At 43.5% G+C, this 288,358-nt stretch overlaps 1 protein-coding gene across 1 annotated transcript; it reads right to left on the reverse strand.

The window, feature by feature from the left end:
• Positions 1-33,405: 33,405 nt before the first annotated feature.
• Positions 33,406-164,217, reverse strand: PUM3 (pumilio RNA binding family member 3). The gene is made up of 17 exons (XM_082244197.1): positions 164,150-164,217; positions 159,929-160,132; positions 147,799-147,934; positions 144,229-144,304; positions 140,953-141,046; positions 139,156-139,222; positions 131,569-131,743; positions 127,952-128,055; positions 119,120-119,198; positions 113,413-113,511; positions 95,892-95,945; positions 82,433-82,513; positions 60,213-60,355; positions 46,784-47,006; positions 44,437-44,524; positions 38,502-38,592; positions 33,406-33,667 (listed from the first exon to the last, which is right to left on the reverse strand). The coding sequence occupies exons 2-17, from the start codon at positions 160,041-160,043 to the stop codon at positions 33,535-33,537; spliced, it is 1,758 nt and encodes a 585-aa protein (XP_082100323.1). The 5' UTR covers positions 160,044-160,132; positions 164,150-164,217; the 3' UTR covers positions 33,406-33,534.
• Between the last annotated feature and the right edge of the window lie 124,141 nt (positions 164,218-288,358).

Below are 288,358 nucleotides of genomic sequence, written 5' to 3' on the forward strand. Positions count from 1 at the left end.
CACTCCCACCACCATGCTTGACTGTAGGCAAGACACACTTGTCTTTGTACTCCCCACGTGGTTGCCGTCACACATGCTTGACACCATCTGAACCAAATAAGTTTATCTTGTTCTCATCAGACCACAGGACATGGTTCCAATAATCCATGTTCTTAGTCTGCTTGTCTTCAGCAAACTCCTCATTCTCCTCAGCCAGGACATGCTCAGCTGCCCAGAGAAATTATCAATAAGGGGCCACAGTAACAGAGCGCCAGCCTAGAGGAGATGTCCTTTGGATGTGTATCAGTCCCAAGCTTATTTGACCCTTAATGGAGGGTCCATCCCTTCCGGTGAGTAGAGTCCCAGAAGGGGATTGAGACACTCTGCACTGGTTGTTGTTTGGAGCACCCCAGCACCTTCATTTGCAACATTACAAGCACTTTTTTCATCAATCATATTGCACATTATATTGGATTTTTTCCAGCACTATATGCACTTTTTTCAGATTATTTCACTATTTATTGAACATATTAATTTTAAGCACTAGCGCACCTTATAATCATTTTTTATATTTTTCATAACACCAATTTATGTATTTGAGAAGTATTGCTATTGTCATTTTTGCAAGTGCTGTCTTTTTGTTAGTGAATTTTGTCTGAGATTTTTACTTGGTGAACAGCAGCTGCATTATTCATTTACACGTGTATTTTAGTCACTAATTATTTATATTTACTTAGCACAGGTTTTAATTATTTATATTATCAAACTGTTTGTGGGCTTTCTTGTGCATCATCTTTAGAAGGAGCTTCCTTCTGGGACGACAGCCATGCAGACCAATTTGATGCAGTGTGTGGAGTATGATCTGAGCACTGACAGGCTGACCCCCCCCACCCCTTCAACCTCTGCAGCAATGCTGGCAGCACTCATACGTCTATTTCCCAAAGACAACCTCTGGATATGACGCTGAGAATGTGCACTCAACTTGTTTGATCGTCATGGCGAGGCCTGTTCTGAGTGGAACCTGTCCTGTTAAACCCCTGTAAGGTTTTGGCCACCGTGCTGCAGCTAAGTTTCAGGGTCTTGGCAATCTTCTTATAGCCTAGGCCATCTTTATGTAGAGCAACAATTTTTTGTCAGATCCTCAGAGAGTTTTTTGCCATGAGGTACCATGTTGAACTTCCAGTGACCAGTATGAGTGAGAGCGATAACACCAAATTTAACACACCTGCTCCCTATTCACACTTGAGACCTTGTAACACTAACGAGTCACGTTAGTGACACCGGGGAGGGAAAATGGCTAATTGGGCCCAATTTTAACTTAGGGGTGTACTCACTTTTGTTGCCAGTGGTTTAGACATTGATGGCTGTGTGTTGAGTTATTTTGAGGGGACAGCAAATTTACACTGTTATACAAGCTGTACACTCACTACTTTACATTGTAGCAAAGTGTCATTTCTTCAGTGTTGTCACATGAAAAGATATAATAAAATATTTACATAAAGGTGAGGGGTGTTATTGTGTGGAACTGTTATTCTCCAATTCTCCAACTCCCATTCAGAGAATAAATTATTTTCCTTCTTTTTTTTTTCCATTCTATTATGTTATCTTCTTCATCAGTTTCATGCAAAGAATGCTTCAGTTATATTAAAGGTGAGTGGTACATGAGTTCAGGGCTGCTCGTCTCTTACGTTTAACATAACCAAAAGGCATCTCCCATGGGACTTTGTTGCAGCCAAAAAAAGCAAAATACATAAATGTTCATAAAAGGTAGATATTTATTGTACAAACATTGGTAAAATTCACTATTAAAAATCTCTGGTCTCTTATGCATGCAAAGTTTATTATACTAACCTCACAAAGAAAGGGGGCACATAAATTGACAATGTGTGTCTAGACAAATTCTTGATGTGCCACCAATCTCCCAACACGTTTTCATTGTTGAACAATCTTCTTCAGGGGATATCGGTGATAGTGCATAAATGTACCAGATTAGAGAGACACAGTTAAACAATCCATCCTGGAAGAACTCCATGTTCATGATGGCCGGACCCTAACTCCCACAAGGGGCCAGGATGGCAGGATGGATGGCCACAAAAGGGAGACGGGGATGCCAATACCCCCAATATGATCCATGATAAGGGCCTGTCCGTCATGGATCCTTGACCAGAGCAAACCTTTTATAGACATTTATGTATTTAGCTTTTTCTGGCTGCAACAAAGTCCCATGGGAGATGCCTTTTGGTTATGCTTCAGTTAAATTTGTTATTTCAGCCGGATTACCATAAAGAATCAAGATCTTTCTCTTTTCATAATTTTCTATGAGAAACAAATTTACATTTCCTCTTTCTATTACATTTTACATAACGTTTTCACCTGGTTGCAGATGGCTTTTGAGGCTAATCTTCATTTTTCAGATTTAGGCTCAATTTACACTTGTGCGACTTGTCATGCAACTTTGGACACCAAAGTTGTCCACCATCTGTGTCCCATTGCCGAAGATTTTCCTTCACTTCCTGTCCCACAGCCAAAATAGGAAGAAATCCCTGCAATTTAAGGGAATTCCTTGGGGACCCCCAGGTCACTAGAACTAGTCTGCCCATGGGAAAGGGCAGACTCAAATTTTGAGATTTTCTTTTACTTTCACTTTCAATGATAATAGTAACCAGGACAAATAGAGAGGGTAAATCTCCATAACAGGGGCACAGACAGCAATAAAAACTGACAGAGGTTCCAATCCATCTCCACTCTATCCAAAACGGAAACAAAAAGTCGAACTGCCTTCAGTTATACTTTCATTTTATTAATTTTTAAGGGGGTTTATTAGTTTAACAAGTGCAAATTATCTAATATTATGTAATTTTATCAACAGTCTTTCTCCTAAATCAGCTTGTTGCATTTTAGCCAAGCAAGTCTCAGTTAAGACCTGCAAACATCCTTAAAATAGATGTTAGGTAAACTCAGGTGCTTCCTATTGTTTGTGAGACGACAGACAATTGTTTCCTGATAAATAAACCTTTTTTATAGAAAATAATTCTAAATGGAAACATCTGTTGGGGATGCAGTGTGAATTACAATCACAGGAAATTAGTTGGTCTTCTAAGAAGTCTGCTGGATGTGGAGGCGTAAAGGAAGCACTGGCTGGACGCCTCTACGTGGTCTTTTTGTTTGTTGCATTATCATTCTGCTTGCCATAGGCAACCAAAATGTTAAGGCAAAATGTGTACCTTTGCACCAGTCCTCTTTACTTCAGAATAGAGGAGGAACAGCCAACTAGAGATGTCCCATCCACCACCTCGGCTAAAAAGTCAGCGCCCCTATAACATCTGCAAATGCAAGTGCACTAAGCAGTTCAAGTTAACTTGACACTGGTGTAGCTCAAACATAGTGGAAGAAAATTTTGCTTTAGTCAGACAGGCCACATGTTGCGCATATGTGAGGGAGACAGAATCATCAGTTAATAAAGGAATTCCTATCAGCCTGCAGTGGAATTCCCACTATTTGTCTCATGTGCACCCCCTCCTGAGCACCTGTAATTAACTACTGCTAGGTAAGGATCTCTTCCTGCAGGGTGCTCATGGAATGAATGAGGACTGAAGGGGTTCAGCATGCCCGGCATGAAGGAATTGCAATAACTTAAGTGCTAACCAAGTTACTATGGCTGTGTCCCTGGAAGTATCAGGCAACAGGTAAGACAGCAATCAGCTTGCCTCTTGAGAAGAAATAGTGGTTGGCTAGAGGCGCAGCTTTCTTCCAAACCAAATAAACAGTATCTGACTTACAGACTTATACACAAAATATGGGAGAAAGCTAAACAACTACAAAAGGTTATGGGTTACACAGGGTACAATCCTATTTGGAATAACCAAACCTACCCCGAATTGGCCAAGTTACAGCATGCGGCTAGGTGGCAAGGGTATGGGGTGACGCATATCAAACATATCATGACTAATGGTCATTTAATCTCGCACAGTTGTAGTCTAGATATGGCATTCCCTGAAATATGTTCTTTTATTATTCACAATTGAAACACGCGGTGAATGCTCAGCATCTCTAGGGGCCTCTGAGATGTCACTGACACCGATCTTTGGAATTATGCAGCAGTCCCGTTCTACCAAGGGCTTTATCTCCAACTGCTATGCTATGGTCCTGGGGGGTATATCTGAAGAAATTCCCTAGCTCTGCATGTGAAAGGTGGGAAAGGGACATTGGCAATATCCCTGGAGACCAGGATGCAGTGCGGGGGGCGCTCTTTTAACGTCTCACAGAGACTGTCACAATTATACATTCTATTGAGACTCCACGTACCCCACTCAGGCTACATTCCATGGGCATAAGCTCTGACCCCGTATGCGCTAGATGTAACAGGCATGTTTGGGACTTAATACACTTGCTATGGAGGTGCCCGAAGCTTCATTGCTACGGGAATGCTGTGGTTACTATGTTGAACTCCGCATTTCAGATCTCCATAGACATGGATCCTAAACACTGTATACAAGGTTTGCTTGCTGTAAAACTAGATAGGTATGTTAAAGAGGCTGCATCCAGAGCATTGTTTCAGGCTCCCCCGTCGCCTCAAATGTGGCTTGCACAAATAGGCACAACGTTGAGGTTAGAAAAGCTAATATATCAGCATAGGGGCAGTTTTTCCAAATTTGAGAAGCTATGGGGTAGTTGGTTGGCTTTTTCTGGTTTGGCCCCAGTTGATTTAGTAATGGACAGGTTATTGTTGTAAGATATATCACAAAAATGGATATATTTAATTTAGCTGGTAATGTTATGGCTGCAACTTGCATGCCCTTGCTTTCCAAATGTTTAATGCTTGTCTACCTTCTTTGTTATGGTGGCCCTAGTGTCCTGGTTGTGCACGGCTCTAGATATGGCTCTAAAGGGGGCTTAAAGCATTCCCATGACGTGAACTACAATATCGATATGCTGAATTGATAGCTGATGTGAACAACATGTACTTTTAATGTCCTGTTGTACACAATTGTGACATCTCAATAAACTTTTACTTGATTTAAAAAAAAGAAATGGTGGTTGGAAGTGCTCAGTCAGGAGTCTTAGGAGCACTACATCACTAGCCAGAGAGGGACTTTGGCTAGTAAGGTGGAAGAAAGAACACATTTTTTAAAATGGGTAAATATTATAATATTGTTATCAATAAGGCTAAGTAAATGTTAAAAATGGGGGAAAACCCACAGGTGTAGATTACCCTATAACCTGCGCCCTCTTATCCGCTTGTGCACTTAGCACTGCGGTGCATCATGCAGGATGAAAGGATATAGTGTATTATGTACTACCAAACCAGGAAATAATTCAACAAAGATATGCGTAGCTATGAACCAGTATGTAAAGGCACAGGGAAACCATGTCTTACCTTGCCCACTTCACCCGTCACAGAGAGCAAAACCTGAAAAGGGTATTCAGTGTGCCTGGGTGTTATAGGAATGGACTACGGCCCTGGACCTGTATGGCATACTGTGGTTAGCTCAGATATTGCACAATTTACAAAGCTGGGCATGGTATGCAGAATGTAACCAACCTGAAAGGCTACATGCAGTAATATCTTGAAAGAAGTGTCCGTCAAAGAAAGGAGGAAAACTGGTGAAAATGACAACAGTCAAGTTACATGCGTACACTGGAAGGTGGTTCCCAGCAAAGCTTTGGCCAGAGTTCAATAACCTGAAGGCTCCCTGCTAGCAGAACACAATAGCACTGTGGGAGGATTTCCCTATCAGCACTGGCTGTATTGATGGGGGAATCAAGCTATTTTCTTTTCTTCCACCTGTGGTGGAAGGAAAGAATATTGCATAAACGATAACCTGCTGAAGCCTGCTCAGAGGGGTTCGTTGACCCCTAAACCTTGAGCTCTACAGGCTGAAGGGAAGTCGGGTTCTGAAGGCCTATGGGTGCCTACTGCCGAACTAGATAGAGATTCCTCATCAGACTTCCTGCCTTGAGGCTAAAACACACTATGGCTGCTTGTGGTGTTGCTACTGACAGTGTCAAGAACAGGTCTAAAGAGACGTTCCTTGAAGGTTAATCGAGTCAGATACTCCTTGGATGCAGCATCACCATCTTATTGGGCAAAGGACCCATATGGGACACAAGTTTATATGCTTGTAACAAGCAATCACAACTAGAGCACAAGGTTCCAGACATTTGCTCCATCTTTTCCAAAAAATGTGGTGCCTACCCTGGCAGAGAGATCTCTTTTGAAGGAATAAACATATTCTGATACAGGTTGACAGATTAATGTCACAGCCAACACAGGCTGGAGGTCAAAATAATTGATTCAAACTGGAATTTAAGAAAGGACTCAAACTGCCTGTAAGTGTAATTCCAAAATGTAAGCACACCATCAACCATGGAAAAGGACTCAGCCTCACCTGATTTAGTCCACCCTATAATAAAGGGAATCCCAGGTTCAATATTACAGGTGCCAGTTCTATCCAAGGATGCAGGGTAAACTCCCTCAGAACCAACAGGTGAGTATGAGTTGGGGGTCACCTATGACAATGGCAATATCCCTTCTGTGTGTTAAGCAAAAACATGTTGTGTCCATGCAGTGGTATTGCAACTAGGGTAAAGCAGTATTGAACCCAAAAGTAGACATTTATTTTATCACAGCTAACCATTTCTTAAATGTGATGGGTACTTTTGTTTTCTGTTTAGGTTTTCTTTTTTCCATTTGCACCTCGTGATCCAGTAAAAAAAAGTATGTTGTTTTTCAAAAGAACAAGCTCTCGAGCAGAATGTTATCAGTTACAGAGATGAGACAAACCATTTAACACTAGCAGGGGTGCTTACAATGATCAGCTTTTATTTACTGATATAAAACTTTTATCTAAAAAAAAAAAAAAAAATGTGTTTTCTGTAACTGCTTATAAAGTATTAACTGGAATTTGGCATCAATTTGTTAGTGTACTTAAATCTGCTAGTCTGTTTAACACTCCCCTCCACTCAGACTGACAATGCTGCGCCTCCTCTGCTCATTCTCACTAATACAGGTGTTGTGTTAAGCTGGATACACACTATACAACTTTTGTTGTTAGATTTCCTTTAGATTTACCTTTTCTATGTAGTGCAAGGGCCTGTCTGATTGCATACAAATTGAAAGTGTTTAGGTTTGACCTCATATTATATGGTTTTGGTAAGCCTGAAGGAAAAAATCTAAAGAAAATTGTATAGTGTGTATGGCCCTTTACTGGCTAGATCACTAGGTGAAAACAGAGGTAAAAAGAAACTGATGCAGCAACCACATCTAATGATTGGTAAGTTGCAATATATAACATTTTTGGTTTTGGGTTTAATACCCCTTTAGAATATGAGACAAGATCTCTGGTACCCACAAACCGAGTCTGCTGAGGATTTTTGGCAGCCAGAGGTAAGCAGATCACTGTCCAGAAACCAGAGACCCATGTGGGGCTTTACAAGAAGGAGCAGCACTGGGATAATGCCTCTTTAGGTTAAAGCTGGCCATACATTATACAATTTTCTTATTCAATTTCCATTAGATTTACCTACAACTATGTAGTACAAGGGCCTGATTGCATGCAAATTGAAAGTGTTTAAGTTTGACCTCATGTTATATGGTTTTAGTAAATCTAAAGGAAAATTGTACAAGACAATTGTATAATGTATGGCCAGGCTAAATGACATGAAAGAGCATGCATGTTTTTCTTCAACCAGAGGATTACATCGGTGCTCAACCCCTCAGCCTTAACACCTACCGTGGAAAAACCAGTGGGGGGGGGCTTGGAATGGGATAGGTGGTACATTTAGTACACTCAGGTCTGGAATGTGCCACAATGTAGAGCCAAGTGCCCAAAGGTCACATTCCAGGTTAGTCCTGTACGTCCATTTTAGCACAGCCCAGCATCCAAAGCTAGGCTGAATAAACAACGATCATTATAGCTTCTATACTGAACAAAATTATACACGCAACACTTTTGTTTTCACCTCCATTTTTCATTATCTGAACTCAAAGATCTAAGACTTTTTCTATGCATACAAAAGGCCTTTCTCTCTCAAATATCATTCACAAATCTGTCTAAATCTGTGTTGGTGAGCACTTCTCTTTTGCCAAGATAATCCATCCATCTCACAGGTGTGGAATATCAAGATGCTGATTATACAGCATGATTATTGCACAGGTGTGCCTTAGGTTGGCCACAATAAAAGCCACTCTTAAGCCCCGTACACACGTACCGATGGTCGGCTTACAAATGTTCCTCTTTTCTCCCCGGGATGTCGGTGTCTGCTGAAAAGTGCAAAGACAGCACAAGGACAGCACAAGAATTTTGTCCGCCGACTGCAGAAGTGATGTCATGTAATGGTTAACTTTCCCTGTGTTTTCTATTTTCTGAGCATGCCCAGTCTTGCAAATCTGCGGTCTGTCGGCCGAATTGTGTACTGACAGGCGAACAATCGTCCGTTCTGGTGTCGGCATACAAATATTTTCATGTTTGCACGAAAGACTTTTGTCCGCGGATTGTGCGCAGACATCTGTCGGAGGCACCATACTAACACGCGTACAATCGGCAGATCCTTCGTCCACCGACGTTTGTATGCCGACGATCGGTACGTGTGTACGGGCCTTAAGGGTCCATGTACACGGGACGCTGGAAATGGCCATTTAGGAGCAGTTGGGCTTTTTTTTTCAGAAGCCCCTGAACCCATCTACATTTTATCTTATCTGTCCATGTACACCAGGTCGTTTACAGTCATTTGCAGGCAGTTGCGTTCAGGGACTTTTTTTAGAACGCAATTATTTGCGTTCGAACGTGTGTTTCCCGGCGTTTCAAACGCACAAACGCGTCCGAACGCGTCTGAACGCGATGACCCGCATTTAGCGTTCACGTTTTTCCATTTTAAAGGGGAATAATTTTTTTTGACCTCTAGGAACGGTTCTAAACGCAAACGCCCGCAAACACCACTAAACGCGGGTACAAACGCGACCGAACGGACGTTTCAAACGTCCTAAAAATTCCAGCATTCAAAGGGACTTTTAACAATGTCCCGTGTACATGGAGCCTAAAATGTTAAGACATTTCTCATCATGAGGCATGCTGGGTAGAGGAGGGGTTATACGGTGGCTGCCTTACAACTGTAGGCAGCTTTATATCTAGACTGTATCTGAATTTGTGTCCCTCAATGGACGAGAAAGAGAACTCAGTTGTAGCTTTCTGGACTTAAAAAAAAAAAAAAGCCTATCTTATTTAAATTTTGATTGGTCTGTATTTGGAGAATGTAAACATTTACTTCCAAATAAGTTTTGTCCTGCTTTGTAGCCAACATTTTAGGGCTCGTTCTCATGAGCCCTCAGCCCTTTGCAGTAGAGCCATTTTCTTACTTTTTGTTACACTGCTGAGCTGCATGCAGAAGGCCCATAGAAAGTGAATTGGAGCGCATTGGCTGTACAGACACACCAGCACAGCTGAATCTGACAGGTATAGAAGGATGGGTGTATGGACCCGGATACAAAGCCTGTGCATCCAGGTCCATGTACCCATCCCTGCACATTGGTCAAACTTAGCTGAGAACCCGTGTGAATGAGCCCTAAGTGTCAAATCTCAAGATAACAATTTACCTTTTTTTTTTTTGGCCAGGCAGTGTATATATAAAAAAAAAAAAAAAATAATACACATAAAATTAATTATTGTAATTAACCACTTAAGCCCCGGAAGATTTTACCCCCCTCCTGACCAGGCCCTATTTTGCGATTCGGCACTGCGTGACTTTAACGGACAATTGCACGGTCGTGCGACGCTGTACCCAAATGAAATTGACGTCCTTTTTTTCCCACAAACAGAGCTTTCTTTTGGTGGTATTTGATCACCTGTGCGATTTTTACTTTTTGCGCTATAAACAAAAAAATAGCGAAAATTTTGAAAAAATAACAATATTTTTCACATTTTATTATATGAAATTCCCCCCCAAAAAAATGTAAAAATCAAAATTTTTTAACATTTTAGGCCAATTTGTTTTCTGCTACATATGTTTGGTAGAAAAAAATCGCAATAGGCGTAATTTGATTGGTTTGAGCAAAAGTTATTGCGTTTACTAACTAAGGGAAAGATTTCTGTCATTTTTGGTGTTTTTTTTTTTTTTAACGAGTAATGGCGGCGATCTGCTATTTTTTTTGCGGGACTGCGACATTTCGGCGGACAGATCGGACCCTTGACTGACATTTTTGACACTTTTGGGGGTACCAGTGACATTACTACAGTAATCAGTGCTATACATATGCACTGTTACTGTAAAAATGACACTGGCAGGGAAGGAGTTAACTTTATTGGTGATGCAGGGGTTAAGTGTGTCCCTAGGGGCGTGCTTCTAACTGTAAAGGGGTGTGGCTAGTGATGTAACCACAGAGACATACGATCCTACATAGCAGGATCGTATGATCTCTGCAGTTAGATCAGGGAGAATGACAGGCGGCTTTGTTTACATCAGCCGCCTGCCTTTCTCCCTCTCCACCGGGAGATCGCGAGTGACCAGCAGACATCGGAGCCGCCGGTCACTCGCGCGGACATGTCCGGGAAGGAGCGGGAGCGTGCCTCCGGCGGCGCGCGCTCGCCCCCTAGAGGCTCTCAGGCTAGCAACGTAGTACTACATCACTTTGCCTGTACGGGGCTGACTGCCGCAGTAAATAGTCGTTTGGCGGTCGGCAAGTGGTTAACCACTTTACGACCGGCGCACGACGATCTACGTAGGCACTCAGCCCCGGCCAGGCAAACTGACGTAGGCCTACGTCAGCACTATTTGCCGGCCCTGTGCGCGCTCCCGCGCGTCCCCGCCGCCGCCGATGACTCGATTGGGTTCAGAACCGATCAGTCATCAGGTCCAGGCCAATCATTTTTGGTCTGGACCTGTTGATCGGTCCTGCCCAATCAGATCATCCTCTAAGCCTGTGAAATGTAAACACAGGCTTAGAGGAGATGTGCCCTCCCCCCACAACGGTCTTTTTGGATCCAGCGTGAGAGGAGAGCACATCTTACTGTGAGTACTGCACCAAGCACACCCACACACAGGTAGATAGGCACATTTCACCCCCGATCGCCCCCCCAATTAACCCCTACAGCACCTGACACAACACACACTATATACAGCATATAGCAGTTACCTATATACCTGTATAAGTGTGATTTGTGAACAGGTGTAGCACTTGCGACCCCCCCTTTTCCATTAAAATTACCCCCCACCCCCCCCTAATAAAGATTTAACCCACTGATCTCCCCTGACCCCCCCCTGATCACCGCCGTTAACCCCTACACCCTCTGTCACATCAGCACTAATACAAACGCAATATACGGTGTTATTGTATTTTTGTATTAGTGTCAATGTGATCAGAATTAGCGCAGGCGACTAAGTTTCTGTCCCAAGAAGGTTTAGGGTCCCCGCCACCCGCCCAATAAAGATTTAAGCCCCTGACCCCCCCCCGATCACCCCTACACCCCCTGCCATAACACACACCGTATACAGTATATAGCATTTTGCTATATACCCGTATAAGTGTGATTTGTGGTCAGGTCTAGCGCTTGCGACCCCCCTTTTTCCACTTGAATTACCCGCCACCCCCCCTAATAAAGATTTAAGCCCCTGATTCCCCCCTGATCACCGCTAGTTAACCCCTACACCCTCTGTCACATCAGCACTAATACAAACGTAATATACTGTGTTTTTGTATATTTGTATTAGTGTCATTGTGATCAGAATTAGCGCAGGCGACTAAGTTTCTGTCCCAAGGAGGTTTAGGGTCCCCGCCACCCGCCCAATAAAGATTTAATCCCCTGATCCCCCCCACACCCCCTGCCACAACGCACACCGTATACAGTATATAGCATTTTCTATATACCCGTATAAGTGTGACTTGTGACCAGGTTTAGCGCTTGCCACCGTTCCTTTTATCCTTAGGATACCCGCCAGTCCCTTCCAATAAAGATTTAAACCCCTGATCCCCCCCTGATCACATCCCGTTAACCCCTACACCCTCTGTCACATTAGCACTAATACACACATAATATACTGTTTTTACTGTATTTTGTATTGGTGTCATTGTGACTTGAGGTTGCGCTAGCTAGCTAGTTTCTTTCCCAAAGGAGGTTTAGGGTCCCCGCCACCCCCCCCCCAGATCCCCGGCGCATAGTTTAGAAGTAACCCCTTGATTGCCACGCACGCACGCACGCACGCACGCACGCACCTACACTTCCATTTCTAGTATAGTGTTTGAACAGATCAATATCTGATCTGATCAGAACTATACTAGCGCCCCCATAGTTTAGGGTTCGCCAGCACCTGCGTTTAACCCTTTCACCCAGGCAAGTGTAGTAATCAATAGATTACTGTCACTTGCAAAAAAACACAAGACACAAAACCGCTGTGTTAGCAGAGTCAGGCCTGATCCCTGCTAGCATTAGCAGTTTTTTTTTGTAGCGCTTGAAATAATCTTCGACAACCAGGTGCTTTTATTACCTGTGAGTCGCATCACTGTACGGGTAAATTTAGTTACCAAAATGACCAAACGTTCGTACAGGGATGAAGAGCTTATCAGTTATATGCTGACCGAGTCATCTGATAGCGAAGGGGAAGCTACAATGACCGAATTAGTGTCAGTATATGAACCTGATGACGGCAGCGGCTCCCTGACAGATAGCTCCGACGACAGATGGGTCCCTGTTAGACCCAGGCGTACCCGACCCCATTCTGAAGTTGTTGAGATGCAGGAATCGCAGGGTGCTCGTATGGAGCAGAGTGTGGGTACTAGTGCCGCTCATCCTTCTGGCGACCTGGCAAGCGCCAGCGGCCTAGTACAACCTGGACCTAGTACAACCAACACTGCAGTAAGACCTGGTGACGTGGCGAGTCCCCTAAGTGCAGTTGAAGCTGTTGCGGTGGCTAGCACAAGTAGTGGCCTGCAGCCACCGCGTATTCGAAGACAGGCCCGTAGAGCCCATAGTGCCCTCCCTGATGCGCTGGCATTTCCTAATTGGCAACCCACTGATACTACAGCGCCAGTACTTCCCCCATTCACCGCCCAACCTGGAATCCACGTGGAGACAGCTGGTTTTACGCCCCTGAACTTTTTTGAGCTGTTCTTCACGGAAGATCTTTACAGATCTATTGTGGATCAATCAAATTTATATGCACAACAGTTCATCGCCGCCAACCCAAATTCACACCTTGCCAGACAATTCGGTTGGAAACCTATAACGGTTTCCGAATTTAAGATCTTTCTGGGCCTTTCCCTCCACATGGGCATAACTAAACAGAGTGAATTGCGGCTATATTGGTCCACTAGCCCAGTTCACCATATGTGCATGTACTCTGCCTCTATGTCCAGGACGAGATACGAGCAAATTCTGTGATTTATGCATTTCAGCGACAATGAAATCTGTCGTCCTCGGGGAGACCCTGCATACGATCGGCTCCACAAAATTCGGCCCCTCATAGATCACTTCAATCAGCGGTTTGCAGCCTTGTTTACCCCCGAACAAGTTGTCTGCGTTGACGAGTCCCTGATTAAATTTACTGGCCGCCTTGCTATGAAACAGTACCTCCCCAGCAAGCGTGCCAAGTACGGGGTCAAACTGTATAAGCTCTGTGACAGGGCCACAGGCTATACAGTTAGTTTCCGGGTCTATGAGGGAAAAGATAGCTGTGTGGAGCCCCCCAACTGCCCAGACTACATAGGGAGCAGCGGTAAGATCGTTTGGGACTTGGTGTCACCCTTATCCGGAAAGGGGTACCATTTGTACGTGGACAACTTTTACACAAGCGTGCCACTATTTAGTCACCTTCTCGATTTACAAATTGGCGCATGTGGCACCGTGCGACCCAATCGCCGGGGCTTCCCCCAACGGCTTGTAGATTCCCGTCTTAGTCGGGGGGCGAGAGCCTGCTTGAAAACGGACAAATTGCTTGCGGTGAAGTGGAAGGATACACGGGATGTTTATGTTCTGTCCTCCCTTCACCCAGACACGACGATCCAAATTCCTACGGCAACTGGCGTTATGGAGAAACCCCTCTGTGTCCACGAATATAACCTTAATATGGGAGGGGTGGACCTTAACGACCAGCTTTTGGCGCCGTATTTAGTTGCCCGTAAAGCCAGACGCTGGTACAAAAAAGTGTCTGTTTACCTATACCAATTGGCTATGCTGAACGCCTTTGTCCTATACAGGGCGTCAGGACGAACTGGATCTTTCCGGGAATTCCAGGAAGAGATCATCCTTGCCTACCTGTACCCAGGAGGCATGCCTGCCCAACTTCCCCTTCCAGATGCAGTGAGCCGGCTGCATGAGAGGCATTTTTCACATGTCCTCCCGAGTACCCCTACCCAAAGATGGCCCCAAAGAAGATGTCGTGTCTGTAGCAAGCGCGGATTTAGGCGTGACACCCGTTATTATTGTCCCAAATGTCCTGACCAACCTGGTCTCTGCATCGGGGAATGTTTCGAGCGCTACCATACACTAGTGGATTATTAGCGTAGGGTACAGCACGACATAGTGTAGGGCACATAAACACAGGGTCTCGAAGGATGTTGGATGTCCATCGACATTTTGAGAGACCCAAGCTGGAAGAGAAGATCGCAGAAGATCGCAGTCCCTCCCAAATCAAGAAATAAAGGAACAGTTAGAAAGAAAAATAAAAGGATCCAAAAACTGTTGTGGTGTCAGTAATTTTATATGTCCTTCTACTCCTTCCTACTATACTTTTTTCAATGTCCTTTGTTTGTTTTTTCATTCTTTTGTGACCTGTTTTTCTTGCAGGTACTCGTCAGCTACCACGCATTGATTTTATATATTCTGACACAAACAGTGTTTGCGCTCAGCATATATGGATACCTTTGCTGATAGCAGCTGTGGTGATTTTCTGATTTCAGCACTGCAGTTAAAATCCTATTTTGGTATACGTGGATAGTGTCGTGTATACCCATCATTAAATTCAGTGGGTGGTTGTTTGGGCGGTTAATGATGAGTAATACTACGCATTATTCCTGTGCTGATTTCTGATAGGTTCTCTTTTTTTCCGTTCAGCCCACAGGCTGCATGAAAAAAAAAAAAACTATATGCCAAACAAGGACCAGCAATGTACTGGTACGTTGCTGGACTTTGAGTGGTTATACCAGGATGATGCCTGCAGATTTAGGCATCATCTTGGTATTGTTTTTTACAGCCAGCGGTCGGCTTACATGTAAAAGCAATTCTAGCAGGTAATTGGCCGCTAGACTGCTTTTACATGCAGTGGGAGGGGCCTCCCCCCCCCACCGCCGCCTTCCGCAGCCTTCCATGGTTTTTCTCTGGCTCTCCTGTCCCACCGGTTAACCCGAGAGTGCAGCCGGTGGTTCAATTATCTAACCATAGAGCTAATTGGAGATGAGAATGGCTCCAATCATCTCTATGGCCTAAGATGCCGGAGGCTACGAGCATTTTATGACTTCTGTTTCGCCAGAAATAAACAGGGCCATTGGGAAATTGGGAAAGTATTTTATCACACCAATTTTGGTGTGGTCAGATGCGTTAAGGTCAGAGGAGAGATCTAGAGTCTAAAAGACCCCAATTTTTTTAAAAAAGAGTACCTGTCACCACAGATTGCTATCATAGGGGATATTTAAATTCACTATGATAACAATAAAAATGATTTAAAAAAAAAAAAATTAAAGGAAAGGTGTCAAAATAACATAAAAAAGCAAAAGAAAAAAAAAAAAATTGAGCCCCCCCCCCTTTCCCCCGGTGCTTGCGCGCAATGGCGCACGCAAGCGGTGGTCTAGTGTCATATGTAAACCACAATTGCAGCATGCATGTGAGGTATCGCCGCGATCGCCAGATCGAGTGCAGTAATTCTTGCAGTAGACCTCCTCTGTAAGTCTAAAGTGGTAACCTGTAGAGACTTTTAAAGGTTTTTAAAAATGTACATACGTTTTTGTCGCTGCGCAGGCATGCACAATTTTTAAAGCATGTCATGTTAGGTGTCTATGAACTCGGCATAAGATCATCTTTTAAATTTTACCAAAAAAATTGGAATTATATAGTGTATTTGTGCAATAAATTAAAAAAAATGTATTTTTTTCGCAAAAATTGCGTTTGAAAAATCTGTGCGCAAATACCGTGTGACAAAAAAATTTGCAACATCCACCATTTTATTCTATAGGGCCTCTGCTTTAAAAAAATATATAATGTTTGGGGGTTCAAAGTAATTTTCTAGTAAAAAAAAAATATTTTTTCATGTAAACAAAAAGGCACAGAAAAGGCTTGGTTTTCAAGTGGTTAGAAGAGTGGGTGATGTGTGGATAAGATTGAGCATAAAATGCCGGGACTGTTCAAACATCCCCCAAATGACCCCTTTTTGAAAAGTAGACACCCAAAGCTTTTTTCTGAGAGGCATGGTGAGTCCATGGAGTATTTTATATTTTGCCACAAGTTTCGGGAAAATTATTATTTTTTTTTTTTTGTTGTTTTTTTACAGAAAGTTGTCACTAAATGATATATTGCTCATGCATGCCATGGGAATATGTGAAATGACACCCCAAAATACATTCTTTTGCTTCTCCTGAGTACAGGGATACCACATGTGTGAGACTTTTTGGGAGCCTAGCTGTGTACGCGCCCCCGAAAACCAATCCACATCTTCAGGTTTTCTAATGGCGTAAATTGCTGATTTTACCCCTGACTACCTGTCACAGTTTCAGAGGCCCTGAAATTTCAAGATGGCACAAAACCCCCCCAAATGACCCCATTTTGCAAAGTAGACACTCCAAGCTACTGGCTGAGAAGTATGGTGAGTCCATGGAATAGTTTATATTTTGCCACAAGTTTCGGGGAAAATTTTTTTTTTATTTTTTTACACAAAGTTGTCAGTAAATGATATATTGCTCACACAGGCCATGGGTATATGTGAAATGACACCCCAAAATACATTCTGCTGCTTCTCCTGAGTACAATGATACCCCATGTGTGAGACTTTTTGCCAGTCTAGCCGCGTACAGGACCCGGAAAACCAATGCGCACCTTTAGGCTTTCTAAGGGCGTAAATTGTTGATCTCACTCCTTACTACCTATCACACTTTTGAAGTCCATAAAAAGCCAAGATTGCACAACCCCCCCCCAAATGACCCCATTTTGCAAAGTAGACACTCCAATCTATTTGCTGAGAGGCATGGTGAGTATTTTGCAGCTCTAATTTTTTTTGGAAAATGAAGAAAAAACAGGAAAATGCATTTTTTTTCCTCTTTTTTCAATTTCCAAAACTTTGTGACAAAAAGTGAGATCTGCAAAACACTCAACATGCCTCTCTGCAAATAGCTCAGGGTGTCTACTTTCCGAAAAGGGGTCATTTGGGGGGGGGGGGGGGTTGTGCTGTCTTGGCATTTCATGGCCTCCAAAACTGTGATAGGTAGTCAGGAGTGAAATCAACAATTTACGCCCTTGGAAAGCCTGAAGGCGATGATTGGTTTTCGGGGTCCTGTACTCGGCTAGACTGCAAAAAAGTCTCACACATGGGGTATCCCTATACTCAGGAGAAGCAACAGAATGTATTTTGGGGTGTCAGTTCACATATACCCATGGCATGTGTGAGCAATATATCATTTACTGACAACTTTGTGTAAAAAAAAAAAAAAATATATATATATATATATATATATATATATATTTCCCGGAACTTGTGGCAAAATATAAAATATTCCATGGACTCACCATGCCTCTCAGCAAATAGCTTGGGGTGTCTACTTTCCAAAATGGGGTCATTTGGGGGGGGGTTTTGTGCTATCTTGGAATTTTAGGGCCTCCGAAACTGTGATAGGTAGTCAGGAGTGAAATCAACAATTTACGCCCTTGGAAAGCCTGAAAGCGGGGACTGGTTTTCGGGACCTGTACTCGGCTAGACTGCAAAAAAGTCTCACACATGGGGTATCCCTGTACTCAGGAGAAGCAGCAGAATGTATTTTGGGGTGTCATTTCACATATACCCATGGCATGTGTGAGCAATATTTCATTTACTGACAACTTTGTGAAAAAAAAAAAAAAATAATAATAATATATATATATATATATTTCCCGGAACTTGTGGCAAAATATAAAATATTCCATGGACTCACCATGCCTCTCAGCAAATAGCTTGGGGTGTCTACTTTCCAAAATGGGGTCATTTGGGGGGGTTTTGTGCTATCTTGGAATTTTAGGGCCTCCGAAACTGTGATAGGTAGTCAGGAGTGAAATCAACAATTTACGCCCTTGGAAAGCCTGAAAGCGGGGACTGGTTTTCGGGGACCTGTACTCGGCTAGACTGCAAAAAAGTCTCACACATGGGGTATCCCTGTACTCAGGAGAAGCAGCAGAATGTATTTTGGGGTGTCATTTCACATATACCCATGGCATGTGTGAGCAATATTTCATTTACTGACAACTTTGTGAAAAAAAAAAAAAAAAATATATATATATATATGTATTTCCCGGAACTTGTGGCAGAATATAAAATATTCCATGGACTCACCATGCCTCTCAGCAAATAGCTTGGGGTGTCTACTTTCAAAAATGGGGTCATTTGGGGGGGGGGTTGTGCTATCTTGGAATTTTAGGGCCTCCGAAACTGTGACAGGTAGTGCAGAGGTGACATGCACAATTTACGCCATTAGAAAACCTGGGAGTGTTGATTGGTTTTCGCGGTCCTGTACACAGCTAGGCTCCCAAAAAGTCTCACACATGGGGCATCCCCATACTCAGGAGAAGTGGCAGAATGTATTTTGGGGTGTAATTCCACATATACCCATGTCATGTGTGAGAATTTTATCTTTTAGTGACAACGTTGTGTAAAAAAAAAAAAAATAGTAATATTCCCAAAACTTGTGGTAAAATATAAAATATTCCATGGACTCACCATGCCTCTCAGCAAACAGCTTGGGGTGTCTACTTTCCAAAATGGGGTCATTTGGGGGGGTTTTGTGGTATCTTGACATTTCAGGGCCTCCTAAACCGTTAGAGGTAGTGAGAAAATGCAATGAAAAATGTACGCCCTTTGAAATTCTGATGGTGGGGATTTGTTTTTGTGGTCCCGTACACAGCTAGGCTCCCAAAAAGTCCCACATACGTGGTATCCCTGTACTCAGGAGAAGCAGCAGAATATATTTTGGGGTGTAATTACACATATACCCATGGCATGTGTGAGCAATATATCATTTCAATGACAACTTTGTGTAAAAAAAAAAAAAAAAAAAATTGTTAGTCATTTTTCAAACACCTGTGACAAAAAAATGAAATATTCAATGAGCTCAACATGCCTCTCAGAACATTCCTTAGGATGTCTACTTTCCAAAAAGTGGTAGTTTGGGGGGGTTTTGTACTGCCCCGCCATTTTAGCACTTCATGAAATGAGATAGGCAGTCAAAAATTAAAGCTGTGTAAATTTCTGTATTTACACCATAGTTTGTAGACGCTATAACTTTTGCGCTAACCAATAAAAATACGCTCATTGAATTTTTTTTTGTCAAAGACATGTAGCTAAATATATTTTGGCCAAAAAAAAAATACATAAATTGAGTATATTGGATATTTTTTAAAAGACAAAGTTGAAAATGTCATTTTTTTGCAAAATGTTCGCTCTTTTTTTATTAATATCGCAAAAAATAAAAAGCGCAGAGGTGATCAAATACCACCAAAAGAAAGCTCTGTTTGTGGGAAAAAAAGGACATAAATTTCGTTTGGGTACCACATTGCATGACCGCACAATTGTCAGTTAAAGTCACGCAGTGCCGAGTCGTAAAATACCCCCTGGTCGGAATGGGGGTAAAATCTTCCGGGGCTTAAGTGGTTAATTAATATTGATAACAGGTAGCCATATTTGTTTTAAAGCGGAGTTCAACTCAAAAGTCCTCACCCCCTTACATGTCACATTTGATATGTCTTTTTTTTTTTTGAAGGGGGAGCAGGTACCTAGTTTTGCCTCCTGCTCGGGGTGGAAATTGGTGGAACTCAGTTCCACCACCTTTAGCTCAGGCCCTCTTCTCCCTGCTCATCACTAACACTTGTAAACACAGAGGTCTGGCTTCCTGTGTTTTCCAAGTGCAGTATGGGGACAAAGGAGATGTCGATGCCTGGAGTGCAGTGTGAATGCTGACACCCCACTGGATGATCTCCCTGCAAGTGAGAGAGGCGAAGCCATCTACAGTGTGAGGGGAGGTACTAGAGAAGAAGAGGGGTAAAAGTGAGATGAGGAGGGGAATGGCAAGCTAAGCAGCTGTGGAAGAAGGCTGAACCCTTTACTGTATACATAGCACACCCCTGAACTCTGCACTGTGTGTAACCCCACTGAACTCTGCACTCTGTATGTAGCGCGTCCCTGAACCCTGCAATGTATACGTAGCAAACTCCCGAACTCTGTGTGTAACCCCACTGAACTCTGCACTCTGTGTGTAACCCCACTGAACTCTGCACATAATGCACTCCTGGTATTTGATGCCCCTTTAAGACCCTCCCACTGTTAGTGAAATATTGACCAGTTTGGGGAGGGGGTTTTGAGGGGGTCGTGGTTGAGTTCCTGCGCCTTTTTTTCTGTGAAAAAAAGCCCTGAAAAGATGTAGGTGTTAGATCTGGTCTATAAATTGTAAACAGGAATGGGAGCTGAAGTGGTTAATGTCTAGACTGCTCTTTCTGTATATATGTAGACTAGTGCATGTGACATAAATAAGTAAATGTTAGCCTGCTTGTTAGGCTGGCCATACACTATACAATTTTCTTATTCAATTTCCTTTAGATTTACCTTAAACTATGTAGTGCAAGGGCCTGCCTGACTGCATACAAATTGAAAGTGTTTAGGTTTGACCCTATATTACATGGTTTTGGTAAATCTAAAGGAAAGTTGAACAAGAAAATTGTATAGTGTATGGCCAGCCTAAGTCTTCGTATACAACAAAAATAAAAAAAAGCTAGAATTAAAATCAAGCTTGCAAGACTAAAGTAAGCAATGACAACATCCGATCAAGCATTGGAAAATAAATTGTGTTGCACTAAAATACACTACAGTGGGGACATAAGGCCAAGAACTCTATCACTGTCAAAAAAGAGCTGCTGTCTGGGAACACACATAATTGTTTTTGTCGTTCACCAAGCATGAGCCTCTAGCAGAGGCTGAATGTTTTTGTTTCTCCTATCAATCTTCTCCTTGAATGTCTTTTGCCAGATACAATAAAAAAAAAAAAAAAAACACATTCCTCCTTACTGAATATGGATGAAGATAAGCATATTCAAAAAGGGATCCAGTAAAAATAATGTTTGCTTATTCCACCTAATAGTGAGGACATGCAGTAAACGGTGGAAGCAAATAAAGACAAGCAGAAGGCAAAAGGCTATTCACGAGTACTTGCCTGTAGGCTCCCTGCAGCTGATCATTTCCTCATGACTTACTATTCCCTGCTCTGTCTGTGTGTGGAGGTGGCCATGTTGGTAGAGGTAGGGCTTGGTTTCTTCATCTCAGTGCAATCCCTTGATGACTACTGGGGATATTACTAAAAAAGTGACAGAAGAGGTGTAGGAGTGATGAAACAGAGAAGGAAGACTGACACTGCAGGTTCTTAAGAGCAGATTCCTTTCCAACAAGCCAAAAGAAGAAAAATGGAAGAATAGCAGTTATTAGAAGGTACAAGAACCTAAAGGAACTGCACATTGATAAAAAGCACAGAGCGGCAACTGAGGGTATTTTTGTTTTTAAAATATTCTTGACTGCTTAAAGCGTAACTCCTATTTTGTTGAGAAAAAAACATTCCCCTCTGGGCGATCTCTGTAGAAATCATTGTTTATTCCTCTGTGCTGATTGGGTCTAATGGGAGTGGTTTCATAATTATCAGCTGTACAGCTGCAGAGCACTAATGAGGAATTCTGCTGGGCCTGCATCCCTTTAGACGTGTTTCTATTGGGAGTATCTCACTAAACATGAACATTTGTGCTGCAGGGGATGCCAAAAATCTGACTTGTATTTTAGGCAGACAAATTTGGTGAGCCAATCACACAAGCAGGAAATGATGTTTCTGGGGTGTGGCCAATACACATTCTGTGTACAGAATAGCTCCAGGTAGCCATATTGCATTGTATTTTCAGAAAATTACAACAGCTGTAGATTGAAAAGAAAAGGTAATTTTTAATAACATTCAATTACAATAGGATTTGTGTTGCAATTGTACAGGCTATATTGTTTTTTCCCCACGAAAGTGGAGTTACCCTTTAAGTGTGAAATTCAACAGAAAGGGGAGGCCGTTCATCTACTCCAACCAGTGACTTTCCTGATTCTGCAATTAATAAAACATCTGCTTCCTTCCCTGATCAGTGAGAAAATGAGAAAGTCCTCTTCTGTTCACATGAAGGTGAAATGACTGATAACAGACATGGGTCCTTATTGAGGAACTAAGGTTTAATGGCTGTGTGAACAATACGTCCTGTACACTAAATGATATCTTGGAACGAGATGTGCCCTATCTCTGCCAGTATCTTCATAAAAAGTGTAAACCTGGGAGACTGATACTGAAGGCTTAGAGCAGCACCAATCTGTTCTGGTATTTAATAGTAGGGCCCTGTTCACACGGAGATACTTAACCACTTGACCTCCGGAAGGATTTACCCCCTTCATGACCATGCTATTTTTTGTGATATGGCGCTGCGTTACTGACAATTGCGGCGTCATGCAACGATGTACCCAAATAAAATGAATGTCCTTTTTTCCCACAAATAGACCTTTCTTTTGGTGGTATTTAACCACTTTACGACCAGCAACCGCAGATGTACTGCGGCAGGCTGGCTCGTACAGGCAAAGTCCTGTACATGTACGGCACTCACCTGGGAGGAGCTAGGGGGCGAGCACGCACCACCGGCGGCACGCTCCCGCCCTTCAGCGGGGAAGCCATTGCATGTGTCAGGCGGCTCCGTTTGCTGTCTGACACCGGCGATCTCTCCCCGCTGACAGAGAAGGACAGACGGCTGATGTAAACACAGCCGTCCATCCTTCTCCCTCAGATGATCAAAGAGACCATGCGATCCTGCTGTATAGGATCGAATGTCTCTGTGATCATCTCACAAGCCCAACCCCCCCACAGTTATAAACCCGCCCCTAGGGTCACACTTAACCCTTCGATCACCAACAGTATTAACCCCTTCCCTGCCAGTGTCATTATTACAGTAACAGAGCATATTTTTAGCACTGATTACTATAGTAATGTCACCAGTACCCCCAAAAGTGTCAAAAATGTCAGTTAGGGGTCCGATCTGTCCACCACAATGTCGCAGTCCCGCAAAAAATCACAGATCGCCGCCATTACTAGTAAAAAACAAAAAAACAAAAATGACATAAATCTTTCCCGTAGTTACTAAACGCAATAACTTTTGCGCAAACCAATCAAAATACACTTATTGCGATATTTTTGGCCAAAAATATGTAGCAGAAAACAAAATGGCCTAAAAATGTTAAAACATTTTGATTTTTACTTTTTTTTTTTTTTTGAGAATGTCATATAAAAGAATGTGAAAAATAGGTTTTTTTTTCGAAATTGTCGCTTTTTTTTTTGTTTATAGCACAAAAAATAAACATTGCACAGGTGATCAAATACCACCAAAAGAAAGCTCTATTTGTGGGAAAAAAAGGACGTAAATTTAGTTTGGGTACAGCGTTGCATGACCGCGCAATTGTCCGTTAAAATAACGCAGTGCCGAATCGCAAAATAGGGCCTGGTCATTAAGGGGGCAAATCCTTCCGGGGCTGAAGTGGTTAATCACCCTCTATGGTTTTTATTTTTTGCGCTATAAACAAAAAAAGAGCGACAATTTTCTAAAAAAATAAAATATTTTTTACTTTCTGCTAAAAAAAAAAACCACATAAAAAAATAAAGAAAATCTAATTTCTTCAACAGTTTAGGCCAAAATGTATTCTGCTACATATTTTTGGTAAAAAAAAATTCCCAATAAGCGTATATTGATTGGTTTGCACAAACGTTCTAACGTCCAAAAACTTTGAGATATGTATATGGAATGTGTATTCATTTTAATGACTAATAATGGTGGCGATCAGTGACTTATAAACGGGACTGTGATATTGTGCCGGACAAATCGGACACCTGACACTTTTTTGCGAACCAGTGACACCAATAGTGATCAGTGCTAAGAATATGCAGTCACTATACTGACACTGGCAGGGAAGGGGTTACCATCAGGGGCGACCAAGGGGTAAAATGCATGGCCAACGTGTTACTGTGCGTACCGTTTTTACTAAGCAATGTGCTGTTCTTTACTTCCTGCTTTGAAGGAAGAAATAAATTGCATATCGCTGCTGTCAGAAGAGAGCCCTGTGTTTGTTTACCTACACAGGGCTCTTTTTGGTAATGTTCGGGTCTGATTGTCATGTGCTGGCGACCAATCAGTGTCCAGCGCCCGCTGATTGGTTCGTGCTGCAGCCAACCACTCTCTATACTAGGTATGTGATCCGGTGCAGGAGAGCCACCTTGCCGCCGTACATGTACTGTATACGGTCGATAAGCTGTTAAACATACATCAATGTGAAGGGCTGTATTTGCCTGCACCGGATGTTCAGGTGTTCCATCTCATTTATGTCTAATTGGATGCAGAGGCTGCACAGACACAGCTGCTGCTTCCAATCCGACATCCATGTGGGTGTGTGTTCCTAAACTCCCATTGCCCATGGAGACACGCATCCGCACCCACATGGATGTACAATGGGGAGCAGTATCTGTGTCCAATATACATTAGGGGACGTGCATCCCATACAGGTACACAGGGCCTTTGCACAGATGCATGTCTAAGTACGCCTTGTTACCATAAATATATGTATGCTGCTTTACGGTTTCATTCTCAAAGAATAAAGAAAACAGATATCAAACATCTGCTTTAAATATATACATTGCATAAGCTACATTCTGTTGACTGTGGTAGTATTTATGCAAATAAAGCCATTTAGTTCACCAAATTTCAATGTGGTTGATGTCTCAATTACATCCCAGAGTTTAAATGATTGATTATTTGCTGCTTTGTGTGTAATGTGTCCATTTCAGCAGCGTTAATGATTTTTTTATGATTGCAAATCTTCTGCACCAATAAATTCTGGTTAAACAGAGGTTTTAAATCTGTATACCGAGCTGTCATGCTTTAGATAGCTTTCTTTTTTTTATTACAGTATTGTGCGCTTTACACTGCAATGTAATGGAAAGCAATATTAGAGACACAGAAGACATGGTATTCCCAAATGCAGACTGTGTGTGCAAAATGTGTTTCATGGATCATTCCATAACTGGCTTGAAAGGACAATATTGTGAGCTGGTAATAAAGGAAATGTGCTTAGCAGTACATTCACTGTTATTTCATCTTACTATACCAAATGCATTATTGCCCCATGAGGTGTGCTTTTTCTCAAGGCACCACTGGAAAAGAACTTGTCAGGACAGAAATATCAAAACTGCCATTCTTGATTTAGCTTATAACCACCTGCCACCCACTAACAGTACATTTACTGCTAGCAGGCAGCACAGCCAGGCACCACGGCATACCCATACTTCGTGGTGTACTTTCTAGTTTAGAGGGATGCATATGCGCGCCCCCTGCTGACCTGTGCTATGATTGGACACAGCATGAGTTTGTCAGCAGGTTACAGGCAGTTGTTTTGACTGTATACCTGCTGATCTGCTGTGGCCAATCACAGCACAGATCTGCATGTTTGTATACACAGGATCTGGCTGGATTTCTTACTGTTGTTCAAAACTGAAAGCAAGGGGAGAAACCCAGCCAGATCAGTGAAAACAAGAAGCACACATACATTTGCATATGCTTGTTAGGCACACAGTTAACCCCTTGATTGCCTTTATCACCCGTCACCCAGCCAGTGCACAGTATTATCACTGTATTAGTGTAACTAGCGACGTCAGTGTCAGTTAGCTCCAGATTGTCCACCACACTATCACAACCACACTATAAGTCGCTGATCACTGCCATTACTAGTATAGTAATAATGTTCAAGTACAGCGCCACATAAAAGGGAAAAACCCTAAATGATAAAGGAAATGAACAGAGTCCACAAAAGTCCGTCTGAGGCTGATATTCGGGTGCAGAAAAATATACTCATGAATTCCAACACCAATCGTGTAGATACACTCCTGACGATCACCACGTGCGAAAAAAATAAGGTTGTCTCCTTACCAGAAATGTAGACCCCCCTGTTAAGGAAGGTCCACCGAGCATGAGGTGTAAACGATCATCAAGGAAGGGCCCACATCGGATCTGCCTCCAATCCTCCACGGAATGTTCGAACAGGACCATAGACTCTGTCAACTTCATATACCCCAAGTGATAGACATTGATGTTCCTCCAAAGATACAAATGGGGGCTCACATGGTGAAGTATGTACAAATTTATTGATAAAACAATGGTAAAAGCACTCACATGTTATCTGCTTGATACAGGCATGTAGTAAAAGAGATGATGGCCGCGGCTACAAACGTGTCTGCATGGGGGCTGGCATGTCTGACGCGTTTTGTCCTGCTATAGGCGTTGTTTTTTGATTACTAGTATAGTGTCTGTATGGATCAGTAGCTCGATCATGATCAGCACTATACTAGTGTCTCCTCAACAGTATAATGTCCCCAAAAACGCAGTGTTAGCCGGAATTAGCCCCCAATCACGCCCAGCACTTGGTGACATTGTAGAAGAATACATTTCTGGCCGAAATTTATAAAGAAATTTGATTTTATTGAATAGGTTTTATTTTTTTATTGTTATAATCAGATTTATATTACAATTAACATAACAAAAAAAAGAAACAGTTGCTTCACAAAACTTATAACATTTTTTGTATATAACCCCACCCTAATTCCTACCCTCCTCTTTTTTTTTTACCGATCTTCAAAATATTTCTTATATATTTTATGCTTTGTTATCCCATATTTGTATAAAGTCTCCAGTTTTTTTTTAAAGTCTTTCCACAATTTCCATTTAACTAAAAAGATTTCCGTCAGACCTTCATCTCTACAACACATGTATTCCATATTATAAATATTTTCCACTCTCTTAGGCTCGGTTCACACTTGTGCGATGCGGGAACGCTGCGAATATGCAGCGTGTTCCCGCATCGCTTCCGCACCTCTGGCCGTTCACACTGCCATATGCGATACGCAGGGGGTGTCAATGTTAACGACACCCCCAGTTTGATCGCATATCGCAGTGCAATCTGACAGTTCGCACAGAATCGGATCGCACAAGTGTGAACCACTGTGCGATCCAATCCTGATGCGGCTGAAAAAAAGCCTCCTGTGCGTCTTTGGTGCGGATGCAGTGCGAATTCAGCCATACATAGTGTATGGCAGAAATTCGCACCGCACATGAGATCGCATGTAATGAAGGAGCAGTGCGCTCCGAATTACATGCGATCTCCGCAACCGCACATATGTGAACCAGCACTTACACCATTCCTCAGTAGTGGGAGCTTCTAATTCAAACCATCTCTTTGGAATTACTCCCTTAGCAGCATTAAGTATGTTTGGAATTATTGTATTTCTATACTTCTTTAAGGGAACCATCTACTCTATGAAATAGGCATACTCAAAGGTCATCGCCATTTTTTTCTCCGGTGATCTGATTAATAAGATGTTGTATTTTTAACCAGAATATACGTATCTTAGGGCATTCCCACCAAATATGGATTTGACACCCCCTCAAACACAGTTTTGATTTCTCTGGTTGATATCGATGTGAAATGGCTGGAGTTATATACCATTTCACAAGGCATTTATAATTCATCTCTATGGTGTTCACATCCCTAGCAGTACAGTGGACAGCTCTCAACACGGTTTTCTCTCCATGATCTTCCAAGCCAACTCAAATTTATTTTTCCCATTTCTCACTAAATAGAGGCCTGTTCGATCCCACCAGATCAGTAAGCATCTTATTTACCTGGGACAAACCGTGTCTGATCCTCTTTTAGGATCGCATAGTTTTTCCATAGGGGACATTTCTTTTCCTGATCTTATTGGTTGTGACAGGGAGCCAACAAAATTAGATATTTGTCTAGAACTCCATTCATTCAGTGTCAATTTTTTTTTGTGTTGAGTTCATCTAGTGACATAATCTTTCCTTTGTGTGTGATATCTTTTAGTCCTAAATCTCCTAACCCTCCCCCAAATTTCTTCTCTAACTCAGGTAAAAAAAAATGTAACCAAAAATAAAATCATAATCTAGGGATACACACAACAAGGTCCAGGCCAATCCTCTGGAGGATGTTACTTCCTGTAATCTATAACCATATGGTCAAGTACCGACCGGGGAGCCTACACAACCAAATATAAAGTGCATAAATAGAAAATAGGGGTGCCGAACTGGTCACTCCTAGAAAAGGTTGCAATAAAGTAGGCTCCCAATCTGGTTTAAGAAATGCAATGAAAAATCTTTATCAGTCAGCTGTAGATTTTAGTGACTGTTCACTGTCTGTCCATCAGATATTTTCAATAAAGATTTTTCATTGCATTTCTTAAACCAGATTGGGAGCCTACTTTATTGCAACCTTTTCTAGGAGTTACCAGTTTGGCACCCATATTTTCTATTTATGCAAAAAATGGTCCTATACAGCACTCTCGTCATTTCATGTGTCTCCTCGTGTATTTCCCTATATTTTGGTGGAGTCCAAATATTCCTAACTAATTGTGCTTGGCTTAACAAAAATTCCAACCCATCCTTTTTCTAAATCTCTCTTTGTCCAATTTATCATTTGTGAAATTTTTTTTTTTTTTACAGAAATTAGAAAATATTCTTCATTTAAAAAATTTCAGTTTATTTTTCATTTATATAATAAAAAAAAAAAAAAACCCAGTGGTGACCAAATACTCAAATACCACCAAAAGAAAGTTCTATTTGTGTGAAAAAAATATATATATATAAAAATTTAATTTGTTAAAAGTGTTGCATGACCAAGAAATTGCCAGTTACAGTAGCACAGTACTTAATAGCAAAACATGCCCTGGTCACGAAGAAGGTAAAACCTTTCCAGAGGTCAAGTGGTTAAAAGCAACCCCTTTGCAAAAGAAGAGTGTAAAAACATTTTAATGGAAAATTGCCAATTCTTTTTTTTTTTTAATGGTGTTCTCTCGTTGTCAGGCAAGCTTCTGACTGTAAAGTCTCCATGAAGGTTGAACTGCCTATGTGCCTGGGCCTAGTGGTCTGTGTACTGTTAGTGCCGGTTCACACTAGGTCGCTCTGACTTCGGGGGCGAACTGTGAAGTTGCATGCACCGCGACTTCGGCACGACTTGTACGGACTTCATATAATGAATGTCTATGCAAGTCGCTCCGAGGTAGCCCCGAAGTAGTACAGGACCCTTTTTCTAAGTCGGAGCGACTTGTATCACTCCTATTAGAATGGGTCCTGTAGCACTGCATGGACCGCGACTTGTCAGGCTGACAAGTCGCGGTAGTGTGAATGGACATGTACACTCACTATTTTACATTGTAGCAAAGTGTAATTTCTTCAGTGTTGTCACATGAAAAGATAGAATAAAATATTTACAAAAATGTGAGGGGTGTACTCCCTGTCCCTGGCCTAGTGGTCTCTTCTGTCATAAACATAAACATCCCCCCTACAGGTTAGTGGGTAATGTAATCAGATCATATTTATGGCCCGCTCTGTGTGCTGCGGCGATATAACTCCCGTGCGCATGAATGGGAGTGACGTCGCCACAGCACAGCCAGTCAAGCAGCTTAAGATCCTAAACCCGGAAGGAAGACCTGTCGAAGATGGAAATGTCAAGGGAGCTGTCAAGAGTGCTGCGCTGGAGGGCTCTGTTAGCAGGCAAGTCTGTCATAATGTGCTAGTATGTGCTCCATACTAGTACATCATGTCTTAGTCCTGCAGGGAAACCTGCTTTTTTTATTAAAAGGGAAACAAGTTTACTACCGATTTAACTGACATTTAGCTACTGGAGGAAAAAAAAAAATCTATGGACATTGTATTTGCTGTCGTGCATCAATAAAGGATCTTTTAAGAAGAAGCACCGAGTTGCCGGCTTTTTGTTGGATTTATGTGTGTGGCGTATGGTCTGAGCACTGACAGGCTGACCCCCCCCCCCCCCTTCAACCTCTGCAGCAATGCTGGCAGCACTCATATTTCTATTTCCCAAAGACAACTTTTGGATATGATGCTGAGCATGTGCACTCAACTTATTTTTTAGACCATGGTGAGGCCTGTTCTGAGTGGAACCTGTGCTGTTAAACCGCTGTATGGTCTTGGCCACCATGCTGCAGTTCAGTTTCAGGGTCTTGGCAATCTTCATGTAGAGCAACAATTCTTTTTTTTTTTTTCAGATCCTCAGAGACCTCTTTGCCATGAGGTGCCATGTTGAACTTCCAGTGACCAGTATGAGAGAGTGAGAGGGATAACACCAAATTTAACACACCTGCTCCCCATTCACACCGGAGACCTTGTAGCACTAACGAGTCACATGCCACCAGGGAGGAATTTTGCTAATTGGGCCCAATTTGGACATTTTCACTTAGGAGTGTGCTCACTTTTCTTGCCAGCGGTTTAGACATTAATGACTGTGTGATGAGTTATTTTGAGAGGACAGCAAATTTACACTGTTATACAAGCTGTACACTCACTACTTTACATTGTAGCAAAGTGTCATTTCTTCAGTGTTGTCACATGAAAAGATATAATAAAATATTTACAAAAATGTGAGGGGTGTACTCACTTTTGTGAGATACTGTATCAGCTTCAATGTGCAACTCCCCACCAGTGGTGGAATCCTGCTGATGTGAAACCCTTGATGTACAGCAGGTAACATAGGTATTGAACACATCACTATTTTTCTAGGTAAATATATTTCTAAAGGTGCATAACATGAAATTTTCACCATGTTGGTAACAACCTATGCAATCCATACATACAAAGAAATTAAACAAATAAGTTCAGAAATATAGTTATGTTTAATAAAACGGAATGACACAGGAAAAAATATTGAACACACTTAAATGTATTCACTACTTTGCACAAAATCCTTTGTTGGTAATGACAGCTTCAAGATGCCTCCCGTATGGAGAAACTAGTTGCATGCATTGCTCAGGTGTAATTTTGACCTATTCTTCCACACAAACCATCTTCAAATCTTGGAGGTTTCGTTGGCCTCTTCTATGATCTCTGATCTTTAGTTCTTTCCATGGATTTTCTATTGGATTCAAGTCAAGGGATTGGCTGGGCCATTCTAGCAGCTTTATTTTCTCTCTTTGAAACCAATTGAGAGTTTCCTTGGCTTTGTGTTTGGGATCATTGTCTTGGTGAAATGTCCACCCTCATCATCCTGGTAGATGGCAGCAGATTTTTATCAAGAATGTCTTGGTACATTTTTCCTTTCATCCTTCCTTAAATAATATGAAGTTTGCCAGTGAAAAAAAGCCCCACACAATGATGTTCCCACCTCCAAACTTCACTGTTGGTATGGTGTTTTTGGGGTGATGTGCAGTGCCAGTCGACCTCCAAACATGGTATGTATTATGGCATCCAAAGAGTTAATTTTTGGTCTCATCTGACCAAACTATATTCTCCCAGTATTTCACAGGCTTTTCTAAATGTTGTGCAGCAAACTTTAACCACTTGCCGACTGCCCCCATGCAGATTTACTGTGGCAGGGCAGCTCGGCTGCACATAATCACATAGATCTACGTGATTATGTGCATGTGGTCTCGGTGGCGCTCCCGCTGTGATTAGACACAGCGGGAGCCAGACAGCGGGAGGAGTGGGCCTGATCGCCACCAGCCTCCCGCGATCTTCAGGGAAACTGACAGGAGAGCCGCTGCCTATGTAAACAAGACAGGCGGCTCTCCTGTCAGACAGGCACAATGAGATTGTGTCTCACAGCTAAGCTAAAACACCGATCTCTGTGTGCCTATTACAGAGCCCTCCCCCCACAGTAAGCACAATTAGGAGCACACTTAACCCCTTGATCACCCCCAGTATTAACCCCTTTCCTGCCAGTGTCATTTATACAGTAACAGTGCATATTATTTAGCACTGATCATTGTATTGGTGTCACTGGTTCCCAAAAAGTGTCACTTAGTGTCAGATTTGTCCACCGCAATGTCGCAGTCCCGCTAAAAATAGCTGACCGCCGCCATTAGTAATAAAAACAACAAAAAAAAAAGAAAAAGTCCACAAATCGATCCCATTTGTAAACGCTATAACTTTTGCGCAAACCAAGTAATATACACTTTTTGGGATTTTTTTTTACCAAAAATATGTTGCAGAATACAAATTGGCCTAAACTGATAAAAAAATTAGATTTTTAAAATTTTTTTATTGGAATGTTTTATAGCAGAAAGTAAAAAATATTGTATTTTTTTAAAAAAATTGTCGCTCTCGTTTTGTTTATATTGCAAAATCTAAATACAGCACAGGTGATCAAATACCACCAAAAGAAAGCTCTATTTGTGGGGAAAAAGGACGTCAATTGTATTTGGGTACAGCGCCGCACGACCGCGCAATTGTCAGGTAAAGCAACGCAGTGCCGAATTGCAAAAAATGGCCTGGTCATTAAGGGGGTAAAACCTTCCGGGGCTGAAGTGATTAAACAAGCTTTTCCTTCAGGAGTCTTGCATGGTGAGTGCGCATACAGGCGAGGACGGTTGAGAGCATTACTTATTGTTTTCTTTGAAACAATTGTCCCTGCTAATTCCAGGTCTTCCTGAAGCTCTCCACAAGTGGTCCTTGGCTCTTGGATAACTCTTCTGATAATTCATTTCACTCCTTTGTTGGAAATCTTGCGAGGAGCACCTGGTTGTGGCCGGTTTATGGTGAAATAATGTTCTTTCCACTTCAGGATTATGGCCCCAACAGTGCTCAATGGAACATTTAGAATTTTAGAAATCCCTCTGTAACCAATGCCATCAGTATGTTTTGCAACAATAATGTTGCTAAAGTCTTGAGAGAGCGCTTTGCTTTTACCCATCATGAGAGGTTTAGCGTGTGACATCTTGGTAATGAGACACCTTTTTTTAGGCCATCAGTTGAGACTGAACCAGCTGATATTAATTTGCACCGAAAAGGGGTAGGGTTGCTTTCCAATTACGGATCGATTTCAGCTGCTGTCTTGGCTTTCCGTGCCTTTTTGCACCTCCCTTTCTTCATGTGTTCAATACATTTTCCCGGTGTCATTCTATTTTTATTACACATAAAACTTAAAAATGGAAAAATGGTGGTGTGTTCAATACTTCTTTTTGTAACCGGCTGTATCTGCTGTGTGTAGCTGGTGCAAGGAGGTCCTGTTCTTGCCTACAAATGAACAGTTCATACACAAGTCTGAACCAAGTTTTTTAAATGGTTGAATTTTATGATCCTCCACCACTAGTAACATGTTCATGCAGGCTAAAAAACCATATGGATATAAAAAAATACCAAACCATAAAAACGTAAAGGAGGGTTTATTTATAAATATAAAACTTTTTGGCAGTTCTATTCATAGTGATTAGCATATTATGTGTACAGCTTTTACACAGGCAATTATTCAGTTAAACAGCAGAAAGAAGTACCAAATCTAGGGAGAATTTAAGATTTCTGTCAGCGCCTTGATTGCTTTTGAGTTTTTAGAGTCTTCTGCTTTACCCACAAGGCCTTTGAGTCCATTTTTCACTTCAGCAGCCACTTCCTCATCTGAACTCTGAAGAAGGCTAAAACAAGGAGGAAATATGACTATATGTAGATAAAAAAATACATCCTAATACATCAAATGAACCATAAATGTATCACACTTATGAAAACAATGGAAAGCAAACTTCATTGTTTTGTTATTTCTGTTATACAAGAACACTGCAATGATTGTTTATCCAGCCCACAGTTTACAGCGCTTTACAACTTGAGGGTAGACAGTACAACTACAATACACTTTAATACAGTAGGAATCAGAGGGCCCTGATCATTAGAGCTTACATTATATAAGAGGGTATTATTATTTTAATATATAAAATATATACAATTTAAAAATTATTCAGCTTCCCTAATTAAGTTTTTTTTTTAACAAACAAGAATTTTTTGATAATGGTCTGAAAAAAATATATATTTTTTTCTATGCAAGCTATCAACAAAAAGATGTAAAATGTTTCTAGTACCAGGCAAGTTATTTATATATGAAATAAAGCCATTTTGTTTCAAATTTACATATCTTTTTAGTTTAATACTACAAATTATTAACAAAAGTTATAATATTAAGGTTTAAGGTTAAGTTGGTGGGGGAAGGAATTGATTGATTGGGGAGAACTAGCTGTTAAGGGTTAAATAGGAAGAGATTTTGTTATATTTTTTGTTTTATTATAAGTTTGCTTTAACTAACAATGTTACTTTATTACTCTAAGTGCCGGTTCACACTAACGCGGCACGACTTCAGGGGCGACCTGTGAAGTCGCGTGCACCGCGACTTCGGCGCGACTTGCACAGACTTCATATAATGAATGTCTATGCAAGTCGCTCCGATGTCGCCCCGAAGTAGTACAGGAACCTTTTTCTCGCTCCTATTAGAACGGTTCCTGTAGCACACAATGGACCGCGACTTGTCAGGCTGACCAGTCGCCTGACAAGTCACGGTAGTATGAATGGGGTCTGAGAGCCGGTTCACACTACTCCGACTTGTCGGGGCAACTTTGAGTTGGAGTAGTGTGAACCGGCTCTGAATTACACTTCTAAACAGTGTTTACAAACGGTGTTACTCAGCAAGTCCCACATGTTATTTATTTTGATTGCTGACAATTTCTGCTAAAAACGGTGGAGTGAGCAAAAGCAGTGGATGACGGACAGGGCATGTTACATATATCATGTGTACTTTTGATGAAAGTATTTTAGGGGTGTATGTAGCATGCCTAATGTCTGCAACTGGTAAAATACACCACTATTAGTGGCAACAGACATTTTATCCCTTTTTGTTTTTTTTTTTTAAACTAGACTATTCTTCCTTTAGACCCACTACTTGTGTAACTGGTCTCTAGGGGAGATAACAGGACACAGTACCTGCCACATGCACCCCCCAACCAGTTTTAATCTAGCACTGGAATGGAACCTACAGCCAGAAGAGAGCTGGAAGCAAGTTACGAACAGTGCAGACCTTTTTGTTTTTAATAGGACAACCTTAAAAGGGAACACTACACTGTACATGCAGTAACGTTCAAAATTATTTAATCTCATTATTCATGCCATTAGTATTGTGCAGTAACCTTCCAATCCTCCTCAGATATTGGGGCATACTCAACCCTGCATATTTTTGCTACTTGCAAATTGGACATGCCACTGCTGTATTCAATATTAGCACTTCCAAATTGAAGAAATGACTCCTCTAGCCAGGTCACCAAAAAGCAGAGATCAACCTATTACTTGGTTTTGTTGCACTCTAAAACAAACAGACTTGCTATAACTAAAGCACATTGGCAAGGGGATCTACCAGGTCTGTCTGAAGAGGCCGGTCAAGATCTATTGGGAACACATATCACTTATGTTATATTCTCTAAAGATAAAGAAACTGAGTGTCTGGTTCTGGCCAGCTCAGTGGATTGCTTTAAAAAAAAGGCCTGGATTCTTTCCCAAATGTACATAATATAACTGGATACTAACATTATTATTAGGTAAAGCTAACTGGACCATTCTTTGCTGGGTTTTTTTTTTTGCCTTCCTCTGGATCAACTGTGGGTAATGGATTGTGTATATTTCCCCTTTTATTGGTTGAACTAGATGGACTTGTGTCTTTTTTCATCTGGATGAACTAGAACTATGTAGGAGTTGAAATATTTACACTGTAAATATTATATACCTTACAAATCCAAACCAATTTAAGAAACTCTGGTTCCCCTGGCTAGACACATGAAATACTATAGCTCTGGAAAAAAAAAATTGAATCCAACATCGCTTAATTTGTAAAGATTATGTTTGTATGCATGCAAGGAGAAGCACCATGGACAGTTCAGACACGGTATTGGGTTTATTATAAAAGCTTTTTATCTTTTTCTTTTTTTTCTCAAATGGCGATTACATGTCAAATATTGCAATTGTTCTGGGTAACAATTGTACTATATTTTATCCACCAGTGGATAAAGTATTTGTAAATTCCTGGCTTGTACAGACTACTGCATGATGTCCTTATGATGGATAGTCCAATTGTATTCCTATACTATATTACTTTACTGAGTGGTCACATACTGTTCTTGTTTACTGTATTGTTTAAAAAAAAAATCAAATTCCCCTTTAAAAAAAAAAAAAAAAGATAAAGTCTGAAGTGCAGAAATTTTTTTTTTAAGGAAGGACTTAAATCTCTGATCAGACAACAGAAAGGATAGTGACAGTGCACAGGTTTATTGATTTGCAGTAATCAGGAAACAAAGAACTAAATCCAAAAGAGGCAAAACTAATGACCTACTACTAAACCATATACACTGGAATAAGAGGAGTAGGTGATTACATTGACAGAATCACTGAACAATGACCATTACATTCCTACCAGGATGTGCTTCATTACAAGTCAAGCTACTGGGCTTATTAACTGTAGTATCCGAGCTGCAAAGGTTTCTCCTAGGAGTCAATCACCTTGTAAAAAGCCAGTCAGCCATTCTTAACGAGGATTAGAAAAAGGTGAACGGTACAATCTAAAGAAGAGGGAATTAACAAGGCTTGTGCTCTTGTTCATGACACATGATAAAAGCTGATGTACAGGTTGAATAATCTATCTGGAATACCAGCACACAGATATTGATCTGGAAAAATGTGCATACTGAAACAACCTATAGATGTACAGTATGTGCATGTGTATGAATTATAAATATAGAATGTGTGACTGTGTATGTATATTTAGACACATGCACAAAACAAACCAACACAAATACACAAGCAATTCATTTATATTAGGTGGCTATATACTGCTGCAATTTAAGAGAGAAATTAAGAGACAGGTCCCCAAAGTACTTGATTAGTGTCATGCTTAAAGGTCGAAGCCCACAAATGGTATTTTAAGGTGGACAGAATCATGTCTTCTATGTATTTTTGGGGGTATTCTGCAAGTGAAAACACACAAGCTGAAAACCTCCAAGAGAGTCTGACAGCTTTGGTAAAAGTGTTTTTATATATATATATGAGCCTTATTATCTCAATTAAAGTGTACCAACCCTAATCTGGTTCAAATAATATATATATATATATATATATATATATATATATATATATATGAGCCTTATCTCAATTAAAGTGTACCAACCCCAAGATCTTTATATATTTAAAAAAATGGTTATCCCCAATTTTACCTGTTCTGCATGGAACTTAAATGATAAGTCCTAATATAAACAAAACACATTTAGAATTACAGTCTCAGAAGCCTTGGACCCCTCTTTTTAAGTACCCTATTATCTCCCTTTGAATGAAAAGTAGGTTTGGATGCTTTATCGGTTAGACATATGTAAGTTACTATATAAATCTTTGATATATCATGTAAGGATATGAACTGGTATATCACTAATGTTATACTTCTTTTTGAAATGTTAGATATGCTGTCCACATTTTCTCACAAAACAATTTGTTTGATTTGGGAATTGTGTTGTATATAACCCCAATCTCATCATCAAAATCAGCTTGAGATAAAGTGATCTAACTATCTCATACATGGAGAGTTCTGACTGGTGGGGTATTGTACATGGAAATTGCCCACTGTTACAATTCACTTTTTTTTTGCAGCAACTGTGATATGCACCCAACTCTTTTATATTTTTGTAACAATAAAAAGATTGTTTTTTAAATTCATTGCAGTATGTGTAATAGATCGATTGTAGCACCTAAAACGTCCCAGAACTTTTTCTCAGTGGTGTTCTTATAATACTAGGGAAGTAAGGCAGTGATCAAACTTGCTGGTGCATAGTTAGGTATGATACTTCATTTACAAACTGTGATAACCATAGTATTCATAAAATATCTGCCAACTTTCAATCAGATTATTGATATGCAGCCCTTTAATATGATTTCATGTTCAATATGTCTGGTAGTAAGTGCATACATTTTGCAATAGTACCGTACACATTAATTCCTATTAGTCAGTATGATTTCTAAATCTGGCCAAACAGGTTACAATCTGACTGTATAAGCTCTTTCGGATCTACCAACAACCATGTAAGAACAAGGACCTGCCCTATTAGATAAGAATTCAATGGACAGTTAGGGTCCATTTACACCCAACAGACCATCGACACCCAATGTGCAGTAATGCACTGACAGATGCTGCCAAAAATGTTGCCTGCATAATTTTTGGTTCATTGTGGTGTAATGGGTAGACTACACATGGGTTTAATGCACTGCAGTGGACCAGGCGTGAATGGACCGTTAAGGTAGGCCCTATAATTTATGGTTTTGGTGGATCTAAAGAGGATTGTAGAACTCACAAACTGGTGTATAGCCAGTTTATGCATATTTTCAGACATAAGAATAGAAAAACAGAAGCAAAGTATAAAATGTATAGAAATTTGTAAGCAATTGTGTTTTTCTTACCAGCAAAGTACTATAGCCCCTCTATTCACTTGTGCCCAGCTACTCAGTTTCTTGAGGCCCACACAATCTACTAACGTTCTAGCAAAGCAACCTGTGAAGGGGGAAAAAGCAGATCAGAACTTGTGTATTTCTTCACTTACAGATCCTCTGATACACGGCAAAAAAAAAATGGAAGTTTAAATATAATATTAGTTACTGTCTACAGAACAAGCAACCAATCTTGCTAAGGCTAAAATAAATACATGTGAATACTAAATCTCTAGCACAGGGATTCCCAAACTATGGCCCTGCAGTTGTTCAGGAACTACAATTCCCATCATGCCTAGTCATGTATGTGAATGTCAGAGTTTTACAATGCCTCATGGGATGTGTAGTTCTGCAACAGGTGCAGGGCTCTAGTTTGGGAATCCCTGCTCTATCCCAGCACAATATTAGAATGTGAATAACAGGCATGAAGACTACAGTGGGCAGTCTGGGGCAAAATCAACATTTCTAGCATGCTTAAGTAAAATAATAAAAAGCTTAAGCAGACAAAAAAAAAAAAAAAAAAAACAACACACCTTAAAGTTTTTTTTGGCATATTTTGAAACAGAATTCTGACTCCTTAACCCTTTCCTGTCACCCGGCCCACCAAGAGCTTCTAAATGCCGGAACGCAGAGCTGGCCATTCGGGTGGTGTGACCACTGTGATTGGCTGTCCCGTGATCAGAAAGCTCCCAATCGCAGTATGCATCGGGAGCTTTCCAGTCCCTGCCGGTGACAGTGCTGGGCATTGGTACCATTTTGGAGGAAAGTGGTTAAAAGTGCCTTTGGGCAATTAAACTGGACTCACTGGTTCCTGTCTCTTATGGTATAACACAGGGCTCGACAAATCCCAGGGGACCAGGTCACTATGGCGACCAATAACTGCATCCTGGCACCTGTCAGCCCACTCACTGCAACTCCCATTGCCCGACACCCCAGACATGCAGCTCTGGGCACCGTCAGCGGATACTTCTCTCTCTTACCAGCTGGTCTTCGTGGTTTCACTGGAACCAGACGGGAGTCCGATGTTCGGCTGTGAATGACATAGTCAGGGCTGGGCTCCTCTCCTCAATTGGCCACTGTCCCCTCCTCCTCCCTACCAATGCTAGAGCAGGGTGCGGGGGGTGGCCTTCCTCTCCCCAGAGCCAATCTACATGGAGCAGGAGGGGTCAGCAAGGTAAGGTCAGCCCCCCCCCCCCCCGGTAGCCTCAACGTGACAGAGCAGTAGGAGCGGGAGGTTTTCTGGTGGAGGATGGAGCAGGGGAGCTGCCTGGGCTGTATGTTCCTGTGTCCATGCTGTGACATGCTGACCGGCACTCCTTTCAAAGTTTGTGCTGTGAGGTGGAGGGGGGGGGGGTGAGTAAACAGAAGAGAATTCGTTTGATAGCCTTATCGTGTGTACGAGGCATAAGGTTTGAAAGAAATCCCAGCCGCAGCCGATCAAGGCAATCCTTGCATGGCAGTTGTGATGGATCTGAATAAGGGAAAGGGGGAGGGGAATCTTCCTGTTCTTCCCCCTTCTCAGGACCCTTGCAATCTACGGCCTTCAAAACTACTGAGATCCTGCCCATAAACCTAGGCATGGTGGGAGAAAACTCCTCTCTAGGCAGATAGGCGGAAGGGTTTGCGGCTGAAGTTCCAGTGGAGCTTGTAGAAATACTATTGCCAAACCCTCTTCCCCCATCACACAAGGCTGTAAGGGGAGTCTGAGCTATTGAGCCCTTCTAACCCCTTGCCCCTTTGATGATCTGCCACGTGTGGTGCAATATATTCACCCAATATGTTCACCTTCACTGCTATTGAGAGAGTAGGGTGAAGCCCTGTAACTTACAGTGGCAGATGTCTATTCTTGACAGGATGTATATTTGGACCAACCGCATCCTGGCTTCATAACCTAATCATTGGCAAAAAACTGAGACTAGCTGGGAGAGTTTATATTAGATAATGTTCCTGCAGCTTTCTTTTTGCTAGAGTCCAATCTCATTAAAGTAGTTGCATATAACCCATGGTTATGGCCAAGATCGTATTCTGTGCTGTATGAATAAAGTAGAACTAAAGGCAAAAACTTTTTTTTAGTTTTGAATAGAGTGGGAAGGGATAGGAACACCTGTCAGGTTTTTCATTGCGGTCTTTGTCCCTGTTAGGGAGAGTCACCCTCGCTTTTTGTCATGTTTATTATATTCACTGAAAGTGAAAGTAAAAGAAAATCCCAAATTCTGAGTTGTCCCTAAATCAGTAATAGAGGGTAAATCTTAAAATGGGGACGGACACTAGTTCTTCCAACCCTGGGGACTACCATGGATTTGCCCATTTTGGAGGCATTTCCTCTAACGTCCTAGAGTTAAGGGAAATCTCCCTAATAAGAACACAGATGGCAAATATAAAACTGACAAGGGTTACAATCCTACCTTACTCTAAAACTAAGGGCATTTTTTTTCTTCATTTTGGATACTTTAAGACACTATGATTCTGGTACAAAACAATCTGAATTAATAACAAGGTAATTAAACATTTTCCCCAACTTTATGCTTCAAGCGACAAAAAACAAAGCAGCCCCCCCCCCCCCCCCCCACAAAATTGAGAAATACAAAAAGCAAATTACAAAAAAAAGCACTCCAGCTTAAATCATTATTCTGCCTCTACATTTGATGACATGACAAAGGTCCTTTGAATGTTCTTCAAAAAAGTTTGCTTTTAACATTCGATTTTGGTGTGAACAAAAAACCCTCCCAAACGGAGACCACATTCACTGTTCGAATTTGTTTGTTCGAGAAAAATTTTCCATCCTGCTCCTTTGAATTTTCTCACCAGTGTGGTAGAAAATTCATGTCCATTTGACCCCACTAATGATTAGAAAATTAAACAATCAAACGAAAAATTTCCGAAGAAATTCTACTAGTGTATCGCCAGATTGTTAATTCTATTATTTCACCCTCAGTAAACCAAAGGGAACTTTTGGCTGACTGACCAATGAACTCTATTCTCCTCTGTGTGGCTAACTGATAGGAGCTTTCTAGGTAATTAGAACATGTTATGCTTGATTAATATGCTACTTTCCTACCATGTGGATATAGGTTACATTTTTTTTTTTTTTACAGGTCATGCACTTTGTATAGCTTTCCATTCATATTAGTCTCCACCCGCAAAAACTCTATCTTACATGCATTCCATATATGCATAAGCCCATACTAGGGCCAATTTAGACAAGAGCCAATTACCCTACAGTCTTTGGAGTGTGGGAGGAAATCAGAGTACTCACAGGAAACCCACGCAAGCACTGGGAGAACATGCATTCATTGGCTGGGAATCAAACCAAGGAATCTAGTGCTGCAAGGCAGCAGTTCTGTTGTTATATGACAGGACTTTCTAAGAGCTTGTTCAAGCACAGAACGGTGACTGTCCTTTTTCTGTACTGAACAACAGTTATCACTAGGGAACATAAAAAAACAATTGCTTTCTTTGTGCCCCATTCACACTGCAGCACAGCCAGAAGGTGTGTGGTGAGCTGCGGTAAAATGCAGACATGTAGTGACTCTAGGTGCACTGCGGTAAAATGTTTCAGATTCACAGCAGAAACCTAAAGTAAAAAAAAAAAATTATACCATGCAATGCGCTGAAACGCGTATTATACTGCCTCTCACACAGAAGCTCACTGTAACTAAACTGACAGCAAAATGGAGCATTTAGTGTGAACGAGACCTAGGTGGTATGAAATGCTGCCAGATTTATAAGAAATAAATAAATCCCCTTATCCATCAGAGGAAAGGAAGACAAATGTGATGTCTGAATTAAACTGACTTTTATGCTCTCAGTTCCCTGCCTGACAGTCTCAGTCACTTCCTCTAGGTTTCTGACTTTATCCTGCCAGGTGTCAGATTTACCTACAAATTTCAAAGGAACCAGCACCTAGTGATGGAAGTTAAAAGTGAAGATTAATGGGGACCAAGAAGTCAAACTATGGAATAATAGCAATGAAAATTTAGAGGCCGTCATAGATGACCTTGCCTTCTGAAATCACTAGCTGCCAGGCTGTCATGCTGACCCACTGCTCTGGAAAAGCAGACAGATACGGACTTCTGATATTTCTGACTGTCTAGATTGTGTTCCTGTAGCAGGTTAGTGACTTCGAAAGAAATTATGCCACTTTCCATCGAAAAATGGGAAAAAAACTGGGATCACATTTGAAGGAGAATTTGGGAGTATTGTATATATGAATGTTTGAACAAAAAAAATCTTTTTACCATTTTTTGTATATGGAAAAATAAAGTAAAAGTAAAGAAAAAAACAATTATGCCAACTGGAACAGTATAATAGCCAGGCAAATATATTTAGAAGGTCAGCAATGATAACCCCCTTATTTTTCTCATCACAGGCGTACTTTAGGTTAAAAACAATTTAAAAAATGTATTTTTGGGCAGGTAAACAAGAATTTTATTTGAATATTCTCATTTATCACTGGAGTCAGAAGGTGGTACAATGGCGTCAGTTTACCACCCTTGCTAATGCATGTGACTATTAGAATGAAAATGTAGTGCATCCAGAAAATATTCACAGCTCTTCACTTTTTCCACATTTTGTTAGGATTCCAAAATGGATTAAATTCATTATTTTCCTCAAAATTCTATAAACAATATCCCATAATGACAACATGAAAGGAGTTTGTTTGAAATTTTTGCAAATTAAAAATAAAAAAGGAAAAAATCCCAAGTACATAAGTATTCACAGCCTTTGCTCAATACTTTGTTGAAGCACCTTTTGCACCAATTACAGCCTCAAGTCTTTTTGAGTATGATGCTACAAGCTTGGCACACCGATTTTTGGTCAGTTTTTTCCATTCTTCTTTGCAGGACCTCTCAAGCTCCATCAGGTTGGATGGGGAGCGTCGGTGCATAGCCATTTTCAGATCTCTCCAGAGATGTTCAAACGGGTTCAAGTCTGGGCTCTGGCTGGGCCACTCAAAGACATTCAAAGAGTTGTCCTGTAGCCACTCCTTTGTTATCTTGGCTGTGTGCTTAAAGTCGTTGTCCTATTGGAAGATGAACCTTCACCCCAGTCTGAGGTCCACGGTGCTCTGGAGCAGGTTTTCATCCAGAATGTCTCTGTACATTACTGCACTCATCTTTCCTTCGATCCTCACTAGTCTCCCAGTTCATTCCGCTGAAAAACATCCCCACAGCATGATGCTGTCACCACCATGCTTCACTGTAGGGATGGTATTGGCCAGGTGATGAGCCATGAGCGAAAATCTTTCAAACAAATTCCTTTCATGTTGTCATTATGGGGTATTGTTTGTAGAATTTTGAGGAAAATAATGAATTTAATCTATTTTGAAATAAGGCTGTAACATAAAAAAAATGTGGAAAAAGTGAAGCGCTGTGAATACTTTCCGGATGCACTGTATTTTCACCCTAATGGTGAAATGCATTAGCAATGGTGGTAAACTGACGCCATTGTACCACCTTCTGGCTCCAGTGATAAATGAGAATATTCAAATGTAGTGTGTACTGTAGGGCTGTAGTTTGATCTACTATTAAAAACATACATTAGAATAAGCCCCTTTCTTTTTGTGCTGTTAGGGCTTGCTATAAAAGTTTCAATCAGGTTAAGACAGGAAATGAGCAGCAACTGCTAGTATGCTCTACAAATATTAGATCATGAAAGAGAGAATCGATATTAAATGTCTATTTTTTAAATAATAAATAAAAAACATTTTCATTATTTACACTTGTAAACATATAATACAAGCAAATAAATCCGACCAAATCCTATTATAAATTTCCTTTAAAAACTGAAACAGGAGATCGGGAAATAGAAGTGTGCTCCAACTGTAAAGGCTATAGGTGTGCTGCACTTTTTTGCTCTCTTTATAATCAATATAAAACATGGAAGCGTTCTACATGCGTCATCTTACCTTCTTTACCACGTTCTTTTAAGTCTTTGTCTTGCTTTAACAACCATTTCAGCACTAGGTGACCTGCGGCGTGTTCTGCAATGTGAAGCTTTAAAGAACCACAATGAGAAAGATCAAACTCAGTCCCCAGTGGAATACCCAGTCTACATCAAACACTTACCAATTTATGGTTTGAAATAAATAGCCTTACATTATGGATCTACAGTAAAATACTCACACAATACAGTAAAAATACTCATAGTGAAAACGAAATGCATAAAAGGAAATCTCACTAACACAACAAAGGGAGAGGATTGGAAGTGGAAAGAAATGACAGAAAAGAAGCCAACTGAGCTAAAACCTGAAAAGCATTCTAATTAGATGTGATGCATGATGCTGCCATAGTGAAATCTGCAGGCCATACAACCATACAACCTGTGTTTTTCGTCAACAGAATGATCTAAGCAGTTCTAGAAAATCAACATCGTTGTAAATTATTATTAAAGTAAAAAACATTTAAAAAATGAAGCACTACCTTAGTGAAATTTTTAAAAGCCTGCAAAAACATTTTAGGAGTAATGGGAGTTACACCATGCCAGAATTAACCAGTGTACCTACAACTCAAGAAAAATAAAACGAATGAGATAAGAAATCCAGCGCAGACTTAATAATCCTCTTGCATAAAATGTCAGTGAATGTGTTACAAATTAAACCATAAACATTGTGTGCACATCATATAGAAAGATAATTTCCCAATGACTTAAAATAAATAAATCTTCCAGTTATAAAAATCCAAAAACCTGTATTCCAGTCCATGCAACTACTGTGCTGCAAAATGAATAAACACACATATACACTGGAGATCACCGCTAGTGAACAACCTACAATTTCCTAAATCTCAAGGTCACTGCTTAACCACTTCAATACAGGGCACTTTCACCCCCTTTCTGCCCAGGCCAATTTTCAGCTTTTAGCGCTGTTGCATTTTGAATGACAATTGCGCGGTCATGCAACACTGTACCTAAACCAAATTTATGCAATTTTTTCCCCACATATAGAGCTTTCTTTTGGTGGTATTTGATCACTGCAAGGTTTTTTCTTTTTTGTTTGTTATACAATTTTGTAAATAGATACGTTTTTTCCTGCACTGATGAGGCCACACTGACAGGCACTGATGAGGCACTGTTGGGGTGGCACTAATATGCGGCACTGATGGGTAGCACTGATATTCAGCATTGGTGGGCATTGATAGGCGGCACTGATAGGTGGCATTGATGGGCACTGATAGGCAGCGCTGGTGGGCAATAATGGGCACTAGTGGGCGGCACTGATAGATGGCAATGATGGGCAGCACTGATGGGGAGGGCACTGGTGGGCAGCACTGATGGGGAGGACACTGGCAGGCTCCCTGAGCCCTGATTGCCATCCATGGTGGCCATGGTGGGCATCCCTGGGGGTTCTAGTGGCACCCCATCAAGGGTCTGCACTGGTAATCAATGCTCTGATTACCAGTGCAGACCCACCCCCCTGTCAGGAGAGCCGCAGATCGGCTCTCCTCTACTTGTGCCTTTCAGGCACGAACTGAGGAAAGCCGATCAACGGCACTTCCTATTTACTATGTGACCAGCTGCGATTGGACACAGCTGGTCACATGGTAAAGAGCCTACATAGCCTCTTTACCGAGATCGGATATGTGGTGTGTCAGAGTGACACACCGCAGCACCGATCGCCGCTCTGCGCGCCCTCCAGGGGGCTCACAGAGCGCATTATCCTGTCGCCGTCAGAGATTTACACTCTATTACTATTCTGGGGACAACCCAAAATTTGGGATTTTCTTTTACTTTGATTTTCAATGGTTAAATGGTAAACAGGACGAATAGAGAGGGTGAATCTCCTTAATGGGGGCACAAACAGCAATAAAAACTGACAAGTGTCCTTATTCATCTCTACTCTATCCAAAACTAAAACAACTTACCTTTAGTTATACTTTAAGCTAAATACCAAATTTCTTTACATTTTTGTAAAAAATGTAGTATACATTTCTGCTGATGTAAAACATGCTTCACATCTCTTAATGGCACACACTTAAGGGTCTGTGTCGACAGGCTTTTTTTTATATAAAATGGCGTTTTCAATACCATACAATTCTATGGGAACGTAAAACCTGCTAGAAGCAGGTGAAATAAAAGTCAAAATGCACTAAACTGCAGGCAAAATGCACCTGTGAAGTAAAACTGATGCCACTGACAGAAATCAGAGCAAAGAAACCTGGATAAAAAGTCCTGATCTGATAAAACCTACCCAGTAGCTATGGGCACTCTTTTGCAAACTTAACAATTAGAACTGAAACAAAAATATAAGCCCATACCTCTCCATCTGTGCCACCTGGCACAAAATCTTCTGCAGCTATATTGCCAATGGCGGACATGACAGGCTGTGGATCTCCGAGCGCATACAGTAAAATATTTGTAATCATGGTGCACATAGCATTCTGTAGAACCAAGTCTTTTATGTTCTCCCCAAGATATTTTAGCAAGGGTCCAGATACAGCTTCTAGTAGTTCTTTGTGCCTCACCTCCGGATCCTTTTTGCTGCAAAGAGAAAGAGACAGCAATAGTTTAACCTGACTGTTTAAAAAAATATAGAGGACCACATGATCAGTTATTAGAACTGGTAAATGAGAGCACAGCCCAAAGCAACTAGTGGCCTATTACCTTTTATTTTCTAATGTGCACTAAAAGTTCTACCTGGTACCCAATTGGTCACCATAAATAATTTTCTTATTCTCATTTTCTAAACAAACGAACCACAGTGTGTATAGGTATATTATTTATAAGAGAGTTAAAGTGGCAGTAAAAAAAAACATGCTTTTAAGCTTTTTTTCCTTTATATTTTCACCTGGTGATGTGACCAGTAACACATTTCTTGCCATAAGCTGCGTACACACAGATTAAAATTTGGATCGGTTCAGCAGGAACCAGACGGAATTTTATTCTGTGTGTAGCCCTCTCTGGTCAACTGAAGCTTATCATTAGACTAGCTTCTGTTGGACGGTCCTGCTGGAAACAAAGCATTCAATAAAGTCTAGTACATACAGCTAGTTTTTTTTTCATTCAACCCAGCTAGGTTTAATGGAAAAAAAAAAAACTGACAGCCCTGATCAGACCTGCTGTACTAACAATCCGATGTTAGTACAGTGATCTCTGACAGGAAAACGGTCCCCTGCTAGAACACTCAGGGTCAGGGCTCTTAGCTATTGGCTGAGAGCACAGATGGGAAGCCGATCAGCACACCTTTTACGGTCGTGAACCTTCAACAGAAGCTGGCCAACCGGCTGCCGTACACATGAGCCGAATGTCGCCCAGTTTCTATCGAATCAGCCGATGCCTCCCGGCATTTGGCCCGTGTGTATGGGGCTTTAGTCTCTGCCACCTTTGTCTGATCAGTGCTCCGATTGGGTGTGGAGTGGGAGCCCTGCTGTCAGAATGCAATAGAACAGCAGGGGAAATCCCTGCATCACTGTGTGGATGCAGGAATCTGAGTTTTTTTTTTGTTCAGCCTGCTAGTGGAATAAAAAAAACTCAGTGTGTACCCAGCTTTAGTTTGCCTCCGCTCTAGATAGAGGATCCGCAGAGACACATTTGGACAGCAACAATGTCTAGGGGGAAGTGTTGAGTGCAGTAACGATTTAGATTGACTTGACTAACAAATTTAAGCCAAACTCCAGCTAACACTTCTTAAGCAGTAAAAGGACCGTTCTCTCCCTTTTGGGATAGAGGTTTCACATAACTGAATAAAAGCTAATCATTACAAGCACCCGTCAGTGGTAAATGGTGGTCTAATCTAACTGCCACTATTGCTGGACAGCTTGCTTTGTTAAAGGAAAAATAAACAATCAACAGATGAAAAGAAAGCAAATGCAGCCACCACATCTAAGAAAACTGCAATATAATACATTTTTTTCTTTGGGTTTAATGCAACTTTAAGGCTTTGTTTGCACATGTGGCCAGGGTCAGTAAAACCAGGAAGCCGAGACACATCCCCCCACTGACCTAAACAATGACAAGCAGCTGCTCACATCTATACACAAGCTGTGGCAAAAAATTAAAAAGCATGTCGCTTTCTCAGTGTTACCACCACCGAACAGGACTAATGCAGGTCTATGGAATGCACATGATTATGGCGTGGCAATTGTAGGGTTGAATCGGGTGGTGAGGCGGAAACATATCTCCTCCTCACCACCTGTCAAAAACCCTTGGAAAAGAGATCCACCATAGATTGTTCTTCAGAGGGCACAACTAGTGAGAATGAGCCCTAAACAAAAAACGGTATGCCATTATTATTTAGTTTGCATAAGCCCTATTTAGAGTTGATGATCCAAGAAAGACAGAAACGGCAATTGCTGTCCACCATAAGAAAATTAATGCGAATTACCTGGCTGTGTATGCAGCTAATGAAATCAGAGAAAAGTGAGGATTCCTCATCTGCATTCTTGTTCCAAGTCAGTGACTCAAAGTACTGAAACCTCTGAATCAATGTAACAGGTAGGTAAGTAGCATTTTCAAGAGGAGTGTTCATCAATAAAATATGACATAGTCTAAATCATTTATGGGGACTGATTTACTTGTCAAAGGGACTGGTAATTCTGTGGAGCTAGTTTTATGGTGCCGATCCCTCTCGTTCACTGTAGCTACAACACAACTTGAACAAAAAGTCCCCCAGCATGAACAATGAAACAGCAGCTGGAGTACATCATTCTTCTGCTCACTCTGCTCTCTCCTACCATCTGCACATGTAGACTGCAATTTAAGTCCAACATCCGCAATATTTTATTCTTTTCTTTTGCCTAGAGAAGAGAAGGTTAGAATCTATTTTAGATTTTTATTGTTGTCTGTGTCCTTGTTGTGGAAATTCTACCCTGTGTCCCAAAGTTGTTATTCCTCACATAATCCATTAAAAACTAAAAAAAAAATATATTTGACATGCCAACTAAAAATACATCATTTTTTTTTAGTGCACTGAACTTTCATTAAAATCAAACTTATGGCCTTTTCACATTTGTAAAAGCTTTGTGGCATGATCTGCCCTGCTCTTTTGTCTCCCTAATGTCTTGTAATGGTTTATACTGCAGCCTTGGAGAGAAAGAAGAGCATAAAGGGATTGCTAATCTAAAAATGAATATTCTAAAACTGAACTACAACACCACAACGAATATCTACTTTCAGAAGAACACATGTACGATGGCTGAGGAATCTTCAGCATCAGTCATAATGAAGAATACAATAATAAGCACAAGCACATTCAAATTAAATATTAATTTTCAGATGAAAATATAGCATTATTTGCCTATTTAGCTCAATAACAAATTAAATAGTGTGACATTAAGTAAGCCAGCATGGGGGGGAAGCAGCATGTGCTCAAAATATGCAGCACTTGTATATGCTTTCGACTGAGAACTATCTAGGTCTAAACATTAATGTTCTGTAAAGAATCAGCATCATCGAAGATCTTTTTCTCTACTGGTAAGTCACCATTCAGTAAAAGCTAAAGACTCTGCAATCTGCAGCATGACATAGATTCACACAAATACATAACAAATATATAACAGATAACATGTGGTATTAATTAGAGGTAAATGCCATTCAAAACGAAAGGAATTAAGTTGTAAAGGTTGAAGGTTTTTTTTTAACCTTCATGCATTTTATGCAAAAAGGTAAAAAAAAAAACTCTGTGCAGCATCTTCTCCCCAATACTTATCCAAGCCTGACCCAGTGATGTGCACAGAACAGCGTCTCTCTCGGGTCTCTCCATCCTTATTGGCTGAGACACAGCAGTGGTAGCCATTGGCTCCCCCTGCTGTCAACAGACAGTGAGGGGGGGCGAGTAGGGGTTAGGGAGCAAGCATGCACGAGTGACCCCATAGCAAGTGTCTGGTTATGGGGGCAATAGGCAAGGGGGAAGATGCCAGGAGTGCCGGTGGTGAACCCAAAAAGAGGAGGATCGGGGCTGATCTGTGCAAAACCACTGCACAGAGCAGGTAAAGATAACTTTTTTAAAAAAATAATAAACAAAACAAGGCATAAAAAAAAAAAATCATAGGACAGGCAACTCATCGCTTATGCTTCTCATGGTGGCCATAAACCCACTGTGTAAAATATTCTGTTTGTTCGCAACCTGGTGCTCTGTAAATACCTACTACTGATCCTGTGACACAGCACGCGCTAAATAGTCATAAAAAAAAAAAAAGAGAGCTTGCACTGTACTCTAACATAAGTTTATCTTTCTAAGTTTACCTTTTGGGATGGTGAGCGTTTTGATGGGTGTTAAAAACATAGTAATATATGTTAACATATTAAACAATCACATATTAAAGGATAAGTTCAGCTTTGGAACATGTTTTTTGTTTCACTCATATTTAGGGTGGAACATAGAACATGTTCCAGCATCTGCAGCTTTTCCCTTGAACCCCCTCCCTATGAGAGCAGGTGGGAGATCATCTTCCCAAACCCGCTGTGACAATTTGAAAATAGCACGGCTGTGTGGGGCTTCACACACTGTCTCCTGTGAATGAATGCCTACAAGTTCTGTCAGCCATTGTGGCTGACAGCTTGCAGTTCTCAATGAGTAGCAATGTAGTCCATAGATCTTTCTGCCTGTATTGGAGGTACAGGCAGACAGCTATCCTGAGGGTCTGCAAAATAAGATTTTTGTAAGATCTTACCGTAAAATCTTTTTCTCTGATGTCCATGTGCCACCTGCAGTAGTTGGTACATGCCCACGGGGCTGTCCCTCCAGGCATAACCCCCACTGCCTCAGCCACAGCCCAGCACATCAGTTTATTTGCAAGCAGCGAAGACAAAAGAACCATCCCCATACAGAGGAGGTCTGTTGCGTCTGTCGATGGACATCATAAAAAAATATTTTACGGTAAGATCTTACAAAAATCTTATTTTCTCTATCATCCATCGACAGACGCAGCCTCATCTCCATGAGCTGAGTGGGACGTCCCAAAGCAGTAGAGGCATGAGGAGTGGGAAAAACACAACCAGACAGTAACGTCAACTCCAAAAGGCTAAACCTAGCCAACTGGGCAACATGGAGCTCAACCAAACAACAGGAGCTCGCCCAGGTAGTCTGAGTCCTCTGACAGTCGCCGCCCACTCATACAGTCTTCACTTATGGGTATTGACCTCTTATCCACAGGAGTAAGCTAGGCAGAAGATTTTGTTAAAAACACAAAACTTTGCATAGACACACCTACAGAGGGCTGTCCCTATGGTCCAATACCCCTGGCTAGCCTCATTCCCAATTCAGCTTGGTAGCAAGCAGTAGATAGTCCATGAACCCCAAAAGAGGGGTGGGGGCGGCGTCAGTCAGAGGACTCAGAGAAAGGAATTTTACGGTAAGATTTTACAAAAATTCAGTTTTCTCTTACGTCCTCTGACAGTCGCCGCCCACTCATACAGTCTTCACTTATGGGATGTCCCAAAGCAGTATAGGCATGAGGGGTGGGAAACGCAACTGTCTCAAGGTAACGAAGCACCCAAGGTCAGATAAAAGAACCTTATCTGAACCAGAAAGGTAACCCACTAGGTAACAGGAAAGCTCAACAGGAGTGAACAAACCCAGGAAGGTAAAATAACCAAGGGGGAAAAAACCCCCACAGGAGGGGACAAGCTAAAAACGCCATGTCTCCCCCAAAGTACCGCCGCACTCAGAACTTTGCGGCCAAAGGGGGCATCTGCCGATGCCGAAATATCAAGTTCGTAAACTTGGTAAAGGTGTGCCCTGACGATCAGGTCGCAGCTTCGCACACCCGGGACACCGACGCCTGATGGTGAAAGGCCCAAGATGCACCCCCTGCACAGAAGAGTGTGCCGTGACAGGGAAGGGCGGAACCCATTCCCTAGGCGAATAAGCCTATAACAATCTTCAGTCTGAACCAGACAGGAATGGTTGCCGCAGACGCAGCCATACCCTTCCGAGGCCCCCAGGAAGGACAAAAAGAGAATCCGACTTTCTGAAGGATTCGGTAGACGACAGGTAACCCCGATCGCCCTGACAACATCCAAGGAATGCAAGGCAAACTCCTTAGGATGCATAGGATTCGCACACAGCGAAAGCAAAACAATGCCCTCATGGAGATGGATTTCAGACACCACCTTAAGAAGGAAGGATTGATGAGGTCGCAAGACCACCTTAACCCTATGAACCACCAGGTAGGGGTAGCGGCAAGATAGGACCGCAAAACTCAGACACTCTGTGAGCAGATGTGATTGCCACCAGAAAGACGACTTTTCGTGACAGTGCAGGCAGAGGAATCTCCCGGATGTTCTCAAAGGGAGGACGTTGCAAAACGGACAGAACCAAATTCAAGTCCCAAGGGGTTAAGGGCGCCCCCCGAGGGGGGCCAGATGACGCACCCCTTGAATAAAGGTGCGGATCAAGGAATTTGACGCCAAGGGGGCGCTGGAAAAGAATGGCCAGCGCAGATAACTGACCCTCAACAGTGGTCAGCACAAGACGAAGGTCCACACCGGATTGCAGGAAGGCCAACACCCTCGCCCCCGAAAAGTAGTGAGGATGGAAACCCTGCGATTCGCACCAGGCGAAACAAGCCTTCCAGGTACGATAATAAATCTTACCGGACGAGGCCTTCCTAGCTCTAAGCAAGGTAGGAGTGACCGCCGACGAGAGACCCCAATCTCTCCAGATCTGGCATTTAACAGCCACGCCGTCAAGGCCAGCGACTGTAAAGCAGGATGGGAGAACAGCCCCTGAGACAACAGACCGTCCCGTAAGGGGGCTGCCAGGGAGGGCCCCCAGGACCACCAACCTCTGTTCCGAGACCAACCTGCGAAGGAACCATGACAACAACTGGATCGGGGGGAAGGCATAAATCAGGCGATACTGATTCCATGGCACCACCAGCGCGTCCGAGGCGGCCGGCAGAGGATCGCGTGTTCTTGCCACGAGCCTTCCCACCTTGTTGTTTAGAGGAGGCGCGCCATCGCTCACACAGCATCTGAACCACCTCCGGGTGTAGGGACCATGCCCCCTGGTCTGGGGTCTGGCGACTCCGATAGTCGGCCTGCCAGTGTTCCATACCCGGAATGTGAACTGCCGAAAGCGCCGAGACCCACGTCTCGGCCCAAGGCAAAATCATGGCCACTTTCGTGGCTGCCCAGGCACTCCTGGTGCCCCTTTTGGTGATTGATGTACGCCCCCGCAGTGGTGTTGTCCGCCTGCACCCGCACAGGGTGGCCCTGAAGACAATCCCACCAACGGAGCAAACAGAGTCTGATCGTTCTCCGTTCCAAGGCATGTATCGGTAGGGAGGATTCCGCCTCCAACCAAGTGCCCTGGGCAGACAAATTGCCCAGAACTCCATCCCAGCCCGACTGGCTGGCATCCGTGGTGAGCACCTTCCATAACAACGGCCCGAAGGATTTCCCTTCCGTCAGATCCCGAGACTGGAGGCCTAGACAGAAGGTCCGCTCTGACCCAGTGACTTAAAGATATCCTTCTAACTAGGTAAAAGACAAACTGAATTGGGAATGAGGCTAGCGGGGGGTATTGGACCAGAGGGACAGCCCCCTGTAGGTGTGTCTATGCAAAGTTTTGTGTTTTTAACAAAATCTTCTGCCTAGCTTACTCCTGTGGATAAGAGGTCAATACCCATAAGTGAAGACTGTATGAGTGGGCGGATACTGTCAGAGGACGTAAGAGAAAAGGAACCTGACCCTTGATTGAATAAGCCTGAGCAACTGTCTGCCTGATCCATCTCAAAATGGTCACAGCGGACGCAGCCAAACCTTTACGAGGACCGTCCGGAAGGACTCGGTAACTGTCAGATAAACCCTTATCGCCCGAACCACATTCAGAGAGTGCAAGGCAACTTCTTTGTGATGTTTAGGCTTAGGACATAAGGAAGGAATCACAACTTCTTCATTCCGACACCACCTCAGGAAGAAAGGCCGGATTAGGTCGGAGGACCACTTTATCCCTGTGGACAACCAAACAAGGAGAACGACAGGACAGTGCCACCAACTCAGAGACTCTGCGGGCAGAAGTGATAGCCACTAGGAAGGTAACCTTCTGCGACAAAGAAGGCAGAGCAATCTCCCTAATATTCTCAAAAGGAGGCTTTTGAAGAACGGACAAAATCAGATTAAGATCCCACAGCGGTAACAGGGATCTCCGTGGAGGAGCCAGATGACGCACCCCCTGAATGAAAGTGTGAATCAAACTGAGTAGCCAACGGACGTTGGAAGTAAATAGCCAAGGCTGACACCTGGCCCTTGATAGTGCCCAACGCCAAGCGCTGCTCAACCCCTTTTTGTAAAAAGGCCAAAACCCTAGCTATAGAGAACAAGCGAGGGTGCAGCTGCAGCGATTCACACCATGCAATGTACAATTTCCAGGTACGATGATAGATCTTCCTAGATGTCAACATCCTGGCCTTCAAAAGGGTAGGAATCACTGAATCAGAGAGACCTCTACCCCTCAACACCTTGCTTTCAACAGCCAAGCCATTAAAGCCAGCAACTGTAAAGCAGGATGAAGATCGGTGCTTGAGATAGTAGATCTTCCCACAGAGGATCCACGACCATTTTTACCAGTTCTGTGTACCAGGACCGCAGAGGCCAGTCTGGTGCCACCGGAATGCATTCCATTGTCACCCGACGAAGAAACCTCGGCTGGAAAACGAGCGGAGGGAAGGCATAGATCAGGAGATACTGACTCCAAGGAGCCACCAGAGCATCTGTGGCGTCGGCCAGAGGATCCCAAGACCTGGCCACAAACCTCTGAACTTTCCTGCTGAGGCGGGACGCAAACAGATCCACCTCCGGAGTCCCCCACCGGACACACAGGAGATGAAACACCTCCGGATGAAGGGATCGTTCCCCTTGATCCAACACCTGACGACTCAGGTAATCCGCCTGCCAATTCTCCACACCCGGGACGTGGACTGCGGAGAGAGCCGCAACATTGTGTTCCGCCCACACCAGAATCTCGGCCACCTCCTTGGCCTCCACGACACACCTGGTGCCCCCTTGGTGATTGATGTAAGCCACAGCCGTGGCATTGTCCGACTGAACCAGAACTGGAGAGCTGTGTAGCCGACTCGTCCAGTGAAGCAGTCAGCTTGATCGCTCTCAGCTTCAGAATATTGATCGTCCAATTTCTCTGGGCACCAAGCTTCCCCAGCACTCCACCCCGGCCTATAACAGGCCGGCGTCCGTGGCAACTACTGTCCAAAACACCGGCAGGAAGGGCTTGCCTTGGCACAGGACAGGAGACTGAAGCCACCAAGAGAGAGCAGAGAGATGGCTCAGCCGAATCTTCAGGTCCAAGGACCGAGGATCTCTGTTCTATTTTGCCAGAATCTCTTTCTGCAACTGTATCGTGTGAGACAGTTGCAGAAAGCAAACGGGACTGATTCGAAGGTCGAGACTATCAGACCCAGGGCCCTCATGCAAGCCCGCAATGAGGACTAATCGGTCTCCAGCAGAAAACGGACCGCCCTTTGCAACTTCTGAAGCTTGTCCAAGGGAAGGAAGACAATCGCCAGAGCAGAGTCGAGGATCAGCCCCAGATAAGTGACCCGTACAGACGGTGTCAGGGCAGATTTGTGGTAATTGATCATCCACCCGAATACCTGAAGGGTCTGAATTCTGATGGAAACGTTGTCCAGCAGATCCAAAAGGGAGACTGCTCGCAACAGAAGATTGTCCAGATATCCCACAATGGAGATACCATGTCCACGTAACAAGGCCAGCACAGGGGCTAAGACCTTGGTGAAAAATCTGGGAGTGGAGGTGAGACCAAAGGGTAATGCCACAAACTGAAAGTGCTCCTCTGCCACCGCAAAGTGGAGGAATCACTGGTATCCTTCGAATATGGGGACGTGGAGATACGGATCTTTGAGATCGATGGATGCCATAAAATCCCCCCGATTCAAAGATTCCACCATCGACCGAATGGACTCCATTCGAAACTCCTGCACCCATATGTGAACTTTGTGAACCACAAAGTGGTTCAGAGCCTTGAGGTCCAGGATTGGATGCAATTTGCCCTCTTTTCTGGGCACCATGAACAGGTTTGAAAAGAAACCTTGAGAGCGTTCCTGTGGAGGAACCAGCACAATCACCCCTTGAGACAAGAGATCTCGCACAGCTTCCCACAGATCCTTCAAACGCTCCAGGGACAGGTGCAGATTTAACTGAAAGAACCTGTCCCCTGGCCGGGACCAGAATTTGATCTTGTACCCAGAGCAAATTAGTTTGCGAACCCAATCGCCCTGAATGAAAGAACTCCAGGGTTCCTGAAAGAAGCGCAGACGTCCCCCCACCCCTGAGACGGGTGAGGGCGCCCCTTCATGCTGAAGAGGACTTGTCTGCAGCACCGGACTGACCGGCCATGGGCTTGCCCCAAGGCTTCTTAGTTCCTCCTGAAGTTCTGAACAGCTTACCTTTTTCTTGCGCCCCGAGGCACGAAAAAAATGTTTAGCAGAAAAAGGAGGGACCCCGCTTAGTAAGGGGAGTCTTACCCTTGGAGGATTGAGGAAGATTTCCCTCCAGTCAGGCCCTTTATTAACTCCAATGAGTCGCCAAACAACCGTTCTCCCAGAAAGAGGAGATCAGCCAGGGCTTTCTTAGAAGCTTGATCAGTCGATCAGCTCTTCAACCAAACCATGCGTCTTAAAACAATGCCCACGGCCGAAACACTGGCCACCAGGGTAGCCGCATCCATAGATGCATTACGCAGGAACACCAGAGCATGGATCATCTAGTTCCAACAGTTCCAGAGGAACAGTCTTGGGGTCCAAAGACTCCCACAAAACAATCTTAATCCATTCCGTCACCGTCTGTCAGACCAACACAGACACAAAAACCTTTTTCAAAATGGAACCCGCCAGCAAGTGAAAATGGCAGGAAAGGGATTCCACCCGCCTGTCCACTGGATCCGTAAAAAAGAGGGAATCCTCCACAGGCACAAGGGTAGATTTGTTTATTCTAGAAAAAGGACGGTTCACCTTAGGTGGCACCGTCCAACGATTGGAGACCTTTTCAGGAAAAGGGTACTGGCATTTAAAGCGTTTTGGCACCACTAACACGTGCTTAATGTGCTGCCATTGGTCATTCACAATATCGTGAAAAGCGTCAGGACAAGGGAAACCCCTATCAGCTTTTGGAGACTTATGAGAGCCAAAAGCAACCCGCGTCCCTGCCGGCCTGGGCTCATTAGCCAATTTTAAAGTATCCCATACTGAAATAATCAGGGCTTCCACTAGTGCGCGTTCCCGAAGGCAGCGGCCGCTTTCAGCTATCAACCTATTTAATGACTAAATCAACTTTAGTCGCCAGGCTTTCCAGGGCTGCTGAAATTGTGGCCAGCGACTGGGATCTGGACTGTTCGGGAGTCGCACAGAGTGGGTCTGAGGGCGATTGCACAGTTAGGGACTCCATATTGCAATTTGCAAAAAAAAACGGAGTACTGTCGCTTTAAGAGCGCCGATTGCGGTATCCACCACCGGTCGCAGCGGAACCCCTTTAAATTAAACTGACAGCAGAAAGTGCAGGAATATGCCTGCAGGGACCCCAAGTACTGTACCACAAACCGTCCTCCTGATTCTTCCAGCAGCATGAAGAGAGAAATGGAAATTACCTCGGCTAGTAGCAGGAAACAAATGGACAGGAAATGATGTGCCTGAGGAAGGTCACACTGCTCAGCATAGCACAACAGCTACACAAAGATACATATCAATAGGAAGCTACAGGGAAAATGGCTGCCCCATACAAGTCTATGGGGAAAAATTCACATTGCCCACACTTAAGATGGCGGCGCCCATGGTGAACCATGCGGCTAGGGACCGACACATGAAGGCCTAAGGAACCACAACAGAAACCAGCAAGTCCAAGGTACCATCCCCCCCCCCCCCCCCAGGGCGCCAGGCGCTCCAGACACTAAGCCACCGCAGGGACAGGGAAGGGGGAGGGTAGGACACACAGACCGGGCAGGCCAGGGGGATCTTTTGGGAGGCACAAATCCTATTATCCTCATGAGAGGGCCCACATCCCCCCCAAGGCCAGCAGGGGCAAGGGGGGCACATTTACTCACCATACCATGGACTGGGTTGGATCTGCTCCAAGCAGACTGCCTCCCACCCAAAGTGGGGGTGCTGCCAGCCAAAGGGGTACGCTGCGACTCAGGACAATCCAGATCGTTGCGTCCCAGCGAGGCTTCCGCTTGCAGGCTCGTCCCCATCCGGAAAAGGGGCACCGTCGTGGCTAGGCCTAGGTCGGGACTATAACCTGCTCATGCTCGTAGGCCAGACTGGGGGACCATAAGGATCTAGATTATTCAGTGCAAAGCCCCAGCCGGCATCGTTGCTTGTAGATCACCAGAAAAATTCTACCCTGAACACTAGCTAGCAAGTGTGTAAAGAGAAATAAAAGAAAATATTCTGAAAAGAATAAAAAACACTGAGACCAGAGTCCCAGCAGGAAACCTAGGTCCTACTCCTTCTCTAGGCAGAAACAAACTCATGTGCTGGGCTGTGGCAGTGGGGGTTATGCCTGGAGGGACAGCCCCGTGGGCGTGTACATGTTAAAAGATTTTTTAGTCTGCCTAGACTACTCCTGCAGGTGGCAGCATAACCCACTCAGCTCATGGAGATGAGGCTGCATCTGTCGATGGACGATAGAGAAAAGTGCATTTATTATTTTTAGTTCTTTAAAAAGGTGAACATATCCTTAAATGAAGTGAACAATTAATTTGATCATTCTACATACCACAACACATAGATGTGAATATATATGCATGTGCTGAAATATTTGTCAGATACATTGGTGTGTTTGGTTTAGCGATAGACCGATATCGGTTTTTTGTTGCCGATACCGATATTTTGGTCAATGCATATCGGTATCGGGCGATATTTTCGTGCAAAAAAAAAAAAAGTTTGTTTTTTATTTTTTTTATTTGACAGGTACTCTTGTGGAGGGATCTGGGTGTCTAAAAGACCCCAAACCCCTCTTCTGCACTTAAAAGCATTCAAAACGCCAAGTTTGGCTGTTTTGAATGCTGTCATTATTTTGAATTTGGTGCCAGACAGTACCCAGAAGTGATTTCATGAGTGACATCACTTCAGGGTTTTTACATGGAGACCCGATAAGAGCCGAATGCGGCTTTGATCAGGTCTTCGGCGGGCGTGCAGGCTGGTTGCCCGGGTCTCCCGGTGGGACAGGAGACCCGGGCGAGCCACGGAAGGCGGCGGGGACGTCCCCTCCCGCTCCTTATAATGACAGCCGAGCGGCTTCTCAGCCGCATCGGTTGTCATAACAAGACAGCCGACCGTTGGCTATGGAGGCCAGTACCAGGGTGATGCCTCTAGCTGCAGGCATCACTCCGGTACAAGCCTTTTCCCGAAATATCGGTCACCTTGGTGGGCGATTCCGATATAATCGGGGAAAGTGCATATCGGCCCTCGATAAAGCAGCGTTGCCGATAATCGGTCGATCTCTAGTTTGGTTTATAGGAATAAAATAGGTTAACAGAAAAAAGGGCATGTGCACATGTGTAAAAGAGCAGGGCAGTGCCCTTCACAAAGGTGCGCACTTCCAATGCACATTGTGTTGCCTTTTGATTTTAAAGGTGGTCTATGGGTCAGATGTTGCATTATGTGAATGCTTTTGCTATACATAGTAGGAAACAAAAATCCCAAAGACACTTGAAGGACCCATTAATATTTATTATGCAAACTCTTAAAAATATGTTACACATGTCAACCTTACCTGTGTGTGTTACAATCTCCTTGTTTGAGTACTTCAATTATCTCCGGTAGAAAATGTGAAGCATTTCGTCTGCACAGCAAATAGAGCAGCACTTTTCTTCCATACTTGTCATTGATGATGTTGGGCAAAGCACTGACCAGTTCCTGTATAATTAAAACACATTTTAAGCAAACACTTCATTCACAATATACTTCCCTCACACTTTCCATGTTATATGTATACCAAACAACAAGATTTTATAACTTCTCTACACAAAAGTTCTGTCTGTTTAGCTGCTGCTGGCAAAGCAAATAAATGATCTCAATGTATTTCTCCAATGCTATGATTAAATATGAATCTGGTGATGCGCGCCTGAATTTTTCTCAATCAGTGTCTTGCCTGTGGAGAGACTAACAGATGCTTCACAAAGCAGCAAAAAATAAAAAATAAATAGCATACTGAGAACAGTAACAATTTATTCTGGAGTTATTTTTTCAGAGTCTTGAGATAATAAACCTGACTACTTATGATTTGTTTTCTAACTCAGTTCTTATACCTTGCTCTGTTAATAATAAAACCTTTTTTATTCTACATGACTCAAGTCCATAAATGAACCTATATAGTTTAGGAACTGAATGCAAAACGTCAAGAATCAATTATGTACTAAAGCTCATTGCTGCAAAGGAAATTAATGTTGGAAAACCTCCCTCTGCCTGCGGAGATGGCAGGTTTAAACAGAGAGCAGGTAGCTATATAATGTTCAGCGCGTCTCAGTTTGCGGGTCCCCAATGATCAATGTCTGAATGATGAAGTATCTCCACTATAGGCCAACTCAACAGGGTCCCCTGCCCCCCAGTCGAGTCCTCCCGTTCCAATCGGACTGACAGTTTGGTAAAGGACTGCTTTCAAGAATTGTATATTAACTTTACAGGTAATATGATTTCCAGCACAAAGATATGCTGTTTCTATCCAATAAATGAAGCACAGATAAATCTAAAAGACCCCACAAAATAAATATTAGTTGAAATGGTCAGTAACAGTAATCTTAGATCCCTTTCTAGACAATCCACATCAAGGTCTAGAGGTCTATAATTGTTTACTGTTAAAAATCGGATTTTTGTAAGATCTTACCGTAAAATCCTTTTCTCTTAGCTCATTGACAGACGTAGTCTTCTTGATTCACAAGAACTGGGTTATGTTGTCTCCGCAGGAGTAGGACTAGGCAGAAAGAAAAAACGTTCTGGCTCCACCCTAGGGGCAGTCCCAGAGGGTATATCCTCCCTCTCTCTGCTACAAGGCATCAGTTCTGTCACAAAGCAGCAACAGAGAATTTAACCCAACCCAACTCAATGATAGAGGGGCGGGTACTACGTCTGTCAATGAGCTAAGAGAAAAGGATTTTACGGTAAGATCTTACAAAAATCCGATTTTCTCTGTCGCTCATTGACAGACGTAGTCTTCTTGATTCACAAGAACTGGGACATCCAGAAGCAGTGCCACAAATGAGGGGTGGGATTGACAAAAATCAAAATCCAATCTAGAAGGCCCAACCGGTGCCAAACTAGAAGTTTTAAAGGCTCATTATAAACAAAGAATGAGACTCAAATAAAAATTCCAACGGAAAAAACCCTCGAGGTAGACCACTGGTCTCCTCAAATGGCGGCCTGCAAAACCTTGCGGCCAAACGAGGCATCAGACGATGCCATTACATCAACTTTATAATGTTTTGTAAAGGTATGCACCGACGACCAGGTAGCCACCTTGCACACCTGGACCACTGACGCCTGATGGCGAAAGGCCCATGACGCACTAAGTGCCCGAGTGGAGTGCGCCTTAACAGGGAACGGGGGCTCCCGACCCTTAATAGAATAAGCCTGTACCACTGTCTGTCTGATCCATTTGGAAATAGTCGCGGCAGATGCAGGCAACCCCTTTTTGGGTCCATCCGGGATCACAAAAAGTGAATCCGTCTTGCGAAACGAGTCTGTCGTTTTCAAGTATACCCTGATCGCCCGGACCACATCCAAGGAGTGTAAAGCAAACTCCCGAGGATGACTGGGCTTAGGACACAGGGAAGGTAATACAATTTCTTCATTCAGATGAAATTCTGAAACCACTTTTGGTAGGAAGGATGGATTCGGACGAAGAACCACCTTATCTCTATGAACCACCAGATATGGGGAACGACAAGATAATGCGGCCAGTTCTGACACCCTGCGTGCAGAAGTGATAGCCACCAAGAAGGCCACCTTCTGGGACAACGTAGGTAGAGGAATCTCCCTAATATCTTCAAAGGGAGGTTTCTGAAGAACCGACAATACTAAATTAAGATCCCAGGGTGGTAACGGCGCGCGCACTGGCGGAGCCAGATGTCGCACCCCCTGGATGAAATTCCGCACCAAGGAATGAGTAGCCAAAGGCTTCTGAAAGAAGATAGCTAATGCTGAGACCTGACCCTTGATAGTACTCAAGGCCAGTTTCTGCTCAACCCCTTGTTGCAGAAAAGCTAATATTCGACTAACCGAATAAGACCGTGGACGGAACCCCAGAGGTTCACACCATGCAATGTAGGACTTCCATGTGCGATGATAAATCTTTCTGGAAGTCGCTTTCCTTGCTTTAACTAAAGTAGGAATAACTGAAGCTGACAATCCCTTGTCCTTCAGCACCTGGGTCTCAATAGCCAGGCCGTTAAAGCCAGCGATCATAAAGCAGGATGGAAGATCGGTCCCTGAGACAGTAGGTCCTCCCTGAGAGGAAGTCTCCACGGGACGTCCGCCACCAGTCTGACCAAGTCGGCGTACCACGCTCGGCGAGGCCAGTCCGGAGCTACCAGGATTACTGGAATTCCTTCCTCCTCTATCCTGCGAAGAAGTCTTGGCAGTAACCCGAGAGGAGGGAAGGCATCCAATGGGACTCCGTCGCGGCCGACCCAGCGCGGAGCTCTGGTCTGCACGCGCTCGTAGGCAGAAACCGGGGTGATCACTGGATCTCAACATCCAGCCCGTCGCCCGGCCCCGCATACTTACTTGAATGGTCTGCGCGCGCTCGTAGGCCGGCTGGGGTGACCACTAGTGTCGCCCAGTCCGGCGTATTTGCTTGAAGATCTCACAGGAAAAAACACTGGAGAAAAAAATACCTAAAAAATATTTTTTCTAAAAAAAAAAAAAAATCTTGCCAGGACCAGAGATCCCAGCAAGGAACTTAGGTCCTTACTCCTGACTAGACAGAAAAAAACTGATGCCTTGTAGCAGAGAGAGGGAGGATATACCCTCTGGGACTGCCCCTAGGGTGGAGCCAGAACGTTTTTTCTTTCTGCCTAGTCCTACTCCTGCGGAGACAACATAACCCAGTTCTTGTGAATCAAGAAGACTACGTCTGTCAATGAGCGACAGAGAAAATAGTTTTTGTTCACAAGGACAAGTCCTATTTGCTATGATGTGCAGATTACATGGTTTGGCATATTATGTAGCCTGTAGCCTTACAAATCTGCTTGATGGACACAAACTGCCTCAAACCAGAAAGCCAAGACTGCTGCTCTGCAGGAATATTTTGCCAATCACATAATAAGAGAAACATATAGTTGGTTTGCGCCGTTCTGCCATTGTGCTTTTTGTAGCTTTTAAACCTTGAAGTCTTCTTTGATATTGAGAAAACTACTTTTCATTGATGATTTTGAACCTATAGTAATAGGTGTCAAATGACGGTAAAAAATGTATATATCTAGGCGCCAAAACGAACCAACGCTCTGTGAAGAATATGTTCACACAGTAGTGGTGCAGCTGGCAAAAAAGGCGTTTATATAGAATAATAAAAGAAAAAGAAAAAAGCAAGAGAACACAGTCTGATGGTATTAATCCATACAAAGTCCCAATTGTGATGCAGATGGTAAAGCATAGATGTAATGTTCTAGATCAACCAACTATGTCATAGGGCGGTAATATGGATAATTCCACATCAACAACAAAAACAATTGTAAGGAGGAGGTACCAGGGATGATAACCTGTAAATCCAGTTCTCTCCAAGTTGAGGAAAGTGCGCCTGGTCCCAGAAACTAAGTTACCGCAGTAGTTGCCAAAAAGCATTTCCCAAAGTAAAACAAATGCTCCAAAAATAATGTTCAATGATGCCCACTTTAATCAAGGCTATGCCGTGGCCAGACTTGTGGCCAATCAAGAGGGGAAGATACAGATAGCAGACCTGCCAGAAAAGTGAGACCGAAAAGCCACTGTAAACGGACAAAAACTACATGCTAAACAACGCCTTTCTCAAGTCCAGAGAAATTTGAGAAAGAGAAAGAGGCCTCGAAATGTCATTGAGGAGGTTTGACGCTCCGTACCACTCAGAAGTGTTCGGCGCAGTGGCGGTCTTATGCCTGTTCTGGTCCTCACCATCAGCGCTGGTTAGTGTGTAGTTGTTGTCCATTTACAACAGCTTTTCCACCCTCACCTTAAAAGTTTTTTTTTCTATTTATTAATTCTTAATACTTCGTTATCTCCAATTACTTCTTTTCTCCCCTTCTCTTTTCTTCTGCTCATTTATTGTTTTACCGTGAATTTTTTGTATTTTTAGTTCATTTTGTTGATTATTATTTTCAGTGTTGCATAACAAGAAAATGCACAAAGTGAAAAAAAAATAGATTTGCAAATAACTTTGCCATATTCTGTAGCAAAAAAATACATTTTTATTGTTATTTTAAACGGGCCACAATATTTAAAAAAAAAAAAACTAATACTGAACAAAATACTTTGTTTTTTAACATATTCTATCTTTTTGTCAATAGATTAAAAGATAAAATAACTTTTGTTCAACAATATTGACAAAACAGAGCCTCGCCCCCCCCCCCCCCCCCCACACACACACACACAAACGGGGGAAAAGAAAAAATAATTGCTTTGTCATCTTAAAGGCTAACTACACATTTATCAATACATTACATGTTACACCCATTTTAGGGTATGTAAAGTGTTGCTAAACACCTCCAGCCCCCTCGGAGTATGGAGTAGTTCTCCCTGCAGCTGTTATCCCTTTGAAACCAGTGTGACTGTGCAGGGCTATGCCCGTACAGCTGCATCATTCATTCACAGAGTCCTGTGAGTGAATGGACTTCAAATTTCACCTTTCACCATGGCAGATGGACAGTTCTCAGTGAAACACAAGTTTAGCAGCAGTCGTACCCACTGACACGTCCTACATCTCTCCAACTGAAAGCATGTACAGTGCATCTGGAAGGTATTCACAGCGCTTCACTTTTTCCACATTTTGGGATGTTACAGCCTTATTCCAAAAGGGATTAAGTTCATTATTTCCCTCAAAATTCTACAAACAATACCCCATAATGACAACGTGAAAGAAGTTTGTTGGAAATCTTAGCAAATTTATGCACAATAAATAATGAAAAAAATCCCATGTACATAAGTATTCACAGCCTTTGCCACGACACTCAAAATTGAACTCAGGTGCATCCTGTTTCCACTGATCATGCTTGAGATGTTTCTACAACTTGGAGTCCACCTGTGGTAAATTCAGTTGATTGGACATGATTTATAAAAAGGCACACACATGTCTAGATAAGGTCCCACAGTTAACAGTGCCTTTCAGAGCATTAACCAAGCCATTTAGTCCAAGGAACTGTCTGCAGACCTCCGAGCCAGGATTTTATCAAGGCACAGATCTAGAGAAGGGTACAGAAAAATGTCTGCAGCATTGAGTCCCAATGAGAACAGTGGCCTCCATCATCCGTAAATGGAAGAAGTTTGAGCCCACTAGGACTTTTCCTAGGATGGGCTGCCTAAACGGAATGTTCAAAAGAAAAGAGCCTTAGTCAGGGAGGTGACCAAAGAACCTGATGGTCACTCTGACAGAGCTCCTGCATTTCTCTGTGGAGAGAGGAGAACCTTCCATAAGAACGACCATCTCTGCAGCACTCTACCAATCAGGCCTGTATGGTAGAGTGGCTAGACGGAAGCCTAATCTGAAGGACTCTCCGACCATGAGAAACAAAATCTGAGACCATCAGAAATCTGGTCTAATGAAACAAATATTGAACTCTTTGGCCTGAATGGCAAACATGTCTGGAGGAAACCATGCACCGCTTATCACCTGGCCAATACCATCCCTACAGTGAAGCATGGTGGTGGCAGCATTAGGCTGTGGGGAAATTCTTCAGCTGTAGGAACTGGGAGACCAGGCAGGATCAAGGGAAAGATGAATGCAGCAATGTACAGAGACATCAGTGATGAAAACCTGCTCCAGAGCGCTCAGGACCTCAGACTGGGGTGAAGGTTTATCTTCCAACAGAACGATGACCCTAAGCACACAGCCAAGATAACTAAGTAGTGGCTACAGGACAACTCTGTGAATGTCCTTGAGTGGCCCAGCCAGAGCCCAGACTTGAATTTGTCTGAATATCTCTGGAGAGATCTGAAAATGGCTATGCACCGATGGTCCCAATCCAACCTAATGGAGCTTAAGAGGCCCTGTAAAGAAGAATGGGAAAAACTGCCCAAAAATAGGCGTGTCAAGCTTGCAGCATACTCAAAAAGAGTGTAATTGGTGCCAGAGGTGCTTCAACAAAGTATTGGGCAAATGCTGTAAATACTGATGTACATGTGATTTTTTTTTTCATTTTTTATGTTAAATAAATTTGCAAAGATTTCAAACATAACTGCTTTCACGTTGTCATTATGGGGTGTTGTTTGTAGAACTTTGAGGGAAAATAATGATTTTAATCGATTTAAAAAAAAGGTAAGTGAAAAATCCCATTTTCTCTTTCGTTCATTGACGGACACAGCTCCTGGTATTCATAGCTATAGGGACATCCAAAAGCAGTGTTAGTGGGAACAAAAAAAATATTCCCAAGGCTAAACATTAGCTAACCAGGCAACAGGAGCTCAACCAAACAACTGGAGCCCGTCTGAACAAAACAACAAACCCTCAAAGAGGATCAGGTCCTCTTAAACAGCAGCCTGAAAAACCTTGTGGCCAAAAGAAGCATCCGCAGATGCCAACACATCCACTTTATTAAACTTTGTAAAAGTGTGCACTGACGACCAGGTGGCCGCCTTGCAAACCTGCGTCACTGACGCCTGAAGACAGAAAGCCCAGGACGCACTAAGCGCCCTGGTAGAGTGCGCCTCGACAGGGTAAGGAGAAACCTTACCCCTGATGGAATAGGCCTGAACCACCATCTGTCTGATCCATTTGGAAATGGTCGCAGAGGAAGCGGGCAAACCTTTTCGAGGTCCATCCGTCAGCACAAAGAGTCTGACTTCCTGAAGGACTCCGGACTCCCCAACACCTGGTGCTTGATGATACTTAAGGCCAATTTCTGTTCACCCCCTCCGTTGAAGGAAGGTCAAGATCTGAGCCACCAAGAAGGAGCGAGGGAAAAAACCCCAAGAGACTCACACCACACAATGTACGTCTTACACTTTTGATGGTAGATCTTCCTAGAGGTGGATTTCCTAGCTTTCAACACTGTAGGAATCACCAACTCAGATAAACCCCCGTCCAATGATCCAGACACAGTGTGATCGCTCGGAGTTCCAAGACAATGATCGGGTGTCTGAACTCTTCCAGCATCCAGATCCCCTGAGCAGAATGCTTGCCGAGGACACCTCCCCAGCCGGACAGGCTGGCATCCTCAGTGACCACTGTCCAATACAAGGGGAGGAAGGATTTTCCCTGCCCAAGCGCTGGAGAACGCCACCATATTCAAGGACTCCTTCGTGCTCGACTCGGTCGGATCTGATTGTCCATATATATTATATAAAAATATTATTATATAATATATATATATAATATATTATATAAAAATGTTTCATTGAACTTTCTGGGTGGACTTTTTATAAACCATTTAACACTGTAAAATTTTCTGGGAACAAACGTGGGGTTCGAGATGACATTGTGGTAGCCGGAAGCAGAAAATCTGAATGGATAAAGTCGCACCCAGTGTGGCTTCACCTGTCATAACAGGCATGCCCAGAAGGAGTTTTCGGGGTCTGAGCTCTAAAAGGGATTGACCACAACCTTGGATCTGTATTGCACCCCGTGGCTGACTACAAGCGTTGTACCAAGTGTCGAGGTGAGAGCACCCAAGTACGTTCCGTTCCAGTGCCTTAAACAACATTACATGCTGTCCCATCATTGTTGAGTTCAGGTATGGCTCCCGAAATTTTAACAAGGTTGGACTGCTTCAGATGCACTTGCTTCTATTGTGGTATTAGAAGACAGTGAGGAGTTTGATTGAGGAGTTGATTGAAGAATCCAAAAATAAAATAAACTAGTTAAGCTAATAGTGATTTCTCCATAAGGGAGATGAGGTCCATCACCTAATGACACTAGCAAAAAAACAGAGGACTCACCAAGTGGGGTAGGGTTATAGGGGGATACAAAGGGTGTGTGTCCTTCAAAGCTTTGCCAGTATCCAATCACCTGAAAGTGCCAACCTATAACCCAGGGTCTATGAATATCAAGCCTGTGTCCTGTACAATTTATTTTACATTACTAGGTCACACTTCATTACACCTCTCTATTAGCCTTGTGTCCAGTGTGACCATATCATTGCTGGTAGCATAAAAAGAAAAAAAAATAGATTTGCAGAAAAAAAATCATCACGTCAACTGCCTGAAGCATATAAATAGATTTTGTCTGAAGTCTGTTGATAGATTCATCAAAGAGTATACAAGCAAAATGTCACAAAGCATCTGCATTTGATTAACAATGCTGAGTGCTCTCTTGACATATAGCTTCAGCTTTACAGCACATATGATTAGGGGCCACAGCCTCAAATGTTCTTTGAACTTCCTCTGATCTTTTCAGCTACAACACAAGAAATATTGGCAGGAATCTAATAAATTGTTTAATATGTGTATAAAATTTACATATATATTGGTTACAATTGAAACAACTTTATACATATATATGAACACAAACCATTTGTTGTCACCATTTAGTTACAGACAACTGCTGGAATAGCCATGAGTCAAGGCCCTGTCGTAAGTATTTGTAATAGGGACTGTGGGACTAACAATAAAAATATTAGGGGTAACAGAAACTGAAAACATTTGGGACTTGTATGCAACTTAGCATAGAACCTGTAAGGTCCTGAAAACTTGCGCTTTCATGCTTTGCTCTGAATGTTTACACGCATTGTCCACTCAGTAATATGATTATATTGTTTACTAAAGTGGTTGTAAACCTCAGACATTAAATATGAGCAAAGAAAATCCTTCTATAGGGTGTACTTGTCTCAACTCAGATCACAAAGTGTAATTTCTGTCTGCTTCTTTATTCCTCTGCTATCCGCATTAGTCATTTCTGACAAGTTTTCCTGACACCAAGAGGAAAAAAGGTGACAGGGGAGGGACCTCCAGCTGATTGACAGCTTCAGCTCTGTTCCTGTGTGAAAAGAGAGGGGGAGGGGTGGTGGTGGTGTCTCTCCAGCTCTCCTCATTGAGCTCTGCAGAGTGTAACTTCAGCTCCCTGCAAAGTCCATAATTTAAAAAAGCTTTTAATTTAGTTAAGCTTTTTAAATTCTGGGGAGATCCCTCCCCTGTGTTTTTTCTCAGAAAACTGGGGACATAGATCTGAAATTACGCACTGAAGAGCTCAGTGAGGAGAGCTTTTAGAGCTGACTGGAGGGAAGAGACCCTCTCCCCTTTACACAGTGCACAGGAACAGAGCTGAGGCTGTCGATCACAGGCTGTGTCCTGGAGCTACCTCCCCTATCACCTTTTTTTCTCTTGGTGTCAGGAAAACTTGATGACTTATAATTTATGACTATTTATTTATAATTCATAAGTCATCTATGACGAAACGCGTCAGAGCAGTTTTTCCAGTCTGTAATCACTTTATTTACTACATGCTGGTTACATGCGGATGTCTAAGTGTTTTTACCATTGATAAAATGTCCTTTGAAGCAGTTTTACACTATGTGTGTGTACTTTGGCTTATTTCTATATATCGGTGTGCTGACGGCAGACCAAGCCATCGTAACCCAGGAGTATATGGTTGCACTTTGATTGACCATGCCTTATGATTGAACCACTCTTCTATGAGGATTACTTGGCCTTTTTGACCCATATACTGTAACGTACTTAGGTCCATATTTTCTGGTGAGTGCATATGCCTTTTATGTTGGTGCCGGGTTCTCTCTCACTGACAATTTAGGATACTTGAACACTTCATTTTTCCAGTATTTTTCACTTTGTTATGTGAACCATGGACTCCCTTTCTGTGATATGAATGCATTGTTTATGCCACTAATTTTCACTGTTGTATGCACAATTCTTTATTTTATATTTACTGAGTGCTGCACTTTTGTATAGGATTCATGGACAATTTTGCATGTCAATTGTAGTGCTGGCAGCTTCTATTTCATAGATAGTGCAGTGTCTTTCCATATGTATTATCTAGTGTTGCTATAATGGAGTAACTGTGTGGGTTTTCTTTATGTAAGTTGACAAGAAAGCTGGAAAATAGGTAATGCACATAACGTGCAGTGAGGACATTCATTTTGAGACAACAAACCTGCACTACAGCCCACAGCAACACACAATGTTTTGCCGTGTATGAAAACAAAAGAAGCTGCCATTTTAAGCACCTTGGCATCCCACTCCTATTGAATGTGTTGCCTCAATGCAATGCATGTTGATGCACTGCAAAAATGCAAATGGGCACTGAATGTAAATATGACTTAAAAATAAAGACGAACAAAACTGCAGAAGAAGGGTTGAGAAATGTTGCATGGCTGTCATAATGTGTACACATGTTTTAGGTCAGCAATTACAGTTATACAACTAAACAAAAATATATAAGCAGTAACTGTCAGTAATTGTACCATAATACTCTATGAAATGTAACTAAAGCATATTGTTACTCTGGTACTACTCCTACTAATTAGGATAGTTAAGGTTTTATTATGGACAATTAGTTGTTTACTGTACCATCTGGCAAGTTATAATAATGCCAGATCTTCCTGTGCCAAAATAAACACATTTTCATAAAACATTGTTTGTTTAGAGCTTAGCATGTTTTATATCCTTTTATCTTGTTGAAAATTCAAATAAATATTCTGGTCTGAAACTAATTGCTACCTAATCCCAGGCCTCCATTACAGAAATCCTCACCTGCTAATATTTGATCAGATAATATCAGATTTTAAAAAGCAAACTTGTCAAAAACCTAGAAAAATATGGCTGAAAATATGAAAAATGTACATGCATAGTTTATCTGCAGTGAAAACGGCACATAAAAACAATCATTAGAGCCAACTAAATATGCAAGTCTTCCGGAAGACTTTTCCAACAAGTCTTGGGGATCTTTCACATGAAAAGACAGGCGGTGATAAAAATAGGCAGTTGAGCTGTGGTTTTACAGAGGGTTTTGTCCTCAAGCCTAACTTGCATGAGGCAGACCCGCTTTAAACATTTTAATATTTTCTCTTCTGCACTCCAAAGCAGTATTCTTAAAGTAGGCAATATTTCAAACAACCCATGCAGTGTCTAAGATGGTCACTGGTTCCTGTAGCTACAACACTGCCCAGGTAAATGTAAAGACTCTGAAATTCCCTGCTTGTTGCTGAAAGGTCATGGCTGAATTTAAAACAAAAGAAGATGAAAGCTATATGACTAACATTACATACCTGGATATTTAACCTGGTTAGCTTTAAGCTGTTCTAACAACATCAAATCATAATATGTCCAACATTAGTGATTTCCATTCATAAGGCAAATTAAGGGACATAAAATTACTGGAGGAGAAATCACAGGACTATTCACAGCAATCATTCCGATGCCTAAAATCTGCCCAACTAAGGGGTGGGTATTAGTAACAAAACACTAACAGTCCCACATAACAAAACCATAAAATTGGGGACCCTGCAGTTCAACATGCTACCCAAAGGACCTTATGCCAGGAGCAGGCATCAAATAAGCCCTGAATATCTACCCTCTAGAACTTAGAGAATGGCTTTCAAATCTGGGAAACAGTTTCTTAATGCCAAAAAAATCCAAGAAGCATTCACCAACCTGGTAGAGTGTGTTTTGATAGGAATAAGTGGAACCTTGTTCCTAAAGGAGTTGTAGATTCAGGAAGGTTTTTTATCTTAATGCATTCCATGCATTAAGATAAAATGTTTTCTGTGTGTAGCAGCCCTAATACTTACCTGTGCCCCCTCTCTGTCCAGCGATGTCCACGAGTCCCTTTGCCGTCCTGAGACCCTCCCTCCTGATTGGCTGAGATACAGCCAGGACGCCATTAGTTCCCGCGGCTGTCAAAGTCAGTGTGCCAATCAGAAGAGAGAGGGGGTGGGGCCGAACAGCAGCTCCATGTCTGAATGGACACACAGAGCTGCAGCTCAGGTGTCCCCATAGAAAGCTGCTTGCTGTGGGGGCAATCGATAGGAGAGAGGGGCTAGGAGCAGGAACAAGGGACCCAAGAAGAGCAGGACCTGGGCTGCCCTATGCAAAACCAACTGCACAGAGGAAGTAAAACATTTTTTTTTTTTTTTTTAATAACAAACAAGACTTTACAATCACTAGAAGACCAAAAGCTTCAATTCTATTCTGTCTGAGCCACCAAGAAATAGTGAAGCTGGTTCCCCTTTTTGGGGACCATCACAAATTACAAAAGGGACTTCGTTTTTCTAGTGGAAGCAGTGGTTGAAAGGTAAACTTGCACAGAATGAACCACATTCAGGCAGTGAAGGGAAGTTTCCTTTGGATGAACGAGAGCCAAAGTAATGGAAGAAATGGTTAAAGTGAAAGGCCAAACCCATCTCAGGAAGAACAAAGTCTCTAAGCTGCCAGCTATGTTAACACATCACAATGCATCTAATCCGGCAGCCTTGGCATGTAAAGACTGGGGCAACAAGGAACGCAACCTTGGAGTAATGATGGAAAGGGGAACATCAATGATAGAGACCGTCCAAGAGATGGTCCTTGAAGTGCCCTAAAAACCAGGCTGAAATCACACCAAGTCACAGGGAGCTGCACACAAGGAGCTAAGTGAGATACCATGTACAAGCTTCACTGCTACCTTTCACCAATGAATGGGACACTAGCGGTCCTTGGAATAAGATTGCAAGCGCTGAGATTCCCCTCCTAATAGTACTCAGGGCCCAAGGTTGATCTAGGCCTGAAGTAAAGTCAGGATTCTTCCCACAGGAAGTATGTGAGATGGTAAACCCTGCAGTAGGTAGACTTTCTAGCATTTAATAGCATGGGGATTACCAATTTAGAGAGGCCCATGTCTCAAGGCTTCATTAGCCTTGCCATTAAAGCCAGCGACCAGGAATGGTAAACCAGACTTTGGGGATAGGAGATCTTGGCAATATGGAACCTGAAGGCCAGGAGGTCCACATCTTGTGTAAAAAGTCTAGGTCTGGGAGTGGAGAGTCAGAATTTTTTGGCTGTTTATTTTCTGGCTTGTACTGTGCTTAGGATGAAATTCAAATGCTCCAAGTAATGTTACTTTCTGGATCTAACGGAAATTGTTTGGAGGTCTGAACTGTCCGCATCACATTGCTGGTCGGAAGTTGTGCTAACTGTTCCCTTATTAGGAGATTGTCCAGATATTCCACAATGGGAGCACAGTAAGGATAAAACAAGTACCAATACCTTGGTGAATACTTTGTCTGTGAAAGCCAGATTAAATTGCATGGCAGAAAATTGCTAGTTTTAGGGGTCCACAGCAAAACCTAGGTAACATTCAGTAACCTTCAGCTGGAAAAATTGGGTCATGCATGTTCGCATTCCTGAACGCATGTCCATAAAGGCAATGACAAACCTTGTGGATCCCAGGCAAAACGTTTGGATTAAAATGAAGACGTTTAAAGCCTTTAGATCCAAGGATAGGGCAGTTGCCCTCCTTAGATTTTTGAATAGTGAAACGGATGCAGTAAAATCTCTGAACCTTTTCACCTCAGAATTCTTGTAGTCACAGTGAATCATGGATCAGCAGCCGTGATAAATGTGGTCAGTTTACAGAGGGGAGGGCAGCCCCATACAGGATAAGCCAGGTATTTTAGATGATAGAAAGGGACAAATTACACAGCACAAGCACTGCTTCATGCTTTAAAGGAACAGGATCAATTTTTTTTTTTGTGTTACAACTTCTTTAACCTCTCTGGCGGTATTCAGTACCAAAATCGGTAACCCCGAGCCACACTCGGGATTACCCCAGAAACACACTCACCTTCCCTGCAATCCCCCGCCGTCCTCTCGCTGTCCCCACACTCTCTCCCCGCTCTGTTCTCGGCAGATGCCGCCACTTGCCTTCCGGTTCCCTTCCCTGTGAGTGTTGCGACGCGGGGGGGGGGGGGGGGGGGGTTGGTGGAACCGGCGGCAAATTCAAAAATGTAAATACACAAATGACATGATACAAAGCTGTGATCCCGACGGATTACACTGTATCATGCCATTTCACCACAGGATGGCACCTGGTGACGTTTCCAGTGCTTTGTGCCTGGAAAATAGAGAATGAACATGGTGTCCAAAAAGCGTTTTTTTTTTTTTTTTGCGCAAAAGCGCTTTTAGACGAACTGGAAAACAGCGACAGTGAAACGGAGTTACTTAAAGAACTGATCGATAGGTACGGAAAGTGACGATTATGATGTCTTTCTGGCACATAGCTTCAGTTCCAGTTAGTCTCAAAGCGCTTTTGCGCAAAAAACGCTTTTTGGATGCCAAGGTCGTTCTCTATTTTCCAGGCACAAAGCACTGGAAAAGCACAGGCAGGGCGCTGGAAAAGTCACCAGGTTCAAACCTGTGGTGAAATGGCATGATACAGTGTAATCCGTTAGGATCACAACTTGGCATCATGTCATTTAGTGTATTTACATTTTTTAAATTGCCGCTCGCAGGAAAGGGAACCGGAAGACAGGTGCCGGCATCGGTTGGGAGGACAGCGGGAGGATGGCTGGAGGACAGCGGGAGGATGGCTGGAGGACAGCGGGAGGATGGCTGGAGGACAGCAGGAGATCATAGGGGAAGGGGAGTTTTAAAATTTAAAACAACAGATTTCCATGCAAAACAATGTACCACTTTTAGCACAGAAATCCTGACATAATCAGACCGCCAACGAGGTTAATGGTAAACACCAGGCAAAACCACAGGTACTCAAAAATGCAGTTGCAGAAAAAAAAAAAAAAAAAATCGGTAAATGGCCAGAGGTGACTAGGTCACTGTTAGGACTACACTGGGTATAGAATGACCCTCTTTAAAAAAAATCACATTTTGTTGCTTTGCAGCCTGAAATGAAGACAGTTCTTGTTTTATTCAGCTGTATTTACTGCAATATAACCCCAATATGACAGAAAAAAAAATCAAAAACAGAATTAATGAGCTGGAAAAGGGATCACCCCCCCCCCCCCATTGTGTCAGTATTTTGTTGGAACACCCTTTGCTTTAATTACAGCCTTTAGTCTGTTGGGATATGTCCCTACTAACTTTGAACATCTAGACTTTGCAATATTTGCCCACTCTTCTTTGCAGAACTACTCAAGTTCAGTTCAATTTGATGGTGACCGTTTGTGGACTGCAGTCTTCAAGTCATTCCACAGATTTTCAAAGGGCTCTGACTAGGCCATGCAAGGACATTCAGCTTTTTTTCCTTCATACAACTGTGTGGTCATTTTTGCTGTGTGCTTTGGGTCGGTCTCATGTTGAAAAGTAAACCACCTTCCCATTAACAACTTTCTGACAGAGGGCAGCAGATTTTCCTCAAGAATTTATTGTTTTTTTGCCCCATCTATTTTACCTTCTATTCTGGCAAGTGCTTCAGTCCCTGCAGCAGAAAAACACCACATAACAGGATATTACCACCTTCATGCTTTACTGCAGGAAAGGTGCTATTTGGCTGGTGAGCTGTGCTGGATTTCTGCCAGACACATTGTTTGGTGTTGAGGCCAAATCATTCAATTTTAGTCTCATCTAACCATAACACCTTTTTCCATGTGGCCTCAAAATCTTTAAAATGCGTTTTGGCAAAGCTCAGTCGTGACTGCATGTGGCCTTTCTGGAGGAGTGCTCTTTTTCTTCCAACCCTCCCATACAAGCCACATTTGTAGAGAATTTGTAATATTGTTATCACATGAACACAATGACCACTCCCTGACAAATTCCTGCAACTGTTTCAGAGTTGCCGTAGGCCTCTTGGTAGCCTCTCTGACCAGTTTTCTCCTTGCCTTTTAATTTATTTTGGAGCAACATCCTGATCCAGGGAGGGTCTGTGTTGTACCAAATACCTTCCACTTTTTAATAATTGACTTCATGGTGCTTCTAGGCATTGATAAAGCCTTTGACATTTTTTTGTATCCATCTCCTTACTTGTGCCTGTCCACAACTTTATCCCCAAGACCATCTGACAGAGCCTTGCCACCCAATGTTGATTGTTTGCTTCAGTTGCACTTCCAGGGACTGAAATTCTCCAGAAAAGCTCTTTTCCTGTTGAGCTAATCAAAAAGACCACAGCTAATCACAGTTGAAAGTCAAATGGCTATGTGTGCCATTGAGAAGGCGATTAGCTACACCTGATTGAGTTTACAAGTCCTTTTTAGGAGTGGGGTGATCCTTCTTCCAACTCAGTGATTCTGTTTCTGAATTGTTTTTATTTTTTCCTGAAATGTTGGTGCTATATCTTTCACTTGGACATTAAAAGTTGTACTGAGTAAATACAGCTGGATAATGTGTCTTCATTTCAGCCCGCAAAGCAAGAAAATGTGATTTTAAAAAGGGGGGGTGATTCTTTTCTATACCCCCTTTAACCACTTGCCGACTGCCTAACGCCGATCTACGTCGGCAGTAACCCCCTCACAGGCAAAGTGACGTAAGGCTATGTCACTAGCTTGTGAGGGTCTAGGGAGCGAGCGCGCGCCCCCGGAGGCGCGCTCCCGCTCCGTCACGGACCCCCCCTGCGCGTGTGACCGGCGGACCTGATGTCCGCCGGTCACTCTGCGATCGGCGGGGGAGAGGGAGAAAGTCAGGCGGCTTGTGTAAACAAGCTGCCTGTCATTCTCCCCTGTGTATGAAGGATGATCATACGGTTCTACTATGTAGAACTGTTGATCACTCTTCATACATCTGAAGCCACAGCCAATCACAGTAGAAAGCACGCCCCTAGGGACACACATAGCCCCTCCCTTTAAAAAAAAGTTAACCCCTTCACTGCCAGTGTATTTTTACAGTAACAGTGCATATGTATAGCACTGATTACTGTAGAAATGTCACTGGTAACCCCAAAAGTGTCAAAATGTCAGTCAAGGGTCCGATCTGTCCGCCGCAATGTCGCAGTACCGCAAAAAAAAAAAAAAAAAAAAAAAAAAAAAAAAAAAAAAATCGCAGATCGCCGCCATTACGCGTTTAAAAAAAAAAAACAACAAAAATGACAAAAATCTTTCCCTGCGATAACTTTTGCGCAAACCAATCAAAATACGCTTTTTGCGATTTTTTTTACCAAACATAGGTAGCATAAAACAAATTGGCCGAAAACGTTAAAAAATTTAGATTTTTACATTTGTTTTGGGGGGAATTTCATATAAAAAAATGTGAAAAATATTGCTATTTTTGCAAAATTTACGCTCTTTTTTTGTTTATAGCGCGTGATCAAAAAATCGCACAGGTGATCAAATACCACCAAAAGAAAGCTCTGTTTGTGGGAAAAAAAGGACGCAAAATTCGTTTAGATACAGCGTCGCACGACCGCGCAATTGTCCGTTAAAGTCACGCAGTGCCGAATCGCAAAATACCCCCTGGTCAGGAAGGGGGTAAAATCTTCCGGGGCTTAAGTGGTTAAATAAGATATAACGGTGTCTCAAACAGGAGCAGTAACAGGAAGATGCTACCTCATGCTGAAAAGGCGGGAACAGACTGTGTGAAGACCGTACAAATTTCCCCTACGTGTTAATCCTTTCCATGGAAACAAATAGAAAAAAGGTGGTAATAATGGAACTATACGATATCAATACATGTAGTAGGTCCTGATGCTGGACTAACACTGCACACTCAAAGGGTCTTCAGAAACTAGATCACATCAGAAGCTGTGTCATGACCCTAGGCTGACAAAGTGCTCTGCGGCGAACACACACTACCCAAAGGTCTGGAAAGCACCATAAGCAGTGCCTGAAGGGAGAATAGGGAGAGTTTTGGGATGACAGACATCCCTAGACTGTCCTTGTCTACAGCAGTGTCCTGACTGTGAAAGGCAGGGCACATCAGCAGGAAAATGGCAGCAGGAATATAGCCATGCCGTGTGTCAGCATGACGTCCTGTATTCTGACCATGCTTGGATGGAGCTGCTTTCATACCTAGTGTGGTAAGAATTACACAGCAAGGGAATATCTATGGAAGGATCGCTAGATAATTTACAGCAAACTTTTATTAATTAATGGGGTAACAAACTTTAATGGTTTGGAATAAATACATAAATGGAACATGTCAAACACTGAGGTCTGTGTAACTTTGCTCAAATTTTAGCTCGGTGTTGGATATAAGAGTTTGTTATAGAAGGGCACCACCATTCATATGAAATATTAATGATAACAGGCAAACTGTGACCTCACATTCATAGAAATGAGGCAAAAAAATAAGAAAATCATCATTTAGAAAAGCTGATTAAAATAGGCAATTATTTTAATGCGATTTTTCAGTGCCCCTCTTGGAGAATATGGATGAATTCCTAAAGAAAATAGAGGCAAAAAAACAAAGGGCGTCTGAAAACAAGGACACATCCTAGACACAAAAGGCCCACAAATGTCTTTTTGGCATAGTGTATTGTTCCAGGGTATAATTCCAAAACCAAAGGCCTGATAGATTTATCTGGTGCAACAGATTTTCGAGCAATTGAGATGCAATGGGCTGGATTACTATCTCACTAAACTGCCAGGATTTGTTCCATAAAAGAAGCAGAACAAGGGGTTTATTCACCACAATGAGCCAAAGAATCTCACAGGATGGGTGCTTTTGTAGAAATTCAGCTGTCACATAGGCAGACACCATCGACGTGACAAAGTGCATGCAATGCATGGTGTACACATTTAAGTAAATTGAAGTTAGGCACTTCCACTATGAAACAAATGCAGCAGGAGCACTCAATGACAATTACCTTTAAACATATTACTGGTACGTAACAGTCTGCCAATCATAGAATTAGATAAAGAAAAAGAAACTGCTCAATATGGAAAATGTACATAGCACTTGACAATCTGCATACAAATTATGTTACAAGCCGAAAGCTGCTCCCTTGTAACCATAAACCTGCTTCATTACTTAAGAGTAAAAAAAAAAAATCTTTGAATATTTTGCAATAATAGACACAAATTGTTAACACACTTAGCTGTTCAGCACAATTATTCAGCATAAGCATCCCCCCCTGCTTCCTATAACCAGAGATATACTCAAATCTCACCACACCTATAGGCACCTTTTCTTTTCTGATTTATTCTTTTTTTCATCAATAGCCATTTTAGAAGCTCTGTTAACCACCTGCCGACTGCCGCACGACTATTTACGTTGGCAGTCAGCCCCTCACAGGCACTAGCCTGTAAGGGTTTTGGGAGCGAGCGCGCACGCGCGCCGCCGGATGCGCGCTCCCGCTCGGTCACGGACCCCCCCCCCGCGCGTGTGCCCAGCAGACCCGATGTCCGCCGGGCACTCGCGATCGTCTGTGACAGCGGGAGAAAGGCAGGCGGCTAGTGTAAACAAGGTGTCAGTTCTCCCTGTGTAAGAATGGTGATCAAACGGTTCTACTATGTAGGACCGTTGATCACTGTTCTTACACAACAAGCCACAGCCAATCACAGTTAGAAACACGCCCCTAGGACACACTTAACCCCTCCCTCTCCAATACAGTTAACTCCTTCACTGCCAGTGTCATTTTTACAGTAACAGTACATATGTATAGCACTGATTACTGTAGTAATGTCACTGGTAACCCCAAAAGTGTCAAAAATGTCAGCCAAGGGTCCGATCTGTCCGCCCCAATGTCGCAGTCCCTGAAAGAAAAAAAAAAAAAAATCGCAGATCGCCGCCATTTTTTTCCTTTTGGGGGGGGGGGGGGGGGAATTTCATATAAAAAATTAGAAAAATGTTATTTTTGCAAAATTGACGCTATTTTTTTGTTAATCGTGCATGATCAAAAAAAAAAAAAAAAAAAAAAAAAAAAAAAAAAAATCGCACAGGTGATCAAATACCACCAAAAGAAAGCTCTGTTTGTGGGAAAAAAAGGACGCCAAATTCGTTTAGGTACAGGGTCGCACGACCGCGCAATCGTCCGTTAAAGTCACGCAGTGCCGAATCGCAAAATAGGCCCTGGTCAGGAAGGGGGTAAAATCTTCTGGGGCTTAAGTGGTTAAAGTGTATGCCCAAAGAAAAACTTTTTTTTCTGATAGAATAGGAAAGGGTTAAATCCTATCTCGAGTTTTACGGCTATCCAGAGCTTTGTTAGAGAGATATACCCTCATTTCCTGTTCTGGTGACAATGGTTTTACCAGACAGGAAGTACTGCCAAATCTGCAACAGTTACAGCCTAAAATGTGTAAGCCAAGTTGTGTTTTGTTTGATTGATCTTTAACCACTTAAGCCCCGGAAGATTTTACCCCCATTCCGACCAGGGGGTATTTTGCGATTCGGCACTGCGTGACTTTAACGGAGAATTGCGCGGTCGTGCGACGCTGTACCTAAACGAATTTGGCGTCCTTTTTTTCCCACAAACAGAGCTTTCTTTTGGCGGTATTTGATCACCTGTGCGATTTTTTGATCACGCGCTATAAACAAAAAAAGAGCGTCCATTTTGCAAAAATAGCAATATTTTTCCCTTTTTTTTATATGAAATTCCCCCCAAAAAAAATGTAAAAATCAAAATTTTTTAAAATTTTCGGCCAATTTGTTTTATGCTACCTATGTTTGGTAAAAAAAATCGCAAAAAGCGTATTTTGATTGGTTTGCGCAAAAGTTATTGCGTTTACTAACAAAGGGAAATATTTTTGTCATTTTTGTTGTTTTTTTTTTTAACGCGTAATGGCGGCGATCTGCGATTTTTTTTGCGGTACTGCGACATTGCGGCGGACAGATCGGACCCTTGACTGACATTTCTGACACTTTTGGGGTTACCAGTGACATTTCTACAGTAATCAGTGCTATACATATGCACTGTTACTGTAAAAATACACTGGTAGTGAAGGGGTTAACTTTATTTGAGAGGGAGGGGCTGTGTGTGTCCCTAGGGGCGTGATTCTAACTGTGATTGGCTGGGGCTTCAGCTGTATGCAGAGTGATCAACGGATCTACATAGTAGATCCATGTGATCAGCTCTCATACAGCGAGGAGAATGACAGGCAGCTTGTTTACACAAGCTGCCTGACTTTCTCCCTCTCCCCCGCCGATCGCAGAGTGGCCGGCGGCGATCGGGTCCGCCGGTCACACGCGCGGGGGGGTCCGTGACCACTCGGGAGCGGGAGCGCGCCTCCGGGGGCGCGCGCTCGCTCCCTAGACCCTCACAAGCTAGTGACGTAGCCCTACGTCACTTTGCCTGTGAGGGGCTGACCGCCGACGTAGATAGTCGTGCGGCGGTCGGCAAGTGGTTAATGAAAAATGAACTTCAAGCACAAAATATATAAATCCACTTTGTGTGCACCAAATATTTTTGTAAACACATACTACCTTGCTGCTAAAATTAGCAGTGACATCACTGTGTGGTCCATAGTCTGTACAGAGTGGAGAACTGTGGGAGGGTCCCAGCAGGCTTCACCCACTACAGGTTGTCTGCAGAAAACTACAGGAGGGGGTGGATACAAGACCAGTCAGCTGCAAAAGGAGAGAGAGCAGCAGTGACCGGTCTTCATTACAGGAAGCTCCTTTCAAAGAGCTAAAGTTTCACACTGGATTACTGCACGGATCTGGAGGAAATACACAAAACACACCAAGACTCAAGAAGAATACACACGCTTCTTGTATTTCCACAACTCATTATCCTGGAGTTCAGCCTTAAATAAAGACTGTATAAAAAATCTGATTAGGTATGAAAAGCTCTTTTATCTTTTTTTTCAAGATTTGTATTTGCACTTTTCTGTGTGCTAATACTGCAAATTATATAGCCAAGTTTATAGCGTTAAAAACGTGAAGAAAAACTATTATTAGATGTCAAGAATCTATCATTTTGAAACTGCATCCATAACTGGCAAAAACACATATGTACTAGATGACAACTTCCAACACACTTGTAAGGGACAGGGAAATACTCACAGAAATGATTAACTGCTTCACAAGCTTGGTATCATCAATACAGTCAAACATTGCCAGCAAGACCAGATGAGAAAATTCTCCCTGGAAAACAAAAGATACAAACATTATAGAATGACATTTTTTTTAACAAAATTATTTGGAAAATGATGAAAGTAAATAAAATGTGTTTGTTTTTTTTACATAGTTTTCATTTTAACAAGTTAAATCTCACACACAGCATAGGCATACTTACAATTGCAGCCCAAAACACATTTTGCTACTCCTCTACATGTGGGACTTTTTCACAGCTAGCCATATAGACAGACTCAAAATCGAAAGAGCACCTTAAAGTGGAACTACACTGCATCCGAGAACCACAAACAAAAAACACTAATTTATTTTTAATATTCACAAGCAAACTCGTCTATCCATTCAGGTCTCCATGCTTTTCTGTTGAGAAATCACTTTAAAAAAAAACACCTCCTAGCATTTCTGGCCATGGCCAGCTTGAGTAAAGGCAGATGATTCATTTACTTCCTGGAATTCATTTGCCCTTAGCTCAGGTACGCAGGCAGGAGGATGCACTTAGCTGAGAAAACCCCTGCTCCCCGCCTGAACACTCTTGAGATGTAGGACATCATTTGCCTAGGCATTAAAACCAGGCAGTAACCAAAGAAATGTAAAAAAAAAAAAAAAAAAAAAAAAAAAAAAAGTTGACGATTAAATGCGATTCACCTTTGTAATTATTTACTAATGCTAGCAGAATGAGGATTAGAAATCATCAATGTTGATTGAGAGAGTGAAGTTCTGCTTTAAGCCTTTCTAAGGGCATAAATGACTCATCTAATTTCCTGACTCCCCATACCAAATTTTGGAGGCCCTGGAGCACCAGCTAGGGGAAACCAGCTTTACACAATGAACATCAACTGATTCACCACTGGTTCAATACTATTACGGTTTTGCACGGGCACGGCAGCCCCTTCATTTTAGTGGGCTGCTATGCCCCTAAAATGCAGTTAAAATGTCCCCCGCATCATTTTTTAAATCGCAACCCACACAGAAACTGCAAGTGCAGTGCGGTTCCCTGTGCAGAAAGTGGCCACTGCAATTTCCAATGAAAGTGGGTGCCATTAGGATTATCGTCACCCACCCAAATCTCCTGGGTTTTCTTTTCAGGTGGTTGTGGCTGTGGAAACGAGTGCGGACCCACAGTGGGAACCACTCATACAACTGTGAACCAGGCCTTATGCAGACTTGTATGTAACACAATCACACCAATTCTACTAAAGCAATTAGCTTCAAAACAGTTACTTAGGATGACTTAGGTGGCCCTTCTGATTGTACCTGCAGTTCAAAACAGAATTTCTGGGTAAGTCTGGTAATTGTAATTTTTACTTCCTTCCTCTATGCTTTACTTTCTAAACTACATTAGACTACAGCTACTTCAAAGCGAAGGAGGCACACAGGGAACATCCTACACCTAGTGCTTTAAAATCTGTTTATTGGCAATATTTAAAATTAGCAAAAGGACATCATAGACATGTTTTGGCTTGCACTGCATCCTTTTCCTTTCTATGATGTTTGTAATCACAATGATTAGACCAACTACCTTATCATACCCTTGTAAGGGGAAACCATCCAACCGTCCCAATTTTAATTTGTTTTGTTTGACAGGTTTTAAACTATACATTTTTGTATGCACACAGATACAAAGAGAGTAAGTGTGTGTGTGTGTGTGTGTGTGTGTGTGTGTGTGTGTGTGTGTGTGTGTGTGTGTGTGTGTGTGTGTGTGTGTGTGTGTGTGTGTGTGTGTGTGTGTGTGTGTGTGTGTGTATATATATATATATACACACACACATACATACATACACACACAGTATCTCACAGAAGTGAGTACATCGCTCACATTTTTGTAAATATTTTATCTTTTCATGTGACAACACTGAAGAAATTACACTTTGCTACAATGTAAAGTAGTGAGTGTACAGCTTGTATAACGTCCAAATAGGGCTCAAAGTGTCAATATTTTGTGAGGCCACAAATATTTTCCAGCACTGTCTTTACCCTCTTGGGCATGGAGTTCACCAGAGCTTTCCGGGTTGCCAATGGAGTTCTCTCCCACTCCTCCATGATGACATCATGGAGCTGGTGGATGTTAGAGACCTTGCGCTCCTCCACCTTCCATTTGAGGATGCCCCACAGATGCTCAATAGGGTTTAGTTCTGGAGACATGCTTGGCCAGTCTATCACCTTTACCCTCAGCTTTTTAACAAGGCAGTGGTCGTCTTGGGGTCGTTATGTTGGAATACTGCCCTGCGGCCCAGTCTTCGAAGGGAGGGGATCGTGCTATGCTTCAGTATGTCACAGTACATGTTGGCATTTATGGTACCCTCAATGAACTGTAGCTCCCCAGTGTTGGTGTCAGGGTGCCAGGAAACCAGACCACACGAAGATGCAAGTAAAATAAAGCAGTTTATTAGGGCAACAAGAATAGGCGCACAGCAAATGTGAGGCACAAAATCAGGAACAGCCGGGGTCAAGTCCAGAAGTGGGTAGTCATCGAAGCTGGGATTGAGTCTAGAAGCGGGTAGTCCTCCAAGCCAGGGTCGAGTCCAGTAGCAGGTAGTCTGCCGATGCCGACTCGTCTGCAGATTCGGAATCGAGAGCCAGGAAAGTCGTCAGCAAAAGCCAGGTCACGTATGGAGGGACACAGAGAACAGAAGACTGCTAACAGTGATGCACCTTGGAGGACTGCAAGCTATCAGGCGATATACATATAGTCAGGTGTGCGACATCATCACGGAGCGATGACCAGGCAGAAGTCAAAAGATGATGCAAACAGAGTTTATAAGAGACAGCAGTCTGCACATGTCCAAGATGGCTGCCAACAGGAAGGCAGGGTTAGACCTTGACAGTCGGTAGCACTCATGCAGCTCCAGACCATGACACTCCCACCACCATGCTTCACTGTAGGCAAGACACACTTGTCTTTGTACTCCTCACATGGTTGGCGCCACACACGCTTGACACCATCTGAGCCAAATACATTTATCTTGGTCTCATCAGACCACAGGACATGGTTCCAGTAATCCATGTCCTTAGTCTTGCTTGTCTTCAGCAAACTGTTTGCAGACTTTCTTGTGCGTCATCTTTAGAAGAGGCTTCCTTCTGGGACGACAGTCATGCAGACCAATGTAATGCAATGTGCAGCGTATGGTATGAGCACTGACAGGCTGACCCCTTCAACCTCTGCAGCAATACTGGCAGCACTCATACGTCTATTTCCCAAAGACAACCTTTGGATAGCATGCTAAACACGTGCACTCAACTTCTTTGGTTAACCATGACGAGGCCTATTCTGAGTGGAACCTGTCCTGTTAAACCACTGTATAGTCTTGGCCACTGTGCTGCAGCACAGTTTCAGGGTCTTGGCAATCTTCTTATAGCTTAGGCCATCTTTATGTAGAGCAACAATTATTTTTTTCAGATCCTCAGAGAGTTCTTTGCCATGAGGTGCCATGTTGAACTTCCAGTGACCAGTATGAGAGAATGAGAGCGATAACACCAAATTTAACACACCTGCACCCCATTCACACCTGAGACCTTGTAACACTAACGCGTCACATGACACCGGGGAGGGAAAAAGGCTAATTGGGCCCAATTTGGACATTTTCACTTAGGGGTGTACTCACTTTTGTTGCCAGCGGTTTAGACATTAAAGGCTGTGTGTTGAGTTATTTTGAGGGGGCAGCAAATTTACACTGTTATACAAGCTGTACATGCACTGCTTTACATTGTAGCAAAGTGTAATTTCCTCAGTGTTGTCACATGTAAAGATACAATAAAATATTTACAAAAATGTGAGGGGTGTACTTACTTTTGTGAGATAGTGTGTGTGTGTGTGTGTGTGTGTGTGTGTGTGTGTGTGTGTGTGTGTGTGTGTGTGTGTGTGTGTGTGTGTGTGTGTGTGTGTGTGTGTGTATATAACGGAATTTTTGTAAAATCTTACCTGTAAAATTCCTTTCTCTGAGTCCTCCGACAGTCGCCGCCATCTTCATATTCGTCACAATGGGTATTAGACTTTGCTCCGAAGGAGTAGCTAGGCAACAGAATATGTCAATATAAAGGCTTTTAACATATCCCACCCCCAGGGGTGGTCCCCTCAGTCAATACCCTCCTACTTCCTGTATCCATACTTCAGTTTCAGTGGAATAGCAGTAGAGTATACAACCAAAACCCCAGAAGAGGGGCGGGGGCGGCGACTGTCGGAGGACTCAGAGAAAGGAATTTTACAGGTAAGATTTTACAAAAATTCCGTTTTCTCTTACGTCCTCCGACAGTCGCCGCCATCTTCATATTCGTCACAATGGGGACGTCCCAAAGCAGTGCAAACATGAGGGGTGGGAAACGCAGCCGCGCCTAAAGGCAACGCAGTCTCCACATCAGAGAAAAGAACCTTACCAAAGGAAGGAAACCAGCTGGGCAACAGTAGAAAAAACTTGCTCAACAGAAGCAGTAACCCAGGAAAAACAAATAACCTAGGGATAACAACATGTATCCCAAACAGCCAAGGAGCCCATACAAAGAGCTCTAAGGAACTGCCGCACTAAGCACCTTGCGGCCAAAGGAAGCATCTGCCGATGCCTGAACATCCACTCTGTAGAATTTCGTGAAAGTGTGCACGGTCGACCAAGTCGCCGCCTTACACACCTGGGCCACAGAAGCCCCATGCCGACAGGCCCAAGACGTACTCAGAGATCTCGTAGAGTGCGCCTTCACAGGCACAGGGGGAACTTTCCCCTTCAAAGCATAGGTCTGTTCAACAGTCTGTCTGATCCATTTGGCGATGGTAGAGGCCGACGCAGCCATGCCCTTCCGAGGTCCCTCAGGAAGGACAAACAAGGAATCCGACTTGCGGAAAGATGCAGTCGATTTCAGGTAAACCCTAATCGCCCGAACAACATCCAAGGAATGCAGCTCCACCTCCTTCGGATGTTTGGGCTTCGCGCAGAGCGAAGGCAGGACAATGTCCTCATTGATGTGAAACTCCGAAACTCTCTTCGGAAGAAAAGAAGGGTTAGGTCGCAAGACCACCTTATCCAGATGAACGACCAGATACGGAGACTTGCAGGACAAAGCTGCCAGCTCCGAAACCCTACGAGCCGAAGTGATCGCCACCAAAAAAGCGACTTTTTTGGACAACATGGGCAACGAGATCTTCCTGATCCGTTCAAAGGGAGCATGTTGTAGCACGGACAGAACAAGATTCAAGTCCCAAGGGGGTAAAGGATCCCTCCTAGGAGGGACCAGATGTCGCACCCCTTGAACAAAGGTACTAACCAAAGAGTTAGACGCCACAGGACGTTGAAAGAGAACAGCCAGCGCAGATACCTGACCCTTGACCGTAGCCAGCGCCAGACGCTGGTCGACACCCGTCTGAAGGAAAGACAACAGCCTAGACACAGAGTATGTGCGAGGTGAAAACCCCCTGGACTCACACCAGGCAAAATAGGCTTTCCAAACACGGTGATATACCTTCCCCGAGGAAGACTTCCTCGCGTTAATCAAAGTGTGAATGACCTCCGGAGAAAGACCCCTATCTTTCAGGACCTCAGTTTCAACAGCCAGGCCATCAAAGCCAGCGACTGTAAAGCAGGATGGAATATCGGCCCTTGAGACAGGAGATCTTCTCGAAGAGGCAGACGCCAAGGAGAGTCGACCGCCAGGTTCAAGAGGTCCGCGTACCAGGGCCGGCGAGGCCAGTCCGGTGCCACAAGAATCACCGTGTGTGGTTCTGAGTACAACCTGCGAAGGAACCTGGGCAGCAATTGAATCGGCGGAAACGCATACAGCAGCCGATACTGATGCCACGGGGCTACTAATGCGTCTGACGCGTCTGCCCGAGGATCGCGTGTTCTTGCCACGAACCGTTTCACCTTGTTGTTCAGACGAGACGCGAACAGGTCCACATCCGGAAGACCCCACTTCGCGCACAACATCTGGAAGACATCCGGGTGGAGAGACCATTCCCCCTGATCCAGGGTCTGGCGGCTCAAATAACCCGCCTGCCAGTTCTCCACCCCCGGAATGTGCACCGCCGATATTGCCGGGACATGAGTCTCGGCCCAAGAAAGAATGGCGGCCACTTCCCAAGCCGCTCGGGCACTCCTGGCGCCCCCTTGGTGATTGACATAAGCCACCGCCGTGGCATTGTCCGTCTGCACCCGAACCGGACAGCCGCGCAGCCTGTCCGTCCAACGTTGAAGGCAGAGATTTATCGCACGCAACTCCAGAATGTTGATTGGAAGGGAGGATTCCTCCTCCGACCAAGTCCCCTGGGCGGACAGAACGCCCAGAACACCACTCCACCCGGCTGGCATCCGTGGTGATCACCGTCCATGAAAGAGGACGAAAAGACTTTACCCCCGACACTGCCGGGGACTGGAGCCACCACAGAAGATCTCTTCTGGTGCGATGGCTCAACGAAATCTGGATATCCAGAGATTGCGGACGCCCGTCCCACCTGGACAGGATCTCCGCTTGGAGACTCCTCGTGTGAAACTGGGCGAAGGGAATCGCCTCGAAAGCTGAGACCATCAGTCCCAGACACCGCATGCACTTCCGCAGGGATGAGCACGGAACGTCCCTGAGGGACTGGACTTCTCCCTGAAGAATCTTGAGTTTGTCGTCCGGTAGGAAGACCTTCGCCTGGACAGAGTCCAGGATCATCCCCAAATAGGGAAGACGAACCGACGGACACAGCGTCGACTTTGGATAATTTATCGTCCAACCAAACTCCTGTAGAGTCTGCACCGTGACGGACAGATCCATCTCCAGACCCTGGCTGGTCGCAGACCGAACCAGAATATCGTCCAAATACCCCAGGACAGAGATGCCCTGGGCCCTTAACAAGGCCAGCAGTGGTGCAAGCACCTTGGTGAAAACCCGCGGAGCCGAAGCGAGGCCAAAAGGTAACGCCACGAATTGGTAGTGATCCTCCGCAATGGCGAATCGAAGGTACCTCTGGTGACCCTCGAAAATGGGGATGTGTAGGTACGCATCCTTCAAGTCGATGGAGGCCATGAATTCCCCCGGAACCAGGGCAGCCACCACCGACCGCAGAGATTCCATGCGGAACTTGCGAGTCCAGAATTGGACGTACCTTGCCCTCCTTCCTGGGCACGGTGAACAGATTGAAATAGAACCCCCGAAATCTGTCCCGATGAGGCACCGGAACCACCACTCCCTGAGCCCTCAGGTCCCGCACCGCTAGGTGCAGATCCCGCAAACGCTCCAGAGACAGTTGAAGATTTGAGGGAAAAAATCTGCTCTCCGGCCGAGAAAGAAACTCGATCTTGTAACCAGATCGAACGATTTCCTGAACCCACCTGTCCCGAACACGGGTCAGCCATGGTTGTGGAAAACCGAGCAAGCGTCCCCCCACCCCAGAACCGGGTGAGGGCGCCCCTTCAGGCCGCACTGTTGTGGGCAGCGGATCCGGACTGGCCGGACTTCTGCTTACCTGTCCACGGCTTCTTTTGGGAGCCCTGACCTTTGAACGGCTTGCCCTTATAATGCGGCCGAAAGGACCCCTGAGAGGGCCGAAAGGAAGCATGCTTCTTACCAGGAGTCGCCTTAGCCTTTTGGGATTGGGGCAAGAGCGTGCTCTTACCCCCTGTGATCCCCTTTATCAGAGTATCCAAGGATTCGCCAAAAAGGCGAGAACCGTCATAAGGTAGATTGGCTAAGGTCTTGCGCGAAGATTGGTCCACCGACCAACACTTTAACCAAACCAAACGGCGAGACAGCACCGCCACACCGTGTACACGTGCGGCCAACGGGACCATATCCAAGTCCGAATCGCACAAATACATGACACCCTGATGGATTTGATCCACCATGTCCAATGTCGCCTGTGGGGCGGAATCAGCCACCAAAACGCGTCTAAGCACCTGCGTCCAACTCGCGACTGCCTGGGCCGCCATAAGGGAAGCAAACAGAGCTTTCAGCATAGAACCCATAATAGAATAGGTATGACGGGCAAGAGACTCCAGCCTCTTGTCCGTGGCATCCCGGAACACCGGGGTATCCTCAGCAGGAATCGCAGTGGACTTATTCAAAACCACGATCGCGTGATCCACCGGAGGTGGTACACACCAACGCTCGTTAGTAGCGGGCGTGAAAGGATAACGCAATTTGAACCTACTGGGTACAGCAAAAGGCTTGCGGATATTACGCCACTGTTCCTTAACAGCGTTCTGAAAGTCATCCGTGCAGGGAAAAACCTGCGATGTTTTGCGCCGTCTCTTTGTCCCATAAGCTGCCAAGGCAGCAGGCGGGCACGGTTCATCCTGCAAGCGCAGCGTATGCTTAATAGAAGCAACCATTTCATCCATGAGTGCAAGCTCTTCAGACGAGCCAGGGGGAGAATCATCCACCCCTTCAACCTAAGCCTCCACCTCGGACCCCACAAGATCCAGGGAGGAACGGGACCCTGATAAGGAGACCCCGGACCATACCAGCCCCTGCACCCTCACCCTCTGAACCAGAGGAAATTGAATCTCTGGACCTTTTTGTGGATTGAGCAGCCACCAGCATTTGCACCTGTGCTGCCAGATTAGCCACAATCGCAGCCAAATCTCCCCCTGAGGGGGAAACAGCAGTCCCCTGACTACCCATCAATGTGGTAGGAAATTTGCCCTCCCGAGAATCCATTGCCCAAAAATTATTGCTGGCCAAGAAGGGGTTAACTGCCCCTTTAACAAGCGCGGCGAGCGCAGCCCACCGCACACACACACAGCACAATTGAGACCCCCACAGGGAAGACACAGAACCCAGGCAATGGATAAAGGAAGATCAGAAAGGGTAAAAACCTGAGGAGACCCTCGCTGTAGCTGCCGCCTCGATCGGTGCACATCAGGAAAGAGGAAGTGATGTAATCAGGGCGCTCTGTTAAAGCCTATGGAAGGCTACAAGAAAATGGCCGCCCGCAGTTAAAACACGTGGCTGGGTGAGTGCAGGCAAAATGGCGTCGTTTGGCGCCGAAACCGCCGCTCCCCCCACTACAGTGATGCATGTAACACCACTCATGTAAAAAAAAACATGGCGGATCGCCGCAGCGATCGCTGTAAAGTGCCCCAACATGGTCAAAAGCATGTCCCACAGCACACAGCCTTCACACATACACAGGCTGACACAAACAGTGCAGCACAGCCCCCCCTCCTTGTAGCCCACAGCGTGCAGCCAGAGAGACAGGGACAAACAAATCCACAGTGTGAACACAGGCAGGGTAACACAGTCCCAGACTGACAGCCCTCCCAAAACAGACAGGTCCCCACATAAATACACTTACCTCCACGGATGGCGTGGGGAACCCGCACAGGTGAACAAACCGCTGCACACAAGGCAAGGAGAGTCGCATCCAGGACGCAGCATAATGGTGGGTTAAGAAACCGCACAGCGTCCAGTGAGGTAGCCACCTCACCAAGCATCCCTGCACCAGGCAGGGATGGGTTGTTCACTGCGCCAGGAGCGATACCTGAACGCTCGATGGCAGGCTGGGAAGCCACCGACCCACAACCTGCGACCAGGGGGATCAGCCCGAGACCCAGGCCGCACGAATCCTCTTCATCAAAAGAACTAACTAACGCTGAAAAAATAACAGCTGAGTAAAGCAAGAGAAAAAAACTCAAAGAAAAACAAAGAGAGAATAAAGGCTGAGACAAAATGCCCCAGCATAGAGACAACCAGCTACTCCTGACAAGCTAGACATAGAAACTGAAGTATGGATACAGGAAGTAGGAGGGTATTGACTGAGGGGACCACCCCCTGGGGGTGGGATATGTTAAAAGCCTTTATATTGACATATTCTGTTGCCTAGCTACTCCTTCGGAGCAAAGTCTAATACCCATTGTGACGAATATGAAGATGGCGGCGACTGTCGGAGGACGTAAGAGAAATATATATATATATATATATATATAATATGATCAATAAAAATAAGAAACTGTATCTGACGTTCGGCCTGCCCCTGGGAAGACATCAACTATGACAAAACACATCGGGATTGGCTGTTACTGAAGACATCACGGTTGCTTAGCAGTCACTCACAGTGTTCCTTCATCAAGAGCTGACAGCCTGCTGTTTTTTTACTCGTTTGTGCCTGTTTACAACTCATCGAAGGTACTGTTTATATATTTTAACCACTTCTGGACTGGAAGGATTTGCCCCCTAAAAGACCAGGCCATTTTTTGCAATTCGGCACTAGGTTATTTTAACGGAAAATTGCGTGGACGTGTGGCGCTGTACCGAAATAAAATTGATGTCCTTTTTTTCCCACAAATAGAGCTTTCTTTTGTGGTATTTGATCACCTGTGCGATTTCTATTTTTTGCACAATAAACAAAAAAAAAAAGACACGAAAAAAAAAAAAACAATATTTTTCACATTCTGCTATATAACATTTCCAAAAAATAAAAAAAAAAAATGTAAAAATACATTTTTTTTTTATCCTTTTAGATTAATTTGCATTCTGCTACATATTTTGGGTAAAAAAAAAAAAAAAAAAAAGTCGTAATAAGCGTATTTTGATTCGTATGCGCATAAGTTATTGAATCTTCAAACTAGGGGAAAGATTTATGTCATTTCTATTTATTTTTTTTGTTTTACTAGTAATGGCAGCGATCTGCAATTTTTAGTGGGACTGCGACATTACGGCGGACAGATCGGACCCCTGACATTTTTGACACTTTTGGGGGGAACCAGTGACATTACTACAGTAATCAGTGCTAAAAATATGCACTGTTACTGTAATAATGACACTGGCAAGGAAGGGCTTAACCTAGGGGTGATCAAAGGGTTAGGTGTGAGCCTAGGGGAGTGTTTACTAACTGTATGGGGGATGGGCTTGTGAAATGACCACAGAGACCTGTGATCCTCTATAGAAGGAGAGAAGAACGGTCGGCTGTGTTTACAACAGCTGAGCGACCTTATCTCTCAGCGTTCGTGGGTGCCCGGCAGCAATTGCGGCCGCCAGCCCCCTGCATAGGCATCTGCACTGCCTAGTGGGGGTGGGAGTGCAACCCCCCCCTTCCCCCCAGCAATAGGCATGCGACCGACATAGGGCTACGTCAGGTCATGCAGGGGAGGCGGTCTGCCGCAGTACATGTGCGGCGGGCGGTCTTAAAGCAGTTAAGTAAAAGGACTTAAATGTTAGCAGACTTCACTATGCTTGTTCATTTTTTTTTATTCCCGATCCGTTTGGAGCTGCTGCTGAGTAGCCACCCCCTATGTCGCAATGCCGGGTTATTTTGTGCTTTTATGACCATTATAATTTATGGTCTATGCTAACTGGTAAGAAGCGCATGCTAAGTGTTGGTGCTTGGTGGTGGATTTCAATCAACGTTACTTATACACTATTTTGCACTTTATGGACACTTTTATTTAATATTGAAAAGGACTTTTTTTATGTTCACCTAACACTGGAATTTGCATCTATTTCATTATATCACTTTCATATGATAGATTTTTTTCAATTATATATTTTGCTCATAATTTATTCACTGCATTTTTAGTTGTTTTCATGCCACATTATTTATCATATGATTATTTATGATTGTACTATTAGAATTTAGTGCCGCTTATTTTTATTGATCATTTACAGCTGGTATCATAGTTGGTTAAGTGGCTGCTTACCTTTTCGTTCTTTTTGCTTGACCTAGCACTGAATTTTCCGGTTATATATACATACGCCATTATGAAAAAGAATTTCAAAATCATCATGGTTTTTCGTAGTGTCATTTAACTCCGAAATGTTTAAAGTGTATTTATCTATAAAAGTAGGCGGTGTACCCTTGTGGTATATGCAAGTGTTAGTAGGGAGGGAAAAGTGTCTTTTTTTTTTAAGTGCACTTGCCCTTAAAGCAAACATCTTAGCAAATTTTTAAACAAAAATGTCTGTGAAAGGAAAGACATTACAGGATACCTTATAGTACATTCATTAGCTGGAAAATTCTCTATTCATCCTTCTCAAATGATTTTGGTTGTTACTAAGGACTGACTTCATGGCAGACCCTGTCTACCCATCTTACCCCTGTCCAATGACCAGTCCCTTACAGGACACTGAGGCACTCTCAGACAGGGGCATGAGAGGTGTGTGGCGATTTGTTACACAATCAGGAAAGTCCAGTAAACTAGTTTAAAAGATCCACACAGAAGAGAATTTTCCAGCTGATAAAAGTAATACAAGGCAGTGGCAGAACTACCAGGATTTCAAAGATCGCATTAGCGACTGGGCGCTGGCATTCCACCACCGCCGGGGACCCAAAGATGGCAGCAGGGGGGCCCACTGCAGAATATATAAAAGGATTCTGCTGCGGGACTGTAATAAAGGGTCCAGCGAAAGGAGTAGAGGGACCCTGAATAAGTGGGCCCCGAAACCAGAGGAAAGGGCCCTGGAACCAATGGAAATAGAGGGCCTTGGTTTCCAGATGTCTAGTTACGTGTTTGATACAAGGCATCGTATGGTGTCTGCTCTTGAACAGGACTGATAGATTAATTTTAAGGGGCTTTGGGGGAAAAAAAGTCCCACATGATATATGTGGGTACACTGTGGCATTTTTCCATTAAAATGGGATCTGTCACAATGTTTTTAAAGTGTTACTAAACCCAGGACCCTGCATTCACTATATCTGGTCTCCCACAGTACACGGAGCTGCAATTATTTTAGTAAATATAAACTGCTAAATACCTTTTCTCATCACCAGTATATAGGAGTCTTGTCACTTCAATCAGTGTCTGGTTAAAGATTGTAGGAGGAGTTTTCATTCTCCTCTGATTGTTCTGTGAGGCTACATGACTCATGACCATCTGCTGGACAGTGCTGATGATTGGCCCTGTGCCGATCACATGCACCCTTTCAAGAAGAAAAAAAAAAAAAAAAAACCTCTCTAGCAATACAATACACACCAAACGGAGCATGTGCAGAGTGTGCTCCCAAGGCTCTGTACTGTACTAGGTAGGGGACAGTAAAAGAATCAGAGGATGACCAGAGAATACAGGATCAAATAGCCTTTTTTACATAATGTGGAGGAATAACCCCTTAGGCTCCACAGTGAGTATATTAAGCATGCTTTATTGCATATACAAACTGATTTTACTGTTGTGGGTTTAGTAACACTTTAATATGAATGCCTTAAAAAAATTATAAACATATTAAATTGTATTCGGAAGCTGCAGCTGCTGATAACTGGGCTGTTGAGTCAAAAACTAGGAAATGTACCAACTGATATGCTAAGCAGCAGTTGCTGTAGGGGGTAAATTGCAAAGGAGGATAAATCAAATCGTTCTCAAACACAACACACTTCCCATTGCTCTGTGGTCTAGAATAGATGTCTACTGTAATATACACGCCATTGCATTTATAAGTGTAAATACATTATAAATTTGTATATCACTTGAGGACAACTTCTTTAACAACTTACTGTGGCCACTTTTTCAACAAATGTCTTCATGGTTTTTGTAAATACTTTCCTGTCCTGCAGATAGAAAATAACAAAAAAAAAAAAAACACATCAATGACTGGAAATCTAGGAAAAAAAGAAAAAGCAGATGATTACAGTCTCTAGAATTAAAGGCTTTACACAAAATAAAATTCAGGACTAGGTAAACACTAGTTTGTTCAAATATGCATCAGTTGCGCACACATTTATGGCACTCAAGTGGAAAGATTCATCTGTTACCCCTTTTCCTTCAACCAAGGTACTAAAGCTGTATTAAACCCAAAAACCAAAAAATGTACAACATTGCAGCCCACCAATTATTAGATATGGTGATTGCATTGTTTTTTTTTGTTTTCTTTTTATTTAAGACTTTTTTCCTTTATTTTTACCTGGTAAACCAGATAATATTCTGTTATAGTGTAGTCTTTTTTTTCCCCACTTTTAACAGAACAAGCTGCTTAGAAAAAAAGTAACAATTAGAGGGTCAAACCATTTAACACTGACAGGCAAAAATACTGACTGGAAATGCAGATTTCTGTATTTTGTTTTACTGATCTATTGTTTTCTATGTGGCCATTTAGCACACTAGATGGGACTGCATAGCCTGGCACACCAGCGCACAGCACCGCACAGGCATAAATGAAGTACCATTTTGTGGATTTAAAAAAAAAAAAAAAAAAAAAAGGGGGGGGGGTACGACGACTGTGTGATACACTGAAAAACGCATCACACCACTTAGAACATACAGCTGCCCGCACACTAAGCCGCAGCGGTTTAGTGTGCAGGCAGTCTAAATGGGCTGTAAAGCAGAGCTCCGGGCACAAAACTTTCATTTAAATATAATCTTTAGGGCCCTTTCACACAGGCATTCAATCTAGATCAGTTTTTCAGACAGAGCCAGACTGAACAACATTGTATGTCTATGGGTGGGCAGATGTAAATGGATGATCATCCATTTACATCTGCCTACAGAACTTCAGGTCCATTCTTTTAAAGGGCCCTTTTACATGGGCATTCTCCAATCAGGTCTGCCAGTTTTTCAGGTGGACCTGATCAGAAGGTCCATGCAGCCCTATGGACAGGCGGATGTAAAAGGGACTTGGGACTCTACTTGGGCACCCCACTGGTGTTCCTCGCTCCTACTCCTCGGCAAGTGCCCCCACAAAAAGCTGATTTATATGGGAACACTCATGTGTGCTTGCTCCTGAGCCGCCCGGTCTGAGTCTATTGACACAGACAGGGCGGCTCAGCCCCCCGCTGCAATCAATCTGCCCATTGAGAAAGGACAGAGCTGGGAGTGCCGGTGGATCGAGATCAGGCTCAGGTAAGTATAAAATTGGGGGGGGGGGGGGGGTGGTGGTCTGGGGAGATCCTTTTGCACAGAAGGTTTTTTATCCTAGAATGCATTAGGGCAAAAAACCTTCAGCCTTTACATCCACTTTAAAAGGGATTGGGAAAAAAAACATAGAACACTGCCGGGGGTTGCCTAAAGGTTTAGATTTTTTCATATATTTTACACCTTTTTCTCAAGAGCAAACAAAACAAATGTAGCTCTTTAATTACATGTTAGCTGGAGCTGGGATTTTTCTCCTAAAGTCCATATAAAAAAACATTTCTGTCTAAGACAGCGGCATCCAAACTGCAGCCCCAGACGTCTATGAATGCGGCCCAACACAAAATAGTAAACTTAAAAATGTTGATTTTATTTTTTTTTGGGTAGTTTTTGTACAAATGCATTTACACTTCGCGAACACATGTGGCTGGCCAAAAATTTGACTCTTTAGTGGACTTTTAGAAGTTTTATCTTCCCAAGGAAAATTAATCCCACTCTTCACAATCACACCTTATTTGTGTCATCAGTTTTTGTCAGCACCTATTTTTGAGAGTAACTATTTTCAGGGATGAAGCACAAGAGAGGCAAAATTAGAACCAAAATAGCTGATGAGTACCTTGAGAATTCATTGAGAATTGTTACTACATCCGTTGAACCAGATATTGATGCATTGTCCTCTTTTACTTTTAAATGAAGTTTTATCACTCAGATAAATGGATTTTTGTAAGAACTTACCGTAAAATCCTTTTCTCTTAAGCTCATTGACAGACGTAGTCTTCTTGATTCTCAAGAGCTGGGTTATGTTGTCTCCGCAGGAGTAGGACTAGGCAGAATGACAAAACGTTCTGGCTCCACCCTAGGGGGCAGTCCCTGAGGGTATATCCTCCCTCTCTCTGCTACAGGGAATCAGTTCTGTTTAAAGCAGTACAGAGAAATTAACCCAACCCAACTCAATGATAGAGGGGCGGGTACTACGTCTGTCAATGAGCTTAAGAGAAAAGGATTTTACGGTAAGTTCTTACAAAAATCTATTTTTCTCTATCGCTCATTGACAGACGTAGTCTTCTTGATTCTCAAGAGCTGGGACATCCAGAAGCAGTGCCACAAATGAGGGGTGGGATTGACAAATCAAATCCAATCTAGAAGGCCCAACCGGTGCCAAACTAGAAGTTTTAAAGGCTCATTATAAACAAAGAATGAGACTAAAGAAAAATTTTCCAACGGAAAAAAACCCTCGAGGTAGACCACTGGTCTCCTCAAATTGCGGCCTGCAAAACCTTGCGGCCAAACGAGGCATCAGACGATGCCATTACATCAACTTTATAATGTTTAGAGAAGGTATGCACCGACGACCAGGTAGCCGCCTTGCACACCTGGACCACTGACGCCTGATGGCGAAAGGCCCATGACGCACTAAGTGCCCGAGTGGAGTGCGCCTTAACAGGGAACGGGGGCTCCCGACCCTTAATAGAATAAGCCTGCACTACCGTCTGTCTGATCCATCTGGAAATGGTCGCGGCAGATGCAGGCAACCCCTTTTTGGGTCCATCTGGGATCACAAAAAGTGAATGCGTCTTGCGAAACGAGTCTGTCGTTTTCAAGTATACCCTGATCGCCCGGACCACATCCAAGGAGTGCAAAGCAAATTCCCGAGGATGACTGGGCTTAGGACACAGGGAAGGTAATACAATTTCTTCATTCAGATGAAATTCTGAAACTACTTTTGGTAGGAAGGATGGATTCGGACGAAGAACCACCTTATCTCTATGAACCACCAGATATGGTGAACGACAAGATAATGCGGCCAGTTCTGACACCCTGCGTGCAGAAGTAATAGCCACCAAGAAGGCCACCTTCTGGGACAACGTGGGTAGAGGAATCTCCCTAATATCTTCAAAGGGAGGTTTCTGAAGAACCGACAACACTAAATTAAGATCCCAGGGGGGTAACGGCGCGTGCACTGGCGGAGCCAGATGTCGCACCCCCTGGATGAAATTCCGCACCAAGGAATGAGTAGCCAAAGGCTTCTGAAAGAAGATGGCTAATGCTGAGACCTGACCCTTGATAGTACTCAAGGCCAGTTTCTGCTCAACCCCTTGTTGCAGAAAAGCCAATATTCGACTAATCGAATAAGACCGAGGACGGAACCCCAAAGGTTCACACCATGCAATGTAGGACTTCCATGTGCGATGATAAATCTTTCTGGAAGTCGCTTTCCTTGCTTCAACTAGAGTAGGAATAACTGAAGCTGACAAACCTTTGTCCTTCAGCACCTGGGTCTCAATAGCCAGGCCGTTAAAGCCAGCGATCGTAAAGCAGGATGGAAGATCGGTCCCTGAGACAGTAGATCCTCTCTGAGAGGAAGTCTCCACGGGACGTCCGCCACCAGTCTGACCATGTCGGCGTACCAAGCTCGACGAGGCCAGTCCGGAGCTACCAGGATTACTGGGATTCCTTCCTCCTCTACCCTGCGAAGAAGTCTTGGCAGTAACGCGAGAGGAGGGAAGGCATATATTAGCTGGTATTGCCCCCACGGGGCGATCAGTGCGTCTGCGGTTTCTGCTAGAGGATCGCGGGAGCGAGCCACGAATCTCTGAACTTTCCTGTTGAATCGTGATGCCAACAGATCCACATCCGGGGTGCCCCACCGTAGGCACAACTGGTGGAAAACGTCTGGATGGAGGGACCATTCCCCCTGATCCAGGGTCTGACGGCTGAGATAATCTGCCTGCCAATTCTCCACCCCCGGAATGAACACCGCAGAGATTGCTGGAACAAATCGTTCCGCCCAGCGAAGAATGCAAGCCACTTCTTTGGCCGCTCGGACACTCTTGGTGCCCCCCTGATGATTGACATAAGCCACGGCCGTGGCATTGTCCGACTGGATCCGAACCGGGCTGCCCTGGAGCTGCTCGGTCCAGAGAATCAGACAAAGTCTGATGGCTCTCAGTTCCAATACATTTATCGGTAATCTGGATTCTTCCGGGGACCAAAGTCCCTGGACAGATAACTGACCAAGAATTCCTCCCCATCCGGATAGACTGGCATCCGTGGTCACTATCGTCCAATATATTGGCAGAAATGACTTTCCCTGGCTGAGCATTGGAGACCGAAGCCACCAAACCAGAGACTCTCTGGTCTGTTTGCTCAATCGTATCTGATTGTCCAGGGATTCCGGATTCCGATTCCATCTGAGAAGAATCTCTTGCTGAAGAATTCGGGTATGGGACTGGGCAAATGGGACTGCTTCGAATGAAGCCACCATCAACCCCAGAACCCTCATGCACGTCCGAAGGGAAGACCAGCTGTTGGACAGTAACAACTGGACTGCTGATTGAATCTTTCGAAGTTTCCCTACCGGAAGGAAAACTCTCGTCCTGACTGTGTCTAGAATTAGACCCAGATATTCGAGCCTCTGGGTGGGAACCAGAAATGACTTTTGCTGGTTCACCAGCCACCCGAATTCCTGTAAAGAAATCATAGTAATTTCTATGTTTTGTAGCAAGGTCTGAGGAGATTCTGCATGAAGCAGAAGATCGTCTAGGTAACCTAGAATCGATATACCTCTTTGGCGCAGAAGTGCCAACATAGGGGCCAACACCTTTGTGAAGACCCGCGGAGCCGTGGCGAGACCGAAAGGTAACGCCACAAACTGATAGTGGTTCTCCTCTACGGAAAAGCGTAGAAAACGCTGATGTCCTGCGAAAATGGGAATGTGAAGATAGGCGTCCTTGATGTCTATGGACGCTAGGACATCCCCTGGATGCAGGAAGGCTGCTACCGTGCGAATGGACTCCATTCTGAATCTTCTTATGTTGACGAAAGAATTGAGCGCTCTTAAGTCCAGAATTGGACGCACTTTGCCCTCTTTCCTGGGTATTGTAAACAGGTTTGAATAAAACCCTTGAAACCGTTCTTGTCCAAGGAACGTGGACTACCACTCCTTGTTGTAGTAGATCTGTGACTGCTCTCCGCAGATCTTCTAGACGATCCGGAGATAGTCGGATATTGGAAGGGAAGAATCGCGCCGGTGGGAGAGATCGAAACTCGATCTTGTACCCTGACTTTATGACTTCGCAAACCCATTTGTCCGGGATTCTGGAAAGCCCTGGATCCGGGAACCGGCGAAGACGTCCCCCCACCCCAGTTATGGGTGGGGGCGCACCTTCAGGCTTTGGATGGTTTATCTTCAGGTCTGGAGGGGGCGGGCTTTTGCTTGCCCGACCAACGACCCCTGACGCCTCCTGTAGGAACCTTGGAGGACTTAGTTTTTTCACTCGCTGGACGAAAAAACCTCTTGTGAGCAGAAAAAGAAGGCCCTCGTCTTTGACGAGTTCCTCTACCTTAAAAATTTGCGGTAAAAAGGTGCTTTTTCCACCGGTGAGATCCTTAATGATCTCATCTAAGTTGGCTCCAAATAGACGTTCTCCTGAAAAGGGGATATTAGCCAATGCTTTTTTTGGAACCTTGGTCGGCTATCCAACCTTTTAGCCACAGTGTACGCCTGAGAACCACTGCTGAAACTGATGCTCGCGCCATTAATGGAGTGGCGTCTAACGCCGCATCACATACAAACTGTAACCCCTGTATCATTTGTTCCAACAAATCTGATACCGCCTGAGGGACTTCTTCTAAGTCCCGGCGTAACCACTTGGTCCATTCAGTTACAGCCTGCGAAACCAGACCAATAGCAATTATTGGCCTGAAAGCTGATCCAATCAAGGAAAACATGGTGCGAGACATAGCTTCTATCTTGCGATCCACTGGATCTTTAAAAGACGGAGCGTCTTCTAAAGGAATAACCGTGGCTTTATTCAATCTAGCAATTGGTGAATCCACCACAGGTGGTTCTGTCCATTTCTTAATAAGGGTTTCCTCAAACGGATAACGCCTGTCAATGCGTTTGGAAATATTAAAAGTGCGTTTTGGCAGACGCCATTCTTCATCGATTGGATTGCCAAAACATTTGGGCAATGGAAAAACCTTTGCCACTTTGATGCGCTTTTTAGTCCCAAAAGGGATCTCAGTTTCAGCTATTTCTGATGGAATACCCTGTAACCTTAAAGTCTCTTGAACAGATACAATGAGTGCGTTTACCAACGCTTCCTCTCGGGCTATGGCAGATGCCGAAACATCCTCCTCACTGTCTGAAGAGACAGGACCCGAGACACCAATACCAGATGAAGTACCTGCAACTGCAGAAATAGGCTCAGAGTCTGAATTCGAGGTTTCAGATAATAAGGGGTTAGGCGGGGGTCGCTTTCTTGCGCCCTGTCCCTGACAAGCCACTTCCACCCGGGACACAAAAGTTTCCATAATGGCTGACAAAGATTCAATTGTCAATGGGGTGCTGGAGGATCCCGCAGACCCCTCGAGGGGATCCGGAGGAGATACATGAGTGGCAGGGTCCATGTTAATACAGGACACTTTTGCCAGCAATAAACAAAAAAACTTTTTTTTTTTTTTTTTTTTTTGTGTGTCTCCCCCTAGCGCAATAGCGCCCCTCAGAGTACCTGCTTCTCGATCCCAGAGAGAGAGAGAGGGACCCCCAAGGCTCACCAACCGATGCAGTGCAGTTTCCAACAAACTGCAGCCAGCGTCTGTCTTACACAGACTGGAAGGAGCTGTTTGCTTTTTCCCGGGCAGAAGGCGTGGCTCCGCCCCCTGTGTACGCCTTCCGGCGTTCCCAGCCCTCCACGAGGAAGCTGGGCTCACAAAACATGGCCGCCCCCATAGAAGAGACATAAGACTCCAAAAACATGGCGGCCGGCGTGACCTGAGGACATACATGCATTCGGTCTACGGCAAAATGGCGGCGGACCGCCGATATCGTCTTCCCAGCACATCCACCTGCACTCTGCTGAGAGGTGACATATGGATCTACAGAGATACACTGCACATAAGGTAGGATTATACCTCCTATGTTTGCTGTAATGTTACAGTCTGCTGGGTAGAGTGTTAGCTCTTGAACCAAGTCCACTTCCCACAAACACATGCTGTATTACAAGGGGGACTTGTAAGTGTCAGATATATACTGATCATATATGGAGGGGCCCATAATATATACTGCCTCATAAATGAGGAAAAAAGGGAACGTTTTACTCACCATACCGAACCGACAGGCACCCTCTCTTCATAATACCCTCTCCACCGAGGTGGGGGTTTGTGGACGCCTCGACTCTCTGGTCCTGGCGTCCAAGCGAGCTTTTAACTCGCAAAGTCAGTCCCTTTACTGGGACTCCGTCGCGGCCGACTCAGCGCACTGGTCTGCACGCGCTTTTAGGCAGAAACCGGGGTGACCACTGGATCTCACATCCAGCCCGTCGCCCGGCCCCGCATACTTACTTGAATATGTCGCGGCCGACCAAGCGCAATGCCTGGTCTGCACGCGCTCGTAGGCCGGCTGGGGTGACCACAAGTGTCGCCCAGTCCGGCATTTTTGCTTGAAGATCTCACAGGAAAAAAACACTGGAGAAAACTACCTAAAAAATGTCTTTTTCTTAAAGAAAAAAAAGTCTTGCCAGGACCAAAAGATCCCAGCAAGGAACTTAGGTCCTTACTCCTGACTAGACAGAAAAAAACTGATTCCCTGTAGCAGAGAGAGGGAGGATATACCCTCAGGGACTGCCCCCTAGGGTGGAGCCAGAACGTTTTGTCATTCTGCCTAGTCCTACTCCTGCGGAGACAACATAACCCAGCTCTTGAGAATCAAGAAGACTACGTCTGTCAATGAGCGATAGAGAAAGGTACATTATCTGTATAAGTGATTGTTAACTTGTGATCTGCCCCACTTTTTTGTTCATCACCTATATTTATTGTTAGTGTACTTTATGTGTGACCCAAAATAATTCCTCTTCTTCCAATGTGGCCCAGGAAGGTCAAAAGGTTGAACACCCCTGGGCTAGGACTACCCTGTCCAGAGGGTGACAACACTACAGTGCTATTTCAGTAAAGGAAAGTGATAGAATAAAGGATCTACTGGCACAGTCAACTGGTAATAAAACAATGTTATAGGGGAAACCCAGAAAGATAAAAACTGCTGTGTTAATGCTAATAACAGACTGCATCACTTCCATCTTTTTTTTTTGGCCTTTCATTTTGAGGAACTAAAATAACCTCACCAATGCAGTTTAATAAAAAAAAAAAAAATTAGCCAGCTCTATTATAATCTAGCAAGAAAGAACTTTTTCTCCTGGGAAATGTCGTAAATTTTTTTTCAGGAAATTGTACTTTGTTTAACAACGAACAATGAATATCCTAGTGAAATGAGGCATACGACAGTTAGATGTACATGCACAAATGTTCACAGGCATACGCTCATATCATCCAAACATGCAGAGGGAAAAATAATAATTGGTTGTGAAATACCAACAAGGCTGATGAACTACAGGTTGATCAGTAGGGGTTGGAGGATGTCTCTGCTCTGATTGAATGTTGGTCAAATACATAAAGTTGTTGCTTGATCTGGCTCAATTACAAAATGTAATATCTAAAAAGGCAAGCAGCTCCTCAGAAACTCGATCAGAAAATACATTTCAGCCTCAAATTGCTTCAGTTTATTTCACACTACATAAAACAAAGTAAGCCACTTGTGCTTTATACCATTTAATGAGATCACAAGTACTGTGACAATGTGCTTCTAAAATGGAAACTCAAGAGGAGTAAACATTTCACTGGATCTTCAAAACAAAAACCATAGACGCTCAAACACGAGGGCAATTATGTCAGCTGGGAAACCTTGTAGACAGGAACATAGCTGCTGCTTTAATTATTTCAAACTGTACATTGAGAATCAGCACCATCGCCTAATAAGATCACAGGATGTGAGTTATGTGGGATTTCCTCAAGCAATGTTTCAAGCATACGTGACCTGGAAGGGGGAGATGCATCAAACCAGAACAGAAAGGCTGGTTACAATCTATCTCCTGCAAGCAAGTGAATCCTTCACAGCAAGATTAGGAATAAATCACAAACTGCCTACAGAATCCCAAGGGCATCCCAGCGTCAAACGAACAAATGAAACACTTGGCTGACTGCACAGTTTTTTTTTTTTTTTTTCTTAATCGGAAATGGTTTTGTTAAGGGAGTGTTACCACTTGGAAATGGTGCTTCACCATTCAGGAGTTAAATTCTTGGGCAGGTATAATAGATTCAGTCCTACTGTGCCCTGCTTAACACATTAAGTAACAACTAATGTAGAAGATATAAAGAAGGCTTCATTGGCACTGACAGTTCACAAGCTGGATAGCTGAAGCTTTTACTGGACTGCCTTTGATGTGTGAGAACAGCGCTGTTTTCTTTAAACAGATAGTATTTATATAAGCTGCACTGACAAATTGGAATAAAGTGCTCTATATTTTAGCCAGTAACTGGTGTATAAACTGGTAGATCTGGATGTAGAGTTTGCCACTGGGGCATAAAGCAAAAAATTTGCATTGCTCTGGCCACTACTCCTGGCCCCTTTCACACAAACAGACCAATCGGGTCCGCCTGTCAGTTTTTCAGGTGGAGCGGCGGATGTCAACTGACGTGTCTGTTTCCTACACCCTGCATAAAGGAGCAACAAAGGCATCTATAGATAGCAGCATTGTCAGTCAGAGGAGAATCACATTAGATGTACTAGAAGATTTAGATACACTAAAAAATTGAAGGCAAACTCTAGCTAATACTTTTTAAGCAGTTACAGCAACATTTTTGTTTCTTTTTAGGATAAAGGTTTTACATAAATAAAAGCTGATCATTGTAAGCTTTCCTGTCAGTGTTAATTGGTCCGTCTCATCCCTCTAACTGCTACTTTGTCTAAACAGCTTGGTCTTAAAAAATAAAAAACAACAGACCTACTGGCCAGACCACCAGGTGCAAACAAAAAAAAGTCTGAAAAAGAAAATGAATGCAGCCATCATATCTAAGAATTGGTAATCTGCAATACAATAGATAGTTGTGCTTTTGTGGGTTTAATACTGCTTTAAGTTTGTCTGAATGTGAGTCTTGTATTTAAATGTTTCCCTGAGACTTGATATTTACGGCTGACCGCATGCTGCAAACACATTCAGGAGAATTTATAAAGGGTGTCAAAGTCACCCTTTAGAATTTGGTTAGGGCACAGCACCAAAAGTGTTGGTGCTTGTGCCAAATGCATGTACCTGTCAGACAAGTACATTCATTTTTCCACATTTGCACTGAGGAAGGAGTATCCACACTCAACACTCCTTCCCTCCCCAGACATTGTGCCCATCACATGGACAAGCGTATGTACACTAAGCAGCACATGTTGCTAGCTGGCACACCAGAAGCCTTTATGGAAAATGGGGGTACAGAATCTCTGTTGCCAGAGAAAAAAAACGATCTTTTAGCATTTGTTTTTCTCATACAAGACTTAAGTTCAGCTACAGGGCTCTGTTTTTGACAATGTAATACACATTCATAAGCTGGAAGATGCTTTGGTTGTTGAATTAAAGCTAAAGTTTAGTTAACTTTATTTTGGCTATGCAGCATCAGGAAGATAAGCTTACCTATAATGAAGTGTGTCCCCTGGCTGCTGCTTAGTGTAGAAAACTTCCCTACAGCAACTCAAGAAATACCATACATTGGTCACCTTCCAATGCTGAAACACTGCAACTATTCTTTCCTAGACCACAAAGCGCTCTGTGAATGGAAGACTGGCAGCTAAATGACAGGATCAGGCACCAACGCTTCACACTCACAGTTGCTGAACTTCATTAGTGGCAAGTAATGTCCCTGGCGCTAAACTTCAGCTTTAAGAAGAGAAGAGAAAATTAACACAATTTTACAGTTGTCCTTTCGATATTCTTGCTTCTTTTTTTATTCCATAAAATGATGCGTGAATGTGGAACGAGTTACTCTAATGATTCCAATTTTCACAAGGCAGTAACTGACAGAACTGAGAGGGCCTCTTCGCTACAAGAGGGACTCTCAGACAAATTAATTAGGTAATGCTTAATCAGAACAAATATAAATCTTTCCTGAATAGGCTTGCACAAATTTCATTTAAGATAATATATTTATTTTCTTGCATAAACCCGATCATAACTGTTTGCTTTAGGTCTCTGCAAAATGGAAAGTTCTGTGTCTGTTTAATACAGATAAGCAGTTACTGAACTACTCATGGTCAGACATGCAGAGCCTAATTTCCCTGGCTGAAGATATTCTTTAAAGCTAGAGTTCACTTGGTGCTCATATGTATGCATTTCACAGAGGGTAAAAAAGCACGATCAGCAGATTTTCATACAAACAGACAACCACAAAGTGTGCCTTACCACCCTGCATGGGGCATCACTCACTGACTACAGGGAGACATAAAAACGACATACTGTAAACTCATAAAGATGTTTATTTAATCCATTAGAAGAATTTAACACGTTAAGGAGATATCCAATATAACATAACAGCGTGCCTCAATTTGTACAAAAACTGGACAGTTCAGGAGTGGGACATGGCCACATAAGATACTTTTAAAATACAGATGGGAAAGGTTGATTAGGCAGGAAATGTTGGATTCCCCCAATTTTTTCAGAACGCCTACATTCTAGGTGTTTCACAGCCTATGGAGGCATGACACAAAAGAAATCTGTGCAAGAGCTGAATGATTGAGTTCTTTATATATTTCTAGGGAGAAATGCTGTAAAATGTGCCCTCTTGTGGAATAATTCAAACAATACAGGTACACGGGTCAAGGAGAAAACAATCTAGCTAAAAAGCGGAGTCCAGACAGCTACAGTTCTGGATAATAATAGGCAAAGCAGGGCAAGACAGGGAATAAAACACTACTGCATCCAAAAAGGAAAAAAAAAATAAAAAATCAGTTTTTCGAAAGCATTTTCACCACTTCCATGGAAAGTACAAAATCAATGACATATTATCATTCTATAGGTTCTGTATGTACCTGTATATGCCTAGGGGATCTTTAGTAAATGTTCAAGTCTCTAATGTGTATGGGAATCAAAGAAGCATTATTTCAGAATTGCAAAATGAGAAGCACAACCTGGCAGTGAAAGCGTTAAGAATTATTATATTAAAGTAGACCATGAGAAAGCCATGAGAGGAATATAGGGACTGTCATATAGATCTCACTTCTGAAAATGCTAGTTTCCTGGCTGTTATACTGATCCTCCTGGACTCTGGTAATTTTCCCTTTTCATTGACAAGTAACAATTCTACAGAGCAGGATAATCCAAGAAATGTCATAAGTCCTTACATGTTTAATTGACCCTAAAGAAAAGGAGAAAGGAAGGCACCCAAGTGTTGTGACTGTTAAGTCTGTGACCTTTTTTACAAAAGGAGTAAGATAAGAACTCTTAGTGCCATCTGTTAAAACACGGTTTCGGAAAAACTGGATTTTTGTCATACTGTAAAATCCTTTTCTCTGAGGTTCACAGAGGGACACAGCTTCATGTCTTCCAGACCATTGGGCTTTATGCTGCTCTCTCTAGGAGTAGGACTACCTCTTTAGTTACACCCCTGAGGCAGTCCCAGAGGGTTAGCCATCACTTCCTAGGACTTCAGTTTGTAAGAAGCAGTGTCAGTTTGTAAGAAGCAGTGTCAGAAGAACATATAACTCAACCCAACAGAGGGGCGGGTGCTGTGTCCGTCAGGGAACCTCAGAGAAAAGGATTTTAACGGTAGGAGACAAAAATCCAGTTCTCTCTTTCGTTCACTGACGGACACAACTCCATGTCTTCTAGACCATTGGGATGTCCCAAAGCAGTGTCAACATGAGGGGTGGGAAAAACACAGCAAAATATAGAATTCCCAACAAGGCTAAACACAGCCAACCAGGTAAAATAGGAGCTCCACATCGGGGGTCCCCCACCGAAAGCACAGTTGATGGAAAAACACCTCCGGGTGAAGAGACCATTCTCCCGGATCCAACGCCTGCCGACTGAGATGGTCCACTTGCCAATTCTCTACCACCGGGAATGTGAACAGCAGAGAGAGCCAGAACATATAGTTCTGTCCACCTCAATATCACGGCCATTTCCCGGGCCGCCAGGGCACTCTGTGTGCCCCCTTGATGATTGACATATGCCACAGCCGTAGCATTGTCTGATTGAGACAGACAAAAGTCTGATCGCCCAAATTTCCAGGATGTTGAGTCCAAACACCTTGGGGCGAGTACACTCCCAAGACATCTGGACAGACTGGCATTTGTGGTGATTACAGTCCAATACAGGGGAATAAAGGATTTTCCCAGATGAAGGGCCAGGGAGCGGAGCCATCATAACAGAGACTCCCTCAAACCCCGACTCAACAGATTCAAATTGCCCAAAGACACCAGATCCTTGTTAAATTTGGTCAGAATCTCCCTTTACAGAGGTCTGGTATGGAACTGCGCAAACGGAACCACCTCGAAGGTGGAAACCATCAGACCCAGCACTTGCATTGCAAGTCCTGAGGACGACCGATGGTTGGACAACAGGAGTCGAACTGCATCCTGTAGCTTTAGAAGTTTTGCCTGAGGAAGAAACACCCAGGCTGACGCTGAATCGAACGTCAGACCCAAGTACTTCAGCTTGTTTGACTGTGTCAGTGCCGAATACTGAAAATGTAGTGTCCATCCGAACTCCTGTATAGTTTGCACAGTAATGTCCAAGTCAGTTTCTAGAGACGAGGAAGACTCTGCACACAGAAGCAGATCATCCAGGTAGACCAGTACCGCGATCCACTTCTGTCATAGCAAGGCCAGAACTGGGGTCAAAACCTTTGTGAACACCCAAGGAGCCGATGCGAGACCAAAAAGTAATGCCATGAATGTACTCTTACCTCCTGTAAGACCCTTAATGATCTCTTCAATAGAGGCACCGAACAAACGGTCACCTACCAAACGGTCACCTACAAAAGGTAGATCAGTCAAGCACCTTTTTAGAAGCCTCGTCGACCGACCAGTGCTTCAACCAAATCATGCGGTGAAGAATCACCGCTGTGACAGATACCTTGCCAGCCAAGGGGGCCGCATCCAAAGACGCATCACAAATGTACTGTAACCCCTGGATCAACTGATCCGCCAACTCGGGAGGGTGTTGACTCCCTTCCAGATCCATGCGTAAAATCTTTGCCCATTCTGTTAGGGCCTGAGATACCAAGGTGATAGCAAACACCGGTCTCAAAATTGAACCAGCCACGGTGAAAAGGTACCAGACCAGAGCCTCAGGTCTCTTGTCCACGGGATCCTTAAAGGATGGAGAATCCTCCAACGGCAAAAGTGTGCCCCTTTTTTAGCCTGAGAGTCCACCAACGATGGAACCTTTAGTTTCTTCAGGAGAGACTCCTCAAAGGGATATCTACTAGCGAAGCGCTTGGGTATTTCAACCAAGCATTTCAGGAAACTCCACTGACTAGTGACAATCTCGTCAAAATAGGCAGGAAAGGGGAACACAGTCACCTTTGAAGATTTGCGGGTGCCAAACTGCACCAGCGTTGCAGACTCAGCATAAGCTGAGTCCTCCAACTTTAAAGTTTTCCGCACTGACACACTCAGTGCCTCCACCAGCGCTTTTTCATGCGCGGCTGCGGAGGAGGACAACTCATCCTCACTGTTAGAACACTCAGTGTGCGTGAACGCAGACCCAGTGAGCTGACTCTCGTCTGTGGAGGCAAAATCCACCTCAGACTCTGAGGAGGCAGAAGACACAGGTAAAAGGAGGGGGGCCTTCTTGCTAGGCCTCCTTTGCAGGGCCATATCTACTTTGAATACAAGTGACTGCAGGGCTGCTGTCATGGCCGCCAGGGCAGACTGAAACCCAGAGGGTCCCGCAGCTTCCAGGAGCAGGTCAAGTGGTGATACACGCTCCAGAAGCTCCATTGCCAAAAAGGGGTTAATCGGAGCAGCGCCATGCATGAAAGAGTTCTTCTTTCTTTTTTCAAAAAAGGGGACCCCCCCCCCCACTGCTGGAGCACCACAAGAATCAGCGCACCTGTGGCACTGTATAGCAGAGGAAGGATCGTATACCCCCAGGGACTCACCACCCCAGACCTGGAGAGCGACAAACAGCGTGCCACAGTGCAATGGAAAAGGAAGAGGAATCGCCGACACTGACACTAGAGACCCCGCAGCATAACACTGCACTCAGACTACAAGAAAATGGCCGCAGTTAATCTCTAATGGCTCTGCACCCCCCCACCCCAAAGCACCTTGCCCCCATGTTGATGAGGACAAGGGCCTCTTCCCGACAACCCTGACCGGTGGTTGTGGGGGTCTGCGGGCAGGGGGCTTATCAGAATCTGGGAGCCCCCTTTAACAAGGGGGTCCCCCAGGTCCCGGACCCCCTCCCTATGTGAATGGGTATGGGGTACATTGTACCCCATAAAAAAAAAATGTCTGATGCTGCTAACAGCAGCTGCAAAAACGTCCTGTGTGCGTGGGGCCTAAAGCTTTAGCTCCTTTACAAGCGTCAGGCATTTTTTTTGTTAAAACGTTGCTGGCTTCTAGAAGAGTTAAATAAACGTCTTCAGTGCATGAGGCCTTACTCCTGATATTTCAATTACAGACTGACAGCCAATAAGAAATTGCATGTTTAAGGTCTTTTTTTGGGTACAGTCTGTCATTAACATAAAAGACTGTGTGCTGCTGTACTCGTGTATGCTGCAGTGTTATCGCAGACACGAGTACAGAGAATGGGCATATGCTAAAGTAGACAATTTCCTTTATTTTGTATGTGTCAGTATACTCTACTCACGTTAATAATAGCACCGCCATATACACAAGTACAGAAGCACACAGCCATTTATGTATATGACAAACTGCATGTTGCACCTGGGCTGCCTGGACGGAGGAAGTAAAGTAGCATATACACTAAACAAGTTCAGCCAGCCCAAGTGGTTGTAAAGTCACTACTGACAAATCCTGTAATCTCCTCCCTTACAGGATGATATAATGTGCAGTAACTGTTTTTTTTTTTTTTTTTTTAAATTATTGAGCAAAATACCTTATTTAAAGCGCAGCTGAGCGCTCACATGACCTGACGGCTCTCTCCTTCCCCGCTCCGAGCACTACAGTGGGAGGGGCCAAGATTCCCCACTGACGTCAGCCAGGAGGAGAGGAAGAGATTTGGCGGGAAGTCATGTGAGCGCCCAGCAGCGCTTTAAAAAAGGTATTTACCTTAGGTACCTAAGGTATTGTAGTTACTGCACATATCATGTAAAAGTGTAACATTACTACTGATAAATCCTGTAATCTCCTGACTCCCATGCAAACAAGCAGAGAGGGAGAGAAATGGGCTGACGGAGGCATGTAACCTGACCACGGTAATCATGGATCAGCAGCCATGATAATTGTGGTCAGCACACTAAGGGAAACACAGGAACAGGCAGGATCAACCAGGTTTTTTTTAAAACGGAGAGGGACAAATGACACAGAACAAGCACTATGCTGTGTATCATGCTTTAAAGGATCAGGATCATTTATTTTTTTATTTTTAGGGTTACAATAACTTTAAAGCAGTATTAAACCCAAAATCAAACATTATATTACAATTTACCAATTCTTAGATATAATGGCTGTATTAGTATCCTTTTTAAGCTTTCTTTTCTTTATTTTCAGCTGGTGAGTCAGCCAGTAAGTTTGTTTTTCAACAGAAGTTATTCTGCAGGTGTAGCAGTTAAGAGTGTGAAGACAAATCATTTAACACTAAAGCGGTGCTTATAATGATCAGCTTTTATGTAAAACCTTTATAACAAAAAAAAAAACTGTTACTGTAACTTCAGTGTTGACTGGAGTTCATTTTTAATTTGTTAGTGTATTTAAATCTGCTAGTACATCAAACATTCCCCTCCCACCCAGAATCACAATGCTGCTGTCGTCAGGTGCCACTGTGATCCCTCATCCTGAGAGGGGGCACTGGAATAGAAGAGGTGTGTTACTGGCCAGATCATCAAGTAAAAATAAAGGAAAAACTAGGGAAGCAAGCCTTGAAAAAAGAAAACAAATGCAGCCACCACATCTAGCAATTCCTAAGCTGAAATAGATTACATTTTTGGCTTTGTGTTTAATATCACCTTAAGTAACACAGTCATTAAACTTGCTGAACTGCTGTTAAATGTAATTTTAACTAAATTCCTGACTGTAAAAAACTGGGTGGCTCTTGTTTAGGGACAGCCCAATAAAAATATATTTTGTGAAAAATTTTAAGAATATAATAACTTCCTAAACCATACCTTAGGCGTTCCATGCCATATGCAGTGCATTCCCACTCTGGCACCATCGTGTGTATGGATCATGTACATCACAGCTTCTCTGATAGCTTCAATCATTTCCTAAGATTACACAACATTGCAAAGTTAGATAAAGAGACAGAATCTTTCTCACTGAAATTTCATATATGCCACCTGACACATGGGGGGGGAGTCATTGCTACAAATTATTCAGTTCTGTAAATTTTTCCTTGAGCTACTGATCCCTGTAAACAACTCTTTTCAACAAATGTAAAAAAAAAACAAAAAAAAAACAAAAAAAAACAAACAAACAACAACAACATGTAAAATGCTGGCTGGATATGGCGTCATATGCATTTACAATATGTACCTTTTTTTTAGTAAGGTAAAAAAGGATTTTTGTGCTTACAATAAAATTCATTTCTCTGAGTTCGACGGACAATAACTCCAGAAATCATAACTACTGCGTATATTGCCTCCTCCAGGAGTAGAACTAGGCAGAACAAAAAACACCTGGCTACACCCATGGGCTGTCCTCAGCTTGGTATATAACCCCCTCCTCTAGGTAATCAGTTTAGTAGCAAGCAGTATTAGAAGTATTAGAACCCCATAGCAGGGTGGGTGCTGTGTCCGTTGATGAACTCAGAAAAATGGATTTTACGGTAAGAACACAAATCCCATTTTCTCTTTTGTTCAGACAGACACAGCGCTCCATAAATCATAACTAGTGGGACGTCCAAAAACAGTGCCAAAAGGAAAATGAGGGGTGGGGAAAATAACCCAAAGCCCATAAAAGCCCTTAACCAGGACACAGGACCCTTGTCTGGAAAAAAAAAAGTTTACAGAAAAACACCCCTCAAGAGGGAACAACCCCCCTAATCAGCAGCCTGCAAAACCTTGTGGCCAAAAGAACCATCTACAGATGCCAAAGTATCTACCTTATAGAATTTTGTGAAGGTATGCACTGACGACCAAGTGGCTGCCTTGCAAACTTGCAATATTATTGCCGGATGACAGAAGGCCCAAGAGGCACTCAGCGCCCGAGTAGAATGCGCCGTGACAGGGAAAGGTGGAACCTGACCTTTAATGGAATAGGCTTGAGTCACTGTCTGTCTGATCCATCTGGAGATGGTAGCCGAAGAAGTGGCCAGCCCTTTTCTAGGTCTGTCCGTAACCACAAAAAGCGAGTCTGACCTCTGAAAGGACTCAGTAGCTGCTAGATACACCCGAATCGCATGAACCACATACAAGGTATGCAAACAAACTTCCTTGGGATGAGCCAGCTTGGGACACAAGAAAAGCTACACAATGTCCTCATTCAAATGGAAGTCAGAGACAACTTCGGGCAGGAATGATGGACAGGGACAAAGAACCACTTTATCCCTATGGACCACTAAATAGGGACTGCAACAGGATAATGCCGCCAATTCTGAAACCCTGCGGGCTGAGGTAATAGCCACCAAGAATGTCACCCTTTGGGATAACGTAGGCAAGGGAATCTCTAGAATTTTCTCAAATGGAGGCTTCTGGAGAACCAAAAGTACTAAATTTAAATCCCATGGCAGCAAAAAGAGACCGTACAGGTGGAGCCACACGTCGAACCCCCTGAGTGAAGGTGTGAAGTAAAGAGAACGTGGCTAGGGGTCACTGAAAGAAGATTGCCAGGGCAGACACCTGGCCCTTGATGGTACTCAAGGAAAACTTCTGATCAACGCCCTGTTGAAGAAAGGTTAAGATCCGAACAGAAAATGATCGAAGATGATCATCAATCAAGTCACACAAATGTACGCTTTCCACGTACGATGGTATATCTGGCTGGAAGACGACTTCCTCGCCTTCACCATATTTGGGTTCACTGATCCAGTCAGACCTCTATCCCTCAGTACCTGGCTTTCACTAACTAAGCCATTAAAACCAGAGACTGTAAAGCAGGATTGTAGATGAGCCTTTGGGACAACTGGTCTTCTCTGAGAAGGAGCCCCGAAGGGATGTTTATGGCCACCAGGCTGATTGGAAGATCTTCACCCTTGATTCCTTGCAGGAATTGCAGAAGAAGCCTGAGCCGAGAATGATACTGGCCTTATCGGGGACCTTTGACGCCTGTGGTGTCTGCCAAAGGAACCAGTGATCTCACCACGGACCTAGTTATTCTCCTGTTGAGCCGAACCTGCTAAAGGAGCTGCATGTAGAACTGTGCAAACAGAACTGTCTTGAAGGTGGATACTGCCAGACTCAGAATCTGTATGCAAAATGGGAGAGAGAACCATCTGTGTGACAGTAGCCCGTGAATCACGGCCTGTGGTTCCTGAAGTTTATCCAGAGGAAGGACCACCCTGTTTAGAATTAGAATCAGACCTAGGTAAATCAATTCCCTGGACCAGGATAGGGGGGACCTTATGTAGTTCGGACATCACCTGAACCTTTGCAGGACTTAAATCTGCACAAGGAGACTCAGGGCCTAAAAAACCTGAAAAAGACAAGCTTTGTCCCCCTTTCTAGGTACCCCCAAAATAATAATTTTGTGGATCCCCTTGATGCTCATGAAGGAGGTCCACAAGGTCAGAAAGCAGCAAAGATGACCCCCCACCCCAATAATGGGTGAGGGCAGACCTTCATACTGAAGGGGTCTTGTCAGCAGGTCCGGAGAAGCTAGCTCTAGGCTTACCAGACCAAGGATACTTGGAACCTCCAGGGGAAGATTTTAAAGATTGATTTCCCCTGTTCTCCTTCCCAGAAGGACAAAATAATTTTCTTAGTGCTGAGAAGGAGGGCCCCACGTTTGCGACGAGGTTCCTTCCCTTTCCTAGACTATGGCAGAAAGGTACTCTTCCCCCCAGTGATACCCTTAATGATGTCATCCAGGGTAGCCCCAAACAGGCGATCGCCTTGAAAGGGCAGATCAATGAGAGCTTTCTTAGAGGCTTGGTCTGCGGACCAATTCTTAAGCCACACCACCGCTGAAACAAAGTTTGGACAGCACAGGAGCTGTATCCAAAGCTGCATCACAAATAAACTGCAGCCCATGGACCAACTGGTCCGTTAAATCAACATAAGCAGCGGGGACCTGCTCACACCCCAGGCCCTGGTGCAAAAGCTTGGCCCATTCAGTTAGGCTCCGTTCACATGTGAGCGTATGGATCGCGGGCAGAACCGCCGCGGTTCCGCCCGCGATCCGGAGATTTATTGCAAATCGCGGGACGCCTAGCGTTGCCCGTTGATTTGCAATAGCCCCCCAAACGCCGAGCGATGTTGCCGCGATTTCCGCCTGCCGAATTGCGGCAACATCGCGCAAACAAAATCGCAGGATGCAATACGCTCCAAAGAAGTACAAGAGCTTCTTTGGAGCGTATTGCGTCCCGCAATTTTGTTTGCGCGATGTTGCTGCGATTCGGCAGGCGGAAATCGCGGCAACATCGCTCGGCGTTTGGGGGGCTATTGCAAATCAACGGGCAACGCTAGGCGTCCCGCGATTTGCAATAATCTCCGGATCGCGGGCGGAACCGCGGCGGTTCTGCCCGCGATCCAAACGCTGACATGTGAATGCAGCCTTAGGGTCTGAGACACGAGGACTGAGGCAAACACTGGCTGCAATGTCGAACCAGCCTTAGCAAACAGGCTGCGTGTCACAGCCTCCGCTTTCTTGTTACCCGGGTCCTTAAAGGATGGGGATTCCTCTACAGGGATCAGGCATGGTAGCTTTGTTCCATCTGGAAACGGGAGGGTCCACCACTGGTGGACTAGTCAACTTTTGTTAAAAGTGACTCCTCAAAAGGGTAACGTACAGCAAAACGTTTGGGGACCACAAAGGGCAATTTTGGCTGTTCCCATTCCTTACAGGAAAACCTGTCAAAATAAGGCACATAAGGAAACACCTTTGAAGTGCGAGATGACCTATGCGTACCAAATGACACCGCTACATCTGTGGCTACATCAGCCGCATCCTCCATTTTTAAAAGTCTCACGCACTGCAGTGATAAGTGTGTCTACCTTTTTAATTCGCTGCTGCGACCATGGAGGAATCATCCTCGCTATAGGATGGATCTGGGTGTGTGATATTAGGCCCCCCTGGACGGGCTGCATCCACGGCGGCATCAGGCTCAGAATCAGATGAGACCGACTGAGCAGGGAAAGGCGGGGGACGCTTCCTCCTGGGCCTTTACCCACAGGCCACTTCCACCCGGGACACTATGGACTGCAGGACCACCGTCAGTGCAACCATGAGGCTCCATTAGGAAAGGAAGACCTTGCAGGACAAAAACAATCTTTTGGCACCACTAAAGGTTCCCCCCCAAGGCTCAGGGTACCTATCAACAGAGAGAGCGATAACAGGGACCCCCAATGACTCACCCTACCTGATTGGAGGAGCGCCGAGAATTCGTATCCAGCATCACCATGGACGTCATCCCTGTTCATATGTCCCAAGCACAGGAAACGAGGCTTCAGTCGTCTCCAGCATCTCCCGGACTAAGGGAAAATGGCGCCAGTGACATAATCGGGCTACACAAACATGGCCGCCAACCGGAGACCAGCCACACTAAGGGAAAATGGCCCCCGTGACATCATCGGGTTACACAAACATGGCTTGCCAACCGGAGACCAGCCGGCTGCACCCTCTGCAAGGAGACTCCCTCCTGAAGGTAGGACATACATTAGGGGAGACTCTGCTGTGCACTCTGCACTGGGAACCCCCTGCATTATACCAGCACTGCAAACATTGGGGCATGCACCTAGGGGATCTCCTACACTGGGACCCCTCCAGACTACCTGGGCAGGACATACACTATCCCAGGGCCTTTACAGAGTGGGGATAGCAGAGTAGACCCCAGGGGTCTCTGCTGCATCCTCTGCCCTGGGACCCCCACCAGACTCCAGGTCCAGAGAGGGGTAAAAGGGAGTAGGGGAAGCCCAGCTCACTGAGGGATTTTTAAGGATGTGACAGTCCCTCTGGGTCGGGGGGTATATACCAAGCTGAGGATGACCCATGGGCGTACCCAGGTGTTTTTGTTCTGCCTAGTCCATCTCCAGGAGGAGGCAATATAACCCAGTAGTTATAATTTATGGAGCGATGTCGGTGGATGAACGAGAAAATGTTTTTTTCATTTTTATTTTCTTTAGGCCTGACCATAAAAAAAAATTTTGAAGTAAAAATGTAAGAAAAAAAAAAAAAATGCATCTTCAATCCTCGCCTAAGCAACGATGGACATATCCAAACTTGCATGCCCAAACATGCAAAGGGTTACTACCTCGCGTCATTTCTATGCATGCAATCCTAAGAACTGCCCCCTACATTCAACGTCACGCATCCTAGGAGCCAGTTTGCGTGCATCTCACATATGCACAGAAATGGTGCAGGGTCTCTGCTAGTTACCTGGCAGAGCCCACGGCATGTCCGCACATGGGCAAACACGCCATAGGGCTCTGCCAGGTATACTGTATGGGCTTTTTTATATTCTTACTATACCTACAGGGTTTCTTTAAAACAGAGCATTTAATACTCTACTTCATGGAACCTTTCAGAATATTATGCATCAATGGCTCGTGCCTGTAACTGAAATTTTCCATTTGTATTTTCCCCATTTTTTTCCTACTGAAACCCAGGTAAAATGATATCCTATAACAAAAGCATAAAACTATTAATTGTAGGACATCTGAAAGAAGGCATAAAACAAGATCAAATCAGATTACTAAAATGTCATAAGTATTTACGTACCGATCTTATTTTTGGGGTTGAATTGCAAAAAAAGTCCAGGAAAACTTTATGCACCAAAGAATGCTTGATTACAGACTCCCTGGGAACAGAAATAGAAGTTAATATTAGTGACCTAATTTCAAAGCTACTACAAACCATTTCTCAGAAAGCAAACAACGAACAAAAGCACAATTAGAAGTCAACCAAAATTACAGAAGACTTGTGAGACACTTTATTAACCTTTCGGGACTGTCCAAGAGCTGCATCAGAGCTATCCAGTGAAACCAGCAAGAGAAGCATATGTATGCCATGAATACAGGACATGAGATTTTTATAGCCTATGTTCCAAAGGGAAAAGTTCTAAAAGGGTTTCTTTTAGAAAACGCATAGATAGGAATAGACTGGGAAAATGCACTACTGTATGCAACTGCTTGTAGGTGGATGATTATCTTAACGCATGAGTAAATGTGAAAATTAGTATTGTTTCTTGTTTGTTGATTCAAGTTTAAATACAGTCAACTAGGGTTCAATGCAGATAGACCCCAAATTGCATATTGGGCAGTCTCATACTGCTAACAAAAAAATAGATTAAAAAAAGACAGTGGATAATATGTTATAGCTGCAGTTCTAGATAATGTATGCTCCAGGCAGCAACTTTGCAAAGAAGCCAACAATATATTTCATCTTTTATTACAGCAAAAAATGAAGTGAAATGGACATTGCAAAACAAATTAAGCTCTTTATTTTAACCAGCAACTAAGGCATTGCTAAAATTAGGACCAAGTTAGATGTATGTTTACTTTGCTTGCATCGAAATCTGAGGACAATGGTGGATATAGTTAAACAGTAGAGCTGCACGATTCTGGCCAAAATGAGAATCACGATTTTTTAGCTTGGAATAAAGATCACGATTCTCTCACGATTCTCTGTGTAACAAAAAAAAATTGGGATAACTTTACTGTTACGTTTTTTTTTTTTATTCATTAAAGTTTATTAATTTGATGGCAGACATGAGGAATGAGGATCAGGAGAAACAGGTTTAAATATCGGGAGTGGAGCTGAGTGGATCCCTCGGAACATACCTAGGCAGGAAGGCACACAGGGGACCATCCTAGGGTACATCCACACCAGGACCAGCCTGATCCTCGGCACACGCCCTCCACCCAGGGATAGGAGGATACCGCTAGGTTGCCAGACCCATAAATACACCCGCTCTATACCCCTGTGTGGGGTGGGTGTCTCTGGTAAGTGTGCAATTTTATACGCAGACATGAGGAATGAGGATCAGGAGAAACAGGTTTAAATATCGGGAGTGGAGCTGAGTGGATCCCTCGGAACATACCTAGGCAGGAAGGCACACAGGGGACCATCCTAGGGTACATCCACACCAGGACCAGCCTGATCCTCGGCACACGCCCTCCACCCAGGGATAGGAGGATACCGCTAGGTTGCCAGACCCATAAATACACCCGCTCTATACCCCTGTGTGGGGTGGGTGTCTCTGGTAAGTGTGCAATTTTATATGGGCAGACATGAGGAATGAGGATCAGGAGAAACAGGTTTAAATATCGGGAGTGGAGCTGAGTGGATCCCTCGGAACATACCTAGGCAGGAAGGCACACAGGGGACCATCCTAGGGTACATCCACACCAGGACCAGCCTGATCCTCGGCACACGCCCTCCACCCAGGGATAGGAGGATACCGCTAGGTTGCCAGACCCATAAATACACCCACTCTATACCCCTGTGTGGGGTGGGTGTCTCTGGTAAGTGTGCAATTTTATCAAAGGAATCCCAGCACCTTACCACCCACCACGGGGTCACCTTTTCACCTGAGTGTCGGTTTGTTCCGAGTGCTGTCACCTTTATTGCCTTTGAAGTCACCGCACATGATATAGACTTTTCTACTGGATCTTTCCTTATTGGACATTGCAAGCTGTATTTTTTTAAAATAATAACTTTTTTCTATTTTTGCTCTGTTGGCACTTTTTTATTCCCCATATCAACACGTGGTATGAGTGGAACAGCTCACTTTATATAGCACCATATTTTTTAGCACATTAATATTGCATGTTAAATATTATTTATTGCTCATACAATTATTGCACCAGTCACTTTCCAATCTTTCTGCAGGCACTTTTATACCTTGCACTTGCACTTAATTGAAGTTTTTATGGAATATATTATTGTTTGAATATTACACATTATTGTTTTTAGCTTAAGGCACTTTGCATCACAGCTTATTACATTTTTATTATATCTAAATTATATAGGCAGCGCCATCACCCCTAAGTGTCAGAGAAAGGTCTAGTCTTTAAGAGGTAAACTTCCTTTCTCCCTGGCAGAGGGAAGGAAAAGATACAAATGTAATCATTTTGTTTATATTTACTGGGAGACTAAGGCTCCGTTCACATCTAGGCGTTTTGGGGCGTTTTTGGGGCGTTTTTCTGCTCTAGGATCAGCTCTCAAAACGCCCAACAAGACAAATCCTATTCATTTCAAAGGCCCCTGTTCACATTTGAGCGTTTTGACGCTGTATACAAAACGCCCAACGCTCAAAAAAGTACATGAGCTTCTTTTTGGGCAGATTACAGGCGTTTTCCATTGATCTCTATTCAATCTAAAAACGCCTGCACAAAAATCGCGGTAAAAAACGCCGCAAAAATCGCGGTAAAAAACGCGCGAAAAACGCTACGCTCAGGTGTGAATGTAGCCTTAATGCTGATAGGCGTTTGCAGGAGGAAAGATACAATGTAATAATTTTGTTTATAGTTACTGGGAGTTTTCCACAGCTGTTTTCTCTGCTCCCTTAGCTATGCAAAGAATCGAGAATATGTCAGGTTTAGATCGTCAGGGGGGGTGAATCGAGATCGCGATTTTCATACGATTAATCGTGCAGCTCTATTAAACAGGTATGTATGAAGCTGCAAATCATGCCAGTGTTTTTTTTTTCTTTTTTACAGAATGGGAAGGAACTAGAATGTATTGCTACCCTTTTTGGCAGGATTTTTTCCATGAATGACAATGCTAGGCATCAACGTCCACATCACGTGGTCTGGCTCTCCACTTTGTTGCCAGGGATTAAAGCCACCACCCTTTATTTACCAGGTGTGTTACTCTTTAACTGTGGACTCCTCTGTCCTACAATTCTTGCTTCCACTATGCAAATACCTCTTGGGTTTTCTGCATCTGACAAATGTGATGAGGGAAGGAATGTTATGCATTGGTGATATGTTCCTCAGTTTTCCCAAACACAGCTAACTTGTGTTCCTGCCAATTGTAGTGATATATTCATTTACAAGCCATTTGCAGCACAGAGACAGAAAACCGCATACTGTTTAAGCCCTGAACATGCCTGACAAATGAAGTTAGAAAAATAGTAATTCTGCAATGCGTACCTGTAAATTATGTTGGTTTACAGTACAGGACACAGGCATTGATTGATTCTTAGACTATGGGTTATATAGCACAACCTACAGGTGATTTAAACACTGGCAAAAGCCACCCAGTGTACCCATATAACCCTGCCCACTTCATGATGCTCCATTTTTTTTTTATAAGCAGATCACATAAGATTTACATAATACACAATAAGTGCAGTGCTCATACAAATTAAATCTAAGCTCAGTAGAGACTTTTATAAAATGCACACAATATACAGAATGATATTTGGAACACGAAAACAGTCACATTATGTAAAACAAAAAGTATATATATATATATATATATATATATATATATATATATATATATATATATATATATATATATATACACACACATACATATATACACGCACTAGATTACTATACTATTACTATATTGAGTTGGCCCACCGTTTGCAGCTATAACAGCTTCAACTCTTCTCGGAAGGCTGTCCACAAGGTTTAGGAGTGTCTATGGGAATGTTTGACCATTCTTCATTCTTCTAGAAGTGCATTAGTGAGGTCAGGCTCGCAGTCTCCACTCTAATTCATCTCAAAGATGTTCTAATGGGTTGAGGTCAGGACTCTGTGCAGGCCAGTCAAGTTCTTCCAGACTATGTCTTTATGGACCTTGTTTTGTGCACTGGTGCACAGTCATGTTGAAACAGGAAAGGGTCCATCCCCAAACTGTTCCCACAAAGTTGGGAGCATAAAATTATCCAAAATGTCTTGGTATGCTGGTGCCTTAAGAGTTCCCTTTACTGGAACTAAGAGGCCAAGTCCAACCCCTGAAAAACACCACCACACCATAACCCAACCCCCCCCCCCCCCCCCCACCACCAAATGATTTTGACCAGTGCACAAAGCAAGGTCCATAAAGACAAGGATGAGCGAGTTTGGGGTGGAGGAACTTTACTGGAATGCACAGAGTCTTGTCCTCATCCTGACAGAACACCTTTGGGATGAATTAGAGCAGAGACTGCGAGCCAGGCCTTCTCTCCAACATCAGTGCCTGAACTCACAAATGCGCTTCTGTAAGAATGGTCAAACATTCCCACAGACACACTCCTAAACCTTGTGGACAGCCTTCCCAGAAGAGCTGAAGCAGTTATAGCTGCAAAGGGAAGGCCAACTCCGTACTGAACCCTACGGATTAAGACTGGGATACCATTAAAGTTCACGCGCATGTAAAGGCAGGCGTCCCAATACTTCTGGTAATATAGTGTGTGTATAACAAAATATATGTTACAGGCAATGTGTGAAATCAGGCATTCTGGGTTTTATCTACAATGCTTTTACTGCATGTACGTTAATATAGATATATAGTATAGTGGGCAGGAAGGGGGTGAAAGTGGCCAGTGTTGAAGTGGTTTAATAAAAAAATACTTAACCACTTACCATACAGCCGCCGCAGATATATACGGCGGCAGGTTCCTGCGAAACGCCGTACCAGTACCTCGATTCGTGGGAGCGATCGTGGGGGAGCGTGCCACCATTCGCCAGCGGGGAAGCTGACTGCGATCGCTCCCTGTGGAGACAGAACGGCAGTCTGCTGCTGTAAACACAGCAGCCCGTTGTTCTGTCAGCAATAAACACAGGGATCCTGTGCTCCTCCTATTTAGGAACACAGGTCCCTGTGTTGATTCCATAACCGCATCCCCCCCAGTTAGAAAACATCCCCTAGACATACATTTAACCCTTTAATCGCCCCTGGTGTTAACCCCTTCCCTGTCAGTGTCACCAGTACAGTAACTAAGATTACTGTAGTAATGTCACAGGTCCCACCAAGTGTGTCAAAAATGTCAGTTAGGTGTCCGATCTGTCCGCCGCAATGTCAAAATCGCTGATCACCACCATTACTAGTAAAAAAAATAAATAATAAATAAAAATGACATAAATCTTTCCACTAGTTTGCAGACGCAATAACTTTTGCGCAAACTTTTTTTTTTTTTTTACCAAAAATATGTAGCAGAATACAAATTGGCCTAAAATGATGAAAACATTTATTTTTTTTTTTTATTGAGAATGTTATATAGCAGAAAGTGAAAAATATTTCTTTTTTTTCAGAATTGTCGCTCTTTTTGTTTATAGCACAAAAAATCAAAAACCGCAGAGGTGATCAAATACCACCAAAAGAAAGCTCTATTTGTGGGGAAAAAAAAGGACAACAATTTTATCCAGGTACAGCATCGCACGACTGTGCAAATGTCAGGTAAAATAACGCAGTGCCGAATTGCTAAAAATGACCTGTCATTAAGGGGGAAAATTTTTAGGTCCAGAAGTGGTTCATTTAAATTCAATTCAATTTGGTTCAAACAGAAATGTTAAAATATGTGAAATTATCTGGCCTTGGAGTGTTAAGGATATGATAGATTAAAGCATGGCAATATATATACACATTTAATACAAGTATGATGTCCTGCAACCTGTAAATATATCTCTAACTCCTATGACCCTGGCAAATGCAGGCTATAGACCTGCAATCTGAAAACTAGCTATTGTGCACAGGAATTATTGCAGTTGGTTCCTACTGCAAAGGCAATCTTCTTCAGATATGACACATAGCTAATCAGTTTAGAAGAGATTAATAAGAAAGAGGTCAATCTCTTAAGGCAAATGGCATATTGACATACGTGAAACAACAGCCTTGAAACAGAAACAGCTAAATATGAATATAAAACAAAACCACTATTTAAAAATATTTCAAAGGAGGAAAGTACAAACTTCATGTGGTATTTAAAATAATAAATCTAACTGAAGGAGGATCCAAATGTAACAGGAGGCTGGCCTATTCTTTACCATCAGAGGTCTAGTTAAATGAAGCTATTATTGTGGCAGAAAGCGAGATCTGGAATTTATGTACAGCGCATTGCTAATGCAATCTGATACAAATCTAACAGCAGATGTTGCGGATATCTACAACAGCTATAGTATTTGTCTACAAATAAAAAAATAACACGCTATTTTGTTTTTTTTCCTTCCGCCAAAAAAAGGGATTCCCACAACAGACTAACATCAGGCTCCGTTCACATTTAATAGCACAAAATGCCCATATGTATTTGCTGTACCCTGAAGCATCATTTTTAAATTGGCTGGCAACCTGGCATGATCTCCTCTACTTTTTAAACATACATTTTTTACAGCAGATCTTTTCTACAAAATGCCACACAACTGAGAAATCAGTCAAAAGGCTGACCAGCACTGCATCTAATGTTAGGTTTACTCTGTGTATATAACAAACTAGAGAGTACCATTCACAAGCTTGTCAGTCATACTTTCCCTAGAGTCTACACAATGCATAACATGAGTAAGAACATGAAGTACAGAACTGTACAATGTCAAGATGCCAGTTAAAAGGAATTTTTAAATTTATGTTCTATGCTGAAGTACATATGGCTTTATGCCCCATGTTAAATTACACGAGGTAAGTATACAAGGTACACAACTTTATTTTATTCCAGTGATTCCCACAAAACATCACTGTTTGAAATTACACTGAAATGGTCATAAATGAAGTAGAAACTCAAGACATTTACTTAATTTGGCAAACAGACACTGTAAACAGCCACTGTCAAACTAAGAGTCAGGAACATCGTGTCAGCTGAAACATCAGCATGAGTGTACAAGTTTCTGTGTATAAAAGCCTAACTAGATGAGCCACTTTGCGCATATGTGCATCACAGCATGTAAAACATGCATGTTCTTCCACCAGAGACATTGGTACAAAGTGGGTTACTTAAGTTCTTCTGCGTAGACTTAATGCTGTATTCCCAGATTCTAAACTTGTGCCTGACTTTTTCTGCTGACCCAGCTTCCACCTGACCTGCATTAGGATTTCCCCTGTCTGCTTAGGATTGCTGTTCACTTCCATTACTGTCCTTGGAGCCTAGACTTCTGACCAAGATTCTACTTATCCACTTTGTACTTCACCGACTGGGATTCTGCTAATTGATTTAGTACTTTACTCTACTTGTCCTGACTTCGATTCTAAGCATTTGGTGCTTCACTGTTCCCCTGCTACTGACCCCAGCTTGTACCTAACCTTGGTGTTTCCTTGGTGTATTACCACCTGTACACCAACACATCAGATACCAGTGCTTCTGTGAGTCCCAATGACAATTTCTGACATCCAGTTAGAGCTGCACGATTCTGGATAAAATGAGAATCACAATTTTTTTTTTTTTTGCTTAGAATAAAGGTCATGGCTCTAGGCGTAACATCATCTTTCACATTGTACAAATAAATTGGGCTAACTTTACGTTTTTTTTTTTTAATTCAATGAAGGGTATTTTTTCCCAAAAAAAATTGCAACTGAAAGACCGCTGCGCAAATACAGTGTGACATAAAATATTGCAATGACCGCCATTTTATTCTCTAGGGTCTCTGCTAAAAAATATATACAATCTATTGAGTTCTAAGTAATTTTCTAGCAAAAAATACATATTTTAACTTGTAAGCAACAAGTGTCAGAAAAAGGCTTAGTCTTTAAAGAGGAAGTAAAGTCTTCTTTATTTGTACCTACAGATAAGCCTTGCACAGTTTAGGAGATATTCCGAGTTCATTCAGCCGATGACGTCATCAGCGCATGCGCCCTGAAGGTCCGGCTTACCGCGACCTTCAGAGCCCATGCCACACCTTCAGAGCCCGTGCCGCAAACGGCGGCTCAGCAACATCATTTCGGCTCTAGCCACTCACAGCACCAGAGCCCACGAACCTGGAGGAAACACCGGGAAGATGTCAGCTGTCTCAGCGATGTGCGGGCGCCGCTGGAGAGCTTCATCCCAAGGAAAGTATTTCATAAATGAGCTAGTATGCAATGTATACTAGCTAATTATGCCTTTGTCTGAAAGGTATTTTTTTGTCCCCCTCGAGGTTTACAACCTCTTTAAGTGGTTAAACTGACCTCATTGGCAAACTGAAGAGCATCCCTTTGATCTCTAATAGAACCAAATGATACAATGTTTCTTTAACACTCTCAGCGTTGAGCAATGTTGTAATAAACTTTGCCGGCTGCCTTTTTTTTTTTTTTTTTCTTGACAGCTGTATGCAAAGAACTGCTCTGCACTTGTTAAATGAATTGTGGAAATGCTGGATTAAGATCGTAAGGGGGTTGAATAAAGATCCTGATTTTTTTTAAGATTAATCGTGCAGCTCTACATCCTGGCACTTGTGCTCTTCCATTGTCCTGGCCTAATTTCCAGGGGTGCTTTGACTGGATTTATGAATTAGGCCACCCTTGTCATCTCGGGCTCCCCACACAGGTACACAACCACTAGGAAAGGTCCTAATATTTGTAGTAATTTGTTGTAACCTTGAATTCAATTACAATTCAATAAATCTGAAGTTACAAATAAATAAATACATCGAAAAAAAAAAACGCTGTGTAAAAAAAGGTATTTATACTCTCAACCTCAAAATGACAACTTACTTTTGTGCGAGCGGTACAAGGATCTGTTTCATTTCCTCAAGGATCGATTCTTGTTTCTGAGGTTGAGCTTCAAATACTTTATCTAAGGAAGGATGAACTACAGACTGCAAAAAATGCAAAATAAGCCACATAAGGATATCAGTTATTATAGAAAAAAAACCTGTCTACATAAACTAGGTTTTGCCACAGTCTACATGTTATGCACATAACAGATGAGTCTGTTATAATTTGTTTTTGTGGAAGTCTACAGGTTGGAATGTCTTGCTCAATGACTACTACACCTCATTCATGATTAGCCAGAACCACCACAATATACAGTACACATAGTTCCTCTTACATACCTTACTATAATCACAAAGCGTTTTAAGTGCCTGCCCCAAAAGAGAATGTTAGTTGGTTGGATAATTTGTGCATGCCCGTTTGTCTATATCAGGGTTGGGCAACCTGGGCACACCAGTCCTGATGAAACTGCAAATTCTAAGAGGCCCTGCCAGAGTGACAGCCACATGCATGGTTTCAGAGGAATGATGGGATTTGTGGTTTCACTACAAATGGGGTTGCCTACCCCTAGTACTTATGCTACTCTGCAAACCAGTCAGAGTTGACTAAACATGATAAATGGTTTCATAAATCCATGTTGAACAAAGTCTAAAAGAGTAGTATGGGAATTTTTACAAGGTTTAGGCAGTTTACTTAATTTTATATTAAATATATATATATATATATATATATATATATATATATATATATATATATATATATATATATATATATATATAATTTTTTTTTTTTTTTTTTTAAGGAGAGGAGGTCCACGCTTGCATTAGATGATGATGGGAGGAGGTCCACGCTTGCATTAGATGATGATTGGTTCTCTTTAAAATTATCGATGTTCTCACTATTTTTATCGATCCTTAAGCAGCTGGTCCCCCTGTCTGTTTGCAAGAGTCTCCTTAGCTAGACAGCTGCTAAACAGACCTAGGCATGAGCACTCTAGCCCAGCACTGTGTGTGTTTTAAGACACACACAGCACCAGCAAGCCACACCCCTGCTTCCTCCTCCCAGCAAATTAAGTGACAGCAGCAGGAGCCAATTACCCCACTGTCCTCACATTTACCTGCATAACAAATGCACAAGTATTAAAAGTATATGTATATATGGCCAACATGTTTATTTTATGTTTGGACAAAGTAGAGAAGGATAAAAAAAACTGTCATGTTTTTATTGCTGTGTTCAATTCTCATCAGAACGGAAGATGAGGGGAGATCATTCAATAAAAACACCCGTTTCTGTGACAATTGCCTATAATAGGAATTCCCTTAACTTTACAGAAATTTCTTTCACTTCCATCTCCAGGATAGGACGTAAAAGAAAATCTGTTCCACAGGACAGAAAAAGCAAAAACCAAACTGATTACTATTTAAACCCCTACTCTATTAAAGTGGCTGTAAAGTCACTAATCACAAACCCTGGAATCCCCTCTGTTACAGAAAGATACACTGCACACTGTTTTTTAACAATTATGCAGCAAAATATCTTTTTCATTTTTCAGAGCACCCTTGGCACTCACGTGACCTCCTGGCGCTCTCCTTCCCCGATCTGAAATTCCCCATTGACTTCAGCCGGGAGGAGAGCAGCGGGAGGTAACGTGAGCGCACAGCGGTGCACCTAAATAAGGTATATTGCTACATAATTTTTAAAAAACAGATACTGCACAAGTATATCTTTCTGTAACAGAGGGGCTTCCAGGATTTTGGATTAGTGATTTTTCAGCGATAGCAGTGGGAGGGGAGAGGCGGGGAGGAGATGGCTCACGCACAAACTCTTAAGCTAAAAGGAACAAAAGAGGGGAGGGGGAAAGACTGTGGGCTGACGGAGGCATGTAAACTGACCAGGGTATCATGGATCAGCAGCAATGATTACCGTAATCAGTACACAGAGGGGGACACAGGAACTGGCAGGATCAGCCAGTTTTTTTTTACAGCTTAGAGATGGGCAGATTAGACCTTTTTTTTAAAGGGTTACGAACATTTTAAGCAGGGTAAGGGCAAACATGAATTCCCATAAATAGAAACTGAAAGCTATACCATTTCATATGTTGATATCCTATAGCTTTAAACAGGAAATACAGTATACATTCAAACAAGTGCAGCTTCTCTATTATGTAATATGCAACAGAATTGTACAAAACAGTTTTTTTTATATAGTCATTACATGCACAAATAGTTACCCTACTTATTATGGCATACCTACTTTAACTTATGTATGCTTGTTCAAATTATTGCATTCTGCTGCTTCTAATTAAGCTGGATAAATAGTTCCATGTTACATTTTCTTTTATCAAACATAGAAATATGCAAGGGGATGTGTGGGTAAGGGTAAGTTTTTTTTCCATTGGCCAGTGACTGATTGAAAAAACTGAACGGATTTTCTCATCCACACAAGCACGGTGAATGGGGGAATCCTACCCACTACATTATTGTGTTCTGATAGTAAAAACATCTGCCCTGTCAGAAATAGGAAAAATCACCAACAGCCCTAGTCAAGAGGAGTCAACCATTAAACTGAATGGCAATGGCCATAGATGATCAAAATGTGGCTAATCCCTGCTGAACCGGCCACTTTTCAATCCAGTTAAACCCCTGTCCCCTTTGGTAAGTTGGAACAATTCTTAAAGTAGTGCGGTCATGAAAGATGAAATAAGAGGGAAAAAAAAGCTCTCTTTTTACTTTAAATCTCTCATAATGAACACAAGAACAATGCCTAAGAACCTATTGCTACTGCATTTAAAAAAGGTATATAAAAAGCAGCAATATTGCCGCTTATTAATTATTTAAAGTCATCCTGTGAGTACCCTGTGGTTCCTCACGCTGGCAAATTACTAGAGAACACAGAAGTGATGAAGCAGCTTGCAGGAAGAACCACAGAACCCAACAGAGGGGAACATTATCTGACACACTGGGAAATATCAGCAGCAGTGCCCAGAGCTCTTTAGGAAAAGGAATATTTGATTCACCACCTTGCATTAAGTTATTAGCTTCTTACTTTACAGGCTGACTTTTGTTCACATTTTTTTACACTGCAAAAAGGTCAACTTAAAGCAGAGTTCCAGCCTGTCAAAAAAGAGAAAAGAGAAAAAAAAAATAGCTGCTGACTTAATATGAGGTTACTTACCTGTTCAGGTATCCCCCAATGTTGGAACCCCTAGCCGATTCGACCATCGGCTGTGGGTGCAGGCGCCGGCCTCTTCACTAAGGGTGAATGCGCGAGTCACGAGGACCTGTATGTCCCCAAGAAGGCAGCAAGGGGTAAAGGAGGAGGGGCCGGAAATTTTGTAGATCGCCACAAAAGTTGTGCGATGATCCTACCCAGAAGTGGGAGCGGGTATCTGGTTTTTACAGGTATCAGGGGAGGGGTGGGGGTTGGAGGGTGCAAACAAGCAGAGCTTCACCTTCTGGGTGGAGTTCCGCTTTAAGCAAAACAGACATTCTTCCAATCTGTTGATTATTTCAATAATTCTGCTGCGCGTTTGCCTTAATCACACAAAGGCTCTAACAATTAACACTTGTTAAGCGCTGTCAGCTGATCCCTATATCCCAGCCTTATCTGCAAATTACCTTGTAGAAACGGAATGTATTTCCATACAGTTCTTCACATAGCATGTTTCTCTGCTCTAAAATGGCTTTGTGATTATACGCATATTCAACAATGTATGAAGCCTCTGAATGCCTCAACAATTTCTTCACCTGTCCTTTAAAGCTTTTAATTATTTCGGCCACTTGGGATTTTGACCTGAAAATATGAAAAAGAATATATGTAAAAACAAAAATACAAGAAAAAAGTTTAAAAAGTGTTATTTAACCCAGGACTCTACATTCACTATTTCTGTTCTCCCACAGTACATAGAATATGGAAATGCAATCATTTTATTAAATATAAACTGGTAAATAATTTTTCTCGTCAGCAGTATATAGCAGTCTTCGGACTTCTATCAGTGCCCAGCTGAGCACTAGTTAAAGCTTGTGAGGGGTTTGCATTCTCTTCTGACTGTTCTATGAGGTTGCATTACCCCTGACCTCTGTCTGGACAGTGCTGAATGGCCCTGTGCTGATCACATGCACCTTCCTGAAAAAATTAAAACTTTCTAGCAAAACACACCAAACTGAGCATGTGCAGAGTGCTCCCAAGGCTCTGTACTGTCAGCAGATGAATTGGGGACAGCAAAAGAAGGAGATGATCAGATAAGACAATATCAAATAGCCTTTTTACACAATGCGAAGGATTAACCCCTTAGGTTCCACAGTTAGTATAACAAGCATGCTTTGTTGCATATACAGACTGATTTTACTGTTGTGGATTTAGTAACACTTTCAAGGATAAATTAACTTTTTAGAAAGAAATAGTAAATGCCCATTTTTTGCAGGCTAAACCAAAAAAAAAAAAAAAAATGGGATTTTTGACTTTTCTGTAAAATCCATTTCTCTGTGTTCACTGACGGACACAGCTCCTTAGGTTTCTTGACCACTGGGTTATACTGCCCCCTACAGGAGTAGAACACTATGCAGAAAAAGAACTTGACTACGCCTATGGGCAGTCCCTGGAGGTATACTCCCCCTCTCTGCTATAGGTACTCAGTTTTGTTACAAGCAGTGTCTGAAGTATTACAACTCCATAGAGGGGCAGGTGCTGTGTCCGTCAATGAACACAGAGATATGGATTTTACGGGAAGTCAAAAATCCTATTTTCTCTTTCTTTCATTGACGGACACAGCTCCTTAGGATTCTTGACCAATGGGACGTCCCAAAGCAGTGTCAAACATGAGGGGTAGGAATAGCAAAAAAATTCCCAAGGCTCAAACCTTAGCCAACCAGGTAACAGGAGCTAAAAAAAAAAAAAAAAAAAAAAAAAAAACTGGAGCCCACCTGAACAACACTTCCCCAAAGAGGGAACAGACCCTCTAAACAGCAACTTGCAAAACCTTGCACTGCTTGTGAGCCGAGGACGGGCCATGTCTATGACCAGGTTTTTTTTACCCTTACCAGACTGCGGAAGAAAAGTACTCTTCCCCCTGTCAGACGCTTAATGATAGCCCCAAACAGGCGATCTCCCTGAAAAGGTAGATCAGTTAAAGCCTTTTTAAAGGTCTGGTCCACAGACCAACACTTGAGCCACAATACGCACCTAATACCCACTGCCGAAACAGACAGCCTAGAAATCAGGGGAGCTGCATCGAAAGATGCATCACAGATAAACTGTAGTCCCTGGACCAATTGGTCTGCCAGCTCAGCAAATGCAGGAGAGAGCTGCTCACTCTCCAGGTCACAGGGGAAAAGTTTAGCCCACTTGGTCAGTTTACGACACCAGGACAATGGTGAAGACCAGCCTAACAGTGAACATATTTCGGGCCAACAGCCTTTGTCAGCTGGATCCTTAAAAGCCGGCAATTCTTCAACCGGGATTATGGTTGCTTTACTTAACCTGGAAAACGGGGGGTCCACCGCCGGTGGAACAGTCCACTTTTTGGGGAAGGACTCTTCAAAGAGGTACCTCATCGCAAAGTGTTTAGGAACCACAAAGGGACGCTTTGGACGTTCCAGCTCTTTTGTGACGAACTTGACAAAATAGAAGGGAAAAGAAAACACCTCTGCTGCTCTAGGCGGCTCGTGAGTGCCAAAGGGGACCAAAGACTCCATTGCAGATTCAGCTGCGTCCTCCATTTTTAAAGTTTAATGCACAGACACAATCAGCGCGTCCACCAGCGCCTTTTCGTGCGCAGCTACAGGAATGGAGGAATCCTCCTCACTATCCGAAAAGTCAGGGCATGTGGCCACAGACCCCACAGGGTGTGCTACGTCTGCGGCGGCCGAATGAGATTCAGGATCGGAGGAGACAGATGCGGCAGGGGAAGGTGGGGTCGCTTTTTGCTAGCCCCCCCAACCAAAAGCCACCTCCCCCAAGGACACAAAAAAACTCCAGGACCGCCATCAGTGCATCAATGGATGGCTGGGACCCTAAGGGCCCCACAGCATATGAGAAGGGGTCAGGCGGGAAAACGTGCTCCAAAGACTCCATTAGTAAATAGGGGGATCCCCACAAAAAGTGTCAAACTCTGCTAGATGACCCAGAGGGACCACCAAAATACAGGGGGGGGCCTAATTGGAAGGAGGGGAAACCAGTGGACTGACCATCCGGGAGGGGGGGGGCCCAAATCCACCCCAAAACCCTCAAGGGGAGAGGGGGGGGGGGGAACAGCTACTCACCACACAGGGAACCAGGCGGGCACCGCTTCAGACAGAACCCCTCGCCATCAAAATGGGGGGCTGTCGGCCAGAAGAAATGCTGAGACACCAGCTGAAGCCCGATCGTATTCGACCCATCCAGTGGGACTATGTTACCACTTGAGCCCCAGGCCAATTCTGACATATTTCTCATACATGTAAAAATCTGCCTTTTATTTCATTTTTTATTTGCTAGAAAACTACCTAGAACCCCAAAATATTATATTATAGTTTTACTGCTACAGGGTGGCTGCAGAAGGGAAGTGGCACTTCTTAGCTGCTTGGATTACTTTTACATTGAAAGTAATCACCGAAAATTACATCATTCCTGCAGCCATGACCGAGATATCATCCTTGCAATTCAGCGATGGGCTAGTACGTTGCTGGTCAGTAAATGGTTAGAACACTGCAAGTTACTTTCTGGACTTTCTGCTATAAAACATCTAATAAAAAAAAAGTCAAAATCTAATTTCGTCATCAATTTAGGCCAATCTGCATTCTGTTACATATTTTTGGTAAAAATAATCCCAATAAGGGTATATTGTGCACAGGGGGAGCCGAACAGCGGGTACCCACCAATTATTCGGTACCCAGGCATACTTGGCAGATTGCCATCCTTTCAGTAGGGAAGGCATCAATGCGGTGTTCCTGCAAAGCAGGGACATAAATCCATGCCTTCTCCTAGTAAACGCACCTCCCTCACAGAAGGAAAACACTAGCTAGGCATACAGTTAACCCTTTGATCGCCCCGGATGTTAACCCCTTCCTAGCCAGTGTCATTAGTACAGTGACCGTGCATATTTTTTAGCACAAATCACTGTATTAATGTCACTGGACCAGTATCAGAAGTATTAGTGTCCGATTTTTCTGCTGGCAATATCACAGTGCCACTATAAGTCACTGATCGTAGCCATTCCTTGTAAAAATAAATAAAAATTCCATAAATATATACCATAGTTTTTAGACGCAATAACTTTTGCACAAACCAACCAATATACTCTTATTGGGATTTTTTTTTTACCAAAAATATGTAGCAGAATACATATTGGCCTAAATTGATGAAGAAATAAGATTTTTTACATTTTTTTATTGGCTATGTTTTATAGCAGAAAGTAAAAAATTGTGTTTTTTTTTTCACAATTGTTGGTCGTTTTTTTATTTATAGCGCAAAAAAGAAAAAATAGAGGTAATAAAAGAAAGCTCTATTTGTGGGGATAAAAGGACATGCATTATATTTGGTGCAGTGTTGCACGGCCGCGCAACTATCAGTGAAGGAAACGCAGTGCGTATCGCAAAAAATGGCCTGGTCAGGAATCTTCTGGAGCTGAAGTGGCTAGTAATGGGGGCGATCAGCGACCTATGGCGGGACTGCGATATTGCGGCAGACAAATCAGACACTGACACTTTTTTGGGAACCAGTGACACCAATACAGTGATCAGTGGTTAAAAAAAATGCACTGTCACTGTACTAATGACACAAGCTGGGAAGGGATTAACATCAGGGGCAATCAAAGGGTTAACTGTGTGTCTAGCTAGTGTTTTAGTGTAGTGTGGGTGGTGCTTTTACTAGGGGAAGGCATGGATCCATGTCCCTGCTTTGCAGGAACACAGGATTCATGCCTTCCTTACTGACAGAACAGCAGTCTGCCTTGTTTACATAGACAGACTGCCATTCTGCCTGTGTACCAAACGATCAGCGGGTGTCGGCTGACATTGAATCTGCGTGACCCGCTGATTAGCTCCTGCTGTATAGAATCACAGCGGGAGTGAGCCACTGGTGGAACCCACTCGCGCCCACTACCCAGAAGTGCAGGACAATGTATAAATACGTAATCCTGCGCAGGGCGGTCGGCAAATGGTTAAAAGCAGACAGCATTGCAGCAAGTGTTGGGAAATGCATCTCATTGAAAAATTAACCTTTTGTACATAATTTATTAGGCTTTAAAGATTGAATAAAACAGCCAAGAAGTGTGCTTTAATAAATGTGATAAATATCTATATATGCAGTTCAATATAAAGCACATTCTTTATTCATTAACAAACCGGGTGCAGCCCACAAAGTGTTTTGACATAATGTAAAAGTGAAGAACATTTATTATCCTGTGTAATGATTAAAATGTCAGTCACAAGCACTTTCACTATACAATATTACTATGATACCCTGGGTATAACACTTCCTATGCTGTAATTTGTAGAAATGGCATTTTACCTCTTAAAATTAAAAATCATATAGTTCTAAAACGTAGCTACCAAACATTTCTAAGCAAACATGTTTTTTAACATTTCTGACACTTTTGTTGACATGCAAAAATCAGTATTTTTTTCTAGAAAATGAGTTAGAACCCCCAAGCATATATATATATATATATATATTTATTGCAGAAAGGCGACCCGGGTCACTGTGTGCGTTAGCAATCTATGCCTGGTTTTGATTAAGACAGGCCTGCTGATTGCACACCTGTGGGTTGGGTTCATACTATTCCAAGGTTTAGCACTCAGAGCTCTCAGTTGGAGACAGCTCCACCCCGGCAGAGAGGAGGTCTGACCTAGGAGTCAGTGCAGCACGAGGCTGCTATCCATGTGTAGCCTGTTGGGTGAGTGAAGTCTGTGGGAGACAGACAAGGGCCTGGAGTTTGAGGCCAGAGCAGCAGCTGACCTCTGAGAGGTGCAGAATCTGTCCTCCTCTCTGCTGCCGACTGCTGAGACGGGGGAGACAGAGACAAGCCTCTCTGTGGCTGCAGGGAGAAGAGCAGGATCTGGCTGAGGAGTTCTGTCCTTCTCCCTGTTGCCGACTGCTAAAACAAGGTGGGGGTGGAGATGAGGGGGTGCTGCAGGAGAGGTGGGAGGGCCACATGAAATGGCCTGGATTCGGCCTGTGGGCCTTGTGTTTGGCACATGTGCCCTAGAGCATGGGTACTCATACTGTGCCCCTCCAGCTGTTGCAGAACTCCAAGTCCCATCATGCCTCTGCCTTTGGCAGTCATGCTTGTAACTGTCAGCCTTGAAATGTATCATGGGATCTGCAGTTCCACAACAGCTGGAGGGCCACAGGTTTAGCACCCATGCCCTAGAGAATAAAATGGTGGGTTTTGAATTTTTTTTTTGTCACAGAGTATTTGCGCAGCGGTTTTTCAAATGCATTTTTTTGAGGAAAATTAAACTTTTTTAATTTTAATGTAAAGAAACACAGTACTTAAACCAATTTTTATATAAAATAAAAAACATGATGTTACGCCGAGTAAATAGATACCAAACATGACATGCTTTAAAGCGGAGTTCCACCTTGGAATACTTTTTTTTTTATAAAAATACCTCCGGGACAGTCAGGGCTAGTGCATTCCACAATGGCTAGCCTCTGATCTGTCCCAGGTTGCACTTACCTTTTAGGACAAATACTTACCTTGAAAAAGTATTGTCCAGCGCTGCCATCTTAGGTGTGGGCAGCTTGAAGCCAGCACGATCCTCTTCTGTGTCCTCTTCCGTCTTCTTCGGTCCCACGATGCACTGCACCGGCCCCGCCGTCACTTCCGGTGCGCGCGCGTCATCCCTCCACAGCATGCCCAGAAGCTGTTTAGAAGAGAATGACACGCGCGCCCCGGAACTGACGTCGGGGCCGGTGCAGGCGCAATGATTCCTGGGAGCGATGACGTTTAGCTCCCAGGAATCATTGCAAAGCCAGGAAGTGACGACGGGCCGTGGCCGCCGAGGGGAGGAAGAAGGAAGTAAGGTAATATTTTCTTCTCTACGAGGTAAGTAAAAAAAAAAGAAAAAAATGCGATTATCCATTTGTTTTCCAGGTGACCCGGAGCGAGAAGATGGAGGCAAGTATCATTTTAGGGTGGAACTCCACTTTAAAATTGCAACGGTGACAAATGGCGTAAATGTCACTATCCATAGGCGACGCTTTAAAAGCTTTTATGGGTTACCATTTTAGATTTACAGAAGAGGTCTGGTGCTAGAATTACTGCCCATGATCTGATGTTCACTGTGATACCTTGCATGTGTGGGACGATTGCGGTTTGCGTATTTGCAGGACTGACACACACGCTCGCCTTTGTGCACGAGCACGCAGGCACTTTACATTTTTTCTTAATTATTAACTTATTGGATTTTTTTTTTTTTTTATTATTATTTCTACACCTGCTTTAATATTTTTTTTCTTTCACTTTTATTGCTGTCACAAGGAATGTAAACATCCTTGTGACAGCAAAAGGCAGTGACAGGTACTCTTTATGGAGGGATCTGGGGTCTAAAAGATCCCAAATGTCTCCTCTGCCCTTAAAAGGTGCCTTTGACATCTGGGTAAACCAGAAGTGATGTTAGGTTACTGAAGCGGAATGCCGATCAAAGCCGATTCTGGCTTTGTTCGGCTGTCCGGGCCAGCCGGCGGATATGCCTGCTGGTCGTTAGGGTCTCCCGATGGGACAAGAGGGCCCAAGAGAGTCGCAGAAGTTGGCGGGAGGAGGGGGATGTCCCCCTCCTGCTGCTTGTAAAAGCAATCCAGCAGCTAGTTAGCTGCTAGGATTGCTTTTACAAGAGAGCTGACCGCCGGGCTTTACCAGTGGGATGGGAGAGCCGCAGAAGGCTGCTAGAATTGCTTTTACAAGAGAGCTGACCACCAGCTCTAAAAAATGGTACCGGGTGATGCCTGCAGCTTTGGGCATCATCCCGGTATAACTGCTTGAAGTGGAACATACGGGTATGTCTCTGGTCAACAAGTGGTAAATAATCAGAAATCTTAACTGCATAAAAAGTACAAACATTTTGCAAATATTTATAGTTCTCATTAAACTACATATTTCTCTACACATTTTAGATCACAGCAGATAAATGTTTTTACATTTATTTTTACTGACTCGATTAAAGAAACTGTATTAGCACATTTACAAAATCACATGCAGTACAAAGATAATCTGGAAAACATACCCATACATTAGAAATTTTCTCACAATATTTCTGGCATACTTTGACTTGCTCAAGTCCACTACGTGCTCTATGAGATAAATTAGAGTTTAGAGTTTATTCACAAATTTTCATTGTATTAAAAAATATTCAAATACTGTAACCATTGAAAACATTTTAAGAACTTATTAAGGATTCAGTAAGGGTGCAATTTACTTTAGGAGCAAAGGTTGATATAAACAATCCTACTTATTCTGTAAAGTGCTGTGTATGGGGAATTTATAAAAATTAAAGTGGTTCTAAAATCTATTTTTTTTTTTTTTTATAAATGTAATGCATTCTCTGCATTAGGGTAAAAAAAAAAAAAAAAAAAAACAACTATTCTTCCTACTCACCCCATCCCTAAAAACTTATCTGACTGCTTTCCAGGCTCCAGCATCACTCTTCCTGGTCTCACAGGGGACACCGAGCAGAAGAAGCCTATGGCTTCTGCTGCGGTCAGTCAAGCTCCTGTAAAGAGAGGGCGGGGTGGTCCAGTTCTGTGAGCATCTATAGCCTCACACAGCCTGGCTTGGGACCGAGCACGCATAGGTGTCCCTATAGCACTTGGCTTGCTGTGGAGGGACTTGGAGAAAGAAGCAGACAGTGCAAGTGGGGGACTGCCAAAGAGGAGGTTAAAAACCACTCTGTGCAATGTGCAGGTAGGTATAACCTCTTTTTTTTTTTTTATTTTAAGAAAAAAAATATCCTTTAATAATTTTAAGCATTGATGCCTCCATAGCCTACAAAAGTAGCCTAATTTATAGCCACTCATGGAACACAACTGATTGCCTTCAATAACAAATTAATGCTTACCTTTTCACACTGCATTTACCCAATTAAAGGGTATGCCAGGGAACAATATAAAAAAACAAAAACACACTCATTCCAGTAGATATTTCCATTAAATGCACAATTCATGTGTTTTATCCCTTTAAAATTGCTGAAAATACAGAATACCACCTGTTGATTTTGCAGAAATACAGTGTGCTCCTAACTTCTTGTTTGGGTTGACAACACAGTGGCTTTACTGCAATGAAATCCCAGCCAGTGTTGTCTGACCTTATTGCATTGATTTCTTTCCTAGCAAAACAATGCTGTTGCCTTGGCATCTTAGCCCCGGTTCACACTTATGCGAGTGCGGAGTTCGCATGTAATGTCGGAGCGCACTGGTCCTTCATTACATGCGATCGGCTGTGCGGTGCGAGTTTAGCCATACACTTTGTATGGCTAAATTCGCACCGCACCCGCAGCAAACACGCACAGGACCCTTTTTTGCAGCCGCATCAGGATCGGATCGCACAGCGGTTCACACTTGTGCGATCCGATCCTGTGCGAACTGCAAGATCGCACTGCGATATGCGATCAAACTGGGGGTGTCGTTAAGATTACATTGACACCCCAAGTGTATCGCATATGGCAGTGTGAACTGCCGGGGGTACGTGTGCGATGCGGGAACAGGCTGCGGATTCGCAGCCTTCCCGCATCGCATAAGTGTGAACAGGACCTAAGAGTCTGCCTAAACACTGTGTGTAGGGAAAGGGAGGTAACTTTGAGGAGCATCAACAGGAACGGGGCTCTCAGCAGATGCCAGGTAATACTGTCACAGGAAATAATAAAAGCAGTTTCTTGCTACAGAAACAAGTTAAAAGAAAAAAAAGTTTGCTCAGACTTGGTCTAGAGGCAAGGGTTTTGAGGCAAATTTGGGTAATGCATGGATAAACACTTTAATAAATTATGGTGTCTGCTGCATAACAAATATGAATAAATTATGAAAAATACCTTTAAGTTCATCAAAAACATCTTGCCTTCTTTTCTCATTAGCGTATTTTATGTAACATTGGATAACTCTGGTTGTATCATGAGCAAATGCAATCTGTAAGAGACAAAACACGAAAAAAGATCAACCTAGAATGGGTACTGTAAAATGTAAACCTAGTACCTAGGTTTTAACAGTTACCTAGTTCCTAGAAGGGTACTTAGTTTTGACAGGTACCTGCTCCCCCCTCCCCCGCCTATTCACAAAGCACAGCGTACTTAGCGCAGTGCAGTAGGAGACCAGTGTTCAATCAGAACACCGCTACCCATCAAAAAATGCAACATAAGTGACGTTGGGAACAAAATTGCTTATTGCGCATGCGCTATGCGTTGCAACATGGCCACTATGCATTTCAATAGGTTTCCTAATCTGAGAGAACACGAAGGCAGCAGCGGACATCTTCTTACACCCAAGCAAGTCTTCAATTTCACACTTATTTTAGCAATCAACTCACTTTATATACTGAAACTGACTATTTAAGCGCGACCAAGTGAAATAGTCTATTTCACTATATAATCTGCCAAAATGGTGGCGCCAGCACCTGATAACCAATTGAAAAATAGGCTCGGGTGGGGACATCGCTGGGTTCCTGGACAGGAAAGTACCCTAATATTAAAAGTCAGTAGCTACAGTATTTGTGGCTGCTGACAATTTTTTGGGAGGGAGCCTGGGAGGTCCTCTAATGGCACTTTTCCACTGCAAGTACCGGCTCGGCTCTACTCGGCCCTGCTTGGCCCGGTTTGCTTTTCCACTGCTGGTACCGCATGGTATGGTGTTGGAACGGTTCGGTACGGTACGGTTTGCTTTTCCACTAAAGTAGTACTAAAGTTAAGTGGGTGGGATAACAACGATTCTCTGACCAATCAGTGGCTAGTAGTGACTGCATGCAAAGGATTGTGGGATATGGTACCGGTATGGTACCTCTTGGAACCACAATCGAGGTGGTACTGTTTTAGAGAGCCGTACCGTTCGGTTCCATGCAGTGGAAAAGCGCCGCCGTACCGTACCGTACCAAACCGTTCCTACACCGTACCATGCAGTACCAGCAGTGGAAAAACACAAAAGCAAGCCGAACCGTTTGGTTCCATGCAGTGGAAAAGCGCCATTAATGAACCAATTGGTTCTCACTAACATACAGCTAATAGAACTTGTTAAAGTGGTTGTAAACCCTCTCATTTGACAGACAGAAAGTGAGAGTAATAACAGCACAGGCAGAAATAAAAATGCTTTTCTTTTATAGAGTAGGCTAGAACCCTTTTCAGATTTGCATTTAGTTTATTCCCTTATCTGTCGCTGTTGCAGATTTTCCTTCACTTCCTGACTGTTGTAACTTGCCAGAGGAACAGCAAGAGAGGGTACATTTCTAACTGAGCCCCTGATAGTATTAGGAAACCACATAAGTTGAAATCCTCTTATTCTGTCCAAAGAAAGTCAATTAAAGTGGATGTAAACTCTAACATATACCCAGTGAAGTGAACAGTCTCAGATGATACATAGAGATTAGCTTTCTATACTGTTTAGAAAGTGATCATGTTAGAATTATTCTTCCTGTTCCAGCACTGGGTTTGGAGTCTTGGCATACACTGTGCGACAGCTGATTGGAGGAAAGGCACCCCCCCCCCCCCCCCACAGGCAGATGAAGGAAGAAACATGCAGAGATGTGCAGTAAATAGACCAGCTCTCTGCTAATCTATCTCTATGCACCCACCCGACACTAATTTCCAGCTGCTTTTATCTCCTGTGTTGGAGAACTTGTCAGAGGTTATCATGCTGATAACAGAGGAACAAAGCAGTAGAAAGACACAGGACTTAGAGCTTTGGAGAGAGATAAGTAAACACTACAGATATTTGTGCCCAGGTCAAAATTTCATGAATTGGGTTTACATCCACTTTAAGTTTTTGGCTTGATCTACACTTAAAGGCCTCTTGCACACGGTGATAAAAAAATGCTGCGTTTTTTTTACTGATCTGAAATGAGATGCACACAGCTGATTGAAGATCAGTAATACAGCGATAAGTACAGAGCAGTAAAACAAAAATAGAAAATGATACATTTGAGTGCAGTCATTTACTCGTATACACATTTACTCATCTTTAAGCATATTAACACGAGTAAAAATGAGCGTATTACAACACTGGCAATGAAGAAGAATGTTTCTCCTCTATGATCAACATTACATGGTCTTTACATACAGAGGTTTTACTCACAGACTTTCTGTCAGCAAGGTCTATTTTCTGGGCCCTAATGACCACAATGACTTAATTCTGAAGATTTAAGAAGCATTATTTCTCTTGAACAGCTACAATGTGCCTATGTAAAGTGTTGTACTTCTTTCTCTGTCCCTTGCAAGTATAGGAATGAGAAACAAGGTTTGTGTCAAGACTACAGAATTTAGAAACACAACCTCTAAAAACTATAAAAATTGCATGGGTAAAAGAGTACTGTATAACTAATGTGGAGTTCCACCCAAAAGTGGAACTTCCGCTCTTTTGTTTCCTCCCCCCCCCCCCTCCGATGCCACATTTGGCACCTTTCAGGGGGGGGGGGGGGGGACGAGTACCTGTTTTTGACAGGTAACCTTCCCAACTTCCGGGATATGGCGCCGCAGCGCCTCCTCTGCACCAGTAGGAGCAGCTTCGCACATGCGCAGTAGGGACCTGCCCGTGAAGCCGCAAGGTTTCACTGCCAGGTTCCCTTACCGGCAATGGTGGCGGCAGCACCCAACAGCCGATGGAAACATCGGCTGCGGTGCCGACATCGCTGGACTCCAGGACAGCTAAGTGTCCTAATATACAGTATTTGTAGCTGCTGGCTTTTAATTTTTGGAGGGGGAGGCGGAACTCCGCTTTAAACATAAGAAAAAAAATGTAAAATGTAAAAGGAAACCTGAAATTTACATGTAACAGGAGTTGACATACCATTACTTAAAGAATAATAAAAGACAAGCAGGCAATACAATATAATAGAACATTTAAGATCATGTATGTCCACATTTCTTAACTGCTTTCGGATACACTGCAATAATCGAGTCTCAGGGGATGCCAAAGACATATTTTAATGTAATACATATTGGCCTGTTATGCAGTCTCATTAAACTGACTTATGTGTCTCAAGACCAGAGCAGCTGACATTGATTAGCTGCTAAATGAAAGCAATTAAAGCTCAAACATGTAGAGCGAAAGACTCGTAATATGTGGTTTGACTCTGGCTGCAGGTTCATTCAAGCATATCCACTCACACTTTTCACATTCCCCTGAAGCAGCTTCTCAAGCTCGTCCATTAACTTGACTCTTTTTTTGGCATCACAGTCCTTTCTAGAAATAAACACACAAGATATTTAGAGACTTTCCTTTTTTTTTTGGGGTTCTTAATTAAAGGTGTAGATAGCATTACATATTAAATGCATGTGAAAACACTTAGGCCTAAGGTATATGGTGGTCTCTCCCTCACTGATATAAAATGGTGATTTCAAGCTGTAGTCTTGACTAGAATTGTTGAAAAAGTGTTTCATTCCAAACTATGGGTTCAATTAGAATATATGCTTTGTAATGCTAAACTGACCTTTCTTCCATGGATCCCTAAAAAAACATTGGGGTTGAATTACTAAAGGCAAATAGTCTGTGCAATGCAAGTGCAGTTGCTCTAGATCCGAGGGGGAACATGTAGGGAAAATAAAAAAAACAGCATTTTTGCTTGCTTTGCGGGACGTACCAATTTGCCACAGGGGGAACCAATCAGCGTAAACACGGCAGACCGCTGTTCTGTCAGTTATGAACACAGGGATCCTGTGTTCATAACTGACATCCCTTATTTCAGCCCAGAAGTGGTTAACTCTAGGCAAAAATTAATACAGGCTGAACTCCAGGAATTCAGCAACCTTGTAAAAAGTGCAGGCATACTAGGAGTTAAGTCCATTGAGGTGCATGCCACCTCCTGGACTGATCTAGATTATTGTGCTCCCGAAAGGGCTGTGAGAGGAGAGAAGCACACACAACAGTTCACAAAATACAAAGGCTTATATGATTGGGCAGGAGGAGGGGAGAGCATATCAGCTGCATGGACTCTGGAGCTCTAGAAGCTATCTTCTTGAAGCACAATAAACCTGTCAGATATAATAATAGAGATAATTCCTGGAGGTGACATGCACAATATGCCTGCACATTTTACAAAGTTGCTGAACAGAAACATTTGCAGGTCTTTGCCTACTGAGCCAGTTTTTTTTTGGTCACAATTTTTTTTTATTAAGCCACTACATGACATAAAACCAATGTTCTTTTTTTTAAATAGAAATATCTGATAGAGATTAAGAAGGCATCCTTTTGGCTCAGTTTTCTGTGCATTTACATCAGTTTAATCCATTTTAATATGCGTTTTAGCTTGTGGGGACATTTTAGATGATTTTACTGGATAAAGAAGGACTAAATAGATTTTAACATGTGCTTAAAGCTGCTGCTTAAAAGCCTTATACAATCACATGCGAAAAGAACTGGATTTTTCTCTTACAGTAAAATCCTTTTCTCTGAGGTTCAGTGACAGACACAGCTTCACATCTTCAGACCATTGGGCTTATACTCTTGCTCTCTAGGAGTATAACTAGGCGGAAACCTTTTGGTTACGCCCCTGGGGCAGTCCCAGAGGGTATACCATCACTTACAAACTGGAAGTCCTACAGCAGGAACAAGCAGTGTCAGAACACATAACTCAACCCCAAAAGAGGAGTGGGTGCTGTGTCTGTCAATAAACCTCAGAGAAAAAGATTTTACGGTAAGACAAAAATCCAGTTTTCTCTTTCGCTCACTGACAGACACAGCTTCAAGTCTTCAGACCATTGCGATGTCCCAAAGCAGTGCAACATGAGGGGTGGGAAATAACACAGCAAACGCAGAATTCCCAACAAACCTAAACATAGCCAACCAGGTAACAATAGGAGCTCAACTAGGAACAACTGGAGCTCACCACCGGAAAAAATGCTCACCCTCAAGAAGCGGAAGCTTCCGCAACCGCAGCCTGCAAAACTTTGTGGCAAAATGCCGCATCTGAAGATGCAAGTACATCCACCTTATAAAATTTTGTTAATGTGTGTACAGACGACCAAGTAGCCACCTTGCACACCTGAACCACTGGCGCCTGATGACAGAAGGCCCATGAGGCACTAAGCGCCCTCATAGAATGCACTTTAACAGGGAAAGGAGGAACCTGACCATTAATGGAGTAAGCCTGCACCACCGTCTGCCTGATCCACTTGGAAATGGTTGATGCGGCCTGCCCCTTACAAAGGTCCATCAATTCGAACAAACAAAGAATCGGATTTCCTAATAAGTTCAGTCACCACCAGGTAAACCCTGAATCGCTCTAACCACATCTAGGGAATGTAAGTCAATTTCCTTAGGATGTTTAGACTTAAGACATGAGGACGGTAGCACATTGTCCTCATTCAAATAAAACCCAGAGACAACCTTAGGAAGGAATGCCTGACAGGGTCGTAACACCACTTTGTCCCTTTGAATCACCAAGTAAGGTGACCGACAGAACAATGCAGCCAACTCTGACACACGAAATGCGGAAGAAATAGCTACTTAAAAAAAGCCACCTTCTGCGACAGAGTGAGCAGAGGAATTTCTTGAATATTTTCAAAGGGAGGCCTTTGAAGCACCAACAGAACCAAACTGAGATCCCATGGAGGTACCAGGGAACGCACCAGAGGAGCCAGATGGGGAACTCCCTGCACAAAAGTGTGAACCGAGGACTTAGCCGCCAATGGCCTTTGGAAAAAAATAGCCAAGACGGAAATCTGGCCCTTGATGATGCCCAGAGCCGAATGTTGATCTACACCAAATTGTAGAAACTCCAACAGGACAGACACAGAAAAGGAGCGGGGAGAAAATCCCCGCGACTCACACAAAGTAATGTACGCCTTCCAAACTCAATGATAAACCTTTCTAGAAGTAGATTTCCCAGCCTTCAACAGCGTAGGAATCACCAATTCAGACAGCCCTCTGTCTTTCAGCACCTGGCTTTCAATAGCCACGCCGTTAAAGCCAGAGACCGTAAAGCAGGATGGAAGATTGGCCCCGGAGATAGAAGATCATCCCTAAGAGAAAGTTTCCAAGGGACGTCTGCTACCAGCCCAGTGGGACTATGTCACAGCCAACTTAGAACAGGGCTAGTAGTTGGGCCGCGCTTGCAGGCCAGACTGGGAAGACCGTAAGGATCTAGAAGATCCAGTGCCTTGCCCAGTCCGGCTGTTGATTGTAGTTCACACAGGAACAAAAATAATAAAAAAAAAATAAAAACTAAAAAATTCCATTTAATTGGTAAAAATGCCAGGACCGCAGATCCCAGCAGAGAGCCAGGTCCTTACTCCTGAACTAGGCAGAAAAACTGGAAGTATTACAGCAGGAAGTGATGGTATACCCTCTGGGACTGCCCCAGGGGTGTAACCAAAAAGGTTTCCACCTAGTCCTACTCCTAAAGAACAAGAGCATAAGCCCAATGGTCTGAAGACTTGAAGCTGTGTCTGTCAGTGAACGAAAGGGAAAAATCGATTTTCTTTAAAAGCTCCTTAATTTGTTCAGTTCTTTTTTACGGCTCAGGTGGTACACACAGCAAGCCTGTTAGAATCCATGACAGGCTGACGGCTGCAAGGCTCTAAACTGCTCTTTTTGCACTTCCCTGTGTGAACATTCATACAGGAGCGATGTACAGCTCTGAATGCAATCTGTCTGCATCTGTCCTGCAGTGAAGATCTGTACCTCCCAGGTGGGACAAACACTGCCTTTTTGCAATAAAAAGTAAAATATTATTGTACCTCCTAATGGACTCCCAAATCTGCTTGGATTTTTTCATGGTGTCATAGTTACTCTTTTCGTTGAGTTGCCTGGTCTGCTTCAACTCTCTCTTCTTTTTTTTTACGTCTTCCCGTTTTGGCTTCTTGGCTTCTGAATCTGCAAGAAAATAGTGCTTTAACCACTTGCTGACCAGCTAACATACATATACTGTGGCAGGTTGGCTCTGTCCCGTGAATCGACATACTTTTATACCTCACAGCTAGTGAGGGCGCGCGCACATGCCGATTGGCCACAGGGGGAGCCAATCATCGGATCCCGGCGGTCTCGATGTCCACCGGGCACCCGCAAATGCTCCCTGTGCCAGCAGACCGCTGTTCTGTCAGTAATGAACACAGGGATCCTGTGTCCTCCTATTTAGGAACACAGGTCTCTGTGTTCATTCAGTTAAGTCCATCCCCCACACAGTTAGGAAGCACCCCCAAGGGACACATTTAACCCTTTGATGGCCCCTGGTGTTAAACTTTTCCCTGTCAGTGTCATTAGTACAGTAACAGTGCATATTTTTAGCACTGATTACTGTAGAAATGTCACTGGTCCTCCCAGAGTGTGAAAAATGTCAGTTAGGTGTCCGATCTGTCCCCTGCAATGTCGCAGTCTCGCTAAAAATCGCTGATCGCCGCCATTACTAGTAAAAAAAAAAAAAAAAAAAAAGAAATCTTTCCCCTGGTTTATAGACGCGATAACTTTTGCGTAAACCTATCAATATACACTATTTGGGATTTTTTTTAACTAAAAATATGTAGAATACAAATTGGCCTAAAATGATGAAAAAAAATGTAATACATTTTTCTTTTATTGGGAATGGTATATAGCAGAAAGTAAAAATTTTATTTTTTTCAGAATTGTCGCTCTTTTTTTGTTTATAGCGCAAAAAAAAAAAAAAAATCGCAGAGGTGATAAAATACCACCAAAAGAAAGCTCTATTTGTGGGGGGAAAAAGGACATCAATTTGAGTACAGCATCGCATAACCCGCGCAATTGTCAGTTAAAATAACGCAGTGCCATATCAAAATATATGGCCTGGTCATTAAGGGGTTAAAACCTTCCAGTCCAGAAGTGGTGAATGAAGGTTAATAGAAATTTTGTTTCTGCATCTGCATTTCTGTTAAAATTAGATTAAAAAAAGTTAGCTTTTGCTGCAATACTGAAGTTCTGTCCGATGATGTGTCCTAAGGACCTTCGCCTCCAACCTGCAGCACTGTTCCTTTTGGGAGTCCTGCAGGTGTGTCATCACACGGTTGGGGCTCACAAGAGAATAGCACTCATAAGGATTACAGACTTACAAGCTGCAGTTGGGCTTCAAGTGTTGTATAAACCAATATATAAAACAATGCTCCACTTGTGTATTCTTCAACTTCCCTGAAACTATTTAGTTGCCACGGACCAGCTGCAAGCTGAATTTAGACTTGCAATGATAGTGATCACTGTTTAAGGCAGGCCTGAACTCACCCAGAACTAGGATTCAGCACTACGCAACCTACATATGACTATATACTGTAGGTAACTAAAACATTTGTTCTGGTAGTTTTGGACAGACTTAACATTGGGCATGGGGTTGCCTCAACATGATGATATAGCTATTACTGATGAAGTGGCAGGCACTGAAGGTGCTATCGTTTGGTAAAGCCAGCTCTGCATGAGAATGTGGCCAATGTGACTTTGATAGCCAGTGCCTAGCAAAATTCTAAGTTTAAAAATGTGCGTTTTAGTTGTTTGGCTACAGTAGCACCTATAAAGTGACGTTTTTTTTATAAGAAAACAAAATATTTTAGAGAAAAGCATATCTAAACCCAAAAAGTTTATATATTGGAACTCATCAGTCCTTAAGTGCCGGTTCACACTAGGGCGACCTGGTCGCCTCACAGGTCGCCGCAGGTCGCCTCCCATAGGGAAGCTGCGGACCCGTTCTAATAGGAGCGACACAAGTCGCTTCCGACCTAGAAAAAGGGTCCGGAGCTTCTTTGGGGCGACCCGGAGGCGACCGCCATAGACTTCAATGTTATGAAGTCCGTGGCGGCTGCTCCGAGGTCGCGGTGCGAAGTAGCGTCGCTGCAGTGTGAACCGGCGCTTAGATGTTCACCATATAATGCTGTAAATAACCCTTTCTGTCCCTTTGTGTCTACTCTTGTTTCTCCACTGTATCTATGGAGGGAACTATGGATGTCACCCAGGATCAACTTTAAACATGTCTGCCTTTATTCATTTTCATTACGAAGTGGATTGATGGGACTAGTAGTTTACACAAGATAAGACGTAAAAAAGTTTTTACGGTCTCTTCAGTTCACAGATGGGATGAGGACATTGTATTGCTGGCAAGATCAACAGGTAATTTCTGTACTTGCTAAAAATGTTCTTACCTAAAACAATAAAAGAAAAACACCTGGAATTTCCCCCTTTGCCCTTTTAATGGTCTGATCAACAATACAGGACGTAAGCCTGTAAAGAGCACAATTATATACTCAAATCCACAAGATGGCAATAAGAAGGTTAACTTAAGACTTTATCGAAACATATAGAATTGTAAAAAATATTACTAAAATGTATAAACCTTTAACCATTAAAAATGACAATGTAGTCACCTACACCATTCTGTCTGGACCAGATGCATACAGAGTGGCAGCTTGGGTGGACCAGTACTTTAGGTCAACTAACCTACACATTTCGTCCACATCATTGATAGACATTGTGGGGGTATGGAGGAGCCTTCATTGAAATGTTTAAATAAGACATTCTGTCCACTGCAAATGAACCCCTTGTTAGCTCCGTTTTTAAGCAGTGAAAATTTCACACATCTTTTTTTGGAACTTGAGGCAATAGTAGTAAAAATGTATGGTGTTAAAAGTTTCTATTATTATTAAATCAATCTGCCTTAAATAATAACCATTGCATTTCTAATACATAGAACATCAATGGGAAATAGGGTAGACAGTGTGCCAAAGGGACTTACAGGAGCACTTGTAAATTAAAAGCATAGTCCATGGACCTTTTGCAAAAATGTAATAAATGCACCCACATTAACAAAATTACAGGGCTGGAGGGAGGGGTTGAGGATTGGCCATTATGACAATGTTCCATCCTACACCATAAATATGGACATCACATGAAACATGGGCCAAAAATTGAACTAAGCCTTTAGATTCAGTAGTAAGTCCAAAGGAACTTAACCTGACAGCGGGGGAGGGGGTTTCACACACAATCCGGTGGCTGCAGTCACTGGGATTGTGTGTAAAACTGACTGGCAGACTCTTCTCTGTCAAGTGGATGCATTCGGGCGGCAGCGCTGCCACCCGGTTGCCTCCACATACCCACGATACTGGCGCCCCTGCTACGTATTCTGGGCTCCACTTGCCGATCTGCGGGCCTGGGACCAACACGGCAGGTGCCAGCGGGTAGAGGGGAGGGAGAAGGGTGGACACATGTCCGCTCTCTTCTCCTCCTTGCTGTGACTTGGAAAGTGACATGTATGACGTCACTTCCGGGTCAGCCTCTCAGTGTCCCCAGCTAGCTTAGCAAGGAAGGAAGGAGGAGGAGGAGACATGCAGGGTCTCAATAAAGAGAACCGGTCACTTAAAAATCATCACATAGGGGACATTTTGTCCCCTATGAAATGAAACAAAAAAAAAAAAAAAAGTGAAGCAAAAAAAAAAAAAGTTATACCCAAGCACATAAACCCAACCCCCCCCCAAATTGTTTTAGATCCCGCACCCCACATACAAATGTAAACGCATGCATCGGGGCACCGACATGTGAAAAGGTTTCAATTTACTCGGTATAACCTCGTCTTTTATATTTTACCAACAATTTTAGTAGTTTATTGCATTCTGTTTGCCCACTTTAATGTGTTTTTTCATAAAAAATATTGGAACTACCACCATTTTATTATCTAGGGCAGGGATCGCCAAACTACGGTCCTCCAGCTGTTGCAGAACTACAGGTCACATGAGACATTGTAAAACTCTGACATTCACAGACATGACTAGGCATGATGGGAATTGTAGTTCCTGAACAACTGGAGGGCTTTAGTTTGGAGACACCTGCTGTAGGGTGTCTGCTTTCAGAAAATATATAATGTTTGCGTGTTTAATGTAATCTTCAGGGCTAAAATTATTTTTTTATCGTGTGCAAAATGGCTCTAGCAGCGAAAGGGTTAAACCCAAAACCAAATATTTAATATATTACAGCTTACCAATCCTTATATGTGGTGGCTGCATCCATTTTATTTTTTTATTCTCCCCTCTGTTTTCACCTGGTGATCTGGCCATTAACACACCTCCCCCTCTCTGGATACAGAGGCACAGCAGGCAGTAGCATTGTTAATCTAGGGCAAGGTGAGTGTTGTATGAACTAACTGATTTAGATAGACTAACAAATTAAAGCCAAACTCCAACCTACACAGCAGTTAGAGCAAAATATTTTTTTTTCCTTTTGGAAGAATGAAGAATTTATGAATAAATGCTGATCACTTTAAACACCCGTCAATGATAAAAATGTTTGTCCTGACAGTAGAACCATAGCAACAACCACTAGGGGGTCTGTGCGGACAAACCTCAGACCAAACAGGAAAAAACAGAAGTACAATTCTCTATCCACTTCTACAAAACTAAGAGGGGTATATGCAAATGCCAGGAGCCTAGCTAATAAAATGGATGCGTTGAAAATGTTAATACATGAGGAGGAAATAGATCTTGTGGGAATAACAGAAACTTGGTTCGACCCCTCACACGACTGACTGGCCAATATCCAAGGGTACTCTGTGTATCGGAAGGACAGGGAAGTAAAAAGAGGAGGAGGGGTATGTCTCTATGTCAAAAATAATGTAAGGGTGGTAGAGAGGAGTGATATTATGGAAGGGATGAGTATGGAGTTAGAATCCGTATGGGTAGAACTCCATATGGAAGAAGTAAAGGGAAAAGTAATAGTGGGGTTATGTTCTAGGCATCCCAACCAAAGGGAGGAGGTAGAGCTGGAATTTCTCTTTTTAAACTGTTTTTATTAAAGGCAAAAGAAATACGGTACAGTAACATGCGGTTGAAAGATTAGGTACATGCCTTGATAGAACTAGTCGCATTGAAATACAGAACTGCAGCATATAACAATCAAGTAACAGGTAACAATGTGATACGTATAGGGGGTCGTCCCGGCGCCCCGTCTGAGAAGCATTGAGGGTACGCACGCACTAAATGTAGGTGTGGCCTAGGTCACAATGCATGGATGGACCCCCAAACAGACCTGAAGAAGGGGTCTCAGCCAAAGCAAGGATACATATCTAGAGTAGTTATGCCGGGGGTCGGGTGGAGAGCTGGAATTTCTATCACTGTTGGGTAACGCGGCAAAGCTGGGGCCAGTCATCATATTGGGGGACTTCAATTATCCAGACATTGACTGGGAAGAGGGGACTGCACACTCACTAAAGGCCAGTCTCTTCATGAATATCTTACAAGGCAACTACATGTCTCAGTTGGTGGATTCTCCTACTAGAATGACTGCAGTGCTGGATCTATTCATTACTAATGACCCAGATCTAATCTCAGGAGGTAGGAGTCCGGGACAACTTGGGTTCTTGCGATCACAGGATGATACATTTAACGTAAATCACAAGATAGCAAGGCAAGAGGGGAATATAAGAACCCTAAACTTCAGAAGGGCAAACTTTCCCACATTGTGCTTAATGATAGCGAAAATAAACTGGGACCAAATCCTAGGAACACTGACAACGGAGGAAAAATAGGAATGCTTTAGCAACATATTAAAACAAAAGCATCTCACAGTGCATTCCTAAGGGAAATAAATTAAGCAGAGCCAAGGCCAAACCAGGGTGGCTAAACCGTAATGTAAAAAACTTATTAGGGGAAAAAAATGGCTTTTAAGAGATATAAATCGGATGGGACTTTATCGGTTTTCCACCAATACAAGGAATCGAATAAGAAATGTAAATACGAAATCAAGAAGGCTAAAATCGACTTTGAGAGGCATATAGCAGAGGAAAGTAAAAGGGACCCTAAGAAATTCTTTAAATGGGGGAACCCTAACCTAAAGCATTTGTGGTCTATGCAGGACCCCCAGATTTGGGCTAGGCATGGAGTGCGGACTCTCCGGGACCTGTGTCCGGCTGGCTCCGTCCTCCCTTTCTCTGATCTTCAAAGGGCGAGGGGTCTGCCGAGATGGATGTACTTTCGGTACCTCCAGCTGCGACATGCTCTCCGGGCCCAGTTTCCTGAGGGTTTAACCCTGGAGATGGACCCGGTAGAGGAGTTATTGGCTCATGAGGTGTTGGCCAAGCCGCTCTCCTCCCTCTATCTTACCCTGCAATGTACTCATTCTCCCCGTATGGACAAACTGTGGGATTCCTGGAAGGGGGATATTCCTGACCTGGACAGAGAAGACTGGGAGGATTGTTTTGAGACCGGTACAAAATTGATGATTTCTGCCAGAGATCGATTGATTCAGACCAAGTTTTTGCACAGAACCTATTACACCCCTCAGAGATTACATAGGATCTTCCCCCAGAGATCTCCGTATTGCCCGCGCTGCCTGACTTTGGAGGGGACTTTCTTCCATATGTTTTGGGACTGCCCTAAGATAGCACAGTTTTGGCTGCAAGTCTTTGATGTTATTAATCACAGGTTGGGAATGGCTCTTTTCCGGTCTCGCCTGCTCTGGCCCTCTTGGGTATCGATGACGATGATCAGAGACCTAGGCCCACGAAACTGCTCATCAATTATCTGTTGTATTATGCCAAGAGAGATAATTCTGAAATGGATCGCCCCTCCCCCCCCCCCTCGGTGATCTCCTGGGAACACTCCATAGATGCTGTTATGCCACTTTACAAATTGACCTACCTGTTGCGCAATTGTCCTAAAAAATTTGACAGGGTCTGGCAGCCTTGGCTGGCACCTATGAGCTAGGTGCAGGTGCTGGCCCTGCTATGAATGTGGTGTTCCCCGGAAGAGGTGCGGAGGGAGGGCTAGAAACTGTACTCCTCTGTGATTGTATTGTTTTGCTGCAGTATTATTTGCTTGCTACTGTATCTCCTGTTATACTGTTATGGTATTGTTATCTTGTAAATGTGTCTTTCCACTTTAAGTCAATAAAGGAACCGTTTGAATTGTAAAAAAAAAAGAAATTCTTTAAATATATCAACAGCAAAAAAAAAAAAAAATCGAGGTAAGAGCATATTGCACGCATAATTAACGATGATGGGAGGATGGTTACAGAGGACACAGAGAAGGCAACTGTGCTAAATGCTTTTTTCTCCTCAGTCTTTACACAGGAAAAGAAGGGATATACTGACCATGACTGTATGGTTAGCAGTAATTCACAGGACATGCCGTTATGGCTAACAGAGGGTGAAATCATGAAAAGGCTTGATAACATTAACACAAATAAATCACCAGGACCGGATGGCGTGCATCCAAAAGTGCTCAAAAAAAAACTCAGTAAGGCCCCTTTCACATGGGCGTTCCGTATGTCCATATATCACCCCATCCGTTTGCGGGTGATATACGGACATAATGCAGGTCAATGGGATTGCGGATGTCAGCGGATGACCATCCGCTGAAATCCGATTTGCGTCCTTTCAGTTCTGTTCCGTTTTTTGGAACGGAACAGAACCCTATTTTTCTTCAGTTTAAAAAACGGAAAGGATGCGAAATCGGATATCAGCGGTGTCATCCGCTGACATCAGCAATCCCATAGACATACATTATGTCCGTATATCATCCGCAAACGGATGGGATGATATGCGGACATACGGACCGGATGATACAAGTGTCATCCGTGTCCGTAAAAAAAACAAAAGTGCCGGAGCGGATCGCAATACGGTCCGCTCCGTGTGAAAGGCCTAAGGTTATATCTAGACCACTGTTCCTGATCTTTACAGACAGTATTTTGACAGGAACTGTACCAGGTGACTGGAGGAAAGCGAACACGATACCAATATTCAAAAAAGGGCAGAGGCATATCCTGGGCAATTATAGGCCGGTCAGCCTGACGTCAATAGTATTAAGGGATGATATAGAACTATATCCACGAATTTGATAAAGTCAACAGTATCAGCAGTAATCGGCACGGGTTTTCAAAAGGACGTTCTTGTCAGATCAATCTGTTAACATTCTACGAGGAGGTGAGCCGTGAGCTAGATAGGGGGGGAGACCTGTGGATGTGGTGTATCTGGATTTTGCTAAGGGATTCAATACAGTCCCCCACAAATGATTAATTTACAAAATAAGGTCTGCAGGCTTAGACCACACGGTTTGCTCTTGGATAGAAAACTGGTTAAAGAGGCATGTCCAAAGGGTGGTAATAAATAACGCATACTCAGACTGGTCTGGAATGATAAGTGGGGTGCCCCAAGGCTCAGTCCTGGGATCAATTTTTTCATAAATAGCATTGAGGATGGGATCACTAGCTCAATCTCCGTTTTTACAGATGACACAAAATTAAGCAGGGCAATAACTTCACATCATGATGCAGAAATCTTACAGAATGACTTGAACAAAATAACAGAGTGGGCAACTACATGGCAAATGAGGTTTAATGTGGAGGGTATTGCACTTGGGGACTAAAAACATAAAACGCAAAATACACGTTTGGTGAAATCAAGAATGGAGAAAGATCTGGGAGTCATAGTAGAAGATAGACTAAGCAATAGCATGCAATGTCAAGCTGCAGCTTCCAAAGCCAGCAGAATATTGGCGTGCATAAGGAAGGGGATATATTCCAGAGATAAATCTATAATCCTACCACTTTAAAAAACTCTGGTCCGGCCACACCTGGAGTATTCTGTCCAGTTCTGGTCGCCAATCCTCAGAAGGGATGTGCTGGAACTGGAATGTGCTGGGATGTGCTAAATTATGAGGAGCGTATACAAGCGCTCGATTTATTCTCTATAGAGAAGGGACGCCTGAGAGAGGACATGATAGCGAATTACAAATACCTCAACGGTGATCTCAGCATAGAAAAAATACTATTCAGTCGCAAGGAGTGCAAGAGAACACGAGGCCATTTAATGCGATTAGAGGAGAAGCGATTTTACCTCAGGCTACGCAAAGGGTTTTTTACAGTAAGGGCAATAAGATTTTGGAACTCGTTTCCACAAATGGTAGTAACTGCGGGGAGTATGGCTACTTTTAAAAGACTCTTGGACATACATCTCCAAGATCAAAACATTCAGGGGTATGGGAAATGAATACGTCCACACACACCTACACAGGTTGAACTGGATGGACTATCGTCTTTATTCAACCTTAACTACTATGCAACTATGAAACAATTGCAGGAGAGCTTGTTCTGTTGAAAAACAAGGGTGGCTTTACACTGCCCTTGAAGTGGTCCCACTGTGCTTTGGGCAAAGCGCAGATAACCGGCAGTTTTTTGTGGGTTAGTTGTGCTTTTCCATAGACTTCTATGATGTCCCACAGTTTCAGTGCGGTTTCAGAAAGTGCATCAAAGATTCAGCATGCAAGAGTTTTGATGTGCTTTCGAAAATGGCACAAAAACCATAGTAGAAGTCTCTGGGAAAGCGCAGCTAACCCGCACAAAAACTGCAGGTTAAGCTGCGCTTTCGCAAAAGCATAACGGGGCAGTGTGAAGCCGCCCTTACTGGCCAGATCACCAGGTGAAAACAAAAGAAAGCAAGCCTAAAAAATAAATGTAATACAGCCATCACATCTAAAAACTGGTAAGCTGCAATATGATAAAATGTTTGCTTTGGGGTTTAATACTGCTTTAATGTGTTCAGCTAATAAATCCACATCCTTTCTTTTTGTGGCAGCACTGTCAAAATTGCCTCCTAGGGGACAGATTAGGAGCAAAAATAACTTTAATTCTTAGGGCTGGTTCAAACCATAACATGTGGGTGTGTGCGCGGGCCATGTTTTTGACAGCTCATTTAATTCAATTGACTGCTAAACACACAAAAAAAAAATACAAATTTTTGTTTAAAAATTACATTTTTAAAATCTGGTGGCCACAAACGCATATGCATTTGTTGGATGCATGAGGGTCCCATTAACAATTAATGGCACACATGCGCTCCTGCAAGCTGTTCCTGTGTGGTGTGCGAAAAACGCATATGGAAACACACATTTTGGTCATACTGCCCCTATGGATCACAGGAGTGCACTTTGTTCTGACCTATATCCAGCTGACAGCAGGCTAGGTGAGTATGAATGTTAGTGGGGTTTTTTTTTTTTTTCCTTCTAATACTTCTCTTTTAAAATGTATTCTCTTTATTGTTTATATCTCTCAAATACTCACCTAAATGTATTTGCATTGAAGTTCTAAATTCAACCAAAACATTTTACACAGGGACAGATCTGACATGAACCACAGGGATAAATACATTTTAATTTTAGAGAGGTCGTAATTTTTTTTTTTTATACCATACAAAGCCTTATGTTAAAGTAGAACTATAGGCAAAGAGCTATGGACTATGGATAGAGCAAGGGAGGTTTATAACCCCTGGTAGATTTTTTTTTTTAGCCATCTGTGTCCGAATGCGGATATTTCTCTTCACTTCCTGACTCATAGCCAAACAGGAAGTGAGAGGAAATCCTTGCAAATTAAGGGAATTCCTTGGGGACCCCCAGGTCACCCAAACTAGTGTTCCCATTGTAAGATTTCTCCTCTATTACCTTTCTGGGGACAACCCAAAATTTGGGTTTTTCTATTACTTTCCCTTTCGGTGATAATGATAAACAGGACAAATAGAGAGGGCGAATCTTCCTAACGGGGGCACAGACAGCAATAAAAACTGATAGGCGTTCTAATCCCTTTCCACTCTATACAAAACTAAAAAAAAAAAAAAAAGTTTGGCCTTTAGTTATACTTTAACCTTCTTTTTGCCACTTTTATGTGGAATCGAGTCTACAGTATATGAAAAGTGAAAACTATTGTAGCCACTACATTTTTTTTGACTGGTGAGGTGCAAAATATTAAATTTCTGTTATTGGGCTTAGATTTGCTTTAGGCTACAGTGATGCTTAGTAGTATTTTTTAATAAATATTTTGACTATTCCTTCTATGAACACGTCCCTTGAGAAATACATCTCAATACGTAATAAAATTTGCTGGTACTGCCGTTACCAGAGAACTACTGGCAGTGTCTTAAAGAATACATTCAATTTTACTGATTTTACGTGTGCCCCCTTGCAACCAGCAAAAGTGGAACTCAAACTTTTTTTGTTTTGGTTATACTGTATTGGCAAGAATTAGAATCTTTAAGTTCAGTCCAACAGTTAGTGAAAGGAAATCTTCCTAAAGATAACAGAAGAGTTCCAGACATTTCCTATCTGCCCCAGTTGTGACACCTTTGTCTGACAGGTTTTATCTCTTCCGAGCCTTAGAAAAAAAAAACATTTGACTGGAGTTCCTATATATACACACACATTTACTGTGGACAAGCAAAACCAAAATTCTTTGTACACACACACACATACAAAAAAACGGATTAAGAGATTAAAGCTCTAACGAGCAGGGCCCTCTGATTCTTTTGTTCCAAATTGTATTGTAACTGTAATGTCTGCCTTCATTTTGTTAAGCGCTGCGCAAACTGTTGGCGCTGTATAAATCCTGTATAATAATAATTAAAGGCAAAATGTTTTTTACATATTGGATAGTGAGTAAAGAGGGATTTGATCAAGTTTTTAGTGCTGCTTGTGCCCCCCATAAAGGTAAGTCACTCACTCTATTCTGTTCTGTGAGAGTGAAAGAAAATTCCAAATTTTGGAAAGTCATCAGAATAGAGGGGGGAATTCTTCCAATGGACACTAGTTCCCATGGACTTCTTGTTTTGGCTATGGGACAGGAAGTAAAGGGGAATCAAGAGGAACACAGGTGAAGAAAAAACTGACAGGGGTTGTAACTCTGACTTACTGTTAAAAAAAAAAAAAAAAAAAAAAAGAGTTTTGCCTTTAGCTCTACCATAAATACATTTGTAACTCTGTTTTGTAAAAATGATTAAACAAATATCCAGTTTTCACAATTAATGGCATACAATGAAAGCAAATATAGTTGCACAAGAATAGTTGAATCTGAAATAATTTTATCAACAAATTCCTAGCCAGTGGAACACATGTAGACCTAACTTACTGCCTTCTTGGTCCTCTGCTGGACGTTTCCTCTTCTTTGTGAAGCCATCCCCCTGTTTTGCCTTCTTGGATGCAAATTGTTTCACACCAGCTTTGCCTCCTTTTTGAGCAGCCATTTTCTTGCCCTTTTCAAATTTATTTATTTTGGTATTTCCCTTTGTACTCTGTCCAGTATCTTTGCCATGATTTTTTGGGGAGCCAAATGCTAAAAGATGACAAAAGAAAATATTTTATTCTACATAAATTATAATACAACATACTCATATACATATGATTCATTCATGATACATTCATTTACATATACATATAAAGTGGAAGTGAACCCTATTTTTGAACTTGTACCTACAGGTAAGCCTATAAATAAGGCTTACCTGTAGGTACAGTGAATATCTCCTAAACCTCCACGGTTTAAGAAGATATTCTCACTGTATGCAGCAGGTGACATCACCGGCGCATGCACTATGAAGGGATGGCATACCCGAGCTGTCCCTTCAGAGCTCCATGCCATGGGCCATGACTTCCGCGCGCATGGACAATCAGACGGCTGGAGGACACAAACCTGGAAGAAAGACCGGGTGAAGATGGAGGTGCCTTCAGCAGTGACAGCGCGACACTGGAGGGCTTCGTTCTAAGGCATTTCATAATTTGCTAGTATGCATGCCATTGTCTTATAGGGTTAAAAAAAAGAAAAGAAAATTGTGGTTTACTAACACTTTGAAGGGTGATCAATAAATAATCTTTGACACTTTACCGATTCAGGGCAAAGTGATGGAAATTTTTACTAGCCCTCCCCTTCACTGAGCTTTCCTGCCACTCCAGAGTCATCTGTAAAAACTCCATGATGGATGGGTATCAGAGCTTACACAGAGTTGATGACATTGTCCTCATCAGGTGACACTAGGCATAGCACTACATCCTGCTAGGAGACCACATGCTCCTCTATACCCTGAAGATAAAGCGGATCTCCAGCTTTAGTTTCAGTTTAAATAGATAGTTTGGTCCAAGCTGGCCCAAACAAATGATTTCCCTCACTAGCATTTGTGGCCATTGGATGTGCTGTATAAACTGTATGTAGCTGAGGCTGCCTGTTTGCAATCTTTTCTTGTGTGTATATGTGCAGCTAAGTGTACAGTCCTGGCTTCTGCAGGGTGCCTGGATGAATGAACTCCTGGATGAATGAACTCCTATGCATATGCGCACAAATATTGTAAACAGACAGGTAAGAAGCTTTTACTACAAACAAGACATACTGTAGTATGCCTCTTGTGCAATAAAAAAAAAAACCTTCCAGCTTGCAATTTATAAAACTGCAACAGTTTCGGTTCAACTATACCCTTAAATGGTGGCTGTAGTAGAAAAGAAACATCATCATATTTTACTCAAAATTTTAAGGAAAATTACCTCTGACTGTAACGAATCAGGATTGGGCTGGAATGATAACCTAGGAAATGCTCCCGTAATTGTTGATTCTCAATGTTAGCCATCCCTTTGCTTTTCCCTTTTTCTCCTTATACCCCCTCCCCCCATTGTTGATGGTTTCCCCTGGGAAGAAACCCGTATACCTCTTTCTTTTTCCTCTCAATCCTGTTACGGGGTATCCCCTCGAATACCCTATGCTTGCCCTCTCTCTGTATTTCATAGTTGGAAAATGCTGGGTAGCATCATACTATTGTATATTTTGCCACATTGTATAAGACCTGATATTTCACCCAGTAATTTTCTTTTTCTATGAACACTGATTGTCATCTATCTTTCTGGAGATGTTTGTTAGCACTTTGGCCTATGTTGTACATGATGGCTTTTGACCTTAGATGTAAAAATGTGTCAGTTTGTTATGATGCATATTCTTTAAAATAAAGAGTTGTAAAAAAAATCAGGTAAAGTAAAATTTTCACTAGTAGTCAAAAGGTAGCAATGAGCCCATTTAAAAAAAAAAAAAAAACGTGTTCCTAAGCGAATTTAAAATGTTTGGATTACAATGAGAGAAAAGTTGAATTTGTATGTGTAAACATAAATGTAATACCTTCAATTTTCTTAATGAAAATCGGTTGAGGAGTCTTAACTCTTGCTAGCACTGATAGGAGCCTGGTCCACACTATGTCTACCTTGATAACATATGCTATCAGCACACGTTTTTTCCCCAGATTCTACAATTATATTGCTATATAGGATAAGTGTAACTAACAGACCCTAATGAGTGTATTTAACGGATAGATTTCATTGCAAGCTCACTGAGACAGAAAGAGATTCAGACATGTTTTATCCACAATGTGACATAGCTATTTACCAAGCATTCCAGAATTTGCTTCTGGGTAATATACTCCAAAATCTAACACATTTACCACAAAATAGTCTTGGTCTTTGGTCAGCCTTAAAAGAGACCTATTCACAGCGTAAAAAAGTACCAAAAACACTTCACAGCGAAGTACAAATTTATAAAACTCACCAGTACTGCCTTTCTCACAGCTGATCTTTGTTCCTTGAAATTTTCCACATTTTGTCATGAAACAACCAAAAACTTAAAATGTATTTTATTGGGATTTTATGCGATAGACCAACACAGTGGCACATAATTGTGAAGTAGAAGGAAAATAATAAATGGATTTCAAAATTTTTACAAATAAATATCTGAAAAGTGTGGCATGCATTTGTATTCAGCCCCCTTTACTCTGATACCCAAAACTAAACCAATTGCCTTCAGAAGTCATCTAATTAGTGAACAGAGTCCACCTGTGTGTAGTTTAATTTCAGTATACATACAACTGTTCTGTGAAGCCCTCAGCGGTTTGTTAGAGAGTCTTTGTGAACAAACAGCATTATGAAGGCCAAGGAACACACCAGATCGGTCAGGGATAAAGTTGTGGAGAAGGTTAAAGCAGGGTTATATTGTATATAAAAAAAAAAAATATCCCAAGCTTTGAACATCTCACGGAGCACTGTTCAATCCACCATCTGAAAATGGAAAGAGTATGGCACAACTGCAAACCTACCAAGACATGGCTGTCCACCTAAACTGACAGGCCGAGCAAGGAAAACATTAATCAGAGAAGCAGCAAAGAGGCCCATGGTAACTCTGGAGGAGCTGCAAAGATCCACAGCTCAGGTGGGAGACTCTGTCCACAAGACAACTATTAGTGGTGCACTCCACAAATCTGGCCTTTATGGAAGAGTGGGAAGAAGAAAACAATTGTTGAAAGAAAGCCATAAAAAATGTCCTGTTTGCAGTTTGCGAGAAGCCATGTGGGGGCACATCAAACATGTGGAAAAAGGTGCTCTGGTTAGATGAGACCAAAATTTAACATTTTGCCTAAAAGCAAAATGCTATGTTTGGCGGAAAACTAATGCCCCGTACACACGTGCAGATTATCTGAAGACTTTTGTCTTCAGATTTACCTTTTCTATGTAGTGCAAGGGCCTGCCGGATTGCATACAAATTGAAAGTGTTTAGGTTTGACCTCATATTATATGGTTTTGGTAAGTCTGCAGATAATCTGCATGTGTGTACGGGGCATAACACTGCACATCACCCTGAACACACCACACCCCCCCCCCCCCCCCCGTGAAACATGGTGGTGGCAGCATCATGTTGTGGGTTTCCTTTTTTGCAGCAGGCATAGGGAAGCTGGTCAGAGTTGATGGGAAGATGAATGGGGCCAAATACAGGGCATTCTTAGAATAAAACCTGTTAACAGTCTGCAAAAGACTTGAGACTGGGGCAGAGGATCACCATCCAGCAGGACAACGACTCTAAACATACAGCCAGAGGTATAATGGAATGGTTTAGATCGAAGCATATTCATGTGTTAAAATTGCCCAATCAAAGTCCAGACCTAAATCCAATTGAGAATCTGCGGCAAGACTTGAAAATATCTGTTCACATATGCTCTCCATCCAATCTGACAGAGCTTGAGCTATTTTGCAAAGAAGAATGGGCAAAAATTTCACTCTCTAGATGTGCAAAGCTGGTAGAGACATATCCAAAAAGACTTGCAGCTGTAATTGCAGCGAAAGGTGGTTATAACATGACAAAATGTGAAAACTTTCAAGGGGTATGAATACTTTTCAAGGCACTGTACAGTGAACAATAGAGAGATCCAGGTATCCAATATCCCCGATGTTGAATATTCTACTTGCACTTCTGCAAGAGATGAAGATCGGCTGCAAGGGAATACAATGCTATAATCAAGTCAATTTCAACTAGGAATTTAATAAAGCAAGTTACCTTTTTTCTTAAAAGTAGTACTCTTGGGAGATGTATTCTGAGGTGTCCTTTTGGATTTAAACTGCCTTTTACTTGCTTCCATGATAATGACTGTAGAAAAATAACACGCACAAAAAAAAGAAGACATTTTTATTATCAACTCAACAAATCCAGAGATTTTAAAAAACATTGCGGAATATGTTGCTCAATATAAATACAACAGAGCGCACCTTAAAGGGTAGGCTGGCCATAAATTCCTTTTTTTTCCCTACGATCAGACTGCAAGCTGGTGAAAAAATATGAACGGATTTCCCCATCCACACAATCAAGGTACACGGGGTAATCCCCCCCTCTGTGACATTATATTCTGACAGCAGGGACTCTAGAGTGGCAATAGCCATACATGGATCGAAATTTGGCTGGTCCTTACTGAACTGGCTGAATTTTGATCTATCTATAACCAGCATTAGTTCACCTTTACACAAAAAATTAAAAGGCAAGTTAACTCCAAATACCCTGGCCACCGCTCTGGGACTCACTGCACATAATGGTTGTGATGCCCCATGTTGTCGTCTATATACAGCAATACACAGCACCAGGATGTGAATCCATTATAATGCTTACAATCGCAAGCACTTTTTGGTCAGCTTGATCATGTGATTTTGCTGGCCAGTGAGAAGCGCATCTGAAACAAATTCTTCCAGTAAGGTGTCTCAGAAGAAAGAAGTGCTTCTGATTGGTCAGCGTGGTCTTGCTGACCAGTAAGTGCTTGCCACTGTGTGCCTTATGATGGATACTCAATTCTGACACTGTGTATTGCAGACCGCTACACCGGCAGCATGAAGCACCATGGCTGCCACGTGCAGTGGGGTCTGGAGGGGTGGCCAGGATAAGTGCAGTTAGTTCACCTTTTCATTTTTTTGTGAAAGGTGAACTTACCCTTTAAGGCCTGCATTCAGGGCTGTGCCACTGCACATATGTCACATTGGAAGCAGAGGCTGTGTCTGTGCAGCCACTGCATCCCAGCTGACAGCTAGGGGACTACCAGCATGGGGTTGCACACAACCCCTGTGCATCCCCATGCTGGTAAACACAGCCTACGGTTTAAAACGCGCTCTGTGATTGAGGTCTAATGCCCCGTACACACGCGTCGATAGTTGGCCGTGAATTTTCGGCCAACGTCCGATCGGCTGATTTTCGGCTTGTTAGTATGATGCTTCCGACAACCGACTCCGACTTTTCGGCCGAACAAAATCTGGTGTGCAGGCTATAAAATTTTTGTTGGCCGTCAACAGAACGGGCGATTTTCCGTCAGTCAGTACAGATTTCGGCAGACAAAAATCTGATGAGCAAAACTGGGCATGCTCAGAGATGAAAAAACACACGGAAAGTAAACCAGCACATGACATCACTTCTGAAGTAGATTTTTGTTGGCCGAGAAAATTTGTGTGCAGTCTAGGCACATTCCAACCAACACAACAACACTGGACAAAAGACGGACGATCGGTCGGCCGATAATCGTTGCGTGTGTACGAGACTTAAGTCTATGGCCTCTTGCACAGAGGGGTGTCTAGCTGCTGTGTGCCCCTCACAGCATTTTAGTGTGCCCAGGGGGCACAGGTGCAGCATCAAGCCCTGTTGCCTGCAGCCTGTCAAAGTCTATAGCAGGCTGAAATATGCTGAATGCTGTACCGAGTGGTACTCATGTTTAGGGCCCTGTACATTCAGGGACAAATTACTGGAAGCAGACACTAAAATGCTGGGAGGCACACACAGAAACGAGATGGTGATGGTGATCCATCAAGTCTGCCGTGTTTTTTTTTTTTTTACATGTATTGAATTTTCTTTTTACAAGGGTAGTCTAATAAGTATTTACTTTTGGAAGAAAATTCCCTCTAACAATTAGAAAAAGAAAACAGAATTACATGACCTTGGAATTAAACCGATTGTAAAGGGTTTTTTTTTTTTCTTTTAAATAACAAACATGTTATACTTATCTGTTCTGTGCAATGGTTATGCACAGAACAGCACTGATCCTCTTCTTCTGGGGTCCCCTGCCAGTGCTCTAGGCCCCTCCTCTTCGGCGTGTGCCCACACGTTAAGTCGCTTTCCATGGGGGCACCCATGTGTGCTCGCTCCCGAGCCCCATTGCTGCGTCCATTGACACAGACAGCGGGACCTGGCCCTGCCCCTCTGCATTTGATAGCCATTGGCTCCCATTGCTATCAATCTGCCCAATGAGAAGGGAGACAGTAGCTGGAGGGCACATTGCTAAATCAGATCGGGCTCAGGTAAGAAAAATGGGGGGGGGGAATGTATAAGACTGGGTTTACATATATGAGAATTGGATACGTTTTTAACCACATCCAATCCGCATATGAATGTGACTGGCTCTCAATGGAGCCGGTTTACACATATCTGGGATGGCCGCGATGCATTTTTGAAAAGGTTTCTGTGTCAAGGGTCCTGTGCATTTTTAGGTCTGATTCAGGTGTGAATTCGGGGAAAAATTCAACCCTGAATCACACCTGAACCGGTGAACAGTAACGCTCCAGACTGCAAACCACAGCCAGACATGTGCGAACCCAGCAGATACACACTATACAACTTTTGTTGTTAGATTTCCTTCAGATTTACCTTTTCTATGTAGTGCAAGGGCCTGCCTGATTGCATACAAATTGAAAGTGTTTAGGTTTGACCTCATATTATATGGTTTTGGTAAAGCCCCGTACACACGTAGCGATTGTCGGCCGCAAATATTCGGCCGCCGGCCGATCGGCCGATTGTAGGCTTGTTAGTATGAAGCTTCCGACAGCGCATTTTCGGCCGAACAGAATCTGTCGTGCAGGCATTAAAATTTTTGTAGGCCAACACCAGAACGGCCGATTGTTCGCCAGTCAGTACAGATTTCGGCCGACTGACAGCAGATTTGTAAGACTAGGCATGCTCAGAAAAGAAAAAAGACAAGGAAAGTTAACCATCACATGACATTACTTCTGCAGTCGGCTGTTGTTGGCCGACAAAATTCGTGTGCAGTCTTTTGCACTTTTCAGCGGACAGGACAGCCCTGGACAAAAGACGGCCGATCGTTCGGCCAACGATCAGTACGTGTGTACGGGGCTTTACTTTCAGCTATGTAGTGCAAGGGCCTGCTTGATTGGATACAAATTGAAAGTGTTTAGGTTTGACCTCATATTATATGGTTTTGGTAAATCTAAAGGAAAAGATCTAAAAGACAATTGTATAGTGTAAGGGTCTTCAAACTATGGCCCTCCAGTTGTTCAGGAGCTACAATTCCCATCATGCTTAGTCATTTCTGTGAATGTCAGTTTTACAGTGCCTCATGGGATGTGTAGTTCCGCAACAGCTGGTAAAGTGTGTATCCAGCTTTAGCCTACATTCATATTGAGTTAATTTGGCAAGTCAAATCGCATGCCAAACTGGAGCCTATTGACGACAATAGCACCGTCCGAATAAGTGCAAGGCTGACTTTGCCACGCGCCACACCGATTCCTAAAAGTAGTTTCCGCACTACTTTTGGTGACTTTAGGGAGTGATTTCAATATACATCTGTGTAGGAACCCGCACAGATATTGGACTGAAATGCAGCTAAACTCGCACAATTTCAAACCGGCCTTAGTGTGAACCTAGGCTTAAGGTGAAAAAGGCTTCAGAACCACTGAGAGGATTATTACTCACCGATATCACGCCCCCCCCCCCCCTGCTGGCGAGGGCATCATCTTCTGAGCCCGGTGTAACGTTAAAAAACCCTACCTCGTGAGAATTCCATACCCTCGCCACTTCCTGTTTACATAGATCATTGAACAGCTGAGCAGCATAGCAGTGTGCATGCCCACAGCTCCAGAAGGTAGGGAATTCTCACGGGGTAGTGTTATGTAACGTTACACCGCATCAGCTGTTGCCCGCGGTTACATTAAAACATCTCTGCTGCAACATAAAATCATCTCCGCTCCTACCCCTGTGACTTCCCTGATCTCGGCTACAAAATGTAAAAGCGGCGGCGGGTCTATGAAAATATAAATCACTGAGATCTCGGCTCCATGATTTATATTTTCATAGACCCGCCGCCGCTTTTACATTTAGTAGCCGAGATCAGGGAAGTCACAGGGGTAGGAGCGGAGATGATTTTATGTTGCAGCGGCAACAGCTGATGTGGTGTAACGTTTAAAAACACTACCCGTGAAAATTCCCTACCCTCCGGAGCTCTGAGCATGCGCACTAGTAAGCTGCTCAGCTGTTCAATGACGTAGGTCACAGGTGTCAAACACAAGGCCTGCGGGCCGAATGCGGCCCCCCAGGCAATTTCATGTGGCCCTCACACCTCTCCTGCAGCTGCGGCACCCCCCTGTTGTCTCTGCCCCCACCTTGTCTCTGTAGTCCACAGCAGAGAGAACTGAACTCCTTTGCCAGATCCTGCACTCCCCTGTGCAGCTGCAGAGAGGCTCCTCTTTGCCCACCCCCCTCCCTTTTCAGCAATCTGCAGCAGAGAGGGGGGCAGAACTCCTCCTACAGATCCTGCACCTCTCTGTGCAGTCGCAACACCATCTTGTCCTTTTCCTCCCCGGGTCTCAGCATTCAGCAGACTCTGGAAGCTGACTCCTGCCCTCCTCTGGTTCTCCAGACCCTGCACTTCTTCCCAGATCCACCCGCATCTTCTTCCTGGCAGCAGCACAAGGTAAGGGGGTGCATTGAGATGTAAGGAAGGGTGGGTGACTCGACTTCTGATGGTGGGGGGGCTCTTGACATCTCATGTAGAGTGTAAGGGGGTGTGGGGTGCTCTGGACATCTAATCCTACAGATATAACCGGCCCTTTGAGGGCAGCAATAATGCTGATGCGGCCCGCGATGAAATTGAGTTTGACACTCCTGACGTAGGTGCACCGGAAGTGACGAGGGTAGGGAATTTTCACGGGTATGTTTTTTTCACGGAACACCGGCCTTCAGGCCTTTTCGACGCAGGATGACATCACTCCTGTACTTACGTAGGAGCCAGTCATCCTGGTGCTCAGAGACAGACATGCAAGCTGAGCTGCGCATGCGCGGCTCCGTTTACAGCACCGAAAAGACAGTGAGCAAGCCAGTATTGCAGAAGTGACCTTATAATAAAAGCCTGTCTGATCACGGTTTTCTTACAGTGGAGCTTTAGTTCTGCTTTAATGCAGAGAATGCATTTGAATATAAAACCTTTAGCTAAGGCCTCATTTAAACTTGCAAATGGGGGGGGGGGGGATAAAAATACGCAGTTAAGCAGTCTTTGTAGCAGCAGATACATGCGTTTACATGTCGTGGTTGCTTTGCCCCTGTGCTAAAAACGATATCTGTTGCACTGAAGTGAATGGTGAAGTGCCACAATTATGTCTCTGAGCGTAGGTCACTGTTCACAGGCATGGCTGCTTACACACAAGTCTAAACTAAGGCAAAGTGATTTTTAAGAGTGGCAAATAATATTATCCCTATTATAGGAAGCTCGTTCCACATATACACACATTAGGGAGCCCGTGTACACCGAGCCTGTTCTATGTTATATCCAAGGTAAAACTGCGCTCACCGTACTACAGACGTCCTTGTTTCCTTCACTCCTTTTATCGTCTCCCACTACTCCGGGACATCCACCATGTACACACACGTGTCTCCGCGCTCTCACTGCGCATGTGCCAAACCCTCTCGTCGCCTTACGATAGCGTAAACTTTCAGCAAGCCGTCTAGTAAAATGTTCACGTGTTAATAAAGCTTGTTGACATGCTGAATGTCGTGTCCTCCATGTTGGTTGTGGGCATGTGTACAAAACGCAGTGTTTAGCAGCAGTAATATATTACCGCTAGTCTTTTAGCAGTAAATCAGTGTGAAATTACGGAGGAGGCAAGGCTGTGACAAGAAGGTGTAAAATTGTGTGTATATTTATATTTATATATATATATATATATATATATATATATATATATATATATATACACACTGTTTTGCTATTGGCAAGAGTGGATATAAATACAGGTATATATATATATATATATATATATATATATATATATATATATATATATATATATATCCACTTGTTCCAATAGCAAAACAGTGAATAAATTAAAATGAAATCTAATAGAGTGAGCAGCTGCTGTTCTAAACCAAATGATTAAACAATATAAAAGGAACTGCCAAAGTATAACACTCTAAGCCAGGGGTGGGGAACCTTTTTTCTACCAAGGGCCATTTGGATTTTTGTAACATCATTCGGGGGCCGCACAAAATGTATGCATAAATGTAATAGGCATTGCTTTGCGGCAAAATACGCTGTAAAAAATTGCGTGACTTTGAGGTCACAAAAGTGTGAAAGGGGCCTTCAGTAATCAAGGTATAGTGTGCCCTCTTTCAATGCAGACTGACCACAGCGTGCCCCCTTTCAATGCAGAGTGACCACAGCGTGCCCCCTTTCAATGCAGACTGACCACAGCGTGCCCCCTTTAAATGCGGAGTGACCACAGCGTGCCCCCTTTCAATGCAGAGTGACCACAGCGTGCCCCCTTTCAATGCGGAGTGCCCAGAGCGTGCCCCCTTTCAATGCAAACTGACCACAGCATGCCCCTTTTCAATGCAGACTGACCACAGCATGCCCCCTTTCAATGCAGACTGACCACAGCTTGCCCTCCTTTCAATGCAGACTGACCACAGCATGCCCCCTTTCAATGCAGACTGACCACAGCGTGCCCACCTTTCAATGCAGACTGACCACAGCGTGCCCCCCTTTCAATGCGGAGTGACCACAGCGTGCCCCCCTTTCAATGCGGAGTGACCAAGGCGTGCCCCCTTTCAATGCGGAGTGACCACAGCCTGCCCGCTTTCAATGCGGAGTGACCACAGCGTGCCCCCTTTCAATGCGGAGTGACCACAGTGTGCCCCCTTTCAATGCGGAGTGACCGCAGTGTGCCCCCTTTCAATGCGGAGTGCCCACAGCGTACCCCCTTTCAATGCGGAGTGACCACAGCGTGCCCCCTTTCAATGCGGAGTGACCACAGCATGCCCCCTTTCAATGTGGAGTGACCACAGCATGCCCCCTTTCAATGTGGAGTGCCCAGAGCGTGCCCCCTTTCAATGCAGAGTGCCACTTTCAATGCGGAGTGCCCAGAGCGTGCCCCCTTTCAATGTGGAGTGCCCAGAGCGTGCCCCCTTTCCAGTGTTGGGGTAGTTACTCAAAAAATGTAATTAGTTACTAGTTACTAGTTACTTCTGTAAATTGTAATGAGATTACTTTACTAGTTACTGCATTTGAAAAGTAACTTCACTACTTATTACTTATTACTTATTACTTTACTTTCCTCTTTCTTAATTGACACTCTTTCTGCATAGAGTTTATTGTATAAACACAGGCTTTGGGAAACATGAGAACAAAACCTGAAAAAACTGAATATAACATAAAGTGCAACAAAAAGTCATAAACTTCATCCCTCTCTATTCTTCGAAATAACGATTGTATCGCACGGCTTGGGTAACGCAGGAAAGCGCGTTCCTATAGCCTAGTAAAGTAGTGAAGTTACTTCCTATAGCCTAGTAAAGTAGTGTAGTTACCAATATTAGTATTGTAACTAGTTACTTTACTTAGTTACCAAAAAAAGTAATGTAGTTACTGTAATCAGTTACTTTGTAACTAGTTACCCCCAACACTGCCCCTTTCAATGCGGAGTGCCCAGCGCGTGCCCCCTTTCAATGCGGAGTGCCCAGAGTGTGCCCCCTTTCAATGCGTAGTGCCCCCTTTCAATGCGGAGTGCCCAGAGCATGCCCCCTTTCAATGCGTAGTGCCCCCTTTCAATGCGGAGTGCCCAGAGCGTGCCCCCTTTCAATGCGGAGTGCCCCCTTTCAATGCGAGTGCCCAGAGTGTTCCCCCTTTCAATGCGGAGTGCCCCCTTTCAATGCGAGTGACCACAATGTGCCCCCTTTCAATGACCACAATGCAGAGTGAACAGCGTGCCAAGCCCCAGTGCACTTAACTTACCTGTTGTAGCGGCGGGCGGCTTCCTCTCTTCGTCTCTTCGAGTCCTCCCGCGTCCCGCCTCCCGCCTCCTCCTCGGCCAATGACATTGGCCGAGGAGGAGGCGGATCCGTGAGACAGTAGCGAATTTTCATTCGCTATTGTCACACAAATGGGCGGGCTCGAGGTGCACTGCTCTGCTGCGCCTCGGGTCCACCCACAGTGTCAGAACGGAGCCATCGGCTCCTTCTGACACAGCGGCACGGGGGGGGGGGGGCGGATCGCAACGATTGTGCTGGCCGAACAGAAGAATCGTGTGGGCCGCATGCGGCCCGCGGGCCGGAGGTTCCCCACCCCTGCTCTAAGCAGACAACAGTACTTGCTCATACAGAGTTGCCAACATTTGAAAAAAATTTCCAGGGACACTTTGCAGCACAGCTATCAATTACCACACCGACTTCCCTGAAGCTCCGCCCACTCTGCATAATTAATCTCCACCTACTTATCATCAGATTACAGTAATCCCCCGCTCCATCGCGGTTCAGTTTTTGCGGTCCCGGTAATTCGCGTTTTTTTTTGTAATGTTATTTTACTATATAAATCATTAAAAATGAAATATTTTTGTGTTTTTCATAGCTCTTGCTCTGTCTCTTAGTATCTTTTATGTGTTTAAATGAGTTTCTATTGTTTTAAAAGTGTGTTTAAAGACCTTAAAATGCTTTTACACGTACAGTGACAGTAAAATAAACATGCCTACAATGCATTTTAATAGAGTTTTTCTATTTTGCGGAATTTCACTTTTCGCGGCTGGGTCCGGAACGTAACCCCCGCAATGGAGGGGGGTTTACTGTATAGGGTCTACTCAATAAAGAGAGAGAGTTACAGGAAATTGAAAAGGGAATTTCAAACCTAAGGCCAAAGTAGCAGAGTTGGAATAATTCTCCCATTTAGCTGCACTACTTCTGCCTAAAGTTTAAAATTCTCATCACAATTCCCTGCAATTCTAAAGGGTCAAATGTGCTCAGGTGTGACCATACAAAAAATGGAAAATGGAAATATAAATAAAGTGCAAGGTGTAAATAAGTACAATAAAACCTAATTATACTATCTGGTATAATTAGGTTTTGATGGCGCCAGGCGGCGCCATTACGTAACTGCGCATGCACTCGCCCGGCTGAGCTTGTACGAGCTTTCCTGAGCCCGGCAGGCGTCGGAACGGTGCTTGCGCAGTTACGATGTCGGCCCGCAACCATTTTTTTTTACAAGCACCGGCTGCCTGTAACAAGCATTGACGGGCACTTGCAGGGACAATGTAAATTACAAGGGACAGGCTCCTATTTGCCGGGACTGTCCCTGCAAAAACGGGACAGTTGGCAAGTATGCTCATATAAAGTGCAAAATAAACATTTCCACCCAACAACATCATATAACGTGCTATAACATATAGTATAAATAAAAATAATAGTGCAACACAAAAAAAATTAGTGTCTGCGCCCAGTGCACATAAAAGTCCAGTGACAATAGTCCAAGTGTATGAAGAAGAGAGAAGAAGAATGTCTTGCGTATCCTTTAGGTCTCATGCACACTGGACGTTTTTACAGCGGCTATTTTTTTTGCAGCCAGTAAACTCCCCAGACACTGAACAGCACTCGGGGGCGTGCCCAGATGATGGCGCCGTGAGCACGCAGCAGCGTGGAGCTCTGTGAGTAGGAGCAGTGCCTGTCCTCGCTAGCCAGCGTTCCCAGCCCCTGTGAGCGTGATCTGCGAGCTGGAGCCCGTGGTTCTTCCAGGCACTTTTCAAGGTGCAGCACAGCCACAGCCTATTGGCATCCCGGACCGGCTTGGACTCCATGCGGGGTCAGCGAGCTGTATTTGCCCTTTGACGCCATTCGCGCGCAACAGCCTGGAGTCCCGTGAGTAGGGGAAGTGCCGGCTCGTGCCTACCAGACTGGGATAGTTTCCCCAGGTCCCTGCAAGCGGTCCCGGCAGGCGCTATATGCGGAGTAACGGTGTTTTCAGTCAGTTGGCGAGTTGTGTACTTGCGGGTGCAGCATATATGCCTGCCGTACAAACTGTGACAGAAGCAGAGGCCTGCGGCAAACGCACGGATATTACTACCTATTTTCTAAGAAGACCTGCAGTCACACAAAGTTGTGCAGTGGCAGTCAAGATGGCGCCGACACGACCACCGACCGCGGGATCCATGGGCCCCATCCCTCAGCACAAAAAGAGCTCAAAGACTAATATGGAACAGATAGGAGAACATCTTTCTTGTGTTCAAGATCTTCCCCTTCATGACCCTGCCCCAGAAGAACAGGGAGCAACACAGACACCATCAACCATAACGCACCAATATCTGCCCGTCACAGAGTGGAGAGAATTCGTGTCCCGTATCCCTACCAAACAGGACATAAGCGACATGGCAACTACAATCGTGAGTAACTTGAAAGACGAAATTAACTCGATTAAGGTTAAAGTGGATAAGGTGGACAATAGGGTGGGTCAGATGGAGGTGATGCAGTCCCAAATTGATGTTAGAATTAATGAATTAGAGCACTCTCAACAAATGCTACAAAAACAGATTCTCATCCTGCAACTTAAGCAAGATGACAATGAAAACCGCAACCGCATGAAATAATGTCAGACTCAGAGGTTTGCCGGAGTCAGTTACTGGCCCTGAACTTAAAGAATGTGCGGTGAAGATTATGAATGGTGTAATGGAACGCCCGCTCACAGAACATATTGAAATAGATAGGATTCACAGGGTTAGGACCCCACATACACGTGGTCTGGATCGCCCAAGGGACGTCTTAATTAGAATTCATTATTACTCATTTAAAGAGGAGGTTATCAGGCGGTCTTGGACCCAAGGCCCATGGGACTATGAAGGGAATCAAATTCGTTTTTTACCGGACCTTTCGTATTACACCCTCAGGATGAGAACTCTGTTGAAACCTTTGTTAGAAGAATTGCACAGGATCAAAGTTACATATCATTGGGGTTATCCGTTCCACCTAGTGATCACGAGAAATAAAAAAACGTTTGTGTTAAGGTGGCATGACCAACTTTTAGACCTATTTGCCTTTCTTGAAATTGCCCCAGTACCAATCCAGGACTGGTTATGTGTGTTCGGAAACGGTGGGCCTCTATCAACACACAATACACCCCATTTCCAACGTCGGCAGAGGGTCCCTACAGAGACAATGACTGATGAAATACCTGCTATACTTTAGGTCATGGAAACTTCTATGATACGTGGAAAATAGCTCCAATTATATGTATCTGTGGACGGTCTTCCTTTTTTTTTTTTTTTTTTTTTCTCCTGTTTTGTTTGGGGGGCCTAGGAAAAAATTCAACTGAGTACAGATTCATTATTTATACATACTCTCCCTCCCCCTCCTTGTAAAAGAGGGGGACGGAGGGCTTAAAAATTTATAAAGGGACAGAGAAGGGGAAAGGGGAAGGGGGAAGGATTTTTCTTTTTTCTCCTCTCCCTTTTGTTCTTTCTTTTTCTTTTGTATGCGGGATGAGCCTTAATTTGCAGATAACAGGGTTTTGGGTAAGGGGAGGGTGGGGGAGGGGGTAAGTGGGGTCTGGGGTTGGGGGAAGGGCGGCGCCTGTTGCTCCTCATTTTTTTTTTTTGGGGCTCCTCCGGCCCCACCCACACAGATCTACCCCCCTGCCAATTGGTTCTTGGGACGGGGGTGGGGTACTGTGCCCCTTTCCCCCTCCCTCGAGGTAATATAATGCGGGGAGGGCACCCTCTCTCCACCGCTCCATGTTTACAATGGAAGAATTTGTGTTTTCCTGTTTTTTCGTATTATTTGAGTTTTTTATTTTTGTTTTTTTTTTTGGTTGTTTTTGATGTTTGACGTATACCAATTTTTGGGTCTCATTGTTTACATAAATTCTCAATTATTATTATTCTCACGGTGCCAGTCAAGCACGCTCACCCCATACTAGGACGCGCCTGGTTGCGCGAAACTTTCCTGATTTTAGGATAATTGTACATTTGTGGGTTGGGTTGAGGGTGGGGGGCTATATGTAAGACCAGACAGATAGTAAGTCGGGTGTAAAATTGTGGGGGTTTTTTTTTTTTTTTTTTTTCTCTTGTGCTGGAGGGTGTTGCCAGCACCTATGGCCCTGTATGGGTCTAAGACGGGGAGAGAGGGAGAAGAGGTAAAGGGGACACTTAAAATGACGAATCAGTTTAGACACGCGAAAGCTGGATGTAGAATATCGACATTTAATGTCAGAGGTCTATCCACTCCACAGAAATGTACACGCCTGTTGCAGGATTTGAAACGGTGGCATACTCAAATAGCATTTTTGCAAGAGACATATTTTAGGAAAGACTCTTTGCCCAAATTAGGTAACAAGGATTTCCCTTGGGCATATCATGCTCCTTCCCCTATAGCCAGGTCAAAGGGAGTCAGTATCCTTATTTCTAAAACGATTAAGTGGACACTAAAAGATACAATGACAGATCCCATGGGAAGGTATTTGCTGGTGAAGGGGAGTATAGGCCAAACAGAAGTAACATTAGTAAATGTTTATCTACCCAATTCAGACCATCTGACATTTTTGCAGCAATTAACACCGGCTATATTGGGATTCAGGGAAGGCCATCTAGTAGTAGGGGGGGACTTTAACTTTGTCCCGGAACCACTTATAGATACTTCAAAGAAGTCCTCCTGTATTTCATACGCACGGATACGACGCTTTCAGCGCGAATTAGCGATTCTAAATTTGGTAGACCCATGGCGATTAATGCACCCGAAGGAACGGGATTTTACGTACTATTCTCCGATCCACAACGCCTACACCCGAATAGACCGTATTTTGATCCCGCAGTCAGACATTCCGTTAGTTATGTCATCCAACATTGATGATTTCTCCATGTCAGATCATGCGCCGGTTCATGTATCTATGGACTGGGATTTTATGTTTCCCAGACCTTCCTCGTGGCGGCTTAATGAGTCCTTATTACAATTTCCTGAGATTAGGACGAAAATTGAAGAGGTGTTAAGGAATTATTTTTTGGATAATAGTGATGATACTGTGCCTCCTTCAATAATTTGGGAAGCACACAAGTGTGTGGTGCGGGGGGAGATAATGCGTTTGGCCTCTCAAAGGAAAAAATTACAGGAGAAAAAAGTTAACGAGTTGCTATCTCAAATAGAGAAGCTTAGCAGACAACATAAAAGATCATTGGCCATGGAGCATTTGATTCCTCTGACACGGATGAGAGAGGAACTAAACGATCTCCTCTTTCTAAAAATAAACAAGAAATTAACATGGTCAAGAAGATACTTTTTTGAATATGCGAATAAACCGGGAGTTATGCTGGCAAGGACACTTAGGGGCCCTAGGAAACAAACTCATATCCACCGCATAAAGAGGGCAGGTGGGGGAGAGGTTTATACCTCATCGGCGATTGCAGACGAGTTCTGCACCTTTTATCGTTCTCTGTACAATTTGCAGCCCGTGGAGGGAGGTAAGTTGGACAGGGAAAAAAAAAAAGTTAGAAAAGATAGCGAGTTATTTACAGGATTCCGGTCTGCCAGTTCTATCAAGGGAACAATCATTAGCAATGGAAGGGGAGATTACAGAGAATGAGCTAGTGGAGGCAATGGCTCAGACCAAAATACATAAAGCACCAGGACCAGACGGTTTTACATTGCCTTACTATCAAAATTTTAGAATACTTTTGCTACAACCTTTCCTGAGGCACATGAATTCAGTTGTGAATGGGTCGGCATTACCTACGGACTCTCTTAGGGCATACATTTCTCTTATACCTAAGGAGGGGAAAGACCCCTTATTGTGCTGTAGTTACCGCCCCATTTCACTCCTGAATTGTGATACTAAACTTATGGCTAAAATACTGGCTAATCGTCTCTTGCCGTATATTCCTGATCTGATACACTATGACCAGGTGGGCTTTGTCCCATCACGTGAAGCAAGGGACAATACGACGCGGGTCGTGGATATCATCTATGCGGCACACGAATCCCATAACAAGATGGTGTTGCTTTCCACGGACGCGGAAAAAGCATTTGACAGGGTGTCCTGGCATTTTATCCAGGCCACCCTGTCTTATATTGGAGTGGGGCCGCAGATGTTGACATATATCCTATCACTCTATGCTAATCCCTCAGCAGCAGTACGCGTTAATGAGTGGAGATCAGACTTCTTTACGCTATCAAACGGAACTAGGCAGGGCTGCCCATTATCCCCACTTATTTTTATTTTAACACTGGAACCCCTGTTATGTACAATACGAAGTGCTCCAGATATTACCGGATTAAGGGTTGGGGGCGAACAGCACAGGGTCGCTGCATTTGCAGACGACCTAGTGTTTTTTGTCACAAATCCTACTGTCTCACTTCCAAATATATTGGAGGCACTCAGAATATATGGAATGCTTGCTAATTACAAGATCAATTTGACAAAGTCAGCTGCAATGAGCATCGCTATGCCATTGCAAGAAGAACTACAGCTGCGGTCCGCTTTTCCATTCCACTGGGCCGAGGGCTCGTTAAAATACTTGGGGATTCAAATAACCGCGGATCCGCTAGACATTTATAGGAAAAATTTTATTCCTTTACTTGCAAAGATTAAAAAAGATCTGAGGGCTTGGCAGCAATTAACTCTAACCTGGTTCGGTAGGTGTAATGCATTAAAAATGAATATACTGCCCAGGATTTTGTATGTAATGCAGACTCTTCCAATAACTTTACCACCGACTTTTTTTCATCAGATGAAGGTACTGTTCCGTTCGTTTATCTGGGCTTCTAGGACTCCTCGAATACGACTACAGACCCTAGCCTTGCCAAAATCGCAGGGCGGGATAGGGTTACCAGATGTACTTCGGTACTATAGGGCTATCCACCTAACTAGGGTAGTGGACTGGAAGTGTAACAAGGCCAATAAGCGCTGGGTCGGGCTGGAAGTTGTGGAGGCGGGTCAGTTGACCCCCCCAGCACCATGGTCAATTTACTCATCTACGGATAGGATTTTTTCTCATCCGGTTATAGGGACAACACTAAGAGAAACCCGACATATTCAGCAGTTTGGGAAAATAGCCCCAGCCCCTTCTCCGTTGATACCCATTATAGGCAACCCGGAATTTCCCCCAGGCTGTATGAACGGTAGAATCAGACGCCTGGCACAGATTGGAAAGACGAGCCTACATGATGTATGGCAGAGAGAACAAATTCCTACCCAGCAAGAAATAAAATTATGGCCAGATAGTAGTCTCGACTATCTTAGTATACAGCAACTGAGACACTTTCTTAAGACATACCATCAAAGGGGATACGTTCCACGTAACTTAACACCCTTTGAAAAGATATGCATTTCAAATACACCACCTAAACATATGATATTTCTGTTCTATTCATGGTTAGTAGAAGAACAAGATAGCCAGCATTTACCATTTATTCGCCAATGGGAACGGGAACTGGCAGTGTCTTTTACTTCTGGCCAGGTAAATCGGATTCTATCTACAGTTCATAAATCCTCAATGGAGTGCAAAACACAGGAAACGGGTTACAAAATACTTACGCGATGGTATAGGGTCCCGGAGGTGTTGCATAAAATGGATGGAAACATATCGGAAAACTGCTGGCGTTGTGGATCGGAGGTAGGGTCTATGATGCATATTTTTTGGTCATGTCCTCGTATAGAGGAGTTCTGGACAAAAATCGCTTTGGTTATTAAACAATTAACTGCGGTGGAAATACAGGGGGACCCAATGCTTTGTTTATTGCATCTTACAAAAATTTCTCTAAAAAGATATCGAAAATCATTGACAATTAGACTTTTGAATGCTGCAAAGGCGTGTATACCTGTTCTGTGGAGACAAACCCAGTCGCCCACGGTGGAATTATGGTACTCTAAAGTGAGAGAAATTTATAAGATGGAGGAACTTACATCCTCCTTGAAAAACACAGAGGAAGAAATTAGAGCTAGATGGCTACCATGGGTTCACTTTATGGATACGGAGACAATATAAGAAGTGTCGTGTGGCCTCTTCCCCTCTCTCCCCCTTACGTTGCGTGGGTTTTTTTTTTTTCTCTGGGAAGGGATACTGGGGGATTTGACTGTGACTAATTCTCCCTTATTGATGCACGGTGAGAGTGGGGGTTTGTTTTCACAAGGGGCCAAGGGGGATTCCCCCCCCCTCCCTCTTTTCCCCCTAGTTTTTCTCTTTTTTTTTTTTTTTTGTGTGAGAAGTTAAGGATTTTAAAACTTCGCACATTGACTCACTGTTGATAAAACACGCACTACTATGTAGGGTCGTCTGCCCCTTCCTATACACGTTGGTTTACTTTCACGAGTATGTATATATATATGTATATATTGATTATCTGGGGGATAAATGCATGCACAATTGGTCGTGGGTTTTTTTTTTTTTTTTTTTCCTCCAACATAGGTATACACTTAATTGAGTGGAATGTGATTAGTGTGATTGGTGGTGGGTATTTAATGAGTAGGGAGGAAGTTTCAGACACGGGCCCTCCCATTGTTCCTCCCCTATTGTTTTATTATTGTTGGGAGGTTGTAAAATGTGTTGGTAATTTTTTTTTTTTGTGTATTGATTTGATGTCTGTATATGTTAATCTGTCTGGAATATATATAAAAAACAATAAAAATTGTCAAATTTAAAAAAAAACTCCCCAGCATGTTATCCTATGTGTCCATGCACACATAGGCTGTTATCAGCAGTTTTTGGCAGGGGCGTTTTCTGGCTGGAAAAAAAACCCAGAACTGGTGGGTTTGAGAGGAGTTTTTCAGCTGTAAAAATGCTCTAACTCTGATAAAAGCTGAAAAACGAAAAAAAAAAAAAACGCTAAAAAACTCAGGTATTCTGCGTTTTTTCAACATTTTTGAGCCATAAGCTATTATGGGAATATAGTTTTGCTAAAAATAAGCTAAAAAACACTACAGCTGAAAAAAGCTAAAAACGGCTGAAAAATGCTAAAAAAAGCTACTGGAAAAAAGCTGAAAAACTGCTTTTACAGCTACAGCTTTCTACTGATGTTTTTATAGCGTCTAGTGTGCATGAGGCCTTAAAGGTAGCAGCTCGAACTTCCTGCCATGATATATTGGTGCATCCCAAAGCGTGAATGAATGTAATCAAAGAAAGGTGACACCCTGTGTATCAATGAGTGTAAAAAATACCCACTCACCAGATGATGTTGATCCTCCTTACCATATGGCAATAGGATCACAAGAGGCTTGGATGGTCTCCTTGACCAGAATGTAGTGTTCCAAAGATCCTTTAGCCCCCCCTCCTCACGGTAAGTCGGAGCTCCAAGGATGATTTGCAGGAGACAAAAACAAAAATGGAGGGCAGACACCTCATCGTGTAAGATTTCAAGGTAACCTTTGATTTAAAAGCCCAAAGTAAGCTGAAAACATATAATATTAAAACATATTCCCCCATGCGGGTTCCCGTACTGTACAATAGGAGTAAATGTGCCGGACCCATCAAGGATCAGCGTGCGTTCCACCTACAGCATATAGCATCACAGCGTGCGACCCAGCTTGACGCGTTTCGTCATTAGCGTGATGTCTTCAGAAGCTGGCTGTGACCAGAAGATGTATGTTGCCCTGCTGAAATGGCTCCAACCTTTGTAATGAGAGGTTGTGTGCTGAGCAGATTTCTGAGCAGGGTTGCCGACTGATCATGGGTCTTTTTTTCTTGTACAAGAATGGCAGCGCTCTTAGAGACAGTTCACACCACAGAAACATAGTCGGGATACGTTCCAGATGCTTTTCTGCATGCTCATTTTTAAAGCATTCCAGTGAGTTTTTGATGCAGTACAGTGCATTTCCCCCCCTTCTTTTTTTCTTAACCCTAAATAAGGACGTGTTTGCCAGTGCGTTTTTGTTGAATTTAAGCGTGTTCCGGTGTGTTTTTGATGCATTTTACAGCGGTCCAGAGCAGGAAAAATGCAGCATGTTCTACTTTTTTTACTGGAACGCACCAGAACTGCATGCATTGGTGTTATCTATGCCATTGAAAACCATATAACCTACTTTACATGCGCTTTTGATGCAGAAAAAAAAAACACACTGGACTGCATGTGGTGTGAACTGGCCCTAACTTAATCTAAAATAAACTGTTCTCAAATATGTATTACAGTGCATCCGGAAAGTATTCAGGGCCAGTTCACACCACATGCAGTCCAGTGTGTTTTTCTTTTCTGCATCAAAAATGCATAGAAAGTAGGTTATATGGTTTCCAAAGGCAAAGTTCACACCAGTGCAGTCAGTTCCAGTTCCAGGAAAAAATAGAACATGCTGTAATTTTTTCTTCACTGGATTGTACTGGAATGTGGTAAAATGCATCAAAAACACACTGGAACACACATGTCCTTATTTAGGGCCAGTTCACACCACATGCATTCCAGTGCGTTTTTTCTTCCTGCATCAAAAACGCATGTAAAGTAGGTTATATGGTTTTCAATGGCATAGTGCGGGCAGTTCCAGTGCATTTCAGTTCCAAAAAAAAAAGTAGAACATGTTGCATTTTTTCTTCACTGAACTGTACTGGAACGCGGTAAAATGCATCAAAAATGCACTGGAACGCACTTAAAAGCGCACTGGAACACACATGTCCTTATTTAAGGTTAAGAAAAAAGAGGGTGGGGAATGCACTGGACTGCAATAAAAACGTGCATGCAAAAAAGCATCTGGAACACATCCGGACTGTGTTTCTATGGTGTGAACTGGCCCTTATTTAAGGTGAAGAAAAAAGAGGGTGAGAGGAGAAATGCATCGGAACGCATCAAAAACACACCAGAATGCATCAAAAACGCACTGGAATGCATCAAAAATGTGTATGCAAAAAAGCTTTCGGAACCCATCCAGACTGCGTTTCTATGGTGTGAACTGGCCCTTAAGGTTAAGAAAAAAAGACTGCATAAAAAATGAACCAAAAACGCTTTAAAAATGCACGGGCAGAAAAGCATCCAGACTAGGTTTCTATGGTGTGAACTGGCCCTCACAGCACTTCACTTTTTCCAAATTTTACAGCCCTAAAATTCTTCAAAACTGTTACAGCCTTATGCCCCGTACATACGTACCGATTGTCGGCCGAACGATCGGCCGTCTTTTGTCCAGGGCTGTCGTGTCTGTTGAAAACTGCAAAAGACTGCACACGAATTTTGTCGGCCAACAACAGTCTTTTTTCTTTTCTGAGCATGCCCAGTCTTGCAAATCTGCTGTCTGTCGGCCGAATTCTGTACTGACTGACGCACAATCGGCCGTTCTGTTGTCGGCGTACAAATTTTTAATGCCTGCAGGACAGATTCTTTTCGGCCGAAAGTGCGCTGTCGGCTGTCGGAAGTATCATACTAACAAGCCTACAATCGGCCGATTGGTTGTCGGCCGAATATTTACGGCCGACAATCGGTGTGTACGAGGCATTATTCCAAAATAGATTCAATTAATTATTTTCCTCAAAATTCTACAAATAATACCCCATAATGACAATGTGAAAAAAGTTTGTTTGAAATCTTGGCAAATTTAAAACAAATAAAAATAAAAACGAAAGAATCCCATGTATATAAGTATTCACAGCCTTTGCCATGACACACAAAATTGAGCTCAGGTGCATCCTGTTTCCACCGATCATCTTTGAGATATTTCTACAACTTGATTGGAGTCCACCTGTGGTAAATTCAGTTGATTGGACGTGATTTGGAAAGGCATACACCTGTCTATATAAGGTCTCACAGCTAACAGTGCATGTCAGAGCACAAACCAAGCCATGAAGTACATGGAATTGTCTGTAGACCTCCGAGACAGGATTTTTTTGAGGCACAGATCTGGGGAAGGGTACAGAAAAATCTCTGCAGCATTAAAGGTCCCAATGAGCTCTGTGGCCTCTATCATCTGTAAATGGAAGAAGTTTGGAACCACCAGGACTCTTCCTGGAGCGGGTCGCCTGGCCAAACTGAGTGATCGGGGGAGAGGGGCCAAGAACATGATGGTCACTCTGACAGAGCTCCAGCGTTTCTCTGTGGAAAAAGGAGAATCTTCCAGAAGAACAACCATCTCTGCAGCACTTCACCAATCAGACCTGTATAGTAGAGGGGCCAGACGGAAGTCACTAAAGGCTCTAAAGGCACATGACAGCCCACCTGGAGTTTGCCAAAAGGCACCTGAAGGACTCTCAGACCATTAGAAACAAAATTCTCTGGTCTGATGAAACAAAGTTGAACTCTTTGGCCAGAGCGGCAAGCGGCATGTCTGGAGGAAACCAGGCACCACTCCCCGCCTGGCCAACACCATCCCTACAGTGAAGCATGGTGGTGGCAGCATCATGCTGTGGGGGTTTTTTTCAGCAGGAGGAACTGGGAGACTAGTCAGGATCGAGAGAAAGAGGAATGCAGAAATGTACAGAGACATCCTTGATGAAACCTGCTCCAAAACACACTGGACCTCAGACTGGAGAGAAGGTTTTTTTTCCAACAGGACAAAGATCCTAAGTATACAGCCAAGATAACAAAGGAGTGGCTATGGGACAACTCTGTCAATGTCCTTGAGTGGCCCAGCCAGAGCCCAAACTTGAACCCGATTGATAAGGTTGCCAGGTGTCCACTATTTGAGCGGATAGGCCACTTTTTCACATTATGTTCACTATTTTTTTTCACAAAATAGTGGACATATGAGACGCTAAATTGTTTCAATCTAATTGATCGCAATAATCCTCCAACTTTAGAAGAAAGAACGAACATCTGGTTATTATCACCATGGCGAGAAGAACTTCCACCCAACACTCTCTTCGATAACATTTCTGCCTTAGAAGAAGTTTATGTTCATCTGCAGGGCGATTCATCCCTTGAAAAGTGGATGTACTTTTTCAAGAAAGAGCCAGCTCTGAGTTTACTGAAACTGTTCCAGTATTGTGCATCAATTCCGGTATCAAATGCAAACGTTGAACGGATTTTCAGCGTCATGGGAAATTTGTGGACTGACGAACGTAACCGACTGCTTGTACCATCAGTTCGAAGTGAACTTTGTATATTTTTTAATATTTCTCAACGTTGTACTGAAATTAAAGAATTATTCCTTAAACACAAAAAATTGATCAAAGCTGCGCAGTCAAATAAAAAATGCACACAACAGCAAAGTAAAATGTAATTTAATATTTTACATATTTTACATATTATTATAACCACTTCCTTACCGAGTCATGTAAAATGACGTCGGCAAGGTGGTTGTCTAGATCCGGGCCGCCGTCATATGACGTCGGCCCGTTCTAGCTGCTACTGCGCGCCCCCGGCGGCGCGCAGCGGCGCGATCAGGGATGAGGCTCGTCCCTCGGACATAGCCCATCACTGATCAAGGTAAACAGCCAATAGAAATTGGCTGTTTACCACGTGATCGGCTGTGTCAATCACAGCCGATCACATGAGCGGCTCCAGCACGAGCCGCTCGTTCTCTCTGCAATGCGCGCCCCCGGGGGCGCGCAGAGCAGCGATCGGGGACGAGGCTCGTCCCTCGGACAGAGTCGATCCCCGATCTAGGTAAAGAGCCAATGAAATTGGCTCTTTACCACGTGATCGGCTGTGTCCAATCACAGCCGGTCACAAATGTCAACAGAGAACACGGTAACTAGCTGTCACCGTGTTCTCCTCCTCACACACTGATCCTGTGTGAGGAGGAGATTGTGGTAACTGCTAGTTACCAACTACAGTGCACCCCAACCACACTGATTGCCCCCCCCCCAATAAAGAGCACCTGTCACTAGCCCATCAAAGTACCCGAGTACCTGTCATCAGGTACTTAGATGACAGGTACTCGGGTACTCTGATGGGCTGGTGACAGGTATTCGGGTACTCTGATGACAGGTACTCGGGTACTCTGATGACGGATACTCTGATGACAGGTACTCGGGTACTCTGACGGGTACTCGGGTACTCTGATGACGGGTACTCGGGTACTCTGATGACGGGTACTCGGGTACTCTGATGACAGGTACTCGGGTACTCTGATGACGGGTACTCGGGTACTCTGATGACAGGTACTCGGGTACTCTGATGACAGGTACTCGGGTACTCTGATGACAGGTACTCGAGTACTCTGATGACGGGTACTCGGGTACTCTGATGACGGGTACTCGGGTACTCTGACAGGTACTCGGGTACTCTGATGACAGGTACTCGGGTACTCTGATGACGGGTACTCGGGTACTCTGATGACAGGTACTCGGGTACTCTGATGACGGGTACTCGGGTACTCTGATGACAGGTACTCGGGTACTCTGATGACGGGTACTCGGGTACTCTGATGACAGGTACTCGGGTACTTTGAGTACCTGTCAACGGAGTACCCGTCATCAGAGTACCTGAGTACCTGTCACCTACCCATCAGAGTACCCGAGTACCTTCCACCTGCTCATCAGAGTACCTGACGCCTGAAGTACCCAAGTACTTGCCGCCTGCTCATCAGTACCCATCACTACTCATCAGTACTCATCAGTACCTATCACGTATCAGTACTGATCATCAGTACCCATCAGTACAGTATCACCTATCACCTATCAGTCAGTGAGTACTACTCATCAGTACCTATCACCTGCCTGTCACCTGCCCATCAGAGTACCCGAGTACCTGTCACCTGCCTATCGGAGTACCCGAGTACCTGCCACCTGCTCATCAGTACCAGAGTACCTGTCACCTGCCCAACAAAGTACCCGAGTACCTGTCACCCTTCATACAGCCACCATGTCCAAGTCCAAAAAGGTTTATATACGTCGTCCGTTTAAACCTAAATACCGGTGTTATGGTAGCAGATAGCTGCCATAACCCTGGTATTTTTTTAAACGGTGGACGGTTGGCTTTCCGATAAGGGTGGTCCCAGCGGCGGATTCGCCGTGGGATCACCCTTCCGGGATGGCGGAAGAGGCGCCCCCCCCCCCTCCCGACGCGTTCCGGTCCTTTTCCCCGCTTACCAGACCCGCCGGCAGCGGGGAAAACGATCTGGTCCCGAATCCTCACAGACAGGATGTCGAGTGAGGGCAAGCTTGCCCTCACTTGACTCTATGGTCTTGGAGGACCGGAGCTACGGAAAATGTTGTTGCCTAGCAACCAGTTTAAAGGTCCTTTTTTTTTTTTTTCATTTTATATTATAATTATTATTTTTTTTTTTTTTTTCTATCTTTTAGTGTACTTGTGAGATCTGAGGACTTTTTGACCCCAGATCTCACAAAAAAGAGGTCCTGTCGTGCCTATTTCTATTACGAGGAATATTTACATTTCTTTTAATAGAAATAAAAATGATCATTTTTTTTTTTTTTTAAACGGTGTAAAAATAAAAAATAATAAATAAAATAAATAGTAAAAAAAAAAAAAAAAAAAATTAAAGCGCCCTGTCCCCGTTAGCTCGCGCGCAGAAGCGAATGCATACAGAAACCCCGCCCACATATGTAAACGGTGTTCAAACCACACATGTGAGGTATCGCCGCGATCGTTAGAGCAAGGGGAATAATTTGAGCCCTAGACCTCCTCTGTAACTCAAAGATGGCAACCTGTAGAAATTTTTAAATTGTCGCCTATGGGGATTTTTAAGTACCAAAGTTTGTCACCATTCCGTGAGCGTGCGCAATTTTGAAACATGACATGTTGGGTATCTATTTACTCGGCGTAACATTATCTTTCACATTATGGAAAAAAATTGGGCTAACTTTACTGGTTTCTTATTTTTTAATTAAAAAAAGTGAATTTTTTCCAAAAAAACTGCGTTTGGAAGACCGCTACGCAAATACGGTGTGATAAAAAATAGTGCAATAATCTCCATTTTATTCTCTAGGGTCTCTGATAAAAAAAAATATATAATGTTTGGGGGTTCTAAGCAGTTTTCTAGCAAAACAACTGATTTTAGCTTGTAAACACCAAATGTCAAAAATAGGCCTAGGCAAGTGGCTAGGATGCATGATGATGCTCCTTGGATGTTCGGCCCCTCTATATGGCTAGGCTGTGAAAAAGTCTCACACATGTGGTATTGCCATACTCAGGAGGAGTGGCAGAATGTATTTTGGGGTGTCATTTTTGCTGTGTACATGCTATGTGTTAGGAATATCCTATAAATTGACAACTTTGTGTAAAAAAAAAAAAGTTTTCATTTTTTTCCCACATTTTCCAAAAACCTGTGGAAAAAAATGATATGTTCAAACGACCCATAATGCCTCATAGAATATACGTTGGAGTGTTTGCTTTCCAAAATGGGGTCATTTTGTGGACTTTTCCATTGTATTGGTGCTCTAGGGCCTTGAAAAGTGTGATAGGTAGTAAGAAAGTTTTATGTGTATTTATGCTCCTAGAACGCCTGAATGTGCTTCTTGGACGTGGAGTCTCTTTTTGTGGCCAGGCTGTGTAAAAGTCTCACACATGTGGTATCGCCATACTCGGAAGGAGTAGCAGAATGTATTTTTGGGTGTAATTTTTGCTGTGTACATGCTATGTGTTAGAAATAGCTTATAAATTGACAACTTTGTGGGAAAAAAAAGAAAAAAAAAATTTTTTCTTCATTTTCCCAAGAATTGTGGGAAAAAATTACAACTTCAAAAAACTCACCATGCCTCTTACTAAATACCTTGGACTGTCTACTTTACAAAAAGGGGTCATTTGGTCGGTATTTGTACTGTCCTGACATTTCAGGGCCTCAAGAAAGGAGATAGGCAGTCAGTACATCTGGTGTGATCAATTTTCAGTAATTGGTACCATAGCTTCTAGACTCAATAACTTTCACACAGACTAAATAATATACACTAATTTGGGTTAATTTTACCAGAGACATGTAGCAGTATACATTTTGGCCCAAATGTATGAAGAAAAATTTATTTTTTGCAAAATTTCATAATTGAAACTAAAAAAAAGTGTTTTTTTTTCAAAATTTTTGCTCTTTTTTTGCATATATCACGAAAAAAAAAAACCCCAGTTGTGATCAAATACCACCAAAAGAAAGCTCTATTTGTGTGAAAAAAATGATAAAAATTTTGTTTGGTTATAGTGTAGCATGACTGAGCAATTGTCATTCAAAGTGTGAGAGTGCTGAAAGCTGAAAATTGGTCTGGGCAGGAAGGGTGTCTAACTGCTCTGTATGGAAGCGGTTAATATATTTGATGTTTTGAATTTTAAGTAAAGTTTTGAAGTGATTATTTTAATACGTGTTAAAATGTTTGTATGAAAATATATAATTTAATTGTAAACATTTTTTTACTACTTAACCCCCACCCCCCGCTTGTCCGCTATTTTTTGGAAGCAGACCTGGCAACCCTACCGATTGAACATCTCTGGAAAGATCTGAAAATAGCTGTGCACCAGCGCTCACCATCCAACCCGATAGAGCTTGAGAGGTCCTGCAAAGAATTAGAGAAACTGCCCAAAAACAGGTGTGCCAAGCTTATAGCATCATACTCAAAAAGACTTGAGGCTGTAATTGGTGGCAGAGGTGCTTCAACAAAGTATTGAGCAGAGGCTGTGAATACTTATGTACCGTACATAGCATTTTTTTTTTTTTATTTGTAATAAATTTGCAAGGATTTTAAGCAAACGTCTTTCATATTGTCATTATGGGGTATTGTTTGTAGAATTTTGAGGAAAATAATGAATTTAATCAATTTTGGAATAACAAAATGTGGAAAAAGTGAAGAGCTGTGACTACTTTCCGCATGCACTGTATATTGTGTTTAGCAGGTTTTCCAGGCATTGGGCCTGAGGTGAGTCTGCCATTGTTACCGGTAACACTCCCAGCACATTTGAGCTGTAACTCCACGTGTGAGAACTCAGACAATGACAATTCCGGCATCTTTGGTTTGTGTGTTTTATTATATTTTGGGGATAGGAGAAGGGAATGAGTGGGATACTCCTCTGGCTCAACTAGGTACAATTTCGGGACTCTTCTAGCAAAAATGCCTGTCAGCACTGTCTTGATGCCAGCCGACGCTAGCCAACGTTTCCTGATACTGTATCACTGATTACTGTGCTGGTACCTTGAACCTTAATCCAGAAGATCCAGGACTGTAGAACACTTGACTCCTGACACTGCTTTGCTCAAAAGTCACTGAATAGCTTCCTCCAGCCCTGCGCTGGCTGGAGGTAGCTCTTTGTAAATTCCTGTGCTGCTGCAACTCTCAACTGGTACACTCCACACTGTACAATGACTCTTCAGGGCCCAAACTGCAGGTACCCCCTCTAATACTTCAGGGTCCTCAACCTAGATACCCCCTCTAACACTTCAGGGTCCTCCGACCAGGCACCCCCTTTACAGCTAGCTGACTCTTGGATCCCAGATCCTTCTTCAGAGCGGTCCCCTCTGACACTAGGTAGACCACCAGGGGCAATCCACAGTGCTCACGACCTTTGTAGGCTTTCCTGGGACTGGACCCCTCTCTCTCTCCGCTGGTTCTCGGCACACCGGATCCCCTGAGCTCAACTCAGCACCCTCTGGATTCTCAGGCAGCACCCAGACACATCCACTTCCTCTAACAGGAGGAGAGACAGCTGTACTCTCCCTCCTGGGACTCTGCTCCCGCCAAAAGACGCTGAGCCATGCACTCCCCTCAAACTTATACCCACCCCCAGAATCCTCTGTGGCAGAATCTGCCTTCTGGGGTAGTTACAAGCCCAGGGCCGGACTGGGGATAAAAACCAGCCCTGGAAATAATTTCATACCAGCCCCATAGCATTATTATACCGGCCCAACAGCATAACGCCATTGTTTTGTTCATAAAAGGGAAAACCATGCATTTTAAAGCAAATTTAAAGAGTGTATTATAGATAAGACAGACATGAAAGCACATTGGGCTTTATTATATATATATGTATATAATAAAGAAAATTCCGGTTAAAAGTGGTGAAGGTGGTGCAATCCAGGGGGACTCCAGGAACTCTGGGAATGTGTATGTGTGTGTGTGGGGGGTAATTATATAAGGGGAGCCCATATATTAATTGCATCACTGACCCCCCCCAGACTTGCCTGGTGGCGCTGTCCCTGACCTCCTCTCAGGTGCACCGTGCAGGGCTCAGTTAGTCGGCACCAGCTTGGTGGCTCTGGTTTTATCCTATAGTCTCCTCTCAACATACGACTCAACATAGTCCACATACGTCTGACTTCTCCTATGACCCCCATCCCAGCACTACTCCAACTCTTGATTCCTCTCCAGACTCCCCCTCAGAGACTGCAGGCATTATAAAAGACAAGAGATAGTCAGAGACAGTAGACATGATACAGGAGATGGTCAGAGACAGCAGACATGATACAGGAGATGGTCGGAGACAGCAGACATGATACAGGAGATGGTCAGAGACTGCAGACATGATACAAGAGATGGTCAGAGACTGCAGACATGATACAAGAGATGGTCAGAGACTGCAGACATGATAAAAGAGATGGTCAGAGACTTCAGACATGATACAAGAGATGGTCAGAGACTGCAGACATGATACAAGAGATGGTCAGAGACTGCAGACATGATAAAAGAGATGGTCAGAGACTGCAGACATGATAAAAGAGATGGTCAGAGACTGCAGACATGATACAAGAGATGGTCAGAGACTGCAGACATGATACAAGAGATCAGTGCAGCCTAATGTGTGCCCACCAAATGCAGCCTAATGTGTGCCCACCAAATGCAGCCTAATCAGTGCCCACCATTTTCAGCCTCATCCGTGTCCACCAAATGCAGACTCATCCGTGCCCACCAAATCCAGCCTAATCAGTGCCCACCAAATGCAGCCTAATTAGTGCCCACCAAATGCAGCCTCATCAGTGCCCACCAAATGCAGCTTCATCCATTCCCACCAAATGCAGCCTAATGTGTGCCCACCAAATGCAGCCTAATCAGTGCCCACCAATTGCAGCCTCATCCGTGTCCACCAAATGCAGCCTCATCCGTGCCCACCAAATCCAGCCTAATCAGTGCCCACCAAATGCAGCCTAATTAGTGCCCACCAAATGCAGCCTCATCAGTGCCCACCAAATGCAGCCTCATCTGTGCACACCAAATGCAGCCTAATGTGTGCCCACCAAATGCAGTCTCATCCGTGTCCACCAAATGCAGCATCGTCCGTGCCCACCAAATGCAGCCTCACCCGTGCCCACCAAATGCAGCCTAATCAGTGCCCACCAAATGCAGCCTAATTAGTGCCAACCAAATGCAGCCTCATCAGTGCCCACCAAATGCAGCCTCATTCGTGCCCACCAAATGCAGCCTCATCCATGCCCACCAAATGCAGCCTCATCCATGCCCACCAAATGCAGCCTCATCAGTGCCCACCAAATGCAGCCTAATCAGTGCCCACCAAATGCAGAGAAATCAGTGCCCACCAAATGTAATCAGTGCCCATCAAATGCAGAGTAATCAGTGCCCACCAAATGTAGAGTAATCAGTGCCCACCAAATGCAGAGTAATCAGTGCCCACCAAATGCAGAGTAATCAGTGCCCACCAAATGCAGAGTAATCATTGCCCACCAAATGTAGAGTAATCAGTGACCCCCAAATAAAGCCTACCTGTGCCTGGATCACGCACATCAGCAATCTCCTGCGGTGTCTGTCAGGGAGCTTGGATTTGAATTGCCCGGGATGCCATGCCACTGTAAGAAAGTCCCGCCCCCTAGACCGGCTCCTATGATCACGTCACACTGATTCAATTCCACAGCATTGGATCAGTGTGCCGTCTATCTCAGGAGCCGGTCTAGGGGGCGGGACTTACATTTCAGACTCAATCCTTGTGTGTCATACACAAGGAGGGAGGGGAGGTGGAAGAAGAGGACCTTGACGCCCCTCCTCTCTATCTCAGCTCACAGGGCGCAGCGCTGCGCTGCGCTGCGCGCACCCGCTCTTCTGTGCACCCGGCCGGCCACCCGCCCGGGATCGGTCCTGGGCACCCGCAGCTGCTCCTCCCCTCTGTCTCAGCTCATGGCGCACCGCACACCCGCTCTTCTGTGCAGGCGGCCACCCGCCCGGGATCCATCCTGAGCACTGCCGCAGCTGCCCACCGCTTCTCCCCTCTGTCTCAGCTAATGGCGTGCCATGCATCCGCTCTTCTATTCACCCGGCCAGGCGGCCACCCGCCCGGGATCCGTCCTGGGCACCGCCGCAGCTGCCCACAGCCCAAAGCAGCCCCAGGGCAGGCAGCCTACCGGGAAATTTCCCGGTATCCCGGTAGGCCAGTCCGGCCCTGTACAAGCCTGAATGTGTCCCTGATTGGGTTTCCTCCACTGCCCTATGAGAAACCTCTCGCATGGCCAGTGAGGAGATTCCCCCCTCAGCAGACACACCAGAGAGCCATGACACCCTACCAAAAAGAAATCATGGCCCTGCTGTTAGGCAAACAAGCCCCACTATGCATTTACCTAGCACCTACCTGTAGGGTGCTACATCTGTTTAAAAAATAAATAGAAAGAAAGGTCTAAACGGGATATTAGTGCGCTGCGCACCTTGAAGACATTGTAGTATTGTAAAGTCCATTTCTCCTAACTTATTCAAACTAACAAAAAAACAGTGCTAAGTCATGCCTTTCCAATGAATGGCTGCATTCACACAGCCATAAAAATCCTACTGACGCAAAAGTTCCTACGTGATTTAGTAGTTGCTTTTAGGTTAATTTATTTTTAAAATGCGTAAGTGTCTGGTTACAACCTTTAACCAGAAATTTTTGATGATATTTCTCTTTACCTGATTTAGACTATACTGTCTATTAAGACGATACTGTCTAGAAAAATTGAATATTTAATTAGGATATTTTTGCATTTATTATTACTGTCTCTCAATTATAAATTTAAAAGCTCTTAAAATGTAAATAAAATAATCTCACATTGGAAAAATTGAGATTGAAACTTGAAAAATTAGCTTGAAAATTTTCCATGGCATGCTTTCAAAAATTGAATATCTCTGGAAATCAATTGTACAAATAGTGGGTAATGTATTGTGCAATTAGTTTACATTTTTACAGTCAGTTTTTAACTATATTCACCACAAGATGGCAGCATTTCTACTTTTTCTAGTTGACAGTTGGGTAATAGCATTTTGCCTTCTGATTCTACTAAAGCCACCAATAGACAATGTTTACTTAAAATAAAAAAATGACAGGGTTAGTCTTTGGATTTGAAGTGTGAAAGTGTTCCCGATTTTCAACTCTGACCAACTGTGCTGTATTTAGTTCTTTAATAATATATTATTTAATGTCACATTATTTGTTTAACAGCTTATTACTTGAATCAAAGAGCTCTGCGTATCTGGACAGACAAAAAAGTGGTGCAAGACACTTGCTTGCTGCTGTCTAGACTGACGTTGCCATTTGTATTTGGTCTGTGCTCTATAGCTTCATTCACGAGGCCGTAAAAAAACACAAGTGTTTTTTAATTCTGGATCTGAACGCAGCTGCATTGTTTTCAACGGAGCCATTCTCACAGGTGAGTCAATTTGCGCTGTATTGAGATCTGTAACACAGAATCCAAAGATCTGCATCTAAGAATATATGCTTATGGGTATAAAAGCATACATACTCATTTGTAAATGCGTAAATTAAGTCTAAACTAAGAGGAAAAATAAATTGTCTTTATATACATAGTAACATAGTTGGGTTGAAAAAAAGACACAGTCCATCTAGTTTAACCTATAAAAAGAGAAAAAAAAGTACAATCCCATATACACAATCCTATACCCACAGTTGATCCAGAAGAAGGCAAAAAGCTCCAGCAAAGCATTAACCAATTTGCTCCAGCAGGGGGAAAAAAATCCTTCCCGATCCCCTGAGAGGCAATCCGATTTCCTACGCATACATTTTTTACACCTCTTTATGCACTGAATCGGATCTATATGCAAGTATTGTACTGATCATAACATAAGAACTTTTCTCCTAGAAAATATATGTGTAATAACAGCACATTTTAAAGGCAGTGTGAATGCAGCCTGATGCTAGAGCCATTGTCAGAGAGAGTTAGGTCCCATTCTAGGGTCTTAGCCCACTCTGCAAGTTCTGAGTAGGGATCAACCGATATTGTTTTTTCATTGCCGATACTGATACCGATATTTTTGTCATTGCGTATCGGTATCGGCTGATATGCGCCAATATTTTCGTACATTTTAAAAAAATACAATTTTTACATTTTTTTTTACTTGAAAGAGAATTCTCTTGTGGAGGGATTTGGGGGTCTAAAAGACCACAAACCCCTTCTCTGCACTTAAAAGCATTCAAAACGCCAAGTTTGGCTGTTTTGAATGCTGTCATTTTTTTTAATCTGGCTCCAGTACCCGGAAGTGATAATATGACATCACTTCCGGGTTTTTGCCTGGAGACCCAATCAGTGCCGAATGCGGCTTTGATTGGGTCTTCGGCTGCCATGTAGGCTGGTTGCCAGGGTCTCCCGGAGGGATGGGAGACCCGGGTGAGCCGCAGAAGGCGGCAGAAGGGGGGACGTCCCCTCCAGCTCCTTGTAATGACAGCCGATCAGCTTCTCAGCCGCTTCAGTTGTTATTACAAGACAGCCAACCGTCGGCTATGGACGCCGGTACCAGGGTGATGCCTTTAGCTGCAGGCATCACTCCGATACAAGCACTTTCCGAAATATTGGTAATGTCGGCCACCTTTTGTGGCCGATTCCGATAAATCAGGGAAAGTGGATATCGGCTTTGCCGATAATCGGTCGATCCCAAGTTCTGAGCCAGTAAGGTTGATACCAAATAGGCCTAAGCAGAGCAGCAGTGAGGGAATGAAAGGAAATAGGACATCCAATCTCATGTCTTTATTGTCTTGGAAGGGAACAGCAGCCCCTTCTGGGAACACAGCTGCCTCATTAGGGTGAGACTGGTTTAATTGCTAGTGGTGTGGTCCACTTTTCATCAAAGTGCCCAGCAAAGTGAGAGGGGACAAAAAAAGATTAGGGGGAGGAAGATCATATCTGGGTGTGCCCAGTAATTATGAAGGAATTCATCAAACAAAGAGGGCCAAAGGAAGGTTTTGAGCAATACAGCTGTGTTTCTGACATTGCTGGCAGATGGATCCAGAGGGTCCTAGACATGGAGGGTGTCCCAGATCATATGGATGAGACAGGCAATAATCCACTTCTGATATGTTGCTATCAGCAAATGACCTTTCCTTGACTGAGGTTTCTGTATAAAATCCTCCATGGCATTCTTTCTTTCCACTTTTCATTTTCTCTGTGCTTCTCTTATTTGTTTATTTTCTGTGTTTCCTGAGAACTATTGAATGTGGGACCTCTGTCCCATGATATGGTAGAGTTAAAGTTCCTGCCACTCTGGATATTTAACTGAGTACAGTGAGAAGTTTGCCCTGCCTTTTGTTAGTTTCTCAATAGGCCTTATGGTAGTGATGGCGAACCTTGGCACCCCAGATGTTTTGGAACTACATTTCCCATTATGCTCAACTACACTGCAGAGTGCATGAGCATCATGGGAAATGTAGTTCATAAACATCTGGGTTGCCAAGGTTCCCCATTGCTGCCTTATGGCAATGCTTTTTTAGTTTTCAAATCTTCCTTTTCTGAGACGGAAACAGTATAGGTCTATTTTATTTTTATTTTGGTTTGTTTTAGAAACTTTGGATAAATCCACGACTCACTGTTTTTGTAAGCCTGTGCCAGGATTCTGGCTATTGTGATGATTACTGTGATTTCTCCTGATCTGCTTGTTAATCCTCTAATAAAAATGATTGAAAGTAAAACCCTCCATGGCAGAGGGGAAGGTCTCACCATGAGATAGCTAGAAACAGGCAGCTCAGAAGTACCCTAGAAATTAAACAAGTGCCAATGAATACGTTTACAGCTAGCCAACCCCACCAAGGTGGAGGACTTAAATAGGGAATCCTCGCTGAGGGTTTGATGGCCCATTTTGTGTCACTCACTAAAGTGGTTCTAAAGCCAAGACATTTTTTACCTTCATGCATTCCTTGCATTAAGGTAGCAAATGTCCCAGTAATAGTATCACCCCCTTAATACTTACCTGAGTCCTCACTCTATCCAGCACTGTGCCCATCTGTAGCGGCTCTCTCTCCTCATCTCACTCTCACAGGCTTTGCTGTGGCAGCAGGAGCCATTGGCACTTGCTGCTGTCAATCAAATCGTGTGAGGAAAGAGTGGGAGGTGGGGCTGAGCCCCACAGTTTCACCGTTACAGGAAGCGGCTTCTTATAGGGGCGCGCCGAGAAGAGGAGGAGCCTAGAGCGCTGGTGGGAACCTCTCGGTGCAGTACCATTGCACAGTTGTAAAGTTTGTAAAAGTGATATGGGTGCACTAACCAAAAAAAAAATTAGATTGTGGCTGCATTAAGAACTCCAAGAACGGAAGAGTAAAGATAAGTATATGAAGAAAATGAGTGTGCTCTACAAAAAATATCCAACAGATGGTGTGTATATATACAAAAAACCTTTATACAATGTATAGTGAATCATGAAATCATTAAAAACCACTATGACCATAATTACAGTGCAAACATGAAAGATGTAATTTCAAATAAAAAAGTCTCTCAACAAAATTGTGATATATAGGTAACTCCTTTAACCACTTAAGCCCCGGAAGATTTTACCCCCTTCCTGACCAGGGGGTATTTTGCCATTCGGCACTGAGTGATTTTAACGGACAATTGCGCGGTTGTGCGACGCTGTACCTAAACGAATTTGACGTCCTTTTTTTCCCACAAACAGAGCTTTCTTTTGGTGGTATTTGATCACCTGTGCGATTTTTTTATCATGCGCTATAAACAAAAAAAGAGCGACAATTTTGCAAAAATAACAATATTTTTCACATTTTTTATATGAAATTCCCCCCCCCCCCCAAAAAAAATGTAAAAATCAATTTTTTTTTAATTTTTGGCCAATTTGTTTTCTGCTACCTATGTTTGGTAAAAAAAAAAAAAAAAATCACAATAAGCGTATTTTGATTGGTTTGCGCAAAAGTTATTGCGTTTACTAACTAAGGGAAAGATTTTTGTCATTTTTATTTTTTTTTAACGCATAATGGCGGCGATCTGCGATTTTTTTGCGGTACTGCGACATTGCAGCGGACAGATCGGACCCTTGACTGACATTTTTGACACTTTTGGGGGTTCCAGTGACATTACTACAGTAATCAGTGCTATACATATGCACTGTTACTGTAAAAATGACACTGGGAGGGAAGGGGTTAACTTTATTGGAGAGGGAGGGGTTAAGTGTGTCCCTAGGGGCGTGATTCTAACTGTCATTGGATGTGGCTAGTGGTGTAATAGCACAGATCAACGGTCCTACATAGCAGGACCAAGTGATCTGTGTTTTTACACAGGGGAGAATGACAGGCGGCTTTGTTTACACTAGCCGTCTGCCTTTCTCCCACTCTGCCCGACGATCGCGAGTGACAGGCGGACATCGGGTCCACCGGTCACATGCGCCGGCTTCGTCGGGTACGAGAGAGGGCGGGAGCGTGCCTCCGGCGGCATGCGCTCGCCCCCTATTCGCTCCCAGGCTAGTCACGTAACGGTACGTCACTTTGCCTGGGAGGGGCGGACCACCGCCGTATATAGTCGGGCGGCGGCCGGCAAGTGGTTAAGCAGACAATTAAAAGTTCAATATTAGTGACTCCTTCAAATAGAGAAGTGAAAAGTCAACTTTGAGTCCAACACCTTGTGATGCAAACATAAACAGTGAATTGGCTCCTTACCAGATCCCACTCCAATTATGCATGAAGTGAAATGATTGAGAAATATTCCCAGTCGCAAAGTGCACCAACACTCTGTGTATTACCATGTGCTGTACAGTAAGAGTGGATTGCTTCTTACCAAATGAACAATAAGGGTACGCTTCAAAACATACGCTCCATGAGGAGACTCCCAGAATGGATGTTCAGGCTGGATTCCTATTGATACCACACTAGTGAGCTTGCTTCTCTATGCGGATACAATTCCCATGCATTGGAGGTTCAGCCTGCTCAGCTTACACTCCCCGGAATAAAAAAAGGGGGATAGCCAATAGTGTATTATCCTTTTAACAAAGTTTTATTGAAAGACAGACAGACACTTACATGGCAATGGAACAACGAACACGTATGCTTCCTCTGAAGACCAGCGAGGCCGCCTGCAGATTTCCTCACAAGGTGTCAGCTGGGATTGGAGGCTCCAATTGTCATGTCATTGTCATGTCATTGCCATGTAAGTGTCTGTCTGTCTTTCAATAAAACGTTGTTAAAAGGATAATACACTATTGGCTATCCCTCTTTTTTTATTCCGGGGAGTGTAAGCTGAGCGGGATGAACCTCCAATGCATGGGAATTGTATCCGCAAAGAGAAGCAAGCTCACTAGTGTGGTATCAATAGGAATCCAGCCTGAACATCCATTCTGGGAGTCTCCTCATGGAGCGTATGTTTTGAAGCGTACCCTGATTGTTCATTTGGTAAGAAGCAATCCACTCTTACTGTACAGCACATGGTAATACACAGAGTGTTGGTGCACTTTGCGATTGGGAATATTTCTCAATCATTTTACTTCATGCATAATTGGAGTGGGATCTGGTAAGGAGCCAATTCACTGTTTATGTTTGCATCACGAGGTGTTGGACTCAAAGTTGACTTTTCACTTCTCTATTTGAAGGAATCACTAATATTGGACTTTTAGTGCCGGTTCACATTTGTGCGATCACAGAGATTGCATGTAATTCGGAGCGCACTGCTTCTAAAATTACATGGGATCTCTGTGAGATGCAAATTCAGCCATACAGTTTGTATGGCTGAATTCGCACCGCAATCGCACCCAACTTGCACAGGACCCTTTTTTTGGTCCGCAGCAGAATCGGATCGCATGGTGGTTCACACTAGTGCGATCCGATTCTGTGTGAACTTTCAGATCGCACTGCGATATGCGATCTGATCTGGGGGTGTCGTTAGCTTTTAATTGACACCCCCAGTGTATCGCATATGGCAGTGTGAACTGCCACGGGTGCGGATGCGATGCAGGAACACGCTGTATACTTGCAGCGTTCCCGCATCACAGTAATGTGAACCGGCACTTAATTATTTGCTTAAAGGAGTCACATATATATCACAATTTTGTTGAGAGACTTTTTTATTTGCAATCACATCTTTCATGTTTGCACTGTATTTATGGTCATAGTGGTTTTTCATGATTTCATGATACACTATACATTGTATATGGTTTTTGTATATATACACCATTGGTTGGATATTTTTTGTAGAGCGCACTCATTTTCTTTATATAATTATAACAAGTTTATTATTTAAAAAGAAAGCCTGAGCCTTTACAACTACTTTAAACATTACCAGATATAGGGGAGCTAGACCTCCCACTAGCCTTTCCAGGGGTATTTACACAGTGCAGAGTAGGTGTTGGACCAGGCCTTCACTGCAGGCAGAGAAATAGGGTTCCAAAATAATGCTGTGTTTCCAGCTTAAGAGAGGTCCAGTGGTGTTGGATTCCAGAGAACAGAGGTTTGTCTTCTGCTCAAGCAAGAGAAAGGGAGACGGGAAAGTGTAGGTTCAAATGTGCCCCTCTTTCTTAAGAACGTCCTAAGTAAGTCCCGATAAAATGGTCTGCCAAGAATTGATATGGCAGCTCTACTTTTCTAGTAAAACCAAGCACTCTATGAAATGAACCCAGGGGAATAAACAGGAATGAATCATGAGACAGTGAATCTTCAGACTGGTGCTGGCCTGTCACAGAGCAGAGTCTTGTGCTCACAAGGAATTTTTTTGTTTCTATCCCTTAATAATCTTCATCTGTTAACTTCAATTATGAGCATTTTTACATTGTGCTTTTGTTTTATTTAATAGCTATTATAGCCTTTAGGGGCATATTTATAAAGTACCGTAGTGAATGTGCCATTCACCAAACTTCAGGTGAAATTTGCTGGTGCGTGTTTTATTTTATTTTAATTATAGTAATTCATTAACCTGCAGTAAATGCCCTGGGGGTGTCAATACAAAGTTAACGACACCCCCAGATCAGTTTACATATCGCAGGGCGAACTGTCAGTTTGGACATGAATCGGATCGCATGAGAGTGACCCAAAAACGGGTCCTTTGCGAGTTTTAACCAAATGCGATGCAAATTCAGCCATACAATCTGTATGGCTGAATTCGCATTGCACAGACATCACATGTGATTTGCAGAGCAGTGCACTGCAAATCACATGCGATGTCTGTCACCACATATATGTGAACCGGCTCTAAATTACAAACATAGCTAAACAAATCACAAGAGTGATTCAACCCTCCTCCTCAACTCTGTATAGTTTCCATTAGATAGAGACAGTCTAAAAGCACACCTCTGCTTGTAATTTTCTATTAAAAAAAAAAAAGTCACGGGTGCACCCTGTATTTATTATTTACTTGTAACAAAAATATTTTAATTAGTATAAAATATATAAAACTTATAAAAAGTTAACCTAAAATTACCTTAAATCAGATATGTTTGTTTTCCATTCAGTGAGTATGTGTTTTGCCTGGACAAAAAACCCATGATACTCTGTTTTCAACACAGTCACCATGTACCAATTTACTTGATATATATAGCACTTGCATTATATTTGTTTTGCAATTTTTTGCAGTTATCATATTTCATTGAGAAACAAATACATGTCAAGTTCTTCAGGAATACCATAATAGCTTTGCCTACAAAAGTATATTGTCTAAAGTAAGTCATACCTCTTCCTGATCTATGATTCTAATCACATCAAATGGTATTTTACTTTTTGTTCAGAGGTTTGTACAGCAGAAAAAATCTCTTCCATCCCAGATGAAGTAATATCACATTTCAATGCGGTTTTACAGAATTATTTGATTGGAAGAAAGTCTCCTTTAACCACTAAAGTACTAGTCTGTATGTACCCCATTATTACCAAGCCATTTTCAGTACTGTGATAGTTTGACTGACAATTACTTGACCATACTATACTATATATATATATATATATATATTATACTCACATTTAATTTTACATAATTTTTTGAGACAGATAGCACTTTCTTTTGGTAGTATTTGATAACCACTGTTTTATTAAAAAGGCAACAAATGTGGTGGCACTTTTGAACCCTCGCACAATCACCTTTAATCTGCTAATCCTACTTCCTGCTGTATTTTCAAACATTCAGCTCATTTACAATGGAGGAAGGGCTATAAATGGCTCTATATATCATGACTGTGGTCTGAGTTGGCCACCTGATTGTTTTCTGAAGTGCTGAAAAAAATAACACCAAAATCATCACAAAGGACATCATTTACAGTCCGTAGGATATATCCCTTGTGCTAATACCTTTTCCTGGTAAACAAAATCCTTCTCCATCTATGTCCCTCCCCTAACCTGTAACTGTAATCTTATAGTGTGGCACGGGTATGAATAAAAGCAATCTAAGAATGGAGGATGGGTTCATGAATGAAAGGTCCACCCCCTCCACTATTAGATTATGAATTGAAAGATTATGACAGTGGGGTGGGGGGCATCAATGGAGGAAGATTCCACCTAACAGAAAAGGCATCAGCACAAAGGACATTACTTACAGTCAGTAGGATGTGCCTTTGTGTTTTTTTCTTTTTTTGACTGCACTTAAGCTTTAAAAGCCTGCCAAAAATAAAAAAAAATATTTTTTTTTTTTTTTTTTCAAGAAAATAAACTTTTATTGAGCACATAAATGATCCATAGTGCAAACAGTAACAGAAGAAGGTACAAAACGCAATTGGCATACAGAATATACAGAAGGGTTCAGAACTTCGATCCACGCATAAAAGCTCAGGTACCAAAAAATGCAAAAATAGCAGAGTGAGCACATTGCAAACATCTTAGCTCAATCACATCATAACTGTTGAGACAACTTTGACACAAACAGGAAAGTAAGCACAATGTGTAGGGTCAGGAGTAGTAAACTAACCAGGGAACTAGTGGTGGGAAAGGGAAAGGGGAAAGAGCACCACTGAAGAGCAACAGAGATCAGAACATAGCACCAGCATTAGAAATACCCTGCTTATCCCATCAAGAGTCTGTCCATCACCAGCTGGGGCGGGGCCCGGGTCGGATCATCCAACCATGGTTGCCACAAGGCGGAGAACTTCTTATGCACCCTACGATGTAGGTAGGTAACCTTTTCTCTAATCAACAGTTTGTTAACCTGGTCAATCCACTGCGCCGTCGTTGGGACCCTGGAGGAAATCCAATATCTCGCAATTAGCTTGCGCGCCACATAGAGCAGTCTAAGTACCGCCGTATGGGCATGCGGGGTTAATGTTTCATCCTCCAGTGCCCCAAGTAGACACACAATCGGATCTCTAGGCAATGTAAAACGATAGACTCCGGATATGGAGTCAATGACCTCGCCCCAATATCTAAACAGTTTGGGACACCTCCAAAGCATATGGATCAGCGTTCCCTGGTCCCTGTTACATTTGGGACAGGTATCACTGTCCCTACGCCCCCATCTGAACAACTGGACCGGAGTGCGGTATGCCCTGTGAAACAAAAATAAGTGAGAAACCTTCTGCGACGCTGACACCGAGACCAGTGGGATCGAGGAGAGACACAGCTCCCATGTCTCACCATCAATAGGGCCCAGGTCCCTCTCCCACCCAGCTCGGGCCGGAAGAGAGGCCGGGTTCTGCATGGCAGCCAGCAAAGTGATGTAGACCCGAGAGATCATACCTCGTTTGTCAATAGACCTAAAAACATCCATCGTCAGTGAATGTTCCACCAATCGAAGGGGGACCGTCCGTGACTGGACATCTAAAGCATGCCGCAGCTGAAGGTATCTAAAGAACAACTGCCTAGGAACCTGAAACTCACTCTGGAGTTCCCGAAAAGACCTCAAAACCCCATCTCCGCGGTATATCTGTGCAAAGAAAGCCAGTCCCCGGGACTCCCAGCACCCCACCCCCTCCAACCCAGACAACTCCCGATAGTTGGAGTTCCTCCACAGTAAGGTACCATGGAAGAACCCCTGTATTCGCAGCATTTTCCGCACAGAGTGCCATAAAGTAAGGAGAAGCCTGATAGTCGGGAGCGAGACCTGCAAATGCGTGAAACCAGCGTCCAAATGCGCAAATGCAGTGTACGGGGAGCCAGGGGGAACCAGGAGAGCCCGGATGGGATCCGCAGGATCAGGCAAATCCCAACCTCCCAGATGCTGAACCTGAGAGGCAAGGAAGTACACCCTAGGATTAGGGACTGCCAGACCCCCACTGTCCTTACTCATCTGAAGTGTAGTCAGTCTAATACGGGCCACCCGTTTCCTCCAGATTAGATCGCGAAACAAGGATTCCACACGCAGGAACCAGCGTCTCGGGATCCAGAGAGGGGCGTTGTGGAGTACATAGAGGAGCTGAGGGGCCCAAATCATCTTTACCAGATTGACCCGTCCCGCCACCGACAGAGGGAGTTTACACCAAGCGGTACATTTAAGTCTAAATTTATGAAGCAGGGGCACTAGGTTAAGTTCCAAATAACGGCCGACATCCGGGGTCACCTGAACACCCAGGTAGCGGAACTGGTCAACCACTCGGACATCCCTAGCCCTTTCCGGCAGGGGGGCCAAGATGGGGTCCAGAGGCATAAGGACCGACTTATCCCAGTTTATTGAGAACCCGGAAAAGGAGCCGAAAAAGTCAATCAAATCCATGACCTCGCTCAGCGACCTCCCCGTGTCCCCCAGATAAAGGAGGGTATCGTCGGCATATAGGGAAACCACGTCCTCATGAGGGCCCCGTCGGAAGCCAACAATCTCCGGATGAGTCCGGAGACGAGCCGCGAGCGGCTCTAAGGCCATGGCAAACAACAAAGGCGAAAGTGGACACCCCTGCCGAGTGCCCCGGAACAAACAGAAGGGTTCCGACAGGTCCCCGTTGACCCGAAGTCTGGCTCTAGGATTGGCATACAACAATTTAACCCAAAAAAAAATAAAGGTGTCCCCCACTCCAAAACGCCTCAGCACCGCCCACAGGTAAGGCCACTCGACGCTGTCGAAGGCCTTAGCTGCGTCTAACGAAAAGATTGCTCTATTACCAGGATTATCCACAGGGAGCTGAAGGTTAAGAAACAGGCGTCGCAGGTTCAGAGCCGTAGCTCTCGTGGGGATAAAGCCCGATTGGTCCCTGTGGATAATGCTCTGCACTACTGCGGACAGTCTAGTGGCCAGTATTTTAGCTAATAGTTTAACGTCCGAGGTCAACAAGGAGATAGGTCTATAAGAGTCGGGTAGCATAGGATCCTTTCCAGGCTTGGGGATCAGTACCACAATGGCTTCGCACATAGAGTCAGGCAGGGTCCCTCTCCGGAAAGCGTCATTGAACACCCTCAAGAGCACCGGGACCAGCTGCTCAGAGTATCGGCCATACACCTCAGATGGCAGGCCGTCCGCACCCGGGGACTTGCCCCGTGGGGCGGCCTTTAGTGCCATTAGAATCTCGTCTGCAGTTAAAGGAGCATCCAGGCCCTCCGCCTCCCGGGCAGAGAGCGCCGGCAGGTCGCAGGTGTCCAGAAAGTCCTCCACCACCTGCTGCGGGGCCGACACCTTAGAGGAGTAGAGATCCGAGTAGAACTCACGTAGGACCCTAGATATCTCAGGAGTGGAGCTCAGCAGGGCCCCCGAAGGGTCCCGCAGAGCGGTAATAAATGCCGCTGGCTGTTGGGAGCGAACCAGCATAGCCAACACATGACCAGTACTCTCCCCCTCCTCAAAATGCTTCTGCTGTAGGAAAAAACGCTTATTTTCAGCCCGTTGCAAAACCACCGTCTTGGAGAGGGACTGGGCTGCCAACCAGGAGCGTTGAGACTCCTCCGAAGGGTCATTAACATAAGCCGCCTCCGCCCTGGTCACCTCTTCCAGTACGGTGTTCTCCCATTCTTTAGTAGAAGATTTAATGTTATTTATCAGATAACTAAACTGTCCCCTCAGGAAGGCCTTAGCGGAGTCCCACACCACCCCCAATGCAGCCGTATCCAAATGAATCGTCAGAAAGGAGGTTAGTAACTGGGGTATGGGGTCAGGACTAGGAAATAGCGTGAGCCAGAAAGGGTTCAGTTTCCAAAGGGGTCTCCCCGACATAGACGGCAGAGACAGGCTGATCCGGAGCGGAGCATGATCCGAAACCAATCTCGGGCCATACTCAGCCCCAACCACCAGCGGCAAGAGGGCCTGATTGCCGAACCCCATATCAATGCGGGAGAGGCCAGACCGTGCAGCCGAGTAGCAAGAGTACACCCGGTCACCCGGATGCCCCATCCGCCAAACATCCGTCAGTCCCAACTCCCCCATCAACCGAGCAAAGGGAGACCCATTGCCGATCGACTGAGGGGGCCCAGAGCGAGGGGTAAATCTGTCCCAATGGGGGTCCAGGGTGGCATTAAAGTCACCAACAACCAGCAGAGGGACCGCAGGAAGGCCAGCAATCCTTTCCGCCAGCAAACCAATGATCCCAGCCGAAAACGGCGGAGGCACATACACCGCAATTATTGCACAGGACAGACCCCCAACAGTACACACCAGCATAACAAATCTACCCTCGGGGTCAGCATAGGATGATGAGCAGGCAAAATTAACCCCCCGCCTTATCAGCAGACTCACACCCCTGGAATATGTAGAGTAACTAGAATGGTATTGATGTGGGTACAAGCCAGGGGCCAAACTGGGAGGGGGGTCAGCAGCTAGGTGGGTCTCCTGCAAGCAAACAACGTCCGCTTTCAGTCTCTTCAGATTACGGAGGACAGCAGTTCTCTTCAGCGGATTGTTCAGGCCACGCACATTCCAGGAAACGCAGCATAAAGTATCAGCCATGGTCCTTCCAGGGGTATGATGGACACGAAAGGATGTTAAAGCAGCGGAAGTCACTACATCTCAGGACAACAAAAAGGGGCAAGAAGGGACATGGAACAGAGGGGGGCATCAGCCAGGCACTGCGAACAGCAAGGGGTAGTCCAAGTCTCCAGCAGGCACAGAGAAGGCTCCAGGCATCCGGGCAGGAGGCCCAAACAGGGGCAGCAGGGTTGCAACAGTCATCTCCAGTGGTGAGGAAGAGGGTGCAAAACAGGACAAACAGGTGCGGGAAGGGGTAACAGTCAACAGAAGGTTCGGGATCCTTAGAGCGCCCACCGCCAACATGGTTCAGTGAGCGTCGGTCATCAGCAAAGTCCGTCCAACCAGGACCCATAGGGGGGAAAATGGTGGGAGACGCAGCTGGCATAGCAGTCTCCACTAAAACAGCGTTCAAGACCACCAAAGGTGGTAACTGTAGTCCGGGTAGATAGGGCAGCCTCCGCCCATATAGGGGTATCACGGGGACCACCCGATCAGCAACAGTAGATGTAGGTCACAGCTAGGCCACAGGTTAGGCCTCAAGGATCCCCCGGCCGTGGAGACCGGTCGGGGCGCTGCACCCGCCCCTCCACCTCCACCCACTGTGCCGCAGCCGATGGGCTTTCAAAGAATTTCACGCCATCCCGCGTCACCACTCGCAGCTTAGCAGGATAAAGCATAGCGTATTGCAAATTCATCTCTCTCAACCTCCTCTTCACCTCTCCAAACCTCGCCCTCTGCCTCTGCACCTCCGCGGAGTAGTCCGGGAAAAGAGAGATCTTGGAGTTGTCCATCGCCAACTTGTCCTGTAGGCTCCGGGCCTTGGTTAGGATAACATCTCTGTCCTTATAATTAAGCAATTTAAAAATGAAAGTGCGGGGAGGCGCTCCAGGAGGGAGGGGGCGCATGGGGACTCGGTGCGCTCTTTCCACGGAGAACATGGGAGTGAAAGAATCCCGGCCAAAAGTTTCCAGCAGCCAATTCTCAATAAATGCAACAGGGTTCTTCCCCTCAGCCCTCTCTGGGATGCCAATAGCTCGCACATTATTGCGTCTCATCCGATTCTCAAGGTCCTCCAACCTGGCCGCCTGTTGGGCAGCCAGAAGTGCAGTATTTTTAACCTCCCTCTGAAGGGGGGGTAAATCATCCTCGATGGAGCTGACCCTGCCCTCCACAGCCGCAGTACGTTCCCTGAGCTTCTGCATATCATGCCTTATGAAAGTGATTTCAGCCTTGACACCCCTCAGCTCTACAGTAAGAGCAGCAAGAGAGGTGTTACTGGTGGTGACTGCGGCCATTATGTCCCTCAGGGTGGGCTCAGCATCAGGCACAGGGGAGGAGGACTGGAGGTTACCTTCAGTGTCCCAGGCAGAAAGGTGTGCAGAGATGTCACCCAGCGGGGCTGTGTCGTCGGCATCTGACTGCGGAGGAGAAGAGATAGCAGGAGCGGTCGTCACAGTAGGGGCCGATTTTGTGGCAGGCTTCGAGAAGAGCTTCTGGGCAGCCTCCTTATAGGAAGGCTTCTGTGTGCCTCGCTGCGGCTGGGCGCCATCTTGGGCTTGGCGGTCAGGAGCATGGCGGCCGGTCGTCTGCCGGGATGACATGTTGCAGCGGCTCGAGGGACCCACCGGACAGACCAGGAGCTCCGGGGATCACAGAGAGACGAGTCCCGCAAAAAAGATCGGATCGATCGGGTGTCTAAAAGGATGAAAGCACAGGATGTTCGGCGGAGCGAGAGCTTCACACGTCCGGCTACATCCGCTGCTCGGCCACGCCCCAAAAAAAAAAAAATAAATAAATAATTTAAACTAATACACAAAGTTACTACAGACAGGGACGATTGGCTACAAGTCTGGACCATGATAGCCTCCTGCTCTATCAACAGACTTAAACTTGAATCGCCTTTAAATCGGTCTCTAGATGGTATATGGTCCCAACCCGTTTAGCACATCTTTGCCTTAAATCCACCAACATCTGCTTTTAAGGCTGCTCCCTCCCAGGGGACATACTTCACACATGGTGGTCATGCCCAATGCTTTCTGGTTTGTGGACGAAAGTCTTAAAGCTTTTGCAAATGTTGCTAGCCCACCCCTCCCCCACGTCCTATTGCATCTGAAACCCCCAGCCCTTATGAGATCCCAATTTAAACAGGCTACATATGTTCTACTACTGGTGAAACAAACTTTCGCAAATGCTTGGAATGCTTGGAAAAACTGTTTGTTTTCTTCGAGGAAGTTCATCATCGTCTAGACAACTTTTTTTATCAATAAAAAGCTTACTAGCATTCTTCTAGACACACAAAAAAAATTCTTCAAAACCTGGGCCCCATAAATACAATACGCTGATCCTTCCATATCCTCTGAAATCTACACACTCTTATAGGCATTGCCAGCTCTGGGTTTCTAGCTAGGGTGTCCCTGATGTCCTTCTTTTACTCTCTTCTTTTTCTTTCAGTCCAGCGCTACTCCTTTCCCTCTGATCTGATCTTTCTCCCCCATATACACTACTCAAAAAAACACATCAGATCTCAATGGGGAAACATCTCATGCTGGATATCTATACTGATATGGCCTGGGTAATGTGTTAGGAACAAAAGGATGCCACATCGTTTGATGGAAATGAAAATTATTAATCTACAGAGGGCTGAACTCAGACACCCCCAAAAATCAAAGTGAAAAAATGATGCAGCAGGCTGGTCCATTTTGCTGACATTTCATTGCAGCAACCCAAAATGGTACTCAGTAGTTTGTATGGCCCCCACGTGCTTGTATGCATGCCTGACAACATTAGGGCATGTTCCTAATGAGACAACGTATGGTGTCCTGGGGTATTTCCTCCCAGATCTGGGCCAGAGCATCACCGAGCCCCTAAAAAGACTGAGGTACAACCTGGTTGCGTTGGATGGACTGAACATAATGTCCCAGAGGTGTTCTATTGGATTTACGTCAGGTGAGCGTGGGGGCTATTCAATGGTGTCAATTTCTTCATTCTCCAGGAACTGGCTGCATACTCTGGCCACATAAGGCCGGGCATTGTCGTGTACCAGGAGGAAGGGTTTGACAATGGGTCAAAGGATTTCATCCCGATTCCTAATGGGAGTCAGGGTGCCATTGTCTAGCCTGTAGAGGTCTGTGCCCCCCCCCCCCCCCACGGATATGCCTCCCCAGACCATCACTGACCTACCACCAAACTGGTCGTGCTGAACGATGTTACAGGCAGCATAACATTCCCCACGGCTTCTCCAGACCATTGCACGTCTGTCACATGTGCTCAGAGTGAACCTGCTCTCATCTGTGAAAGCAGAGGGTGCCAGAGGCAGACCTGCCAATTCTGGTGTTCAATGGCAAATGTTCAGCCCTCAGGCCACCCTCATGCAGTCTGTTTCTGATTGTTTGGTCAGAGAAATTCACACCAGTGGCCTGCTGTAGGTCATTTTGTAGGGCTCTGGCAGTGCTCATCCTGTTCCTCTGTGCACAAAGGAACAGATACCTGTCTTGCTGATGGGTTAAGGACCTTCTACGGCCCCATCCAGCTCTCCTAGAGCAACTGCCTGTCTCCTGGAATCTCCTCCATGCTCTTGAAACTGTGCTGGGAGACACAGAAAACCTTCTGGCAATGGCACGTTTTGATGTGCCATCCTGAAGGAGTTGGACTGTCTGTGCAACCTCTATAGGGTCCAGGTATTGCCTCATGCTTTCAGTAGTGACAATGACCCTAGCCAAATGCAAAACTAGTGAAAACCAGTCAGAAAAAATGAGTAGGGGAAAAAAAATGTCATCGGCCTTCACATGTAAAAACATTCCTGTTTTGGGGGTTGTTCTCAGGGTTTCCCATCTAGTGCACCTGTTGTTAATTTCACTAACACCAAAGCAGCTGAAACTGATTAACAACTCCCTCCGCTACCTAACTAACCAGATCAATATCCCAGGCGTTTAATTGACTTGATGCTGTACTCTGATTAAAAAGTGTTCCTTTAATCCTTTTGAGCAGTGTATTTTGACCACCTTCTGTGTAGGACCTGACTCTATCTAATCTAAGAGTGCCTCCTAGTTCACAGTTAACACAATTTGCCCCCCTCCCCGTTACCCCTTCCACCCCTACCTATTTTCATCCAATTCACAATATGGGTATCGTTACTGCAACTCTGGCTTGTAGAATGTCATGCTTATTGATCTTTACTGTTACAACCTTTATTACCGTATTTATCTGAGTATAATACACACTTTTTCCTCCTTAAAATGGAGGGCAAAACAGCAGTGCGTGTTATATCCCAAAATATTAAAAAAAAAGAAAGGCCAGGCAGCGCTGAGAGGCAGAGAGGGGTAAACCAGGGCGAGCGGAAGGAAGGACGAGCAGTCGTTGTCATTGGAAGTCCCGCCTCCTATGATAGACAGCACAGTGGCCCAATGCCGGGAAGCGTGACGTCTATCATAGGCGCCGGGACTTCAGATGACAGAGGCTGCTTGTCCTCCCTTCTCCTCGGCCTGGCCCGCCCCCGCTCTGTGCAATGGCACTGGCGAGGCAACAATACTGGACACGGCGCTGGCGAGGCTGCATTGCTGGACACTGCCCTAGCGAGGCTTCATTGCTGGACACTGCGCTGGCGAGGCTGCATTTCTGGGCACTGCGCTGGCGAGGCTGCATTGCTGGACACTGCGCTGGCGAGGCTGCATTGCTGGACACTACGCTGGCAAGGCTGCATTGCTGGATACTGCGCTGGCGAGGCTGCATTTATGGACACTGCGCTGATGAGGCTGCATTCATGGGCACTGGTGAGGCTGCATTTGATAAAAAAAAGGTTCTGAGTTGAGAGCTGTATATTTCAAATTGAAGCTTTTTTCCTAAAATTTCCCTCCTAAAATTGAAGTGCGTGTTATACGCCGGTGCATGTTATACGCTAAAAAATACAGTATTTTCTATGACTTTCAGATGTGCAATGAAATTCTTCTTCATGTTAGTCACATTTGAGCATTTGTACTGGCTGTATTATGTATCTTACAAAACTTCAATAAAAACTCTTTGAAAGTGAAACTAATACACAAACTATTGTGTTCTTAATGAATGGTTCTAATTTGAATGCAGAAGCCATCTTTATCCCAATGTCACTGTGGATTTTAAATAGAAATCCCAGAATGCAGTAGCTGTGGGTAGATAGAAAATCCGTGAGATGAGAGATAAGACATTGTGAAGGGTTTCCCAGTGGGACCTAAGCTCACAAGAAATTGGTGGTATTTTAATCCCAAATTTTATCCTTTTTTATTAACATAAATTTGATGGCAAAACCATTTCAAATTAAATAAATTAAGCTACAATCACAAGGCACTAATGCTTTTCTTTACTATATTGTAAACTATAGCATCGCCCTTTTTAAAACCAGGTATTAACATATACTGTTTTATTCTTTCTCATAAATATAAAAAATACAACATTCCTTATTCCTCATTTTAGGAAAGTGGGTGGAGACATGCAGATATTTTCAGTTTCCCAAAGAATTTAAATTTTGCAGGGGAATTTTCGCTTAACTTATTGAATGAGATAAAGCATGTATACCTAGGATGCATGTATACCTGTAATGGGTATTGGGTGAACAAATTTCCATGTTTGGAGAGAGTATATGTGTGTGTGTGTATATATATATATATATATATATATATATATATATATATATATATATATATATATATACAAAATATATGTGTGTCTGTGTGTGTGTGTGTGTGTATATATATATATATATATATATATATATATATATATATATATATATATATAAAATAAATGTATTGTTTTTTATTTTGTTTAGCTATATGGTGGAAGGCATTGCAGTTCATTAGATACAGGTTTTTAACTTTTCTGTATACTGTTTAGCTCTGTATAACTAAGCAGTACATTTCTGATACTATATACCAATGCTCAATGTGCCATTCTTTCAATATATAAATTGTGAAGAATGTATGAAGTGAAAAAATGGCACAAATGCTTCAGTAGACTTAATTGGAGACTTCACAGTTAACGTTTTTATTTTAATTTGTATGTTTAGCTTTTAATTTTGGAAGATGTTCTATTGCAATGGTGGTATAATACAAGACACAGTTGTGGATTGTTTTTTTCAGCACAATATATCGTATTCCAAAAATATTTGAATAGCTCTGTATCTAATATTAGTATTTTTAAAGATATAGTATTAAAAATTCCCATTGAGGGCTGGTTCTCTTTAAAGTTATGATTAATTAACTTACATGTACATAACTTCTAAAATGCTGCTGTCTGATATGCACAAATGTAAATACATTTTATTAAACACATTCTGGTATGTGTTCTTCTTTTCCCCTAAATGTACTTTCTTGTAAAACAATAAATGAACACAAATTCTTGAATCCCATAATGAGAGCACCTTCGAGCACCATAAGAAACCCTATTCCTAATGAGCTATGTAGCCGTGCTGTACATGCATTCAATGCTTTATCCCAGGTGGCTACTACTTTTCATATATTCTATTTTCAAGAGAGCTCATAAGAAACAGCCAGGAGGAAAACACACATTTGTGTCAAGATATGAATAAAAACCCTTCAGTCCCTGGCTGATTTTAGCTAAACATATCCACATTGTGCAAGTCAGCTGTAGAGTATCTGGAAGCATTTTTTCCTTCAATGGTCTTTCCTAGAGGTATTTCTGAAAGCAGGCACTCCACCATGTGAAATTATTATAATTATGCATTTTACATTATAATTTATTTGTAATGTTAACTTTTAGCCTATATTCTGTGAAATAAATAAATAAATAAATCCCCAGGTAGGTGGGGAAATGGTTAAAAATATATTGTATTTTGATGGTAAAAAAATAAATCCCTGATAATATGAATGTACAAACATTGCATTTCTAAACCCAAATTGAGGAATTCACCAATTTAAAAAAAGTTTTTAAAAAACAATAGTTGATTATAGTTTGAGTTTAGTTTTTTTGTATTGCCATGAGTACCCTCCAGCTTTAGTTCAAGCTAATTGAAGGGAGCCAGAACTAAGCGAAAAGAGGGCTGTCAATACCGATCTTTTAAAAAAAATTTTTTTTTAGGTTAGACCCCAATTAAAACAAACCATAAATCTTTGTTAGATTTTTATTATTCTAGGTCAAATACTTTTTAAAGTCAAAGGATCAACATGACAGGCAACTAGCATTTTCTGAACCAAAGAATGCAGCCATACTCTGTCTTCCAGCATAATATGTATAGCTTGATTGCAGTTTAGAGTGCTTGAATTGTATTTGAGAGAACCTGACAGTGCAACCACACCAGGACCTCACTTCCTGATATATTTCACCCAACAATCTTTATCATAGGGATAGAGGAAACTCCTTTGTGTATACTGTAGTGTAAATAAATACCATAAAGTTTCCCAAGGTCACATTAGAGTTTATAAGATTCTACATATCTAATAAGTGCTTTGTTGCTCATTATGTTAGCAATTAAAAAAGGGTGATTTTAAAGGGTAAGGTACAATGCACATGGATGTAAGTAACTGTATTTGAATTGTTTCTGTTTATTTAAGAGATTTTGCATTTAATTAATACAGCAATATAAATACCGTAGGTCTACCCCTTCCTTTTTCTTCTATCCTTATGATTAGGCCATTTGGGTGAAACATGTCAGGGACTGTGGTCCTGTGGGGCCGAGTACTTTTAAGTACAATAAGGAAGATAGAGTATGGGAGCATTCTTTGCATTGCTGTGGAAGTTGGAAGGAGACCCTTGGCAGCCTACAAAAGCACCCAACAGTTGCAGGCAAGCCCATGTTCAGCCTGAAGGTGAAGTTAGCAATGGCAGCATACATACTTCCTCAGTAAAATTTTTTCAATAATGTTTTTTTTCTATGAAACATGTTTTAACCAATGAACTACACTAAGGAACATCTTCTAGCACAGTGAGAGTCTTTTTGTTTATTTAGTCTAAGATACAAGCACTGTTTTGGGAATGTGTAAATGTTACACATAGCCAACAGATATCATTTGAGAGGTGACACCAGACACGAGTTTCTATCCAGTGCTTATAAATTATTATCTCGCCTTTTAAAAATGTGACCCATTATTTTATTTTTGCCTTATGCACGTTACGTAGGGTACAAAAAATGTTTAGGACAACAAATATATATTTATGTGTCCTAAACATTTATTTTTGATTCAAAATGTACAAAGCGTTATTTTCCACTGTTAACTGTAGAAGTGATTACACTGTATTTCTTCTTGGACTTCCTTTTCTTGTAAGTGCAAATCTTAGTCTAGTTACATTCTATTAATAGTCAACTTAGTTTAAGGTAAGTTTACGCATATCTGTTTAAGCATATCTGAAAAACAGTATGTAAAGTAAGGTAAAAGGCTTAACATTATAATCTAATGCTTTCATTATTTATTCATTTATTACATGAATTTGGACTAACATTGCAGTTTTCAGGAAGTGATTTTGAGAGGTCTAGCCTTTTTGTCTTATATAGTTATAACTTTAATTCTCTACTAGCTAAACACATAGCATTTATCCCCAAACATGTACTGTACATACTAGCATCAGTATTCATTTATTTTAAAAGCAAAATCAACACAAATCGTGATGAGATATCCAGCATCCAACTTTACTCCTTCAGCCCTGTTACCACTGAGGAGGTTGCCAAACTCCTCTCCATGACCCACCTCACCACCTGTTCCCACTTCCCCATAATTACTGCGACCACCTCCTTGCTCTATCCTAAACTCTCTAACCCACATCTTCAACCTCTCCCTCCCTGCTCGAACACGCACTGGTTACCCCCATACGTAAAAAACCCTCACTGGAACCCACCTGTTTGAATAACTTAAGACCCATCTCCCTGCTCCAGTTTGCCTCCAAGCTTCTTAAATGCCTTGTACACGACCGTATGAGTTGCTACCTCACTGACAAAAACCTTCTTGATCCCCTACAGTCCAAGTTCCCCCCACAACATCCCACTGAGACTGCCCTACTAAAACTCACCAACAACCTACTAACTGCTAAAACAAACGACCAGTACTCCATACTCCTTAGTTTTGGACCTTTCTGCTGTCTTCAACTCAGTTGACCTCCTTAACAAACCTCACTCCCTTGGCCCTTGTGATTCTGCTTTTTCTTGGTTCTCCTCCTACCTATTTCAGCGCACTTTCAGTGTCACATACAACCTCCATCTCCTCTGCTCCTCTTCCTCTGTCTGTTGGGGTACCCCAAGACTCTGTCCTTGGCCCCTCCTATTCTCTCTCTATACCTTTTGGCAACACTTTAAGACAACCCCTGCTTTTTCAGAGTATGACTAATGGCATCTTCTCAGCATAACAGCTTGGTGTAAATTGTAATGAACAATCATTTAAACCAACCATTCTCTTCTAAGGTTAAGGTTGTAGTGTTAAATCTAAATCTAGAGCCACCATTTTATTGGTCATAATTGTTCAGATGACCATATATATATATATATATATATATATATATATATATATATATATATGACCATGTATATGTACATATACATATAATTTTTATTTTTTTCCAAAAAATAGTTTTAAGAAAATGTACAGTGCAAGTCCAAACTCTCATATAAACAAAGCAGTGGATCTTTTAAAAATAAAACAGATGTGTGTGCAATTACAAGTAATAAGTATATTCATATATTATTATTATACGGCATTATTATATTATTATTATTATTATTATTACTATTATATAATAGAAGTGCAGTGCTAGGATCAGAGGCGCCCCCGTCCATGTTTTTACAGTTTAAGAGGTATTGTATCAACAAGGGTAACACAATTAACAAGTTAGAGAGATAGGTCTTGGGGTACACATTCTTTTCTTGGCTGCCAATAAGATGGCCATGTGGACTTCATTGTAGATAGGTGTATCCTAGATATTTATTTTTTAACTAGATATTGTAAATATGTACATAATCTTAGTTTTACTATTACATATTTAATAAATTGTAAAGGATTCCTAAAGCAATATGTGTTAGCTAACAAGGCATAGCAGAAGCAGCCTGCCATAAGGCAGGATTTGTCTGAATGAAACCATTTTATGAGGACTGAGTCACTTCAATTAGTCATTCACTTGTGTATGTAAGTTTCACACTAAGTTACTGAGCTCTGTAAGCAACAGCCTCTTTCCGAAAGGCTGAAAGGGTACAGTGGAAGATACAGTATCTCACAAAAGTAAGTACACCCCTCACATTTTTGTAAATATTTTATTATATCTTTTCATGTGACAACACTGAAGAAATTATACTTTGCTACAATGTAAAGTAGTGAGTGTACTGCTTTTATAACAGTGTGAACTTACTGTCCCCTCAAAATAACTCAACACACAGTGACACAGCCATTATTTGTCTAAACTGATGGCAACAAAAGTGGGTACACCCCTAAAGTGAAAAATTAAAATTGGGCCCAAAGTGTCAATATTTTGTGTGGCCACCATTATTTTCCAGCACGGCCCTAACCCTCTTGGGCATGGAGTTCACCAGAGCTTCAAAGGTTGCCACTGGAGTCCTCTTCCACTCCTCCATGATGAGCTGGTGGATGTTAGAGACCTTGCACTCCTCCACCTGTTTTAGGGTGCCCCACAGATGCACAATAGGGTTTAGGTCTGGAGACATGCTTGGCCAGTCCATCACCTTTACCCTCAGCTTCTTTAGCAAGGCAGTGGTCGTCTTGGAGGTGTGTTTGGGTTTGTTATCATGTTGGAATACTGCCCTGCGGCCCAGTCTCCGAAGGGAGGGGATCATGCTCTGCTTCAATATGTCACAGTACATGTTGGCATTCATGGTTCCCTCAATGAACTGTAGCTCCCCAGTGCCGGCAGCAATCATGCAGCCCCAGACCATGACACTCCCACCACCATGCTTGACTGTAGGCAAGACACACTTGTCTTTGTACTCCTAACCTGGTTGCCTCCACACTCGCTTGACACTATCTGAACCAAATAAGTTTATCTTGGTCTCATCAGACCACAGGACATGGTTCCAGTAATCCATGTCCTTAGTCTGCTTGTCTTCAGCAAACTGTTTGCAGGCTTTCTTGTGCATCATCTTTAGAAGAGGCTTCCTTCTAAGATGACAGGCATGCAGACCAACTTGATGCAGTGTGCGGCGTATGGTCTGAGCACTGACAAGCTGACCCCCCACCTCTTCAACCTCTGCAGCAATGCTGGCAGCACTCATCCGTCTATTTCACAAAGACAACCTCTGGATATGATGCTGAGCACATGCACCTTACTACTTTGTTCTGAGTGGAGCCTGTCCTGTTAAACACCTATAGCTCAGTTTTAGGGTCTTGGCAATCTTCTTATAGCCTAGGCTATCTTTATGTTGAGCAACAATTCTTTTTTTCAGATCGTCAGAGAGTTCTTTGCAATGAGGTGCCATGTTGAACTTCCAGTGACCAGTATGAGAGAGTAAGAGCGATAACACCAAACTTAACACACCCGCTCCCCATTCACACCTGAGAGCTTGTAACACTAACAAGTCACATGACACCGGTGAGGGAAAATGGCTAATTGGGCCCAATTTGGACATTTTCACATAAGGGTGTACTCACTTTTGTTGCAAGCGGTTTAGACATTATTGGCTGTGTGTTGAGTTATTTTGAGGGGACAGAAAATTTACCCTGTTATACAAACTGTACACACACTACTTTACATTGTAGCAAAGTCTCATTTCTTCAGTGTTGTCACATGAAAAGATATAATAAAATATTTACAAAAATGTGAGGGGTGTACTCACTTTTGTGAGATACTGTATGTAAACAGAAGCTGAAACCTCCACCTACTGGCTAAAAAAAGATTGGAAAAAATAGAAAATTACAGTAAAAGTAAACACTTTTACTTTCCTGGCACATCTTCATGGCAGCAAACAATTGGTTGTGGCTCTACCCTCTTAAACCTATAAGACTGGCTAGCTATCCATTTGTGAAAATTAGGGACTGCAGCATGCTTTGTAATTATTAGCTTAAGAGTGAGAATATTGCATGCTCCCTTGAAGATGCACCAGGAAAATTACAGAAAGGTAAGTATATAATTTACAGTTTTCCTGGTCTTCAATGGCAGCATATAACGGGAAATAACTCACAAAAGAAAAGGAGGGTATGGTGCAAACACACACATTTATTGATTCAAGTACAGAAGAATTGGACAGTTGGACTACTCCTCTCCCAAACATCACTGTTAAAGCTGAATTCCAGGTCTTGCAATTTTTACAGCCTGGACCAATGTCAAGGAAGCTGAACTTCACTATAGTAATCACTGCTACTACAGTGATCTCCGCTAGCTTTCAGGTCCTGTGCCAACAGCTGCACTCCTGCTTACAGAACACTCAACCTTACATAGTTACATAGTTACATAATCCATGTCCATCCAATCCATTGGTGCCATTCAGAAAACACTTTGCATTTTGGAGACATGCATTCTCTGACTGGATGATGTGGAGATTGGGATGTCATTGCCCTGCCTTTCCACCTCGTTCAATCAGAGAATGGTTTGCATTCATTGAGCAAATGCAACACATTCCCTGAATGGTGCCCATGTCAAACAAATGACCAACAGTGTTCACATTGCAGCAGGGCAGCTGCTTGGCACAGGACTTCAAAACTAGTGGAGATCACTGTAGTAGTGGTGCCTACTGCAGTTATTTCCAGCTTCCAGGGGGATCCTACAGGTATGGCACATGCATCCTTACATTGGTCCAAACTGGACCAATGTAAAATTGCTATACCTGAAATTGATCTTTAAACATGCTGGGTCAATCCTGTAAAGAGAGGGGAATGTGCTTGGAAGGGCCATGTGGTTGCCTTGCACACTATCTCTGAAGATACACTGCAATATGAGGCCAGCATAGATGGTGGTTGGCCCTTTCTTATTCCATGCAGAATTAGAAAAAGTCTTTCTGAATTTCTGAAAGATGACATAGCTGTAAGATACAACCTTAAGAGAATGCCTATCCAAATAATGAGGATTCTCAATGAATTCTGAAACGACTAGATTGAAATGAAAGGATGATAAATTTTGGGCTATTGGTTTTAAAATAACGTTGTACAAATATAGGCCTTGGGATGGATAGGACTTGGTCTGTTCAAGTGCATGTACATTAGAAACTTGTTTCTTTGATTTTATAGCAACCAAGAACACAGTTTTCAGGGTGAGATTTAACTCACTGAGATGAAACTGCATCAGGCAGCTGAAAAGGAGGTGATGATAGGCCTTTTAACATCTCAGTTAAGTCTCACTAGATAAAGAAGGATTTTCTGGGTGGTCACATTTTCATGCAGACCTTTTAAAATTGGTTGACTAGCGAATTTAATGTTGATTTTAAAGCGGAGTTCCACCCTGGGAAAGTTTTTTTTAATAAAAATACCCCCGGGACAGTCAGGGCTAGTACATTCCACAATGGCTAGCCTCTGATCTGTCCCGGGTTGCACTTACCTTTTAGAAGAAATACTTACCTTGCAAATGTATTGTCCAGCGCTGCCATCTCAGGTGTGGGCAGCTTGAAGCCAGCGTGATCCTCTTCTGTGTCCTCTTCCGTCTTCTTCGGTCCCACGATGCACTGCACCGGCCCGCCGTCACTTCCGGTGCCACAGCGTCATCCCTGCACAGCTTCTGGGCATGCCCAGAAGCTGTTTACCAAGGTATGACGGCGCCCGCACTGGAACTGACGTCGGGGCCGGTGCAAGCGCATTGATTCCTGGGAGCGATGACGTTCAGCTCCCAGGAATCATTGCAAGCCAGGAAGTGACAAATCGCCGTGGCCGCCGAGGGGAGGAAGAGGAAGTAAGGTAAGTATATTTTCTTCTAAACAAGGTAAGTAAAAAAAAAAAAAATTGCGATTATTCATTTGTTTTTCAGGTGACCCGGAGCAAGAAGATGGAGGTAAGTATAATTTTAGGGTGGAACTCCGCTTTAAGTAATCACTAAAACTTGGACTTTTACGTTTTCAGGAATTTCTAGTTGCACCTTCTTTAATTTTTTTCCATATTTTATGATGGGTTTTATTTGTAGAAGAGTTTCTGGATACTAATAGGGTAGTCACAATGTTTTTAGAACCCCTTGATCTTGAAATCTTTTCTTCTCAATATCTACACTAGGAAGTGCAATTTGCTTTAGACAGAAATGGAGAAGCTCTGTTGTGAAAAAAGGTCTGGGATATTTAGCAAATCAACAGGAGGTTCTTTGCAAAATTCCAGCAACATTGGAAACCATGTTCCACTTGGCCAATAAGTAGGGCTGCTGTGATTGTCACGATTGTTACTGGTTTACTCCTCAAGCGCAACAGGATCTGTAAAAAAAAAAAAAAAAAAAAAAGGAAGTAGTCTAGACATTTCCATAGGTAGTGAAGAAAGTCCAATACCTCAGCTGAGGGTAAAGCTATCTGAGAAAGGAATTGAGGACACCTCGTTTTCTATGAAGTGGCTACCAGATCTATCATGCTGGGTCTGATATTTGTGTATATGTTCATAGATGGGCTGACTCAGAGACTACTCATTGATGGAGAGAAATGAAAAATTGGGGAAGTCTGCCAGTTGATTTTGGGCTGCTCAGAGATACATAACTCTCACGTCTACTAGGTGGTCCTGTGCTTACAACTTAATGGGCTGAACTTACTGCATGAGGAAATGACTCCTCATACCCTTTGTTTCTAAATGTATGCCAATGCCATTTTGTTGTCCATTTAGAGTTGTACTTTAGATCCTTTTATCAGCTGACTAAATGCTTGTAATGTTGCTGTGAGCTCAAGGGTAATCAAGACTAGTTGTCTTGATTCAAAGTCCCACTTTACCTGGTATTGGGCTCCCCATCCTTCTTGGCTCAGTTGTCTGGCACCTATCCCTTTAATGTAAACATTTGACAAGTTATAAGTTAGGCTTTTATTACCTGCGATGCCACATCCTTAATTTGTTTAGTAATAAACCTCTTTACAATCGAATCTAGCCTCTGTAGTGTCTTAATTCTCATAGGAAGATTATCTCATGATTAGAGCACCCTCCCTCTCTCCACCGCAATAACAGAGTGCAAATATATTATCCTGCTGTTTTTTCAGCTATGCAGCGCCAAGATGGAGTCCAGAAATAATTGTTCTCTTAATAGTACAAATAAATGCACATCTCTTTACATATACAGTATATCTACTCATCCATATATACAATATATACACTCAACAGCCACTTTATTAGTTACACTTTGCTAGTACCAGGTTGGACCCCTTTTGCCTTTAAAACTGCCTTAATTCTTCGTAGCATAGATTCAACAAGGTGTTAGAAACATTCCTCAGAGATTTTGGTCCATTTTGACATAAAAGTATTACTCAGCTGCTGTAGATCGGTCGGCTGCACATCCATGATGCAAATCTCCCATTCCACCACATCCCAAATGTGCTCTATTGGATTGAGATGTAGTGACTGTGGAGGCCATTAGAGTACAGTGAACTCATTGTCATGCTGGAAGGAGCCATCAGAAGATGGGTACACTGTATTCATATAGGGATGGACATAGTCAGCAACAATACTCAGGTAGGCCATGGAGTTTAAACAATGCTCAATTGCTACTAAGGGACCCAAAGTGTGCCCAGAAAATATTCCTCACACCATTACACCACCAGCCTGAACCATTGATACAAGGCAGGATGGATCCCTGCCTTTCATGTTATTTACGCCAAATTCTTACCCTACCATCCAAACGTTGCAGCTAAAATCAAAACTCACCAGACTAGGCAACGTTATTCCAATCTTCTATTATCCAATTTTGGTGAGCCTGTACCAATTGTAGCCTCAGTTTCCTGTTCTTAATTGACAGGAGTGGTCCCCGGTGTGGTTTTCTGCTGCTGTTGCCCATCTGCTACATAGGTTCGATGTGTTGTGTGTTCAGAGATAATATTCTGCATACCTTGGTTGTAATGAGTGGTTATTTGAGTTATTGTTGCCTTTCTATCATCCCAAACCAGTCTGCCCATTCTCCTGTGACGTCTGACATCAACAAGGCATTTTCATCCACACAACTGCCACTCACTAGATATTTTCTCTTTTTTGGACCATTCTCTGAACCCTAGAGATGGTTGTGCATGAAAATCCCAGTAGATCAGCAGTTTTTGAAATACTCAAACCAGCCCATCTGGCACCAACAACCATGCCACATTCAAAACCACTTAAATCCCCTTTCTTTCCCATTCTGATGCTCGGTTGAACTTCAGCAAGTCATCTTCTCCACATCTAGGTGCCTAAATGCATTGAGTTGCTGCCATGTGATTGGCTGATTAGAAATTTGTGTTACCAAGCAATTGTACCTAATAAAGTGGTCAGGTGAGCAGGGCCGTCTTTAACGCAGGTCAAAAGGGGCATCTGCCCAGGGCCCTGGTATTGTTGGGGGGCCCCAAAGCAGCTGCTCCTGGAGCCCATGCTGCACTCAAAGAGCTCTTCTGGTTTGGCAGTCACAAATACAGCTGTCCCGTCCTCCCCTGTTTTCTCTTCCAGGCACACTAACAGGGCAGGGGAGAAGCACAGCTGTGGACTGTATGTGTAGCTCGTCCTGACAGGGAGTGAGTCAGAGCTGCTCTCCGTGCTCCTCCGCGCTCCTCCGCCCCCTCCCACCTCTGACTTCTATAGCACAGCACAGAACAGTGAGTGAAGTGTTCTGGCTGTATGCTACAGATCTGATAGGCAGAGACTGCAAAGTGTGTGTTGGAAAAAGAGCGCGCACACATAACAGCATGGTGCAGCATCGCTGTGAGGATGAGAAGGAGTGGGGTGAATTTGTTTAAAATAGGTGAGAACTACAAAAGGGAAATACAGAGGTGGCTGTGGACGGGGGGGGGGGGGAGGGTACAGAGGTGGCTGTGGGCAGGGTGGGGGTACAGAGGTGGTACAGAGGTGGCTGTGGGCAGGGTGGGGTACAGAGGTGGCTGTGGGCAGGGTGGGAGTACAGAGGTGGCTGTGGCAGGGTGATGGTACAGAGGTGGCTGTGGATGGGGGGAGGGTACAGAGGTGGCTGTGGGCAGGGTGGGAGTACAGAGGTGGTACAGAGGTGGCTGTGGGCAGGGTGGGGGTACAGAGGTGGCTGTGGACGGGGGGAGGGTACAGAGGTGGCTGTGGGCAGGGTGGGGGTACAGAGGTGGCTGTGGTACAGAGGTGGCTGTGGGCAGGGTGGAGGGTACAGAGGTGGCTGTGGGCAGGGTGGGGGTACAGAGGTGGTACAGAGGTGGCTGTGGGCAGGGTGGCGGTACAGAGGTGGCTGTGGGCAGGGTGAGGGTACAGAGGTGGCTGTGGATGAGAGGGAGGGTACAGAGATGGCTGTGGGCAGGGTGGGGGTACAGAAGGGGCTGTGGACGGGGGGGAAGGTACAGAGGTGGCTGTGGATGGGGGGGAGGGTACAGAGGTGGCTGTGACAGGGTGGGGGGTACAAAGGTGGCTGTGGGCAGGGTGGGGGGGAGGTACAGAGGTGGCTGTGGGCAGGGTGGGGGTACAGAGGTGGCTGTGGTACAGAGGTGGCTGTGGTACAGAGGTGACTGGGGGCAGGGTGGGGGTACAGAAGTGGCTGTGGTACAGAGGTGGCTATGGACAGGGTGGGGGGTACAGAGGTGGCTGTGGGCAGGGTGGGGGTACAGAGGTGGCTGTGGTACAGAGGTGGCTGTGGTACAGAGGTGGCTGTGGTACAGAGATGGCTGTAGTACAGAGGTGGCTGTAGTACAGAGGTGGCTATGGACAGGGTGGGGGGTACAGAGGTGGCTGTGGACAGGGTGGGGGTACAGAGGTGGCTGTGGTACAGAGCTGACTGTAGGTAGGGTGGGGGTACAGAAGTGACTGTGGTACAAAGGTGGCTATGGGCAGGGTGGGGGGTACAGAGGTGGCTGTGGACAGGGTGGGGGTACAGAGGTGGCTGTGGTACAGAGGTGGTACAGAGGTGGCTGTGGTACAGAGGGGGCTGTGGTACAGATGTGGCACAGAGTTGGCTGTGGTACAAAGGTGGTACAGAGGTGGCACAGAGGTGGCTGTGGTACAGAGGTGGCTGTGGTACAGAGGTGGCTATGGACAGGGGGGGGGTACAGAGGTGTGTGTGGACAGGAGGGGGGTCCAGAGGTGGCTGTGGACAAGGGGGGGGGGGGGTCCAGAGATAGCTGTGGTACAAAAGGTGGCTGTGGACAGGGGGCAAACAGAGGTGGCTGTGGATGGGGGGTGGGCGGTTGTAGAGAGGTGGCTGTGGACAGGGGGGGTAAAGAGTGTGTGTTTGTTTTTTGGAGTGGGGAGCAAAATTGCATGTGGGGGGGCCCAAGAAAATGCTTGCCCAGGGCCCAAACAATATTAAAGACGGCCCTGTCGGTGAGTATATACAGAGTGGAAAATAATTATTTGATCCCCCTACAGATTTTGTAAGTTTGCCCACTTACAAAGAAATGAATAGGAATGATCGAACGGTTCATGTCGACCCGAACATTGGGTGTTCGAAATTCGCCCGAATTCCGAACTTTTTGCGGTAAAAGTTCGGAATTCGGTCACCAGAACCCCCCAAAATGCAATGGGTCAGGAAGTGGGCTTTAAAAGCCCGTGATTGGCCCAGAAACGTCAGTAAAAGCCAATGAAGGGGGCAGGAGTCTGCTAGGAACGTTATTGGAGTGACTACGGGGTCCAGAGGCCAATCAAGAGTGAATAAGCCCCCCAGTATATAATATAGCCCCGCCTAACCTCTAGCACTGTAATACAGAGGCTTTTGAAGAGAGTGGAAGCATGTGTGTTTCTCCTGCTGTATGGAGCTGTTCTTTTAGTGTGAGGAAAGGGATATGCAGTTTAGTTAGGTTACTATATACCACTATAGTTAGATTCAATAATCTAGGTTCTGTAGGTATATTTTAAGTGTCAGGGTGACCGGAGTTTAGGGTGACCGAACTCTGCCATACCTGGGTGACCGAACTCTGCCACGTCAGGGTGAGTGTAGTTTAGCTGACTCTGCCATACCAGGGTGACCGAACTCTGCCATGTCAGCCAGGGTGACCGTAGTGTAGTTTAGCTGACTCTGCCATACCAGGGTGATCGAACTCTGCCATGTCAGGGTGACCGTAGTGTAGTTTAGCTGACTCTGCCATACCAGGGTGACCGAACTCTGCCATGTCAGGGTGACCGTAGTGTAGTTTAGCTGACTCTGCCATGCCAGGGTGACCCCACTCTGCCATGTCAGGGTGACCCCACTATGCAGATTTTGGGTTAGGGGTATACATATATACACATATATATATATATATGTGTGTATAAATATATATATATATAAATATATATATGTGTATATATATATATGTATACAGTATATATACACACACACACACACACATATATGTGTATATATATATGTATATATACACACACACACACATATATATATATATATATATATATATATATATATATATATATATATATATATATATATATAAGGTGCCTTGCGAAAGTATTCGGACCCCTTGAACTTTTCGACCTTTTGCCACATTTCAGGCTTCAAACATAAAGATATAAAACTGTAATTTTTTTTTTTTTGAAGAATCAACAACAAGTGGGACACAATCATGAAGTGGAACGAAATTTATTGGATATTTCAAACTTTTTTAACAAAAAAAAAAAAACTGAAAAATTGGGCGTGCAAAATTATTCAGCCCCCTTAAGTTAATACTTTGTAGCGCCACCTTTTGCTGCAATTACAGCTGTAAGTCGCTTGGGGTATGTCTCTATCAATTTTGCACATCGAGAGACTGAAATTTTTGCCCATTCCTCCTTGCAAAAAAGCTCGAGCTCAGTGAGGTTGGATGGAGAGCGTTTGTGAACAGCAGTTTTCAGTTCTTTCCACAGGTTCTCGATTGGATTCAGGTCTGGACTTTGACTTGGCCATTCTAACACCTGGATATGTTTATTTGTGAACCATTCCATTTTAGATTTTGCTTTATGTTTTGGATCATTGTCTTGTTGGAAGACAAATCTCGGTCCCAGTCTCAGGTCTTTTGCAGACTCAATCAGGTTTTCTTACAGAATGGTCCTATATTTGGCTCCATCCGTCTTCCCATCAATTTTAACCATCAGCCCTGTCCCTGCTGAAGAAAAGCAGGCCCAAACCATGATGCTGCCACCACCATGTTTGACAGTGGGGATGGTGTGTTCAGGGTGATGAGCAGAGATGTATAGTAACGAAGTAGAACTACTTAAGTACTGTACTTAAGTACCGAAATGCGGTATCCGTACTTTCCTAGAGTAGAATTTTTTTCTCCTACTTCTACTTTTACTTCACTACATTTTTTCGATGATTTCGATACTTCTACTCAAGTATTTTTTTTTTGTGCTGCATAGTTACTCGTTACTTTTAAAAAAATTACCACTGCCAGAACAGTAGATGGCAGGTTGCATAAAGCTCAAAAAAATGTGTATAATGTCATTTGTAAATCAGCGCATATGGAAATAAAGGCTGTGTATAATAAAAGCTGCTATACCAAATCTTTCCAATAAAAAGAAAATATGAAACAAACAAATAAATGGTGCTACAGCGCTTAAAGTGCATCAAGAAACTACTAACAAACACAGGTTAATCATTTGAAATAATAAAAAACAATACTGTATGATGTTCAAACGTTTGACTTCTTTCTTTAATAACTACATAACACAGTACTTGTACTTCTACTTTCAGTACTTGAGTAGAATTTTTTTTTCAAAACTACTGGTACTTTTTACTTTTAGTACTTAAGTAGCAATTTTTTTCAAAAAACTACTTGCAATACTTAAGTAAAAAAAATGTTGAATACTTTAGTACTTCTACTTAAGTAACTTTTTCTGCGAGCACTTCCACTTCTACTCAAGTCACTTTTTGATCGAGCACTTGTACTTTTACTCAAGTAGAACTTTCGAGTACTTTATACAAGTCTGGTGATGAGCTGGGTTGCTTTTACCGCAAACATAACGTTTTGCATTGTTGCCAAAAAGTTTGATTTTGGTTTCATCTGATCAGAGCACCTTCTTCCACATGTTTGGTGTGTCTCCCAGGTGGCTTGTGGCAAACTTTAAACAACACTTTTTATGGATATCTTTAAGAAATGGCTTTCTTCTTGCCACTCTTCCATAAAGGCCAGATTTGTGCAGTATACGACTGATTGTTGTCCTATGGACAGGGTCTCCCACCTCAGCTGTAGATCTCTGCAGTTCATCCAGAGTGATCATGGGCCTCTTGGCTGCATCTCTGATCAGTCTTCTCCTTGTATGACCTGAAAATTTAGAGGGACAGCCAGGTTTTCGTAGATTTGCAGTGGTCTGATACTCCTTCCGTTTCAATATTATCGCTTGCACAGTGCTCCTTGGGATGTTTAAAGCTTGGGAAATCTTTTTGTACCAAAATCTGGCTTTAAACTTCTCCACAACAGTATCTCGGACATGCCTGGTGTGTTCCTTTTTCTTCATGATGCTCTCTGCGCTTTAAACGGACCTCTGAGACTATCACAGTGCAGGTGGATTTATATGGAGACTTGATTACACACAGGTGGATTCTATTTATCATCATTAGTCATTTAGGTCAACATTGGATCGTTCAGAGATCCTCACTGAACTTCTGGAGAGAGTTTGCTGCACTGAAAGTAAAGGGGCTGAATAATTTTGCACGCCCAATTTTTCAGTTTTTTATTTGTTAACAAAGTTTGGAATATCCAAAAAATTTCGTTCCACTTCATGATTGTGTCCCACTTGTTGTTGATTCTTCAAAAAAAAATTACATTTTTATATCTTTATGTTTGAAGCCTGAAATGTGGCAAAAGGTCGAAAAGTTCAAGGGGGCCGAATACTTTCGCAATGCACTGTATATTCAAAATATTTTCTGATTTGGTATTATTGAGATTCACCTATTAAAAGAGCAAAGGGAGTGGTGATTGGTTTTGCTAAAGATGTGAGGTTCTCCCTGTAGGAGAGAATGGTTGACCCGGATGGCCAATACATCTTTTTGGAGGGACAACTCCTTGCAAATACATATTGTCCAAATAAACGTCCAAAAGGATACCTGAGGAAAATGCTGGCTAAACTGTACCTTTTTAAAAAAGGTAATTTAATTTTGTCAGGTGATTTTAATTTCTGCATGGATCCATTTCTGGATTGTACATCGAGTGCATGGGTGAAGGGAGGACTCCAGCTTAGGAATGTTAGGAACAAGCTTCATCAATGTCAACCGATAGATGCTTGGTTAATCCAGCACCCGGGAGAAAGAGATTACTAATTCTACTCTCCAGTGCACTCAATGTACTCAAGACTGGATTACATAATGATAGAGCATAGGTTTATCGAAGCATGTTTTCATGTGACAACGTTGAAGAAATTACACTTTGCTAAAATGTAAAGTAGTGAGAGTACAGCTTGTATAACAGTGTAAATTTACTGTCCCCTCAAAATAACTCAACGCACAGCCATTAATGTCTAAACCACTGGCAACAAAAGTGAGTACACCCCTAAGTGAAAATGTCCAAATTGGGCCAAATTAGCCAAATAGGGAGCAGGTGTGTTAAATTTGGTGTTATCGCTCTCATTCTCATATTGGCCACTGGAAGTTCAACATGGCACCTCATGGCAAAGAACTCTCTGAGGATCTGAAAAAAAGAATTGTTGCTCTACATAAAGATGGTCTTGGCTATAAGATTGCTAAGACCCTGAAACTGAGCTGCAGCATGGTGGCCAAGACCATACAGCGGTTTACAAGGACAGGTTCCACTCAGAAAAGGCCTCGCCATTACAGAGCCATCCTTTTCTACCTCTGTTGTTTTAGTAAGCACAGTGACAAAGGCCAAACATCTTCATACATAATTTAGAGCATTTGTGGCTGCATGGTTATTATATATGTTCTTCACCTCCCTTCCCCTCTTTGTAGTTATTTGCGGGTTTGATGTACCCTATGTGAATAACTATGGTGGATTTGATATAGGGTACATCCTACTACCTTATACCAGAGTTAGCCTTGCTTTTTCCTTGGGTAAGTAGATTAGGGATATATATTAAACCATGCAGATTTATATACATAAATATCCACATATGGGAATTTTTTTCATATGATATATTGTCATTTTCTTTTTCTCATAGTCTCCATCCCTATAATATTAAGATATACAGTATCTAAAAAAAGGTGAGTACACCCTTCACATTTTTGTAAATATATTATTATATAACCATATTATTATATCTTTTCCTGTGACAACACTGAAGAAATTACACTTTGCTACAATGTATAGTAAGTGTACAGCTTATATAACAGTGGAAATTTGCTGTCCCCTCAAAATAACTCAACACACAGCCATTAATTTCTAAACTGCGGGCAAGAAAAGTGAGTATACCCTAATTGAAAATTTCCAAATTGGGCCCATTTAGACATTTTCCCTCCCCGGTGTCATGTAACACGTTAGTGTTACATGGTCTCAGGTGTGAATGGGGAGCAGGTGTGTTAAATTTGGTGTTATCGGTCTCACTCTTTCATACTGGTCGATGGAGGTTCGAAATGGCACCTCATGGCAAAGAACTCTCTGAGGATCTGAAAAAAAAGAGGAGAGAATGGTTGCTCTACATAAAGATGGCCTAGGCTATAAGAAGATTGCCAAGACCCTAAAACTGAGCTACAGCATGGTGGCCAAGACCATACAGCAGTTTAACAGGACAGGTTCCACTCAGAACAGGCCACGCCATGGTCGACCAAAAAAGTTAAGTGCACGTACGCAGCGTCATATTCAGAGGTTGTCTTTGGGAAATAGACGTATAAGTGCTGCCAGCATTGCTGCAAAGGTTGGAGGGGTGGGGAGTCAGCCTGTCAGTGCTCAGATCATATGCCGCACACTGCATCAAATTGGTCTGCATGGCTGTCGTCCCAGAAGGAAGCCTCTTCTAAAGATGATGAACAAGAAAGCCTGCAAACAGTTTGCTAAAGACAAGCCAACTAAGGACATGGATTACTGGAAGTATGTCCTGTGGTCTGATGAGACTAAGATAAGCCTATTTGGTTCAGATGTGTCAAGCATGTGTGGCGGCAACTAGGTGAGGAGTACAAAGACAAGTGTGTCTTGCCTACTTTCAAGCATGATGGTGGAAGTGTCATGGTCTGGGGCTCATGAGTGCTGCCGGCCCTGGGGAGTTACAGTTCATTGAGGGAACCATGAATGCCAACATGTACTGTGACATACTAAAGCAGAGCATGATCCCCTCCCTTCAGGGACTGGGTTGCAGGGCAGTATTGCAACGATAAAGACCCCAAACACACCTCCAAGATGACCACTGCCTTGCTAAAGAAGCTGAGGGTAAAGGTGATGGACTGGCCAAACATGTCTTCAGACCTCAACCCTATTGAGCATCCTCAAATGGAAGGTTGAGGAGCGCAAGGTCTCTAACATCCACCAGCTCGTCATGGAAGAGTGGAAGAGGACTCCAGTGGCAACCTGTGAAGCTCTGGTGAACTCCATGCCCAAGAGGGTTAAGGCAGTGTGGAAAATAATGATGGCCACACAAAATATTGACACTTTGGGCTGAGTTTGGACATTTTCACTTAGGGGGATACTCACTTTTCTTGCCAGCGGTTTAGACAATAATGGCTGTCTGTTGTGTTTTTTTGAGAGGACAGCAAATTTACACTGCTATACAAGCTATACACTCACTATTTTACATTGTAGCAAAGTGTAATTTCTTCAGTGTTGTCACATGAAAAGATATAATAAAATATTTACAAAAATGTGAGGGGTGTACTCACTTTTGTGAGATACTGTACCACTGCAGTCTCATGAGCTGTGCTTTAATTCAAATCCTTATGGGTACCGCACCAATATTTTATGCTATAATGCCACTAAACTACTTAGTATAATACCCTGATAAATTTAAGAGCCCCCCCCCCCTCTCCTAGAAACCTGCTGGGTCAGCATCAGCACTGTTGGTGCCTTTGTGCCCCTTTGCTATTGTGATGCCTCGCCCTGGCACTCTCGCCTCTTAAGATGAATGAGAGGAATCGTTCTAGTTGCAAATTGCAGTACAAAATGTATTGTTGGTACATCATATTTTGTTTTTTAATGTCTATGTTTGATCACCTATATTTGATCTTTTTTATATCTGCCTATATTCTTTTGCCTTTGATTACTACAGTACCTCATATACAATCCTAAGGAAGTGGAATTATTTTCTGGGAAACGTGTCGAGTTTAGAGTCTTCTTCTTCACTCCTTTTTGGTGCTGTAATGATACTATAAAGCAAATATACCCGTGTATGTAGAACAATAGAAAAATAAAGAAGGAAATAGTATTTTAACGACTGGGAATGCAAGGACACTCTTAAAAAAAGGTTATTTGTTTTTTAATATCATTTAGATGAATACTTTGAAGATGTATAAAAAAATAAAAATACATTTTAACATATTGTTGATGTTCTGATACATTAAAAGTCCCCCATTATTTGGTCTTTTTTAATAACCTAGTGTAAAAATTTGATCTGAAGGAGACAGCTCTACCTGTGCACCCACTTGTTAGTTGTTAATAATGTTCTGAGAACACTGAGAAGCTGAACTGCTGGCAAGTGACTAAAACTCAGAACCTGATTGTCTTCTGATACAATTCACTGGATTTTTTCTCTTGGTAATTCTAATGAGTTCTTGAGGGTATCATTACTGCATTGAGAAACCCTATCCCCTGCATTGGCTGCAGGTAACTTATTTTCCAGTTAATCAGGCAGCCAATAAATTGAAGTGTTTGTAGAAGGAGGTTTCTCTGCTCTAGTAAGGTCACCCAGTCTCTGACCTGCAATAGAAAATCATCCAGATAATGAGGGATTTTTAAGCTTTTTTTCCTTTAACATTGCTATCAATGATAATAGCACTTTTGTGAAAATCTTCAGGGACATGAAGAGACAAAATGGAAGGCATAGGAATTGGAAATTTGTGCCCATGAAACTAAACCAGGAATGAGGAATACTTGAAAATCTTGATGAATTGGTGTGTACAAATGGGCATCCAACAAATGTACTGACAGCACTCTCTGTAGCATCTTCATCTGGAATGACTCTACGTAGACACCTTTAATAAGCTTCCTGAGATCCATGTCTGGTCTGAGATTCCCCATTTTTCTCTTAACTAGGCACACTGTGGAGTATTTTCCCTTTTGCGCATCCAGGACTGATTTTGCTTAATTTGTGGCAGCTTTTTTAACCACTTCAGCTCCAAAAAGTTTTACCCCCTTAATGACCAGGCCATTTTTTGTGATTCGGCACTGCGTTATTTTAACAAAAATTTGTGCGGTCATGCAACACTGTACCCAAATACAATTGATGTTCTTTATTTCCCACAAATAGAGCTTTCTTTTGGTGGTATTTGATCAGCCCTGCGGTTTTTAGATTTTGCACTATAAACAAAAAAAGAGCGACAATTTTGAAAAAAACACAATATTTTTTACGTTCTGCTATAAAACATTCTCAATAAAAAAATGTAAAAACCCCAATTTTTTTTTATCAGTTTAGGCCAATATGTATTCTGCTACATATTTTTGGTAAAAAAAAAATCGCAAAAAGCGTATTTTAATTGGTTTGCACAAAAGTTATAGCGTTTACAAACTACGGGATAGATTTTTGGACTTATTTTTTTTTTGTTCTATTAGTAATGGTGGCGATCAGATTTTTAGCGGGACATTGCGGTAGACAGATTGGACCCCTAACTGACATTTGGGGACACTGTGGGTGATTAAAGGGGTTAATGTATGCCTAACTGTGCTTACTGACGGTGGGGGGGGGGGGGGGCTCTGTGACAGGCACAGAGAAATCAGGGTTTCAGCTTAGCTGAAACTCCTGATGTCTCTCTGCCTGTGTGACAGGAGACCCGTCTGCTTTGTTTATATAAGCAGGCAGGTCTTCTGTCAGTTTCTCTGATGTCTAATCACAGATCTAGATCTACGTGATTTTGTGCAGCCGAGCCACCCTGCCGCAGTATATCTGGGTGGGGCGGTAGGCAAGTGGTTAAGAACTGAAACATAACATTCTGACGCTCCTTCACAGATAGTATCCATGTCTCTAGTAGCTGCTTGACAGCTTTTTTTTTAAATTCCACTGATAACCCAGGGAAATAGTTAAATTGGTCCATGAATAATAAATATTTTCTGCCCAGATATGAGTAAAACGTTTTAATCAAATTCCCACTGGATATACCTGGCCGGCTGTAAAAAGAATATTTGTTGTGCCTGCCAATGAAAAAGTTGTCTTGTTCTTGGGAATCTTTATGAAGGTTGAATTAAAGCGCTTGCAATTTTTCCCTGTAATCTTCACTTGGTCTAAAAGACCTCGCCTCTCTGTAATGATCAGAAAACTGTTTTCAATCCAATGATTGTTTGACATAATTATTTGCTACTCACTGATATTTAAAGCTGAACTCCAACTTTATTTTCACTAGAACTGAATGGAATGATTGTTCCCAGCATAGACCATACCTCTGTACCACGTTGCTCTATTGTCTGCAGATCCTCTGATATTGTGGGTTTAGTCGAGGCTTTGTATCATGTGACACTGTATAGTCTGGATGTAGACAGAGGGCCTTCCGGCAACTTCCTGCTCAATCTCTAGCCTAGAACACACCCCTTTGTAGTCTTTAGAGTCTACAAATGATGGAACTTCCTTCATAGCTCTGATGGTGGGTGGGATGAAATACATCCTAATTAGCATTCAATCCTGCCCAGTCACGCCTAAAAGAAGAGTCTAATCCTTTCCAGTTCCACCTCACAGATCTCAGCATCATTCCAAAGGAAACCTCTTTATACACAGCCTGTTCTGTTAGCTAGCTGTGCTTCTGCTGCTGGAAAGGATTGAATGAATCACAATTAGACATCAATCCTGCCCAGTAAAATATGCCAACCAGTGTGGACAGGGAGAAATCTACCCCTCAGATGACACCCTTACAGAGCCCTGCTCTCTGTGAAGTGATTAGTTTACATATGAAGAAAACGCCTTCATAATAACCCCCCATAGCCCTTCCTCTGTAGACTTGCATTAGGCCATTATTCTTGGGCTTGCTGCAAGACAGAAATGACACATTCACACCTGCTTTGCAGACTGAAGAGTGATCTGCATTCAAACCCACTCACATCAACTCCCAGAATTGCTACAAGTTACTCCCATAGCCTGCCCTGAAAAGACAGAGGTTTAAAGCATGATGTAACGTGTAGTATCAGGACTGGTAAAGGAAGGAAACAGGAAGTCAGATAACTTTGAAATTCAGCCAAGAGAAGGCGTGACATCTCAGACACGCAAACTTGCTTTTTACAACTTAATAAGGTAAGATATTGGAGGTAGTGATTAATTTACATGCACGATGCATATGTTGTTTTGAGGAGGAAAAGCTGGAGTTCTGCTTTAATTTGGGTGTAACCCTATAACCTTGCTAATATTGGACTCTAATTTACTTCCAAAATGTTGGACCCACTGGGATCCTGCAACAATTAGTCTTTAGTGCTGGATACATCAACCAGGTTTTTAGCCAAAAAACCCTTTTGGATGTGATGGGGGATTACATTGTTCACACATGATTCACCCAAAAAGTCACCAGCTAGCAGTAGACCTTGTCAAGCTTCTAAGTATTTTTTGGTTTTGGTTCCTTTTAGTAGTGTGTTTTCATCATTTATTGTCCAATTTGAGAGAACCCTTGCATCTGATGTTCGTGCCACCACTGGTGTCCATGTAGTCTTGTGACTATATAGGCTTTTTTAAAGTTTAGGTCACTTTTGCAATCTATGCAACCCAGAATGTTGTAGCATTTTCCATCATAAATGTGGTTTGCCTTGCTATTGTTATTAAAGTAATAGTAAAGGTTCAGTTTTTTTTTTTTTAGTAAACATGTTATACTTACCTGTCCTGTGCAATGGATTGGCAGAGAGCAGCTGCTATCCTCTTCTGTCTGGGGTCCTCTTCCGGTGCTGTCTGCTCATACTCTTTAGTGTCAGCCCCCATAGCAAGCGCTTGCTATGGGGCAGACATGTTGGCTTGCTCCCCAGCCAGCCCTGTGTGTCCATAGACACAGACAGTGTACAGTATCTTCTTCAGGTAATGGTAAAGTTTGTTCATCTTCTGGGGCTGCTCAGCTGTATCCTCTCAGGCAACCGGCTCCTTAGCTGATATGGTAAATGGTTCAACCAGAGCAAAGTAAAAAGAAGAAAAGTCTTTCACCTTCTTGTGCAAGCTATCTGGAAGAGGTGAGCATGAATGAGCAGTTCGTTTTTAGAGTGTTTCAGTAAGGTAATAACATCTCTTTTAGCAACTTCTTTATTTCTTGTAACTTAGTGTTGACATATTTGATATACAAGCTTTCCCAGAAGTGCACACTCACCACACACACTTTGTGTTTTAAAAATGATACTTCCTGAGGGTGTCATGATGACTTGAGTTGGCTTTGTTTGTGTGAATGATGGTAGCAAATGGGCTGATGCTCTTTGGAAACTTCTCTTTTATGGGTGCGGTCTGCTTCTTTCTTATGCAGGACGGGAACTGTAGATTATCTACATATAATTTAGTCTGATGCCCTCTTTTAAAGAGAATATTTTCACAATTTAGCCAAAACCCTACTTTGGAATAGCAGAATGGCCCATATGAGCACCATGTGTTAGGATGCAGGCTTTTGCTGGTGCAAGTCAACTGCTAGAGAAGAAAGTCAAGATATTCAAACAAGGAGAGAGAGGTCAGGATACAGGTTTTGATGTGAGTATTGACAAAGCTATCCTCAGGGATTTTCAAGCCTTACCAATATCAAAAGGACATGGCAAAAAAGGGCAGGCAACTGGCAGAGGAAAGTGCTGTCTGCTCATTCACAGGTCCCCCTGCTCTCTGTCATTGCTGAATTTAATAGCAGCACTAAGCATCCGCCCAGTGTGCCCCAGTGATGTCACTGTGCCCTGCCACATCATCCATCTCACATGTTAGAAACAGACATACCAACACTACCAAAACCAATGCTGCTAGTAAAGGAAAGGGCATCTTTAAAGACTAAATTATTAGAGAAAGGAGGAGAGAGCCCACCGGGTCCCCGCCAGAGCATTGCCAGGCAACGCTCCCAGGCCCATGCTTGCCAAGCTGCTGCATTACAGGGACAGGGAGAAGGTGCTGCGGTTGTCCAGGGAAAAGGTGGAGGTCAAGTTTAATGGTGCTAGGGTATCCTTTTAGCCGGACTTCTCTGCGGAGGTCCAGAAACAATGTGCCAAGTTCGTCGATGTTAAACAACTTCTCCGACGCCTCGGATTGATTTACGCTATGCTGTACCCAGCCCGTCTGCGAGTCACTGCGGAGGGTAGGGCACACTATTTTGATACTGCCGCGGATGCGGCGAGATGGCTTGACATCCATGAACCCTCCCTCCGCCAACGCCGACGAGAGGATCCTGGTGAGTGAGGGGCACCATGCTGTGGACTGAGCATCTCTACAGGCCTAGACCCTCTGGATGTTTACCCTTGCCGGGGACAATACCATTTTTGTGATGGAACAGATGTGCTCCAGCCATCGAGTGTTTCTTCTAGTTCCTGCGATCTACCTTTGACACCCTACTTGGATTACAAATCGCAGAATGCGCGGTTTTGCACAACGGATACAGAGCCACCACTGATTTTTGGTGCTGACATCCTCGGTGGGCAAACTGGTTCTACTGCCCGCCACTTGTGTTTTGTTGAGGCACCGTTGTGCCTTGTCCCCATGAGACATGTTCTTTTTTTCTTTGCTTTTGTTTTTGAGGAATCGCACACATTCTTGGCTTTGACAATTCACTGGTCACGGACTTCCAGGCTGACTGTGCTCACTTCGGTCTTGTTACCTTCCGGACCCCTGCTCTGGGCCTCTGCTCCTCTGGGTGGTGCCCTCTACCTTCAGTTTTTTCCCACATCGCTGGACTCACTATAGTATCATGGAATGTGTGGGGACTCAGCTGCCCTCAGAAGAGGGCCATGATGGCCACACAACTGCGCAAGTATCATCCAGCGATCATAGGCTTGCAGGAGACTCACCTTGTGGAAGACTCTGTGGGATGCTTACGGTACTCCTGGGTGGGCCGGGGCTACAATTCCACTCACTCTTCTTATTCCAGGGGGGTGAGTGTTCTGGTCCATAAGGCCCTCGCCTTCCAGGAGTTGGGGGTGAGGGTGGATTCGGAGGGTCGATTTGTATTCCTGCACTGTAGAATATTTCAAGTTAACTGTGTTTTAGCGGTGGTTTATATTCCTCCTCCATTCTCCTCCATGGTGCTTTGTGAACTTCTAGTGCTTACCAGACATGGGAGTAAGTCACACATGTGCAAGTCACAAGCAAGTCTCAAGTCTCAACCTTCAAGTCTCAAGCAAGTCCCAAGTTACTGTGGCGAAAAGCAAGCAAGTCAAGTCTAGTCCCTGCTAAAAGTCAAGCAAGTCAAGTCATTTGTTTTGGTCAAGTCACAAATCAAGTCAATATACTGATCTACCCCAATTTTCACCTTTAAATCAGTTAAAAGTCAGTGGTCAGGAAAGGTTTTGTTTTATTTTCAACATTAACAAAACTGCTTAGTGCTTTTTTCTTGGCATATTAAAGAGACAAATACAAAAAATAACCGCGCTGATACCAAACAAAGAAAAAGCAGCAGCTTATAGTGGGATAACACTTAAGAAATAAATAACGTGAAGCTGCGCTAGCAGATAATGAAGTGAGTAATTATGTGATAAACAATATGTGAATGACACATAAAAAATATAAAATATGTATCAAATAACAATTGATGTGCTATTTAAAATATCAGGAATCAAAAAGGATCATATAAAGAAAAGTCCCAAATTCAGTGCAATGCAAACAGAAGATGAAAAGTCCTCCACCACAACACAGGTAAGATTTCTTCCACGGTGCATATGAAGAATCACCCAATCTGAAGGCTTGCCAGATGTAGAATATATTAGGCCAGACAACACTCATAGGATAGTGGGTAGTGACCAAAACCATCAAAGGTTATCCCTCTCCCGGAGTAATGGTATACCAATACCAGGTTGATGTTATCCAAAGAGCATGTAAAACATAGGAAGATCCATAGTGTAGTACGTTTAAAGGCGTTATTATTAATAAAAGAAATGCACTCACAACAAATAGCCAGCTGGCTGTACAACGCTGAACACTAATGCCCATCCTTCCGGGTCCACGTGGTGACGTCAACATGCTGGTCCCTACGTGTTTCGTCACAGGGGATGTCTTTCTGGGGGAGTGATTACATTACCTTATGTGATTACATTTCCTTATGTGAGTGCATTTCTTTTATTAATAATAAAGCCTTTAAACGTTCTACACTATGGATATTCCTATGTTTTACATGCTCTTTGGATAACATCAACCTGGTATTGGTATACCATTACTCTGGGAGATGGATAACCTTTGATGGTTTTGGTCACTACCCACTATCCAATATCCATAGGAGTGTTGTCTGGCGTAATATATTCTACATCTGGCAAGCCTTCAGATTGGGTGATTCTTCATATGCACCGTGGAAGAAATCTTACCTGTGTTGTGGTGGAGGACTTTTCATCTTCTGTTTGCGTTGCACTGAATTTGGGACTTATCTTTATATGATCCTTTTTGATTACTGATATTTTAAATAGCACTTAAATTGTTATTTGATACATATTTTATATTTTTTATTATTATCGTATTTTTTGTGTCATTCACATATTGTTTATCACATAATTACTCACTTCATTATCTGCTAGCGCAGCTTCACGTTATTTATATTAAAGAAACACTTTGAATGCCCAATCAGCTCAAAATGCTTTGTCCGGTCATGTTTCAACACCACAGTCACTAAAAACATGTTAAGTATTTCCATTGTTAAACAGCCAGTGTCCTAAAAATGAGAACACACTGAGGTGTTTTAAGTGACTGTGGTGTCAGAAACATAACAGGCACATTAATTTTGCTTTAACACATCTTGAGAAAATGCAAATATTTAATAACTTAAAAAAGTAAAGTCATTTCGAGTCATATGTCTCAAGTCAAAGTCAAGTCTCAAGTCATGAATATCAAGTCAAAGTCAAGTCGAGTATTTTATTAATTTTAGTCAAGCAAGTCTCAAGTCCTCAAACTGGTGACTTACTGTAAGTCTGACTTAAGTCAAGTCATGTGACTCAAGCCCCCACCTCTGGTGTTTACAGTAGACAAGGCGGATATCCCCCTCTTTGTGATTTTAACCGCTTGCCGACCGCCGCAAGTACATATACTGCGGCGGTCAGCCCCTCACAGGCAGAGTGACGTATCGGTACGTCACTAGCCTGTGAGGCTCCGGGGAGCGAGCGCGCGCGCGTGCTCCCGCTCCCGCGCGGTCACGGACCCCCCCGTGCGTGTGACCGGCGGACCCGATGTCCGCCGCTCACTCTGTGATCGTCGGGGGAGAGGGAGAAAGGCAGGCAGCTTGTGTAAACAAGCTGCCTGTCATTCTCCCCTGTGTAGAAACACTGATCATACGGTTCTACTATGTAGGACCGTTGATCAGTGTTCCTACAGCTCAAGCCACAGCCAATCACAGTTAGAATCATGCCCCTAGGGACACACACAGCCCCTCCCTCTCAAATAAAGTTAACCCCTTCACTGCCAGTGTAATTTTACAGTAACAGTGCATATATATAGCACTGATTCCTGTAGGAATGTCACTGGTAACCCCAAAAGTGTCAAAAATGTCAGTCAAGGGTCCGATCTGTCCCCCCGAATGTCGCAGTATCGCAAAAAAAATCGCAGATCGCCGCCATTACGCGTTAAAAAAAAAAACAACAAAAATGACAAACATCTTTCCCTTTGTTAGTAAACGCGATAACTTTTGCGCAAACCAATCAAAATACGCCTTTTGCGATTTTTTTTTTTACCAAACATATGTAGCATAAAACAAATTGGCCGAAAATGTTAAAAAATTTTGATTTTTACTTTTTTTTTTTGGGGAATTTCATATAAAAAAATTTGAAAAATATTGTTTTTTTTGCAAAATTGACGCTCTTTTTTTGTTTATAGCGCGTGATCAAAAAATCGCACAGGTGATCAAATACCACCAAAAGAAAGCTCTGTTTGTGGGAAAAAAAGGACGTCAAATTAGTTTAGGTACAGCGTTGCACGACCGCGCAATTGTCCGTTAAAGTCACGCAGTGCCGAATCGCAAAATACCCCCTGGTCTTTTAGCAGCCAAATCCTCCGGGGCTTAAGTGGTTAATGGGATCTTGGGCCCTGTCAGAGATAAGCATCCACCTGCTCCTCCAGCGGCTTCTGCCAGAGGTACCGATGTCTCACGCTTTTTGGGGGAGTTGAGCTGGTTGGATGTCTGGCGTTCTCGGCATCTAAGACTCATCTCTCTTTATCCCGTATCGACCTGTGTGTGGGCACTGGAGCTGCGCTCGCGCTGGTGGACCGGGTGAAGTAGGCTTTGAGGGGGATATCAGACCACTCACCGTTGGTGGTCTGGATCACAGCGCGGCCTCAGACCAGATTGCGCAGGGCCCCCTGGCGCCTGAATGCTTTTTGGATGAAGCTTTTCCCACCAGATGCTAATATTCAAACCGCTATTACCTCTTATTTTGTGGATAATGAACGCTCTCCCGATTTACTTATGCGGTGGGATGCTTTTAAATGTTTCCTCAGAGACATTTTGATTGCTAACATTAACCACTTAAGCCCGGAAGATTTGGTTGCTCAAAGACCAGGCCCTATTTTGCGATTCGGCACTGCGATATTTTAACGGAAAAATACGCGGTCGTGCGATGCTGTACCCAAACAAAATTTGGTGGTATTTGATCACCTGTGCGATTTTTATTTTTTGCGCTACAAAAAAAGAGCGACAATTTTGAAAAAATAACAATATTTTTCCACATTTTTTAATATGAAATTCTCAAAAAAAAAAAAGTAAAAATCTAAATTTTTTAACATTTTAGGCCAATTTGTTTTTTCTGCTACATATATTTGGTAAAAAAAATCGCAACAAGCGTATTTTGATTGGTTTGCGCAAAAGTTATTGCGTTTACTAACTACGGGAAAGATTTATGTCATTTTTATTGTTTTTTTTTTACTAGTAATGGCGGCGATCTGCGTTTTTTTTTGCGGGACTGCGACATTTCGGCGGACAGATCGGACCCCTAACTGACATTTTTGACACTTTTGGGAGTACCAGCGACATTACTACAGTAATCAGTGCTATAAATATGCACTGTTACTGTCAAAATGACACTGGCAGGGAAGGGGTTAACTTTATTGGTGATCAAGGGGTTAAGTGTGTCCCTAGGGGCGTGATTCTAACTGTGGGGGGGCGTGGCTTGTGATGTAACCACAGAGACTTACGATCCTGCATAGCAGGATCGCATAGCCTCTGTCCTTACATCAGTGAGAATGACAGACGGCTGTGTTTACATTAGTGGGAATGGTGAGGATAGGGATGACATTAGTGGCTGTGGTGGAGGGGCTAGGGATGACATCAGTGGCATTGGTGGTGGGGATAGGGATGACAGTGGCACTGGTGGGGATAGGGATGACATCAGTGGCAGTGGTGAGGATAGGGATGACATCAGTAGCAGTGGTGGGGATAGGGATGACATCAGTGGCAGTGGTGGGGATAGGAATGACATCAGTGGCATTGGTGGTGGGGATAGGGATGATATCAGTAGCAGTGGTGGTGGGGATAGTGATATTGGTGGCTGTCGTAAGAATAGGGATTACATCAGTGGGAATTGTGAGGATTGGAATGACATAAGGGGCAGTGGTGGTGGGGATAGGGATGACATTAGTGGCAGTGGTGGTGGGGATAGGGATGACATCAGTGGTGGTGGGGATAGGGATGACATCAGTAGCGGTGGTGGTAGGATAGGGATGACATCAGTGGTGGTCTAGGGATGACATTATTGGCAGTGGTGATGGGGATAGAGATGACAACAGTGACAGTGGTGCTGGGGATAGAGATAACATCAATGGCAGTGGTGATGGAGGGATAGGGATGACATCAGTGGCAGTGGGGATAGGGATAACATTAGTGGCAGTGGTAAGGATAGGGATGGCATCAGTGACCGTGGTGGTGGGGATAGGGGTGACATCAGTGGCAGTGGGGATAAGGATGACATCAGTGGCAGTGGTGGTGGGGATAGAGGTGACATCAGTGGCCGTGGGGCTAGGGATGACATCAGTGGCAGTGGTGGTGGGGATTGGGATCACATTAGTGTCAGTGGTGGGGATAGGGATGACATCAGTGGCAATGGAGGTGGGGATAGTGATGACATCAGTGGCAGTGTGGATAGTGATGACATCAGTGGCGGTGGTGAGGATAGGGATTACATTAGTGGGAATAGTGAGGATAGGGATGACATTAGTGGCTGTGGTGGTGGGTATAGGGATGACATCAGTGGCAGTGGTGGCGGGGATAGGGATGACACATCAGTGGCAGTGGTGGAGGCGATAGGGATGACATCAGTGGCAGTGGTGTAGGGTATAGGGATGATATCAGCGGCAGAGATGAGGATAGGGTTTACAGCAGTGGTGGTGGGGATAGGGATTACAGCAGTGGCAGTGGTGGAGATAGTGAGGACATCAGTGGCAGTGGTGGGATAAGGATGACATTGGTGGCAGTGGGGATAGGGATGACATCAGTGGCGGTGGGGATAGGGATGACATCAGTGATGGTGGTGGTGGGAATAGGGATGGCATCAGTGGGAATGGTGAGGATAGGGATGACATTAGTGGCCGTGATGGTGGTGATAGGGATGACATCAGTGGCAGTCGTGGTGGGGATAGGGATGACATCAGTGGCAGTGGTGGGGATATGGATGACATCAGTAGCAGTGGTGGGGATAGGGATGACATAAGTAGCAGTGGTGTGGATAGGGATGACAATGTCCACTGCCATTGATATTGTCCCTATCCCCACCACCACTAATATCATCCCTATCCCCACCACTGCTAGTAATGTCATCCCTATCCCCCATCATCACTGCCTAATGGGAGGGGGATGGGATCAGGCAGAGGGATGGTAATGGAGAGATGGCATAAGGCAGAGAAATGGCGGGGGGATGGTGGTGGGGGGACGGGATCGGACAGAGGGATAGTGGTGGGAGGGATGGGTTCAGGCAGAGGAATGTTGGTATAGAGATGGGATCAGGCAGAGGGATGGTGATGGAGAGATGGGATCAGGCAGAAAGATGGCTGGGGGGGATGGGATCAGGCAAAGGGATAGTGGTGGGAGGGATGGGATCAGGCAGAGGGATGGCGGTGGGAGGGGTGTGATCAGGCAGAGGGATGGCAGTGGGGGGGGGTGGGTTTCAGGCAGAGGGATGGCGGTGGGGGTGATGGGATCAGGCAGAGGTATGGCGGTGGGGGGATGGGATCAGGCAAAAGGTAGGCGGTTGGAGGGATGAGATAAGGCAGAGGGATGGCGGTGGGGGGAGGGATCAGGCAGAGGAATGGCAGTGGGGTGGTTTCTACAATACGGAAAGCACTAGATCTTTTTCTGCCTTTTATGTGGATTCTCATCGCTTTCTATGAGAGGGATCTGAGCCATAGTTTTACACATGACTGGAATTAATTCCCACTGGGGAACTGCTTAATCTGACCCACTGGTGATTAGGGATGATCGAACTTTTGAAAAGTTTGGTTCGGCCAGAACATCCGAACTTCCCGAAAGTTCGGCCCGGATTTCAGAACCCCATTGAAATCAATGGGACCCGAACTTCGGTAATCAAAAAACACAATTTTTAAGCCCTAAAACCCAATAAATGCCCCTAAAAAGTGCCTAGGGTTCTGGGTCATGCCCCATTAACTATTAATCACACAAAAAAAGTTCTTAAAAATTGTCATTTTTGATAAAAAAGCCAATTATTGAAAAAATTAAAAAAAAAACACTTTTTAGACCCCCCCCCCCCCCCCCCCCCAGATACGAAATCCAAAGTAAAAATCAAAAAATCTCTTTTTTTAAAAAAATGTTTTTCAATTATTGGCTTTTTTTTATCAAAAATGACAATTTTTAAGAACTTTTTTTGTGTGATTTAGTGTCTAGGGGGTCTAAAAGGTGTACCTGTGAAGTTTCAGCTCTGTAGCATGTCCAGAACCATAAAAAAAAGGATTGTTTGTATTAGAACACTTTCAGCACAGGAGGTTGGCTTCTCTGCTGTAACACCTTGCCAGTTTAATAGCAGGCATTTTTTTGGGTTCTTTGCAGTCAGGAAAAACATCTGAACTTGTGTATAGTGGTACTGTGCACAAGTTCAGATGTTTTGCCTGCCTCCAAAAACCCCCAAAAAATGCCAGCAAAAACACACCTGGGCATTTTTTTTTTGACGCTAGCGGTTTTTTTTGGCATTTTTTGGGGTTCTTTTGAGGCAGGCAAAACATCTGAACTTGTTTATAGTGGTATATATACACACATACATATATTTATATACACACCTAGACACATATAGGTGTGATAGTAGCAGAAATATATTACTGTAAATGATTTCATTAGCGCAAGCATATATTTCTGCTACTATCACACCTATATATGTCTAGGTGTGTATATAAATATATGTATGTGTGTATATACACCACTATACACAAGTTCAGATGTTTTGCCTGCCTCCAAAACCCCCCAAAAAATGCTAGCAAAAACACACCTGGGCATTTTTTTTTTTTGACGCTAGCGTTTTTTTGGCATTTTTTTGGGTTCTTTTGAGGCAGGCAAAACATCTGAACTTGTGTATAGTGGTATATATACACACATACATATATTTATATACACACCTAGACATATATAGGTGTGATAGTAGCAGAAATATATTACTGTAAATGATTTCATTAACGCAAGCATATATTTCTGCTACTATCACACCTATATATGTCTAGGTGTGTATATAAATATATGTATGTGTGTATATACACCACTATACACAAGTTCAGATGTTTTGCCTGCTTCCAAAACCCCCCAAAAAATGCCAACAAAAACACACCTGGGCATTTTTTTTGACGCTAGCGTTTTTTTTGGCATTTTTTTGGGTTCTTTTGAGGCAGGCAAAACATCTGAACTTGTGTATAGTGGTATATATACACACATACATATATTTATATACACACCTAGACATATATAGGTGTGATAGTAGCAGAAATATATTACTGTAAATGATTTCATTAGCGCAAGCATATATTTCTGCTACTATCACACCTATATATGTCTAGGGGTATATATACAGACATATATGTGTATATATACCCCCTATACACATGTTCAGATGTCATGTCTGACATCAAACATGTCCTCAAAAAAGCACTGGCAGTGGCAGCCCCTGCAGCATAAAAAATGCTTGGCTGGTGAGAAGCCATATTCCTGTGCCGAAGCAACTCAGAGAAATGATAATTTCTCTATAGCGGTCACCCTGCTATGGAAGGGTTTTGTCACCCTTCCATAGCAGTCACTGTCAGTTAACCCTACACTACACTACGGTCCCCTGACACTTCATACTTTCCCTACAGAAACTAAATTTCTGAAGCTAACTTAAGTGTAAAGGAGCACTCTAACTACACTAGATATCCCTTTCCTCACACTAATAAATGCTAAATGACACTTTTAAAGTAAAATTAACAGAACTGCTTCCACTCTCTTCCATGTCCAGTATAACAATGCTAGGAATATGGCGGGGGCGATCTTATATACTGGGGGGCGTATCCACTAATGATTGGTCTAGGGACCCCCTAGTCACTCCAATCACATTCCTAGCATTCTCCTGCCCCTCAATTGGCTTTTGCTAATGGTTCTGGTCCAATCACAGGCTTTTAAAGCCCATTTCCTGAAGCATTGCATTTTGGGCGGTTCTGGTTGCCGAATTCCGAACTTTTTTGGCAAAAAGTTCTAAATTCGGCCGAACCTCGAACACCCAATGTTCGGGCCGAACCGATGGTCGACCTGAACCGTTCGATCATCCCTACTGGTGATACAGGGGTCAGATAGCGAGGTGAGAGGCTCATCTGTAATGGTGGAGAAGCACAGAGCACTTTGTCTTTTGCAGATTTTGCACTGAAGTTTTATCCACGGGGAATTATCACTTTATCATTTTATATGGACTATTTAGTGGACCTTCGGCACTTTGCACTATTTTGCACTTACATGGATAATTTTTGCACAATATTTATGTATTTTTGATGTTTTTATTGATATAATATTGTTAGCACTATTTACACTTTTTTCTGGCGCAGCATTATTGAATATTTTATATGTTTATGTAAAGTGGTATACACATTTAGTGATGTCAGTAATAGCCTTCTAACAAGGCTACCTACAGCGCTTGCTAATAAAGATGCAACCCTTTAAAAACACTTGCAGTGTAAACAATGTTGTGACTTATTCAAATCATAAGATTATTATGTACAATAATAAATAAATAATTGTGTGTGATAGTGAGTCTATATATACACACATCTAATTCATCAACGGGTTAAATAGTAATGCTCCAATAATACTGTATATCACACATCTATTCCTCAATAGGTTAAATAATAGCATTCTAGTACAATAGTGCAAATAGTGGATAAAATATTATTATTATCAACTATGGTGCCTTACAAAAAGTGCACGTGGCTCAAATGGTTAAATCAAGTCCATATGATGTGACTGTAGTGACAAAGTTCAAAAATATATATATTCCTCGTGAAAATATGCTCATCCAGCATATTCAAGGTGCAAGTGCCCAGTGTGGGTGGTATTCAGTCCGCTTTGGGACATAAATGTGGCTCAGGTTCCTCTCCACCGTGGTGAGATAAGGTTGGGTTTGAAGATTGGAACGCGTGGCTTGACGTGTGACGGCAGGTGGAACGCAAGCTGGTATCTCCGCTCGCCACTCTACAGCTAGCTTGTCTAGCACGCATGTTCTGTCACAAACTGCCCAAATACTGTTTTTACTTGCTGTTTTTTTGCTGTTTACCCATGGAATGGGAATAAGGTCTTTTTAATACTACACTATCCGGAGCACCTTTTTCTTTTTGTACCCTGGCCCCACATATGAGATGGTAAGAGGAGAGGAAGAACCACATACCATCCCACCATTGGAGAGCCATGGGAGGATCCATATTAGCCTTGGGGGCTATATAAGCGTAAGTGGTCTTAGTGCCATAAGGCATACGAGACCCAATTTATTTGGCAAGTTTACCCAACCTTATCTCACCACGGTGGAGAGGAACCTGAGCCACATTTATGTCACAAAGCGGACTGAATACTACCCACACTGAGCACTTGCACCTTGAATAAACTGGATGAGCATATTTTCACGAGGAAAATATATATTTTTGAACTTTGTCACTACAGTCACATCATATGGACTTGATTTAACCATTTGAGCCACGTGCACTTTTTTTTAAGGCACCACCGTTGATATAATATTTTATCCACTATTTGCAATATTGTATTGGAGTACTATTATTTAACCTATTGAGGAATAGATTTGTGATATATTATTGGAGCATTACTATTTAACCTGTTGATGAATTAGATGTGGGTATATATAGACTCAATTTATTTATTTATTATTGTACATAATAATCTTATGATTTGAATAAGTCACAACATTGTTTACACTGCATACGTTTTTAAAGGGTTGAATCTTTATTAGCAAGCGCTGTAGGTAGCCTTGTTAGAAGGCTATTACTGACATCCCTCTATTACCATTCTATAGCTGCTGCTTTTTTTCAATTTCTAATCACCCCTATTTTATATAATATACAAATACACCATTTACCATTAGGCGCAGGGAATATACCTTTGGTGTATTTTTTTAAATACACATTTAATGTTGGCAGCTGGACATTTATGCACTTTATATTTTGTAGATATTAATTTTTGATAAGACTGCGCTGATTGTACTGTTTATCTGGGCATTCTGTCTCGTCTCCCGACATCACTGGATAAATTCTGCAGCAATAGGCGACGGGCAGGTAAGCACCCCGACACCCTACCCCCCCCCCCCCCCATTTTAAAGAGGAAGTAAATCCTCCTCTGACACTTTTACCTATAGGCAGTGTTGGTCATCTTACTTTAAAAAAGTAATTAGTTACAGTTACAAATTTCTTCTCCCAAAAAGTAATTGAGTTACTGACTCAGTTACCACATTGAAAAGGTAATTAGTTACTCAGCAAAGTAACTGCGACTTTTTTTACTATTCTATAATGCAATTACGTTCTATGAGATCTTTAATAGTGGTGGCGGTGTGGCACACTGTGGGGGTCTGAGTCCTGAGTCCTCCTAACTGTGAGTAACTGTATTTTGTCTGGAGTGGCTGGCTGCTGCTGGTGGTGGGCGGCTGCCTGGCTGGTGGTGGCGTGGCACACTGGTGGTGGCGTGGCACACTGGTGGTGGTGTGGGCGCTTGGCACACTGGTGGTGGGGGTCTGAGTCCTTTTTTGTTTTTTTTGGTACCTGCTGCTGCCTGGACTGGCTAGCCGCTGCTGGTGGTGGGGCGGCTGCCTGGCTGGTGGTGGCGTGGCACACTGGTGGTGGCGTGGCACACTGGTGGTGGTGTGGGCGCTTGGCACACTGGTGGTAATGTGGCACACTGGTGGTGGCGTGGCACACTGGTGGTGACGTGGCACAATGGTGGTGGCGTGGCACACTGGTGGTGGTGTGGGCGCTTGGCACACTGGTGGTAATGTGGCACACTGGTGGTGGCATGGCACACTGGTGGTGACGTGGCACAATGGTGGTGACGTGGCACAATGGTGGTGGCGTGGCACAATGGTGGTGACGTGGCACACTGGTGGTGATATGGCACACTGGTGGTGGCGTGGCACACTGGTGGTGACATGGCACAATGGTGGTGGCGTGGCACAATGGTGGTGACGTGGCACACTGGTGGTGATGTGGCACACTGGTGGTGGGTGGTGGCTGGTGGGGGTCCTGACTGTCTGTGACTGTGACTGACTGAGTCTGTGAGGTGTTTTTTTTTTGGTACCTGCTGTGCTTGCTGGTGGTGGTGTGGCCTGGCAGGCACACTGTTGTCCGGGTCCCTCTGTCTGTGCCTCTCTCCTCTCCTCGGCTGTGTGCTTGGTGGAGTCGGTGGTGGTGGACTTCTTGCTGCCCTCAGCCCTGTGGGTGGGTGGAGTCCTGGTCCTGGTCTGGACTATGTTGTTTAACTTTTTACATATTCAGCCCAGGCTGGCAAAAGTCTCATTAATGATTATTTAAATTTTTTGGCAATGCAATAATATGCAGCAGCCGCTTGGCTGGGTCGGATCGCCGATCCGCCACCCGCCGGACTCTATGCCCTGCCCTGTACCCTATGCTATGGCGCGCTGTGCTGTGCTGTCCGAGACGTGAGTGTGTGTGACTCACTCGACAGTCTCCTCCTCTTCTCTCTCCAGTACCGCGGACAGCGGTCATAGAGGAGAGGGGGAATACAATTACATCTACCGCCATCTAGTGGCGGTAGATGTAATTGCAGTAACGCTGCCGAAAGCAGCGGCAGCGGCGTTACAGGGAAAGGACGAGTAATCTGATAGATTACTCGTTACCCTGAAAAGTAACTGCGTTAAGTAACGCCGTTTACTTAAACGCAGTTACTACCAACACTGCCTATAGGTTAGCCTATATTAAGGCTTACTTATAGGTACTGTAAATATCTCCTAAACATGTACCATTTAGGAGATATTTACCTTGCATGCAGCCAGTGACGCCACTGGCGCATGCGCTCTGAAGGAATGGCCGCTGGTGCCATTTCTTCAGAGCCCCATGCCGTGACCGTCTGCTCCCGCGTGCGTGCGCGGGAGTGACGTCACCGCGGCTCCGGCCAATCAGATTGCCGGATGCCGCGAACCTGGAAGACGGGCGACTGGCCATGTCGCCCGTCATACAGGTGAGCGCGCGGCACGGCGGGGCTCGTTCTTAGGTAAGTATTTCATAATGAGCTAGTATGCTGCGACGCATACTAGCTCATTATGGGTTTCTCTTTCAGGTTGCAGCAAAAAAAAAAAAAAGTTTCGAGGGTTTACAACCTCTTTAACGGCGGTAGACTCTCTCCCCCCTCCCCCAAAGTGTGACTGCTGCGACCCTGGTAGTTCCGCAACTGTCCATTTTAATTAATGCATCTGTCGCCAGCCTAAAGGAAAAATAATTATTACCTACACAGGAAAGTCAAATTCATAGTTGCACACAAATATCTAATTTGTTTGTGAGCAAGGACTCAGTTTTCCTTTTCTCTTCGGCTCTCCTGGCCCCTCCCTTCTGTTGAGTGCCCCCACAGCAAGAAGCTAGCTATGTGGGCACCCGAGCCAAGTCCCAGCTCCCTGTGTCCATTCAGACACAGAGCCACGGTTCGGGGCTCAACCCTGCCCCTCTCTCTCCTGATTGGCAGAATGATTTTGATTGACAGCAGCAGAAGCCAATAGCGCATGTCTTAGCCAATGAGGAGGGGAGTCCCATGCAGCTTAGACACTCCTGCAACTTCGCTGGATAAAGACGGGCTCAGGAATGTATTAGGGGGGCTGAAGGGGGCTGCTGCACACAGAAGGTTTTATTTTATCTTAATGCATAGAATGCATTAAGATAAAAAAAAAAAACTTCTGCGGTTATAATCCCTTAATATTCTCATATGAGTGTGGTAGAGCCAATCGGTTATAAGTAGTGATCGACCAAAATCGTTTTTTTATTGCCAATACCGATACCGATATTTTGGTCATCGCGTATCGGTATCGGCTGATATGGCCGATATTTTTGTACATTTAAAAAAAACGTTTTTTTTTTTTTTTCTTTGACAGGTACTCTTGTGGAGGGATCTGGGGGTCTAAAAGACCCCCTAACCCCTCCTCTGCACTTAAAAGCATTCAAAACGCCAAGTTTGGCTGTTTTGAATGCTGTCATTTTTTTAATCTGGCGCCAGTACCTGGAATTGATGTCATGACATCACTTCCAGGTTTTTGCATGGAGACCCGATCAGAGCCGAATGCGGCCTTGATCGGGTCTTCGGCAGCCGTGCAGACTGGTTGCCCGGGTCTCCTGGTGGGACGGGGGACCCGGGCGAGCCGCGGAAGGGGCTCCTTACTCCTTGTAATGACAGCCGATCGGCTTCTCTGCAGCAACGGTTGTCATTACTAGACAGCCAACTGTTGGCTATGGACGCTGGTACCGGGGTGATGCCTCTAGCTGCAGGCATCACTCCGGTACAAGCACTTTCCGAAATATCGGCAATATCAGTCACCTTGGTGGCCGATTCCGATATATTTTTGGGTGAAAGTACAGATCGGCCCTCGATATATCGGCTTTGCCGATAATCTGTCAAACCCCAGTTACAAGGTTCTCCCAAAGCATGTCCTGATGACAATGGTAGTATGTACTTGATAAATGCTGTATAAAGTATATACTGTAAAATATATTGTTTCCAATGATCAATTACTATATCTTATCTGAAAAAAGGGTTCTTTAAATACAGAATGTTACCAGATTTAAAGCCAAGTCTGGTCTGGTCTACTCCTCCCACAAAATGAGTATCATAACTTTTTCTAGATCAAATAGAAAGCATAGTACATGAATCAATTAAAATATATGCATCATTACATTTTAATTACCATATCTGCAATTGCTTGTCAGTTCTGGTTAAAAACATAAGGAATAACAAGCACGTATGATCACAACGCTCTGCTTCCGCTTTATGTGTTGTTATAAAGTGCTGATTGCCATCAAACTGTTCAGGACATTTTTGTGGATGCACATTCCATCTGTTAATTTCCATTCTTTCGGTTAATTAGTGTGCTTTGGTGCATGCAGGTACTGTTCCTCAACCAATTTCAAATGAAAATTACAACATAATTTACAATAGTAGGACTCACTGGAATGTTACAGCAATTTAGATTGCGGCAGCTTGGAAAGTTATTTTCTATATTTGAAATAAAATTACCCATTTTCCACATCTCACTTGTCTCACTAAATAAGGGAGTAATTATGCCTATACATAAGAAATATCACATAAATATATACATAAATATTTTTTATGAAAGAAACTCAAATATCACAGTAAAGCCCTTAGCTTTTATCTCACGTAAGGTTTTAGAACCTAATATATGGAGTACTACTGTACTACTGGAGTATGTACTGTATTAGGTCCAGATTTTGTTTATTGCTGTCACTGAAAAACTTTGTCATTAATTTGTATTTGGTAAAATGACTGTGAAGAGTTATAAGTGTGCAAATGGTCACACCCTTCCAGCATTCCTTTTCAATAATACTGGATCATATATGCATCATATCAACAGTGATAAAGAATAATAAAAATATAAATAGTACAAATATACCATAAAAAATACCAACCTTCAGTAAGAGCCCATTCACACTAGCACGACTTGTGAGGCGACTTGTGTAGCCCCAGGTCGCTTGACATAACAAAAGCAATGTTAATCAATCAGTGCCGTCTTAATTGGTACTACTGAAGTCGCTCCGACTTCAGAAAAGGGTCCTGTACTACTTTGAGGCGACCTGTGATCCGACCTGTCCCATATACTTCAATGGGAGTCGCCTCCTCATCTTAATTGACACGACTTGTTATCAGACTTTCCAGGAAGAAGAAAGAGATTAGCCAGGCATTCCCCACAGACAAAGTCGCCTGTCTCTTCAAAGTAGTGCACAAGTCTCTTCCAAGTCTCTTCCAAGTCTCTAAACAAGTCTCTAAACAAGTCTCTTCAAGTCACGGGGCGACTTTCTGGTTGTGGTAGTGTGAACCGGCTCTAAGTGTAACCCCTCACTGTGTGTATCAACAACATATACAAATACGTAAATAAACTGCAAATTCCTAATATTTAATCAATGCATCTTGTATATGAATGCTTTCATAAATAAAAGTCCAAAATGTCATTAACCAAGTGAGCATCGGAAGGTTTTACCCCTTTCATGACCTGACTATTTTTTTGCTATGGAGCACTGTGCTACTTGCACTGACAGTTGTTTAGTCATGCAACACTGTACGCAAAATAAAACTTTCTTTTGGTGGTATTTGATCACCACTGGGTTTTTTTTTTATATATATAAACGAAAAAAGACAGAAGATTTGGTGGAAAAAACAATATTTTCAACTTTCTGTTATGAAACATGTCCAATAAAATCAAATTTTCCATAAATTTAGGCAAAAATGTATTCTGCTACATGTTACAAATGATGGCAGTAATTAGGGCCTGCTAACTTTGCATTTTTGGGGACATGATCGTGATCAAGATACTGATCGGTACAGACACTATACTAGAAATGGTGGTGGTCAATGACTTATAGTGTGACTGTGATAGTGTGGCAGGCAATCTGGCACTAGTTGACACTGGCTGGGAGGGACACTAACTGACTCTGACACCGCTAGTGACACTATCACAGTGATCAGTGATAACACTGTACTAGTGGCACTGGCTGGGTGACAGGGGTAATCAGGAGGGCAATCAAAAGGTTAAATGTGTGCCTAACAAGTGTATGCAAGTGTATGTGTGCTGTTTACATCAGCCAACCGTCTTTCTCCCTCAGCGGGGAATGATCGCCAGTGTCAGGCAGCAGTTGGAGCCGCCTGACACATGCACTGGCTCCCCGGCCAAGAAACGGGGGCAGGAGCGCGCCGACGGCGGCGCTCGCTCGCCCCTAGCTTCCTGAGAGCCAGAGACATAGAGCTACGTTGTTTTGCCCAGCAGCAGCTACCTGCTGCAATAAATCTGCGGCGGGCAGCCGTAAAGTGGTTAAGTAAGCAACAAATTAAAGCCCATTACTGCTAATACTTTTTAAACAGTTACAGCAACATATTTTTACTTCTTTTGGAAAAAAGGTTTAAACCATTCCAATAATGGTTGATCACAGGGCCGGACTGACCATCGGGAGGACCGGGCATATGCCCGGTGGGCCGAGGCCTCCCCGCCATGATATGACAGTCTGTGTGTTCGCCTGTTCGGCCATTGCCGCTGCTGCCGGCCTCTCCGCGGCTGATTCCGCGGAGAGTCTGGGCCACATTACAGCAATCTTGGCCGCCCGCCGGCCGCCGCTGTCCCTGACTAGTCCCCACTCCTAAGCTCCGCAGCGGCATCCAGCGTAGCTGCGTAGCTCAGGAGGGGGTGGACCGTGAACCGTCAGGTGACTCTGAGTGAAGGCCGGGGGTGGAGCTAGAGGGGCCCCTGCTTGCCTTCTTGTCGGGAAGAAGCGGGAAGTGGAAAAGTGACGTCACTGGCGCCGCACCGCACCGCTTCGCAGATACTGACAGTGTCTGTCAGACTCACAGTGTGGAGTCAGAGTGGACCGTGGAGACAAGGACAACATCAACAACCACCCGGCACCCAGGCACCCACGACCACACGAGCCAAGGCCTGGCTGCTGCAACAACAACAAGGTAAGGAAAGGGCAGCACTGCAGGCCCGCAGCAGCACAAATTACAAACACTGTGACCTGCCCTTACCATGACCTGTGACATGCCCTTACCATGACCTGTGACATGCCCTTACCATGACCTGTGACATGCCCGCACCATGACCTGTGACATGCCCGCACCATGACCTGTGACATGCCCTTACCATGACCTGTGACATGCCCTTACCATGACCTGTGACATGCCCTTACCATGACCTGTGACATGCCCTTACCATGACCTGTGACTTGCCCTTACCATGACCTGTGACATGCCCGCACCATGACCTGTGACATGCCCGCACCATGACCTGTGACATGCCCGCACCATGACCTGTGACATGCCCGCACCATGACCTGTGACATGCCCTTACCATGACCTGTGACATGCCCTTACCATGACCTGTGACATGCCCGCACCATGACCTGTGACATGCCCTTACCATGACCTGTGACATGTCCTTACCATGACCTGTGACATGCCCTTACCATGACCTGTGACATGCCCTTACCATGACCTGTGACATGCCCTTACCATGACCTGTGACATGCCCTTACCATGACCTGTGACATGCCCTTGCCATGACCTGTGACATGCCCTTACCATGACCTGTGACTTGCCCTTACCATGACCTGTGACTTGCCCTTACCATGACCTGTGACATGCCCTTACCATGACCTGTGACTTACCCGCACCATGACCTGTGACTTGCCCGCACCATGACCTGTGACATGCCCGCACCATGACCTGTGACATGCCCGCACCATGACCTGTGACATGCCCGCACCATGACCTGTGACATGCCCGCACCATGACCTGTGACATGCCCGCACCATGACCTGTGACATGCCCTTACCATGACCTGTGACTTGCCCTTACCATGACCTGTGACATGCCCTTACCATGACCTGTGACATGCCCTTACCATGACCTGTGACATGCCCTTACCATGACCTGTGACATGCCCGTACCATGACCTGTACCATGACCTGTGACATGCCCGTACCATGACCTGTGACATGCCCGTACCATGACCTGTGACATGCCCTTACCATGACCTGTGACATGCCCTTACCATGACCTGTGACATGCCCTTACCATGACCACCATGATCACGATCACCTTCCGTTCCAGAGAGAGAGAGAGGACATGAGAGCGAGAGCCGCGCCCGCGTGACTTGAGGTCGGGACTGAGCTGACTGAGGCAATGGCGACAGAGTCGGATCGGAAGTCCGCAGAAGAAGTCGAGTCGGATCGGAAGAAGAAGTCGGAGTCGGAGCGGAAGTCCACAGAAGAAGTCGAGATGGATCGGAAGAAGAAGTCCGAGTCGGAGCGGAAGTCCGCAGAAGAAGTCGAGTGTGAGTGAGTGACCGTCCCTACCTCTACCTGAAGGCTGCCCGGTAACGGTAAGTGAATGAAGCCTCGGGGGGGGGGGGGCCCGGCCCGCACACTGTCCTGTCAGTCAGTTGTTCTGGTGCTATGAAGGGGGCACGCACGCTGATCTCTGCATTGGGGGCACCACGTATGCTGGTCACTACATTGGGGGCACGCACACTGATCTCTGCATTGGGGGCACCTTGTATGCTGGTCACTACATTGGGGGCACGCATGCTGATCTCTGCATTGGGGGCACCACGTATGCTGGTCACTGCATTGAAAGGGGGCATGTACGCTGGTCACTGCATTGAAAGGGGGCCTTTACTGTGGGGTTTGTACTAAGGGGCCTAAGAGGAATTGGGGTGATCTGAGGTGTGAAGGTGCAGGAATTGGGGTGATCTGAGGTGTGAAGGTGCAGGAATTGGGGTGATCTGAGGTATGATAGTGCAGGAACTGGGGTGATCTGAGGTGTGAAGGTGCAGGAATTGGGACTGATCTGAGGTGTGATAGTGCAGGAATTGGGGCTGATCTGAGGTGTGATAGTGCAGGAATTGGGGTGATCTGAGGTGTGAAGGAGCAGGAATTGGGGTGATCTGAGGTGTGAAGGAATTGGGGTGATCTGAGATGTGAAGGTGCAGGAATTGGGGTGATCTGAGGTGTGAAGGTGCAGGAATTGGGTCTGATCTGAGGTGTGAAGCTGCAGGAATTGGGGTGATCTGAGGTGTGATAGTGCAGGAATTGGGGTGATCTGAGGTGTGATAGTGCAGGAATTGGGGTGATCTGAGGTGTGATAGTGCAGGAATTGGGGTGATCTGAGGTGTGAAGGTGCAGGAATTGGGGTGATCTGAGGTGTGAAGGTGCAGGAATTGGGGTGATCTGAGGTGTGAAGGTGCAGGAATTGGGGTGATCTGAGGTGTGAAGGTGCAGGAATTGGGGTGATCTGAGGTGTGAAGGTGCAGGAATTGGGACTGATCTGAGGTGTGAAGGTGCAGGAATTGGGTCTGATCTGAGGTGTGAAGGTGCAGGAATTGGGGTGATCTGAGGTGTGAAGGAGCAGGAATTGGGGTGATCTGAGGTGTGAAGGAGCAGGAATTGGGGTGATCTGAGGTGTGAAGGAATTGGGGTGATCTGAGGTGTGAAGGTGCAGGAATTGGGTCTGAGGTGTGAAGGTGCAGGAAATGGGTCTGAGGTGTGAAGGTGCAGGAATTGGGTCTGAGGTGTGAAGGTGCAGGAATCAGGATGATCTGAGGTGTGAAGGTGCAGGAATTGGGTCTGATCTGAGGTGTGAAGGTGCAGGAATTGGGTCTGATCTGAGGGGTGAAGGTGCAGGAATTGGGGTGATCTGAGGTGTGAAGGAGCAGGAATTGGGGTGATCTGAGGTGTGAAGGTGCAGGAATTGGGGTGATCTGAGGTGTGAAGGTGCAGGAATTGGGGTGATCTGAGGTGTGAAGGTGCAGGAATTGGGGTGATCTGAGGTGTGAAGGTGCAGGAATTGGGTCTGATCTGAGGTGTGAAGGTGCAGGAATTGGGGTGATCTGAGGTGTGAAGGTGCAGGAATTGGGGTGATCTGAGGTGTGAAGCTGCAGGAACTGGGGTGATCTGTGGTGTGATAGTGCAGGAATTGGGGTGATCTGAGGTGTGATAGTGCAGGAATTGGGGTGATCTGAGGTGTGATAGTGCAGGAATTGGGGTGATCTGAGGTATGATAGTGCAGGAATTGGGGTGATCTGAGGTGTGAAGGTGCAGGAATTGGGACTGATCTGAGGTGTGAAGGTGCAGGAATTGGGACTGATCTGAGGTGTGAAGGTGCAGGAATTGGGTCTGATCTGAGGTGTGAAGGTGCAGGAATTGGGGTGATCTGAGGTGTGAAGGAGCAGGAATTGGGGTGATCTGAGGTGTGAAGGAGCAGGAATTGGGGTGATCTGAGGTGTGAAGGAGCAGGAATTGGGGTGATCTGAGGTGTGAAGGAATTGGGGTGATCTGAGGTGTGAAGGTGCAGGAAATGGGTCTGAGGTGTGAAGGTGCAGGAAATGGGTCTGAGGTGTGAAGGTGCAGGAATTGGGTCTGAGGTGTGAAGGTGCAGGAAATGGGTCTGAGGTGTGAAGGTGCAGGAAATGGGTCTGAGGTGTGAAGGTGCAGGAATTGGGTCTGAGGTGTGAAGGTGCAGGAATCAGGATGATCTGAGGTGTGAAGGTGCAGGAATTGGGTCTGATCTGAGGTGTGAAGGTGCAGGAATTGGGTCTGATCTGAGGGGTGAAGGTGCAGGAATTGGGGTGATCTGAGGTGTGAAGGAGCAGGAATTGGGGTGATCTGAGGTGTGAAGGTGCAGGAATTGGGGTGATCTGAGGTGTGAAGGTGCAGGAATTGGGGTGATCTGAGGTGTGAAGGTGCAGGAATTGGGGTGATCTGAGGTGTGAAGGTGCAGGAATTGGGTCTGATCTGAGGTGTGAAGGTGCAGGAATTGGGGTGATCTGAGGTGTGAAGGTGCAGGAATTGGGGTGATCTGAGGTGTGAAGGTGCAGGAATTGGGGTGATCTGAGGTGTGAAGGTGCAGGAATTGGGTCTGATCTGAGGTGTGAAGGTGCAGGAATTGGGGTGATCTGAGGTGTGAAGGTGCAGGAATTGGGGTGATCTGAGGTGTGATAGTGCAGGAATTGGGGTGATCTGAGGTATGAAGGTGCAGGAATTGGGGTGATCTGAGGTGTGAAGGTGCAGGAATTGGGGTGATCTGAGGTGTGAAGGTGCAGGAATTGGGATGATGATCTGATTTGTGAAGGTGCAAAGCTCACTTGATTTCTTACTATTATTTAAGCGGTTTATAGCAGTTACTTTATATGAAGCTGACAGTTGATTTTTATGTATCTGGCACTCCCAATTTCTTTGAAAACATTTTTCGGGTTGTCTACCCCTTGATTAGAGTAACCCTCATCTTGTGCTGCTTCATACCATTTTTAGGACTCAACCATCAAAACAGGATTTAAAGTAAGACAAAAAAACAGCATCATATGGCAGCTCTGATCTAAATTGGACCCAATTTATCAGATTAATCTAAAAAAGGTACCGTAATCGAATCCACATATCCTGGAACATTAAATTCTGTCATCAACCATCCCGACGAACGCCACGCCCCAGTCACGCCCCCGCCACGCCCCCCCCCCCCCCCCTCCTGGGCTGCTCAGTCCAAAATGCCCGGGCCTATTTTTTGTCCCAGTCCGGGCCTGGTTGATCATGCCTGTCAGTATTAAACAGTTTGTCCCAAACCATCCTACTGTCAGTTTTGCTGGACAGCTTGACCTGCATGTAAATGTGGAATAAAATGATAAATAAAGGCACGTGAATTTAAAATATAATAAATTCATGAACTAAATCCTGTTAGTACAATTATTAGCCAAAATACCGTTACCTGAGTACAATCATATCCACTATACAGTAGTTGTCTTTTATGTTTATTTTTAAATGGAACTAGTGTAAGTATCTACATATTACTTGGTATCAGCCTCTTGTGATCCCCCGCTCAGCAGAGCTCAAACTGGGAGAGGTAGAAGCAGCACAAGAAACTGTTATGTGGTGCTGATAAGAGGAGAGAGCAGAATGACAAAAATAAACATTTAGCAGTCTGCTGATTCTCCTTCACTGTCCAGTCACAGGCAGTGGGGTAGGACAAGATGTTGTCCTATTACTTATAGGCTTAATCCACCTTTATGAAAATATCATCATTTCATGATCATTTGCTAATTGTTAGTATTAAAACTTGTGACGCATTCACCTGTGATCAGCGTTATACATTTTTCATCAGCTGCATAGGGGGGTGCAATTTAGTTATTTCATCCTTGCCAAAAGTTAGACTTTTAAGTGTTTGTAAAGTCTCAAGGTTTTTCACCTTAATGCATTCTTCTTACCATGACCTGTGACATGCCCTTACCATGACCTGTGACATGCCCTTACCATGACCTGTGACATGCCCTTACCATGACCTGTGACATGCCCTTACCATGACCTGTGACATGCCCGCACCATGACCTGTGACATGCCCGCACCATGACCTGTGACTTGCCCGCACCATGACCTGTGACTTGCCCTTACCATGACCTGTGACTTGCCCTTACCATGACCTGTGACATGCCCTTACCATGACCTGTGACTTGCCCGCACCATGACCTGTGACTTGCCCGCACCATGACCTGTGACATGCCCTTACCATGACCTGTGACATGCCCTTACCATGACCTGTGACATGCCCTTACCATGACCTGTGACATGCCCTTACCATGACCTGTGACATGCCCTTACCATGACCTGTGACATGCCCTTACCATGACCTGTGACTTGCCCTTACCATGACCTGTGACTTGCCCTTACCATGACCTGTGACATGCCCGCACCATGACCTGTGACATGCCCGCACCATGACCTGTGACATGCCCTTACCAATTCCTGCACCTTCACCCCTCAGATCAGACCCAATTCCTGCACCTTCACACCTCAGATCAGACCCAATTCCTGCACCTTCACACCTCAGATCATCCTGATTCCTGCACCTTCACACCTCAGATCACCCCAATTCCTGCTCCTTCACACCTCAGATCACCCCAATTCCTGCACTATCACACCTCAGATCAGCCCCAATTCCTGCACTATCACACCTCAGATCAGTCCCAATTCCTGCACCTTCACACCTCAGATCACCCCAGGAATTGGGGTGATCTGAGGTGTGATAGTGCAGGAATTGGGGTGATCTGAGGTATGAAGGTGCAGGAATTGGGGTGATCTGAGGTGTGAAGGTGCAGGAATTGGGGTGATCTGAGGTGTGAAGGAGCAGGAATTGGGGTGATCTGAGGTGTGAAGGAATTGGGGTGATCTGAGATGTGAAGGTGCAGGAATTGGGGTGATCTGAGGTGTGAAGGTGCAGGAATTGGGTCTGATCTGAGGTGTGAAGCTGCAGGAATTGGGGTGATCTGAGGTGTGATAGTGCAGGAATTGGGGTGATCTGAGGTGTGATAGTGTAGGAATTGGGGTGATCTGAGGTGTGATAGTGCAGGAATTGGGGTGATCTGAGGTGCATTAAGGGCAAAAACTTTCTGTGCTGCAGCTGCCCTGCAGACTCCCCCTTTTTTTACCTGAGCCTGATCTGATCCAGTGATGAGCAGGAGCCCAGTGGCTTCAGACGCTGTCTCTCTCCACATTGGACAGATTGATAGCAGCAGGAGCCCTGAAGAAGCCCTGACAGAAAGCGGCTTTTCATGGGGGCACCCAATGAGGGACATGCAGTCAGAGGAGGCAGAGCCTCACCTGTCATTAACATAAAGAAATAATAATAATAGGGCTTCCAGGGTCGTAGCTCAGTGACCTGGGGTCACAGAGACCCCAAATTTGGGGGGTAGGTGCCTGAAGTCCTACCCCACCACTGGTCAGGGATCCTACCACCTATGGTTCTGGAGATACAGGGCTCCTTGCACAGCCTGTCAGAATCTGCTTGCACCAGTAAAGCACCATTAGTCCAAGCTGTCCATTAAAAATGCTGCAGTGGAGGCTGTCCTCTGACTGCAGTGTCATAGAAGGGTAAATGTGTCTAAAAGGCAAAAGCTCCCTTCCAGCCCAGCCCTCTTAACCACTTTAAGACCAGAAGGATTTACCCCCTTAATGACCAGGCCCTATTTTGCGATTTGGCACTGCGTTACTTTAATGGACAATTGCGCGGTCGTGCAACACTGTACCCAAATAACATTTATGTCCTTTTTTTTCCCCACAAATAGAGCTTTCTTTTGGTGGTATTTGATCACCAAATTTTGAACAAAAAAGCAATATTTTTCACATTCTGCTATATGACATACTCAAAAATTTTTTTTGAAAAATCTAAATTTTTTAACATTTTAGGGCAATTTGTTTTCTGCTACATATTTTTGGTAAAAAAAAATCGCAATAAGCGTATTTTGATTGGTTTTCGCAAAAGTTATCGCGTCTTCTATCTATGGGAAATATTTATGTCATTTTTATTTATTTATTTATTTTTTTTACTAGTAATGGCGGCGATCTGCAATTTTTTGTGGGACTGCGACATTGCGGCGGACAGATCAGACCCCTAACTGACATTTTTGACACTTTTGGGGGTACCAGTGACATTACTACAGTAATCAATGCTAAAAATATGCACTGTTACTGTAATAATGCAATTGACAGGGAAGGGGTAAACCCTGTGGGTGATCAATGGGTTAAATGTGAGCCTAGGGGAGTGATTCTAACTGTGAGGGGGCATGGCTTGTGAAATGACCATAGAGACATGTGATCCTATATAGAAGGATCACATGGGCTCTATGATCATTGCATGGAGAAGAACGGTCGGCTGTGTTTACAACAGCTGACTGTCCTTCTCTCTCAGCGGGGAGTGATCGCGGGTGTCAGGCAGCAATCAGAGTCGCCTGACCCGTGCATCGGCTTCCCCGCTGCCCCCTAGCTTCCCGGGCACAACGGACGTAGGTCTACGCCGGTTTGCACAGAAGAGCCACCCTGCCACAGTAAATCTGCGGCGGGTGGACGGGAAATGGTTAAATACAAGCAAAAAACATGGGTTTATGGGTATAAGGTTTACCCATAATCCCATGTTTTTCTCACACAGTTAAGAGGGAGAATCTGCTGCTGCTGCTGCTGAAAAGGTACTTTTTTAATCAAGCAAAATAATATCTTACTATGCTATATGTTATAACATAATAATTTATTATTTATCTATTTACTGTGAAATTACTGGTTTGAAGTTATTATGACTTCAAACTTGAGAAATGTGTCCGTTAAGCCACCTGCTTGAGTACAGTTTTTTTTAAAATATAGCAAATTACCTTAAAAACAATGTTTAATAATTATTTGTATATTACTTACTTATAGTAGCTAACCGCTTGCCACCCAGGCAAATTCTCAAACTTCTCTCCTACATGTAAAAATCATATTTTTTTTTGCTACAAAATTACTCAGAACTCCCAAACATTATATATATATTTTTTAGCAGATGGTGGGGAATAAAATGGTGGTCATTGCAACTTTTTTGCGGTAATTGCGCAGCAATCTTTTTAAACGCGTTTTTTTTTTAAAAAAACAGTTTCATGAATAAAAAAAAAAAAAAAAAAACACTAAAGCTAGCCTGATTTTTTTTTTTGCATAATGTGAAAGATGATGTTACACTGAGTAAATAGACACCTAACATGTCATGTTTTAAAATTGCACACACTTGTGGAATGGCGTCAATCTTCAGTACTTAAAAATCCCCATAGGCAACGCTTTAAAATTATTTACAGGTTACATGTTTAGAGTTGCAGAGGAGGTGTAGTGCTAGAATTATTGCTCTCGCTCTAACATTAGCAGTGATACCTCACATGTGTGGTTTGAACGCCGTTTACATACAGTATGCTAAAACAAGTCTGCAGCACCAGACCATGACACTCCCTCCACCATGCTGCACTGTAGGCAAGACACACTTGTCTTTGTGCTCCTCACCTGGTTGCTGCCACACACGCTTGACACCATCTGAAACAAAAAGGTTTATCTTGGTCTCATCAGACCACAGGACATGGTTCCAGTAATCCATGTCCTTAGTCTGCTTGTCTTCAGCAAACTGTTTGTGGGCTTTCTTGTACATCATCTTTAGAAGAGGCTTTCTTCTGGGACGACAGCAATGCAGACCAATTTGATGCAGTGTGCGGCGTATGGTCTGAGCACTGACAGGCTGACCCCCCACCCCTTCAATCTCTGCAGCAATGTTGGCAGCACTCATACATCTATTTCCCAAATCCAGAAAACCTCTGGATATGACACTGAGTAAGTGCACTCAACCTCTTTGGTCGACCATGGCAAGGCCTGTTCTGAGTGGAACCTGTCCCATAAAACAGCTAGCTGTATAGTCTTGGCCACCATGCTGTAGCTCAGTTTCAGGGTCTTGGCAATCTTCTTATAGCCTAGACCAGTGATGGCGAACCTTGGCACCCTAGATGTTTTGGAACTACATTTCCCATGATGCTCCACTACACTGCAGAGTGCATGAGCATCATGGGAAATGTAGTTCCAAAACATCTGGGGTGCCAAGGTTTGCCATCACTGGCCTAGACCATCTTCATGTAGAGCAACAATTATTTTTTTTAGATCCTGAGAGAGTTCTGTGCCATGAGGTGCCATGTTGAACCAGTATGAGAGAGTGATAACACCAAATTTAGCACACCTGCTCTCCATTCACACCTGAGACCTTGTAACACTAACGAGTCACATGACACCGGGGCATGACACCGGGGAGGGAAAATGGCTATTTGGGCCCAATTTGGACATTTTGACTTAGGGGTGTACTCACATTTGTTGGCAGCAGTTTAGATATTAATGGCTGTGTATTGAGTTATTTTGAGGGGACAGCAAATTTACACTGTTATACAAGCTGTACACTCACTACTTTACATTGTAGCAAAGTGTTATTTCTTCAGTGTTGTCACATGAAAAGTTATAATAAAATATTTACAAAAATGTGAGGGGTGTACTCACTTTTGTGAGATACTGTATGTTGGTTAAATTAGTAAACTATGAGAACTAATGAAGGCGCTATATATAATCTATATAATCAGAGAATGGTTCAGGTTCTGTTTTTTTAATTATATAGATTAAATATGGCATTTTCATTAGTTTTCGCAGTTTACTAATTTACCCAACATAAGGACTTGTTTTAATAAAATCAGGACTGTTGGTAGTTTTTAGTTCTGCATTCTTTAACAGCCCTGTACTTGACCAATGAAATCTCAGCATTTACAGGGCTATTACAGAATGCAGAAATAAAAAATAAAAATCTGCTGTCCAATAGATTGCTTTCACTAGATGCTTATTTGTCTGGGGGAATCTGATTGACTGCCTGGGCGGGTTTTTAAGCGTAAGCCAAAAGACTGAAGATTAAATTTTTCATCTCATGGCGCTCGGCTACGCTGTGGGGGTTTATTTACTAAATAATGTGGGGGTTTTATCTGGCTCTGATACTAGCCAGTGCCTCACCAGCCACTGACCTCACCGCACGTCCCTGCACCCAATGAAAGGGAGGAGCCAGAAGCGCCGGCGGGGCACCCCAAAAGAGGAGGATTGGGGCTGCTCTGTGCAAAACCCTTGCACAGAGCAGGTAAGTATAACATGTTTTTTCTTAAAAAAAAAAAATAAAATAATGAACCTTTACAATTACTTTAACTGCAGCAGAGAAATGTCAGGTCTCCAGGCTGGCTATGCTGTCTGGCAGGTATATGACGAATAGAAATACAAAATCCTTTGGCTTGTAAAACACCCCCAATTTATGTATTTCAACTGTGTGCTTAGAAGCCAAAAATAAGTATTAAAAGACAGTTCACCCTCTGTGGCTGCACCACCAACTCTTTCTAAAGGCAAGATATAGAAACTTCACCTTTTCAGTGCAACAGAATAAGATCAGCACAATAAATCTCATTTGATGGGCTGTAATGTGTATGCATGTGGGAATTCAAAAATAGGTACGTTTTTAATTGCTACACCTAAGATCCAGTGTACTGATGGTTTTTCTGTTACCATGGATCACTCAAGTGTTGCATTGGTCCAGCACACTGGATGGAAGTGGAACTTCACTCTTTTAATCAGGGAGCTAGGGAGGTATTTTACACCAGGTTACCAGATACTTCCTTGTTTCTATGCCTAGGCAAATGATGTCATACATACCAAGAGTCTTCAGGAGGGGAGGAGGGGTTTTCTCAGCTAAGCACACCCTCCTGCTTGCATGCTTGAGCTAATGGCAGATGGATTCCAGGGAGGTAAAGTTCAGGCAGTAAAAGGGCAAATGGATTTCAGAAAATTAAATCCAAGGAGTCACGTGAGCGCCAGGAGACGCTCTAAGATAAAGTGGAAATCGGCATAGTTTTTTTTTACAGCACAGGCACTGGGACACATATCATTATATAACATATGGGATGGTATTGATATAATATGGTTTTTATAGCAGCAGGAGCGGAGGGGTCTGCACTGTCTCGAGCTGACAGGCAGGGAGGGGAGGGGAGGGGGGAGAGGATGGGGGAGAGCAGAGAGCTGCGGATGACAGAGGCACGTAAACCGACCACAGTGTCAGGGCTCAGCAGCCCTGATAAACCATGGTCAGTTTACAGGAGGGAGGGCAGAAAGGGGCATGATCAGCCAGGTATTTTAGGTTGTATAAGGGGTCAAATGACACAGCACAAGCAATGTGCTGTCATTTATGCTTTAACCTTCCTAGAGGTATTCCCGAGTGTGGCTCGGGGTTAAATTCCAGTGCCAAAAGCGGTAACCCCGAGCCATACTCGGGGTACCGCTAGGAAGATCCCTGGATCCTGGTAGAGGGGTTACTTACCTTGTCACCGGGATCCAGCAATGTATCCCGGCGGTGTGCTGCGGCGGATCTTCCTCCCGATCCTCTGTGTGCCCCGGCTTCCGTCCCCTGTGACGTGGGGCTCGCAGGGGGGGTGGAACCGGCGGAAAATTCAAATGTAAAACACACCAAACACACTGATACAATTCAAAATAAAATAAATTCACATTAGTTTGCCCCCAGTGCCCTTTCCTGCAGTTTTACTGTACTTTTTATGTATATATGTATATATATATATATATATATATATATACACATACACAGTATATATATATATATATATATATATATACACACACAGTATATATATATATATATATATATATAGAGAGAGAGAGAGAGACAGTATATATATATATATATGTGTATACACAGTATATATATATATATATATATATATATATATATATATATATATATATGTATACATACATACTTTAACTTATTTATAGTTTTTTATTATATTATAATTTATGATTTTGTGTTTCAAACTTTATCATACCCGAGATGTTGTAAAGAAGAATGCACAGTAAAAAAAAAATCATATGTAAATAGTTGGTTTGGGCTGCTCATTCTTAAGAATTACATGCAAAATAATGGTACCGCTTTCAGCGCCTAAAATCCGAAAGAATCATACCGCCAGGGAGGTTAAGGTAACAGGATCTATTTTTTTTATTTTAGGGTAACAAACACTTCAATGCTACATGAATCATTTGCCCTTACTCAAGATGGCCACAGCCGCCAGAAATGCTAGAGAGGGTTTTTCAAAGAGATTTCTCAGCAAAATAAAGCCTGGAGACATGGATAGATGGGAGAGTTTGCTTTGGATGCTAAAAATTAATTTGTGTTTTTGTTTTGTGATGTTCAGTTACAGTGTAGATCTTCTTTAAGATGGTACAGTTTATGGCCACCCTTGTTGCCATTTACTGTTGGCTTAATTAAATACCTATTGGATGTGTACTCCTGCGAATTGGAATTTTCATGCCCCACTAGATGTATAAGAGTCAATGCTTTCCTGTAACAATACTAGACAGCATTCCCAGGAAAGCCCTCCACTGTACAAAATGGACAAAATGGCAAACCCACAACACTTCTTTGTAGTGTGAAGTATAAATACAAAAATGAGAGCAGTGTTGTAAACTGAAAGAAGTTATGTGTATTCATAAAAATGTGGAAGATTTGCATTTCTTTGCATCCATTCGGAAGGATCCTAGGAATGCTAGTTTGTGTAAAATATAAGTAGATTTTGTCAAGGCCTTTACTTGCATTTATATTCTTAAGTGTGATTCATTCACTGTATGTGGTGGTAAAGACTGAAGAAAATTCAAGGCATGCAGTTTTTTTTTTTCATGGCTCATTTGTTAGACTGAAATACTATATTCAGCGGGGATAGATGTGGCACAAAACCATCTTGTCCTTATATTTGTTCTCATAAACGTTCTCTAATTGAATATGAAACTATGAATTAAATCTATAAATCATAAATCTATAAATCATATTCATTTAGACCTGATATACTTGCATAAGAGAACAATGTGATATAGCAATAAAAAGTAAAATATTTATGATGAGCGGATTACTGCCAAAATCTCTTCTGCAGACCATATTTTTTATTGATGTATAAATCATCTTTCTGTCCAAGCTCTTCTAGATATCCTGTCATATCCTGTGCTTCTTGTATCTGAGCCAGAGATTTGGAAAAAAAAATCATCCTAGCCGACACAAATATTTCTACATGTGCCAAATTTTTAAAGGGTCCTCGATTTAGGACACATACAGGTTTATTTCATAATATGCAGCAACCCATAGAAAGAAATAATATTTCATTCTTTATTGTTCTGATGGTTAGAAATTCTTGAAAATTGAAACCTGATTGCCAATTGTAGACTACTATGCTCTATACCTAAAGTGACCCACCCTTCTCTGTTTGCTATGCTATCTTAAGTTTAATTTATATGGCTGTATGTGCTTGCTACTAGCAAGATAATGCATAAAAACGTGCCCATACGCTGTACACATATAAGGTTTGTATGTGCTGTGACAGTCGTCATAGTGTCAGAAGAGGTATTTGCTACACAGGGTTTTCAATGGTGCAGGTGGAAGAGCACCAGGATAGCTATTCTGAGTGAAGAAAACTGGTTTTCTCCAGGACTGGTACCTCCTGGATTGGGTCCTGCAGCCTGGAGGCTTCGAAGAGTCTTGGGAGCAGCTTGATGGTGCAGGTGTGCACAGCCTTTTTAATCAGGGGGCAGTTCTCTTTCCCTTGAAGACAAGCAGCCACTGGAATTTGCCACAGCATTTTCATGAGGAGAAAAAAATGAGAAAAGTGTCTACCCTGACCTCAAGGAAAGGTGATCGGATGTTCCCAGGCTGGGGCTTTACCGCAATACGAAGGGATGATCTATAACCAGGCAAGAGCCTGTGCAGTTCAAGGTGGGTAGAGTTGCGATAGCCAGGAGGCTAAATAATTTGTGTTCCGTTGTGATGACAAAAAAAAAAACCCTGCAATGGTAACCTCGTGAGATTTTTACTTAGATTTTAGAATTTAGAATTATTAAACCACTCCCATTACACCCACTCAGCACAGGGGCAGGGAGGAACAAACAGGGATTTCTTCAGAATAACAAAAGGTAGGAATCTGCAACAATGGTTGTTATAATCCTTGCAATGTACATAAATCATCAAGAGGGGAATGTTTTTTTCTCAACCAAACTGAAGTTACACTTTAAGCTTTCCAAAGATGAGTCGAAAACCGAAACCTCTGTTGATTGAAAAACAAAAATAGCCCATTTTAATGTGCCATTATTTGTTTAGTTTTTGGAAAAAAAATAAAGCATGTTGGAATAGGCACTTTCGATTGCGTCATAAAAATCATGTCTCGCAGCTGGCACAATAAGGATGCACAATAAGAATGCAAAAAACGAACGCTTCCTTGGTCGAGAAGAATTTTTGTTGGGTTTTTGACTTATCTATGGCTGGAATGTGCCGATTTTGCTGGAATGTGGCTTCAGTTTGTTAGTGCTTCTAAATCTGCTAGTACATCTAACACTGTCCTCCTCCCAGACTTACAATGCAGCTGTCCAAAGGTCTCAGTTGCTTCTTCATCCAGAGTGGAGGCATCCTAACACAGAAGGTGTATTACCAGGTAAAAAATAGAGGGAAAAGCCTAAAAAAAAAGAAAACTAAGGCAGCCGCTACATCTAATGATTATTAAGCTGCAATATAGTACATTTTTTGGTTTAGGGTTTAATACCACTAGGTCTGATTGGCTAAAATCATTTTTTTTTCTTTTAGGGCCAGTTCACACCAGATGTGTTCCAGATGCTTTTCTGCATGCATATTTTTGATGCATTCTAGTGCATTTCCCCCCCCCCCTCTTTTTTGTGTTTTTTTTTGGTGCGTTTAGGTGCGCTTTTAATGCGTTTTACCGCGTTCCAGTACAGTTAGGTGTAGAAAAAATGCTGCATGTTCTACTTTTTTTTTCTGGAACCGGAGCGCACTGGAACTGAGCACACTGGCAACTATGCCATAGAAAACCATATTACCTACTATCCATGCATTTTTAATGCTGACAAATAAACGCCTTAGCTGTTCCTTCATACCTAAAGTGATTGTAAAGTCTTGTTTTTTTTTCTATTTAAATAACAAACATTTCATACTTACCTGCTTGTGGTTTTGCACAGAGCAGCCCAGATTCTCCTCTTCTCAGGTCCCTCTTCACCTCTCCTGGCCCCTCCCTCCTGTTGAGTGCCCCCACAGCAAGCAGCTAGCTATCGGGGCACCCGAGCTGAGCCACAGCTCTGTGTGTCCATTCAGACACGAGGCTGCCGTTTGGCCCGACCCCCCTCTCTCTCCTGATTGGCTAAGTTTGATTGACAACAGCAGGAGCTAACGGCGCCGCTGCTGTGTCTCAGCCAATCAGGAGAGAGAGTCCTGGACGGCTGAGGCACTTGTGGACACTGCTGGAGAGAGATGGGGCTAAGGTTAGTATTAGGGGGTGCTGGGGCAGCTGCTGCACACAGAAGGCTTTTTATCTTAATGCATAGAATGCATTAAAGGAGTTGTAAATTCAGAAAGTTTTTTTTATCTTAATGCATTTTATACATTAGGATAAAAAAACCTTCTGGGTGGAGCAGTCTCCCCAGAACCCCCTAATACTTACCTGAGCCACATCACATTTCGAGTGATGTCCATGAGTCCCTCAGCCATCTGGGACTCTCCCTCATGATTGGCTGAAACACAGCTGCTGCGCCATTGGCTCCCAGGGCTGTCAATCAAAGCCAGTTAGCCAATCAGCAGAGAGAGGGGGTGGGGCCGGCAGCTCCATGTCTAAATGGACACAGGGAGCTGCAGCTCGGCTCAGGTGCCCCCATAGCAAGCTGCATGCTGTGGGGCACTCAACAGGAGGGAGGGGCCAGGAGCAGTGAAGAGGGACCCGAGAAGAGGAGGATCTGGGCTGCTCTGTGCAAAACCAACTGCACAAAGGAGAGAAGTATAAAATGTTTGTAATTTAAAAAAAAAAACAAGACTTTACAATCACTTTTATATAAAAAAAAAAAACCCACTGGATTTACAACCCCTTTGAAAAAGGCTTTTTTATATTATTTGGAAAAAATCCAGTCCTTAGAAACAGTAAAAATTGCTTTTACTGTGCTGGCCATCAGAGATTCACATTAAAAAATATAGAAGCGTGCATGAATGGTTTTTTATAAAGACCACAGAATCAAGTGAACAGAGAAATTAAACAGTCTTCCAGTTGCTGGCAGTGGACTGCAAAAGCACAGCCACTGGATAAAGCATGCTGGCCACCACCATCCCACTTGTCAGTGTCACATGCTTATTAGAAACCCCCTAAGAACTTAGATAGTCAGTTCAAACTACGGTAAGCATATTGTTAGAATATGTTAACTGTGTTTGTCTTCTCCTTTGCTACTGATAACATTTACAGTATATTGTACCATTCTTGCCATTAGTATTCTCATATCAAAAGTGTCCTAGAAAGACATACATATAAAACATTTATTATATAGAAATTCATCAAGAGACAGTCGGTCTGATTTATTTGATTATATAAACAAGAGCAGGGATAAATTACTATAGTGTACTTCCATTGTGGGCTTGTATGTGTGTGTGTGAATGCATAAATGCATAGGGACCGTGACGACCAACCATAGAAAACATAAAAACCATGAGTGCAGTCCTAGTTCGTCGTGCATGTCAAAAATCCAAATAAATTAATTAAAATGTAAAAAAATAAATAAAATGTGATTAGGTCACCAAGCAAAGCAGCAGGTTAAAAAAACCCAGAATGTCCTGCTATCAGAACTGTATGGATATTTATTACTCTTCAGTGACAGCATTGTACAAATTGATTGTATGTGTGCTTGCTGTGGCCCCATCATGCACATCTGGGCATTCGTGTTGTCATAATCCCAGCACCGCATGAATTATTTGTTTGTTTTTTTTTTTTAAACTTCAAACCCATATATCAAAAAACAAATAATTGTTGAAAAAAAATTATGATAATCAAAGTGCTGACTCAACCAAGTATTTATGTGTCACAAAATGAGGTTGAAGGATTGTAAGAGGTGCATGAAAGTCAGCCAGCCCCCAGTTTGGTTGGTGACAGACTGGAAGGTGAGTACATCAAACTGGGGGCTGGCTGACTTTCATGCACCTCTTACAATCCTTCAACCTCATTTTGTGTTTTGTTATAGGGATGGAGACGCCGGGCAACACCAGCCTGGGTCTCATCTAAAGTCCCACCTAGTCCAATATGTTTAAAGCAACCAGGGATGGAGACGCCTTGCTTACAGCTTGGTGCCTCATCTAAAGTCCCACCGTGCGATTTTCGTGCGTTTTTGGTGGATGCAGTTTTTGATTTGACCCCAGTGTTTTCCGTATACAGGGATGGAGACCAATAGCATGACCTGCTTGTCTCATATAAAGTCCCAAAGGAAATAAGGGATTTCAAAGGCAGTGTGCTTTACAGGCCATGCCCCATATATAAAATCCCTTCCTATCCATATACTGCATCCACCAAGGGGATGGAGGTATAATGCTTTTCAGCTGGTCTTCTCCAGTTTGCACCGTGGTTATATTTTAACCTAATTATTTGAACTTTTTGAGACAATAGCCAGTCGTGCATGGGGATGGGTTGGGGGAGGTTGGGCTGTCTCCCTCTCACCTGTTCCCCATCCACCCATTAGCGGCCATGTGCCTCCAGTGTGAGGACACTAAATTAAGAGTGTAGGACTGCAGATTTAAACAGGGTGCCGTGACGTGGCTCTGCAGCTTTCACATGCGTTTGCAAATGTGTGTCAACTAAACCCCTGTTCTTTGTACCAAGAGACAGGTCTTATTTGGTTGGTGACAGACTGGAAGGTGAGTACATCAAACTGGGGGCTGGCTGACTTTCATGCACCTCTTACAATCCTTCAACCTCATTTTGTGTTTTGTTATAGGGATGGAGACGCCGGGCAACACCAGCCTGGGTCTCATCTAAAGTCCCACCTAGTCCAATATGTTTCAAGTATTTATGTGTATCATTCAAATAAAGACATCACAAATGTAATAGATATCATGTGGTATTAAATCATGACAAAAAAAAAATTTGATGATTAAAGTTCTGACAAAACCAATCGTGTATGTGTATCATTCCAATAAAGACATCACAAATATAAGAAGTATTCTGTGGTAACAAATCATGATGAAGCCCTAAAAAGTGGAAAATCCTGAATGTGCAATAATTGCATGTTTCAGTTGGGATCAGAGATGCTCTACCGGAAGAAAGCCTCCACTGACCCCCCCAGAGGGCAAATGCTCACCTCAAGTAATTGACTCCCGCCACAAAGGTACACTATCCAGAGTTTCTCTTCCCTTTGTCTCTTCACCCTCGCTGTGAGTGAGGAAAGTGGGACAGATCACCGTACCTGAGAGGAGTGACTACAGGGGAGATTCAACACCAATCTTGGTCAGGGTGACCACCTAAGCGCTACATGGTCTTGATGCTATACAGTCAAGACCAACAACATCTAGCGAGGGACCCATCTATAGCCACCTTTGGATATTGGTCAGTGAAGTCTAGACACCACATGGCTGGTGGGGAATATTGCTTCTAGCACCTACACTTTAATTTTGCACAAGAACTATATTATTGTGCACAAGAACTTTATCAATTTTGTGGACTTTTTTTATTATTGTCACAAATCACTTATCCGCATTAATTATTTATTTGATACATTGCTATTATATCTTTAGAGACACAGAGCACTATTACTGTCACCAATTATGCCACTTTGCACTTTATATGAATCTATGGAATTATTGCTTTAATTGAGTATTTATATATTATAGGCAAGCGCTGTAGGTAGCCCCTACTGTATACATAGCGGCTAATTATTAATTTCACTGCCTCAGATAATCACACATCCAGGAGAAGTGTATACCTACTCAAAGTAGAGAAAACAGACCACAGTGCTTACCAGGGCTGGGACAAGGGGTAGGCAGGAGGGATGGCTGCCCTGGGCACTGCGCTATGTGAGGTGGGAGGGCGTCATGAGGAGATTGGGGGTAGGGGATTTGTGTTGGAAAGGGTAATTTGGGAGGCAGCAATAGGTAAGAATTGTTCTAGGAGGGGAAATTTTGGAGTGTGTGCTAGGAGTGGTGATTTAGGTGGATCTGTGTTGGGGGGGGGGGTAAGAGAATTTGTACCGGGGGGGGGGGCTTGGAGGGTTCTGTGCTATAAGAGGTGATATGGTAGAAAGGGGGGGTTTGAATTGTGCTAGGAGGGGACATTTTCTTTGTATTAGTGTGTGCGAGTTCGGGGGTAATTTGACAGACATCTGTGCGCGTTCCTGCACAGATGTTTATTGAAATCCCCCCCGAAGTCTCCAAAAGTAATGCAGAAACTACTTCTGGTAATCTGTGCGACGCCGCAAAGTCAGCGTCGCATAGATTCGGACGGTGCTGCAATAGGCCATATGCTCCGATTTGGCATGCAAGTTGACATGTCAAATCGCATGTAAAATCGGCCCGATGTAAACGGGTGCCAAAGGAGAGTTTTACATTTTCTCTGCCAGATAGTCAGGTGTGACTTTCTCAGATAGTCAGGTGTGACTATCACCCTTGAAAAAGGCTTGATTGAGAGCCGAAACGCGTTGGGACACAAACGCAGGAGAAACTCTCTGTTTTGATAGAGAATTATCCTAAAAAAGTCACAACTCTCACATCTGTCACTACCTTCTGAACTAAATCACATCTCTTCACCAGAGACCCCTCTGGTGAACCCCTCAACCCCTCACAATTATCTATTATACTGTATATATGTACCACTCTACAGAAGACAGTAAACAAATGCTTTATTTTACTACCTGTATCTAGATTATTATTTGTTACTTTGCCCTTAAAGTCCCCACATTTCTATGGCCTGAGGTACCAACCCCAAATACGTTTCAAACAGGGACGGTGGCAAAACCCATACTATTGATAGGTAGATAATGATCAAAAAACCTTCAACATTTTCTCTGCCACTAAGCTCCAATCAGAAACGCAAACCAGAAGGGTTCTTTTCCTGCCTCTAAACGCTGAGCTTAAAGTGGTTGAAAATTCTGAAGGTTTTTTTTTATCTTAATGCATTTTTTGCATTAAGATAAAAAAACTTCTGTGTTCAGCAGCCCCCCCCCCCCCCCCCCCAGCCCCCATACATTTTGTATTCAAGACTCTATTGCTGCATTGGTTATTCTATGTTATAAGACAAAATATACAATTTTTTAACTGATAATTGTTGTGGTGGCAGCATTACTATGGTTTTAACATGGCATAGTGGGGGTTATTTACTAAAACAGTAGAGTGCAAAATCTGGTGAAGCTCTGCATAGAAACCAATCAGCTTCTAGGATTTATTGTCAAAACTTAAACTCATTGGGTACCATGCTCCAGCTGCTTTCGATTATGAGTGCATCAGTTTTAATAAATCTCCCCCACTGTCTTCCATTATCCTAAAAATTATTTAAGTAAAAACAGAATTAAAAAAACACACACACACAATTATACCTGCTTCAGAAGAAAGTTCCTGCTTCTATATTTCTCTGTTAAAAATATTTGTTTTGACCTTTTATAAACAGGCCCATTAATCCTTCCTAGAATATACTGACACATTTCACTTGAGCGCATTGCGTATCATCTCCCACCTCTGCATATGGAAAGCCTGTGTTGCATACACTTCTGTGATTTCCTTTTAGGAGCATCTCACATAAAATGCCATTTCTGTTGCAGGGGATGCTGATAATGAAATTTTTAACTTAGGGCAGACTTCTGGGAAAATCAGTAAGCCAATCACACAAGCAGGACATTGCATGGGGGGGAGGGGGGGGGGCGTTGCATTGCATTTTACAGAAAATTACAGTGACTGTAGATTAAAAAGAAAAGGTAATTTTTTAATAAAAATCAATTAAAACATGACTTGTGTTGCAATTTATAATATTTTTTTTTAATTTGTTAATTTTTTTTCCCCCCACAAAAGTGGAGTTACCCTTTAAGCTTTGACAAAAAAAAAAAAAATTTTGAAACTGATTGGTTTCTATGCACAGCTGCTTCAGATTTTGCACTCTCCAGTTTTAGTAAATCAACCCTCATAGTAAGACAAACATTAAGCCATACATTATGCAGGGTGCAATTGTTCATAAGGGCGATGAAGATACTTTGTGGCTACATTTTGATTTCAGTAACTGAGAATACAGTGAAACATCTTTCTTAGGCTCTGTTCATATAAGTGCGGCCACGTTTTAAGCGCGGGAGTCTGGTGCAGTTTTGTGCACCGGTTCAAGTGTGATTCTAGTGCTCATTTTTACCTGAAATCACATCTGAACCGGACTAAAAAATGCACAGGACTCTTTTTTTTTTTTTTAATTTTTTTTTTAAAACGTTTTATTGGTAAGAAAATGAGCAATTACAGAAAGCATGGAATGCAGATGGGAATACAGACATAAACAGAGAACAATGCCATAACATCAACATAACATTTGACAACTATCCCAGCTTACATTGGATCAGAAGCAACCAGACCCAGAGTAGTGAAAGAGCACAGTAAGCCATTATGTTAGAAAGGCCAGTGCTCAAATGAGTATAATGGGGACAAAAAGGGAGCCCATGGGATGGCAAAAACCCCCCAAGTCTAAAAAGTGAGGGAGAGATGTAATCCCAGCAGCAGGAGGGGGGGGGGGGAGAGGTGTAGAGGCTTGCAAAATTACGGGGATCCCTAATGTGGGAACATGGGCCTAAGGGAGCAGGAAGGTGTTGAGATGTACTCCCGTCCCCCGGGCAAAAAAGGCCCAGGGGCGGGGAGGGGTAGTCGTCGGCGTAGGGGGGAGACCCCGTGAAGGGTTCCGGGGGAAAGGACAGGAGGGGTGCGAGCTATTTGGACCAGCCAAACCACCCAATAGCACCCGAGCAGGACAGGGGAAGAGGGGGAGAAAAAGAGGGAGGGGGGAGGGTAACAAGAGCCAAGAGGAGAGACAGTGGAGCAGAGTGTACACAGGACTCTTTTTAAAACCGCACTGCAGCTGCCCTGAACATGTGTGAACCGGTTGCTTTGAGAAGGCTGCCAGTTCACATGTTATGCCAATCAGATGCGGTTTAAATGCGCATCCGATTCGCATATATGTAAACAGAACCTTAGACTGCTTGATTTACCTTCATGTTCAAATATTTAGAGTAATATGGAATAAAACAGCCAAGATCAACTAAATCAGCTGAGATCACCCTTACATTCACAAGAAATGCGACATTTGGAGCAGCTGTTGGCTAATGCTGGCTATACACTATACGTATAATCATTCAAATTAATTTAAAAAAAACTAACACTCGGCCGTGAGAGCAAAGAATAGTGCCATCATGTAATGACCAATAAATCTTTCATTGGACATAAATTAATTTGTATTTTGTTTTTTTTTCACATATTCCTAGTGCAAACAGTTTGGACGAGAAACACATTATCCTTTCAATTTATCGTTCATTCAGCAGTAAATATCCAAATATGTCCTTAATTTTTTCAGGCTCCAAAACTTCACAACCGATTACTGATTTGTGCCCATTAACTGGTCGAAAAACAAATGAACTGTCCAAATTTCGGCCAATTTTACGTATAGGGTATGGACAGCATAAGATTTAGGTCGATTACAGTTGATCAATGCAGGTTCTCATTATTTCCAACTTGCCAGGGCCGATCATTTACTTTTCTATGGAAAAAGCCAGGGGCAAGTGCAGTAGGGGATGTCCTCAGGGCTGGCCCAAGACATTGTGCTGCCTGGGTCCAAGAATGAAATGCTGCCCCCCCCCCAACAAATCACACTCAACAAAATGCCACCACATTATCTTATATAAATATAACCTTTAGAAAAAAATTTGTATACTGTTATCTTCTTCCATAACTCACTACTGGACCGGTACCCCAAACAAGAAGATCCAGCCTGCCCTGCGTGAGATGGAGTGCGCTGATGTCTGAGGTCGTTGTGCACACCATGATCACGTGAGGGAAGTTCCCTGGAGGAGACACTCTGCCTTATCATACTTATCAGTTTGCACTACGGGCGGCAGTATGAGTAGGGGAAATTCCACCTGTAACACGCTGCAAACTGAGGACACACAAAACTGCTGTAAAAAAAAAATCTTGGGAGTCAATTTGCTGCCCCTCTCCAAATGCTGCCTGGGTCCAATGGACCCAGTGGGACCCATGGTAGGGCCGGCCCTGGATGTCCTCAGAGTCAAGTTAACACTTTCTTTCCCCAACAAGGATAGAGTAGTCTGAGGCATAGTCCATAATGAACCTTAACTCGAGGCAGTCAAGTCATATTATCAATTCATAAAAAAGTGATCAAAATTAAAAAAAAACATCTAGGTTGGGGTTAGCTTGCTGCTAGCTGGTGTAAATAGGCTTAGAGTGCACAGTATCTTATTCATTTGGGGTGCTCTGGTCAACACTGAGAAATAGGGACATTTCCAGGAACAAAGCTTAAAAACTATTTTTTTTGATTATATAGAGTCCAGCGTGTTCGAATCTGTAATTCTCCGGTCACACAAGCATGGACACAGATCCATTCTTGATCCCCTTCTTCCATACTCATATTACAGGGGAGAGCTACTCAAATGAAAAACTAAGCTGAGTGGACAGAAAGTTCAACAGCCCATATGTGGCTTCCTTCCCCCCTTTATTCTGAATAATGGTCATTGGAAGAGTTCTACTCATCTTCCAACAACAAATGTGATAAGGTTGTATATTTCAGAGATGCACATATAGCTTAATGCATGGAAGAAGGAATGTTTACATCCATACATGACAAAGCGAGTATAAACTGCCATTATAAGTAGTTAATATTGCATTATGCGGTAGGATAATTACAGTTATTATATATTATTAAAAACCATTCACCTAAATGTCTGGTATTGTCAGATAAGAAATCCTACAACGAGCTAGTGAACAGTGTGCAATAGAACAGCATGACACAGTGACAAATAACAGCACATGCAACACTTACCACTGCATGACATAAACTCGAGCAGATCACTGATGACGCCTACAGTAATTAACACTGATTGCTTTCCAACATGACAATGCTCCCTATCCTGGTTAATTAGGCATTTTAAAAACTAATCTCTATTACCTGCAACAAAATATATAGGTCTAATATTTTTAGACATTCATTTTCTGAATCTCAATAACTTAAATAAACATGCAGCATCATCCATTTGAAAACTCTAAAAGATCAACATAGAATGGCTTCACAACCGGTAATGCATAGCTCCCAACTGTCCCTGACTTCGAGGGACTGTCCCTGATTTGGAGAAAAGTAAATCTGTCAATCTGTCCTTCTTTCTTCCTCATTTGTCCCTCATTTTGGTCTGATCTATATACAGTGCATCTGAAAAAATATTCACAGCGCTACACTTTTTCCGCATTTCATTATGATACAGCCTTATTCCAAAATGGATTAAATTCCTCAAAATTTTACAACAACAATACCTCATAATGACAATGTGAAAACTGAAAAGTTACTATCAAATACTTACCGTAATTTTCCTTTCCTGATGGACTCCATGGCAGCATATGTTTGGTAGCCCCGCCCTCGCTCCTACCCCATAGGACCTCACTGCCATAAATTTTCAGCCTGAGCCAGCGGTCCCCATTCCGTAACTAGCCTACTCATGAATCTGATCAATCTGGGAGGGATCTCCTGCTGCTATGGAGTCCATCAGGAAAGGAAAATAAGGTAAGTATTTGATAGTAAATTTTCTCTTTTCCTAACAGACTTCCATGGCAGCATACGCTTGGGAAATAACTAGCCCCAAAAACAAGGGTGGGATGTCGGAAAAGTAGGGTTTCAATCATAGCCAACAAACTCTATGGATAGATATTGACTGCATAAGGAAGTTAGCCACACCCCACAAAGAGCCAGAACAGCTTTAACAGAAGACATGTCATCCTCCAACTATTCCTGGTGTACTTTCACAGGGAGCCCACGAAGCCTACACCCTCCTGGATGAGTGTGTGGTGACTGCTTCCAAAGGAACCAAGCCCTAAGCTTTATTAGCTTAATGACTAGCTGGAATGAACCATCCAGCAAAAATTTTGGATTACATCTCCGTCCCGCTGATTCTGCTGTAGAGAGTGACAAATATGTCCTAAAACTCTGAGGAAAACAGTAGCTTGAGAGCATGCTTGAAAAATCCCAATATCCATGGCATTGAACCAGTTATTCTTGGTGGTCCTGCATATGGGAGGAGCAAATCCTTTGTTCTCATAGAATGCCAGAGCCACCTCAGATTGCTGCCCAGTATGGATAAAAAAACACCAAAGGACTGAAGCAAAAAAAAAAAAAACAAAGCAGTCCAAACTGAACAAGCTCTATTCAAAGACTTTTGTAGGATTTATAGATATTAGCTTAGAGAAACAACAGCCAAGCCTGATTAGTCTCTTTCTGCAAGGATGAGAAAGTGGGAGATATGAACAAAGGTGTAATATTGCTCTTTATGACAGAAGATCTCATCCAAAAGAAAGGACTTCAATCCAATACCCTAGTATCAAAGGGAGGAACCAAGGCCTGTTTGGCCAATAGAGAAAAACATTGCCACAATTTTAACAACAGACCCCCCCCCCCCCCAAATAAAAAAGACTGTATATGGATAGAACTGGAAACCATATGGCTTGTGAGACCTTTCCTGATCTGACACAGCATCTGCACCCAGGGCTTGGCCCAGGCCCCTAGGGAAAATCTTTCGAGCTTGTAACAGCAAGGAGAAGCTACCAGATCTAAATCAGAAATCTTATCCAGAGATAAAATCCACTTGGAGGGACCTGTATGTAGGTACCACTTATTGCCCAATTGGGCCACAGAACATGGATTATTCCCAGAAATTCTATGTTGATTTAAACTCCACCCAGATCACAGTCATCTCCACCTCTTCTTATTGGACTGGTTCTGACCTGCCCCCTGATGTAGGACACCACTGTGAAGTTGTTCAGCCTCACTGGAGACTAAAAAGACTGCTGTCAGGTGACAAAAGGCGAAGGGAGCATGAAAGAGCTGGTCACAAAACCATAGTGTTCAAACTAACTTCCCAACCGGGGAGTTTTACTGGTAAAACAACTTCCCGACAGGGGAGTTCCACTGGCAATAACTCAGCAGCACAGAACATTTAATACTGTGCCAGCACCCATTGCTTCATCTGCCTATTTGCAAGACATGAATCACTGGGTGCATGGTCAACATTGAAGAAAAAACCCTTTCAGGACAGGCCTCTTCCATTGAGCACACCTTAATATAGGGATGGGAGAGACCATGGTCCTTATCATCAGGTATTGAGACGCAGACAAGTGAAGAGAGGAAAGTTAGGAATACCCAGGATCCTACCACCAGTATGCCCTAGTGGCAAAAACTATGTATCCTGAGCCGTGATGGATTAAGCTCTCGGTTACACAAGGATTTGAATAGGAGTCACAAGACCCGTTTTGAAAGACCAACCAGCCAATCTCTTATAGGGTTATGAGAACTCCCTATGTATACTTGACAGGAATTCCTGTCTAAAGGAGTGGATCAAGAACCCAACCAGCAGGGATATATGCTGCATGACGTCTTAATCCATGTAGAAGCAGAGGTATGTCAGAAGACAGCTCTGAGAGTGGGAAATAGGCGTCCCTCTGAGCAACAATAGTACTCCTCTTGAAATTACATCTGCTGGAATTGGAATTGCCGGCCCTAGAGACAGTAGGAACCACGTTGGCTATCAGAACTTGCTGGAGCAAAGGATTCTTACTGGCACAGTCAGAGGCTTGAAGGTGGCTGGTTCACCAACATGGCCTGACCGTCTGAGACCAAAGCTGTATCTTCCTAGCAGAAGAGGAGCAATCAGGTACCCATAAAATAAGTATGGGTGGCACAAAAATGAAAAAGGCCAGTATGCAACCTCTCCCACAGAAAAGAAGCTCTTTGCTAACTACTTGTTTGAGGACTCTTTCTCTCTTTACCCTCCTTGGCGGTGATCCAGAGCGTGACTCGGGGTTAATTTTCCCTGCCAGGAGCGGTAACCCAGAGTCATGCTCGGGGTAAGATTTCATAGTGCCAGCGGAGTCCCCTTACCTGCCAGCGGATTCTCTTTACCTTCTCCTGGCGATCCAGCGATGTCCTTCGCTGCGATCACTGGCTGGCCGGCGTCTGACATCCTTGTTCCATTCCCTGCGAGCAGCTGCGGCGCACGGGAGCAGAACTGGGTGGGAAATTTGAAAATATAAACACAAATAAAAGAGGTGATACATTGTAATCTGAGAGGATTACATTGTATTACCTCAGATTACCTCAAATCTGACATTTGATACATTACAGTGCCCCTTGCCTGACATTATACTGTCATTTGTACCCATAAAAATATAACATGGCTTCAAAAAAGCGCCACTTTACTAAAGCACTTTTGGACCAGTTGAGTGACAGCGACATAGAGGTGCTCGCAGAACTGAGCGATAGTGAGTCGTGGGGTGATTTGTTGTTTGACACTGACACTGATCTGGCAAGTGATAACGGCGGTGATCCTGCACCTGACCTCAGCGATGTGGGCACTTGGTGCGCTATTGACTGCGTTACGTACCAGGTAGCGCCCCCAAGATTCCCGTTCACTGGATCACCTGGGATGAAGGTAAATGTTGAGTGTGACAACCCTCTAGCATACCTGCAATTATTCCTCACTGAGGAGGTAATTGAAAAAATTGTCACAGAGACAAATCGCTACCAAAAGCAGCAATCCGCTACGCTGCATGACAGGTTTTCCAGAAGCAGAAAGTGGGAACCAGTGACGAAAGAGGACATCTGGCAGTTTCTGGGACTCATCATTCTTCAGGGGTTGGTGGGGAAACTGTTCCAGAAATGGTACTGGGCCACAAACAAGTTACTGGCCACTGCGTTTTTTGGCACCGTGATGTCAGAATACCGTTTTTCCCTCATCATGAAATATTTCCACTTTAAAAACAATGAAGAGTTTGATGATGCCACGTATCCTGCGCCCAAACTAAAAAAAATTTGGGAGGTATGGCAAATTATTGTGACCAATTTCCAGCAGACCTACGTGCCAGAAAGGGACGTCAGCGTGGATGAAAGTTTGGTGGCCTATTTGGGACGCCTAAGCTGGATACAGTACATTGCATCCAAAAGAGCGGGGTTTGGCATCAAATCCTACATGCTCTGCGAGTCATCCACTGGGTACATCTGGAATTCGGTCATTTACACCGGTAAAGGCACGAAGTTCAACCTCATGTACAGTGGCTATGGGATGGCCACATCATCTGTCCTTACACTGCTGGAGCCATTGCTGAACCAGGGATATTGTGTGACCATGGACAATTTCTATACATCTCCGGAACTGTATGAGGTTTTGCTACAAAACAAGACTGACGCATATGGTACCGTTAGGCCTAACCAACGTGACATGCTATCTATGTTTGTAAAAAAAAAACGAAAAACCGGAGAAATGGTTGCTGGGCAGAAGGGTAAGATGATGGCAATGCAATGGCGAGACAAGAAGGACGTGTGTCTCATGAGTACTGTGCACAATACCTCCAATGCTATGGTCCACACAAAAAGTGGGAAAGATGTGCTGAAGCCGCAAGACTATAATAAGACTATAATACAACCATGGGAGGTGTCGACAGAGCCGATCAGGCAATGACATTTTATCTGGCTATGCGCAAACAGCAAAAAAAAATATTATAAGAAGATATTCAGACATCTTCTGGAACAATGCCTTTGGAATGCATATATCCTGCACAGAGCAAAAGTGACAAGCCTCTTGTTCATTCTGAGTTTATCTGTAAGGTGACTGAGTGGATTTTTGTCAACCACCAGACACCATCAGTAGTTGTGAACAGACCTGGACGTCGTGCTGTTGACGTTGTCAACCCAAAACGCCTGACTGGTCGTCACTTTGTGGATTATATCCCGCCAACCGCAAAAAAGGCAGCACCTACCAGTATGTGCATAGTTTACTGCTCAAAGAGAGATGGCAATGGAAAGAAAGCCCGAAAGGAAACCAGGTTCCATTGTCCTGATTGTGACGTCGGACTTTGTGCAGTCCCATGTTTCAAAATGTATCACACTCAGGATGATTATTGAATTTTCTTTGTTTGACAAATGTCATTATTTATTACATTATTGAATAAAATTATGTTATTTATTAGATTATAATTCATGATTTTGTTTAAAACTTTATCACATCTGGGATGTCTACTAGAGTCTTGTTTGGTCAGGTTTAAGTCAGTAATTACTAAGAATTGTAGGCCTACAATACATAACACCAAATGTCCATGCAAAAAATTGTACCCCTTTCGGTACAAAATTCCAGACATAATCATACCACAAGGGAGGTTAATTCTTTCTGGACTCCAGGTCGGAACTGCAGGAGCAAACCTTTTTGGAGTTAGACACTGACTCTTGAACTGCAGTCCTCTTTCATCCAGCAGACGTACTCTGAGGGAAGGAGGCCAGGCTAAACATAGCTCTTAGCTGTCAAATGAAGCTAGCCCTTGAAGGGAACTGCTAGACTCTCACAATGCAGACAAGATTGTCCCACTTGTAGAATTATTCCCAGCTATTAGCTATCAAATGAAGCTAGCCCTTTAACCTGCTTAGCGGTATCCCCGAGTGTGACTCAAGGTGGATTTTCCATGCTATTATCGTTATCCCCGAGTCACGCTCGGGGTAGATGAGCAGAGCCTGCAGCTTGTAGAATGATTCCCAGCTATTTGCTATCAAATGAAGATAGCCCTTTAAGGGATTGTTTAGACTCTCGCAATGCAGACAAGAATGTTCTACTTGTAGAACCATCTCAAGCTATTTGCCATCAAGATAAAGCTAGCCCCTGAAGTGCCAGAATAAATTCTTGCAATGCAGACCAGATTGTGACACTTGTCAGAATTATTAATTAGGATAGAATATTGTTCATCCCAACTTCCATTGCATTGGAAGAGAGGCAAGGGTTAAGGCAGGCTCCCAGGCAGAAACTGCAGAAAGATATACCCCTTAGATACAAGTCCAACACAAGGCAATCACCAAAAGACGCTACACCCCCCCAAGGACACACCGAATCATCCCGATTGAGTAAACCCCTGAAGGACACAGTATCCTCCAAAGACAACTCCATGTATACGACTAAGCTGATGAAGGCCACATCAACCAAACAGGTGACTCATTATGCTGGAAAACCTCTTCCCCGTAAGTGCCTTAATCTGACATCCTGCAGTGCAGGTAGAAGTGTCCTGGTTAGGGTTTAAATTTGAGCAACCCAGTACTGCAAGGTGCTGACCACTAAGACATTATGCTGCTCTGTCCTTCTGTTCAATTTGCACCCCTCGTCAAAAATGATCTTCTAGCTTAAACATTAAAGGAAAAAAGGCAATGCACTCCTTTGGAAGAGCTAAATACTTGTATTGCAGGTACCTCTGCAATTTTAGGAATCCCAGCAGCCTACAAAAGGAGGTACAAAAAAGCTGCTCAAAGATCTTCTTTCTTTAGCTACATATTCCTTTTATGAATTGTTTGAGAGAGTTAAATTGGCCAATTGACTGGTCCTGCAAGGAAAAGCTTGACATTATGAGAGTAGAAAATCCCTGCACAGGGAGAGTTGTAACAGACTCCTTTAGAGTGTCTTGACTACCCGTGGCAACCTGATGGTGGCTGTCATCTTGCTCCATGGATGCCTGAACAAGGAGGAAATTCATACATGGTTTTACCAGCCAAAGCAGGAGCAGCAAAGCCCCAGTATACAGTGTGCATACTACATGTAGATCTGGAGATGCTTAAAAAGCAAGTGTCCATTAGTCAGTTTTTCAAACACTAGATTTAAGAGACCCGCAGAAGGGCTGACAATCCAGGAACAGTATCAGTAAAGAAGACACTGCCCCCTCCAGCTAAAACCTGCATAGAGCAGACAAGGCATAGAGGTATAAGGACTTGTTGCAGAAATAAACAAATTTCGATAAGTTTAAGGGAGAACTCCGCATTGTTAAGAAAATAAATATTATAACGTACAATTGCTACTCAAGCCATGCAGTAATTTATTAAATAACCTTCTCAATATAAACTGCAGCTGCTTAGGTTTTTTAAGCTGTTCAGAGAGACAAAGTAACAGTTGTTTGTTTGCTAGGTGAGAGGAAACCCCTAAAAGGTTAACCACTGCTAAAGGAATGCTACCACAGCAGACTTCTCTACACAAGGGATTTCATTAGACAGAGCCTCCAACACCGAAAGAAAAACCTTGCTATAACAGATAGATATCTGTTCAGGACAGAAAGCAACTCCACCAAACTTTGATAAAAATGCTACGATGCACATTAGGGCATGGCGCTTAGTCCCTTCTGCTGACCTCAAGACAAACATACTCACGTATCCTGGACCTCGTCCACAGAGCAATTGATGCATCTGCAGGGTGACCCAGATCCCAGGAACAGCAGAGCACATTGTCATGCTGGGCACTCTTTAGAGGTCACCCGCTTTTAGCAGGGCATCCAACCTAGTGCAAATGCTCACCATTGGCAGAGCTTCCATTATTACAGGTGTCAATCTTCTGCGCATGTGTGCCATTCACCACCCTGCTGTTAGTTTGATTGGTAACTACTGGAGCCATCCTGGAACTTCTGGACACCACAGGACGCTCCCAATATCCACACGGCTGTCCCGCGTGAGTCCCCAGTCGCAACGTCTTCCAAAAGGTAGGAAACTTCATACAAAATGGTCCTTATGTGTTAGGAGGACAAAAAAGGAACACGGCCTCTGACTGTGCCTGAAAATTTATGGGAGTGGGATCCTATGGGGTAGGAGCGAGGGCGGGGCTACCCAAACGTATGCTGCCATGGAAGTCTGTCATTAAAGAAGTTTGTTTCAAATCTTTGCAAACTTATTAAAAATAAAAGATGTAAAAAATCATAAGTATTCACAGCCTTTTCCATGACACTCAAAACTGAGCCCACTGTTCAAATGCATCCTGTTTCCACTGATTATCCTTTAGATGTTTCTACGACTTGATTGTTGTCCACCTGTGGATCCTTCCTGCTTCCAAGGTGTCAAAGTGATCCTCCCTTCCTGCCTTCCATATGCCATAGTGATCATTTCTTCCTGTCTTCCATGAGCCATAGTGATCCTTCCTTCCTGCCTTTCATTTGCCATAGTTATCCTTCCCACTTCTATTTGCTATAGCGATCCTTCCTGCCTTCCATGTGCCATAGTGTTCCTTCCTGCCTTTCATGTGCCATAGTGATACTTCCTGCCTTCCAGATGTCATAGTGATCCTTTCTTTTATATGCCATAGTGATACTTCTTTTCTGCGTTTCATGTTCCATAGTGACCCTTCCTTCCTGCCTTCCATGTGCCATAGTGATCCTTCCTTCCTGCCTTCCATGTACCATAGTGATCCTTCCTGCTTTCCTTGTGCCATAGTGATTCTTCCTTACTTTCTTCCATATACCATAGTGACCCCTCCATACATTCATTCATTTAAAATAGTGACTCTCCCTGCCTTCTAAGTACCATAGTGATTCCTTCTTCCTTTCTTCCATTAACCATAGTGATCCTTCCTTCCTACCTTCCATGTACTATAGTGATACGTCCTTTCTTCCATGTACCAAAGTGATCTTTCCTGCCTTCCATGTACGATAGTGATCCTTCCTTCTCTCTCAAATCTCTCTCCATAAGGGTTGATTCACATTGGAACACGGTGCAGGAAAGGGGCATTCCGTGTGCATTTCCTGCACTGCATGCAGCGTGTTTGCGGCCACCAAACCACATGGTACTGCAGTATTATTTGGTTTTGTGTGGTGCGACTTAAAAAAGTAGTGCTTTGCAGAGT

The sequence above is a fragment of the Pelophylax lessonae genome (assembly GCF_965119305.1).
Source record: "Pelophylax lessonae genome assembly, chromosome: 1".
Lineage (NCBI taxonomy): Eukaryota > Metazoa > Chordata > Amphibia > Anura > Ranidae > Pelophylax > Pelophylax lessonae.

Bases quoted from the DNA above. Each gene is read 5' to 3' on its own strand.
- PUM3 (XM_082244197.1), bottom strand. From the start codon at position 160,043: ATGGCTGCTCAAAAAGGAGGCAAAGCTGGTGTGAAACAATTTGCATCC. The intron at 144,305-147,798 runs GTACAATAATAT...GTTTATTTCTAG, and splicing joins ATTTGGGAGTCCATTAGGAG to AAAGGACTGTGATGCCAAAA. The intron at 47,007-60,212 runs GTAAGGTTGACA...TTCTCTTTGCAG, and splicing joins GGAGATTGTAACACACACAG to CAAAAAGGATCCGGAGGTGA.